The following is a 249,451-nucleotide window of genomic DNA, read 5'->3' on the forward strand; positions in this document are numbered from 1 at the left end:
GAAATCTTGTGATCATTTACACTTCTATGGCTTATACTGATATAAAGAACTGCAATCGAGTGGAAACTCCAGGAAATGGTCTTTTAATTTATACCTATTAATGAATTGTGCAACTACATTTCAAATAATGGGATGTTCTTGTTAGGATATTCTGCAAAATTCATGCTAATAACTACCATCTTTTTGCTCTCTTTGTTAAGTATTTAATTTTAATTATTATCTGTTAGTGCATTGTTTCTTTGGTGACAATGTTGGAGTAAGTATGATTGCTGGAAATACTATTTGACTTCCTGCTAATTGTACAAGCCTTGGCCTTTGGTCGCCTGAGAAAACAGTAGGAGCTGAGTGTAGCAAAGAAGCATTGCCTGAAATTTGCAGAGACCAAGTTATACAGGATAGGGTTGACGGTAGAGCTGACGTAGAAGAGGATATTGGTCACCATGTAGAAATAATGATAGAAATCGTAGAGAAATCTGAAAGTAAAATAATAACAAGGTGTGAAAATGCAGCAAAATTAATAATCAATGGATTACGAATGAACTGTTCATTATTTTATGGGTGCAAGAAGCATTCTTGTAAATGGATTGGAAATCCACCTGAAATTACAGCTTTCCATAACTTTCTAATTCTATGCTATGAAACTGTGACTGCCCTTATGAAGAATAGATATATATTATGAAAATCATTGGGTCAGGTGACTCCCAATCACTTGGCTGAACTCCTGAATTAACGAATAACCACAAATTAACTATCGAATGGAATTCTATCAATCTAGGATTGATTGCTAGGATAGCAATCACTGGAGAAACTCAGGAAAGATATTCTGATCAAAATTTGCCCATTGTGATGCATGGAATCGTAATGTTTTATAAGTTGGAAGTAGGGATTTTCCGCAACGTCTATGCTCACCAAGGTGTCAACCCATGGAAGTCCCATTTTCCTGCATTCACCCTTTATCCCTCTAAATTACTGTCCCTGCCTGAATATCTTATAAATGTTACAATTGCCCTGCCTCTATCACATCCTCTGGCAGCTCATTCTCAACTTACAGCTGTGCTATTAGCAACACGTAACATGGACAAGGAAGTATCATATGGTTTAACAACCACATTGACCAACTTGGTCTCATCTTATCAGAGATATTCTCTTTTTGTAACTGAAAACTTAATTTCACTCTTTTCCATTTTTGATGAAGGTGTCCAATCCTGAAACATGAAAAGTTATTTTTCAACACATGATGCATGACCTACTGACTTTTTCTAGTATTGTCTGTTCACCTAATAGCCTGATTGTCTGATCTCAGAAGCTAAGAAGGCACAGGACTGGTCAGTACTTGGAGGGGAGACCGCCTAGGAGCACCAGGTGCTGTAGGTTTCTGAGAGGGGCGCTGGACAAAGTGGCAAATCACTGTCTGCCTTACAGTAGACAAAAGTTAAAGAATTTCATGTATGTTACATTCTAAATGTAGTATTACATGACAATAATGGAACCTTTACCTTTTCCTTCAGATTCCCAACATCTGCATTTTTTGGCACTTTCATCGGCTGTTTTTTGACAAGAAAACTAGAGGAGGAATAAAATGCTTGGTCCCTCAAGCCTGGCATTCAACATGATCATGGTTGATCTTCCCTCAAACTCAACATATTCAAGGAGACACACAAGAGACCGTAGATGCTGGAATCTGGAGCAAAGCAGTGACTGCTGGAGGAAATCAGCTGGTCGAGCATCAATGGGAGAAAAAGAATGGTTGACAATTCAAGCTGAAACTCTTGATGCTGATCAACCTGCTGAGTCACTCCCTCTAGCATCATATTAAATGGCTTATCCCACCTTGACTCCGCTCTGTTCTCTCTCTTCCCACTGGAAGGATGATTCACGAGTGTGAGATCATCCACGAAATTCATGGAGAGTTTCATTCGCAGACACTAGTAAAATAATATTGTCCTTGCTCTGCTTTGACTGATTACTCTCTGCAATTCGGTATAACTCTGCACCCTGTATCGTTGTTTTTAATTGTTGTATTATGTATGGTTTGATGAGCTGGATAGCACACAAAACAAACTTGTTTTATGCACCTCGGTAAGATAACCTGAACTTAAAATTCCCTGAATATTGGCTTGTTCTACTCAGGATAGGGCAATGCGATCTTTCATTTGCATATAAGACTTTTATAGTTATTTTCATTCAGCATATGACACAGTAGCACTTCCTCAGCTTTGCAGGTTTCTGGCAAGTGACCTGAATCCGTAACTAATTTACTTAGCACATTCATCTATAAACCAAGTGATGTTTTGCAGAAGTCATATTAAAATACTCAAAGATACAATAGAAATCTTGTACTGCACGTGAAAATAAACCTGAACTTGAACTTGAATTCCTCATAGTCCTCAATTCCTTGATCTTTCACATATTTATTCACCTCCTCTTTAAATACCTCCGTTGATTAATCTTGCTAACTCTCTGGGAGAGAGAAAAGCTACCATAAATGGCACCCAGAATAAAATAGTGCAGTGGATGATTTGGATCAAGTAATCATTCAGAATTCATCCAGCATAAGTATTGCCATCAATCCAAAAACTAATCATTCCACTTGCTACTTACTCTGTCCATTGATGTTTGGCCACATAACAGAACATGAGACGTCGCACATGATACGGAAGCCAACAGACCACAAAGGCAATGACCACAGCCCCTGCAGAGAAAATGAATAACTTTGAACGCTTATTCTCAATGTTACAACAACATCCATATTCAATTAAACCTTACTAAGAAACTAAAGAAAAGACAAATTCTATCACAATGAAATATCCTTGAGAAACTACATATTCTTTAGAGCAGGGGTGGGCAACCTACATCCCATGATCCAAATTTATCTGGCCCGCAACCCAATGCGCTCTGCCAATCACCTTCAGCAGCTCCAATATACACCGTTCGCCACACTAAACTGTCAGCCTTTGTCATCGGTGGCTCTGGAGACTGTGTGTGTGGATTAAACATCCCTTAGCAAAAGAAATACTTTGCGGCTATATAAATGCTGAACCTGGTCATGAACCAGGTAGAGAAATGACTGCTTTCACATGGAATGTTCTCTGAAGTCTCTCCACATCATTATAATCAGGAATCAATCATCAACCATGTTACTTTCTGCTCCTGGATAAATAGCTCAACCTGGCATTCCTGGGAACGTGCTTCACCCTCAAGATGGACCTGAGACAAGCTGTGCATCGGCGGCCAGTTGTCCCACTCTTGATCCCAGGCCAACTAATGGGGCAAACCTTTCGGAGCAACCTCTCCCCTCCCCTCCCCTGAGCCACCGCCTCCTCCACCTACCCCCTCTCCCAAGCTGCTCTCTCTCCCGCTCCTGAGCCACCCCCTCCCCCTGATCCACCCCTCCCCTGAGCACCCCTCCCCCCACACCCCCTCTTCTTGCTCCCCTGAGCCACTCAAAAAGACGCAAAGCCAGATGTGCATGTATGGGATTCTGCGATGTTCCTTCAACTCACTCTGGATGCAAGTAAAACTCATTTTGCACAAAGCAAATTTTGTTCACTTGGAAATGGGATTTACCTCACATGCTCATAGTTCAAAACGCACCTGAGAGTGCAGAGAAATTAAAGAAAAGTGAGAAATCTGGATCAAATGCAGAAGTTGAGAGGAATACACAATGGCTTCAACTGAGAAAGATTCAAGGTGCTGTATTTGACAAATATCTGCAGTTTTGCAACAAAAATAATTGAACTATTTGAAAAATTATTTAAAAGCAACCAAATTTAAATGACAATTTTCAGCCTGAAATGCCTGAATGAAACATTTATATCCAACAAGGAATGATTTTATCACTCCTGCTTAGTAGTTTGTTTTATCGATGGTAAGATTGATAGCACAACTCCTTGAGATGATGTCTTGCTATTGGCATCAACAACTATGTCAGCCAATATCAAAATGCTTTCACACACCAAACAAAATCAAGTTTCCCACTGATTGAGCTGCTGTCTGTTTTGGGGTTAATTTTTTTTTAATGTCATTTAAATGACTAACTTGTGATTTCTGGTGCATTTCCGGATTTGACGATGGCTTCCCTGACCTGAAGGGCAGTATCACCGTGTTTTCGGAAGGAACATAGTTGATCTCGTTGCTTGATTTTTTTTTCTGTGGATTGTTTTTGGATCAATTATCATCAGTTATGCTCAAACATTGTACATTACGTACTTCAAGCAGAGAAATTCGAAAACTTACATTACATAATGTCTGGGTTTCAAAATTTATTTAATTTATGGTAGCATCAGTGCAGCCAGCCATTCAACCACTGACTCATTATCCGGCCCACTCATAGTAAAAGGTTGCTCATCCCTGGTTTAGAGCAACAGGATGATGAGTGTAATCAGACTTGCACAAAAAGAAGCCATTATATAATGATGGAAAGGAAAGAACATTGCCTGAAACACCAGTTCTGTTTAACCTGCTTAGAATTTCCAGTAATTTTTTTTCTTTTAATTGTTGAGTGATGGAAACTTAGTCAAAAAGACATGTATTGCATATTATATAACACAGGTTTAATATCAAAGCCCAAACTATTTAAAACATCCCTAAAAAAGTACAGAAAACTAGTTCTTAAACTATTTTATCTTCCAAAAAAATTGGCTGTTAAAACCTGCTGTACAGGCTAAGAAACAAGTTAAGTTTTGTTCATTTGTTAATTCCTGTTTCCCATTTTTTTTTGGCACAGTTAGCTTAGTGGTTTGCGCAACATTTTTACGGTGCCACGATCTGGGTTGGAATCCGACGTTGTCTATAAGGAGTTTGTTCATTCTCCTCGGGTCTGCGTGGGTTTCCTCCAGGTTCTCCGGTTTCCTCCCACCCTTCAAAAACATACGGGATTTTTATGTTTTTTGGTATATTTGGGGCAGCACAGGCACGTGGGCCAGAAAGGCCTGTTAACAGGCTGTAGGTCTAAATCTAAATTATTGTCCTCCACATAATGAACTGTGCTGTTCAATGGATGTGAAGCAGTTGTTTAGACTATCGACTCATAGGTGCTTAGAGAATGAATGTATTGACAGAAAGAATGTCCTGTGCTGAAAGAATGAATGTATTGACAGAAAGATTGTCCTGGCACCATCTGGAAGCACCCACCAGAACTTGAATTTTACCTCTTTGATCAAAGCATTATATAATGCTCCTTACTTTCATGAAGAATAAAGTAATGTTGAACATCTGTTTGCCTTGATTTTTTTTAAGCATCTGAATGAGGTTGAATTACATTTTTGAAAGAGTGCTATGCCAATAATTATGCAGTGTTGACATCACAATTCTCTCTTCAGCGAGAGCAAAGGTCAGTGAGAACTGCAGGTCCATGGAGGTACAGCCCTTCTGCTGGAATTTCGGAGGTTAGTTAACTGTTCAGGGCAAGAGGATGGCTGGACTTGGGAAGGAGCAGTGCAGCAATGGGAGAGAAAGGTTGACTGATTAGGTATGATGGAAATGATTGGAGCAGAGTTGTAGCAGGGCAGACTTGAGATGGGAAGAACATTTGAAGTGGATTAGAATGGAGGAGTTGGGGTGATTTGTTCAGAATCAGAATTTATTGTCACGGGTATGTCACAGAATTCATGGTTTTGTGACAGCATCACAGTGAACACATTTATAATCCACATTACAAATTATATAAAAATAGTGCAAAAAAAAGAGAAACGAGGCAGTGTCTTTGGTTCATTGATTATTTAGGAATCTGATGGCAGCGGGGAAGAAGCTGTCCTTGTGCTGCTTGGTGCTCGTCTTCAGGCTTCTGTACTTTTTTCCTGATGGTAGCAGAGTGAAGAGGGCGTGGCCTAGGTGGTGGAATGAAGACTGGTGCCTGTGATGGACCAAATTTTAGCGAATTATCATTCCAACTAAACAGGCTATGGTAGGTTAAGCAACTTAAATCTATATGACGGGTTAACAGAAGAAAGACAATATTTATAGATTCTATGCTTGCATCTTAAATTTAGATTTTAGATGTCCAGCACAGTAACGGACTCTTCTGGTCCCCTTCCCTCCCACTAAATACCCTACAACCCCCATGTGTTTTGAAGGATGGGAAAAACCAGGGCACCCAGAGGAAACTCATGCAGATATAGGCAGAACATACTTAAGACAGTGCCGGATTTGAACGTTGGTCACTGGCGCTGTAATAGCCCTGCCTTAACCATTACATCAACCATGCCGACCAAGGATTGTGAAAAGATTTTACAAAGAAAATAATGGATCAATGATTTGCAGATACTTGAGAGGTGATGCCTCAAGGCTGCAGCAACATCATAAAGGACCCCCCCCCCCACCCCCGGTCACAACCTCTTCTCGCTGTTAGCTTCGGGAAGAGGGTGACAAAGTCTGAAGTCCAGCAGCTCTTGATTCAAGAACAAATTTTTTCCAATGGCTATCAGTCTCTTAAGATTACCCCTACTAATCTAACCATAAATACTACTGCAAATTTTTCATGCTCCAATTTTTATTCTTCCACAAACTATAATGTTGATTACTTATCACCTAGCTATCTTTTATATATTATTTCTGTCCATAATTTAGTATATTATTGTAGTTATTTAATACAAATATGCCTGTTCAGCTGCAGCAAGTAAGATTTCAGTGCATATGAACTCATTATCATTATCAATGAGTAAAGTCCCTGGTTATGCTAAGCATTAGCAAAATAGGGCTTAGATGTATTAAGTAACATGAAGACTTGAGTTTTTATTCCCATGTTGTCTGATGAATGATTTACCATGCAACTCAGCTGAAAGATCACCAGATGCTGATCATTATTTAAAATGTAAATGGTTTCGACTAGGTTCAAACACTCCTTCTGGTCCAGCAGATAAATAACCAGTTAACAAGGTCCATTTTATGGTGCTAAGGGCAGCTGAAGAGTCACCTTAGTTCTTGAAATCTGCTCATTCTAGGATATTTAATAATATAAATCCTGAACATTTTGTTTTCAAATGAACAGCTTCTCTCGCTTGACTATTAAATATTTCAGCATTTGTATTATATTAGTATTTAAGGAAGAGAGGGCCCAACTAACTGATGTTATTTTGCATTCAGTATTGTTCTAATGAAGGGTCTTGTATCTGAATTTAATAAATTTGCAGAAATGCTGCCTCATCTCTTGAGTATTTCCAGCATTGTCTGTTTTCATTACTGATGTTGTATTTGGCATTTACAATCTGCAAAGTTAGAGATCTTGAACATCTCACTGAATATAAGGCAGATATTCCTTTGTTGGTTTGAGTGGCTCATGTTATTGTAGCTCAGTTCCATATCGTAAAATGTGATAATTCTTTTGTAAAAGACTTAGGGATTTGGATGTCTACCTGTTGTACAAGATGTGAAACTGAAATTGCATCCAGCAATGTGAGAAATCACGTGGGACCATAGCAAAACTTAATATCTTGGGTATTAAAGTACTCAACCATCACCATCAGATAAATTATCTGGCCATCATCTCAGCCTTGTTCAGCCTTGCTATGGGCACATTTGGCTGCTTCATTTCACTGCATCTACATGTCAAAAGTACCCGATTATCTGTCAAGTGCTTTTGCATGTCTTGAGATGACTAAAGGCATTATATCATTCCAAATATTTCCTTCTATGGCTAACATGTCAACTGCATAAAACAAGAAATATAATTTTATTAACTTACAACCATGCTAGATCACCATCACTGCACAGAACTAAATGACTACTGGAATAATGGCAATATACTCTATCATAGAAATGGTCTGTTGCTCGCTGTGTAAAACTTTGGGCTGATTTAGTGTTAATTGTATTCAGAGAACATGAAGGTAGTCTGGTGTGATTTTTATCCAATTTAAAAATCAGGTTGGATGCACAATAGTAATTATTTTACTTTATTTAAATTCATGTTTTCAAATAAATTTGTTGAACGAGAAGTGATTTGGATTATTCTATCAACATTATAAGTGGTGTATAATACCAGGTTCGTCCATTTTTTTTCATTCGGAACAGCCTAATGTTAGAACTGAACACAGGCCAAGAAATAGTGGAGAACTGAGAAGAGATATGTTTATTCAAAGTATACTGGGAAGATGGAATGCACTGTCTCAAGGAACATTGATGTTAATATTTTAGACCTTGTGTGAAGCAAAGCCAAATAAAGAGACTTAGTTGGAGCAGAAATAAGGCATAGAATTTTAGGCTGAATGGCCTGTTTCTGAGTTGTGAACACCTTATGAATTAATAACTTTGGAGAAGAGATTTTCCCTTAAGGTTCAACAATATTGTGCAATAAAGCAAGTTTTTACATACCCCAATCTTGCAGCACAGATGTTTGCTCCTTCAGTTTAAAAAAAAAATAAATTTAGACATGCAACAGGGTAACAGGTACTTCCAGCCCACTAGCCCATGCCATCCAAATACCCCAATTAAATTACAATCCCCAAATGTTTTTTGAATGAATAGAACATTTTGCTCACATGAACAACAATGTTTCTCACCAGTGTCAGTTCGTCCATATTATGAAAGCCAGAATGAATCTCTATAAGCATTGATATTTTATGAACTGGTAGGAATGTTGGAAGAACATAATAAGTACAAAATAAGTACAAAAGGAATAGAAGATAGAGTAGGTGAATGGGTATTCACTCAGGGGTAGAGATTATCAGATGGGCAGTAGATAAGCAACAACAATGAGTCGAACTACAGAGGAGAGGAGAGGTAGAAAATTTCATAAAATGGTCTGAGAGAAACAACCTGAGTTTGAATGACAAGACAAAGAAGATGATCGTGGATTTCAGAAGGACCACAAACGATCCACAAATCTATAATTAAGAGAGTGGAGAACAATAAGTTCCTTGGAGTTCACTTAAATTGTGGGATACTCAACATTTCCTCACTTGTCAGGAAGATGCAACAGTGACTGTACTTTTCCTGAGAAGACTGAAGTAGTCAAAGCTACCATCCACCATCATGTTAATCTTCTATGGGAGCTCTATCGAAAGCATCCTGGCCAGCTGCATCACAGTATGGCATGATTGGTGCAGAGAAATGGATGAGAGGTCAATCCACGGGACCATAAGAGTGGCAGAAAGGATCACTGGAGTCTCCCTCCCCACTCCCCTCCACACCCCCCCTCCATCCACTGACATGATTATTGTCTGAAGAGGGAGTGCAAAATCATTGAGGACCCCTTCCATCCTGCACAGAACATCGTTCAGCTGCTCCCACTGGGGAAGAGATACAGGAGTACCAGAGCCAGCACCACCAGGCTGAGGAACAGCTTCTTCTTGCGGGCAGTGAGAATGCTGAACGACCAAAGGAACTGCTCACACTAACCATCCGAGACACTCATATTCATGAAATAATAGTTATTTGTATTTATTTTAATAATGGAATACTGCATATGAATTACTTGTCTGTATGTGTGTTATGTCTGGTGGTATGCTTGCATGTTTTGCACCGAGGACCGGAGAACCCTGTTTCATTGGGTTGCATTTATGCAGATAACAATAAACTTGATTTGACTTGAAGATTCATGAATATTCTCAATCATCCTTGAAAAACTGCAGTGTTCCTACAGATTCATAGAAACATAAGGATGGGAGTATCCAGTAATCAGTACCATCATGGCTGAGCTTTTACCTCAGGGCCAGTCTCCTGCATTAATCCTACATCCCTTACTTTGAACGTCTATTGATCTCTTGCTTCAGAGTTACTTTTAGAACTGCCTACCACAGAAGGTTGTTGATGCCAGTTCATTGGACGTTTCAAAAGGAAATTGGATCTGGTCCTTATGGCTAAAGGGATCAAGGGGTATGTAGAGAATGCAGGAATAGGAGACTGAGGTTGAAAGATCAGCCATGATTGTACCTGCGAGCAGGGTTCAAAGAGTTTCAGCTGGACACACATGGAATCTTAACCATGTGGGTGTGGAAGATCATACTAACAATGTGGGAGCTTGTTGGGTGCACCTGTTGGGTGCATGGTTTATTGTGTACCTGCCCAACAACAAGGACAGAAGGAGGTGACCCACAGGTAGGGAAGGGACCCTGGGGTCAGTTTATCAAATCATTGGGGGGACCGATGATCGTCAGGGGTTCGGCTGGCAAGCCATGTCATGCCAGTCGTTTGGATCAACAGGTTGGACCCCCACAGAGAGAAGATGGGGCACCATGTGGTCTCCCACCTAGAGATACTGAGGCTTCGTGAAGCCAGGGGGAGTTGTGGGGAGGGGCCCTATGGTAACTGATATCCCTACTTAGGCACTAGTGGGGTAATATGTCCGAGTTAAGCAGTCAGGGTGCCCAGAAAGATAAGGAGATAAAATCCCTGCAAAATGACTGTTGAGAACTACAAGAGGCAGTGCAGGTTGCCCAAGGGCAAGTGACCAACTTAGAAATTAAAACCATGGAGGCAGCTTCCAAGTTGATTGAAATACAGGAGCAGCATGAAGCTCGCTGATCTGACGTGCAGCTTGACTAAGAAAAAGTCGGAGCCATTGTCCAGTGGGGGGGAGGATTTCGACATATTGGAGGACGGATATGTGTGGATTGATGGTGATAACTATGAGGAAACTGAGTCCCACAACACATGTCCTCCTCCTTGTGTGACGAAGCCTCTGGAAGCCCAGTGACCAAACCTGCCAAGAGGACATCCTGCCGACCCTCCAAAATAGGAAGATAGCTGAAAATGTGGGGACCTTAGTTGGGCATGTATACAGTTCCTATGAGATAATGGAGTCCCGAGACTACTTTGTTAAGAAGCCAACCGGGCAAGGGGACTGATACCACCAGAGGCCAGGCAAACACCTAACCATGCCACTTCTTAAGGTGGGAGACGAAGGGGCCCCTAATTTCCTTCTCTCTCATCGGGAAGCGAGTGCCATGGATGGTCTGTTTGATCAACAAACATTGGCAATGCCTTGTGGGTGCTGAGTTCTAGACACCTAAGTTAAGGAAGACAATCTCTCTGCGTTTACTATGTAAAAATATTGTATTTGTGAATGAGAGTGGTTTAGTCTACTCGATGTTGCCATGCACAAGTCAACAGCATCCCAGGAATTATTCCTGTAAACCTTTACACTCCCCTCAATTGCATGTATATTCTTCTTTAGGCCGAGAGATCAGACAGTATTCTATAAACAGTTTCCATAACCATATAACCATATAACCATATAACCATTTACAGCACGGAAGCAGGCCATGTCGGCCCTTCAAGTCCGTACCAGTTCACTTGAATAACTCCACTAGCTCCTCCGCAAACTCCTGAGGAAGCAGAGGCTTTCTTCATGATGCCATTGTCGTGTATCTCAAAAATTTTACTAAGATGGATCTTGATTTTTGATATGCCTGTGGTTTGGAGCTAATCACCAGATCCTTTTATAATTGGAGCAAAATATCTTTACATTTATATTCAAATCCTCTTGCAATAATAATTACTACATCACTGGCCCTCCTAATTGCTTGCTGTTCTTTTTGCAAGTTGTTTATAAGAATGTCCACACCAATACTATTAAAGAAATATTCCATCTTTACATTTTTTTTACAAAAGTGGTTGACCTCACATTTTTTCATATTATATTTGTCTGCTATATTTTCACTTCATTATTTAAACAGTCTACATTGCTGGAAGGTTCTCTGCGTCCTCCTCAAAGCCTTCACTAACACCTTCCTTTGTGTCATCTGAAAGTTGGACGTATTAGACTTGATCAGTCAACTTAGGAAGATGACTGATTCACTCATTCCATGAGTGGCATCTTTCAAATCCACAGGATGCAAGGAATTGTGATTACTTCAGGCAAGAATGGCATGAATGAGAGAAGCTTGGCTTCATGTTTTCCCAGTGCTTTATTGGATGACTCTCTCCCCCCCCTCTCCCCCCCCCTCTCCCCCCTCTCTCCCCCTCTCTCCCCCTCTCCCCCCCTCTCCCCCCCTCTCCCCCCCTCTCCCCCCCTTTATTGGATTACCTTTTGTAGTGGAACATGAAAGTCTGCGGGACGCTGTGATTGTAGAAAAAACACAGCTGCTGGAGGACCTTAGCTAGTCTCGCAATTGTCCGTAGGAGGTAAAAAACTACAAGACTGGTCGTGTTCCTCTAGCATCTCTGTGTTTTTTCAACTCTTTGAATGATGCTTTAAGAAGACAATGGTGAAAAGATTTAAAAACGTAATATAACGTAGCCTATAAAATAATATGTTCTATATATTGGATCATGTGAAGGTGTTAGAGATCAAGTTTAATTTGGTGTCGTGTTCAATGCAGACATTGTGGGCCAAAGGAATTGTTTTTTTTCTGTTTCTTTATCAGAAATCTACGCTCAGAACCTATATTTTTTTGACCCATCTGGAATGATCACAGGACAGTTGAAAAGTATTCATAGATGCCATCAGCTGCATTTGTGAATATTGCATTATTTGATTGGATTTCAAAGGCTTGGTGTCCACTAGTGATCAACCCTCCCCCTCCCCCCTTTGTCCTTTTCGCGTGTTTCGTTGATCCAAAGCAACAATTACTTTCAGTCCATGACTCCTGATGGATGAAAGGACTCCACATGGCAAAAGTATATAAAACCTCTTCAGTTTTAATCTGCTTTGAACTTAGATCAAGGGAGAATATGAGAATGTAAGAATGTAAGTGAGGTTATGATGTGGCTCCACTTTTTCCCTGAATCAGGAATTCAAAACAGTTACAGCAAATAGTAGCAGTATTTGATCAAGGTTTGACCCTGTGAAAAAATGCCATGTGAAATGTGATTTCTAAGTAAGTCCGACTTGAAAATTTAACTTTGTTCCTCTTTCCACAGATGACCCCTAAATACCAGTATGTTTCCTGTATTACATCGGATAAGAACCTTCTATTTTGTGTGATATTAGCTGGCAGTAACCTCTAAAGGAACATTTTGGAATGATAATCCTAGTTAATGAACTGACTGAAAACAAAGTCAACAGCCTAGGTTTATAATGACAAGATAGCAGCAAATAAAGCATGTTACAAGTAGCATACCAACTCATCAATATATAAGCAATGCATAGTTTGGAAGGCGAAATGGAAAATGATTTCATCCCTGTTGTTGTGGACAATTTGGGTATAAATCAGCACTTTGATTATCAGAGGCAGGCAAGTCCGCAGTTCGAGGAACGGGTCTCGTCCACTGCTTCACTGCAGACTGTTCATACACAAGCATTAGCCCCAATTGTAGGCCTTTAGTACAAGGGGGATGAAGTATTAGACGAAGGAAGCTTTGCTGCATTTCGACAAAGTTTTGATAAGACTGCACTTGCAATCCTGTGCATCATTTTGTCTGCCTTCAAGGAGGCAAAGCAAAGATCAACTGGCATGAAGCAGTGCCGCATGTGGAAAAATTGAACTGGATAGACCCACTTTCTACATTTTAGATGAGTGAAAAGTGATCTTATTGAAAAATACACGATTCTGCAGGGATTAGATGGAACAGATGCTACTAGGATATTTCTCCTCAACGAGTAGTCTAGAACAATGGGATGGAGTTCCAGGTTGGAGGTGGGCATTTTAGACCAGCCATTTTCAACGTTCTTTTGGCATTGCTCAAAGTTTATGGGCCCACTTCCCTGTGAAGAAGTAATTTAATTGGTTTCTTCTGTACTTCTCTCCTATTGACTAAAATAAAATATTAAAATATATTTATTGATGGCAGCTCCACAACTTCTCCCCACAATGCTTAATCCATTCAGTTTCCATGCCTCCTATACAATTTGGGTCCCCCTTATTAAGGATTTCAGTCTGTGGCACCCAGGTAGGCATATGTTCCTCGTTGAGAATAGCAATTTTAGACTGAGTTGAGGTGGGAATTCTTTTCTGCAGGGTTGTGAAATTTTGAAATTCTCCACCCTCGTGATTGTGGACGCTGAAAAACCAAGTTTATTCGCAACCAAGAGAGATCCTGGAGTTGTTGGAAAATCAAGTTCTGGGCATCAGACACGAGTGGAGTTGAGGTCAAAGAACAGATTCATCATGTTTTTTATTAACTGGAGGAGATAGTTTCAGGGAAGCATGGCTGCCTCCTGCTTTTATTTCTGATGTTCCTTTCTCTGTTGTGGGATGGAGTCTGAGACCTTGAGGTACCTCGCCTCTTCACCTTTCCTCTTCAGCAAAACTCCTATTACCCAGGATCTCTGCCATTCATAGAAACAGACTGCTTGCTTTGTCACACCATTAAAATTAGAACTGGGCTTCTCCTGCACATAACATTATAATATGCCCTCTAAACGGCCTCACCTGACACTCCTGTAAAACCAATTTGGCATCAGCTGCAAGCACTAGCAATACAAGTCATCAGAATTTTCTATTCAAATGTGTTGTATCAGGATATTTCAATTGTTGTTCATTACTTTTGCAGAGAAAGTATTTCCAAGGCATTTCTCACTTTACTGACAGGACATGGCCTCTGGTTTTTTGCCCAATCAGAGTGTCTTGTCTGAAGAATGGTGGAAACCCACTGGCACAGAGCATCTAGGATTTAGTAAGAGCGGTGATTGACTGGATAACACTACGAGGACATTTCCGGTGTCATTTGCCAAGCAGCGCACCCTTGAGTTGCCTGGAGAAACCCAACTGTTCACATATTGTCAGAGAGCTATAGGGGAATGGAGTCTTGCTCCGGAATCAAGTCTGATCTAAGGAATGCATTAGTAAATAACAAAGGCATGATACATACTGAGGACTTTGATCCCATGTCGAAGTGATTGGATCCGGTTTGGCTCCACCGAAATGCTCAGTGCGCTTGGATGTCCCTCGATACTGCACACCTGGCTGTCTTGAGCTGCATGCTTCAAGGTTGCTATTAGTTGATTGGCAATGATTGTGTTCAAGACCGAGATCATTACCAGGGGTATGACAAACGAAAGGAATGTATTCACCTGCATGTAAGACAAATAGATGCAGCTATAATATTATTACCAATATGCACTTTCTGAGATTGCACTGGGATCAATGTCAGTGTTGTATTTTGGAATTGCACTCAAGTTTATAGTTAGGACAAGGACACATCAGTTACCTTTGTGAAGATTTCTACTAACTGCCTGTCATATGAAAAGATGCCTCCCCTCTCAACCTCAAATGCCCATGTTACTCCTCTTTTAGAAAGGGCTGAATTAATCTGCAGGCCTCAGGGTACTAATATCCCTGGCCTGCAGCTCTTCCCATTTTGAAATCAGACAGACTTGTAATTCTCACACTTCGCAGTTGATACCTCCTGAGCTCAGAAAACCTGGGAAGAGAATTGCCAGCTGTTCCACTCCAAACAGCTGACATTTCTTTGTGTTAGTAGAACCAAGAGTGGGATTTCACACGAACTGTGGAATCCAGAACTTGCTGGGTGCTCATTGCCATGAAGTCTACAAGCTCGCTGCAATTTTGCACTCTCATTGACTTTGCATAAGTTAAATCAGGTTAAATCTCCATGCACGGAACGAGTGAGCAGGTAAATATAATGGACAACACTATAGAGAGGCCCTGGCCCTAACTCTGACTAATTTTGATTCACCAGAGTTGTGCAGAGCAGAATTTGATTTGGCATTATTGGGCTGTTATGCTGCCTTAGATTTTCCTTACCACTGCCTGAAAGAAGACCTGATCCACTTTGTGTCACCTTTTAGCATTGAATCACCACTTTACAAACTAACTATCTGTTTAAATGTCCTATCACAGCTACATTAATCCTGAGTAACATGCTGACACTTTAAACTACAGAGTGAAAACAAACATAAAATTGATAATTACAAAAGCTAAATTGGAAAAGTAACTTCCAAGAAACTAATGAGACTGAATTTTATTGAATGTACCTGTCGAGCGAGTCGAAAGAGCCAAAGACTTGTTGATCCAAACCAAGGTTTTTATTAATTAAAAGACTGGAGCATATCACATGTAGGTCAACCAGTCCAGAATGACCTGGTCTGGCTAGGAGCAATCCTTTAAGACCTGCCAGAACGTGTGGCTACACTCTCAGCCAATCACAGTCATCCTACACTACAATCTGTACATATACACATTGGTGATAGAATCTGTACTATCAAATTCACTCCTTCTTTGAGAACTGACCCCGGGGTGGATGGAGGGCTGTAAAAAAAAGAAAAAAAAAAGGTCCCGGTGGAGGTTAGGGGCTGTACTGGTCAGGGGGCCTGACCATCCGGTGTGACCGCCGTGGTGTCGGGATTGGGGTCGCTGGAGTCATGTCACCGGCAGGCTCGTAGGGTGTGGCCACTGCTTCGCTCAATTCCCCAATGGCGTTGTCGACAGTCTGGCCAGAGCTGGTGGGGTGGTGCTGGTCCCTCTGTTCAAGCACATGACCTGGGGGAGAAGGAATTGGGGGAGATTGGGTTGAAGGCACTACTGAGCCTGATCCGGCTTGGGCTAGGTCCCTTACCGAGACTATGTCCTCCCGCCCGTCCGGGTACTCAATGCAGGCATAATATGGGTTCGCATGGAGCAGAGTCACTCGGTCAACCAAAGGGTCATTCTTTGTGTACCGGATGTGGCGTTGTAGGAGGACCGGCCCGGGAACCGTGATCTACGTCGGTATGGTTGTTCCCGATTCGGATTTCCCCGGGAAAGAGAACATCCTTTCATGGGGGGTGGCATTGGTCGCGGTGCATAGGAGGGTGCGGATGGAATGTAGGGCACTAGTGAGCACGTCCTGCCACCGAGAGGTGGTGAGATCTTTGGATCAGAGGGCGAGCGTAACCGCTTTCCAGATGGTGGCCATTATGCAGTGACAGACTACAGCAAAGTGGCCATTTTTAAGGCACTTCTGGCACTTGGCTTTTCTCACCGGGCACTTGTACTTGTGCCTCCTGCAGAAATAACACTTTGGGGTTGCATCGGGCAGCGAAGCAGCAGCTGACAGGCCGTTGGTGTGCCAGAGGGTAGGAGGGTAGAGGGAGGGCATCCTACTCACATCAGAGTGTGGGGTCCAGCCCCGAGAGTACACGTCTATACTTAAGACCACACCCTCCATTGTCTCTGCGATCCAGATCACGTCCTCTAGGTTTTCTCCCCCGTGCTCTAGCAGGCGCTGTCTCACCTCATCCGATCAAACCCCGGCCACATAGGCATCCCGAATCAGATCGTCTGTGGTCTCCACAGCAGTTCTGTCTGTGCAGGCACAGTCCCTGCCCATTGCCCTTAGTACCTGAATATAAGCTCTACAGGACTCACCGGGCTGTTGCCTCCTTGTAGCAAGTTTGTACTGAGCATAGACCCTGTTCCTCGGTCGCTCGTAGAGCCCTTTCAGCACCTTCATGACTGCGGCGTAAGTGGTCGCGTCCTGAATACTCTGGTAGACTCTTGGGGACACCATAGTCATCAATATTAGTAGTCGATGGCTGTCCTCTATCATGACAGGGTCAGAGAGCTGTAACTATGTTTCAAAGCAACTCACCCAGTGCTTAAAGTCATTCGAGGCTGTAGCTGTCTGTGGGTCGATGTCAAGGCATTCCAGCCGTAGCATACGCTCCATCCCTTCAAAACTTTTTAGCTAATAAAATTGTAGAGCGCGTCGAAAGAACCAAAGACTTGTTGATCCAAACCAAGGCTTTTATTAACTAAAAGACTGGAGCACATCACAAGTAGGTCGACCAGTCCAGAATGACCTGGTCTGGCTAGGAGCAATCCTTTAAGACCTGCCAGTAGTGTGGCTACACTCTCAGCCAATCACAGTCATCCTACACTACCATTGGTGATAGAATCTGTACTATTACAATACCAAACATTAACAGCTAAAAGAACTATATGATTATTACAGCAGATTTATAAGCCCACACTTACTGTACAAATCACTACTGAGATTCAGATTAATTTGAAAAGTAAACTGCAAAGATGTAAAATATTGCACAAACTACTTCCTGCAAGGAGTGGTTAGAACAATATATTATGAGAACGATAGATATTACTACATTAATCAGTGATTATCTTGGACCTTTACGATGTTTAGGGTGGAAAGGGTTGCAATTTTCAGTGGCCAAACAGTTAAATAAAATGGCTTTTATATCTCTGTGTGGGGAAGGAAATTAAAAGCAGATGGTTTACTATTATCAAATTATCTTCGAATCTCTTTGCACTGCTGTAACCAAGAAAATCCTATTAATGATGTATAATATACAGCATTAATTGCCGCTGAGAATAGCAAAGGCCTAAACAGGAAACAAATTCTGATTTTATCTGCTATTCCCTAGTTAAAACAACCTAATTAATTCCAATTTATTCTATATTGCATCGCTTGAATTAATTAAATCTAAGTTTCAAGCTGGGAAAGAATCTCTTCAGATATTTGAGATAAAGTTACTTTATCATCCTTTCACTTTATGTTCTATTTACCTGTTTAGAATTTCACAGGAATACTATTCATTGATGGATCTTAACATCCAGCATTCAGAGATACTGGTGACTCAATTAAATAGACAGGTGAAATGTTAAAAGTTCCCGATAATAGTTAAAACATCGAAGACCAGAGTAATCAAACCGCAACTACAATCATCAGTCATATAATTTTAAGTCCTTTTAAGGTGTCTGTACATTGCATCCTTTGTGACAAACATAATTTTAGAAAGAAACCAAAGGAGAGAACTAATAACCGGTAAACCAGTAACAAAACATATCACTTCATCAGAATCCAGTGAGGAATGATTGTTTAAAGAAAGAGCAGGAAAATAGCTTTGGAAATGACTCTTTCATGGAGAATGTGATTGAGTGTTTGATAAAGAAGATTTCTTCTGCAAGGTAAATGGCATCTATTAACTGAACTGTGGCAACTATGCTAAATTCTAGCAACTCAGGAAGATATTACAGTCACTTTGACAATATTAATCATAGATATTGATGCAGAAGGTGTTCTCGGATGAAAAATAGGATTGGACAAGTATGTTATAGAGAAACAGATTTCTCTTTGCTGAGATGATCTCTTCAGAAAATATTCTATGAATGAGAAGAGAAGATTAGTAAATCAAGATTTTTGTTTCTTCTCTGACAACCTTTACAGCGCATTCATCCGTTGGCTCCACAAGTAAAATACATTTGGCTCTTTAATCTGTATGAAACCAAGAAATGCATTTATCAGACGTCTCTTCCACTCATTTCATGCATCTGAAATCAAGTAACATCAAACTGGGCTCAACTAACTGTTACAAAACACAGAAATGACCAATAATCTTTCAACATTGTACAAAATATTATTATTGTCGTCCTGGGCACTGGTGAGAACTCCTGCTTTGACAGCCACCTGAAACGTAAATTTAACAGATCTGTAGATAGGTGTCCCGTTGCAATTTCACGTATATCCAGGTATGTGGATCAACATTTCCTTCACATTAGCATATTAAAACATTCATCCCACTCCAGCCACACTTTTCTTCACCTCCATCCCATCAGAAAGAAACTTCACAAGTATGAGATCACCAGATTCAAGGACAGTTTCTTTCCTGCCACTATCCAACTCGTCCAGAACCGTAAAATGGTGTTGCCGTTGCTCCATGCCAACTAATCCCTCTCTGTAACTTTGCCCTTTTGTACTGTCTTACTCATTGTACTATGTATGAACTCAATCAATGAATTTATGTTATGAATATTTAATATTTGTAACTTGCTGTAATGCACAGATTTAGTCATTTCAAATTATTACACCTCTTTTCTCATACTCCATTCAAAAAATAAATAAGATAATCTGAGGTGTAAAGGGAGATATTCAAATGCCAGCAGCTGCTTGAGTATTGAACAAAAACCAAGCCACTGGAGGGATTCCAAGTGTTAAGCAGCATCTGTGGAAGCAAAGGGACAATTGATTTTTTAAGGGTTGAGACTCTACATTATCACTGCAGCTTTAAAGGAGAGATAGCCAGTATGAAGGGGTGAGGCAGGAGCTGGCAGATGATATGTGAGATGGGGCTGATGGACAGATGGAAGCAGGTGGGAGGGAAGGGTGGAGATAGCAGCAGATTGATGCCTATCACTCACACACTCAACCTACTGGATCTCCTATTCCTTCCCTCTACTGGTCTCATGGGTCCAGCGACAATTCCTTACATGGATTCACTCACTGTGCTCCTTTCTTATATAATTCCCTAATCTGCTACCCAGGTTGTCTCCACATTACCACTACCATTATCTTCATCTTTTCCTCCCCCACTTGCCTCCATCCAACCATTAACACCTCTTCACCTGTATCCACCTATAACCTGCCAGGTCCTGCTTCACTTCCCCCCCCCCCCAATCTCTTTATACCAGTTATCTCCCCTTCACTCTCTTAGTCCCTGATGCAGTGACTCAACTCCTTTCCCTCCACAGCTGCTGCCTGACCATCCAAATTCCTCCAGCAGCTTGATTTCTTCTGTGAGCACATTTTAAGTCAAATGCGTTATCATCTGATTGTGCAAGTACAAGCTAATGAAACAGTGTTCTCCAGTCCTCAGTGCAAAGCATGTAGATACACAACCAGATATTACACCCAGTCAGACAAACAATACTATGTAGAAAAATACTTGTATATCTTTTCTTTGGCTTGGCTTCGCGGATGAAGATTTATGGAGGGGGTAAAAAGTCCACGTCAGCTGCAGGCTCGTTTGTGGCTGACAAGTCCGATGCGGGACAGGCAGACACGATTGCAGCGGTTGCAGGGGAAAATTGGTGGGTTGGGGTTGGGTGTTGGGTTTTTCCTCCTTTGTCTTTTGTCAGTGAGGTGGGCTCTGCGGTCTTCTTCAAAGGAGGTTGCTGCCCGCCAAACTGTGAGGCGCTAAGATGCACGGTTTGAGGCGTTATCAGCCCACTGGCGGTGGTCAATGTGGCAGGCACCAAGAGATTTCTTTAGGCAGTCCTTGTACCTTTTCTTTGGTGCACCTCTGTCACGGTGGCCAGTGGAGAGCTCGCCATATAACACGATCTTGGGAAGGCGATGGTCCTCCATTCTGGAGACGTGACCCATCCAGCGCAGCTGGATCTTCAGCAGCGTGGACTCGATGCTGTCAACCTCTGCCATCTCGAGTACTTCGACGTTAGGGGTGTAAGCGCTCCAAGGGATGTTGAGGATGGAGCGGAGACAACGCTGGTGGAAGCGTTCTAGGAGCCGTAGGTGGTGCCGGTAGAGGACCCATGATTCGGAGCCGAACAGGAGTGTGGGTATGACAACAGCTCTGTATACGCTTATCTTTGTGAGGTTTTTCAGTTGGTTGTTTTTCCAGACTCTTTTGTGTAGTCTTCCAAAGGCGCTATTTGCCTTGGCGAGTCTGTTGTCTATCTCATTGTCGATCCTTGCATCTGATGAAATGGTGCAGCCGAGATAGGTAAACTGGTTGACCGTTTTGAGTTTTGTGTGCCCGATGGAGATGTGGGGGGGCTGGTAGTCATGGTGGGGAGCTGGCTGATGGAGGACCTCAGTTTTCTTCAGGCTGACTTCCAGGCCAAACATTTTGGCAGTTTCCGCAAAGCAGGACGTCAAGCGCTGAAGAGCTGGCTCTGAATGGGCAACTAAAGCGGCATCATCTGCAAAGAGTAGTTCACGGACAAGTTTCTCTTGTGTCTTGGTGTGAGCTTGCAGGCGCCTCAGATTGAAGAGACTGCCATCCGTGCGGTACCGGATGTAAACAGCGTCTTCATTGTTGGGGTCTTTCATGGCTTGGTTCAGCATCATGCTGAAGAAGATTGAAAAGAGGGTTGGTGCGAGAACGCAGCCTTGCTTCACGCCATTGTTAATGGAGAAGGGTTCAGAGAGCTCATTGCTGTATCTGACCCGACCTTGTTGGTTTTCGTGCAGTTGGATAATCATGTTGAGGAACTTTGGGGGACATCCGATGCGCTCTAGTATTTGCCAAAGCCCTTTCCTGCTCACGGTGTCGAAGGCTTTGGTGAGGTCAACAAAGGTGATGTAGAGTCCTTTGTTTTGTTCTCTGCACTTTTCTTGGAGCTGTCTGAGGGCAAAGACCATGTCAGTGGTTCCTCTGTTTGCGCGAAAGCCGCACTGTGATTCTGGGAGAATATTCTCGGCGACACTAGGTATTATTCTATTTAGTAGAATCCTAGCGAAGATTTTGCCTGCAATGGAGAGCAACGTGATTCCCCTGTAGTTTGAGCAGTCTGATTTCTCGCCTTTGTTTTTGTACAGGGTGATGATGGTGGCATCACAAAGATCCTGAGGCAGTTTACCTTGGTCCCAACAAAGCTTGAAAAACTCATGCAGTTTGGCATGCAGAGTTTTGCCGCCAGCCTTCCAGACTTCTGGGGGGGATTCCATCCATACCTGCTGCTTTGCCACTTTTCAGTTGTTCGATTGCCTTATATGTCTCATCCAGGGTGGGAACCTCATCCAGCTCTAGCCTTAGGGGCTGTTGAGGGAGCTGGAGCAGGGCGGAATCTTGGAATGAGCGGTTGGCACTGAAAAGAGATTGGAAGTGTTCTGACCATCGGTTGAGGATGGAGATCTTGTCGCTGAGGAGGACTTTGCCGTCTGAGCTGCGCAGCGGGCTTTGGACTTGGGGTAAGGGGCCGTACACAGCCTTTAGAGCCTCGTAGAAACCCCTGAAGTCGCCAATGTCCGCGCTGAGCTGGGTTCGTTTGGCGAGGCTAGTCCACCACTCATTTTGGATCTCCCGGAGTTTGCGCTGAAGATGGCTGCATGCGCGACGGAAGGCTTGTTTCTTCTCTGGACAGGACGGCTTTGTAAGGTGAGCCTGGTGGGCAGCTCGCTTCTTTGCCAGCAGCTCCTGGATTTCCTGGCTGTTTTCGTCAAACCAGTCCTTGTTTTTCCTGGAGGAGAAGCCCAGTACCTCTTCAGTGGATTGCAGTATGGTAGTCTTCAACTGATCCCAGAGGGTTTCAGGGGACGGGTCCGTGAGGCGGGTTGCAACGTCGAGCTTTGCTTTGAGGTTTGCCTGGAAGTTTCCTCTCGCTTCGTCTGACTGCAGGTTTCCAACATTGAACCTCTTTCTGGGGGCTTTATTGTTCCTGGGCTTTGGCTTGAAGTGAAGGTTGAGCTTGCAGCGAACCAGCCGGTGGTCAGTGTGGCATTCCGCGCTAGGCATGACCCTGGTGTGGAGCACATCTCGTTTGTCACTTTCTCGCACCAGGATGTAGTCCAGGAGGTGCCAGTGTTTGGATCGGGGATGCATCCAGGTGGTCTTAAGGCTGTCCCTCTGCTGAAAAAGGGTGTTTGTAATGACAAGTCGCTGTTCTGCGCCGAGCTCCAACAGGAGGCGCCCATTGTCGTTGCACTTGCCGACGCCATGCTTGCCCAGGATTCCTGGCCAGGTTTCTGAGTCTTTGCCGACACGAGCGTTGAAGTCGCCCAGGATGACAACCTTGTCGGCTGTAGGGGTACGTTGGATGAGGTTGCGCAGGTCGGTGTAGAACTTGTTCTTTTCTGCTGGTTCCGCCTGGAGGGTTGGAGCATAGACACTGATGAGGGTGATGTGACGCTTGTTTTGAAGTGGGAGTCGCATGGACATGATTCGGTCCGAGAGGCCTGTCGGAAGGTTTTCGAGTTTGGAGGCAATGAAGCTCTTGACCATGAAGCCTACACCAGATAGGCGTCGTTCATCCGAAGGCTTGCCAGACCAGTAGAGTGTGTAGCCCGTGCCGCGTTCTTGGAGGCTGCCTACATCTGCCAGGCGGACTTCACTGAGAGCGGCTATGTCGATGTCAAGTCTGAGGAGTTCATGTGCAATGAGGGCAGACCGACGTTCAGGTCAGTGGCTGTCAGCCTTGTCTAGCATGGTTCTGATGTTCCAGCATGCTAGCTTGAGTTTGTGAGCATCTTTTGAGGGGGAGGACGTGGAGGGGGAGGACGTGGAGGGGGAGGACGTGGAGGGGGAGGACGTGGAGGGGGAGGACGTGGAGGGGGAGGATGTGGAGGGGGAGGACGTGGACCTGTCCTCGGGCCTGCGCAAAGGAGCATTTAGGTGGAGTGCAGTGCGCGCAGTACTGGCCCCACCCTTTACACCCATGGTTCGTGTGCCGTGGCCAAGCAAGCTGGGACGTGGCAGTGAGGTCCTTGGGTCGTAGGTTTTATATCGGAGTGGCCTTCTCCTATGCAGGTTTCTTACCCGGGCTGGAGGGGCCTGCCTCCCCTCCTAGGTCGGTCCATAAATGTTTAGTTACTATGAGAGTCTCTGACGGTTAATGTGAGCAGCTCCTTTGGTCACTGCCCGTGGGAAGAAGCTGTTCCTCAGCCTGGTGTCTCTCTTTCATGACAGGAGCAGCTGAAGGATGGTGTGTGTGCAGTGGAAGGGGTCTTCAACAATTCTGCCTGCTGTCTTCAGATAATAATCCCAGTAAATCACGTCCTGGGTGGGGGGAGGGAAGGAGACTCCAGTGATCCTCTCTTCCACTCTTATTGTCCTGTGGATTGACTTCTGATCCATCTCTCTGTCACAAGTGCTCCAGTGGGCCAGGAGGCTCTCGATAGAGCTCCTGTAGAAAGTTGCCATGATGGAGGCTGGCAGCCTTTCCTGCTTCAGTCTTCTCAACAAATGGAGTTGCTGTTCTGCCTTCCTGACAAATGAGGAGACGTTGTGTGTCCAAAACAGGCTATTAGTTAAGTAAACTCCAAGGATCTTGGTGCTCTCCACTCTCTCCAATGTGTAGTGGAGGGTGATTGTTCCTGGCCTTTCTGAAGTCCACGATCATCTCCTTCATCTTGTCTACATTGAGACTCAAGTTGCTATTCTTGGACCATGCGATGAGATTTTCCACCTCTTCTTTGTAGTGCAACTCATTGTTGTTGCTGATGAGGTCAACTACTGTTGTGTCATCCACAAACTTGATGACTCTGTTATAGCTGGAACTGGTGATGCATTTGTGGGTCAGTAGTGTGAACAGGAGTGGGCTGAGCACACATCCCCAAGGTGTGCTGGAGTTCCAGCCTGATGTTCTGGTACTGATGCAGCCAACTGTGATCTTTCTGTTGGGAAGTCCAGAATCCAATGAGAGGGGTGTTGAGTTCTGTAATTCTGGAAATCACTTATGTTCGGGCATCCTCTTGATTTTAAAATGGGTATCAAGTGTATGTCAGGAAGAAGAAACACCATTGTGAATAACATTATTTACTCCGAAGTCGATCATTTCAAAACTGCTCAGCACTGCATCTTCTGGTACTGCACCCAAAGAATAAATTAAATGTCTACTTTCTGTAAGTACAGAACAGATCATGGGACATTTATGATTTCCCTGGACAAAAATTAAGGATTTGGACTTGAAAATAAAGTTGAGCAATAAGAACACCATTATCCTGACAGCTATGTTATTCCATTTGTTTTATGTGAGTTCATGACTCCATGAGATTGTGCAGTGACAGGAATGAAGCCAAGTATTATAAATTCCCTCTTATATATTGATTGTTGGAATATGGAAATGCAAAGTTCTCCTCTGGAGAAAATTACTTATAATCTTATAAAGGAATATAACATGTTCATGGACATTTGGCAGCCTTACTTGAATTATTTAAATACCCAGATAGTTTAGTCTATTTATTAAATATTTTATAGTTAATTTTCATCCCTTATTAGTAATTTAATATAGATTGTATTAAATGTTGATGCCAACTCTTTCCTCTTTTCCTTTTTCTTCTTTCCCCCCTTTGTCCACGGTTTCTTTTCCTTTCTCTTCAGGTACGGATGGGTTATTTCTAGGCTTAATGTGCATTTTAAGCTAACGATTTTTTTGGTATATATTCGTTTATACATTCATTGAGTCACGTGTGCATGTGTGTAAAAAAATATACATATTCTTTTCTTACAAATTAAATAAAATATAAGTTTTAAAACATTCCTCACAACTTGTTGCCTATATTCTGTATCTTGACAATGATGCAGTTAGGCAATATTTTGATAGGATATTTGGGAACACATAATGCTCTATAGTTTTGATCTTCTTCAAAACAAATTTTCTGGAAATATTTTGGGTTTATTTCCCAAAATTAGATCCAAATGAAATATATAATTGTTGCGCTTGGCATCTCTGACTAGTTGGACAGCTCATACTATACCATTATGTTCATTTCTTTAATTGAGTGAATTTTATATTTTGTTTCTAGACTTGCTTTTGCAAGTGTTTGAAGTTGAACGAATGTAAAGTGAACATTGGCTAAAAAGGAAATACCTACGGTGTGTGAAAAAGTCTGGAAATAAAACTTTAAAAAAGGTATATTTCCCAAATTTACATATTTGCAAAACATTGTTTTGGTAATGGACATGCTATCCTTCAAATATCCATCTTTGTTTTAATTATTAATAGCTTATGCAGCATAAATAACACTGCAACCTTTTTCGCAGGGTAAAAATGTCAAGTGTTTAAAGTGGAGAGGAGAGTTTAAAGGAGAAGTGCAGGTTAAGTCTTTACATGGAGGGTAGTGGGTGCCTGGAACTGGCTGGCAGGGATAGTGAAGGAAGTAGACACGAAAGTGGCTTCTGGAAAGACAGATGAATAGCAGTTAGGAATGGAAGGATATGTGCAAGCAACAGGTTTTTAGGTTAATGGAGGTATTCTGGGCCCAAGGGCCTGTTCTTATGTTCTACTGTTATACAATAGCCAATACTGTACAACAGTCACTATTATATTGCATCTATTATTAAAATATATATTAAACTGAATGATATTTTTAAAATAATACTTGGGTTTAAAGAGTCAATCTCTTTCAAGAACTGTTTACTTCAAGGTATATCCATTATCTTCTCCTACACCACTGCCATGGTTTATCAAACAATCAGATTTTCTCTCTGGAGTTATAGTCTTCCATCTCAAATCTCATCACAAACATGAGATAATTTGAAATTCAACTATTTTCTCTTAGTGATTAAAATGCATAATGTGCTTTGATTTCAGGGAGATTCTCTAAGAGGTTCTTTCAGAACATCTGCTTGTTTACATCTATAATTTCCATTTCCATGTAGCTCATTGAAAGCCACAACAATATTTTGCAAAAGGTGAAAGTGTTGGGCCGAACCTTCTTTTGATTTGTTGATTATAATATACAGCATTCCTATCAGCAGAGTTAGCTTTCTCCTCGAACACACAAGACATGGAAGGACTTGAATAAACGAACCTCTAACTTAGTTGCAATAGTTCTGGAAAAAAAGGCTCTTCAGCTGTGTCAATGTTTCTCAGTTTATGATCAAAGAATGAAAAGTAAAAAATATCTGGTACAAGTCACACCACCCTGGAATTACCCACAGTTACTGGCTTTATGGATCGAGAGATGGATCGACCATCACTCTTCTATTATTTGGGAGATATCAGTGAGGGTCAATTTAAGAAAAGCACCCTCAAAATCCTTTCTTGAATGCCTAAAAAAAATCATACAAATACATAGAAATCAATAATTTTGTGTAACACTAACACTCCTATTTTCTCCTGGCAAATGGAAATGTCTGTCTGTTACAAGAATTTGTCAACTTCTCCTTTAAAGGATTGCACAGAACAACCCTCATCACTTTTTGATGACCTGTGGCAGTGGATGATGGCTCTAGCAGTGTACATTCTCAGATCTGACTTGGATCTTTTTATTACAGATGATACAACAGTAGTTGGCCTCATCAGTAAGAACACACTTCAGGGAAGAGATGGAAAATCTCATTATATGGTGCGAGAGTAACATCCTGAGTCTCAACGTGGACAAGATGATCATGGACTTCAAGAGGACAAGGAGCAACCACCCTCCTCTACACATCAACAACTCTGTAGTGGAGAGAATGAAGAGCCCCAAAATCCTTGGAGTTTACTTAACTAGTAACCTAATGTGGACACTCACTTGTCCGGAAGGCACAACAGCGACTGCCCTTCCTGAGAAGACTGGCAAGGCTACTGGCCATCATTATGTTAACCTTCTACAGGAGATCTATTGAGAGTGTTCTGGCCGGCTGCATCACAGTGTGATACGATTGCTGCAGAAAAATGGATCAGAGGTCAATCCACAGGACCATAAGAGTGGATCACTGGAGTTTCCCCGCCCCCGACATGATCTACCAGGATCATTGCCAGGAGAGGTCATGCAAAATCATTGAGGACCGACCGCTTCCACCCAGCACATATCTTTCACCTGTATCTCTTTCGCTGAGCCAGTACCACCAGGCTGAGAAACAGCTTATTCTCATGGGCAATGAGGATGCTAAATGATCAATGCTCACACAAACCATTCGAGACTCTCATATTCATGAAACTATATTTATTTATTTGTATTTATGAATACCTGTCCTGCATATGTATTGTGTGTCTGTATGTGTTATATTTAGTTGTGTGTTTGCATGTTTTTCCACTGAGGACCGGAGAACATTGTTTCCTCAGGTTGTACTTCTGCGATCAGGTGACAAATAAGCTTGACTTGACTTCACATTCAAGTTCTGCCCTTGAAAATATGCCTTGCCTCACTTTTCCTTAATAATTTTGAAACTAAGGACATTTCGATGACAAAAATGCTCTGTCAGAGTAAAAGCATGGGGATATATTGTTTTTAAAAATATATTTAACTGGTCAGTGAGTGAATTGATGCAGGGACAGAGTAGGTTCTTTGTCCTCACTTTCCAAAATATTAATATCACCATTAAATTTATATGATTACAAAATTATTTTCTCAACAAATTAAAATGTACAACTTGACATTTTTGTTCTCTGGAATAGAAAATTTACAGATAATATAAAGGAATACTTTAATGCCCACGTACAATATGTACTGCCTGTCAGCCTAAATCATAAATTCTATCCCTGATCCTTGAGCCCATCAGCTAATGGGAACAGCTTCCTTCTGGAAGTCAAAGAAACCCTTGCTATTTTGTTCAAACACTGGAACACTGTTCTTTCGGAACGGACTGAGCAGAACGCCCAACATGACCTTCTTGTACCCCTTCTACGGAAGAGTTCAAATGCAATGTTAAAAATCCCATTCTGTTTTATGTTCTATGAATAACCCTCAACCACATAGTTAATATTGTCTGCTGAGAACAATTCATCATTGCAGTGCTAAAAATGGAGCCAGCCAAATCAATGTCTGCATGAAACAACACTTAAACAATGAGAACAAGGTGGTAATTTACACAACTTAAATTGGGCAACTTCAAAAGAAATGTAATGCATTTGGATTATATCAGTGTTAAAATTAAACCCCAATTGCATTTTATCTCGTTTAAAATGAGCATGAAGTTGTATCAACTGGTAGAATAAATAATGCATCTGAATACAAGTTCCTTTATTTTCTCCCAAAGAAACGATTAAGATGTATTCATAAAAATGATACTGTTATCATAATTGAAGTTTGCTTTCCTCTATTGAAATTGAAAGTTTAATTAATGGAACTTGCTGATTCTTCAGCATCTCTTTAAAGACATAGCCCCACCGCTAATTATGAAGATGAGGTGAGGAGTACATGTACTGAAGGTTGCATGAATAACTGAAGTGCGTTTATCCATTATACCTCCATGAGCTCTAGGCCTTTGATCTTTGTGGCTTAAGCATAAGATAGAATGAAATATTGGAGGGTTCTCTCAATCCATTTTACAAATTACAGTGCGATATGGAAGGTAAAACCAAATCTTCATCAGATTTATTGTCAGAAGGCACACATGACATCATTTACAGCCCTGAGATTCGTTTTCCTGTAGGCCAAGTAGAATGTTTACTTGTCGGTAATGCAAAAAAAATCTACTCAAGAAAAGATATGTAGTCAAAAGAGAAAAATGTAAACAAGAAGGAAGTGCAAACAAACTGCACTACAGCAAATAAATATTCAATCATAAATAATGTGCAAAGCAAGAGTCCTTAAATGAGTCTCTGATCAAGTTTGTTGTTGGTGGAGGGGTAACAGGTGTTCTTGAACCTGGTGGTGTCAGTCTTGTGGCACCTAGACCTCTTTCCTGATTGACCAGTCTATAAAAAGGGTGAACTGGAAAGGTTAATACTTTTGCAAGTTAGTAGGAAATGGTCAAGATATTCTGCATTAAAGTCAGATTATATGAGATAATCTCGTACTGCAATTTCTACCTTTTGTTGACCCCCCCCCCCCACCACCACCCATGAAGCAGAAAGGTCTCCTATTTTTTTTATCATGCGGTTGGAATGAGCTCGTTGAGGAAATCCCCTCTTATTCAGGGCAGCTCAGTTCGAACGCTGATGGAAGCCGACTCAATCAGGGACTCGGGGGGGGGGGGGGGGGGGGGGAACTGGGGGACGGAAGGAGCTTGCGCAGACCCGATGGGCTGAATGTCCTCTTACCGCGCCTTCATAATCTTTTCAGCCCTCGCTTTCGGCTTCACGGGTCGCCAAATCTTGAGATCTCCCTTCCTGCATCCCTGGTTCCTTCTACCAGCTCACTCGGCCTCCCGTTCCCAACTCATCTCGCCCTTCCCCCCGACACGATGAGACCAGATACAACGATGTCTCCCCTCCCCGTTCACCGTAAAGGAACACTCCAGTTTCAAGAGGCGGTACTCTTGGACGGATTAGCGAGAACATCTTGGGCAAGGGCAGAAAGAATAAACATATACCCCCTGAGTGGGAAAAAAAAGAGGAGCTGGTCAGGCAGAATCCATGGGTGGAGATGGTCAACCAAAGTTGTGGATCAGGACCATGTCCACACGCAGCTTCTCTTTCTGTACTCAAAATCCTAGCATCAGCATTGCATTATACAGAAGTGCCAGAGAAACTCAGCAGGTCACGCCGCTTCTGTCCAGCACTTTTATACATTGCACTGCAACCTGCAGACTTTGCCGCAGTCCTCGTGTTTTCTCTACTCGCCTGGACGACCGTTTTAAGGGTCGATTCGTCCACCACGGCGGTGCAGATCAAGTCATCCGGCTCAGGGACGGCGTTGGCATACTTCTGCCCCATGGTGAAGATCATCGGAGTGGCTAGCACCAAGGACAGCAGCCAGATGAGGGAGATCAGCTTCTTGGTGCGGCTGCTGGACATCAGGGTCTTGGCTTTGAACGGGTGGCAGATGGCCAGGTAGCGCTCGACGCTCAGGCTGCCGATGTTAAGAGCCGTGGCGTAGGTGCAGGCGTCTCGGAGGAAGTAATAACCCCGGCACACGGCGTCGCCGAACGCCCAGGGGTGGTGCACCCAGATGAAGTTGTAGAGCTCGATGGGCATGCAGAGCAGAAGGATGAGGAGATCGGAGAGCGCCAGGTTGGCCAGGTGGTAGTTGACGGTGCCCTGGAGATGCTGAAGGGTCTGCTTCTTCACCAGGGTGTACATGGTGACGAAGTTCCCGAGCGAGCCGAGCACGAAGAGGCCGATGTAGATCAGGGTGACGGCCACTTTGGAATAAATGTCCGTGTTCACATCCAGGTCGCTGCTCGCGGCCTCTCCGAGCCCTGTGCTAGCATTGCCGGGCGACCGAGGGTCCGAATGGCCGCGGTCCCCATCGCCTCGTTCCAAGCTGGAGTTCAATGCAAGGCTCATCCCTCTGCTCCGGGAAGGGTGTGTGTGAGTGTAGGTGTGGGGGGGGTGGGGGGGGGAGTGGGGTCCCTGACTGAAAAGTTGATGTAGCTCCAGCCGAGGGGCGCAATAGCTGGCGTCCAAGCAACCGGTGGCTTTTTATTCCTGAGCTATACCACACCCCTCACATCGAGTCCCGGAGCTGGGAGGGGTGGAGCAGCGCTCCGGCGAACGGGTTCATTCACAAAAAAAAACTGCTCCTGGCCGGAAAAATATGGGGTGGTTAACGGGATAATGGCTCCGATTAATTTCATAGAGTGGAATTTTTCCTCATATCCTTACAACCCCCCCCCCCCACCCCTCTCAACAGATGCCGCCTAACCTCTTGAGTATTTCCTTGTCCCTCCTTCTACAGATGTTCCCTGCCCTGTTGAGTATTTCCTTGTCACCCCCTCTCTCTATACAGATGCTCCCTGCCCTGTTGAGTATTTCCTTGTCACCCCCTCTCTCTATACAGATGCTCCCTGCCCTGTTGAGTATTTCCTTGTCACCCCCTCTCTCTATACAGATGTTCCCTGCCCTGTTGAGTATTTCCTTGTCACCCCCTCTCTCTATACAGATGCTCCCTGCCCTGTTGAGTTTCCTTGTCACCCCCTCTCTCTATACAGATGCTCCCTGCCCTGTTGAGTTTCCTTGTCACCCCCTCTCTCTATACAGATGCTCCCTGCCCTGTTGAGTATACCCTTGTCCCTCCCTCTACAGATACTGCTTGACCTGTTGAGTATTTCCATGCGTCTCGTGGTTTTTTTTTAACTTCAGATTTCCAGCAAACAGAGAGGTCGCGATCCCAAATCGTGCATTACCCTCTCTCTGACCCGCCGCGACCCTCCACCCTCACATTGCTCTCTCAATATATCGCAGCATCTGCAACTCTGTGTTTCTCCAATTCCACCCCCCACCCAGCGTTTGAAGTTCTCCCCGCCCAACCCCTCTTGGAATAGATCCCAAAGGTCCATCTTGCATCCCGTCCAGTGGAGATCAGAAGTCGGTCTGGAAGTTCAATGTGCTTTCTGGCTTTCCCTCAAGACTCATTTGACTGTTTGGCCGACAAGCGAAGGTCGGCAAGGCTTCGCAAGAAGGCAGTTGCAAGGCGACCTGGGTTCAGGATTCCGCTGCACAGGTGGGCAGGGACCTTGTACATTCAACGAAATAGAGGAGTTAAACAGACCACAGCGCAAGCCAGGGAGACCCGTCTCCCCAAATCCTTGATTGATTGCTTTTGAGGGGGGCAAAACTAATACCGCTACGGATTCCTTATGAAAAACCTCAGGAACTTTGATGTGCACACTTCAGGTCAGCCACAATCCAGTTGATGTTACTGGGATAATGTCTACACGAGCTAAGGAACGTCTGCAAATCGTGGCGTGGTGAGTTCCACATCCTCAACAACACGCCGAATATATTGTTAGGGAAACAAGGAATCGCAAGCAGGTCAGAGGGGGCTGGGGTCAATTTCAGTTCGTGGTCGGCTCTGGATTTCAACATCTGAAGCGTTTGAAGTGCTTTTCGAGGTTGCAGTCAGTGTAATTACACTGGACAACGAAGATTTTGCTTCCTGATCTTCCTGTATCTTACTGATTTGATTAAGATCTGGTTGAACCCACTGGCCCCAAGTCCACGCTGCAGAAAGCAGCGACAGCGCTTTCTCTTTCGGGAGAGCTCCTGCTTGTTCATGGACGGGTTCTTCGTGCAATGAGCTCCTGTGCCCAGAATCTCCGCCGCCTGAACGTGCTGGGACTCTCCGAACACGCTCGTAACGGGCTGAAACCCCCTTGAGCGATACAATCGTTTGGAGATACGATTTTGGGGGTACACATTTTATCCTCAAATCAGAAATTGGTTCTAAAGCAAAGGAACTGATCGATTCCATCGCACAAAAGCACTGCGGGTATCTTCTGACCGCAGTGTCGATGTTCCCAGGCATCTCTCTTTTGTACCAGGTTTCCTCTCAGGCGGCTCTGAAACAACCATCCGTGCAAAGCGAGACTCTTTCCCCCTCCTCCTCAGAAGGAGCAACAGCCCATCTGCTTTCTAGTCGCCGAAGGTAAGTGAGGAAAGGCGAAATGAAAACATTCAAGCTGAAAGTGTGGATGCAGCCACTGAGAGGACAAAGGAAACCTCACACCATGAGAAATTGGGACAATATGATGGGACCAAATGGCCTGTGCATGTACATTCTCTATAAGAAACTATCCAATCAGATGCCTTGATTTTTTTTTGTCTGACCTTTTTATTTACTTTTGCAACTGATTGCATTTGAAACCCTGACCATATTTTTAAAAACATTTGAATTTAAAAACAGAGACACAAAATCTCTCAGTGTTTGGGCCAAAGGCAAAGAAACAAGATTGACTTGAAGTTCTTGGCTGGCTAGTGTAAGGCCAATGGTCAGAGTGGCCTCTCACTATTCTGTAACCTATTATTGGACAAAACGATCCATGGCCCAAAGCCAAATTTAATTAAGGATTGAAACATCCATTGGGAGACCCAGGGAAAGGGACAAGGAAATTTGTGTACAATTCTGGTCACCCTATTACATGAGGGAAGCAGAAACTTTGGGAAGGGTGAAGCAGAGATTTACCAGAACACTATCTGGATTGGAGGGCATGAAGTATGAGGTGATGTTGGACAAAGTTTGTAAGGAGGCGTAGATAGGATAGACAGTCACAATTTTCCCCAGGGTGAAATGGTCAAAGATTAGAAGACATATATTCAAGGTGAGGGGGAAACGTTTAAAGGAGATATGGAGGAGAAGTTTTTTTTTAAACAGAGCAGTAGATGCCTGGATCAAGCTGCCAGAGATACTGACGGAGTAGATCTGATAGTTTCATTTAACAGGCTTCTAGATAGATACATAGATACATAGATACATAAATATGCAGCAAATGGAAGAGTGGGAATCAGAATTTATTGTCACGAACAAGTGTTTTGCCATCATAGTGCAACATACTTATTAAAGCCATCTTACGGCATTACTATATAAAAAAAACAATAACACTGCACGAAAAGTAAGGCCGTGTCTTTGGTTCAATGATTATTCAGGAATCCGATGGGAGCGGGGAAGAAGCTGTCCTTGTGCCGTTGAGTGCTCTTCTTTAGGCTCCTGTACCTTTTCCCCAATGATAGCAGAGTGAAGAGGGCATGGCCTGGGTAGTGGGGGTCTTTGAGGATAGAGGCTGCTTTTTTAAGGCACTGCCTCCTGTAGATGGAGTGAAGTCTGGTATCTGTGAAGTTGCAGGTTAAGTTAACAACACTCTTGCCTTGAGTGTTGGCACCTCCATACCAGGCAGTGATGTGCAAGCCTCAAATGTTTAGTTTAATTTGGCATTCTGTTTGGTGCAGACATAATGGAACAAAAGTTCTAGTTCTGTGCTGTAATGTTCTATGAAAACATAACCTGACTTTGGATGTTTCTGACCACTTCTTTACCTTAATTTAAATTAACATTTTTAATTAGACATACAGTACAGTAAAAGGCCATTCTGGCCCATGAGACCGTGCTGCCCAAATACACTGATTAACTTAAAACACCTGTAGGTTCTGAGGGTGGGAGGAAACTGGAGCATCCAGGGAAAACCTACGTCAGCATGGAGAGACAGTGCGGGATTCAAATCTGGGTTGCTGGCACTATAATAATATCGCACTCACTACCACTGTCCCACCCTACAAATGAAATAAAGTTTGCTTTAATGTCAATTCTTTCAAAAGGAAAGGAAATATGCTAAGGTGCAATTTCTCTTCACTATTCAAGCTCTACTGGAAGCTTGTACTGATGTCAGGTACAGGCAAGACTGGAAATGATTGAGTTAACTTTCCAAAGTCAAAAGGCCTTCTGCCTTTCACTGTCTAAACACTCAGATAATGAATAGTCCTTTACTGAGATATTTTACTGTCCCTGAAATGATATCCTTTAATGGATGAAATGTGCATAATTCTGGAAAAATGATTTTAGTCATTTTGTTTTTTGACTGTGCAATTTATTTTACTGCTGTAAATAACGTATTTAATGCATGGTGTATAATCTCCAGATTACCTGTAATAAATGTCTGTCATTCTTCATTTAACATAAAATAGAAATTGCCTTTGTCCACTTCAAATGCATTGATCTTGTTTTTTTATTAAATAAAGTCCTAACAAGAATCTATATTATTTTTTATTCTCTTGGATGCTTGGACTTACAGTCAATTTATTTTTATAGGTTTTTCTGAATTCTAAACTGTTTCTGGTTCAAAGACCTGAAATTATTTCTTCTCGATTGAAAAGGAACAATATCTCAAGCAAAATAATTTGTTGATTTCAATAAGTAGACTGATGATTTGGGTATTTTAAAGTTTCATCCCTGTACTCTGAGTATATAGTAGAATTGGCAATTAATGTTAAAATGAGAATTAAGCAACCTAATTACCATGCTTTAGCAGGAAAGAAAGAAGTTAATGTAAATTCAGCTGGTCTATTATCACTTGGGTTGATTTGCTGAGTTAAACCACTTTTTCCTTAATGCTGTTGATTAATTAGCACCTTTAAGCAAATATAAAAAAAACCACCATCATCTTTATATTGGTATCTTTGGAATTCTCTGGAGTGGAATTATATTGTAGATTAGCACTGCTACCTTTGTGCCCAATTGTTGAAAAATTGGTTATTTAATGGACGAGTATCATTCTCAACTACAGTAACATTGAGATCTTGCACATTTAACTACCATACGGCTCCTAGAACGCTTCCACCAGCGTTGTCTCCGCTCCATCCTCAACATCCATTGGAGCGCTTACATCCCTAACGTCGAAGTACTCGAGATGGCAGAGGTCGACAGCATCAAGTCCACACTGCTGAAGATCCAGCTGCGCTGGATGGGTCACGTCTCCAGAATGGAGGACCATCGCCTTCCCAAGATCGTGTTATATGGCGAGCTCTCCACTGGCCACCGTGACAGAGGTGCACCAAAGAAAAGGTACAAGGACTGCCTAAAGAAATCTCTTGGTGCCTGCCACATTGACCACCGCCAGTGGGCTGATAACGCCTCAAACCGTGCATCTTGGCGCCTCACAGTTTGGCGGGCAGCAACCTCCTTTGAAGAAGACCGCAGAGCCCACCTCACTGACAAAAGGCAAAGGAGGAAAAACCCAACACCCAACCCCAACCAACCAATTTTTCCCTGCAACCGCTGCAATCGTGTCTGCCTGTCCCGCATCGGACTTGTCAGCCACAAACGAGCCTGCAGCTGACGTGGACTTTTTACCCCCTCCATAAATCTTCGTCCGCGAAGCCAAGCCAAAGAGAGATAGTTATATAATTGAACTATAAATATCATAAAAATAAGGAATATAAATTTAGAAGATACACCTTAATTATTGACCAGGAGGGTTGTTTCTCTGTCCAGTGAGGTGCTTAAAGCTTTAAAAAAAAATTAAGCAACAAAGCATGAAAAAAATCCAAGTTAAATGCAACTGAACATCAATTAAATTTTGTGGGTTTTCACTCATTAAAAGATCATAATCAAATGAACTGAAAACATTGACTGGATCAATGATTTTATGTTATTCCATCTCATAAGAAATCTGAATTCACTCTAATTTACAAGAACAGGCTCATGTTATCTGAGTTTTAATTATAAAGTAGCATATTTTCCCAGGCTTCCTTGAGGTTGTCTGGTTGATGATCTTTTTCCGTGCTTACATTGATTGGAGAATCAGCTCAGCAACAAGATTAGAAACATGGCCGCATTAATTTTTAATATTTAGATATACAGCACAGGAACAGACCATTTTGGCCCATGAACCCATGCCGCCTAATTACACCCAATTAACTTACAACCCATTCTTTGAATGGTGGAAGGAAACCGAAGACACCAAGGGAAAATCAATGCAGACATAGGGAGAACATACAAGCTCCTTACAGACAGTGCCAGATTCGAACCCTGGTCCCAGTCGCTGGTGCTGTAACAGTGTTGAGCTAACCTCTGCATTAACCGTGCCACCCTGATTATATTTGCAAACCAGGAGCAAAAACCCAAATATTAAATAATGTTATCTTAATTATTATTATGGAGTATGTTCAAAAAATTAAGATTTTGTGCAAATTAAAGTTTAAATAAATCTATTCAGTGATTTCTCATAAGGGGAAATATTTGGAAGAAATTGTCCCACTCAATTTTCTTATTCATCAGCTCAATTCTTATAAAGTAAGTCATCACTGTCCAATTTTCAGAATATAAAATTGGAAAGTTTTAAAGAATAAAATGCAGAAAGATCTGAAGCCTTATCATACAGTCAGTAGAAATCTCTTAAAATATTATGCATATATATTTAATTTAGTGCAAAAAATACAATCTCTTTCATGGAGTTGGAGCTTGGTTTTATCATATACTATACCTTATTAAAATACTACTTGATGCCTTTATTCAGTGGTTCCAACCAATTTTGTGATAGCTTCAAAATGATTCCCAAAAGTACAAATTGGCATAACAGGACAAACAACATTGAGCTCTTGCTTTTCAGTGAAAATCTGATTGGAAGCCACCATTGGCTAAGATCATTCCTTTTAGACCTACATGTTAATGTGTACCTACTTTATTGCACATTCAGTATTATTCTTTAAATACAGCATTACCTTAAGGACATTAACAATGTCCTTTAGTTTTGATTCTGCTACCTTTAGAAAAATACTGGGAATATTTGCCCTATCTCTGCCCCTCATAATTTAATAATGCTTCAAGATCTAGAATATCTACACATTTATCACTAAACTCCAGAGAGAGTTTCATGACTGACCATCAAGTGGAATTTAGCTGAACGGAAAAAAAAACACTAATTTTCAGCCAGGGAGTTTAGTGGATGAGTAGCTGGAACAAGTACTGTTATTAAGTATCCAAAAAGGCTTCATTACTGAGCACCTTTGCTCTGTCCATCTCAGTGTCAGGGATTTCCTAGTGGCAAATCATTTCAATCCTGCACTGACATATCTGTCCATGCCTTCATGCACTACCTAAGGACACCCATAAATTGGAGGAGCAACACCTACTATTGCCTCTGGGCATTCTCCAATTGGATGGCCTGAACATCGACTTCTCCAGTTTCTGCTAGCCCAATCCCCATTCTCCCACTTTTCCCTATCCCTGTCTTTTTTCCACTAGTTTTCCAGCCCCTTTCCTCCCCATTCATAGAGTCATCCTCCTCCCTCTATTTGCTGGTGATCCCTCCCTCCCTCCCTCATTCACCAATTGCTTGTGGGTATGTGCACTTCCTGCTGCCTGCCACCCCCCCCCCCCCCCACCATATTATTCAGGCACCTTCCTACATTTGGTCATACATTGATGAAGGTCTCAATCCTGAAATGTTGGTTTTGAACTTTATCCTTGCAGTGTAAAGAACACTGTTTGACCTGCAGAGTTTCTCCAGCATTTGTTTTTTTTTCAGGCTTTATTACTAATGAAGATTATACTGCCTCAAATAAAAACAAACAATAATTTTTAAATAAGCAGGTTTCTAAAGAACTTTATTTCTCAGCAAGAACAGGTAAGAGGTGAGGAATAGGAGGAGTTTAAGTAATAAAGGGCAACATTTTTCAAGGAACGAAAAGGATTCAGCAGGTAGGCACAGGTAAGGGCATTTTGTTCCTCTAGTCATAAACAGTGGGAATGGCAGCCAGGGCAGGGGAACGCTCCTCTTGCAGAATGTAGGTTGTCAGGGAAACCAACAGTGTCCCTGATGGCTTCATCTGCAGGAAGTGCATCCAGCTACAGTTCCTGACAAGCCAAGTTAAGGGACTGGAGCTGGAGTTGGATGAACTCCAGATCATTTGGGAGGCAGAAGCGGTGATAAACAGGAGTTACAGGGACACTATCACACCTGGGAAGCAGGAGGAGGGTGACAGTCAGGAGAGGAAAAGGGAACAGGCAGGCAGTGCATGGCACCCTTGTCATTCCCCTCAATAACAAGTATACCATTTTGCAGAGTGTACAACCTACCAGGGACAAGCCACGGCAAGCAGGTCTCTGGCACAAAGTCTGATCCTGTGGCTTAGAAATGATGGGAGGAGAAGAGATGAGCTGTTTTTATTGGGGATTCCATAGTTAGGGAGACAGATAAGAGGTTCTGTGGAAGAGATTGAATATCCTGGATAGTATCTGCCTCCCTGGTGCCAGGGTCCGATGTATGTCAGATTGAGTTCACAGCATTCTCAGGAGAGAGGGTGAGCAGCCAGATTTCGTGGTCCTCATAGGGACCAATGACATGGGTAGGAAAGGTGAGGAGATCCTGCAAGGTGACTTCATGAAGTTAAGCGCTAGACTGAAGGACAAGACCTTGTGATCTCAGGACTGCTACTCGTGCTGCATGCTACTGAGGTTAGAAATAGGAGGATAATGCAGCTTAACACATGGCTAAAGGCATGGAGCAGGCTTCAGGTTTCTGGATAATTGGGTTCTCTTCAAGGAAAAGTGAGACCTGTTCCAACAGGACATTTTGCATCTGAACTGGAGGGAGACTAATATCCTCGCTGGCTCCAGGGGGTTTAAACTAGATTTGCAGGTGGATGGGAACCAGAATGCCAGAGCAGATAGAGGAATGGAGGAAGGAAAGGATTATGTGAAAATTACATGGACTGTTATAAGTCAATGGGTTGTACGTGATGGAAATTTTCTAAAGTGCATCTATTTCAATGTAAGGAGTATTGTAGGAAAGGTTAGAGTGTAGATTGGCATGTGGAAATATGACAGTGTGGCCCTTAGTGAAACTTGGTTGCAGGAGGGGCAGGACTAGCAGCTCAGTGTTTCAGCCTTCCATTGCTTTAGACATGATAGAATGGGGGAGGGGTGGGAAATTAAAGGGTGAGGAGTGGCATTGCTCATCAAGGATAATATCACAGCTGTGCTCAGGCAAGACAGACTAGAGGGCTCATCTACTAAGGCTAAATTGGTGGAGCTGAGGAACGAGAAGGGGATGACTACACTCATAGGGTTGTATTATAGACCACACAATGGTTAACAAGACTTGGAGGAGCCAATCTATAATGAGCTGCAGGAAACATAAGGTTATGATAGTAAGGGATTTTAATTTTCCACATATTGACTGGGACTCCCATACAGTAAAAGGGCAGGATGTCTTGGAATACGTTCAGGTAAGTTTTCTAAATCAATATATACAAGTGCAAACTGGAGAGAATGCAAAACTGAATCTCCTATTAGGAAACGAGACTGGAAATTTGACAGAGGTATGTGTAGGGGAACATAATGCCATTAGTTTAAAGTTAATTATGGAGAAGGGTAGGTCTGGGCTCAGATTGAGACTAAATTGGAGAAAGGCCAATTTTGAGGAAATGAAAAAGGATCTAGAATGTGTGGATTGGGATAAATTGTTTTCAGGCAAGGATGTGCGAAGTAAGAGAAGGACCTTCAAAGGTGAAAATTTAAGAATATAGAGTTTGTATGTTCCTGTTAGGATTAAAGACAAGGTTAGCAGGCATAGGAAACCTTAGTTTTCAAAGGATCTGGTTCAGAAGAAGAAAGAGGTGTATAGCAGGTATAGGCAACATGGAGCAAATGAGATATTTGAGGAGATTAAAGATGCAAGAAAAACCTTGAGAAAGAAATGATGAAGGCAAAATAAAAAGACATGAGTTACTTTGGCAGACAATGTGAAGGAAAATCCTAAGGGTTTCTACGGGTATATTAAGAGCTAAAAGATAGTAGGTGAAAAATTGGTCCATTTGAAGATCAGATTAGTAAGCTTGGTCTGGAGTCAAAAGAGATAGGGGAGATCTTGAATGTTTTTTTTAAAAAATCAGTATTCACTCAGGAAATGAGCACAGAGTTGTGGGAATTGAGGAAAACAAGCAGTTAGGTCATGAAATCTATATAAATTGAAGAGGAGGAAGTACTTGCTGTCTTAAAGCAAAAAAGGGTGGATAAGTCCACAGGGCCTCACAAGATATTTCCTTGGACCTTGAGGGAGACTAGTGGAGAAATTGCAGGGGCTCTGGCAGAAATATTTAAAATGTCCTTAGTCATGGGTATGATGCAGAGGATTGAAGGTTCACTTACATTGTTCCATTGTTTAAAAAAGGTTCCAAAAGTAACCTTGAAAATTATTGACTAGTGAGCCTGATGTCTGTCAGATGTAGGTAAATTATTGGAAGGTGTTCTAAGAGATCAGCTATTCAATTATTTGGATAGCCAGAAACTGATTAGTGATAGTCAACATGACTTTGTGCATGGTTGCCATGTTTAACCAATCTTAAAGAGCTTTTCGAGGATGTTACCAGGAAAGGCTGTAGATGTTGTCTAATAGACTTTAGTAAGGCATTTGGCAAGTTTCCACATGGGAGGTTAGTCAGGTATTCGTGGTGAAGTAGTGAACTGGATTTGACAATGGCTGGATGGGAGAAGCCAGAGGTAGTGATGGATGACTGCTTCTCAGGCTGGAGGGCTGTAACTAGTGGTGTGCCTTCGGGATTAGCGCTGAAACTATTGTTGTTCGTCATCTATATCAATGATCTGGGTGATAATGTGGTAAATAGGATCAGCAAGTTTGCAGATGACACTAAGATTGGAGGTATTGTGGACAGCGAAGAAAGTTTTCAAAACTTGCAGAGGGATCTGGACCTGTTGGAAAAATGGGCTGAAAAATGGCAGATGGAATCTAATGTAGACAAGTGTGAGGTGTTGCATTTTGTAAGGACAAACCAAGAAAGGACCTCCACAATGAATGGTAGGGAACTGAGGAGTGTGGTTGAACAAAAGGATCTGAAAATACAGAAACAATTTTCTTAAAGTGGCATCACAGGTGGATAAGTTTGTAAAGAGAGCTTTTGACATATTGGCCTTCATAATTCAAAGTATTAAGTGTAGGAGCTGGGATAAAGTTGTATAAAACATTGGAGAGGCAGGAAACATATCAATAAGATAGAAAGAGTGCAGAGAATATTTATGAGGATGTTGCCCGGACTTCAGGAAAGGGTTAAACTAGTTAGGACTTTATTCCCTGAAGCATAGAAGAATGAGGGGATATTTGATCGGTATTCAAAATTACAAGGGGGGGGGGGGGTGGTGGGATAGAGAGATTAAATGTGGATAGGCTATTTTCACTGAGGCATTCCAGAGGATAAGGGGTTCAGAGTGGAAGGGGAAATGTTTAGGGGAACATGAGGGGGAAATTCTTTGCACAAAGTGGTGGGAGTGTGGAACGAGCTGTCAGCTAAGGTAGTGAATGTGGATTTAATTTTAACATTTAAGAATTTGGACAGGTACCTGGATGGGAGAGGTTTGAAGGGCAATGAATTGGGTGCAGCTCAGTGGGACGTGGCAAAAAAAAAATGGTTTGGCACAGTCTACAAGGGCCAAAGGGACCAGTTTCTGTTCTGTAGTGTTCTAGGGTTTGATGTGCATGTAGGAAATGCACAAAGAAAGAAAACTGAATAAAAATGCAACAGCAAGGTATAGCATTGATACAAGGAAAGCATTTTTTAAACAGTATCAAGAAAAGATTTCAAACTGATAAGCTTTGTTACCAGAGTACTAGAAGCATCCATGAATGGTAATCAATTCAAATCCTTTTGAGTAAAATGTAATAAATTTTAACTTTAAGCTTCTAGGTTCATTGTCTTAAGTTTCATTGTTTCTAGTTATAGTTTTTGCTAATTCAGTGGAATCCGCTGCCCATTGAAGCAGTGGAGGCTGCCTCAGCAAAGATATTTAATGCAAGGTTGGATAGATTTTTTCATAGTCAGGGAATTAAGGGGCATGGGTAAAGGCAGGTTGGCGGAGATGAGCCGATCATCAGATCAGCCATGACCTCATTGAATAGCAGAGCAGGCTTAATGTGCTAGGCTATTTCTTATGTTTCTTATGTTAATTGAAATTAGATAAGGTCATCAGAATGGATACAAGTTGGATCTTAGTTCTGTTCTGGATAGAGGAATCCGGATGCAAAAGCCAAAATTATCCAGACATCCATTTTGGGGAAATTATGAGTGATGACTTTATGTAGGGAAGTTTAGCCCATCCTGTGGAGATATTGAACTTGTTCAGATTATAGTTACAATTTGGCCAAAGACAATTGCTCGATCATATCAGCTCACAACCAATATTTAACATTCAAAAGAAAATTGTTTTGAAATAACAATCAATGATCCTTTAAGCAGACGGTTACGCTGGAGACTTTTGGCAGAGAATCTTCATTTGTATTTATGAGAATACTGTTGAAGCTGTCGGTTATGATTGACATGGTATTGGAAATGGGGATCACAGAATGAAATATTTAAAAGGCACTTGTTTATCACAGAGTTTCTACTTTGCATTCGCAACATGCATCACCAGTGAACAGCCAAACTGGATTCTGAATTTAAAATATGTTTATACAGAAAACATATGCCACAGAGAGAAAACAAAAAGCTAAGGTTTATTTATTTTGTGCTAATTATTTTATGAAGTACTTAAAACTAATAATATTTCCAAATTCACAGGTGAACTTCGATTGGAGATTAAATGGATTATTTAAAATAATCTGTTCTACGATTCTTTTTTTTTCATTATATTTGAATGGGCATGTAGAAGACTAACTCTTGTTATATTTGGAGCTATAATGCAACCATTCTTAATGGGCGCCGTACAATACACCTCACCCCACCCCCTCCCCAGAAGGATCGCCATATATTTAAGGGGGACCACAGACTGAAATCATTTAAAAAATTTATGTAGTTGGAAGGAAAGAAATACAGAAGAAATCAGCTAAATGACTGCTTCACAAGGAAGTGGGCCTATAAAATTTGAGCAGAGTCCAAAGGTGCCCAAAGCCAATAAAAGACTGAGAAAGTTCCCTCCATCTCCCAGGGCCCTCTGGTTGAGGATGGCCTCAACTGTACTGATGATATCCACATAGTCCCTGAGATCCTCCTTGACATGGGGAGGACACTAAGAGAAGGACAGGTACCTTGAACCAGTTGTTGATTGGCACCATTTACTCATCCGTGGCCACACTATTCCTTGAACTTGGTCCTATTTGAAAGAAAATGGCTAAAAACTAACATTTGACTTTTATTTATTTTTCTAAAGGATAATTATCATCTGTTTAAAAGAAACCAATTGAATTTTTATGAAAAATTCTTATAGAATCTGAAGTGTTAGCTACACTTATTCAGATTTGTTGTCAGAGAACATACATGACATCACAAATAACCCTGAGACTCTATTTCCTGCGAGCCAGGCAAAATTACCACTTATTGACAGTGCAGCAAAAAACTATACACGTGTAAATAAATAGAAATGTAAACAAACTAACTGTGTAATAGAGAGGAAAAAAATCAGTAAAGTGCAAAAGAAAGAGGCCTTAAATGAGTCCCTGATTGAGTTTGATGTTGAGGAGTCTGATGGAGGAGGGGGAGCAGCTCTTCCTGAACCTGGTGGTGTGAGTCTTGTGGCACCTAGACCTATTTCCTGATAGCAGCAGTGAGAACAGAGTGTGTGCTGGGTGGTGTGGATCCTTCATGCTTGCCGCTGCTCTCTGATGGCAGCGTTACCTGTAGATGTTCTCATTGGGGGGGAGGGTTTTGCTTGTAATGTCCTTGTGCAATCTGTGTAGTTGGTTTTCACTTTGAAATTCATAGAATCATATTGTATAGAAGAAAGGGATCCATGTCAGATCTACACAAAAGAAATACAGCTTAGACCACATCACTTGCTCTCTCCTGTCCTTCTATCTCGTTTTCTTTTGAATGGTGGGATTGTGTCTGCCTCACTTCACTCCTTCTCCTCTTACAGTGCATTCCAGATCCCAACCACTCACTAAAGCAAGCATATTTCTCACTTTTGTTCTATGCTTGTTCTACACCCTTCCATCTATGCCATCTGATTCTATGGTTGGTATATGTAGAACAAATGCAAGTAGACTCTTCCACTGAGGTTAGGTGAGATAGAAACCAGAGGACATGGCTTAAGGGTAAAAGGGGAGAAGTTTATGGGGAACATGGAGAGGCACGATTAGCTTAGCAGTTAGCACAACACTGTTACAGTGCCAGCAACCCAGGTTCAAATCTGGCGTTGTCTGTAAGGAGTTTGTACATCTCCCCATTGTGCATGGGTTTCCTCCAGGTGCTCCAGTTTCCTCCTGCCTTTCTAAATTGTATGGGGGTTGTAGGATAATTAAGGTATTTTGGTGGCATGGGCACATGGGTCGGAAGGGCCTGATACGTGATGTATATCTAAATATTTTAAAAATTAAAATTTAAAATACATTTTAATTTAAAACATTAGGGGGTATTTCTTCACACGGAGAGTGGCAGGAACATGGAACAAGCTGTCAGCTGAAGTGGTGAAGGCGGGCACAATTTTAACATTTATGAAAGATTTGGACAATTCCATGAATGTGACAGGCTATGGAGGGGTATGGAATGGGTGCAGGTCAGTGGGACCAGGCGGAATAATAGGTCAGCACAGACTAGAAGGGCCAAGGGGCCTGTTTTCTGTGCTGCAATGTTCTTTGTTTTATGGACCTTCCACCAATGGTAACAGTTTGCATCTATTTTGCCTCCCTCCTTCATTATTTCATCTCCCCTCTACCAAATCCTTCCTGTTCTATTTACATGGTTCCAAGAAAGAACAGCTTCACCATTCTATCCATATATTTAACATACTTTATCCCTGACTTTAATTTAATAAATCTGTTCTGCACTCTCTATACCTAACATGTGGGGTAGTGTAGGGCGAGTACACAATGCTCCCATTGTGGTTGAGTTCCTTGCTTTTCTATACCTCTCTTTATAAAGTCAAGCATCCCTGATGCCTTGGTTCCATTGGTTTTCCTTAAACCAAAGAGTAAAAGCAATATGCAGGTAGATTGCTGGAAATTGCTTTCTAATCCCTAATGAAGGTGATACAATAAAATTATTCAAGGAGAGAGAAAAAGGAAATATTTGCAGGTAACCTGACAGAAAAAAAAGTGTTACAATCCACTTTGAGAGATTTTGAACAGATCCACTTATCCACTCATATCATTTATTATTTCCATTATTTTAAGTGTGTTATCTTAGATCAAATCTATTGATCACCTCTCATGTCTGCAGTAGTCAGTGGATATGCTGACTGACTGACATGCTCTTGACTATTTTCAGTGACACATTTTCTAGTTGTATCTGTGAAATTATGATATTCAAGCTGAGTCCTTTCTACGGAAGACAAAACGGAACTCTTCATTCGAGTCAAACTGTTGTGAGGCTGGGCCTGCAAGCCTGAAACATTAACTCTGATTGTCATTCCATTGTTGCTGACCGGCTAACTGAGTGTTTCCAGCTTTTAACTCTTTTTATTTCTGATTTTTAGCATCTGCAGCTTTTTATTATTCTGATTATGGAATGCTTGATGCCCTTCAAGAATTGTATTTTTGTCCTTTTTGTTTGTAAATCCTAGTCAGGACTCCATGGCGCTGGAAATATATTGATTTGAAGCTTTGCTGGGGTACTCATTAATTCACCTTTCTAGCTTTCACTTTCTCAAGTCTGACTTAAGTTTACAGATGCAAGGGTTTATACTGATAACAGGATCATTAGCTCACTGGAGATTAATAACAGAAAATTCTGACACTTTCACCCAATTGAAATTCTTCAGTATCCAAGATATCTGACCTTCAATTGCATGGTTACGTTATAACATTTAATTGATTACATCTTGAAAATTACATTTTGAGCTTTTTAATCCCCCTTTAGTTAAAATAAATTCTAGCAATGCCAGACACATCTTCCCCTCTCTGCATTCTGGTGGGTCTGCTCTCTCATCCACTCATCCCTCCCCATTAATTGCTTCCCTTGGTACCTTCCCCTGTAGCCTCAGAAAGTGGCAGACTTGAACCCACACCTCCTCCCTCACCAGCGATCAGGGTCCCAAACAGTCCTTCCAAGTGAAGCAACACTTCACTTGTGAATCTGAGGGAGTCATCTACTGCATCCAGTGCTCCCATTGTGGCATCAGACAGACTGGATACAGACTGGGTGAATCTTCGCTGAGCACCTTTGCTTTGTCTGCATCAATGACAGGGATTTCCTAGCGGCCAACTTTTTCAATTTTGCGCCCCACTCATGTGCTGACATGTCTGTCCATGGCCTCATGCACCTGCCAAGCCAAGGCCACCTGCAAATTCGAGAAGCAACACCTAATGTTCCATCTGGGCCCTCTCTCACCAAATGGCATGAACATAGACTTTTCCAGTTTTTGCTACCCCACTGCCCATTCTCCCTCTCTTCCCTATCCCTCTGTCTTTTTTCCCTCCAGCTTTCCACCCCCTTCCATTTCCATTCACAGAGCCATCCTCCCCTTTGCTGGTGTACCCACCCTCCCTTATCCACCTATTAACCCCTGCCTGCAGGACTGTGCTCCTCCCCAATTTTGTTGGACACCTGCCTACATTTTGCTCATACCTTGAGGAAGGGCTCAAGCCTGAAACGTTGGTCATGAATCTATATCTTTGCTATAAAAAGTAAACTCTTTGACGTTTAAGTGTGTGCTTTGCATCTTTCTGAGAAATAGTTCAAGAAAGGTTCTTCTTCTTTGGCTTGGCTTCGCGGACGAAGATTTCTTCTTTGGCTTGGCTTCGCGGACGAAGATTTATGGAGGGGGTAAAAATCCACATCAGCTGCAGGCTCGTTTGTGGCTGACAAGTCCGATGCGGGACAGGCAGACACGGTTGCAGCGGCTGCAGGGGAAAATTTGTTGGTTCATAAAAAAGAACATTTATCTACTATGCTTAACTCTTAAGAATAAATTATTGCCATTATTATTGCTGACCGTTTAACGCACTTTTACAATCAATTTTTAAGGTTCTCACACACACAGAAGCCATTAAAAAAAAGGCTTTGAATGGTTGTCAACACTCTTAAAGTTTTTGGGATGTGTCTTGTCAGCCTTAAGGGACCAGCTGTTCCTATCTTGTCCATCATTTTCATACATTAACTTAATCATTATTGATATGATATAGAAAATGAAATTGACATGTTTCACAATGTTTGACTGCTGAGATCAAATAGAACATCAAGTATTTTAGATAAAATTCTGCTATGAACTACCATATAGATCCCAAGCATTGCTTTTTATGAATGCAACTTAGGGTTTAGATAAATGCCTATTCAGAATATTGGTACTTACATACAACATGGGTCTAGTTAATGGAATTTCATTGAATATATTACATTGTAAGTTTGCATGATGTTGAGAAAATTTCATGAATACAAATTAAGAGGAATTGATGCCTGGCATCAATTAGAAGAATGGTCATAGATTTAACTGATGGTTCAATTAGCCATTCACTGGGCAAGGAAGGGATGGAGGTGGTAACTCACAAGTCTTCCTGAGAAGACTACTGGCGTTTGCATGAATCTGGTAAGGAATCCTTGTAGATCTATGGAGATCATTTAATTTATCATTGTTTTTGGTAAATGTAAAACAAAATGAATGTTCAAAGTTCAGATTTATTGACAGAATACATGCATGATGTCACTTAGAACGGTGAGATTCTTTTTCCTGTGGGCCAGGCAGAATTTTCACTTCATGGTACTGCAAAAACCTGTAGTCAAGAAAAGATGCATATGTAAAAGAGAAATGTAAACAAAAAAAAGTTCAAGCTAATTATATGGCACAGAAAATAAATATTCAATAATAATAAAAATGTGCCAAGCAAGAGTCCTTAAATAAGTCCCTGATTGAGTTTGTTGTTGAGGAGTCTGATGGTAGAGGGGTAGCAATTGTACCTGAACCAGGTGGAATGAGCCTGGTTTCCTGATGGCAGATGCGAGAACAAAGCACGTACTGGGTGGTGTGAATCCTTAATGAGTGCTGCTGCTCTCCGACAGCAGGATTCTACGTAGATGTTCTCAATGGTGAAGAGAGTTTTGACTGTTGTACTGGGCTGTGTCCACTACATTTTGCAGGGCTTTCCACTCAGGGTTATTGGTGCTCCCATACGAGGTTGTGGATCACCCAGTCAGCACGTTTTTCACTACACATCTGAAGTTTGTTAAGGTTTTAATTGTCATACCAAATGTCTGCAAAATTTTGAGGCAGTAGAGGTGCTGACATGCTTTCTTCACGATAACATTCATGAGATGGGACCAGGAAAGGTCTTCTGAGAAAGGTCTTCTAAGTTCCTGGGAATCACTATCTGCATTTTCTAATTCCCCCAGTGATCTCTGGATTGTACACCTCTGATTATCCCCTCCCAAAGGCTACAATCAGCTCCTTGGTTTTGGTGACATCTGGTACACCATTCAGACAAGTTTTGAATCTCCCCTCCTGTATGTTGACTCATCAGCCCCTTTTATACAACCCACTGCCATGGTATGGTCAACAAATTTGTAGATGGCATTATTGTCGTATCGAGCCTCACAGTCTTAGGCGTAGAACGAACAGAGCAAGGAGTTAAGAACGCAGCCCTGTGGCGCTCCATTACTGATGGAGATTGTGGAGATGTTTTTACTAATCCTCACTGATTGTGATCTGGAGGTGAGGAAATCCAGGATCCAATTATACAGAGGGTTATTGAAGCCCAGGTTTTGGAGTTTGCTGTTCTGTCTTGAGGAGATGATAAATGTTGAATTCCAAATTGCAGTCGATAAAGAGCATGAATGCATCTTTGTCTGTTCAGGGATTCCAGGGCTTTGTGTAGAGCCAATGAGATGGCATCTGCTGTAGTGAGCATTGGATTTTAGGAACATCTAAGGAAAAATTGATTGAAAAATTAAAATTAAAGCAGTGAAATGCAAAACGATTCCATGTTTTCTCATGATATTGAAGGAAATTATGTCAATTGCCCTGTCCTTACCAGCTCTCAGGGCAATCCCATTCTCCCAGTCACTTGTAATCTGTTCTTCCCAGTTTCTCAGAAACTCTTCCCTAGATTTTTCACATTCTGGGCAGTTTACAATGACCAATCAGCATGCCTTTTAAATGCTGGAAGAATCGGGGCATGCAGGGGAAACCTACCATTGCAGGAAGTATCAAAGATCAGAAACCTCACCCAAATCACTGTAGCCATGAGGCAACAGCTCCACTAGATGTGCTGCTGGTAGAAAACATTCGGAGAGACAGTCTAAATAGCACAGCACAATCTTACAAACTAAGAAGGAAAGGAGGAACCAGAAAGGTTTGTGGTGAACATAAATCTTTGATTGTGCATGACCCAGTGAGGAATTTGACTTCTGATGTCAGAATATATACATGATAAGACATACAACTCAGATTTTTTTTTCTGCAGGCCAGGCAGAATTACCACTTACTGGTAGTGTGAAAAGAGCTGCACTCGATGTACACGTGTAAATAAAGAAATATAAACAAACTGACTGTGCAACACAGAGAGGAAAAAATAATAAAGTGCAAAGTTAAGAGTCCTTAAAGGAGTCTCTGATTGAGTTTGTTGTTGAGGAGTCTGATGGTGGAGGGGTAGCAGCTGTTCCTGAACCTGGTGGTGTGAATCTTGTAGCACCTATACCTCTTTCCTGATGGTAGCAATGAGAATAGAGCACGGGCTAGGTGGTCTGGATCCATGATGATTGCTGCTGCTGCCCTCTGATGGCAGCATCCCCAGTAGATGTTCTTGATGGTGAGAAGTGGGCTTGCCTGTGATGTCCTGGGCTGTGTGCACCACCTTTGGCAGGGCTTTACACTCAGGGATCTTGGTGTCCCTATACCAGCAGGTCAGCATACATCCCACCACACAGGTGTAGAAATTTCCCAGGGTTTCCAATGTCATTCCAAACCTCTGCAAACTCCTGAGGAAGTAGAGGCATAGATCTGCTTTCTTCATGATGCCATTAGTGTGTTGGGTCCAGGAAAGATCCTCAGAGTTTGCGACTCTCAAGAACTTGTATTTGCACATCCTTTCCACTTCTGACATGAGATCATTGGTTTTATCCAAGGAAACTTGGAACATAAAAGCAAGGAAGCTATATTAAACCCAATAGGTCCAATATCACATTAGCTATCAAGGCCTGAGAAAATTAGAGATTTATGGAATAGTGCTTGAGATTATTAAAAAAACTTGGGTTGTCAGGGTAACAGGTTCTGGATATTTCTTTGTAAATTTGCAGGTTAAGGGAAGATTTGATCGAGATGCTAAAGATTTGAAGTTTCCAATGGAAGTTAAAAGGCTGAGGCAATTGGCAAAAAAGGAGACATTTTAAAAATTGCAAAAAAATTGTTACAAGCCTAAATGAATTCTGAGAGCAAACTCAACAGCAGCTTTCAAAAGGGAATTCCGAGCAGCTGAAATAAAAATGTGGGCAAGACCAGTGATACAGGACAAAGTGGATGAATGGCCTCCTACTGCATGTACAGTATCACTGTTGTTCTATTGTCTTTGCAACATGAAAGTCTGCAGGTGCTGTGATTGTAGTCACAACACAGAAATGTTGGAGGAACTCAACCCATCTTGCAGTGTCCATAGGAGGCAAAGATATATTACTGACGTTTCAGGACTTAGCCCTTCCTCAAGGTGTAAGTGAAAAAAGTCAAGCAGCTGAATTAAATGCCTCAATTAACACCTTTTGTCTGTTGTTCTGTACTCCTTCTCCTCCCAATCTTCCTCCTTTCTCTCCTCAGCCTTTAATTCAGACGCTGAGAGACTGGCTGCATTCCTTCAGCATTTCTGTGTTTCACAGTGTTGAATTGGACTCATACAATTGGTTCTAGATACTATGAATTTTAAATTAAAATGCTATCCTCAATTCTCATTTATTCAGCTTCATTGGACCTGCAGATAAATCTCACGTCTCAAACTCTCAACATCGACTACCAAAAAGGACAAGGGCAGAAGGCGTTTAGGAACACTCATCTCCTGCAGGTTTGCCTTTGTGTCACATATTCTCCAGTCTTAGAAACATATTGCCAATCCCCCAATGCTGGTGGATGTGACTTCTAAAATTCCCTCCTCATGAACACAGTGGAGTACCTTCAACTGAATGACTGCAATTCCAGAATTGCCACTAAATGTAGTCCTTATCAACAGCACTCTCTTCCCAAGTAAACTGTAGTTATTTTAATCCTTGCTTATCCATTGAAATCCACAATTCTTTAAACTTCAGAGACAATATGATTCATTAAACAATTTGTAATGAGACTAATATTAGAAAACCCAACCAACTTGAGGAACTTTGTATACAACTGTAGCATAGATCCTGAGGGTCCATGTATAATTAGTCAAGTCAAGTTTATTGTCTCTGATTGCACAAGTATAACCCGATGAAACACTCAGTGAAAAACATGCATATTCAGACATAACCAGACATAACACAGATACAGCCAAACAATCCATGTGCAAGCAAGTATTCATATATACAAAGAAATAAAGTTCAGCTTCTCTCTGCTCATGGGGATAAAACTTTTCCTCAGCTTGGTGGTTCGGACTCTGATACTCTTGTATCTCTTTCCTGACAGGAGTAGCTGAAAGATGCCATGTTCAGAAATTCACATTTATACAGCTTCTGAAATTGTAGCTCCTGGTTTTTTACACAACATTTGGCTTCATGAACAATTGATCAAAGGAATTGATTGGCTTTCTTACATTCTGCTCAATTCAAGACTCAGGCAAAGATCACACAGATGCCCATTACGGTTCAATTTCTTGCTCCCAATTATTACTCCAAATCTGGCACTTCTACCAATGTGAACAAAATTCCCACGCAGAGTAAACATTTTGTTGCAAGAGGTGAGGTAACTAAAAGGTTGAAAGAGGTATATTTAAGAAGGTTCTGAAAAGGTATCGAGAGAGGAGAAGAGAGGTAGAATGATTGAGGAATTCCAGTAGAGGGTACTGACTATAACTAATGATGGGCTTAGGCTAACAGAACACCATACTGAGGATTCAGAAATGTCATGGAAATTTCTCTGTTATATTCTGAAAGACTAAAAGGTGAATGATTACATTAGAATCTTTAGATTTTTTTTAACTTATTAAAGACAATCAAACTCTATGAATAAATAAGATAAATGCAAACACTACAAATAATGTTACAGGAAATTCCTAAGGGCTTTTTATAAAATATATCAATTTGTCACTACCCTTTTAATACCATACAATAAATAGAACTCATTAAATTCATAAGGAGTTCAGCATGGCAACCATGCAGGATGTTCCTTGGGTGCTCCTTACAAGTTGTATCCCACCCCACACCCATTTTTACTTGTACCATCTCCATTCTGCTTGCCCAATGTAGAAAAGTTTGGTGACAAATTATTCACAGGAATAGTGTTTTCCTGGAAAGAAGTTTGAGTTTTTCAGCTGCCTATGAATATTTCAGATGAATATATCACTGTTAATGAGTTACAAGATGGATGACTCAGACACTTCTGTCATGCCAAGTTAATAAGATGGTGATGGATTGCTTTCGGATTTCACACCTTGCCTATTTATTTCTCCATCAATTGTATGCCTGCGCTATGTAAGGTTAATGTTCTTCACAGCCCCTACCTTTGACTTGCCTAGCTGGTCGGTGGGGTTGGTTTAAAGGATAAACAGGATGATGGATGAAGGTGTGATGCTCACAGGCAGTATCACAATGAAATCCCTTTCGCTCATCCTGCAGTGCAAGAGTCCAGAGAGATAATTTAGTGAACAACATCCTCATGAGCAAGAATCATGAAATTAAAAGTGCAGTTTAATTTACTTTTAAAATTTTAACAGAAAGTATAGAAACCATTGAAAATGGCTTCCCTCTCCTCTCATTTAAAAATAAAACACACAATTGATGGAGAAGCTCAGTTCTGGCATTTAGCATTTTTGTGCGTTAATGACAATCACAGTATCTGAAGACTTGAGTGTTTTGCGACCCTCTCACTTTAAATTGTAGAAACAATTGTAGTTTTACTTTTATGAATTTTTTCTTATCGTCATGGAAATTTCTGCTATATTCTGAAGGACTAAAAGGTTGATGATTACATTAGAATTTTTAGATTTTTTTTGGCTTCATATTTTCTGCTTGATTTCTGTAAAATTGAAGAGATTTTTTTCTCAAGAGCTCGATTTCCACAAATAGGCACCTCGAGAAGATTGATTTCTTTTGTGGAATCATATTTACTTTTCTCAATAGTCTGGCTCATTTTGAAGTAATCACAGGACTGTCATTTAACAGCAGGCACAGTATAAAGGGATTTTTATTTAATATGGAGAAAAGAATTTCAAAATAAATTTGTATAGATATGAAGGACGAGAGGATTGGCTTGGATATTCAGGAAAACTAGAAGAAATTGTGGTAACTTAGATTACTTTCAGAAGTAACATTGGGACTGAGAGCTGAAATTATTCTGGGCCAATCAATGCACTAGAATTTGTACATGTTAAAATTAATTAGACTAATGCTACAGTTGTATACAAAGTTCCTCAAGTTGGTTGGGTTTTCTAATATTAGTCTCATTAATTAATCAAGAGAATTAATCAATTCTCTTCCCTTGAGAACTGTGGAATTACAGACCAGTCCTCATCCAGGGGTCAGAAGTGAAAAGAGTTAAGAACTTTGAATTCCTGGGCATCAACATCTTTGATGATATGTGTTGGGGTTTCCATGTTGATGCAATCATGAAGATTGTTCGCCAGTGGCTATAATTCATGAAGAGTTTGAGGAGATTATCATTAGAACCTATGCAAACATCTACAGATATTCTGTGGAGAGCATTCTGACTGGTTGCATTACTGTTTGGTATGGAGGTGCCAATCCACAGGACAGGGAAAGATTAAAGAGAGTTTTGATATCAGCCAGAGCCATCATGGGCATCAGTCTTCACTCCTTTAATGACATCTACAGGAGGCAGGGTCTCAACAAAGCAACCTTCATCCTCAAGGACCTTCACCACCCAGGCCATGCCCTCTTCTTACTGCTACCATCAGGAAAATGGTTACAGGGCTTATTCCCCTCTGCCACTTTCTTTTGCACTAATTTATTTATTTAAAATTAAGTAATTTACAGCAATTTTGCACCTGTGACACTGCCATTCATGACAATAAATTCTGGTTGAAATTCTGCCAGGCCAGCAGAGAAAAGAATCTCAGGGTTGTGTGTGATGTACGTTTTCGGACAATAAATCTGAACTTTGGTCAAGTTGCTAATTAAGATGCTGCCAGGGTTTGGTCCATTTCCATCTCAAACTTTCCCACCCATGAAAGCATGGCTTCTCCTCCACATTTTAAATGTTGCATTTATGTCTGACTTGACCACTACCTTTGGCAGCACATTCCAGAGCCACAAATATTTCTGTGAAAAAGTTGCACATCATGTCTCATTTAAATATTTTCCTTTCACCTTAAATGTATGCACCTTTATTTTTAGACTCCTTAATCTTGGGAAAATTCCATCTAATGAGGATTCCACCTCATCCCCCCCCTCATGATTTTTATGACCCCTGAGGTCCCTTGACCTTCTACACTCCATGGAAAAGAGCTCGTGCCTCCTCTCCATATAACTCAAGACCTCTGAAAACTGTAACATTCTTGAAAACCTTTTCTTCGCTCTTTACAACTTACTGCTTGGCATCCAGAATGGGACACAGTACTCCAAGTGTGATCTCACCATAGTGCCCTCTAATTATTTAAATGCTTTTGCATGAAATCTCGCTTCAATTTAAAACCATTCTGAACTAGGAGTTAATCTGCAATTCTGGACTACTTTATTAAAAATAGAAATGTTCATTTATTTGTCCAGAGAACAGTCTATTGAACCTATAAATTTTTGATGCAGTCCAGTAGTATGTATGCACTGGAGCTTAAGAGAACGAAAGATGATCACATTCAGAAATGTATAAAATTCTTCATGGCTGGAGTGGGGAAACAGGTTACATGGAGGGAGATCCCCCCCCCCCACCCCCATTTGTCTGAAGGATCTAGAAATCAGAAATGCTATTTCAGAAGAAGACCAAGTGGAAATTCTCTTCCCTTGAGAACTGTGGAAGCTCAATTGTTGTGTTCTTTCAAAACGCAAATGGGTAGATATCTGAAAATGCAATGCCGATGAATAAGATCTTGATGAATGACAGACCAAGCTGCTCCTACTCCGACAAGCATTGCACTGTACACCACAGGCAAAACAGGTTGTAAGGTAATAGGGGTTTTTAATGCACAAAACATGCGTGATCACCTCCTCAAGTTTTTTTTTTAAAAAGTGAATTTACTTTTTATGCTAATGACCAAAAATACAGATTGGTGTGTTGTTTTTTTAAATACACGGGGGTGATTCATGAGCTGGCTTCTGAAGCTGAGGGAGGCGGGGCAAAAAGTGCAGTAGCTCCACCCACCACCATGACATCAAACATACGCAGCGGGAAGGGAAAGCAACCTATATTGAAAATGGCGACTGAAGAGCAGGTACAAGCGTGAGAGCGGATCTGTGCAAGCCGTCTTAGGACTCAGGGAGATCTTCTGTGCAACATAATCGCCTTTTTTGACCATATGGGTTTTTAAAAATTTTGCACTCTTGGGTCACGGGCTGACGGCGTCATTGCGACCTCATCAGCCCTCCCCTCCCCTTTGTCAGCAGCAATCCTTTTACAGAAGGGGTGGAGCAACTTCGCTCCACCTCTGACACTAACCCCTAGGTGGATTGAAGATGGAGCGAGTTCGACCAGTCAATTCTCCTTCAGACCTCTAATGGAGGTAAGTGAAGCGATTTAAAGACAGAAAATATCTATCTTTATAGTTGGTTTCTCCCCCCACCCCCCCACTCTATAAAAGGGTCTAAATGACTAGAGCCACCTGCTGGGTTCAAACCTGCACACTTCCAGGTGCAGAAACAATGGATGAATTTGTGGCTGCTGTGAGGGAAATGAAACAAATCTCATTCTAAGTCTTAGTTAAGTATTGCCTTCTTTGCACCAAGAAAAAGTTGTGCTCTTTCGCAACTGATACAGACTTGAGGGTTCTGCTGAATAAATGTGCACATTTTGTCACTCAATCCTACTTTCTCTTCATTTCACAGGAGAACACTATCTCCTAAATAGGAGCTTCATAGTCAGCGTGGTGCATAATGTTGGCTCAGCTATTGGCTGTTTACTCCAGCTTCAAGTCTTGTTATCTTTAGCATTATACCATATCCACTTGCACCACCTCCCTCACCTCTATTTGGGGCCCCAAACATTCCTTCCAAGTGAAGCAACACTTCACCTGTGAATTTCTTGGGGTCATTTACTGAATCCGATGCTCCCGATGCCTGCCTCCTTAATATCACGGAGACAGGGCACAGACTGGGATATTGCTTCTCAAGACTTCTGAGATAGGTTGCTTTAAATAGCAAGCCATTATTAGAAAAAAAAAACATTTTATATAAATTCCATTTTGCTTTGTTTCTTCTTATTTTGCAATTCGTATCCAACTACCTTCACCAAAGATAAAAGAAAAAATGAAAAACAATCTCCAAAGGTGCAATCTTTCTTTGGAATAATTAAAACAAGAAATTTTTTGTTAATTCCCTTCTCACAAATATCCTAACCCAAGTGATAGCTTTAAAAAAAAACCATCATCTTCAGTGAAATTCCTCATAATTGCCTTATTGCTTTACAGGAGTAAGAGGAGTCTCAAAGAGCACATCTCATTGCTGGTGAGTTTAAAAGAGCTAGTCTTATTGATTGGCTTAACTGGGCAGCAACTGCCAATAAAAGGAGGTAAGCTCAAGTAGAGGGGGCCACTGTTGGAATGGGCCAATTTAAGGGGGGGGGGGGGAAACCTGCACTTCTCCAGATGATTGAGAAGGGCAAGATGATCTGCCTGCATTGACAACTTTTTATCTTACAGGAACTCAGTTGAGTGTCCTGTCTGATGGCACAGTAGCTGCAAAGCATCAGACTGAAAGCAAATACAGAAGATTATCAAAATGGCAGAGAAGATCATGGGGGTATCCCTTTCCTCTATTGACAACATTTACTGGGAGCATTGCTTAAATAGGGCTCAAAGAAAACCCTTTCTATCCAGCACATGTATCGTTGACCCGTTACCATCAAAGACGAGGAACATCAAAATCTGATCATCTGCCAGGCTGGGAAATACCTATTTCCTGGAGACTGTGAGATTGATAAACAGTATCCTGTAACTGAGTAAATCATCTCAAAATATTTATTTTAAATTACATTTTGATGTATCTATGTGATTATCCTGCACCGTGTATTTACCCCCTCCATAAATCTTCGTCCGCGAAGCAAAGCCAAAGAGAAGAAGAGAGTATTGTGTGTGTACCTGGTGGTCTGGAGAAACATCAGGTGCTTATAATGTGCAGTCAGAACGTTGACCTTGATCCAGGTAAGACACTTAACCCTTCCTCTTTAACTTACTCAGACTCATTGGTTAATGGGCTTGCACTTGATACTTAAGCTACCAATAAATGATCATTAATTAACTAAGTAGGGATGCTGAATCAAGTGATCTGCTATTTTGCTGTATGATGTGGTAGATGCTATTGTGATCATCTCTGCTGCAACGGTTTGTTGCTTGAACAACTCCAGGTCGAGGTTGATGAACTGGAATCAGAATTTCAACCTTTTGTCGGGGAAGGCGAAGAGTTACCTGGATGCTGTGTTTCAGGAGAAGGTCACATCCAATAGTTTAAATGGTTCCAAGTCGGCGAGTCGTCAGGAATGAAAAGTGATACAACCAGTGAGGCAGCGAAGAGGATCCAAAATGTAGAGCTGGAGATTGTACGGCCCTTGAGCTTGTCCAACAGGTCAGACACTCCTGATCCCTGTGTGGGTGAGAGTGGGGGTGGCAGGAAGGATGTGACCCTGTGGTTCAGGGAGCCAGAGGGGCAAGAGAAGAGAAATGGAGTTGTAATTGGGGATAATAGTCGGGGAAATAGACTCTGCTCTGTCACAAGGATTGAGGGTGCTGATGACGATGGGGCTTGTTTGGGACCTCTCATCTAGCCTGTAGAGGAATTTGGAGTGAGAGGGGATAAAATCCAGTGGTGGTGTTCCATGTGGGTATCAATTCTGTAAGTAGAACAAATTTGAACAGCTGGGAATCCAATTAGAAAGCAGATCCAAAAAGGTGGTAAATGCAGTACACAAAATTGCTGGAGAAACTTGGCAGGCCATGAAGTGTCCGTAGAAAGTAAAAGGCTGTCTGAATTTCGGGCCTGAGCCCTTTTACAGGAGGGCAGAAAAATCAAGAAGATGCTTGAATAAAAAAAGGTGGGGAGAAGGGGAAAGGGGAGTAACATGGGTTTACAGGTGAGAGGTTAGATGAGGAAGAAGCTAAGAAGTGATAGGACAGAGGGACTAAGATGGCTCCCCGACGGAAGGAAAAGTGGGGTGGGGAGCTAAAGAAAGGGAGGCAGGGGAAAGGGAATAGTGGGAGGGAGAACAGAAATTGAAGAAGTAGATAGTGATTCTGTCTGTTAGGAGAATGACGAAATGGAATTCAAGGGGGTTGTTCCTCCAATTTGTAAATAGCCTCCTATTGGCAGGACATGACAATTGGATGTGGTTGGCCACTTGCTTTTGCAGCAGACAAGGCGAAAGTGCTTAACTAAGCAATATCCCAGTCTGTGCCCTGTCTCCGTGATATTAAGGAGGCAGGCATCGGGAGCATCGGATTCAGTAAATGGCCCCTAGAAATACACGGGTGAGGTGTTGCTTCACTTGGAAGGAATGTTTGGGGCCCCAAATAGAGGTGAGGGAGGTGGTGCAAGTGCACCACTTCTTGCAGTCACAGGGGTAGGTAGCACAGGGGGGTTGAGGGTGATGAGTTGGAAGGGATGAATCATGGAGGGAGTGGTTCCCTATAGAAAGTGGGGAGGGGAAGATTTGTGGGATCCCATTGTAGGTGGCAGGAATAGCTGTTGGATACAGAGGCTGGTGGAGAGATAACGCTGTGCTTGTTGGGTAGGGGCCAGACTGGGGTGGGGTGGGGGGGGGTGCAGGGGACGTACCAGATGAAAGCATCAGGGTGGCTATAAATATTTTGTGCAATATTTCAGTAGAAATTTGTTTATAACAATATCCCTCTAGTTAGTTATAACAAAAACATTTTTTTGTCAGCCCAATGTATATGTATCAATATACCTAAAAGGTTACAACTCCATGTTCATTTACTTTTTGAACCTTCTATTACACTCCAGTCAGACTTGTCATTATTACCCAATTACAATGATGTTTTGAATCATGTAGTTTCGTCTACACGCGCTACAAACCTGCCCTGTTGTTTTCGTTGCTGGTGTTTTTTTATAGTCGCTGCTTTTGCCAAACTTTCTGGTGTTTTAGTTGAAGTATTTTGGTAATTAGTACTTGTGAACCTATATCAATAACTTTTTTGGAGTGTGAAGGAGAAAAATCAAAAACGCTTCTGCTCAATTACTAATAATGTAACTAACGTTGTAATTCAATGTAGATTTACAAAACAATTTTGATGTTAGTATTGATGTACTATTACCATTACTTTCAGTGATATATGGGATTTACAATATATGGTCTGGTAAGGGAGGAGGTCCATGAAGTGGGGGTGGGGGGATGACACCAGCCCGAGTCACACCACTACTTGTGCAGGAAATTGAGGAGATGCCACAGAGGGCTGAAGGCATGGCAGTAGAGGGGAAACCACACTCCCAGAAGGAGGATATCACAGATGTCCTGGACTGGAACGGCTCACCCAGGGAGCTGATGTGGTAGAGATGGAGGAATTGAGAGAAGGAATAGAATCCTTCCAGGGGACAGGGTGGAAAGAGATATCGTTACTGAGAGTTAGTTTACAAAAGATAGTATGTCTCCCGAAAATGGAGACGGATTGAGAAAGTGGAGAGAATTAACCGTTCTCATTGGCACAAGGGTTAAGAATTTGGCAAGTGATTAGCTAAAGAATTAAATGTGAAACAAAGGAAAACCCTTTTCCCCACCTGATAGTCAGTGTATGAAACCCATTGGCAAGAATTATAGTGAAGAAAGGTTACATTTTAGAATGCAAATAGGAATGGATATTTGAATAAAATTGTTGTTTAGAATTGTGAATGACTTCCAAATTTGAACAGAAGATTTAAAATATACATTTTAAAATAAACTGCAATGATTGTCAAAGATCTCTTCTGGATAAACCTGGAATGAAATGATTTTAATGGGTTGGAAAAAAAAAGTACCATGGTAAATTCTAATACCAGATGGACCAGTAATGACTAATAGAAACCAATCCATTTGATTATTAAAAACAAATATGCAAATAGAATTGTAAAGATCACAACTCTGTCAGGCAATGTCTTTGTTGAGAGGAACAGAGATGATGTTTCTGCACTGGCTTAAAATGTAACTTTTTTTTGCCACAGATAACATCTGACCTGCTGATTTTTCTCGCATTTTTTTTTGTTGATTTTTCCTGAATCCACAGTATTGGCTTTGCTTCCCCAGACCTGCAGCAATTGGATTCCAGTTTTTAATTGACAGCTGGCACATCTGAACTGAGCTAATAGAAGAATGATTCAAATTGAGCAAATGGGGTGCAGCTGTTGTTAATGCTCCAAGATCAAACGTCAATATAGTCGCACAATCACACAGGCCTGGAGCCTGTTGGAATATCTGTCCTGCTTTTCCAATTCAATTCTATTATACAGCCAAGAAATAGAAAATGGAGTGCATCTTGCTGAAGGACATATCCTAAATTCAACCATCATCTGCCTATTGAATAAGAGATAACTAAAATTTGAAGTAATTTTTATTTAAACATTTTGAGCAGGAAATTAAACATTTATTAACAGTTTCAAAACATTTGCAAGTTTATTTTTCCACTTTAAATATTTCCAATTAAAGTGATGTAAAATACACAACACTTTATCAGGCAGGCTACAACGACTTTCCAGCCAATGACCACATGATTCATGCAGAGTGAATTGTCCACAATTCTGGTTTCAACGTAGGATCAAAACTTCACCAAAAATACATACAGTGCTATTACAAAATATATCACTGGGATGAAGAACTTATCCAGATGCTCATGCAGCAGGATATATAAAAATGTTTATTTTGCTTCAAAGACATTAATTGTGCTATTGGGTTAAAGCACTCAATGACTGTTACCAACACCTCGTTCTGTAAAACCATTAATTGTGCTATATTGCTATTATATTTTTGTAGCCAAGAACAAATGTTCACAGTGAGATAGGTACAGCAAAATATTGCTGTAAAATTTCAGTAGTGCCTGAGGCCCTATCATTTTGTGCAGCAAGTCTTTTCAATTGAAATAAAGCAGTCAAGTTCAGGTCAAGTCTTGGGGGTTGAGAGGATTGGTATCGACAGGGTCTTGAATGAAAACCTGAGATCAACATTCATTCCATCCCAATCCCACAATATCATTAATTGGAGATGGGTGAGCTCGATTTAGTTCTGACAATTAGGATAGAGACTGGGGTGGTATTGCTTTCAGGATTTAGGTTGACTGGTGTGTTTTGTAAGCATAATACGGTGGAGACAAATAATGCAATATAAAGTGTTATAACTATGAGTGTTAAAATTATTATATAAACCTTAGCTATAATTTGCCTACCACAGTTAGTTTATACTAACTGTTGAATAATATTTGAAAATGTTCAAGAAGTTGTACGACTTTAATGTGAATATTAATTCAATCTGCACTAAATGGGAGTATAATTAACACCATAAAATGAATGTTATGTAGCAATTCCAAAGTGTATTGCAATAATTCTCAATAGTCCAATACCTGTTTGCACAGACCATTCTCTGCATTAAGATTTTTTTAACTACCAAATCATAACAAATAACCTTATTTAAAAAAAATAAAATGTTCTCAGCAAATATGTTATTTTAATTAGTTTTTAATAATTGTTTTAAATATATATGGCACAGGTTATGTTGGTCGTTTCCCGAACAATCTCTTTAATGTGTGCTTTTTTGATTAGCTACTATAATATAAAATTAAAAATGGTAACTTTGCAGCAGAAACACATTTCATAAAATAAATTTGTAGGATACATTGTTTTGTAAACCTTCCAAAACAGCCCAATGCTGTGTGCAACATTTGTAGCTTACATCGATATTTATTGCATCCAACTATGCTTTTTTACCGAACATTATCTTAGACCACACTGCAATTGTAAGTGTAATAGGCAATTACAGATCAATCACAGGTCTTTGATTTTATTTCCTACAACCTACTATTGGCTTGTTCAGATTACAATCATCAGATCTCCGTTTGCACACTGGATTCAGATCCATCCATTTTAAATGATTTACCTGAATGTTCAGGGCTCCATTTTAAGTCTCACTTAATGGAAGCTTATGACTTTGACATGGACATTTGTAATTTTAAATTGTTGGATGTAAATTACACATCGAATTGTTTAGTATTCCAAATGGAAAGTAGAACTTACTGAAATAGTTACATTTTTTAATCAACATAACGTAGGATGGCCATTGCAAAGGAGGACAAAAACAACAAATACAAACACACAAAAGTATTGTCACAAAATACTATATTTTAGAATTGAAGATGCGTGAAATACTTCAACCTTTGTCTACCATAAGGCAGATAGAGTCGCCACTTTGTCCAGTGCCCCTCACTGAAACCCACAGCACCTGGTGTTCCCAGCACTCTCCCCTCCAAGATGAGCTGCTTAGCTTTTGTGATCAGATGGCCTAGGAACACCGGGTGCCACAGAGCTTTAAATATACATATATATATTATGTGGTAACCTATGACTATGTCCTCCTTTAAAATGGTCAGCCTATTAGTTTTCTATAATGATGAAAATCAAGAACTGAAATCTGGTCATTCAGAGAAGTTTGCAATTTTACTGCAGATTCAGGCAGTGATATGTGGAGCCTGTAATTTTATGAATGGATCCATGCAGACTGCATTGCTCTCTTCACCCTTTCAAAAGGTTTTCCTGATATAAAAGAACTTCTGTGACCCTGTTCAAAAATTCTGTCTGAACAAACTGTCAGCACAACTATTTTTACAATGTATAAAAGACGGATTTATGGTTTCATCTGATCTTCTGTTAAATCCACTTATCTGTGGTGAACTGGCAGTTTAATGCTAAATGCCAACTTAGGAGGTTTTTCTTGGTTGGCAGTTGCACCTTTTTTTCCAACTAGTTCAAGAATTCCTTCAGTAGCAGCAAAGGTCTATCAGATATGTCCACAAAATCCTGGAGACTTTAATGGTCCATCCTTGGACCTACTGTGAACAGGTGGAATCTGAGAGTCCCATATATTAGGAATATGAGAACCATATTTCTAGCTAAAAACACAATGCTGGAGAAACTCAGCAAGTCAAACATCGTACTTTTATGTAGCAAAGAGATTCCTCTTCTTGTCGAACATTGGTATTTTTCTTATAAGTCTCTTCTTTCTTTCTTCGGTTCCTTACCAACTCATATAAATCAAATTTTCTTGCAGCAGTTACTGGATTTCTTGGCCATTTCTATTACTTTTAACTTAAAACTCACTTCATACTTTCACCATTTTGCTGAAGCCTCCATGATAACAACCACCCTCAGCCAATGCCCAACAATTCAGTCATTGCGATTTCTGGGAGTCGACTTATCCGCCCAATATGGGATGAAAACATTCAAATGAGGCTGAAAATGGAGACCTGACTTGTATGGTATGTGTTTTCTCTTTCTTTTTATAAAAAGGAATAATTAATAATAAATAAATAGACACAATTTCTTAATTTACTTCCATCCAGATACACATGGTCAACTCTTCAACTACCCATAAACATTCCCAATAATTTTATTTCATCAGATTCTATGACTGTCAACAGGCCTGTGGTTTTTCTTTAAAAATGAAGGTCTTGTGTGATCACACACAGTTAATCTAGCACACTGCTCTCATAATTATTAAGATAGAAGCGACACTGCAACTTTTATACCCATCCCTTCATACAACCACCATCTCATCACAACCTCCAATTCTGGTCACTTCCTGTGGAACGATTCCCACAAGTAAACGAGAAAAGGATTGCACTTCATAAATAATACAGCCTTCCCATATAATTTTGCCAAAATCTTATTTAAGTTGCATTTAAATTTTAAAATTTAATTTAGATATATTTAGCCTTTTTAATCTGGGATGGAGTATTAATAATTGCCAGGTATAACCCACCACAATTTTAGTAACTATACCTATTGATTCATGGCTTAATTACATGGAATTTGGCCCATTAAGTCCATGCAGCCTCCCATAGAGTAATCCCATCAGCTTTATTCTCCCTCTTATATTCCTCTAGCTGTGGAGCTTATTGTCTCTTGCATGCCATCAATTCCTATTTGAATTTTTGTTTTACTGTAGACAATTCACCAACCAGGGCAACTTTGAGATTTATGAGGAAACCAGAGCTCCTGGCAAAAATCCATAGGGGAGAACATGCAAACTCCCCTTAGCCAGCATGGGAGGTCAGGATCAAATCTGGGGTCTTGAAGTTGTAACAAAGCAGCACAAATCACTGCACTGCTGTGCCATTCTAATTAATGATGCTTCATTTTCCTAGCGGGTGGTTTAATCATAGTGAATTTCTAAAACGAGGCAAATTATTCCCTCTGTCCTGTGTGTTCAGTTGTGGTTGTACTACTTCAAGGCTTGAGCAATAAATAAAACAATGATCTTATTCTTAATTTCTTGTATCAAACGTGTTAAAATGTACATGAGACATAGCTATCCAATTAATTAATTAATAACAATTAAATGCATAATTGAGAATTTGTCCAACTTAGTAAGGACTTTGTAGGGATGTAAATAATTGAAGGAAATGACACTGCAATTTCACAGACATCCAACAAAGTCTTCAGCACAGTCTTGTGGTTTGAACATGCGAACAATCATCTCAGTTTTCTCTCCTGGGGACTTAAGATCTGCCATGAGCAAATGCTAATAATCAGGGGTGCAGCACTGCCGAGTTTATCGGAGGGCTGCTCTGGCTCCGGCATCTCCTTGTCGCTGTTTTTGGTGAGCTCCGGAACCTAAAAAATTAGCCGTGCACCCTTGCTAATAATTGTGATGAAGAATTCCTCAATATAATATAATGCTTGCAAGCAAAAGACTTATTCACCTTTAAATTGCATTATGCACTTGGCAGATATTTAATTTACATAATTTACAGTGTTAAAAGTTTGTTTAAAAAGTTTTAACTTCAAAGTGAAACATTAAAAAGCTGATTATGAAAATAACAAGGTTATTTTAAAAACGTGGGTGCTTAGGTGAGTGTGCTGGATGACGTACAATAACGTGAAGTGGCATGAATATAATTTTCACTGAGTGTAGTCCAAGATCAAACTAATTACAGGGTGTTTACTCTTTCTACTGTACTTTGTGAAATACCCTTATCTGAATCCGAGTCTCCATTATCCATGTTTGAACTAATGAGTGGTGAGCCTGGTGGCTTGTACAGAAAGAGGGCCAGTAGAAAGAATGTTGCCCCCACTGTCTGAAAAACAAGAACCAAAATAACTTTGGTTAATTCAAGTACAAAAGGCCAACTCAAGAGACAAACATGCAAGACAGCTGTAATTTTTGTAAAATAAAATCAGAGAACTTAATGCAGTTCAATTTTCTGCTGATTTTATTTCTACCTGTTTCTGACAGGCCTTCACATTAGCTGCCTATGTTCTCGCTGAACCATTACATTCCCACTTCTTTCATTTCAAAATTAGCAAAGTGGAAATGTGAATTATTTCCCTATCATTTTAACCTTCAACTATTGTATGTTACCTTATAAATTATTCCAGCAATCAGGAGGTATTTACTCATGGCGGAATTTTGGTAGACATAACATGAGCCTCTCTCAGAGCACTGATCCTGCCATAACAGGCAAGAAATGTCAATCACCGAACCAAATGCAATTGGGCCTGGAATCCCTCCTGTTTAAATACACAAAGATAAAAATAAGTCAGACGTGGGTAATTTTAGAACTTGATATTGTAATAGAATATTCCAGTATTAAATTTGGCATTTTGCTGTTAGAGTTCACATCAATTACGATGTAAGAGCCTGAAGACACATAATCAACCTTACAAAAACACTTTCATCTCCTGCACCATCGGATTTCTGAGCAGACAATGAACCTATGGACACTTCATCTCTTTTTTTGCACAAGTATTTATTTAAATCTTGTATTTATGGAATTATAATTTATAGAAATTTTGCACAAACAACACATTTTTTGACACCTGTTCATGACAATAAACCTGATTCTGATCATTAAGAAAAGATTTAAGGTAGAAATTACAATTTTAAACAGTAATTTATATTATTCTTGAAACAATTAATACAAACAATGAAATCATAACATGGATGTATTTAGTTATATGATGACCAGCTCAAGCACATTTATTCCAACTAGATATTGTGGTTTATAACTTATTTTTCTCTTGGTTGAAATATAAGTATTTTTAAAATAGAAAAATGCTGGAAGCAAATTAATTAACAGAAAATTACAGTTGTGTGCCAGAGCACAATTCATCCACATCTAACAGAAAACAGCCATTCTTCTGGGGATTGTTGATTACAAGTGTAGTACTAATTGAAGAAACAATTAACTATCACCTTAAAAACCAAGACAAGAAATGCTGGCCAGACAGCATCTGTGATAAGAGAAACGAGGTTAAGGTTTCAGATTCAACTCCATTCTTCAAAATTGAGAAAGGCAAATGGTCTTGGACACAAAACATTAAGCCCGTTTCTTTTCTCCTGACAATTTCTGCTTGAGCTACTGAGTGCCTCCAGCATTTTCTGTAAGGAGTGAAACACAATAGGCTGTGATGTAGAGATGTAGTAAACACACCGAAATACTGGAGGAACTCAGCGGGTCTTTTCAGCATCTAAAGGAGACAAAATATATTGTTTACGTTTTGGGCCTGAGCCCTTCTTCAAGGAATTCTGACATTTTCTGAAACATCCTGCTTCGGCCTTTTCTGATTTTTTTTCTTGAAGAAGGGCTCAGGCCCCAAGACTTTGGCAAGATAACGGTATCATTGCCTCTTATCTGCTAAAAAGACCGGCTAAGTTCCTCCAAAATTTCGGAGCATTTTCTATTAGTTTAGGCTTCAGATTGCATTCACTCAGATTCTTCTAACATTCATATTCTATTTAAAATATTTCTAGAAGCATCAACAAATCAAACTATACTATATTTACGGCTTTTACCAAATATTCACGAGTTTTCTGCTCAGATGATGAGATAGTCTACTACTTACATTTTGGTTCAAAGCTGCTTGGATATCATTGTATGTGCAGGAGTGACCAGAAAAACACACAATTTAAAAACTGATAGGCATGCTTACCTAAAGTACGAACCAAGATCCATTGAATACCCAGTGCAAATGATCGCTGACTATCAGAGACACACCTAATCAATTCAAAAATTCCAAATTAAATAAAATCTTGCAGAAACTCTTTTAGCCAACCATTCATTATTAAATATCAATAAAATCACTGGCCCATTTAGGAATGACTCTTTTAACCAGTAAGCAGTTAGTTGTTTTATTGTTCTACAAAATGTAATGAAGAATTGATTGTGAACACAAAAGTTACAATATTCATTTTAGGATCATCTCCTGTAGTTATGTTTCAAATTTATTTTAAACTTACTGGAATCAGTCTGGTTTTCATTTTGTTAACAACCTGGCATATGCTTTCTCCTGTGGCTCTGGTTTAAATAACCCTTCCCCTGCATTGAAATTGTACCTCGACTGTTTTAAGTCCAAGATGGCGGCACTGCGAATTTAAAAGGGATTAAATGGGAGGTAAAGATGCAGGGGGTGTAATATTACTAATCAGGGTTTAGTATCACAGCTGTAGAAAGGGAGGACATTGTGGAGGAACTATCTACTAAGTTAGTGTGGGTGAAAGCCACAAACTGGAAGGGAGCGATCACTGTATGGGGAGTAGTATATAGGCCCCAAATAGCCCTCAGGACACAAAGGAGCAGGTAAATAAGCAGATTTTGGAAAGGTGTAGAAATAACAGGGTTGTTGTTATGGCAGACTTTAATTTCCCAAATATTGACTGGCACCTTCTTACAGCAAGAGGGACAGATGGGACAGACTTTGTCAGGTATGTCCAAGAATGATTCCTGAAATGGTATGTGGACATGCCAATTTGAGGAGAGGCCTTACTGGATCTAGTACTCTCAGTGGGGGAGCATTTCAGTGATAGTGAGCACAACTCTGTGACCTTCAGGATGGGAGACAAAATGGTAGAGTGTTTAATTGGTGAAGGGCTAGTTATGACAGGATTAGGCAGGAACTGGGGAGAGTAAATTGGAAACAGATGTTCTCTGGGAAAAGCACAGAAGCAATGTGGAGGATGTTTAGGGGCCACTTGGGTGAGGTTCTGATAGGTTAGTCCCACAGAAACAGGGACAAGATGGTAGGATAAGGAAACTGTGGTTGACAGCTAATGAAGTGGAAGAAGGAAGTATACACAAAGTTTAGGAAGCAAAACACAGGAAGGGCTCATGAGAATTAAATAGAAGTCAGGAAGGAACTTAAGAAAGGACAGGAGACAGAAGGGGGCAGGAGAAGGCCTTGGCAAGTAGGATCAAGGAAAACTCTAAGCCATTCTATGCATTTGTGAAGAACAAGATGATGAAAGTGAAGAAATAAAGCAGGAAGCATGTGCGAAGGGAGAGGAGGAAGGGGAGGTCTCCAATGAATACTTGCCATGTTCACCAGAGAGAGGGACCTTGGTCAACATGTTGGAGAACGTTGAGGTTAAGAAAGAGGAATTGCTGGATCTTCTTAAAAACTTTAGGATTGATTAAGTCCCCAGGATCAGATAAGATATAGCCAAGCTTATTACAGGAAGTGAGGAAAGAGATTACTGGGGGATTGGCAATGATCTTTGCATCCTCCCTGACCACAGGGGAGCTCCTAGGGGATTGGAGAATGGAAAATACGGTTTCCTCATTTAAAAAAAAATATGGAGAATCCTTGGAACTATATGCCAACAATTAATGGTGGGGAAACTATTAGGGGAAACTTAAGGGCAGGACTTATGAACATTTGGAGAAATATAGTCTTTTCAGGGATAGTCAGAGCAAAGCCTAATTGAGTTTTTTTAAGGAAATAAAAGAAAATGTTGAAGGTAAGGTGGTAGCTGCAGTGTATATAGATTTTAGTAAGGCTTTTCACATGACCCCAATTCCCCCATCCATGGTCGACTCATTCAGAAAGTCATGAGGCATGGGATCCAAGGCTGTGTGGATTCAGTATTGGCTTGCCTGGAGAAAGCAGAAGGTAGTGGAACATTTTCTGCTTGGAGGTCAGTGATTAGTGGATCTCCGTAGGGATCTGTTCTGGGACCCCTGCTCTTAATTTTTCTAAATGACTTGGACGAAGAAGTAGAGGGATGGGTAAATAAGTTTGTAGATGACACAAAGTTTGGGCAGTGTTGTGCATAGTGTAAAAGGTTGTCAGAAAAGTGGAAGATGGAGTTCAATCCAGATAAGTGTGCAGTGATGCATTTTGGAAGGTCAAATTTGAAGGCAGAGTACAATAGTTAATGGCAGGATTCTTAATTGTGTGGAAGAACAGAGTCTCAATGTGTAGATCTCTCAAGGTTGCCATGCTGGTTGATAGTGTAGTTAAGAAGGTTCATGGTATGCTGGCCTTCATTCATCAGGGGATTGAGTTCAAGAGTCTTGAAAGTCATAAGAGTTCAAGAGTTGCAAGACATAAAACTCTGGTGAGACAACACTTGGAATATTGCATTCAGTTATGGTTGCCTCATTACATGAAGGTTGTGGAAGCTGTGGAGAGGCTGCAGAGGAGATTCACCAGGATGTTGCCTGGATTGGAGAATGTGTCTTATGAGGTAAAGTTTACAGAGCTGGGGCTTTTCTTTCTGGAGCTAAGGAGGATGAGAGGTAACTTAATAGAGATGTTCAGATTGTGAGAGACATAGATAGGAGGACAGCCAGCATCTTTTTCCCAGGTGAGATTAGCAAACACCAGAGAACATCTGTACAAGTTTAGGGGGGGAATATTGGGGGGGTGGGGAGGGGGGGGTTGGGGTAAGTTTTATTTCTACACAGAGAGTAATACATTGCCAGGAGTGGTGGAGACTGGTATAATACAGACATTTAAAAGACTCTTAAACAAACACATTGATGCAAGAAAAATAGAAGTCCATGGGTGTGAGCTAGGGAGGGTTTTGTTTGTTGAGTGGGGTTATACAAGTTGGCACAACATCATGGGGAAAATGGCCTACACTGTGCTGTAATGTTCTATGTTCTAAAGCAGTGGTTTTCAAATTGTTGAGTGGGTTTATATAGGTTGGCACAACATCATGGGGCAAATGGCCTGTACTGTGCTATAATGTTCTATGTTCTAAAGCAGTGGTTTTCAAATTGCACCTCAAACTCACATTCCACCTTAAGTAATCCCTATGCCATCGGTGCTTTGCGATTAGTAAGGGATTGCTTAAGGTGGGACGTGGGTGGGAAGGGAAGGCTGCGAACCACTGCTCAAGACCCCATTGTTACTGAAATACTTTGCTTGAGAAAAATGATCATCAGCCCATTTCCTATGGAGTTACGAAACCAGGCACATGACGAGTCAATTAAAACCATGGATTTCAAACTTTTTCTTCCTACTCGCATACCACCTGAATCCATCCCTTGCTAATCACAGAGTACTTATGGCCTAGGGATGGCTTCAGGTGGAATGTGAGTTTAGGGGGCAGTTTGAAAACCACTGTTCTAAAACCATCATAACGTTTATCTCTCTGGATGGTTAATGATCCTAATTCTATCTTATTTACATTGGAGTTTGTCACCAGTGCAATATGGTTTTTCCCCCCATCTTTACCAGAAGATGTGAACTACTGTAAATCTACACTTTATTTACTATTTAATAAAACTACTTGTTTGATGGAGTTAGTAACCACATTTTTAAGATGATAATAATTAGATTAAGGTTTTGTGCTATTTCCATATTACTGTGATCATTGGGATAAGATGGCAGACTGGCTGCCATTCATCCATACCTGAGAGTCGCTGTCAGTGCAGGAATGCTGCTCAAAAAAGTGAAGAAAATTACAAAAAAGAAGAGAGACATGAAGAGCGGCATCTGTGTGCAAGAAGAATTGCATTTTCCAGATTGTGCATAATTTAACCGAGATGGATGATTCTCCATTACACAGAGGCAGTTGTGGAAAATCTGGGAAGGAAGGAAAGGAAATAAAAACCATTGGTAAAGGTTCCATTATTGTCACATTTAGAAGGTAACATACCTGAGATTCTTTTACTTTTGTCTACCGTAAGGCAGACAGAGAGTCGCCACTTTGTCCAGCGCTCACTCAGAAATGAGGCCCCAGTGAGCAACCCCTGATTTCCAAGACCAGTGGCCCTAGCCAATGGGCTATCAGAGTAATTTGACCAATTCACGGCTTGAAAGGATTTTAAAAAGCAACCGCGTGGCTATAATTACATTGTATACATCACACCTTTTGCTTTCAGATGATCCAATAATGTTAGCCAATTGTAAATTCAAGTGCAGAAGCAAATCAACCCTAGAAGTGAAGTCATGAAAGGGAATTCTCAGGAAAAAGGCACTGTCAGTATATTTCACCACTTCAACTGCTCCAGAGGGTGCATTTAGAGTAATAAAGGAAGAGGGTTCTGCTCTCCTTCCTGTGGACCTGTGCTTTCCAAAACTAGCTATCTGTTACGCAGCATTTGTATTTAAGGAGTAATTTTGATGAGGATCAACCAGGACAAAAAGGTTGGTTCAGTTAGACGGATGGGTGCAGAAGACACGTGGGATTTGTCTACTTTGTTTAAAGGATGTAACTAAATAAATCATATAATTCGTCTCTTTTGGAAAATATTTAGTTGGGAATAGTGTTCATTCATTAAACCAAGAAATCTGTATACTATAAAAATTGTAAGCTGCACTGGCAAATAAGCTGTTCCCTCTTATGGGGACTTCATATATAAGGCACCACCTTTCTTGGTTTAAGATACAGATACAGAACCTTTTATCCGAAACCCTATACCAGACACTTCTCAGAATTTGGAATTTTTTGACTGATAGACGGGGCGGGGGGGAGGGGGGGGGGAGGTGGCGGTGTGTATCCGTGTGTCAGTCTATCTAAGATGAATCAGGCAACCATATACAGTGAAACAGGGACACTGGATTCTGCTTTTCCACTGGCACCTAAAAAGTAAGGATTCTCTCAGGTTCCACTAATTACCGACACAGACCAACACAGGATATTTTCAAGCGTGAATTGAACGTAGGTCACGTCTGGCGCCAAATGCGAGCTTTGGTGTGCAGACCCATCCACAGAAAATATGTTTGGGTTTTGGAGGTTTTCAGTTTTTAGAATTTCGGATAAAAGATTGCATATCTGTACTCTATTCTCTAAAAGCTCAGAGTCACCAACTTTTTAAAAAAATGTTCAGAAGCCCCAATAATTCCAAAATACTGTAAAATTATTTTTTTACTATTTCATGCTTTGTAAACTATGCACATAAGCTAAATTCCATAGAGCCCAATTTTATTAGGTATACACAGAGGTGACCCAGTTGCACCAGTATAGAAAATATTCCCTTCTCGCATGTTCCATAAATAGACAAAAGATCAATATACACCATTTGTTTTGGGTACATAGAACTTTAAAGGATTTCCAGCCTTGCAGAGTTTGTCTGCTGATAAACGCACATAAGGAGAGGGGGAAAAAAAGTCACCTTTCTGCCATTTGATGATATTGTTGAATTGAACTCCATGCATCCAGCGTGACAAGGCGAGTAGTACATTAAACCATCAGCTCCGCATACTGGATTATACAATTCCATCAAACAATTGCAGTCAGCATTGCAAGTTGCAGTCAAATTGATTGGGCCATCATAAAAGCTGTCGGAAAAAAGTGCCTCAAGGTCAAATTAACGACATTCTCGGTTGATCACATCACAAGAAAACCCTCCAAATGTGTACGTGGTGGGTAGGTTAATTGGACTACTGTGCTGTAGCCCAAGATTCAAATTGAATTCAATACAGTAAAATCCCCATTATCCAGCATCCGCAGGCATCGCAGATGCCGGAAATGCAAACTTTCCAGTTGACTGAGACTCACCCTCCCAATGCCTAAACTAGTACATCTGCATTTAAGAATACACTGTTTAAAAGACAAAAGACCGTGCAAAATGTGAAGTAATTTGGGGGGGAAAAAAATCGTTGTTGTAGTCTTTAATTTTTAAGCTCGTTTTAATCAAGTAATTCCCATAACTTACAGAATTTAAATTCAAACACTGGTGGCTGGGGCTGTAACAATGTTGCACTAGCCCCTATGCTAACCATTCCACGCTTACAGTCAATCGCCAAAAGTCGGTATCATCATACTTTAACTCTATATTGAGGACACATTATAATAATATTCAAATCATTCCACAAAATGATAAATAATAAAAACACACCCTACCTACCAAACGTTCTTTACTACTGAACATCAACAGCTGACGTTGGTCCCGTTAAATTATTGAGAGGCACAGTAGATGGTGCCCTGTCTGATTGCATTATAGCTTGGTATATGCCCAAGATTGCAAGAAATTGCATAAAATTAAATTTGAAAATGAACTGTGTGCTCCTACCTGCCATTGAAAGTTGAAGTGATCCCAACCACAGGCATGTTGGGACAATTAATGCTGACAATGAAGATGGCCAACAGGCTGAGGACTGTGCATGTAATACAAAACTTGATGATTCCTGCACAACGGAGTTTTAATTTATTCACGAAAAATCCACCCAGGAAAGTGCCACCTCCACCCGCTGGGACGACAAGGTAGCCTGGAAATGAGTAAAGAAGATCAAAAGCTCACAAAATGTGTCCATTCAGCAAGTGATAACGTGATGCATTTGAGGAACATCTTTTGCAATGTGTAATGGTTTTTATTTTATTTACAGCAAGTTAGAAACCGATCTCAGCTACTTAAACCCATGCTGCCCAATTACACTCAAGTTAACCTGCAACCTCAGAAGTTTTGGAGAGTGGGAGGAAACCGGAGACCCCAGAGGAAACCCATGCAGGCACGGGGAGAATGTACCAACTCCTGACAGACAGCGCCAGATTTGAACCCAGGTCGATGGTGCGCTAACCGCTACACTAGTCGTGCCTGAAGGAGAAAAATGAAATGAACAATATTTGCTAAACTGGTCCGGATGAATGACATAGCATATCCTCTCGCAATAGAGTAAGTTAAATCCTTAACTTTATAAAATACTCAGCATTTTCTAAATGCATAATAGCATTAGCATATTGTGCTACATTTCAGAAATTTTGGAAACAAACCCCATGGTTTGCATCTGCAATCCTGGATGAATTTCTACTAGATTTTGGTTAACATTCTCATTTGCTATTTATTAACTGTCTCAATTTGAAACCCATACCCACTCAGAAGCCAATTTGTGAATCAATAAATCCGAATTTCCCAAGGGAACAAAACTAAACCCCCCCCCCCCCCCCCCCCACCAAACAAACCCTTTGCCTGCACTAAGATTCATTAATGGGTTTCATGCAAAGTGAAGACCATCAATTAGCCTAGCTCCATTCCGTTCTTACCAAATAGGGTGGCACCTTGAGAGGAACTCATGCCAAACTGCGATTCAAGGAACTTGGGTCCAAAGGTGGACATTCCAGATATCAGAGTAGCTTCAGTTGCTCCGGACAGGCAGAGAAAGACAAACGCTGGATTCCTCAGCAATAGTACTGCTGACCTGTAATGAAAGCAAGGAGCTTGGTCATGCGTGCAGATGTGTAAATAGCTTGACAATCAAGTTCCCACATAAAAATCTTTTCATTCCTCTTTTCGGTAAGAGGTATGTTGCTGGTGTAGTGGTTACGTTTCTAATTCAGAGACCGGAGTCTCTGAAATGCCCTGAAATTCCCATCTTTTGTCTTACTTTCTCCCTTTCCTACTTCAAAACTTTCCCCAATTTAGCCTGGTATCACTCAAGCAGTCTTTCCAAGGGACTTGTGAATCTGCAGGAGTCACCTACCACATCTGGTGCTCCCATCCTGGTCTCCTCTACATCAGAGAGACCTCGGCTCTGCCCTCCGCCACAGCGTGAATCTCCCAGCGGCCATCTGTTTCTATTCCCTGTCCCCTTCCCTTGCTGACATGTCTGCTCATGGTTGCATGCACTGCCAGATTGAGACCACCATAAATCTGAGGAACAACACCCCATCTCTATCTCGGAATCCTCCAACCGGATGGCATTAACACAGACATCTCCAGTTTATGTTAACCCCTCCCATCCTCCATCTTCTTCACCCTGTGGGCTTTCTCCCAGCTCTGTCATTTATGTTTTTTTTTTACATAGAACGTGTGATTTTTTTTCTGTTCTGAAGCGTCTCCCTACCTTCTGGGAGTGGCCATTCACACAGGAATGACCAAAACTCCAAATATCCATATTACACTGCTCACTTAACAGAATACCTGAAGTGCGGTGTTTAAGGGGGCTGGACGTCCTATTCATTGGCCTGTTGTTCACAGATAGCCTGCAGTTCAGTTTAGACTGAAAGCGATCCATGAAAATAACTAGGAGCCAAGGAGGTAAAACATCAGAACAGAAATGAGTCCTTATTCCCATTCTGATCTTTTTACACAGACTGCATTCAGAGAAATTGGGAATAACTTCCTGGAACGCAGCGACTGTGTAAAAAACAAAACAAAAAAAAAAAACATCTCTCTCTCTCTCCCCCTTTGTCTCCTTTCGCTGAGCCAACGTTAATTCTAATTTTTCCTCATCATATCTAATTAACACAATTTGGCTGTTTGGTCTGGACTTGTCCCCCTCCCATTCTTCCCCTTAATCTCTAATTTTTAATAAAGACATCTGCCTGATTTTTGCTTATACATTGAAAAAGGCCTCAGGCCCAAAATATCAGTAATATATATTTACTTCCTATGAATGTTGGAAGACCAGTTGAGCCTCTTCCAACATTTCAGTGTATTTTTATTGGTATCAATTGTTTGACTGCTTTCCAATGAGCTTCTCTGGGATCTTTCAATGCTAAAGGGCCTATATTTAATTGATTTGCTCCTGTTCTGTCCATAGTGCTGGTGTTCTCTGCTCTCTTGCATTTTGGTCGGAATTAAAATGGATGTATTGGTTTAAAAGGGTGCTTCAGAAATGATCCATGTAGAGCACACACCCAAATTACCTCAGGGAATTATGTGTGTTCATTTTGAAACAAAGCTGAAATTGTTTTCACCTCGTGTTTCCTGCCCAAATATTACTCATCTTCCTATATTACAAGCTTTTTGATACATCTGAATACCAAAGAAAATGCATTCAATAGTATAACAAGTTGCACCAGGAAATACATATTGATTTGTCACTGCCAGGTTCTATAGTACAAGAGGCCCAGGCTGCATGATAAAGATTAGGGCTTGCATGCGTGTGGTGGGACATGGAAGACGGAGATGGTTAGGGGTGGGGAGGAGTTATTGTTTATTGCTGGAGATGAAGTCCAAGCTTGGATCAGTTACTCAGAATAGTAATAAATGGAAGGCCAACGCTCAGGGTGGAAGGGATTGGAGAACGTAGATGACTCAATGTCCTTGGATCTAGTGTCAAAGTCACACAACACAAAAATAGGTCCACCATGTCCATATCAATGCTATTACAGCGGCAGTGACCCGGGTTCGAATCTGGCACTGTCTGAAAGGAGTTTGTACACTCTCTCTGTGTCTGCATGGGTTTCCTCCTCCTCCCCTTCAAAGTGTACAGTTAATTGTCAGTTAATTTGGGTGTAATTTGACAGCACAGGTTTAAATGGCCGGGTTTGGCTTCTACCGTGTTGTGAATAAAATGAAAAATTTAAAACATCGAATACTTCTCTATACTAATTTCATTCAACAGAACTTGGTCTGCAGTCGACTGTGCCTTGCCATTTCAGCTGATCATGAATTGTTGAGAATATCGGTCTTCACCACCATCTCAGACAGTGAATTCTAGATTTCAACTACTCCCTGAGTGGGAAAAAAAATCTTTCTCAGATCACCTCTTCCTCTACATCTTAAACATTTGGTTTTAAACCTCCAACCGGCCTACAAATCTCATAAGATTGCAGACCTCGATCATTATCCCCTCAGTCTCTGCTATTCCAAGGGAAACAAACCTAGCCTTTCCAATCTCTCCTAATTGTGGAAATATTTCATCCTGGTGAATCTCCCCTCAACTCTTTCCCTCACTCTCTCCAAAGTATTGTCCAAAATTACATCCAAGGAAAGATGGAAAAATATTTTGGAATTAAGAGGAAAAATGTAATCAAAGGTCTTTCACAAGTGCAAATGTAATCAAAGGTCTTTCACTAACATAGCACAAAGTTTCTTGCTGTCCATTGTGTGTCCTGGACCCACAACACAAATCATTAGTCAGGAAGGGGCAGCAGTGGCTACACTTCCTAAGGAGGTTGAGAAGAACAAGGCTACTGGCCACCATCCTCACAATGTTCTATCAATATAGTGAACGCTGGCTGCATCATAGTGTGGTATGGTAGCTGCAAAGCATCAGATCAGAGGTCAGTGTGGAGGGTGATCAAAACTGTTGAGAAGATCATTGGGGTCTCCCTTCCCTCTATCAATGAAATTTACAGGGAGTAGTGCTTAAAGGGGGCTCAAAGAATCATCAAGGACCCTTATCATCCAGCATTACCTTCATGGAAGAGATACAGGAATATAGAAACCAGGACTGCCAGGCTAATGAGACTATATTTGCATCACTATGTATACCTGTAATTTGTGTGTAGGGTGTATTGTGTGTCTGTGGGTGTGCAGTATAGTCTGGAGATGCACTGTTTCGCCAGGTTGTATGCGAATAATTGGACGACAATAAACTTAACCCCCCCCCCAATTTTGTCCAATGACTGCTAATGTTAGCCACCTATAATGGAATCATCTCCTGGTACATAATTTGGAAATGTGCCAAGTGTGTAGGCTCTTTGTGGAAAGAGCCTCGACTTCAATAAGCAGAATACAGCAAGATGCAGATGACAGGCAATTAAGCATCATCATTTCAACCCTGCACATTACCTGGGCAAGTCCCTTAATGTCTTCCCGAAATTAGGCTCCAATGCAGTCTGCTGGCTCCCATCCTTCAGCTGATGAGCTTCCGAGACCCTCATTGCCAGATACCTTTGGGACTCTAATTTACAGAAAAGCTATTCAGCTGTGGACTTAGCAACCACAAACCCTACAGCCAAACACTAAGCATACACATCTTTAAATGATAACTACTAATTATAACCATGCATGCATTATGGAATAACATGTAGAAAGAAAGTGTAATATTAGAATTTGCCACACAAACAGAAGCCATTTTGAAATAACCCCTTCATTGGTTTCCTCAACAAGGAAGAGTTGTTTTTGCCTACTGTATTACACAGTAACTGTATTAAAGATCAACAGGTATCTGACAGCACAGGGACACATGAAAGTTCATTGATCTGAAATGGTGACGCTGGTTTTCTCTCCTCAGATGTTATCAGAGTATTCCTAGCATTTTCTCTCCTTATTGCAGCTGTAAAAATTGTTATTTATCATTGAAGACACAATTAATTAGGAAAGTAACGTTCCCATTTTGAAACAATACAATATGTTGTATTATTGGCTTAAGCCTTATTGCTGGTAGTGCGGGCAAGTGGAGATGAATCCTTCTGTCTCCAAATACTAAGTCTGATTAATTGCTTTCTTTCATCGGTATGGTTTGGCCTTTGAATGCCAGTGTGATGCCCACATGGTGGCAGTAGACTGCAGGGATGTAACCAGATGCTTCTCCCCCTACGTTATAAGGAGTTTGGTGTGGAACAATTCAGGGCAGATGTACTATTGGATGGAAAATAATAAAGCAGTAAAGCAACAGACACAAAAAAGAACGACGAAGACTTCATCCATGATATTACAATTTAATAGAATAGCCCAAGCATTCTCAAGCAGAATATTTGTTCTGTAAATATTTTCCTGATAATTATGGTATTGAACTTTGTTAAAGAACAGAGTACAGTGGATTGATGTCTCCCGTTGCAGGCTCAGTGTTGTGGCAACGCGCTGCATCAAAACAATGCAAAATTGGGTGCCAAGGTTTAAAGTGACTCTGAAATGAAGCAAGATATAGATTCCTTCCGTGAGGGGGGGTTTACTGAATTTACAGTTTTGATGCAGACTGAATTACGCTGGATATCTACTGCATTTCTATCATCCGAACCAACAGGGCGACCAGCCATACTACTGCGCATTACAGTGCCTGGTGCTCAGACCACTAATACTGATCAATAATTGAGACAGAATTCAGGAAATCAACAAATTTATTATAATCAAGACATGGCACTTGATTGATGAACTGAAAATGGCTGCAACCAGTGAACTTGGAGGAGTGAGAAGTGAGATTGGACCGTGAATTAAATAACTTTTCTGAACTCACACACACACATATTCACTTAAAATTAGAAGGTGGTTAAGTTAATAGCAATAAGTTTAAGTTTGATCCTATTTTCCTGTTTAAAGATAATTAAAAGCAAGATCTGTTTAAGTAGCCATTGTCTTGGTGAATTTGTATTGCTGCTGGGTTTTAGAGTCCTCAACATTGGAAACAAAAGACCAATTCTGAACTATTTTGTGATTTTCAGTTGCATGATAACCCCTATTTCACAAACTGTGGGCAGATCTTGAGTTAATTGCAAACTTTGCAAAACACAACCCAACTTCTACATTACAGCTCAGTTTGCAGAAGACAGATACAATGGGTTGACCAAATATAAATGATGCTCATTTGGTTCTCCTTTTACCACACAAACAAGGGGAGAACAAGTTGCTGGTGGAACTGGGGAAGACTGATGAAAAGTCTCCACCTAAAACATCAACACTTTGTTTCCCTCCACAGATCTGAACCATTGATCTCACGCAGCAGGTTGGAGAGAAACAAGAAAGTCTACAGACTCCTTTTGCATCAGTTTCCAGCAACTGTAGCCTCTTGCATCTAAAGTACAACAGGCAAAAATTTAAAATAGATGCTCTCAGAAACTAGGTCCATGGTTTCAACAATTACAAGAAGTGACTCCAACACCTCTAAAGGCAAAGAGAGCAATGAAAATATGAGTTGTTGCACATTCTTAGAAAACTTTAGCAACGCAAGCGTAGGTTTCACGGTGCTGTGGAGTAAAATGCAAAACAAAAGTGAGCAAATACACGTAGAGGGACAGGAATTCAGTTGTAAATGAGTCATATTTGTTTTCTGATTTTAATTGATTTTGTTACAAGAAAAATAGCACACGAATTACAGTCATATGAAGATTATTAGAGAGCCACTCTGCAATATAATTATCTACAGATCTGGGTCTTGAACCTACTCAATGTGTGAGGTCATCAAGGTCTTTTATCATTGAGCACGAGTTGTCTTTGGGATGGCCAAGGTCATGATTTACAGTCCAAAGTCTTTATTGAGATGCTGGAATTGATTACATTCAATTGATTTATTGTTATGTGGACTGAGATTCAAATAAAAACCTTTGCTTTGCATTCTATCCACACAAGTCGACTCATACTGCAGGTCGCACATTAATAACAATAAATAAAACACAGCAGAGCAATGCCCCCTATTTCTTGACACCCAAATCCCTTAAAGTTTTTGTTTCTCAGAAGTCACCACCCATTCCTCAAAAGCTAGGGAATAAAGAATTTGTTAAATGAACTTCACTTGCGAGCAAAATTCCCCCCCCCTCTCATAGGAATTAGCTTAGTGAGGTTTTGGTAAACTCTAAGATAGCCATATCATTCCTCAGCGAAGGAACTTTCCAAAAATATTCCAGAGGCTGTCTAACTAGAACCCTGTAGTGATTCCAATAACATTGCTTTACTTTTATACTCCAATCCCATAATCTGGGTTACCCTTAATGAAAAAGCCTATATTAAAATGTTTATCACTGGCAATTTTGAAACCCTGTGGTCACAATATTTTATAGCACCAACAGTTTTAAACTTGTTCAATTGGAGCAGCCACAAAAGATTGGAAACTCAAGAGACTGCAGCAACAAGGACAGGATTTCACCTTGTTCCCACCAGCCTCTGCATCCAACATATCTGCAATTTCCGTCACCTACAACGAGATCCCACCACCAGTCATATTTACCACTCTCTTCCTCTCTCTGCCTTCTGCTGTGACTGCCTTGTCCACTCATCCCTCCCCATACATCACCCCCTTGGTATCTACCCCTGTGACTCCAGGAATCGATGAATGCACCCACACCTCCTCCCTACCCACCAATCGTCCACTTGGTACCTACGACTTCTGCTACAGGAAGTGCTTGTGCCCACACTTTTTCCCCTCACCATGATTTGAGGTCCCAAGCAGTCCAGCTAAGTGAAGCAACACTTCACTTGCGAATCTGCAGGGGTCATCTACTGCATCCGGTCGGTGATCCCGCTGTGACCTTCTCGACATCAAAGAGACTAGACGCAAACTTGGAGATCGTTGCATAGAGCACTTCCACTCTGTCCTCAGCAATGGCAGGGATCTCCCACTGGCCACCCATTCCAATTCCAGCCTCCGCTCCCGTGCCAACGTGTCTGCCCCGTGCAAAACCAAGGCCATCCGTAAACTGGAGGAGCAACACCCAATATTCAGTCAAGGCACTCTCCAACTAGATGGCATTAACATTGAGTTCTCCAGTTTCTATTAGGTCACTCCCTTGTCTTCCACTCTTCCCCCTTCCTTTTCTCCAGCACTCCAGTGCCCAGAGGAAACCCACGCAGACATGGGGAGAATGTACAAACTCCTTACAGACAGCACTGGATTCGAACCTGGGTCACTGCATTGCGCAAACTGTGCTGCTTTCTGATTTCCTGAGTAATCCTGAAAATTATTGATCTTGGTTTTGAATTAACTTAATGGTTGAGCATCCACAGCCCTCCATGATTGAGGACTCCCAAGATTCATTACCTCTTAAAACCTCACTGCAGCAGACCAGGTTTCAAGGCAGCTACCATCATCCTGGTACGCAGGAGGGCGACAATAACAGGCCTCACTGACATCCGCCCTGTGACACTGACCTCCACCATTAGTAAATGCTTCAAGCATAGGGTGATGGAATGTATCAAAGCACACTTCCCACCTATTTAAATTGGCCTACGGAAGAAACTGTTCTTTTGACGAGAGTAAGCCTTGCCCCTTCACTCTCTTCTGACCTATCTGGAGAATGATGTCTCATTCACCAGGATGCTGTTCATTGACTTCAGCTTGGCGTTTAATATACTTATTCCCCAGAGGCTAGTGGAGAAGCTGTCACTGGGACTCAATACCCCTCTCTGTAACTGGATCCTGGACTTCCTAATGAAATGGTCACACTCTGCCTTTGTCTGTAGCAAAACGTTGTGCACCATCATATCGAGCACTGGTGCATGTCAGGGCTGTGTGCTTGGGCTGCTCCTGTTCATGCTACTGACCCACGACTGCATCGCCAGATCCAGCTCCAACCGTGTCATTGTTCGCAGATGACACAACAGTCGTCGGCCTCATCAGGAACAACGATGAGTTGCACTACAGAGGTGGAAAATCTTGTGATATGCCCTCGAGAGACAAGGTGGTTGTGTTCCAGTTGGTGAAATCCAAGGTGTAGCCTGAGAACATTATCTTTCGGTCTCAGCCTTCAGGCGCACAGTGATACAAGCTCATCTTCTGTGAATTCATATAGAGCCTGTCTTTGCTCATCAGACACATGCTTCAGTGAAAAAAAATCGTTGCACATTGATCTTCGGAAAATGTCAATTATTATTGCTTCCATAATGTGCGACAACATGGACAAGACAAAGGAGATGGTCGTGGACTTCAGGAGGACCAGGAATGACCACCCTCCACTGCACATCAACAGCACTGCAGCAGAGAGTGGAATGTACCAAGTCACTTAAAGTTCACTTAACCAATGACCTATTATGAACACCCATCTCCTCACTTGTCAATAAGGCGCAACAGTAACTGCACTTCCTGAGAAGACTGATGCAGGCACGGCTATTGGCCACCATTATGTCAACCTTCTACCGGAGCTCTATCGAGAGCATCCTGGGCGGCTGCATCACAGATGATTGCTGCAGAGAAATGGATCAGAGGTCAATCCACAGGAACATAAGAGCAGCAGAGAGGATCACTGAGGTGTCCCTCCCCCCAACGACATGTTCTACCAGGATCATTGTCTAAGGAGAGCATGCAGAATCAACTCTGCACACAGCATCTTTTAGCTGCTCCCATTGGGGAAGAGATACAGAAACATCAGAGCCAGCTTCACCAGGCTGGACGACCAACAAACTGCTCACACTGACCATCCAAGACTCTCATATTAGGAAACAACATTTATTTATTTGTATAGATGAAATACTTGTCCTGCATATGGAGTGTTTGTCTGTAAGTGTGTTATGTCTGGTTGTGTGTCTGCATGTTTTGCACCAAGGTTCGGAGAACGCTGTATAGTTGAGATGTACTTGCACAATCAAGTGACAATAAACTTGACTCTCAATTCTAAATAGCCCACTGTTAATTTTGCCTGATCACCATAATCTTTTGAATGGAACTGAGTAAACATCAGGGACTTTTGCACATGCACCCCGAGGTCTTCTGTACAATTCTCACTATAATCCCATTAATTGGGCTCCTTTTTCCCCTGTCTGCCTCCTCACAAGTAGTTCCTCAAATCAATTGGATTAAATTGAAAGTTTCACTTTCTTACTCATCTGACAAGATAATTAATAATGTTGCAATTAATATTATCCTGATGTGTTCACAGCATCCAAGCCGCTGTTACAGCACTCAGTGATTTGGTTTCACCGTGCATTAGAATTACAGCCCAATACAATTAAACCTGGGTGGACAAAATTAATTTCTGGGAGTGGCTGTAAATGGTTAAGTACTTGGTGCCAGATTCCATTTCTGATATGCCCTCAAGAGACAAGGTGGTTGTGTTCCAGTTGGTGAAATCCAAGGCGTAGCCTGAGAACATTATCTTCCGGTCTCAGCCTTCAAGCGCACAGTGATACAAGCTCATCTTCTGTGAATTCGCAGAGCACATTGCATCATGTTTAATTTGTGCGCCTCTGATGCAGGTGCTGGAAGTTTTAAGCTGTCAGCTGTCATTATCATTAACAAGGGGGCCATAGCCATTTCACTCTCGTTAGTACAGAATTCCTTTCCCCAACTGTATCAGTCTCCTCATTAATATTTACAGACATGTCATAGTCTATGCAAAGCACATCATTCCTTCATTCATATAGAGCCTGTCTTTGCTTATCAGACACATGCTTCAGTGAAAAAAAATCTGTTGCACATTGATCTTTGCAAAATGCCAATTATTATTGCTTCCATAACATATTAATGGACAAATATTTTAAATATCGTTTGCATTAGCATTCCTGACTCAGGTGGAGACTCGAGACAAAAGGTATGGTGCATTCTTGCAATAGGCCATTTCAGATAGCCCAAAAGTTGAGATGTAAAGGCAGAGAAAGTCCGCCAAAACGCATAATGACCTACCTCTCTGAATGTGTGGAGGTGGTCTCCGAGCCGCATATTCCAACCCCTCTCTGAGAGGAATACTCTCCGAAGCACAGCCCTCCGCCGATCAATCTGAATGTACAGCCGTGCTAAGCGACTGTTTAAGGGTGGGCTGATGATGCCATCAGCCCACGACCCATCTTCCCACTCACCCCTCTCCTTCCAAGTCAGGAGAGGCGGGGAGCCCTTGGGGCAGTTGGGGCAGCGGGAGCTGTCAGCAAGGAACGGCGGGGCAGCGGGGGTCATCAGGGGACGGCCGGTGCAGGCCGGGACAGCCACACCGGGCCGCTCCGGCCATCTGGGCTGTTCTCTGCAGCTCAAAACGCAGCAGAGCAATGGTCTTCTTCCCTACCCATAATTCCCCACACAGTTGAAACTGTTCTGGGAAACTCAGAGCGGTTCCAGCTATGTGGTGGATTATGGGTAGGGAAGACAACCATTGCTCTGCCGCGTATTGATGACAGATGGCGCTACGGCACCAGTCACCCCACCTCCGTTGGATCCAGAGGGTGTTATGAGGTGCCTCTGGATATGAATGGGGCGCTGGAACATCCTTTTAGGGCTGCTGTCTGAAAGGTAAGTTCCAATTTTTCTATCTGCTCCGTAGCCGGAGACCTGACATGAAGTGGCCTACAGTCGAACCAGCTTTATCAGAAAGCTAGCAAGTCCTTTCCACAATGTTGAAAATGTTCAATACAATCTAATTAAGGCACTGACAAATTATTTTGTATTCGAGGTTTACTTCTCGTCTTTCAGTTATCAAGGTCTTTTAATTGAAACTTATATATTTTTTGTTTTAATATTCCTGAAAATAAATTATAAAACATTTTGTGAATGTTGTGGTCAACTCTCAAGGCTCCGAGTCATCGAGGGAAAGATAACTGCAGATGAATGTGTAGGTAAAATATCACGGCTGTCTATTTGCATTTCTAAACACCCTGTCTTGTGGAAGGTCTCTCCACTGTTGTTGATTGTAAATCCTCACTGGTATGCACTCCCACCGTAGGATGCAACTATAATCACTATATACTCCAGAGTAGCAGAGCATTTGCAGGTGACTTAGCTCTAGGCCCAGGAGCAAGCGGAGGAAGATGCTGTCAGGCAGGTGTTGATTGCATTGGATAGGCTAGATTTTTTTTTAAATGGAGATTTGGTTGGGCAGAAGAATGATCAGTGGCCGACCTCGTTACCCATAATCCCACATGCATTTGGAACGGCTCTGCATTTCCCAGAGTGGTTCCAGCTGCGTGGGGATTATGGGTAACGAAGACAGCCATTGCTCGTCACATATTTATGCCGTCACGTTAACGGGCGGCTCTGCAGCAACAGTCGGCTCGCCTACATCAGCTCCGGAGGATGCACCCAGGCACCATTCTGCATAAAAGCATCACTGGAGTAGCCTTTTAAGGCTGCTCTATAAAAACCCCACCTCACTGACAAAAGGCAAAGGAGGAAAAACCCAACACCCAACCCCAACCAACCAATTTTCCCTTGCAACCGCTGCAACCGTGTCTGCCTGTCCCGCATCGGACTTGTCAGCCACAAACGAGCCTGCAGCTGACGTGGACTTTTTACCCCCTCCATAAATCTTCGTCCGCGAAGCCAAGCCAAAGAAAGATAAAAAGGTAAGTGCAGATTTTTCTCTGCGGATGGAGCTGGCCTCAAAGCGGAGTGTAAAAACTCCCTCTTTGTATACATTTTTATGAATACTTCATTGAGTATGGGTGGGAATATAGTGGACATGCATAATGAGGGATAATTAACAGGCTATTTGCAACATTTGCATTATTCATAATGATCTCAACTGCTTTGTAATACAATACAATGCAGCATAATCTCCTCCTTGTGTTATTTCTTGTCTTCAAGATGCAAAGACTAATATTTCATCAGGATTCTTATTTCTTAATCATTTTTAAAACCTCTCCATGGGTTTATATGAGGTCTAATGTGGATAAACTGACATTTTTTTCCCCAGAATATTTTGCTATAATATGCATTCACTTGAATTTGTACATTTTTGCAATTTTAATGCTTTGATCTGCATTGCTTATATTACTGGCCTCAGTAAATTGGAATATTTAAATTCCGGCCCCATCACCAAAGCCAAGTCATGCACACAATGTTGAGGCCCTCTTGTTTCTTGCCAATTTGACCTCTTGCCATTATCACTACTGTCTCCTGTTAAAAACCACTTTTGTAACCAGGTCAAAATCTGGTTACGAGAGACTTGAATCAAATGCCTTTTGCATGTTAGTATAAATAACACCCACAAACAGTGTCTTATTCATTATCTTCACAATATTCACATTTGCTTAATATTTATCAATTTAACAAGAGAAAAAAATGTCCTGACACCCATTTGTTCCTCTTGAAATTAATTGATAAATATTGAATATTATTCTGTATTATTTTCTGTAAACCCATTTTGTTCATACCAAATAAATTAAATGGGTAAATATATATCCAATACAATAGCCACAAATTAATTGAGTGTACAGTAAATGCATTCATCTTTTCTATACCACTATTGAGGTTATCTGATAACAGGCCCAGCCAGTACCTGGCAGTTGTCGAGGGTAAGCACAGATTGGGAAAGACACCAAGAAAGCTGCTGCTCCACCTACGAGGAAACCGATCCACCATGCTCCAACCCACAGAGGATTCTCTGGGTTAAGGTTAACCCTGCAATTAATCAAGATCAGCCAGTTTAGTTTCATTCCATTCAGAAAATTATTCAAATTTAATAAATACTTCAATAACAAAACATATCCATGAATTATACCCCATTTCATTAAAAAAATAACTGAATTTATTTCAGACATCTCAGATTTGAAAAGAAGAAGTAAGAGACTTGTCCAATTCTTTTTCTGGATGTCCTTATAAAGTGTTTTACAACCAAGAAAGAGCAGTTTGTAGATATTCAATCTGAACCCAGTGAGCTTCCAGAAATAATAACGTGAAAATTAGCAAATTTCTATATACTCGAAAAAAATGGTGCCTTTCTAGTGAGGTATCAATAGTAGTCAGGATACTGGGAATAACTGTGGCTCCGCAGTTAAAAGCTGCAGCATCTTTCATGTTCACCCTCGAGATCAGAAAGCATTTGGTATGAAGTCTTGGCCAAGTTCATTGCTGCCAGTACAGCATTCATTCCACAGCCCTGCAAAGAACTATCATCCTCTGTCTTTGTGGTGAAATCCTTGGAGTTGGACTTGAATGACCAGCCTCTTTGTGTCCAAATGCACTCTCATTGATAGCATTTGGCTTTGAAGTTAACCCAATAGAAAGCATTGTTGTCAATGAAGTAGGGGTTGTAATGTAGCTGACTTAAGTTAACTGAAGCACGAAAACAATTTCACATGAGATTTTGCAGTGTTATCAATTTTTGCATTCCTTTGATGTTTTGACCACACATTTTTAATTAAATTTAGACATATAGCATGGTAACAGGCCATTTTAGCCCATGAGTGTGTGCTGCCCATTAACCTACACCCCCAGTATGTTTTGAATGGTGGGATGAAACCGGAGACCCAGAGAAAACCCTCGCAGACACACGGAGAATGTACTTACAGACAGCACCTGGACCGGTCGGTCCCAATTGCTGGCGCAGTAAAGGCATTGTGCTAACTGCTGTACCAACTGTGCCACCCAAATATACAGTGCTCACAAAATGCTATCACGTCAATCAGAAGCAGAAAACTCATACTTGTTTTGCTATTCCATAAGATTATGACCTCAGCTCTGTAACTCCACCCACACCAGCAATATTTCACCACACGCTTATCAAGTGGAACATGACCAATGCCTTAAAAATATTCAAAGACTGTTTTAAATACTTAAGGACCTCTGAGAGAAGAAAAATCTCCTGACTTAAGTAGTGAAACAAAGCAGTTCTGCAGGCACTGTGATTGTAGTAAAGACACAAAATTGCTGGAAAAACTCAGCAGGTCCCGCAGGCCTGAGCCTGAAATATTGGAAAATTATTTTTGCCTTCTCAGGACACTGCACAACCTGCTGAGTGTTGGTGATCCCATTTTTTTTTTAAAAAGAGGCTTCCAGGTCTAAATTACCCACAATAGGAAGCATTGTCTCAACATTCACCCTGTGAACTATTGTCAGAGTCTTACATCTTTCAATCAAGTCATCTCTTACATTTTTAAACTCCAAAGAATACAAGTCTTGCTTGTTTGAACAACCCATTCCTGGTGTTAATCTAACAAATCTTCTTTCAACTGCTTCCAGCATATTTACATCCTTCCTTGAATAATAAGACCAACACGTACACACTACTCCAGATGTGGTCGCACCAAAGCCTTTTAGGTTGAAGTCTAACTTTCCTACCATTGTACTCAATTTCCTTGGTTTGAAAGGAAAGGATTCCTTTTGCCTTAATTATTAAGTGTGCCGTATATTGACCTTTTATGAACCATGCACCAGGACACCAAGCAATCCCTTGCATTTCAGCACCCTACAATTTCTCTACATTCGATAACCAGCTTCCTTTTTTTAATCTTTCTAAAATGCACACTTTCACATTTTCTCATATTATGTTCCATTCCCCAGATCCCTTTATCTGTCTCTAACCATTTCTAACCTCTGTCTTTTACACGTCCTCAGTGTCATCCAAAAATTTGTACACCCAATGTACATGCAAGAATTTGAATTGTTGTAGTGAACACAGAAATAGCAGAGATGAAGACCAAGTTGTCCATTGTATAATTGCTTTATAGCCTCACTGGGGGGGCCTTATACTGCTCTTTTCCTAAATTCTTTTAATTTTCATTTCAAGCAATTTTTTTTGCATAAACTCTGTCTCAAAGGCTGCTTTCTAACAGGAGGCAGCTCATATTCTAACAGATTTTTCATTTAGAACACAGAACAGTACAAGGCAGGTACAGCCCCTTTGGCCCACAATGAACATGATTCCACTTTAAACAGCACATATTCCTGCACATGGTCCATATCCTCTCATTTCTGTCTATTCACGTCCCTGTCTAAAAGCCTCGTAAAAGTTAATAAATACATAAAAGTGCTGGAGAAATTCAGCAGGTCCCACAATATCCATAGGAGGTAAAGATTTATCATCAACGTTTTGGGCTTGAGCCCTTCGTCAAGGCTGCCAAAACAATGGTTATATCTTTATTTTTGCTATATAAAGTGCACTGTTTGACCACCTGAGTTTTTACTTCAACCATGGTGTCTGAAGACTTTAGTGTTTTACTTTCGCCCTTTAGTTAAAAGATACTATTGTGTTTGCTTCCACTACTTCCCTGGCAGCAGATTCCAATCACCTACCATCCAGTGTTGGGGGAAAAAACTTAATCTGTAAATCTCCTTTAAATTTCGCCCCCCCCTCGCCTTAACGTTATACTCAAGTATTTGACATTTCCACTTTGGGTAAAGACTATCTACTCTGTGATTTTGTATATTTCTATTTGAATGTCACTCAATCACCGACGCTCAGATAAAACTTTCCCTGTATCTAATAATCTCTAATCCAGGCAACATCATGGTGAACAATTTCCGCAATCTCCAGAGTTTCCATATCCTTCATGGTTAGCGTAGCAGTTAGCACAATGCTGTTACAGTGCTAGCCACACGGGTTCGAATCCGGCACAGTCTAGAAGGAGTTTGCACATTCTCTTTGGTCTGTGTGGGCTTCCTCCAGGTGCTCCGGTTTCCTTCCACTTTTCAAAACGTACTGGGGTTGTAACTCAAGTGGGCTGAAATGGCCTGTTACTGTGCTGTATATCTACATTTAAATTTAAATTAATATGATAACCAGAACTGCATGCAATACTTTAAAGTGGCCAAAGTTTTACACAGTTACAGAATGAATTCCTGACTTTTATACTCAATGCCCTGATCGTATGCTGTCAGTCTTTTTTTTTAAATCACCCTGTCTACTTGTGTTGCCATATTAAGGGAGGTATGGAGTTGCTGTCCAAAACCATCTGTAAAATCGATGTTTCCAGGAGTCCTGCCAAGTACCATGTCCTTTCTTCTTACATTTGACGTCGCAAAAGTGCAACACCCTACAGATGTCTGGATAAAGTTCCATCTGCCATTTCTCTGTCTACATCATCCTGCTGAATCCCTTGAGAAACCTCCACTATCGAAAACCACCCATTTTTGCATCATCTGGAAATTTACTAATCAGCTCACCTACGTTATCACAGAGGGCTCGGCACCGACTCCTGCAGAACACCATTGGTCTCAGATCCCTTGTCAGAGAAACCCTCTCATAACTATCATCTGCCTTCTATGGTTAAAATAATTTTGCATTCTGTCTACCAAGTCTCTGTGATTCCCATGTGGTGCAGTCATTTCAAACAGCCAACCAAGAAGGACCTTGTTGAAAGCTTTATTTAAGCCCATGTAGACAACACCCACTGCCCAACCCTCATTAATAATTTTCTTTACCTCAATAAAACTCAATCAAAACACAACCTGCCCACATGTTGGGCTGCAGTGATGTAGAGATTTATCATTTGTTTGAGCAAATATATGATGCAATGTCAAAATTTACACAAGGTAAAGAGATTAGAGCAGAACGTCACAAAGAGCAGGAGTAAATTCTTAAGCAAATCTGCAGCGTATGGAGCTCAAAACCATGCTAACTACCCTAATATACAGATGTGTGCAGATCTAAGCCATTAAAATCTCCAAACATTTCCCTACCACTAATGTATGGCTCACGAACCTACAATTTCATTCTTTGTTCCTACAATTCCTCTTATAAACAGAGGACAAACATTGGCTATTTTCCAGTCTTTTGAAACTTTCCTGTGGCCAAAGATCTCCATCAAGGAACCAGCGATCTCCTCTCTTTCCTCTCTCAATAACCTGGGATAGATCCTATCGGGCCAGGAATTTATCCACTATGTTCTTCAAGATACTCAACACTCTTCTTGATATCAACATGCCCTGGAATATCACCAATCTCGCCATCCTCCATTTCTTAATCCCTGGAAAATACTGTTGCAAAATATTAATTTAGTACCTCACCCTCTTCCTCTGGCTCCAAGTGCAAGTCCTTTGTCTTTGAGTGGTCCTGCTCTGTCTGTAGCTATCCTCTTGTTTTTACTGTCTTCATGGAATGCCTTGGGATTCTCTTAATCAAAATCTTCAACCCACTGTTCCTTCATGTGCAATATTTATCTAACTTTTATTTTATTGCAGTTGCGTTTTTTTTTAAAAGAAACTACAGAATCACACGGACTTCTATTTCTTAAGGTTTACAGAAGAGGTTACTGGCATCGAATTATATCAGGGTGGTGCACATTAGTTGGCAACTGATTATCGCGAGAGACAGGGAAAATAATTACTTTAATTGTTTAAATGTGACAATTGGAGATCTGCTGAAACATGTCAGCTTCAGGGTGGCAGAGAGTGATCATTTGTTTGAGCAAATAGATGACACTGTGTCAAAATTTACACAAGGTTAAGATTTACAATAGGTTTCAGAGATGGGAGCTGAATGGCACAAAGGGCAGAGTAAATTTAAGAGCAAATTTGCAGTGGATGGAACTCAATGCAAGGTTGTGCTAGGTTATTTGCTTTGATCCTATCAATAATGAGAATTCTCAATAAGACGACAGCATGGCAAAATTTATTCCTGTACTTCACCCTTCCAGGCTTTCATGAGGGAAGTAAAGCAGATCTTGTGGTCGGCTTATTGTGTGCTGCATCTTGTTGTAAGTGACAGAAAATAGTTTTTCAATTCCAATCTGATCTCAAAAAGTTGGAAACCTGACTTAGAAAGTAGAACATGCTGTAAAACTCAGCAGGTCAGTACCTGTGGAAGGAGAAACATTCAATGTTTCAGGAATGAAGACTCTTCATTAGAACTGATAGAGGGGAGTCAAAGATAGGAGAGGAGGCAAGGAGGGCAATAAGTGGAACAATGGGCATTTGTGTACGTGTCTGACATGAGAGCTTATTGTCATACACACAAGTACAAACATGCAGGTGCAATGAATTTGGTACTTACTGTAGCCACTCAGGTACGCAAGAATCACAAATAACTATAGTATAAGTTACTGCAATGTGCCATGAAATAGAAAAAGATATAACGTAGTGGTTAGTGAACTACAGTTACAGCACTAGCGATGCAGGTTCGTATTTGGTGCTGTCTATAAGGAGTTTGTACGTTCTCCCCGTGTCTGCATGGGTTTCCTCCGGGTGCTTCAGTTTTCGCCCACCCTTCAAAAAACATACCGGGATTGTAATTGGGCAGCGCGGCCTTGTGGGCTGGAAGAGCCTGTTACCGTGCTGTACGCCTAAATTAAAAAAAAATACAAAATGTTCAAGATAATATATATATTGTCTCTAATAGGCCAAAATAATGTGTTAGGTTATTGTTCTGATCTTTGGTCTCTCGTTTTTCTCTCTCTCTAATGAAAGATGCCAGACTTGAAATATTAACTGTTTTTCTTTCAACAGATGCCGCCTGATCTGCTGAACATTTCCAACTTTGGGTTTTTATTCCAACCTCCTCTCAATGTGTCTACCACTTTTCGATTTATTTTGCTGGATATCCATGTGAGCAAAGTGCAAGTCAAGGGTGTGAGAAGCAGAATCAGTCCTGCTGCCAGTCTTCCAATAACTTGCTGAGCTACCAGGTCTTGCAGATCAATCAACCACTTGGCAAAATACATATCAAGCTGCCTACCACCTTTTCAATGTCCCCAGAGTTAGTCGCAGAGGCTGGAAACCTTCGTAATGGTTTTTGTTGGCAGAGTGGTGGATTCAGAGAAGAAACGTGCTTTCTGCTGAATTTCCTCACGCACTGGATGATAAAACATACATCCATGTTCAGGCAGCCGGAATAGAGTAGCCACCAGGAGGGACAGCTCATGCTGCTCCCAAGTGTGAATACTGGTGCAGAAAACTTCATCCTTCCTAAGGAACACCCATCTATCACATCCCCTTTGCTCTCTGTCTTCAACATCTTGATCCAATTTCAGTTGGCAGTTCAGCTGACATGTTGGTTGGACATAATGAGATGGAGAATAGCTCAAAATATACAAAAATGAAACAATTCACTTTGGAATAAAGGGATTCTATGCACAAGTGCTGCTGCAAACAAGATGTCGACTCCACAAGTAGCGTTCTTTTCAGTGAGGAATGGTAACAAGAGAGATGTTGGCTCAGAGTCAAGGACATGAACAAGGGAGTGGACAAACGATTAATGAACCTTCAGGATCATATGGGAGGGTGAGCAATTAAACATTATTAGAAGGGAACAGATGTGAAGGAAGTTAAAGTGAAAACAAGTCTATAAACATACTGTGAAGGGCAATTAGACTGGGTGGGAAGAACAAAGGAAGCCTCTTGATTACCAGAACAAAAATCATGCAAAAGGATCAGAGACATCGGGAGCAATAGCTCCGGAGACCAACAATTACAGAGAAGCAGTAATTCCCCATGATAGGAGAATGGTAATAACCCAAGTTAGTAGTCAAAGTTAAGGTAACAGCACATGTCAAAATAATGCACATTACGTAGACATGTCGAAGATTAATTAAGCAGGTTGGAACAGAATTCAGCTGAGAATGGGCATCTGCCTGAAAGTGTTGTCAGAGAGAGAGAGAGAGAGATGGCAGTGCAGGAATTAGGCGTACATGAAACAAATAGATGATTTATTTAGAAGGTACATCCAAGTACTATTCTTTTATACAATTATACAAGAGAAATGCTGGGTTAATTGAAGCAAGGAACTTTGCTTGAAAGTTAATTAGTAAAAGAAAAACCTGTCATTATACACATCCTGAAACACACAACTCGCTGAAAGGAGGAAAGTTTGAACTTTAATGTCTTATCTGCACTGAGAGTGTGGGCTTTCTTTTCACTAGATAGCAAAAGTGGCAGTTTATAATTCCCTTGTTATCAAGGACAAGATACATCAGGACATTTTGAAGAAGCCAGGATGACTAAGTGGACTTTAAAATACAAACATGCCTGACCACATGCCACTAAACTGCAGCTCTGATGTTGACTCTTTGTGGATTGAATGGAAAATGAGGGCAGCATCATGCAGGATGCATAATATGGTGAGTCGTCATAAATCTGCGTGTGTCAACTGCCGAAGAGTTGGGCAAAAGGCAAAATGCAGGAAGTCATTTAGACCCTGCATAAAGTTCCAATGTTACTAAATGATTTAAAAGAAAATTGCTCATTAAAATGGAACCTTTCAAAAAGAAATGGCTTTTCTGATAGGTGAGAATACTGCGAACTGTAAATAAAGACATAAATTAGCCCAGGAAGAGGCTTTTTGAGTTATCTTAGAGCCCATATTGAAACACTTTAGATATTATTCATTTGTCAAATACTTCAAATTTCTTGCTACAGTTTATGAAGTAGATTCCATTGGTTTTATGCAAATAAAAAGTCCTTGTTCCCACTCATCTGTAGCCCTGCCATACCCGAGAACTTGCTACAGATAGACTTCTGTAATGGGGCAAAGATTAAGTTGCGTAGCTCAGAAATCACTCCCTACACCAATTGACTAGCTGGATTTCACTGTCAAATTTTTCTATATTGTCTCTAATCTGCAGAACTTCTAGGAGATAATAGTCACAGAAATAAACTGCTTTAGGTGAAAATCTCATCCGAAGTTTGAAGGTAGATAAAAATTGCCACAGTGTCTGGTTTGGGGATGAGTCACAAGTGCTCATGAAAGTTTACTCAGCATCATGACAGGGACGTGGGCGTGCTTTATACTGACATTGGCAGCAATGTTGAAAAAAAAACCCTGTTATTCTTTCACAAAACGGGTTCATGGATGAAGAAAACTTATGGCAATGAACGCAAAATTGCTCTTGCACCCTCGTCGCACAAACCTAACTTCAGGGGAGGGTACAGAGGCTACACAGTCAACATGGGGGGTGTCATATCTGGATACTTGATGAGATCAGGATCTGACTCACCAATCACGTTTCAATTAAGTTCAGCAACAACATGATAAACATGCCAGCACTGGAAGTGAGCCACAAAAATGAAGCAATGACATGGAATAAAGAGAGAGAGAGATTCAATGGGAAATTTAAAGAGTGCCAAGAACAGGAAAAAAAGGGAACACACCGCAGATGAGCAGCTCTGATACCAATCAGACTGAACGTACAAGCTGGACTCCAACTAGTTCAATGACAGTGAGAGAAGACACGTCTCCTGCGCTTTTGAGAAAGATTTACCACCTTAAAGCAAATCGACAGTGGCTGCAAATATAAAATCTTTTTTTTTAAACAAAAACATTTAGAACACAGTGACAGGCCCTTGCCGCCCACGAGCCCTTGCCGCCCAATTGCACCCAGTAGACTTACAACCTCCCCACCCCGGTACGTTTTGAAGAGTTGGAGGAAACCAGAGCACCTGGAGGAAACCCACGCAGACACAGGGAGAATGTGCAAACTCCTTGTGGACAGCACCAGTCATTCAAATCCCAGTCGCTGGCACTGTAACAGCATTGTGCTAACTGTGCCGCTCTATTCTCATAGAGTCTAATTGTATAAATCACAAAGGTTGTTACTCACTTGGTGTTTACTTCAGTATACAGTTGGAGAAAAAATCCTCCGAGCAAGTAGCCAGCTGCTGGTCCGATAATCGCTGCTGTGTAGAAAATACCTTGAAATAGAAGCAAAGACTGTTAATATGATAAATTGCATATTTACTATATACAAGTATATGTGGTGAAGCAGGAGTAGGACCATTCAGGACCATGTGGTGGAGCAGGAGTAGGACCATTCAGGACCATGTTGTGGAGCAGGAGTAGGACCATTCAGGACCATGTGGTGAAGCAAGAGTAGGATCATTCAGGACCATGTGGTGGAGCAGGAGTACGACCATTCAGGACCATGTGGTGGAGCAGGAGTAGGACCATTTAGCCCTTAAGATTGCTCTGTCATTTGATTAGATCCTGGTTAATCTGATGGTGACCCAAATTCTACCTACTCTTGGTTATCGTTCAAGCATTTATCTATTTCTACCTTGAAGACCCTACTGAGGAAGACAGTCCCACGGACACCAACTGGTGGGGTGGGGGGGGAAGGGGGGTGGAATCACCCATCTCAGTCTTATCTGGTCCTTAATTCTGAACCAAGGCCTCTCCATATTCACTTTGTCAAGTCCCACAAGAATCGGATCCTTTCCTCGTCATTCCCCCACCCCCCCCCCCACTCTTCTAAACTCCAGAGAACATGAGTTTAGCCAGTCTCATATTTTCTGGAAGGCAACTCATCCATTCTAGTATTATGGTGATCTAAACTGCCTTCCAATGCATTTACAGTGAAAGTCCAAAAATCCAGATGCCAGAAATTTGGACCATTCAAGAATCCAGACTTTTCAAAAACTCTCAAAGTTTTTAAATAGAGCTGGCTTTGGTGTGCGTGAATGAACGCATAAGCACCACAGATGCCCAGCGGCAACTAGCGAGCACACAGAAGTCGCAGAAATGCAAGAAAAATACTTGTTTTTTTTTGTTCATTGTATTTTATATGAAAAAAGTTTATTAATGAACAATCACAATTTAGCTGTTCATCTCTTCTTCATTTTCCTTAAATATGAATTTAAAAAATACTGCCCGAAAATCTAGACTGACCCAATCCCCAGAGTCTTTTACTATTTCCTTCCTTAAATAAAGAAAAACCAAATTCTTTCTTTGGCTTGGCTTCGCGGACGAAGATTTATGGAGGAGGTAAATGTCCACGTCAGCTGCAGGCTCGTTTGTGGCTGACAAGTCCGATGCGGGACAGGCAGACACGGTTGCGGCGGTTGCAGGGGAAAATTCGTTGGTTGGGGTTGGGTTTTGGGTTTTTCCTCCTTTGCCTTTTGTCAGTGAGGTGGGCTCTGCGGTCTTCTTCAAAGGAGGTTGCTGCCTGCCGAACTGTGAGGCGCCAAGATGCACGGTTTGAGGCGATATCAGCCCACTGGCGGTGGTCAATGTGGCAGGCACCAAGAGATTTCTTTAGTCAGTCCTTGTACCTTTTCTTTGGTGCACCTCTGTCATGGTGGCCAGTGGAGAGCTCGCCATATAACACGATCTTGGGAAGGCGATGGTCCTCCATTCTGGAGACGTGACCCACCCAGCGCAGCTGGATCTTCAGCAGCGTGGACTCAATGCTGTCGACCTCTGCCATCTCGAGTACTTCGATGTTAGGGATGAAAGCACTCCAATGAATGTTGAGGATGGAGCGGAGACAACGCTGGTGGAAGCATTCTAGGAGCCGTAGGTGATGCCAGTAGAGGACCCATGATTCGGAGCCGAACAGGAGGAGTATGACAACGGCTCTGTATACACTTATCTTTGTGAGGTTTTTCAGTTGGTTGGTTTTCCAGACTCTTTTGTGTAGTCTTCCAAAGGCGCTATTGCCTTGGCGAGTCTGTTTTCTATCTCGTTGTCGATCCTTGCATCTGATGAAATGGTGCAGCCGAGATAGGTAAACTGGTTGACCGTTTTGAGTTTTGTGTGCCCGATGGAGATGTGGGGGGGCTGGTAGTCATGGTGGGGAGCTGGCTGATGGAGGACCTCAGTTTTCTTCAGGCTGACTTCCAGGCCAAACATTTTGGCAGTTTCCGCAAAACAGGACGTCAAGCGCTGAAGAGCTGGCTCTGAATGGGCAACTAAAGTGGCATTGTCTGCAAAGAGTAGTTCACGGACAAGTTTCTCTTGTGTCTTGGTGTGAGCTTGCAGGCACCTCAGATTGAAGAGACTGCCATCCGTGTGGTACCGGATGTAAACAGCGTCTCCATTGTGAAGGTCTTTCATGGCTTGGTTCAGCATCATGCTGAAGAAGATTGAAAAGAGGGTTGGTGCGAGAACACAGCCTTGCTTCATGCCATTGTTAATGGAGAAGGGTTCAGAGAGCTCATTGCTGTATCTGACCCGACCTTGTTGGTTTTCGTGCAGTTGGACAACCATGTTGAGGAACTTTGGGGGGCATCCGATGCGCTCTAGTATTTGCCAAAGCCCTTTCCTGCTCACGGTGTTGAAGGCTTTGGTGAGGTCAACAAAGGTGATGTAGAGTCCTTTGTTTTGTTCTCTGCACTTTTCTTGGAGCTGTCTGAGGGCAAAGACCACGTCAGTAGTTCCTCTGTTTGCACGAAAGCCGCACTGTGATTCTGGGAGAATATTCTCGTCGACACTAACCAATACCATACTCAATACTCCATATGTGCTCTCAATGATACTACAGTATATACGAAAAATTGCATAACCTTCCTATTTCTGTTTTCAAGTCCTCTCACAGTAAATGATACCACTAAACAGAGCCACCAAATCCTATCACTACCTCACACAAAGGGCAAAAGTGCAGTATCCAATTAATCTATCAACCCATAAATTTGGGATATGGGAGCTAACCAGAGCACCCAGAGGAAATCCACTTGGATTGAGAATGTGCAAACTCCAGACAGTCAGCAGTGAAGGCCAGGATGAAACCTCGTCGCAGAAGTGATGAGGCCCCCAGCTCTATTCGTAACACCACTGTGCCATCCTTTTCTGAGGGCTTCACAAAGTTATGATACATATATATAATTTTGTTCACCTGAAGGCCCCTCTTATTATTCTTACTCAGTTAAGCACCTTTCAGAGCTTTTTATTTTCTTCATTTAACCAAATTCTCCAGATATTTTGTGCCCTTACATAAGATCAGTTGAAGAAACAAACCGATTGTCTGAACTTTTTGCCTAAACTAAATTTTCTGTTGCCAGCTTTGAAGTGTATCTATACCAGCACTTTCATTGTCGATGGTTTTGGTTTTTAAAGATTACAAAATCATCGAGTCTTTGGGAGGCGTATCATGTATCACATCTTCATGATGTACATTTCTGAAATGGGTGTAGCCAAGAACAGCCCATTCAAAACCTAATCATTTTGACAGGCTGCAAAGTGGTACAGCAGATCATGCCACTATACAGGGCAGCAAAGTGGTACAGCAGATCATGCCACTACACAGGGCAGCAAAGTGGTACAGCAGGTCATGCCACTACACAGCTCCAGCAATTCAGTGTTGATCCTGGTCTCCATGACCATTGCCTCTTTGTAGCTTGCATGTTCTCCCTGTAACTAATTAAGCTTCCGCCTGACTGGCCCATTTTCCCTCCCACTTTCCAAAGGCTAACTGGTTGGTGGGGATTAATTGGCTACCAGAAGTTTACCTCTGTGTTTGTAGGAGAAGAATCCGATGAAGTTGACAGGGATATAAGACACTGAAATAAGTTAGGGAACATGATTACTCTGAGAGCTGGGACACAGAAGATGGGCCAAACATTTAACTATTGAAAAAAAATGAAATGAAATTCAAACACTTTTGGGAAAACACTCTGAATACAAATGCTCTAAATATAAATCATGTGTACTCCTGGACAAACACAACAGCCTCACTTTTATCAAAAATAAAAATAAAGTTTCCAAGCATGGTTGACAGATTTAATGAGCTTTACAACAGTCTAGAATGCTGCTTATATCAATAGGTTGGCAGAAAAAAAGAACATGTTAGATGCCAATTTCAAATTTTGTTGGCAAGTTCTATGCTAAGCAAAATGAATCACAAGTGGAGGAAATGCAAAGTGAGAGGCAACGGGAAGGCCGCTGGAAATTCCATTTGTAAATATGTAGTAGATTCTTAACAATGAATTTTGCCAAAATTACAGCTTTTCTTTGGTTAAAAAAAATTGTTTTAATAGATCATCCTTCAGAAGCTGTTCAACTTTTCTCTTGGATGCTGAATTTATCAGCAATTTTAAATGGATAGGAAAGGTTTAGAAGGATATGGAATAAATGCAGGCAAACTGGACTAGTCCAGAGCACCAACTTGGTTGGCAGAGAAGAGTTGGGCCAAAGGGCCTGTTCCATGCTCTGTGACTAATGCATTTGTTCATTTTATGCATGCACAAATGCTTTTGAGAATTGCTACTTACATTTTTTTTTGTTTTGAACTATGTGTATTCTTCCCATGTGGTTAGTGTAATGCTGTTACAGGGCCAGTGACCTTGGTTCGAATCTGGTGCTGTCTGTAAGGAGTTTATACATTCTCCCCGTCTCTGTGTGGGTTTCCTCTGGGTGCTTCAGTTTCCTCCCACCCTTCAAAAACATATCAGGGTTGGAGGTCAATTGGGTGTTATTGGGTGGCACGAGCTCATGGGCCGAAATGGTCTGTTACCATGTTGTATGTCTAAATTTACTTTAAAAAGGAGACCATTCAGCCCACTGAGCATAATACTGTCCCTCAGAATATTCCTATCAGTCCCATTCTCCCACTATTCTGCAGCCTATTCTCTCCCTTGTTCATAAATTCCACTTTATTGAGCAATACACACACACTCTCTAATTTCTAGCAGCTCGCTAACCTACCTGCACATCTCTGGGATGTGGGAACAACCAGAGAACTTAAGAGCAATCTATGCAGTTTCAAGAATAGGCAAACCTCACCCAGACAGACAGCACCCAGTATCACGATTAAATCCAGGTCTCTGGAGCTGTACAATAACAGCACGAATTGTTGCATCCCTGGGCTGACTTCTCTGAGCTTTACTTAGATGTTTATCTACTTTGAATTCTGACTTTTCTCTGACACAAGAGGCTACTTGACCCATTATCAGACATTTGGTGTTTTGAATTCACAACTCATGAGAGGAATGAATTCTTCATAGTTGCCCGAAGCAGTTATGTAGTCATTAAACCATGTACTCAGGAATGGGAACACCTATGAATGACATTTTAAATTAAAACAGCATTGCACGTCGACTTATGGTTACTTGTGCAACATATTCAACATCCATATGAACTTGCTAAAATATTTTTTTCCTCAATTGAATTAAAAGTAAAACAAAAATCACAACTTGGTGGCCATGATGAAAGCTAGCGAAGTGATCCTTGAAGTCGCTCGCTTCCTTGCCTTTGATAACATTAAGGACACAGTATTTCATAGCTTGGTCATTGCAAAATATATTCTAACCATTAGGCCAGGTGTCCAGATACCCCGGGACCTCTTGAAAGCCAAAGAATTGCTGTATCAAAGAGGTGCATCTGGAGAAGCACATCGCACTTTACTTTGGTCTTGTGTTTGATCACACTTAATTTTCTTAATTTGGCACGACTCCAGAGCAAATTTGGTCCACGTGGATTCCAAATAATCAAGATCCCAAGAGTATCTCAAGAAATTGCCTCGTCTTGACTTGAATATCTCACTGGTCTTTTACTGACTTTCCTTGCTGTCTAGTTGGAGACCTTGACAATGATTTGTCTATATTTAAGTGCCCTTGTCAAATTACTGCACTATCAAGTTGACTATTGGCTCACTTCCACAGTCGTTCTGAGAACATCAGCTGATCATATTCCCGAATCTGAGTGGCATTATACAGGAAGAGCAAAAAACAAGTGCACCTTCAGAGAATTAAACCTCCCTTTGACAACATCAAATATTTTGCTCTAAAAAATAAGCAAGTTCTATGTGATATTAAACATACCATCAGCAATGTACTGACTGATTACCTGAGCTCCTACCACGACTCATACTCTGTCCTAATCTGCAGTGAATAGGTTCGAAAGAGACGAGTCCGAGGCTGGGAACCATGGGTTGCACCCAAGTGGTGGCCGATGCCTCCTATACTGAATCCATATAGCTCTGCCAAGGAAAATATAAGGTGCATCGGTCTTCTTGGGGCTCAGTTCATAAGAATTGCTATAATTAAAATACACTACGCCACTCAGCTCCAATTGAACTGTGCAGTTGAAGGTCAATCTCAAAGCTTTCCGAATCAAGAACTCAGAATGTTATCAGAAAACTACACTGGCCCTAATCCAAAGGAACCATGTGCCAACAAATTTTCTCCAAATTCTATTCACTGAATTCAACTTTTTTTTAAAATTAGCAAAGAGGAAATTGAATTTGTACACTCCTTAGTCCTGTAGGAATGACAGGGTGAAAGTTTAATTTATGCCAACTGGAAGTCATTGAATTTTGACAACAGTTATCCAGTTTCAGTTTTATACCACAAATTTGCCTTTGATTTGGCAAGGCATCCCAAAATTGCAGAAAGAAGTTTTATTATTTCCAGGATAAAGCTGAAGAGAATTATCTGCCCAATGAAGAAGAAGTCTCATTAAACTTATTTAAGACAGATTTTTTTGAAATAGTATGGAGAATGAATGGTTATGGGGAACAGGTGGGTTAGTGAAGTTGAGTCTACAGTCAAACCTTCCATGATCTTTTGAATGGCAGTGCAGGCTCGCTCTTGATCCTCTTATGTTCTAAAGGACACAGGTGGCCAAGTTTGACCCCTTAAACAACAGAAATTTGCTGCTTTCTTGAATCGGTTGGCAGCAGAAAGTGTCGATTGGCGGTTTTTAGGCTTTTTTTGGTCCTGTTGGTGCTTTTAAACATTTTTTAAAAATCTGGCACCAAATCTGATGCTTCACTGCTCCCAAGGTCTCTCCTATTGACTTGAGCAATGACTTCCAAAAATTAATTCCAACAAACTTGTCTGGATTAAATTCCATCTCCCACTACTCTGTCCAATTTCCTATCTGAACTGTGTCCACCTGTAAACTCAGACAACCTCCTTTGATATTTACAGTGTACCAATTTCAGTGCGGTCTGACCACTTAAACTCAACAGACCACTCACATTCTCGTCCAAGTAGTTTGTAAATATTTCAAAGGACCCAGCATCAGTTACTGCAGTATATCAATGACTGGAGATTTCTAGTCAGAAAAACATCCCTCTGCCTCCTTTCACCTAGCCAATTATGGATCCATTTGCTAACATGCTTTGGATCTTTGTGGATTAACCTTTTGCATCAGCCAATCTTAACACATTTTTGGCTATCCCACCCCTTTCCCCCCACCCCCGAGGACTCCATTCAAATTTTACAGGCCCCCTTTCCTGTGAGGCAGTCATGCTTTGGTTTCTTCCCTACTTCTCTCCTACTGACTACATAAACATGTAAAAATTATTTTTGATATGAGATAAAAAAAAAGAAAACAAGGCTTATACTTAAACATGCTGTGGCACCGGGTAGAGGGGTAGAGAGGAGGGTCCCATTCAGAATGGATGTTCTGGACCATCCTATCATATTGAAAGCCCTATTAAATTCCAGATAAACCATGTCTACCACTCTGTCTAGACCAGTAGTTCACAACCTGTTTCTTTCCACTCACATACCACTTTAAGTAATCCCTACGCCGGCATAAGTGCTCTGTGATTAGTAAGGGATTGCGTAAGGTGATATGTGGGTGGAAAGGGAAGGTTGAGAATCATTGCTCTAGACCCAATTGTTCCTGAAATATTTGGCTTGAGAAACATTGCCATTGACCTGTTTCCTTTGGAGTTATGAAATCGTGTACTAACGAGTCAATTAGGGACAATTAAAACAGTGGTTTTCAAACTTTTTCTTTCCACCCACATACCACTTTAAGTAATCCCTCACTAATCACAAAGCACCTATGGCATAGGGCAGGGGTGTCAAACTCAAATTCACGGAGGGCCAAAATTAAAAACTTGGACTAAGTCGAGGGCCGAACTAAATATTTATTGAAAATTTTCAACAACATCTGAATGTTTTCTCTTCTTTCAACATATGTAATGTTAAACTTTAGGATATAACTTTAGGAGGATAATGTTACAGGTCAGGAGTAGGTAGCTCAAGTTCACCCTTTGCTTGACCTGAGGGAAACATATTTGGTCCCTGTGGAGATGTAGTCAGCATTCACAGGCTGTGTCCATTTTGGCCTGCATCAGGACTCAGCATTTCCTGCTCACTCCTCAGGCTCTAGGCCTCTATTCACCCTTGACCCACCATCCCTCTACCTGACCAGTCCTTTACCCAACCTCTACTCACCCTTCACTCCACTTGCTCTGCCTCTACCCACCCCATCCTATACACGCCCCTCTACTGCCTCTCCCCTCAACCTGTTCCTCCCTCTACCCGTCTCTCACCCTCTAATCACCCCTCCCCTACCCACCCTGCCCGTTCCCTTTTACCTCTTCCCTATCCACCCCTCCTTCTACTCATCCCTCCCTCTAACTGCCCCTTGCACCACCATAACTTCCCCTGCCCATTACGCCTCACCTACACCCTCTGCCCACCCCTGCTTACCCACCCACTCAGGCCCAGCGCGCTGCTGATCAGCCTTTGCGGAACAGTGGGGGCTGTGCGCAGCCTGCCATGTCCGTCGCGCCGACAGGAAATCACAGGCGCTCGCCAATCCGCCACACTGCTCAACAGGTGGGAGAAGTGACTGGTTGTGCGGGGAGCCTTCCAATTGGCTTGCCGGCTGATGACATCGACAGACTTCTCGTGTTACAATTTTGTTTTCCCCGTTCTCAAGGTTTGCACGGTCAACCTGCAACACTCTTGCTCCCTCCGCGTCCCGTGGATCTGATGCCCGGGTGTTGTTAGGATTCCCAGCAGAAGGTTTGTGGAACTTTACCATTCTGGATTCCTTTTTGAGAATATTCTGGCCATCTTTTAAGGGGGGTGGTTTTAGGGGGGAGGGGATAGTTGGGGTGGGGAAGGATGTGCAATGGATGGTGGGGGTGACATTACCAAAAAACAGCATCGGCTCTCGCTGCAGGGCGGGCCACCTCTAATACATTTTTGAAATGATCTTGCGGGCCAAATATAATTATATCGCGGGCCAAAGTTTGACATGTGTGGCATAGGGAATATGTGGGTGGAAAGAGAAAGGTTGAGGACCATTGGTCTATATCAATCTTCTTTTACCTCCTCAAAAAATAAAATAGCGTTTGTGAGACTTGGACTCCCTGGACATATCCATGGTAACCCATACCAATTACTCCTTCCTTCCCAAGTGAACACAAATCCAGACCTTTACAATATTCTCCAACAATTTTCCTATCACTGATGCAGGACTTAGTAGTCTGTAGTTTCTGGGTCCATGGCTACTGGTTTTTTAGCTCAAGGGAAAAATTAGCTATCATCTACTAATGATAAGCTTCAAATTAGTCAAGGAGAGGCAACTTTAATTAGGTGGTGGTAATTTCTCTGATGGCAATTAGTGTTAAGTAACGATCTCCTTCAACTGCTCCAATTCACAATTCTCCAAATTATACTGATAGGTAGAACTCCAAGAGTTGGTTAATGCAATGCACTTACAATGCAATGCACTTACAGCACCAGCGATTGGGACCAGAACTCAGTTCAAATGCAATGCTGTCTGAATAAGTTCTCCCCGTTTCTGTGTGGGTTTTCTCTGGGTGTCCAGTTTCCTCCCACCCTTCAAAAATGTACCAGGGTGTAGGTTAACGGGGTGTAATTTGAGCAGCAGAGACTCATACAGCCTGTTACGTTACTGTATGTCCAGTTTTTAAAAAAGGTTTGGCATGGTGACAATGTTGTGGAGGGAGGGATGTGACTTCGGAGGGGCTTGCGACCCTATGTGCCTCCTCCCCATATCCTTCTGAAGTGGTAGATGGATTTGAGTAGTATTGACACAGTTGCCTTGGTGCTAACATGGAAGTCAAAAAATATGCCGGTGAATTGAAATAAAAATGGAAAATGCATGAAACACTCTGCATGCCAGGCAGCCTCTGTGGAAAGAGAAACAACGGCCCATCAAGACCTCAGTGTACGTGGAGAAAATGGATAAATAGAGCCGAGGCCAAGACTGAAGCAGCCTTATTGAAGACAGACAAATTCGAGGGATCATCAATTTTTCTTGTGAGAGGGCCCTTCTGACCTTTGCACGTCATGAGTGGGTCAGGGTGTGTGCAATCAAGTCCATGGGAGGGGAAATCATCAAATGTCAAGGAAATGATGGCTCCATTTGAGCTAATATTAACACTGTCCGTAGTTTTACTTGCGCATAGCCAATGACAGTCAATCATCCAAATCCATTCAAAAGAAAATATTTATGCAGAATTCTGCATCATATTAAAGGGACATTTTATTCAAATGCAGAACAAAAACTGGAGGTACAATGCATGCCTCCTGAGACTGGAACTGAAAGAGAGTCATGCACCAGAATGTAGCGCCTTCTTTATTGTTAGGACTGATAATAATGCCCAAAATTCTGGCATAATTTTGATATGAGCTCGTATCCAAACGATGGACAAAGACATTTCAAAAGGAAAAAAAAATCACAAAAAGCAAATAGAAACTTAACCTTTAGTGACCAAAACAGATATTGAACACATTATACATGTTTGGAAATAATTAACTTAAAAAGCACATATATTATTGTCAAGAATTCAGATCAAGGTGGTGTGATTCTATAAAAAAAAACTGGCTATTGTTAATAATTCTTAGGAATGCAAGATATAGGAGCAGAAATAGACCAATTGAGTCTACTCCGCCATTCTAATCACGAGCTGATCCATCCTCCCACTCCTCAGCCTTCTCCCCATAACCATGGATTGTCCTGTCAATCTCTGCCTTAATGTTTGATATTGCAAGGAGCTCAAAATTGAAAAGAGGTAAACTATTGATAGAGTAGTACAACCTCAGAAGGCTTTTTGAAGAATTGCTGTAAAATGATTTACCTGTAGAACCTGTTGTTCTAAAGTAGAGTCAACTTTACAACTTATGGAGTTCAGTGTTTTTTTTAAATTTGAGGTTGCCTTGCATTCATTAATGATCACATCAGTCCTGAACAAGCTCATCTTTGGGTCTGGATGCAAAGAGCAGCACCATCAGCAGAATCAAGAGATGCTAAGCTCAACTGGAGAGCAAAGAGATGCTGCTTGCAGGAATCTGTAAAGCACACAGGTGGAAGGCAATCTAAGGATAATGACGACGATCTGAAATTAGTACAGAAAATACTGGAAACACTCAGGCAGGAAGTGTCTTTGGAAAGAGAAGCAAGCATTCTATCAGAAATGACAATGCCACCTTATCTGTTGAGTCTTTCCAATATTATCTGAGCACAAGATTCTCAGCATTTATTGTCTGGGATAAAGACACTTTTTACCTTTACTTGTCCCTGTACTCCACAATATATTAAATTTGCAATCAAGGAATTCACATATAATTAAAGTGCACATTCCAGATTTTATTCAGGGATACTTGTATACACTTTGGCTTGACCATGTAGTAATTACAACATAGTTCCTCCATTTCATGGCACCATAACGTTTGGGACACTTGGCTTCACAGGATTTTGTGATGACTCAGGTATGTTTAATTGGTGCAGGTATAATAAAGCTAGGCTTGTTCCTAAGCTTTATTATACCTGTAGTTGCCATTCATCAACATGAGGACCAGAGTTGTGCCAATGAAAGTCAAAGAAGCCATAGTGAAGCTGAAGACAAGAATAAAACAGTAAGAGACATCACCCAAACCTTTGGATTACCAAAATCAACAAGTTTGGAACATCATTAAGAAGAAAGAGCATACTGGTGAATTCAGTTATCGCAAAGAGACTGGTAGACCAAAGAGGACCTCCACTGCTGATGAGAGAAGAATTCTCATCATACTGAAGGAAATCCCCAATTGCCGGTCCCACAGATCAGTAACACTCTTCAGGAGGCAGGTGTGGATTGACTACTGTCCGCAGAAGACTTCATGAAAAGAAATACAGGTGCTCCACTGCAAAATGAAAACCGCAGAAACAAGACAGCCGGATTATAGTTTGCCAAGAAGTATTTCTGCAGAATTCTGGAATAAGGTCTTGTGGATAAAGGAGATCAAGATTAATCTGTATCAAAGTGATGGCACGAGGAAAATGTGGAGGTGTAAAAGAACTGCCCAAGATCCAAAGCATACCACCTCATCTATGAAACATGGTGAAGGAGGTGTTCTGACCTGGGCATGTATGGCCACAGGTACTGGTGCATTTATCTTCATTGATGATGTAACTGCTGACGGCAGTAGCAAAATGGATTCTGAGGAGTATGGAAACTTCTCATCTGCTCACACTTGAGCAAATGCCTCCAAACTCATTGGCGGCGCTTCAACCTCCAGCAAGACAATGACCCCAAACATACCGAGGTTTTCAAAGATAAAAACTGGAAAATTTCTGAATGGCTAAGTCAGTGACCTGATCCAAATCCAATTGAACACGACTTCCATATGGTGAAGAGAAAATTTCAGGGGACAAGCGTCTGAAACAAGCAGGAGCTAGAAGATGGCTTCAGTAGAGGCCTGGCAGTGCATCACCAGAGAAGATACTCACCACCTGGTGATGTTTATGAATCACAGACTTCAAGTAGTCATTGCAGGCAAGGAATAGACAACAAAGTATTAAACATGACAACATACTATTGCTATGTCCAAAACATTATAGTGTCTTGAAATGAGGGGACTATATATATGAAAAGTGCTGTAACTTCTATGTGATCTTTAATCACATGAATTATTTGATAACAAATTTAAAACCGTGGAGCACACAGGGGCAAATAAATGAAAAAATGTGCCTGTCCCAAACATAATGGAGGGCAATCCATATTTGCTGGTAGCTTGCATTTGTTATAACAGGATTATATCAGCTGGGGTCCTCGAAGATGAGCTTTAGCAGCAGTCACCATCAAATTTAGCTTTGCGATCCTTTCAAGACTTTGCCAGAGATGTTTATTGGATATCATGGTTCACAGCATCCAAAGACCAGGGACTGATGGCCTGGCTTTCAGGGCAAACAAATACACGAATGCGTGAGTGGGGACATTCCACAGGTGTAGAATATCAGATTGCATACATGGCAGTCAAGGGTCATCCAAATCATCCAGGCCTATTAGAACAAGGAACGCCATTTCAATGAAACCCAATCCTTTCGTAGGCTTCACAGAATTACCCCTCAAATACCGAGATGTTGGGCACTTTTGCCACGGGGTGGCAAAAAGTAAAGGTGGAAATTTCCTGCATCTTATTCCAAAAAATGACATTCATAGTGTACAAGTCCTCAGTAAAGGCTTGATTGCCAGGATTCATGCTCCATCCACACTGGTGATAATTCTCTTTGCACTCACAAATATCATTGGAAGGGTCTGAAACTTCAAACTACCACATAGGAATGGACATCTGAATGTATGGACATGGTGGGAGGCTTGTGAGCATTGCACATTCTTTACGGCTTATTGGGTGACAAAGGTGCAGCATCTTCACCCAGCTATGGATAACTTGGGGAATTATGCACCTACTGCTGACTCCATTGTTCCCTCATTCAGTCTAAGTCACCAGGAACTAATAATTTTCACTGAACAGGCAGTTTCACTGTCTTCCTGTCAACAGCTTTTCCAATGGTTGAATGGAAAGACATGCAAGGACTGGAAAGTGTGCAGCAAGGCTCATTGCATGGTAAATTGATGGGAATGGCATGACTAAAAGCTGGAATGTATGAGACAAGTCTAGCTCAAAAGGTGAATTAATAGGAGGAGTTTGAAAATATAGAATGAAGGGATTGACATCAGAATGAAAGGGATTATGCCTCTCTATTCATCTTTCCAGAATGGTGTTCATTAAACAGTTCCAGATTTTACTTGTGGCAAATTTCAGCCAGAGTTTCATTTGAAGAATGCTGCTTCCACAAGTACGTTATGGACATGAGGCCTTTATTGAGCCTGCATAGACAAGATGAATAGGGATGGTCGGTTTCCTTGAGCAGGAAAATCTAAGATGAGGGAATAATTTAAGGTGTTGGGAATGAGATACAGAAAGGATGTGAGGGGGCATATCAATAGAGCTGCCAGCAAAAGAGGTAGCTCTAAGAAATATTTGGGCAATTACATCGATGTGAGAGGTTGGGAAGGGTATGGACTTAATGCAGGCAAAAGGGACTAAAGCAGATGGGCACATTAATCGTCATGAACAAGCTGGGTCTGTTTCCCTGTTGTATGACAACATCTGGTAATACATCAGTGAAGTAACTACTTACCCCCTCTCATCTCACTTCCCCGTGTTTTGATCTCAAACCCCATTTCCATCAAATGTCATTTTAGATCAAGGTCATTATGACGAGGGCAGAGGTCGACAGCATCGAGTCCACGCTGCTGAAGATCCAGCTGCGCTGGGTGGGTCACGTCTCCAGAATGGAGGACCATCGCCTTCCCAAGATCGTGTTATATGGCGAGCTCTCCACTGGCCACTGTGACAGAGGTGCACCAAAGAAGAGGTACAAGGACTGCCTAAAGAAATCTCTTGGTGCCTGCCACATTGACCACCGCCAGTGGGCTGATATCGCCTCAAACCGTGCATCTTGGCGCCTCACAGTTCAGCAGGCAGCAACCTCCTTTGAAGAAGACCGCAGAGCCCACCTCACTGACAAAAGGCAAAGGAGGAAAAACCCAACACCCAACCCCAACCCACCAATTTTCCCCTGCAACCGCTGCAACCGTGTCTGCCTGTCCCGCATCGGACTTGTCAGCCACAAACGAGCCTGCAGCTGACGTGGACATTTACCCCCTCCATAAATCTTCGTCCGCGAAGCCAAGCCAAAGATTATGACCATGTTGTCAGGAAATGTGGATGTAAAATGTCCCTGAGACAAACAACATTAGTTAACTCCAGGGTTTCTCTGCAGCCTCTGTATTCAAAGGACCCCCCCACCCACCCACCCATCACCACCACACAGGCCCTCTTCACTCTGCTACCTTCAGGAAAAAGGTACCGGAGCCTGAAGACGAGCACTCAGCGGCACAAGGACAGCTTCTTTCCCTCTGCCACCAAATTCCTGAATGAATAATGATCCACAGACATTGCCTTACTTGGACTTTTTCTTTATCTTGCACTATTTTTAATTTATTTTGTAACACTTTAAAAAAAAATGCTGCTGTTAAACAACAGATTTTGAGACATCTTGATGGCAATGAATTCCGATTCTCTCATGTGTTTTCAGACCAAAACATGCTGATATTAAAATCGTGACATTTCACCAGTCTCTTTCTCTTCAATTTTTTTAAAAATGGTGTTTACCACTAACTGTGTATATAATATAGCAGTACTTCAAGTTTGTATGGAATTTGACCACAAACTGGCAATGACTGAAAGGTGTAGGTAAATTTTAAGATATGAACATGCATCCCTCCCATATCAAAATGCTGGCTACATATCATCTGTTTGTGATGTTTTGTGTCAGATTTAAAGATAAAGTTATGTGCACATATTATAAGCTTTCTCAACTAATCTTTCTTTAAATCACATCTCAGGAATGCCAAAGAAAACAATGATGTAGTCAGGTAAAAGTGTGAGTAGAATTACAAGATAATTGGAAGAAATTTTGCTGCTAAATGTTAAGACACATTTTGATATAAACAAGGGGAAAAACAATTGATAATGACTGGGCAAGAAAATAAAATTAATTTGCAATAAAAGCATTCAGTATTGAAGTTTTTACAAATCACTAGGTTATTACAAATTAACATAAACTATTGTAATCAACACAGAATTACTGAGCATTGTGACATTGAAATGATATTAGATTTCATTTGCTTATTTAAAGCCAGTAAAGTGAATTATTTTTGATTCACTGTAGCTGAGATTCAAGTAATAATTTAACTTTTAGGAATTTAATTTAGTTTGCAGCAAGAACAGAGTAAAGCAGGTAAGCATTTATCTACAACGTCAGCACCACCAGCGAGGCCACAATTATTTCAAGGTTAATTTTCATTCTCAAAGTCAACTGTGTGCATTGAAAATATTTACTGTGGTTGCATGTCACAGATGAAGATTTATGAATCTTCAAATAGAAGAAAACATTCTTTACAATGGAATCAAATTCAACCATCTGTTTTGGATATGTTTTCCTACAAAAGAATTGTTGAATGGAATGTGGTCATGCAGGGATGGGCTCAGTAAGACAGATCTGTGCAATGATATTTGCATAGTACTGATATGAATTCTATGAGTGCTAACAAGTGAAACTATTTAATACTAGTATCTGCATTAGATTATTCTAAAGCAAGGTCTGTGTGATTGTAAAAATCCACAAATGCAGGAGAAACTCAGGTCACACGGTGCCTTTATGTAGCAAAGGTAAAGATACATCACCAATGTTTCAGGTTTGAGCCCTTCATCAAGCTGTGGGGGAACAAGAGGAAGGGGTTGGTGAGGGTGGGAGATAGGTGGAGAAGGGGGAGGGAGGGGAGGAGTCTAAGCTAGGGGCTAGGTGGAGGGAGAAAGGAAGTAGGAACTGGAATAACTAATTAAGTGGCAGGGGAAAGAGCAAGCTTATTAGTGGAATACAATGAACTCAGTGTTCATGCCCTGTGATTGGAGAGTGCGCAGACAAAAAATTAGATGTTGTTCCTCTAATCTGCAGGTGGTCAGGATGAGGTGGTATGAAAGGCCATGGACAGACATTTGAGCTTGAGAGTGAGACTCAGAATCAAAATGGTTGGCTATGGGGAGGTCGCTTTTGTTGCAGCCGGAGAGGAGATGCTGGGGGAGGCGATCTCCTAATCTGCAACTGGTCAGAAAATGAGTTCTTTGAAGTGTTGCTTCACCTGAAAGGTCTGTTTGGGACCTTGGACCGTGGTGAGGGAAGAGGTATTGGTGCAGGTATTACACCTCCTACGACCACAGTGGAAGATGCTGGGGGGTGTGGGGGTGGGGAGGGAAGAATGCACAAGGGAGTCACGGAGGGGGCTGTCCCTATGGAAGGCTGACAGGGGAGGAGAAGGAAAAATGTGTCTGGGGGTGGGGTGGTAGTGAGATTGAGGAGGATTCTGTGTTTATTGTTTCTGGGGGCATAGAGGGCTAGGGCAGATGAATGGGGAATGGAGGTGAGGGCCGAGTTAATAGTGGTGGAGGGGAAGCCACGTTTATGGAAGAAGGCAGACATTTCAGAGGCTCTGGACTGGAAGACCTCATCTTGGGAGCAGATGCAGTAGAGACAGAGAAATTGAGAGAATGGTATGGAGTTCTTGCAGGGGACAGGGTGGGAGGATGATTGACCTGCTGAGTTTCTCCAGCATTTGTATATTTTCTCACTTAACCACAGTGTCAACAGAATCCTGTGATTATAGATTGGGTATAGTAGCCTGTTTTCTAATCGTTAAGTCCAGTGATCCAAATGTACATTTTTTTACTTGGAAATCTTCACAAATATATGCAGCATTAACCTTAAGTTACAGCAACAATCAAGTGTTTGCTGAATCTATACTTTGAATAATTACTGCTGTCGTGGACTGAAGTTGGAGGACAGCTCTACATGACCTGCAGCCAACAGCATTAGGCTTCTCTGCCACCACGATTCTGACAAAATTAGGTGGAAAATGAGCATCTGCAAATATTTGTCCTGCTGCACAGTAAGAGGAAATCCTCTGTGTCGTTACTTCATTTTGTAGGAAAGGACAAGTTTTATTTACTCCCTGACTCAGACAAAAAGCACAAGTATCACCAGAATGATTGTTAAGCCCAATTCTTGTGTCTGTTACAAAGGTTATAAGTAGCAACTCCAGATAGTAACACCGTGCATCTCAGCTTCTCTGAAAACTCACCTATGTAAACAGGAGCATGGTTCGACATGACATTTTCATCGAGATAGGTCACTCCCAGGGTGTAGAGTGGGGTTGCTCCAATGCCATGCAGGAACTGTCCAAGCATAAAGAGAAACCTGTAGTTGGAATAGCTCGATGAACCTTCGAGACACGGTGAGTCCTTGTCGCTGTTGCACAAACTAGAGTCCTCAGTTGAATCGACCTCGTAATGACCAGAAATAAAATGAGGCAAAGAGAACACGATGGACCCCAAACCCATGATTAGCACCCCCCAGCCGAGCCACCGTGGCTTGTGACCACTGCCGCCAAAGTAGCTGACAAAAAGCAGGCAGATGCACGCTGCTATGTCATAAGAGCTGGCAATCATTCCACTGTGGTAACTGCGCAGATCAAATCTACGTTCTATTGAGGTAATTACAGTGTTTATAAATCCATTCACGATCATCCCTTGGAGGAAGGAAGCACAGCAGAGGAAGACAAGTATTCCTATTGGTGTGTTGAAAACCTGCAGAAATTTGGGTTTGAACAGACCACAGCCACATGCATTTTCAGACTTGCTCTTGGGCGATTTATATTGGTGAGACTGACTGTATACTTTTGTCCCATTGCACTGTATTTTATCACTAATTACTTGAGTACTTGCAATCTCTAAATTATTGGTGTTCAAGCAAGGTTCATTTAAATTCAACAGTTCTTGTCTGGAGCTGAATGAAGCATCTCCTTTTATATGATTCGACATTTTTCAACTTGATCCACAGCCTCCTCTGCGATACAATAAATTAAAATAAGGAGAATTGTCCTTTTTAGTTTAGCAGTCCATCAGAGAAATTCACACAAAGTCTTCCAAGGTGTTCGTTTCATTCTGTAGAAGAAATAAAAATAAAAAATAAAAAAAAAATAAAAATTCTGTAGAAGAAATTTGGGAATTATTATCAACCGTGCACGTCGGAGTATAGAAAAGAACATAGAGAGATAACCTCATAATGCAAAGTTTGCTATTGTTTCAAACAGTCCTTTTAACCACTTTAATTAAGTTTCAGTATCGTACCCCAAACTTTTATTTTAAATATATTCCACATTCTAATTTAGATTTTGAACTCAATAGAATAGCAAGGAAAAGTTACGAGGGAAAATGTACTTAGGAGGTTTAGCAACCAGCTTTGGACTAATACATTAAAAAGGCAAAAATTAAAGGAAAAAAAAACTAGTATCAATAAAATTACAAAGGTTTTTTGGAGTGATTTGCTATGTCGAGATCATAAAAGCCTCTCATTGTAATTTAAATTTAGACTTACAGTATAGTAACAGGCCCTTCCGGCCCACCAACTTATGCCACTCAATTACACCCAAATTTACCTACAACTCCCGGTACATTTTGAAGGGTGGAAGGAAACTGGAGCACCCAGAGGAAACCCACGCAGAGAATGTACAAACTCCTCATAGTCAAACCCCCTTCCTTAATCGCTGGCGCTGTAACAGCATTATGCCAGCCACCACACAAACCATGCCAACCTTTAAGAAAACCTGATCTTATCTTATCAAGGTGATCAATTTGGAAATGCGTTCCTAATGTGGGGCGCATCCACTTAGACCAGTGCCAAGCATGATGACCCATAGGAGAACCAAGGTTGGACCATAAATGCTGGCATTGCTAAGGCCACCAGCGTTCTGAAGTTACATGATAAGAAGCAGAGTATCCAACCCAAGCTTCTACGTTCAGGAACAAAGGTGAAAAACAAAAACCCAGTTCTCAACTTTCATTTTAAATATTCGAACATGCTTGATAGAAGAGTTTCAAGCAGAATTTGAGGAGGTAGGGTAGGAGTGCAGAAGTTAGTAAAAATGGCAGTTTCCAAACATGAAATAGAGCAAAGAGCAGATGCTTCGGGGAAAAAGTCTCAGCATCTGAAAGCCCTCACCTCTCCCTTTCTAAGTAACCCTCAGAGGTAAGGAAAGGTGAGGCCATGAAGCAACCACACCTTTTAAATTACGCTGCTGCAGGAGTGGTTGCCTTCAAAGGTCAGTGAGAACAGGAGGAACTAGGTGTAAAATACAAGCAAGTGCTTTGGACAACCGCAAGAGAACAAAATGAGTGGTAAGCCAGGAGGGGGCTGGAATGGTCAGGTAGCATAGTCACAAAGACAAGAGTAAGAGTTTCAGCAGAAGTTGAGGTGAGAGATCACCAGAAGTACAACTAAGCAGCCTTGGCGATGGCTTGGCTTTTGTGCTTTTAGGAGCTTATTCAGGGGCTAAATACAAGTCCAAAATTGTGAGGTCTTTCAAACTTGGGGGTTGGCTGGGGGAAAGATTATGTTGATAGCAGAGGAAAGGCATAAATCCAAAGTGACAGGCATCGGTCCACAAGGATGACCCAGTCAACTGCCACCTCAAAGCTCCATCACACCCATTCTGTCTCTGTCCTCTTGCATTGTTTCAGCAAAACTCCGGATGTAATTGAGGAACAGCATCTCAACGTCCTGGCCTCCATTCTTTGATTTCAACTATCTCTGTTTATCAGCTATTCCACTCTAGCACTCCCACCACTCTTTTGTTCTCTCTTCCCATTTGCTATTTATCTTCTCCAGATGCATCTCTCTTATATTTGTCAAGCTGACACTATCATGATGCGTGTTATTCACTTTTTCTTGGACACCATTCCCCTTCCTTTCCCATGTGGTGAAAATACATCGACCAAAAGTCTGTTTCTTTCTCTCCAGCTAATTTATAATCTTTAGCTAGGGTGAGACGAAGAGAAAACCCAGAGGATGCAGGGATCTCCAAATAATGAAAAGTGTAGTTGTATGTGGCAAATGGAAAAGGTCTTGTATCTCCAAATTATTTTCTCTTTGAAAAATATTCCGAGGCACAGAGCCTGGCAGTGGAACTATACTGAAGCAAGTTTCTATGTATTAAACTTTAAATTTATTATCGCATGCACCAAGATGAGTTGATAAAGATTGTATTGTGAATGGACCAGCCAGACATCTCATACATAGTACTGTGACCGATTATGTTATATTGTGTATAGATGTGTTTTAAAGGAGATAAATTGTGGAAAGTTTTTTTTTAAAAGTGTAGGTCACAAACAAATACAAACACTTCAAAACAGAGCTCATTTAAAATGCTGGAGCTCTTCTCAAGCCAGGCAGTTCAGTCCAGACTCAGAGCGCTTTTGCAACATCTTTGATGAATGCCTACAAGGACTTGACAAGTAGGTGTTAATTGGTCATGCTGTGGAATAATGGATTATTGTTTTGGAAAGCTTGTGGAAAAACCCAATTTTTAACACAGATTGTGAGTTTTTAGTTCACCCTGGTCAAAGCTCTTGTGGTCCATACAAGAGGAGATGGCTGGCTGCATAATGTTTCACTTGAAATAAGGGAAATAAAAAGGAACTCTGTGGTGACCTAAAAGAAAGAGTTTATCATCTGATAGGGCAAGTTTCTTCGGCTGATTAGAAGGATTCAGTTGTGGGTGTCCAACGAGCAACAAATCTCTCTCTGAAAACTGACAAGAACCTTCCTGAGTGGTAACCATTTATCTTTCAAAGCCTGATGAAATTCATAAATGTTAAATTCTGTGGAGAATATAAGAATTGCTTGCAACCAGTGAACTGTGAATTGAAGAACTTTCCTAAACTTACACACACATTACATACACGTGCGCCTCGAATTAGAAGGGGGTTAAATTAAGTTAGCAGTAATAAGTTAGAGTTTGATCCGATTTTCATGTCTAAAGATAATTAAAAGCAATTTTTGTTTCAGTAACCATTTGTCTTGGTGAATTTCTATTGCTGCTGGGTTTTGGGGTCCTCTGGGCCCATAACGTATAGAATTAGGATGATGCCAGGATTATCCTGTATAAGAAGTAGACATTGAAATTTTGGAAAACACAATTCTAATAGCAAATGCTGCGCAAACACAGCATTTCAAATTTAAATTTGCGTTAGCAGTTGGAACTCTCATTCAACATTTTGTATTTTGGTCAATAAAAAGCTGAAAGAAGAAAGTATCTTGGACTCCTCCTTGATGGCACATCTGTCAAAGTACTAAAAGGGCAAATTATGAGATATTGTTTCTGCAGGCAAGATCAAGTTTTAAAAATTGAACATTGTGAAATCTGGTCTGAAAATGTGGGAAAAAAAAGGATTTTCCAAACAGATTAAACAATTTCATGTGAAAATTAAATGTAGCATCAATGTACAACTACTGGCACCATAAAAAGTTATGTATAGATTTTAGCACTTTATGACTTTTGATTTTATTGAAAAATATCTATAAAGGAAAGGTTTAACACTGAAAGTTATCAAATGGCAAACATTTCAACATCCAAACTTCTGAATTAAGAGCAGTCATTCGATGAAATGTGTTCACAAAAGATTTTACCTGACTTAAGCAAGTCCTTCTTGACAAGTAAAGGACACATCATCTCCACTCCAACCTGTTCAAACCCCTCAAGGACTTACAAGCTTCAATCAAGCCACCCTTTACTCTTCTGTGCTCCAATGGGTACGTCTAGTCTGTCAAGGCTTTGCTCTCAAGGAAGTCCGTTTATTCCAGATATCAATCTAAATTTTCAATCGTTTAAATCCTATTTTCAAAATGAGGCATTGGAATCACATTCTGCACACAAAAAAAATGTACTTACTAACACAGGTATCTTCCGTTTCATCAATAATCTGCTTGGCTGTGGGCTTTCAACACAAAATCGTTCACCTGGTGGAGCAACAAAGAGTAATGCGATAGGTTAATGATTGTTCAAAAACTTTAATACAGACACGATAAATGAAAGTACAACAAGGTGGAAAAAGTCCAAAATACAAGGGAAATTAAAAACTTCGAACTGCCGGATCCTTAAACTCCAAATGAACTTTTAAAGCTCTCTGCAAGAAAAAATTCCACACATTAATAATAAATGGCACGATCCACAAGCTGTTCAGGTACAGTCAGACCTTTGCTCTGTACCTAATGCATACCAGAGTTCTCGTGGGCGTACTTGATATTATTGTTGACAGCATGCCAGAAGTCCAAACAGGTTTGTATACCAACAGATAGGTCCCCCACCTTGACAGCTAGGAAGTAAATACAAAAATTGCTGGTCTTTGCTGCAACAAAAAGAAACAATCCCTGATCTGGGATACGATGTTCTACCCATTTATAGATGATAGACTGAAAACAGTTCTGGATACCAACAGTCATAAATAATAAAAGATAACTAGCAGTTCCATCAGCCACTTCAGGACTAACCTTTTTATTATCAGAATTCAATATTAGGCATGAAAGCAAATAAAAACTTCATGTTTGTGTTGAAAATGAACTGGCACTTTAGACCAAACATTCTCAACCTTATTTTTGTCTATGCCCCTCTCCTTTTCAGGACTCTGTTCAAAGTTTATAGACCCCCTTCCCTGTGAAGCAGTCGAGATTTTTTTCTTCTGTACTTCTCTCCTACTGACTTCACAAAAAAAAATTATGCTATGCGAGGTGAAAAGAAAACAAGGCTTATACTTAATGTGCTGTGGCCCCCAGGGTGGCCATAAAATCTGCATTGACTGCTTTAGACCCTCAATTTCATTATGTTAAAAGGGATTGGTTATTGGGTAGAACTAGAGAACATTACAGCATAGAAACAGGCTCTTCAGCCCTTCCTGTTGGTGCCGAACCCTTTTTTGGCTAGTCCCACTGACCTGCCCCCAGTCCATAGCTCTCCATACCTCTCCCATCATGTACCTGTCCAAATTCTTCTTAAATTTTAATATTGAGCTAAGATTTACCACTTCAACTGCCAGCTCATTCCACACTCCCTCCACTGTGAGAAGAAGTTCCCCCTTATGTTCTTCTTTCTCTCTTAACCCACGTCATCTGGTTTGTAGCTCACCCACCCTCAGTGGAAAAAGCCCATCTACATTTACTTTCTATCCCCCTCATAATTATAAATACCTCTATCAAATCTCCCCTCATTCTTTTACACTCTAGGGAATATAGTCTAGCCTGTTTAACTATTCACTGTAACTCAGTTCCTGAATCTTCTCTGCACTCTTTCTATCTTATTGACATCTTTCCTGTAGTTTCCTTGAAAAACTTTATAAGATTGGTTAAACACGACCTACCACACACAAAGCCATGTAGACTATCCCAAATCAGTTCCTGGCTATCCAAATAATTGTATATCTAATTTCTTAGAACTCCTTCCAATAATTTACCTAATTCTGATGTTAGGCTCACTGGTATACAATTTCCAGGGTTACTTTTGGAGTCTTTTTTAAACAATGGAACAACTTGAGTTACCCTCCAATCCTCCAGCACCTCACCTATGGCAAAGGACATTTTAAATATGACTGCCGGAGCACCTGCAATTTCTATACTAGCCTCCATCAAGGTGTGAGGGAATATCTTGTCAGGTCCTGGGGATTTATCCACCCTCATTTGCTTCAAAACAGCAAGCACTTCCTCCTCTTCAATCAGTATAGGTTCCTTGTCCACCAAGATCTCGCCCATCTCTTTTGGCTTCATACAAAGCTGACTACTTTGATCTTCAAGAGGACCAATTTTGTCTTTTACTATCCTTTTGCTCATAATATACCTGTACAAATCCTTAGGATTTTCTTTCACATTGACTGCCAAAGCAACTCATGTCTTCTTTTAATCTTCCTGATTTCTTTCTTGAAGTTTTTCTTGCATTTTTGTACTCCTCAAGTCCCTCATTTGCTCCATGATAATATGTGAGTGGAAAGAACAAAGTATGAAAACCATTGTTTTAATCATATCTAATTGACTCATTATGTGCATGGTTTCATAGCTCTAAAGGAAATAGGCCAATGACAATTTTTCTCAAGCAAAATATTTCAGTACTAATTGGGGACAGAGCAGTGATTCTCAACCTTCCCTTCCCACTCACATCTTTCTTTGGCTTGGCTTCGCGGACGAAGATTTATGGAGGGGGTAAAAGTCCACGTCAGCTGCAGGCTCGATTGTGGCTGACAAGTCCGATGCGGGACAGGCAGACACGGTTGCAGGGGAAAATTGGTTGGTTGGGCTTGGGTGTTGGGTTTTTCCTCCTTTGTCTTTTGTCAGTGAGGTGGGCTCTGCGGTCTTCTTCAAAGGAGGTTGCTGCCCGCCGAACTGTGAGGCGCCAAAATGCACGGTTTGAGGCGAGATCAGCCCACTGGCGGTGGTCAATGTGGCAGGCACCAAGAGATTTCTTTAGGCACTCCTTGTACCTCTTCTTTGGTGCACCTCTGTCACGGTGGCCAGTGGAGAGCTCGCCATATAACAGGATCTTGGGAAGGCGATGGTCCTCCATTCTGGAGACTTGACCCACCCAGCGCAGCTGGATCTTCAGCAGCGTGAACTCGATGCTGTCGACCTCTGCCATCTCGAGTACTTCGATGTTAGGGATGAAGTCGCTCCAATGAATTTTGAGGATGGAGCGGAGACAACGCTGGTGGAAGCGTTCTAGGAGCCGTAGGTGATGCCGGTAGAGGACCCATGATTCGGAGCCGAATATGAGTGTGGGTATGACAATGGCTCTGTATACGCTAATCTTTGTGAGATTTTTCAGTTGGTTGTTTTTCAAGACTCTTTTGTGTAGTCTTCCAAAGGCGCTATTTGCCTTGGAGAGTCTGTTGTCTATCTTGTTGTCGATCCTTGCATCTGATGAAATGGTGCAGCCGAGATAGGTAAACTGGTTGACCGTTTTGAGTTTTGTGTGCCCGATGGAGATGTGGGGGGGCTGGTAGTCATGGTGGGGAGCTGGCTGATGGAGGACCTCCGTTTTCTTCAGGCTGACTTCCAGGCCAAACATTTTGGCAGTTTCTGCAAAACAGGACGTCAAGCGCTGAAGAGCTGGCTCTGAATAGGCAACTAAAGCGGCATCGTCTGCAAAGAGTAGTTCACGGACAAGTTTCTCTTGTGTCTTGGTGTTAGCTTGCAGGCGCCTCAGATTGAAGAGACTGCCATCCGTGCGGTACCGGATGTAAACAGCGTCTTCATTGTTGAGGTCTTTCATGGCTTGGTTCAGCATCATGCTGAAGAAGATTGAAAAGAGGGTTGGTGCGAGAACACAGCCTTGCTTCATGCCATTGTTAATGGAGAAGGGTTCAGAGAGCTCATTGCTGTATCTGACCCGACCTTGTCCACTCAACATACAACCTTAAGCAATCCCTTACTAATCACAGAGCACTGATGGTGGAAATGTTCTCAAGTGCTTCTATTTCATTGCAAGGAATACTGTAAGAAAGGCAGACTAGCTTAAAACGTGAATTGGCATGTGGAATTATGGCATTGTGGCCATTAGTCAAACTTAGTAGGAGGAGGGGTAAAACTTTCCTGAACACATTTGGCAAACTCCAAGCCATTTGGCCCTTTTACAGTATTGGAGTCCCAGTCAATATTTGGAAAATTAAAATCTCTTACTATCACCCTATGTTTCCTGCAGCTGTCTGCTATCTCTCTGCAGATTTCCTCCTCCAATTCTTCTTGAATATTGGACGGTCTATAATACAACCCTTTGAGTGTGGTCATACCTTTCCCGTTCCTCTTCTCCAGCCATTATAGCCTCAGTAGACGAGCCCTCTAGTCTTCCTGACTGAGCACCTCTGTGATATTTTCCCTGATGAAAAATTCCACTTCTCCCCTCTTTCATTCCTGTTTTATTTCATCTAAAGCAACAGAAGCCCAGAACTTTGAGCTGCCAGTCTTACCCCTCCTCCTACTAAGTTTGACTAATGGCCACAATGCCATAATTCCACATGCCAATTCACGCTTTAAGCTAGTCTGCCTTTCTTACAGTATTCCTTGCAATGAAATAGAAGCACTTGAGAACATTTCCACCATATACAACTCATTGACTTCTAATGGTGCATGCAATTTTAACATCCTCTTTTCCCACCTCCACACCTCTATCTGCTCTGGCACTCTGGTTCCCATCCCCCCGCAAATCAAGTTTACATTCACCGAAGCAGCACTAGCAAACCTTTCCACAAGGATATTAGTCTCCCTCTGATGCCAACTGTCACATCGGAACAGGTCCCACCTGGAAAAGAGCTCAATGGACCAGAAACATGACCCTCCCTCCTCCACCATCACTTCAACCATGTGTTAAACTGCACTATCCCTTTTTCAAACCTCACTAGCTCACGGCTCAGGTAGCAATCCTGAGATCACAACTCTGGAGGTCCTTCAACCTAGCGTCTAAATCCCTGAACTCTTCTTGGAGGACCTCTTCACCTTTCCTACCCATATCATTGGTCCCTCTATGGACCACAACATCCAGCTGCTCGCCCTCCCTCCTGAGAATGCCATGAACTCGATCTGAGATATCTCGGTCCCTGGCACTAGGGAGGCAACATACCATCTGGGATACTCGATCTCTTCCACAGAACCTTTTATCTGTTCCCCTAACTATGGAATCCCCCAACACGACAGCTTGTCTCTTCTTCCCCCCCACCCCCCCACCCATCTTTTCTTAGCCACAGGACCAGACTCCATGCCAGAGACTTATCCCTGGTACATACATTCCCCCCACCAAAAAAAAACCCAACAGTATCCAAAATGGTACACTTGTTATTGAGGGGAAAAACCACAGGGGAGTCCTGCACTGCCTGCCTGTCCCATTTTCCTTTCCTGACTGTCACCCATCTACCCTCCACCTACCTCCTAGGTGTGATAGTGTCCCTGTAACTTATACCTGTATATGCCTCATCCTCTCTACCACCTGAATGATCCGGATTTCATCCAACCCCAGCTCCAATTCCTTAACTTGGCTTGTCAGGAGCTGCAGCTGGATGCACTTCTCGCAGATGAAGTCATCAGGGACACTGTTGGCTTCCCTGATGACGCACATTATGCAAAAGAGGAGCATTCCCCTGCTTTGGCTGCCATTCCCACTGTTTATGCAGGGGTGTCCAGCCTTTTAATTTTTAGAAATACAGCATGGTAACATTTCGGCCCACAAGTCCATTGGCCACCCCTGAACAAGAGGAACAAAATGTATGATATATAAAACTTGTACTTACCTGTGCCTACTTGCTGAATCTTTTTTGTTCCTTGAATATGGTGGCCATTTCTTATTTCGCCTCCTGCACCACCACCTCAGCCTCCACTCACTGAAACCCCTTGAGCCAAAGCCTTGCCCCTCTAACAATGACTGCTCCGTCACACAGTCCATCAATTTCATATTGATACTTGACTCATCTGATCTCAATTGCCCTTCAACTGTTGAACCCGATTGCCCAATCAACTAACTCCTCTGTCTTAACTGTTGAACTCAATCAATTAATTAGCAGTGAGGCTGCAAGTAAACTTTAAGCATGAACATACAAGGAGAAAATATTTGCAAGACCTTGGAGACAGAATGTGGAAATTGCTTTGGTAGCGAGCTTGCATGGAGATGTGCTGAATCGTGTCCTTCTGTTCTGATGACATGAATTCCAACATGAATTCCAAGAACACTTTATTCAAACAAAGGAGGGCATTTTTTTTCCTCAGAAGGCAAAACTACCCAAAATCATGCAAATGCCATTAATAGTTCACTGTGAGAGAAGGATTTCCAGAGGTCAGCCAATTTATTCAAAGTTCCAAAAACAACAACAATATTTGATCTCATGAGTCAACAATGAATCATATAAATTAATGGAAAAAGCCACTCTCTAAAGTGGAAAAGAGTTGTATAACTTAATTTATTTATAAATCATTAATTCCAACAGCAAATCCAAATATTGGCTTTGCCCACCAACCTTCACGGCTGTCGTCTTGTGGTATTTATAAAAACACACAAAAATCTTTTAAAAAATACTTGAGAATAGAACATTTCATTTGAATGGAAAGGACTAGATGAGGGAGAGAGAGACATGCCAATTAATTTATTTCCTTTTGAATTAAATTCAGTATAATTTGAAATAAAGGATGAAGTACATGAATTTTACCCCTCTGCCTTGCAGCCATTCCTTTCATTTAAATGAATAAAACCATTAGATGTGACCCAGATGCAACACTAAGCTGGTTTATCGGCTTGGAATGTTGCAAGGAATGGTCATGGATGTGCAGCTCCCCTAGCACTGGAGTGCAGTTGGAGAGACTGAGAAGTCGTGTCTCAGTAAGTGAAGACTTCAGTGTTTGTTCATGTGCTTAACATTTGAAAGAAGTGCAAAGAAATGCCATGTGGAATTGCCAGCATTTTAGGAAAATCCAGGCTATTGCAAAACTAATATGTACAATTTAGTGCAGAAATTGCAGTTGGTTACATCCTGTTCCTTCCTAAAGTTGCTGGAGCAATCTAGCTTTGTACACTCTATTTTCTTTGCTAAAAAGTTGAAAGAATTACTTAATTTAGATTAATTCTGATATAGAGTATGGTAACAGGCCCTTCTGGCCCACAAACATGTGCCACCCATTTACACCTAATTCACCTACAACCACCATATGTTTTTGGAAGGAGGGATAAAACTGGAGGAACCAGAAGAAACCCACATGGTTCACAGAGAACGTACAAACTCCTGACAAACCTTGGTCTCCGGTGCTACCGCTACACTAACCATGCCACTCCAGCTTGACGAATAAATTGGCATTGGCCATTTTTGACAACGTGCACTAAACCTGAACGTTGAACACTTTCCTTGCCCTGATATATTTAATGGGGGATGTAGAATTCGTGCAAAATAGTTCCAAATCCAATGGCTTTTAGAAGGATCAAGACATTAAAGGTTCTGATTCTATCATATGTATAGTTCCCCCAACAATCCTTAAGCAAACATCAAAAGTTCTTCACAGTCTCTGGAAACTGTTTGGTATGCATTTCCAGTTTATGATGTAATGTGGAGCTTCATATTTTGGGAAATATTACACTGACTTGTTTAGTTTCACAGAGATAGAGAGAGAGGGAGGCACCCTATATAAACAGAAGCACGTGTTGCAAGCTTGGACATGTAGTGCTTTCACAGTTTAATACAATTGCGCAGTTTGCACACAAGACTCCATTTCACACTGTTACGAGCCCAAAGGACCCCAAAACCTAGCAGCAATAGACATTCACCCAGATAAATGGTTACTTAAACAAAGGTTGCTTTTAATTATCTTTAAACTTGGAAACAGAATCACACTTTAACTTATCACTATTGACTTAACTAATCTAACTTAACCCCCTTCCAATTCTCAGCGCACGTGTCTATAATGTGTGTGTAAGTTCAAAAACGTTCTTTGGTTCACAGTCCAATCTCACTTCTCATTCCTCCAAGTTTGCTGGTCGCAGGCAATTCTTAGACTGTGCACAGAATTTAACATTTATTAAGTTCACTAGGCTTTGGTGCTTGAAAGGTAAATGGTTACTGCTCAGGAAGGCTCTTTTTGTTTTTTTAGAGAGAGGTTTGTTGTTCGAGGACATCTACAACTGATTTACTTCCATGTAGTGTGACTTACTGAGTTTCTTGAGCGCTGATAGTCTGTCACATATTTCAAAATTATTTCAGAGCAAGGACCACATTCATACTGGATCATATAATTCCCTTGCTTTTTCTTTTTGGCTTGGCTTTGCGGACGAAGATTTATGGAGGGGGTAAAATGTCCACGTCAGCTGCAGGCTCGAATGTGGCTGACAAGTCCGATGCGGGACAGGCAGACACGGTTGCAGCGGTTGCAGGGGAAAATTTGGTTGGTTGGGGTTGGGTGTTGGGTTTTTCCTCCTTTGTCTTTTGTCAGTGAGGTGGTCTTAGCGGTCTTCTTCAAAGGAGGTTGCTGCCTGCCGAACTGTGAGGCGCCAAGATGCACGGTTTGAGGCGATATCAGCCCACAGGCGATGGTCAATGTGGCAGGCACCAAGAGATTTCTTTAGGCAGTCCTTGTACCTCTTCTTTGGTGCACCTCTGTCATGGTGGCCACTGGAGAGCTCGCCATAGAACACGATCTTGGGAAGGCGATGGTCCTCCATTCTGGAGACGTGACCCACCCAGCGCAGTTGGATCTTCAGCAGCGTGGACTCGATGCTGTCGGCCTCTGCCATCTCGAGTACTTCGATGTTAGGGATGAAGGCGCTCCAATGAATGTTGAGGATGGAGCGGAGACAACGCTGGTGGAAGCATTCTAGGAGCCGTAGGTGATGCCGGTAGAGGACCCATGATTCGGAGCCGAACAGGAGTGTGGGTATGACAACGGCTCTGTATACGCTTATCTTTGTGAGGTTTTTCAGTTGGTTGTTTTTCCAGACTCTTTTGTGTAGTCTTCCAAAGGCATTATTTGCCTTGGCGAGTCTGTTGTCTATCTCGTTGTCGATTATTGCATCTGATGAAATGGTGCAGCCGAGATAGGTAAACTGGTTGACCGTTTTGAGTTTTGTGTGCCCGATGGAGATGTGGGGGGGGCTGGTGGGGAGCTGGCTGATGGAGGACCTCAGTTTTCTTCAGGCTGACTTCCAGGCCAAACATTTTGGCAGTTTGCTTTTTAAACCCCACTCAAAATTACAAAATGGTCTCGTGGAATATCATGGAGGTTCCAATCCCAGAATTATTTCTGAAGTTTTCTCAGCTGTTTTACTGCAAGTTTTCCTGCTGAACTCATCATGAAAGAGAAAACTTCCCAGGGATAAATTTGTGGGATAGGAAATAAGCAAATCTGGAAAAATAGCATTAAAGTTAGGTTCTCCCAATCTACGATGCATTTTTTCTGTTTCTCCTTAAATAGAGAGATTATGTCACAAATTTCCTGATCCAGAGAAAGATTGTGCAACAGTAGAAAAGCAGGCTGAGCATTTGGTTTGGATTAAGGAAATATTTTGAACTCAAAAAATAAATTACGTTTATGTTATGGCAATGATTAGATGCCCAATGACTAATGAAAAAGACAAAACTTTCAAATGGAAGAACTTTACTTGGTCAGTTTGTGCCAGTTCCAATAATTCACCACAAAAATTGTTTTTCCTCTCCAAAAAGCAAAAGTAATATTCTGATATTGTTGCATTTCAGATTTAAATTACATGACACCCACAGGATTGATAAACTATAGATGCATGCTTCTGATTTTTTAGAATTTCTTATAGTTTTGAATGGCTGTAAACTTGACGCCTTGAGGTTGTGGGAGTAGATTAATTAATTCAGGGTCAGGTTTACTGAAGTAGGTCCATTGAAGTAGGCTTTGCTTATTATCTGTAAGTTGGTTACATAGCAGGTGTCCACACTGAGACCTGCGCAGTAGGAGATAGGCAGGCTTAGTTGTCCAACCCTTTATGATGGTCCACACTAATCTATTGTGATAAAGCAAATGGTAGTTGAGTTATTTTATTCAATTGCACCCCAGAATCAGCATTAATTACCCAACAACTTAAAATTGTCATTTATTAGAAAACTGACAACAAATAAGTAGTTCTGAAATATTTAAATGTGGACAAAATATATAGTGGAGAAAAGCGACAGATAAGCAGGTAATGAATTGAAGAACAAGAGATAAATTCCATGGAATATTATATGGATGTGAAGTTATACACTTATACAGTTAGGCCTGAAATCCTATCATACATTTTTACTGCATATCTCAGTTTAAAGAGAGAAAAAAAATCAATGTGGATACTTTTAAACATGGTGTTCATTATTAAAGAGGGCCACCAAGTCCAATTATCTGTCTTCTACAGAAAAGCAAGATCCGGAACAAAGTAGATGGTTACTGGTCTAAAAGACAAGTAAATGTTTACCTTACATTATGATACAGAGAGAAGTGAGAGAGCTTTTTATTCCATGCAGCAAACCATGCCTGGACTACAAAACCAGTAAAACCTATCTGCATTTAGATATTTAAAAGAACATTTGCATCTCTAAACTGAAAACACATGCAGAAGCCAGGACAGTGCACTGTAAATACAAGGTATTGGCCAAACAAAAATGAGCTGCATGCAAATAATTCATGGGTTAAGTGATCCAATATTAATGCAAAAGGAGAGAGGGGAGTTCTCCCTAATTTCAGGAGTAATATTTTCCAAAAAGCAAAAAAACAGATCTGGTCATCACATTGTCATCAGAAGGGAGTTTGTTGTGTTTAAAACTGGCTCCCAGGTTTCCAATGTAGCTAGCAGATAGATATAGAAGCACTCCCATGGGTGTAAAATAGTGTTAAAAGGCACCATATATATTTAGATTTCAGATTCAGATTTATTGTCAGATTACATACATGACATCACATACAACCCAGAGATCCTTTATCTGTGGGCGTCAGAATTACCACATATTGGTCGTGTAAAAAAAAAACTCTACAATATACACATGAAAACAAATAAAGAAATGTAAGCAAACTGACTGCAAATCAGAGAAAAAAAAACCAAATCAATGAAGTGCAAAAGTAAACAAGCCCCTGACTGAGTTTGTTGTTGATGGTGGAGCGGTATGTTCCTGAACGAGGTGTTATGGCACCTAGACCTCTTTCCTGATGGTAGCAGCGAGAACAGAGTGTGTGCTGGGTGGAGTGGATCCTTGATGATTCCTGCTGCTCTCCAATGGCAGCGTTTCTTGTAGATGATCTCAATGGTGGGGAGAAGTTTGCCTGTGATTCCTGTACTGATTCCACTGCCTTTTTCAGGGCTTTACACTCAGAGGAGTCTTGGTGTCCCCATACCAGACCGTGATGCAGCCAGTCAGCTCACTTTCCTCCACACATCTGTAGAAATTTGCTAGGGTTTCTGGAGTCAAACTCCTGAGAAAAGTAGAGGCACTGACAAGCTTTCTTCACAGTGCCATTATTGTATTAGGTCCAAGGAAGATCCTCTGAGATAGTGACTCCCAAAAACTTAATTTGCTAACCTTCTCCACTCTGATTCCCCCAATGATCTCTATATTGTACATTTCATTGTATAACTGTGCTCTGCAGTCCATAGATTTCAATAAAAAAAGAAAAATATAGAGATAAACAAAAAGATCATGAATGCAAATAAAGTTTTTTTAGCAAAGATAAAATAAAATTAGATCAGAATGAATAAAAGGTATACCTTCTCTAGGTTTCTGACACATGGTCCAAAGATCAATGTAGAAAATAGGCTGTGAAAGCAGGTGACACTTCTCAAACACACCCAAGACAGTTATTGAAATTCACTGGTTCCTATTGTTCATTCAGGAAAATGTCTCCAGCAAATGAAGAATTATCCTGAAGAAATAAGAATGAGGAAGAGCTTTCACTGTTACTGAGGGAAATAACCATGAACTCGGAAAAACCTTCAAGGAACAAATGGTCGAGGACCTCTACCATCCCGCACACAGTTGGGAAAGAGATACAGGAGTATCAGAACCAGCACCACCAGGCTAAGAAAGAGCTTCTTCCTGCAGGCAGTGAGAATGTTGAACGATCAAAGAAACTGCCCACACTAACCATCTGAACTCGCATGTTCATTATACAGTATTTATTTTTGTGTATGTATTATTTATCTGTATGCATGTTACGATTGGTTGTGTGCCTGAATGTTTTGCACTGAGGACTGAAAAAATGTTATTTCATCGGGTTGTACCTGTGCAATCGGATGATATTGAACTTGAACAAGCTGATGCATTGGACTTCTTTCTGAAAGCAAACTAAGAATTCCATTTGGACTCATTATGACAACCAGAAAAATAAGCTACACTGAGGAAAAAAAAATGAACAATTAGCAAGTTTAAAACTAAGAATGGTCTTGAAAATAGTTTCTGTAGATTTGATCTGCATTATGCAGAATAGCTTTGATATTACAGCAAATATAATTGTTAATAATAATAAGAAAGTTTCTGAAAACAACTGGCTACTGATTTCCATGGATGCTGCAGAACCTCTCGAGTTTCTCCAGCATTTTTGTGTTGTGTATTTGTTAATCAAAGCCATTTTGAATAATATCAAAAGGCCCATGCCTTGTCTAAAGTTAAACTGTCTAATTTATACCTGGACATAAATCCTCGACGTGACAAATGTAAAACAAGTGATGCCTCTTTAATTCACATGTTCCTAGCTTAGAAAAATTTTGGAAGGAAATTTTTCAAATTTAGTTATTTTTAAATTAAAATTAGAACCTAAGCCTTTAAATAGCTCTTTTTGGAATACTTCAGGATGATTATGTTATACTAACTTCAAATTCAATGTCGCATTTTATCCTTTTCTTCGTTAATGGCCAGACGTGCAATGTTGATTAAATGGAAAGACAATGTTTCACCTACACATGCACAATGGTTAAGGGATATGAAGTCTTGTTTAAACTTGGAAAAAAAAATTAGACATGCTGTCATTGATTCAAATATCAAATTCCAAACAACATGGGGCTTGTTTATGGACTATGATCTTAACCTTAAGAGTTAGTGTAGATTTAGAATTTGGGCTGCTACTCTCTCACTCTCCAAGATTATGCCACATGAATTTTTTTTAAATGTCAACTTTCATCCTTGCTTAGGGGAAGCGATATGGAATTTATCTTTTTTTTCTTAGGTTCTATTCTATCATAATGTTTGAGCTATTGAACTTCTGAATTTCTACAAAAGATTATTATAGTAATTTATTTTTAACTAGTTCTGTAGCACACATCACAATTGTATTGTTCATTTTTTCTATTGAATAAATATCATAAAAATATTTTTAAAAAGAAAAGACAAGACTCCTGCATTATAATGTTCTACTATTGCCTAGAAAACTCTCCCCAATGAAGTAAGAATTCAAATCATGGCTTCATTCTTAAGATAGTAAACATAGCATTTTAATGTTGTACATTAATGATTTGAATCATGGAATGAATGGTTTTGTGGCCAAGTTTATAGATGATATGTAAGTAGGTGAAGAAGCAGACTGTGTACACAGAGGCTATAGAATAACTTAGAGAGATTAGAAGAATAGGTGAAGTGGCAAGTGAAATATAATTTTGGAAATTGCATTATGGTTGAAACAAACGGACAAACTTTTTTAAATGGGAAAAATGAAAATACACAGATGCAAAGGGACCTGGGAGTCCTCGTTCAGGTTAGCCTGAAGGTAAACTCGCATGTTGAGATGGTGGTGAAGAAGTCAAAAGCAATGCTGGCATTCATTTCAAGAGGAATAGAATATGAGAGCTGGAATGTGCTGTTGAGGCTTTATAAGGCACTGATGAGACCTGGAGTATTTTGGGATCCTCATTTAAGAGAAGATGTGCTGATGTTGGAGAGAATTCAAAGGAGGTTCACTAGGATGATTCCAGGAATGAAAGGGTTATCATATGAGGAACGACTGACAGCTCTTGGCCTCTATTTATTGGAATTTAGGAGAATCGTGGGGGGTGGGGGTGGAATCTCATTGAAACATTTTGAATATTGAAAGACATGGACAAAGTAGATGTAGAAATGCCCTTTCCCATGGTGGGAAAGTCTAGGACAAGAGGGCACAACTACAGGATTGAAGGGTGTCTGCTTAGAACAGAAATGCTAGCAAGTTCTTCAACCAGAGTCTGGTAAATTTGTGGAATTTGTTGAAATTCCAGGCATTTCTGGAGGCCAAGGATGTATTTAATGCAGAAATTATTAGGTCCTTGATTAGCTAGGGCATCAAAGGTTATGGGGAGCAGGCCAGGGAGTGACGCTGAGTGGAGAAAATGGATCAGCTCATGATTAAATGGTGGGGCAGACTCAATGGGCTGAATAGCCTATTTCTGCTCCTATGTGTTTATGGTCTTAAAAAATTTTTTAATTCTCAATTTTTCTTTGTTCCTCTTTTTCACTTTTAATCCACTTTCTGTACCCTTTCCTGCACCCAACGCTAACCCATTCATTTCTTTCATATTTATTTTCTAATCCTCAAATCTCTGGGTTAAAAATGTTATAATGAATGCAAGAGACCGTAGGATGGAATTTCAAAGCCACACTCAATGGGTGAAGCACTGAAGTGCTCATTGGTTCCAGAAGTCTGTGAAATGATCATGGACGAAGCGTACAAGCTTCAAAGCAAATATTCCGGACCACAAACTTGATTGGCTCTGACACTAGCCAGCTGCCCAAGGTTCCTAAGTTTTCCCTTCTCAGGTTTTTTGGATTAGTCCCTTATGTTTCCATGCGTTTCACAGAATTATGTGGCTCCATTAATTACAGTCTAGTCATTTGGCACAATTCTCAAAGCCTTAAATGCATTCTTTCTATGTACACAGAAAAGCTTACCATTAGAAATAAACCACAAATGACCAGAAGATGCATTAATGAAGGGCTCTGAGAGCATGGAATACAGAAGAGGAGGCAAATCAACTCAGACAAGATTTCAACAACACATTTTCTTGAACATAAACAAACATCTTAAGCATTTTACAGATGCAGAGAGAAACATGGATTGGAAAGAGTTACAAAGAGAAATTTGCCCAGAGCTGGGTTCTAAAACAAACAAATGTATTTGTGGCAAAGAGGTACATGGTTCTCAAGAAAATATGATGACATGTGATAAGTTGACAAAATTAGACACACTACCACCATAAATTCGAGGAACAGAACTTTGTGCATTGTGTCATCCAATTTCAGGGAAATTAAAGTACTTAAAACAATGATTCTTGATCCCTGGTGTACGATGATGCAACTGCTCAAAAGCCAGAGCACGTGCCGTGAGCACTAACCATATGTGACACAAATCTGGATGCCAGTTCCATAACTTTCAACTGTGTGTGCAGAAGCGAGCTCTCAACACACTCGCAGAGATGGAGTAAAAGTCCTAAAATCTGGACTATTCAGGGATTAGGTTGGTCCTGATTTTCAGGATTCTCGGGAAAATTCAAAATTAAGAAGAATAAATAGGTGAATTTTGATAGTTTATTAACAAAACTTTTTTTTTTGGTGTAAAATACAAAGTACAAGACACCAATTTAATTTTTTTTTCTTACATTTCCGTGAGTTCCCCGTGGTCATTTGTTGCCGCTGTGCACCTGAGGCACTTGCGCATGCACACACGCATGCAAAAGCTGAGAGTTTTCAAGAAATCCAAATTTCTCAGGTGGTCCAGATTTCTGGCATTTCGATTTTTGGGATTTTATTGCACTTTAGAAAGTCTCAAATGGAACCTTTCTTAGCACTCTCAAACTAATCCGAAGAACTCAGTTCGGCATGCTAAATAATTTTCTTTTACTCACCTCTTCCACACCTCCACTCACAGCCTCTCCCATCCTCTCTATTGTGACCTATGCCCAGAGTTTTATCATTGCGAATTCCTGAGGCAATCTCACCTGCAACAACACCTTCCACATTCACATATCCACAGTGCACTCTGCCCAGTTTATCTAACTTCACTGTGATCCATAATTGCTTTCTTCTATTGATCTGTTACGTAAATAAACATAAATGCCTACTCTGGAACTTTGACACCTGACTCTGACAGTCCCATCTTGATACCTGCTCTAGCCTTAATGTGCCTTCTTTCAAGAGATGCAAGGCTGGCTTCACCTTGCCCTGGACACTCAGCATTAACCTCTGCTGATGTGACCTAGCCAATGAACAACTAGCAAACGAGCAGACAATTAAAAAAAGCTTACATTCCACTCAACAGGTGGGAGATTCATACAACTTATTTTCTTATGCCAGTTTCCTAGAGACCATCAGATTTAGAGACAGATAAATGAGCTAGGAGCCTAGCTGCATAACAAACCATCTTCGAGGAAATCAAATGTATTGCAATGTAAATTTGCATTTAGGTAATAATTCTTGCAAAGAATTACCTGAAAACCAAAATAAGAAACACAAGAATCCTTTGCAATCATAAAGCGAATTAATTACTGATAGTCGAGATCTGAAGTAAAACTGAAAATCCGACATCTGTGGAGGGAATTATTGCTTTGGATCTATGACTTTTCATCAGATCCCCCTGCTCCTTTGCTTTGATCTCAGAAATCTATGCTGAATGCACATGGCAAACTGATATTTGAGAAGTACACAACTTTGAAATCCCTATTTTGTGGAAGAAATTGCTCATTGATTGTGGTAAGGAGTAATATTTTGCATTCCCAAAGCATTACACCATCAAAGTTGTACACATCTCTCAAAATAAAAATTAGCAAAAGTTTCACAAGACAATTAACACTTCATACATGGTGAAAACAAAGCAACAAACCTCACAATTTTAAAGCTCTCACACCATCATTTTCAAATTATATAAATTTTGCAATATTAAAGGTAAGGGCTTGGCTAAAACCACACAGTTCATATAAATGAATACAGACCAAACCAATATGTACAAAAGGGTGGTGGCATTACTCACTGGACCACCTCAACCAGCTGCAGTAGACTTGCTGTGGTTTGGAGGACACTGAGTTCAGGGTTCTCGTCTCAAGGTTTTAAATAGACATGGTTACGTTCCCAAGATTAGGAAATACTGTCACTCAAGCCTTTGAGTATTTTCCTTCCGTCAATGGTGCCAAGGATTGGCTTAGTCATGACAAGGTTATTTGAAGCCCATATACTTGAGTCCACTTCAAAAACTGTTTAATTTGGGCAACAAAACAAATTTTTCTTTCCAGTTGTCTAAACATAATTGTGATTGGAGGGATATTATTCAACACCGAAATAACTAATTCCCTTCGGAATTAATGACTCTATCAAAAGAAAAACACAATCAGAAACTGAAAGAACATCAACCAAGGCATCTCAGTAAATGTTTGAATGTCATCACAGATTTAATAGAGCAACCTTCAGCTAATGAAGCACTAAAATATACAATTTACTAACACATCTGCTTGTATATTCCGGTACTGATGTTAGAGACACATAGCTACTATTAAACTTGATCTGATTAACCACACCACCCTTCTGCCAATGTTTGTTTTGTTATCCCCTTCCTGGAAGAGACTGGACTCTCCCAGGTTCATTCACAGCCAGGAAATCACAACAATGGCTTAGTTTCCTGCTCCAGTGGTAGAATTTCTGTCATCTCTCATGGATTGCCCTTTGATGACTTTCCGGCTTCAGTAACCTCAAGCAAAATCACACAAATATTCAAGCTCTCTCTCATCACCTCTCTTGGCTCCACCATCGTCTCCAAGTTGCCAGAGAGCATGTCTGTCATCAAGAGTCCATGACCAGAAATTTCCTTCAAACATTTCTTTTAATTTTAATTATATGGCATGGTTGAATGCCTTTCTGGCCCATGAAACCTGTGTCGCCCAATTATACCCAATGAACTTACCAACTGTGGTAAACCACTGTTGCACCATGATTGGCTGATATGGACTGGAGATGCCTCCCAAGGCTAATCCTTCCCCTTAGGCCCTTACAGGCTATTCCTTTTCTTTTTGCTCTGATCAGTCAAAGAGGAGGATGGTTGTTTGATAGTGTTCCAGTCTTTAGCTATTAAAAGCCTGATTGTTTCACAACTCAGTCTTTTGTGAATTATTAATGGTACATTAATTTCATCAGATGCAAGGATCGACAATGAGATAGACAACAGACTCGCCAAGGCAAATAGCGCCTTTGGAAGACTACACAAAAGAGTCTGGAAAAACAACCAACTGAAAAACCTCACAAAGATAAGCGTATACAGAGCCGTTGTCATACCCACACTCCTGTTCGGCTCCGAATCATGGGTCCTCTACCGGCACCACCTACGGCTCCTAGAACGCTTCCACCAGCGTTGTCTCCGCTCCATCCTCAACATCCATTGGAGCGCTCACACCCCTAACGTCGAGGTACTCGAGATGGCAGAGGTCGACAGCATCGAGTCCACGCTGCTGAAGATCCAGCTGCGCTGGATGGGTCACGTCTCCAGAATGGAGGACCATCGCCTTCCCAAGATCGTATTATATGGCGAGCTCTCCACTGGCCACCGTGACAGAGGTGCACCAAAGAAAAGGTACAAGGACTGCCTAAAGAAATCTCTTGGTGCCTGCCACATTGACCACCGCCAGTGGGCTGATAACGCCTCAAACCGTGCATCTTGGCGCCTCACAGTTTGGCGGGCAGCAGCCTCCTTTGAAGAAGACCGCAGAGCCCACCTCACTGACAAAAGGCAAAGGAGGAAAAACCCAACACCCAACCCCAACCAACCAATTTTCCCTTGCAACCGCTGCAATCGTGTCTGCCTGTCCCGCATCGGACTGGTCAGCCACAAACGAGCCTGCAGCTGACGTGGACTTTTTACCCCCTCCATAAATCTTCGTCCGCGAAGCCAAGCCAAAGAAAAAGAAAAAGAAAATGGTACATCACTAACCCTATATGCTTTTGCAGGATGAGAGGAAACCAAGGAACATCCACACAAGTAGGAGGAAGAACCATACAAATGCCTTTCAGATAGCGCTGGTTTTAAACCCAGGTGGCTCGCATTGTACTCTTCTTTCTTTGGCTTGGCTTCGTGGACGAAGATTTATGAGGGGTAATGTCCACGTCAGCTGCAGGCTCGTTTGTGGCTGACAAGTCTGATGCAGGACAGGCAGACACGGATGCAGCGGTTGCAAGGGAAAATTGGTTGGTTGGGGGTTGGGCGTTGGGTTTTTCCTCCTTTGTCTTTTGTCAGTGAGGTGGGCTCTGCAGTCTTCTTCAAAGGAGGTTGCTGCCCGCCGAACTGTGAGGCTCCAAGATGCACGGTTTGAGGCGATATCAGCCCACTGGCGATGGTCAATGTGGCAGGCACCAAGAGCTTTCTTTAGGCAGTCCTTGTACCTCTTCTTTGGTGCACTTCTGTCTCAGTGGCCAGTGGAGAGCTCGCCATATAACACGATCTTGGGAAGGCGATGGTCCTCCATTCTGGAGACGTGACCTACCCAGGGCAGTTGGATCTTCAGCAGCGTGGATTCGATGCTGTCGGCCTCTGCCATCTCGAGTACTTCGATGTTGGAGATGAAGTCGCTCCAATGAAACATTCTAGGAGCCATAGGTGATGCCAGTAGAGGACCCATGATTCGGAGCCGAACAGGAGTGTGGGTATGACAATGGCTCTGTATACGCTAATCTTCGTGAGGTTTTTCAGATGGTTGTTTTTCCAGACTCTTTTGTGTAGTCTTCCAAAGGCGCTATTTGCCTTGGCGAGTCTGTTGTCTATCTCATTGTCGATCCTTGCATCCGATGAATTGGTGCAGCCGAGATAGGTAAACTGGTTGACCGTTTTGAGTTTTGTGTGCCCGATGTAGATGTGGGGTGGCTGGTAGTCATGGTGGGGAGCTGGCTGATGGAGGACCTCAGTTTTCTTCAGGCTGACTTCCAGGCCAAACATTTTGGCAGTTTCCGCAAAACAGGACATCAAGCGCTGAAGAGCTGGCTCTGAATGGGCAACTAAAGCGGCATCATCTGCAAAGAGTAGTTCATGGACAAGTGTGAGCTTGGAGGCGCCTCAGATTGAAGAGACTGCCATCCGTGCGGTACCGGATATAAATAGCGTCTTCATTGTTGAGGTCTTTCATGGCTTGTTTCAGCATCATGCTGAAGAAGATTGAAAAGAGAGTTGGTGCAAAAACGCAGCCTTGCTTAACGCCATTGTTAATGGAGAAGGGTTCAGAGAGCTCATTGCTGTATCTGACCCGACCTTGTTGGTTTTCGTGCAGTTGGCTAACCATGTTGAGGAACTTCGGGGGGAATCCGAGGCGCTCTAGTATTTGCCAAAGCCCTTTCCTGCTCATGGTGTCGAAGGCTTTGGTGAGGTCAGCAAAGGTGATGTAGAGTCCTTTGTTTTGTTCTCTGTACTTTTCTTGGAGCTGTCTGAGGGCAAAGACCATGGCAGTAGTTCCTCTGTTTGCGCGAAAGCCACACTGTAATTCTGGGAGAACATTTTCGGCGACACTAGGTATTATTCAGTTTAGGAGAATCCTAGCGAAGATTTTGCCTGCGATGGAGAGCAGCGTGATTCCCCTGTAGTTTGAGCAGTCTGATTTCTCACCTTTGTTTTTGTACAAAGTGATGATGATGGCATCACGAAGGTCCTGAGGCAGCTTTCCTTGGTCCCAGCAGAGCTTGAAAAACTCATGCAGTTTGTCATGCAGAGTTTATCCGCCAGCCTTCCAGACCTCTTGGGGGTGGATTCCATCCATACCTGCTGCTTTGCCACTTTTCAGTTGTTCAATTGCCTTATATGTCTCTTCCCAGGTGAGGACATCATCCAGCTCTAGCCTTAAGGGCTGTTGAGGGAGCTGGAGCAGGGCGGATTCTTGGACTGAGTGGTTGGCACTGAAAAGAGATTGGAAGTGTTCTGACCATCGGTTGAGGATGGATATCTTGTCGCTGAGGAGGACTTGGCCGTCTGAGCTGCGCAGCGGGCTTTGGACTTGGGGTGAGGGGCCATACACAGCCTTTAGAGCCTCGTAAAAACCCCTGAAGTCGCCAATGTCTGCGCTGAGCTGGGTTCGTTTGGCGAGGCTAGTTCACCACTCATTTTGGATCTCCCGGAGTTTGCAGTGAAGATGGCTGCATGTGCGACGGAAGGCTCGTTTCTTCTCTGGACAGGACGGCTTTGCAAGGTGAGCCTGGTGGGCAGCTCGCTTCTTTGCCAGCAGCTCCTGGATTTCCTGGTTGTTTTCGTCAAACCAGTCCTTGTTTTTCCTGGAGGAGAAGCCCAGTACCTCTTCAGTGGATTGCAGTATGGTAGTCTTCAGCTGATCCCAGAGGGTTTCAGGGGACGAGTTCGTGAGGCGGATTGCATCCTCGAGCTTTGCTTTGAGGTTTTCCTGGATGTTTCCTCTCACTTTGTCTGACTGTAAGTTTCCAACATTGAACCTCTTTATGGGGGCTTTACTGTTCCTGGACTTTGGCTTGAAGTGAAGGTTGAGCTTGCAGCGAACCAGCCGGTGGTCAGTGTGGCATTCCGCGCTGGGCATGACCCTGGTGTGGAGCACATCTCGTTTGTCTCTTTCTCGCACCAGGATGTAGTCCAGGAGGTGCCAGTGTTTGGATTGGGGATGCATCCAGGTAGTCTTCAGGCTGTCCCTCTGCTGAAAAAGGGTGTTTGTAATGACAAGCCGCTGTTCTGCGCAAAGCTCCAACAGGAGGCGCCCGTTGTCGTTGCACTTGCCGACACCATGCTTGCCCAGGATTCCTGGCCAGGTTTCTGAGTCTTTGCCGACGCAAGCGTTGAAGTCGCCAAGGATGACAACCTTGTCTGCTGTAGGGGTGCGTTGAATGAGGTTGCGCAGATCAGTGTAGAATTTGTCCTTTTCTGCTGGTTCCACCTGGAGGGTTGGAGCATAGATACTGATGAGGGTGATGCGACGCTTGTTTTGAAGGGGGTGTCGCACGGACATGATCCGGTCCGAGTGGCCTGTCGGGAGGTTTTCGAGTTTGGAGGCAATGAAGTTCTTGACCATTAAGCCTACACCAGAGAGGCGTCGTTCATCCATAGGCATGCCAGACGAGTAGTGTGTTTAGCCCGCGCTGCATTCTTGGAGGCTGCCTACATCTGCAAGGCAGACTTCACAGAGAGCGGCTATGTCGATGTCAAATCTGAGGAGTTCATGTGTGATGAGGGCAGACCGACGTTCGGGTCGGTGGCTGTCAGCTTTGACTAGCATGGTTCTGATGTTCCAGCATGCTCGCTTGAGTTTGTGAGCATCTTTTGAGGTGGAGGACGTGGACCTGTCCTCGGGCCTGTGCAAAGGAGCTTTTAGGTGGAGTGCAGTGTGCGCAGTACTGGCCCCACCCTTTACACCCATGGTTCGTGTGCCGTAGCCAAGCAAGCTGGGTCGTGGCAGCGAGGTCCTTGGGTTGTAGGTTTTATATCAGAGTGGCCTTCTCCTATTCAGGTTTCTTACCCGGGCTGGAGGGGCCTGCCTCCCCTCCTAGGTCGGACCATACCTGGTTGCAAATCACCTGTGGTCATGGCCTAGGTAAGTTTAATTGGGTTCTCTAACTACCTCTGAGGTAGGTCAGAGACCCGGTTGGATTCTGATGGGGTTGACTGAGTCACACCCTTTCTTACTGCTGTGTAACTGGGGTGTAAAATTTTACACCCCAGGCATTATAATAGTGTTAAGCTAACCACAACACTAGGCCATACTGTTCTTTCACGAGATCATAGCCATTTCTTTTATTTCCTTGCTTTTTTCAAGCACTGACCTTCCACTCTTTTGGGTAACCATGAAATTGACCCAGTCTATGCTTAACCCCAATGTCACATTTCTGTTGAGATAGTTTTGGAACACATATTTACATTTTCACTGATATCCACTATTTTCATCCATAATAACTGCTATTTTTAAGGCCTCAATGATTATCACCCCGTAGCACTTGCTTCCACCATTATGAAATACTTCAAACACCTGGTGATTGAACGCATGAAAGCACACCTTCCAGAGACACTGGACCCATTTCAATTTGTCTACTGAAGAAACCATTTCACTGATGATATCATAGCCTTGTCCCACTACTCCATCCTGATCCACCTGGAAAACAACGCCTCATATGCCAGGCTGCTATTCATTGACTTCAGCTCAGCATCTAATGTGATCATTCCCGACAGGCTGGTGGAGAAGCTGGGACTCAACACTCCTCTTTGTATCTGGATTCTGCCCTTCCTGATGGAAGGAATATAGTCTCTCCAGATAGAGGCGGAACATCGAGCACTGTCACGCTGAACACTGGTGCACCTCAAGGCTTGTGTGCTCAGCCCACTCCCATTCGTGCTACTGACCCACGACTGCATTGCAAGATCCAACCAGTTTGTAGATAGCACAACTGTACTTGGCCTCATCAGCCATCAACGATAAATTGCACTACAGAGAAGAGGTGGAAAATCTCATGCTTTTGTGCAATAACAACCCGAGTTTCAATGTGGACAAGATGAAGGTGATGATCGTGGACATCAGGAGGATCAGGAATGATCACCCTCCACTACATGTCAGTAACTTGGCAGTGAAGAAAGTAGAGAATCCACTTAACAGGTGACCTTTTGTGGGCACATATCTCCTCACTTGCCAGGAAGGTGCAACAGTGACTGCACTTTCTGAGAAGAGTGAAATGGGCAAGGCTACCATCCACCATTATGTCAATCTACAGAGGCGCTACATGATTTAAAAAAAAACCTTTATTCATTCATTGTTGAGAATCTCCATCTCATTGAGAGGACCAACATTTATTGCCCATTTCCAATTGCCCCAGAGAAGATGGTGATAAGCAGACTGCTTCAACTCCTGCAGCCTTTCAGGTGAAGTTACCACCTGAATATTGTTAGCAAGTTCGAGGAAACAGTGATGAACCTCCTAATTTGGAATACACACAAGTACCTTGAGAGGGGAACATGCAGGTCATGAAACACACATCCTTTTTAGTGATAGAGCTGACAGGTTTTGGAGTTACTGCCAGAATAGAGATGAATTTTCTTGAAGGAGTAACTGAGTCACAGTGGTGTGGGAAAGTACAGCACAGAATCAGACCCATTGATCCAGGATGTCAGCATCAATCAGGACGCCAAACTAACTTAAATGAAACAATTAGAATGATTTAAGATTATTTTATTGTTATGTGAAAGAACAGAAAATGTAATACAGGGCTTTACACTACCATAAGGTAGACAAAGATTCTCTATCAGCAGAAATTGCCCAATGCCCCTTACAATCCGAGATTCAATTCACTGAATGTCCATTGCTTTGCCTCCAGCGCTCCCACAGCCACATAACCTTCAGTCCAAACCATCAGCACCCTGAGCTTCAGATGCACACCTTAGACTGAAAAGTGTCCGGTCCCAAGGATTTTGGATAAAAGGATAAGCACCTGTATTCCATTGCACTCTTGATTTATGCTTTTTAGATGGTGGAAAGGCAGTGGGATGTCAAATAGTGCTATATAAACACAATCTGTTGAAGTATAGGGGCAAAGACATTTTGGACAATGATTGAACAGGCTGGGTTTTTTTTCTTTTTGAAAGAAGAGTTGATTATGGACTAAAAATTATGAATGGGCAGGTGGAAAAGCAGAACCTTTATTTGGAGAAATAACCAGAACTAGGAATCAAAAATGCAAGCTCATTATTGATAAGAATCACGTCTTTCTAGAAATGCTGCCTTGCCTCATGGACATTTTCTTTTTTATATCCAGCATCTGCATTTTCTTTTTATTTTCAAGATTATTAATTCAATAGAGCAATTAACATGGCACTATTAGTGTAGGGGTGGCATGGTCAGTATAGTGGTTTGCACATTACCACCGCTTTAGTGACCCAGGTTAGAATGTGGTGCTGTCTCTAAAGAGCTTAATATGCTCTCCCAATGTCTGTTTGGAGTTTATCTGGGTGCTCTGGTTCCCTCCCACATTGCAAAGACATACAGGATTAGCAGGTTAATTGGTCATACGCATTTGGGCAGCACAGGCTCATGGGCCAGGAAGGCCTGTTACCATGTTCTATAACTAAATTCAAAAATGTAATTAACAGAAAGTATTTTACCAGAAAAATTTAGAATATAGAACTTATTGTTTCAGAAAAAGAGTCCAGCCAAATAATAAATGCTGTCAGTAGCAAACTCGATATATACAAGAGGAAAAAGACAATGAGATAGATGAAAAGGGAATAAGGGCATTAGTTTGGGTTAGTGAGGGGTTAACCTATGAGAAGGGGTTGAATCACCTGGGACTACGCTCACTAGAATTCAGAAGAATTGAGGGGATTTCATTGAAACAAAAAAATTATGAAAGGGATGGAAAAGATAGAGGAAAGTTGTTGCAGGTCTAGGGGAGGAGATTTAGAACACAGATGCAGAGGAACTGCTTTTCCTAAAACCAGTGAATTTGTGGAATTCTCTTCCCAAAGAAGCCATTGAAACTATCTCATTAAATAGATTTGAGAGATTGTTGGAGAGGAGAGGGAGTGATGGGTTAGGGGAAAAGGCAGTGAAGTGGAGCCGAGTCTGTGGCCAGATCGGCCACAATTGGCACTCGGTGACTCTGTGGGGGTGGGCGGGGAGACACTTCTCTTTTGCTTCTTCTCTCTCTGACTGTGAAACTGTAGGAGGTGCTTGGGAAATTCCTGCCAGTCGGTGGCAGATCTGTCAGCCTTGCAGCAGTCAAAGAGAACTTTCATGTAATATGACCCTATTTTATTACTAGGATAATAAATTAAATCTTGAATCGTATTGAATGGCAGTGCAGGACCGATGGGCCAGGCTATCTCCTTCTGCTCTGATTTATTACATCCTTATGTTCAAATATCCTTTTAGGGAAGGAAATTTTCTAACTTCATCTGATTCAAACGATGTGCAACTCCAGACCCGGAAGTAGTTGATTCTTAATTGCCTTTTGCACCAGTCCTGGGATTTACTCAGTTCAAGATTAATTAGGGATGGGCCAATAATTGGCCTTGTCAATGATACCCTCATCTTGAGCATGAACAGGTGACAAGAGAGGTTCAATGATGCATGAAAATCTTTTGATAATGAGAAATAAAAAAAGTCCCCATTGATTTTGATTAATTTGACGGACAATGGAAAACTTTGTATAAAAGGTAGAAAACAATGAGGAGCATTTAGAATGAGCAATGGAAAGGCTCTGAACTGATCCGAGACACCATGTAAATTCTGCCTGGCCTGCAGTAAAAAGAACCTCAGGGTTGTACATGATGTTATGCACTCTGATAATAGATCTGAACTTTCAACTTTGGAGACATATATCAAAAAGCAACCTCAAGAATTACAGGGCAAGCTTTCAGGGAGGCAAAATTATTATTCAGTATTCTGTTTCTCTTGGCTCACCAGTGGTTATAACTTGTGAGGAGTTTGAGGAGATTCAGTATGTCACCGAACACTCTCCAAAACTTCTGCAGGTGTACCGTATGGTGCATTCCGGCCGGTGGCCACCCTGTCTGGCATGCTGGCACCAACGCTCAGAACAAGAGAAAGATACTCCAGGGCAGGGGTGTCAAACTCAAATTCACAGAGGGCCAAAATTAAAAACTTGGACTAAGTCGAGGGCCGAACTAAATATTTATTGAAAATTTTCAACAACATCTGCATGTTTTCTCTTCTTTCAACATATGTAATGTTAAACTTTAGGATATAACTTTAGGAGGATAATGTTACAGGTCAGGAGTAGGTAGCGCAAGTTCACCCTTTGCTTGACCTGAGGGAAACCTATTTGGTCCCTGTGGAGATGTAGTCAGCATTCACAGGCTGTGTCCATTTTGGCCTGCATCAGGACTCAGCATTTCCTGCTCACTCCTCAGGCTCTAGGCCTCTATTCACCCTCGACCCACCATCCCTCTACCTGACCAGTCCTTTACCCAACCTCTACTCACCCTTCACTCCACTTGCTCTGCCTCTACCCACCCCATCCTATACACGCCACTCTACTGCCTCTCCCCTCAACCTGTTCCTCCCTCTACCCATCTCTCACCCTCTAATCACCCCTCCCTTACTCGCCCTGCCCCTCCCCTTTTACCTCTTCCCTATCCACCCCTCCTTCTACTCATCCCTCCCTCTAACTGCCCCTCGCACCACCATAACTTCCCCTGCCCATTACTCCTCACCTACACCCTCTGCCCACCCCTGCTTACCCATCAACTCAGGCCCAGCATGCTGCCGATCAGCCTTTGCGGACAGCCACCATCTCTCTCTTCACGTGCAGGGCCGAACCAGCCGTCCCTGGGGTCCGCGCGGGTGCAAGCGCTGAAGGCCGTGACGACCGGGAAAGTGCGCTCACGCTGTGGAAGGGCCGTCCGGTGCCAGTTGCATGGGGCTTGCGCTGCCTGGGGGCCGTCCGCAGCCTGCCATGCCCGTCACACTGACAGGAAATCACAGGCGCTCACCAATCCGCCGCACCACTCAACAGGTGGGAGAAGTGACTGGTTGTGCGGGGAGCCTTCCAACTGGCTTGCCGGCTGATGACATCGACAGACTTCTCGTGTTACAATTTCTCGTGTTACAATGGGGAAGGATGTGCAATGAAGGGGGAGGATGGTGGGGGTGACATTACCAAAAAACAGCATCGGCTCTCGCTGCAGGGCGGGCCACCTCTAATACATTTTTGAAATGATCTTGCGGGCCAAATATAATTATATCACGGGCCAAATTTGGCCCGCGGGCCAGAGTTTGACATGTGTGCTCCAGAGGGTTGGTAACTCAGCCTGTGACATCACAGGCACCAGTCTTCACCCCATCGAGGACATCTTCAAAAGGCGGTCTTAAAAAAGGAGCCTCTATCCTCAAGGAGACCCAGCTTCCAGGCCATGCCCTCTTTACTCTGCTACCATTGGTAAAAAGGCACAGGAGCCTAAAGACGAGCATTCACCAGCACAAGGACAGGTTCTTCCCGCTGCCATGTGATTCCTAAATGAACAATGAGCCGCGGACACTGCCTTACTTCGCCTTTGTCTTGCACTATTTTTATTTATTTTGTAAGGTGATTTATATAAATGTTCGCCCTTTCGTGCTGCTGCAAAACAGCAAATTTTGTGACATGTTCGTGACAATTCATTCTGATTCTCTTAACCATTTTTCAGCAACTTGGATAGATATTCTGTCCCAGAATCCAAACTGGTCTAGCCACATAAATAATTCAGTAACTTGCCTCTGTATTCCCAGAAGCCTTTTTATCATTAAAATGGCACAAACCAAATTGAAAGACCATGGGTCTACTGATACAGAAGGATCTTGACATCAGCTGGAACAGAGCAACCTGCGTGACTGGTATCCAATCTCCCTCAACTTCACTCGCTACATCCATAGTTTGCTGCAATGCAGCGTGACTGGACGATAAAATGCACTGCAGTCAACTCTGTGACTGCTCCCATCACACCCTCTGATCACAATCATAAAGGAGAAGAGCAGGAACCAAGGAAACCCCACCACTTGGAAGTTGCTCATAATATTGTGCCCTAGAAGAGTTGTCACTATTCTTTAATTTTTCTGGATCCAAATCCCAGAACTCAACTCAGCTGCAACTTCAATAAGGCAACTCAGATTTCAGATTTATTGTCAGAGTACCTACATTGACATCACATACAACCCTGAGATTCTATTTCCTGTGGGCGAGGCAGAATTGCCACTATTGGTAGTGCAGAGAAAAAACTGTACTCAACGTACACATGTAAGCAAATAAATGACTGTGCAACACAGAGAAAAAGAGTCCCAGATTGACTTTGTTGTTGAGGAGTCTGATGGTGGAGGGATAACAGCTTTTCCTGAACCTGGTGGTGCGACTCTCGTGGCACCTAGACCTCTTTCCTCATAGCAGCAAGAACGGAGCGTGTGCTGGGTGGCGTGGATTCTTGATGACTGCTGCTCCCCTCCGACGGCAATTTTTCCCATAGATGTTCTCGATGGTTTTGCCTGTGATGCCCTGGGCTGCGTCCACAACCTATAGCAGGGTTTTATAGTTGGGGGTATTGATGTCCCCACACCAGACCGTGATGCAGTCGGTCAGCACACTTTCCTTGACACAACTGTAGAAATTTGCCAGGGTTTCTGATGGCATACCAAACCTCTGCTAATGTACAAGGAAGTAGAGGCGCTGACGTGCTTTCTTCACGATGCCATTAGTGTGTTAGGTCCAGGAAATATACTCTGAGATGACGACTCCCAAGAACTTAAATTTGCTCACCCTCTCCACCACTAATGTCCCCAATGATCACTGAATCATACACATCTGGTTTTCCCTTACTGAAGTCAACAGTCAACCTCTTGGTTTTGGTGACACTGAGTGCAAGGTTGTCATGGATGCACCATTTGACCGAGTTTTCCCACCTGGATGTTGACTCATTGCTCCTTTACCATGGTATCGTCAGTGAATTTGTAGATGGTGCAGTTATCATACCAAGTCACACAGTCGTAGGTGTAAAGCATGTGGAGCGGGGGCGAAGAACGCAGCCCTGTATGGTGGAGATTGTGGAGGAGATGTTCATACCAGTCCTTACTGACTGTGCGCTGGAGGTGAGGAAATCAAGGATCTAATTACATGGTCACCACCAGCTTCTCAATCAGCAAATCAGGGAGAAAACAATAAACAGAGAAAGCAGAGAAAACGTGTTCCCTTAAATAAATTCACAAGCTGTTCAACCTTCTATTATTTGCAATAATAATTCTTGTAAATTACATCATTTAAAAGAACTGAGAGTGGAACTGGAACTGACTCAGGCAGGGTCAGAAACACTCCAGAAGGAAATCCTGGATCCAACAAATCTTTCCATTGGTCACATCCAACAGGGCAAAAAAAAATCATCCAAAAAAAAAAGGATTATTCTAAGAATATAGAAAATAATTGAGAGTAAAGAATGCCCTCCAGCTGAAAAATGGCCCAGTGTCCTGCTGCTAGTGGAGTTGTTCAAGTGAACCGGTACGGACTTGAAGGGCCGACATGGTCTGTTTCCGTGCTGTAAACGGTTACATGGTTATGGTGGATTAATGCAGCTGGATTCAATAGGTCAGAACAGAAAAACAAAAGGCAATTATGAAGTTTTCACTCTTTCCCATTGGGGAGCACTACACGTAGAGGTTAAATGCTTAACTTCTGCCAAAGCAGCTGCAGATGGAAGAACAGAAAAGGTCTTGAATTTTGAATCTTTTCTAAACTGAAAGAAAACAAATGAAGTAAAGTTCAGGGATTTGCTGGACGCACAAACCACAGAAAAGCTACACTTGCAACACAGGACATGGAAGACTCGCATGTCACAAGAAAAGTTTTCAACAAAAGCACATGTTGTGTGGCTTCTGCATTAGGTAGCAACACCAATATTTGCCCTGGGTTAAAGGGGATGAAAAATATAGATGCCCTGAAGCAGGTTAATTAAAAAGAACATTGAAAATTCTGGTCACACATCTGCTCAATTAAAAATTCTAGATTGTGCACAAAAAAAAAGTAATCAGGTCATCAACACAAAACAGGTTTGAAACCTTGTAAGTAACGTCTCAACAATGAGAACATTTCAATTTATACCTGATCAAAGTGGTTGCAAGTTAAACTCAGGGGAGGTGAGTAATAAATCTGATCTGTGACTCAACAAAATCATTACTGCTTTGAAACAACCCATGTTGTCATTTTGACACCAGTGGCTTAGAAATAAGCACAGGAGTGGGTAGAGATGGAATTTATGGGATGATTTGCTCAACGCCTATGTTCTGTTTGTGGCCTCACCGAACACCTACACTTGGTGCGTGCATCTAAACCGGAGCTTCCTGTAGCCAATCATTTTAGTTCCGCAAAATATTCTGACAGCGATAGGTCTGTCCCCAGCCTTTTCCATTGTCTGGGTGAGGTTCAATGCAAACTTGAAGAAATACAGCCTTAAACACCCTCACAGTATGATCAACACGCTAATGGTATTGTGAAGAAAGCACCTTCTCAGTAGCTTGCGGAGATTTGGTATGACATTGGAAACGCTGGCAAATTTCTACAGAGGTATGGTGGAAAGTGTGCTGGTATGGGAACACCAAAACCCCTGAGCATGAAGCCCTCCAAAAGGTAGTGGATGCAGCTCAAGACATCGTATGCAAATCTCTCCCCACCATAGAGAATATTTACAGGAAACGCTGCCATCAGAGAACAGCAGTGATCATCACGGATCCACACCACCCATCACACACTTTGTTCTCACCGCTACATCAGGAAAGAGTACAGGTGCCACAAGACTCGCACCACCAGGTTCAGGAACAGCAGCTACCAACCCCCCCCTCTCCCATCCCACCAATATCAGACTCCTCAACAATAAACTCATTACTTTTGTACTTTATTGATTTTTTTCCCTCCCTGTATTGCACAGTTTGTTTACATTTCTTTATTTGTTTACATGTATATATTGTTTGTGCAGGTTTTTTTTGCACTTCCAATAAGTGTTGTGGTCTGCAGGGAAAAAAAAAATCAGGGTTGTATGTGATGTCATGTATTCTGATAATAAATCAGAAATCTAATTTCTCCAAATTTAGATAACACTTTCCCCTCATCTGAATCCACGTATCCCCCTCTTCTGAATCCACGTATCCCCCTCTTCTGAATCCACGTATCCCCCTCTTCTGAATCCACGTATCCCCCTCTTCTGAATCCACGTATCCCCCTCTTCTGAATCCACGTATCCCCCTCTTCTGAATCCACGTATCCCCCTCTTCTGAATCCACGTATCCCCCTCATCTGAATCCACGTATCCCCCTCATCTGAATCCACGTATCCCCCTCATCTGAATCCACGTATCCCCCTCATCTGAATCCACGTATCCCCCTCATCTGAATCCACGTATCCCCCTCATCTGAATCCACGTATCCCCCTCATCTGAATCCACGTATCCCCCTCATCTGAATCCACGTATCCCCCTCATCTGAATCCACGTATCCCCCTCATCTGAATCCACGTATCCCCCTCTTCTTTACCTACTCCTGTACTCATTTATTTCTCTCTCCAACTTCTCTACCTCCACCCCAGTCTTCACAGTTTCTTCCTCTACCTGGCCCTCTACCTCCCACACCCTCTGTCATATATCATCTCTGAGTCCCCCATTTTATATATAATTTCACCTATTCTATCTTAGTCTTGTTAGAGGGTACACCCCTGAAACAATGACTGACCATTTCTATTCTTGGATGCAATCTAACCCAGAGTTCCTTTAGCAATCCTTTGTTTGATTAAAACGAGTTGCTTTCCCCCCCCCCTCCAGGTAAATGTCAACTCTAAACTCACAATTGACCCAAAATTCATCCTTTTAATCCATTATTGCACTTAAATATAGATATGCACAACCTTAATTGTACCAAATTCTACAAAAACCCTCATTACATTACTTCAGTTTACTCCAACTTTTTAGGAGATTGCAGATACAAAGGAACCCATCAGAACATGACTTGAAACAAGTCAAAACATTTCAGTTTTTCCAGGTCACAAAATACCTCAAGGCATTAGAACAATTGACGGAAAGTATCAAAGACTGGGAAAGGCTTCACCTTGATGCTCAGTAACAATGACTTCAAACGCCAGTAAATAAAAGAGTGAATAAACAAACTTGCTTCTCTTGGTACTATTCTCACCAAAGTCAGAAAGCTGTGAAGTCCTGCTTCAGAGATTAGAGCCTCAGGAGTTTGTGGAGAATTGGTATTCCATCAGAAACCTTGGCAAACCTCTGTAGATGCATAGTGGAAAGTGTGCTGACTGGCTGCATCACAGTCTGGTATGGGGACACCAATACCTCAGAGTGGAAAGCCCTGCAAAAGGTAGTGGACACAGGCCAGTACATGACAGGCAAAACTCTTCCCATCATCGACAATATCTAAATGGAACGTTGCCATCGGAGAACAGCAGCAATTATCAAGGACCAACACCACCTCGGAAATGCTCTCTTCTCATTGCTGTCATCAGGAAGGAGGTACAGTTTCCATTAAAACATGTACCTCCAGGTTCAGGAACAGTTGCTACTCTCCACCTCAGACTCCTGAACAACAGACTCATCTAGAGACTCATTTAAAGAATCTCACTTTGCTCACTTTTCATTACTGAATATTTATATGTCTGCATTGTCAGTTTGTTTACATTTTTCTTTTGAGTACATTTCTTTGAGCACAGCTTGCATGCTACCAATAACTAGAAATTCTGCCTGGCCTGTAGGAAAAAGGATGAGGGTTGTATGTGATACCATGTTCTGTAGGTACTCTGAAAACAAATTTGAACTTTGACTTCTTCCATTCTGGTTCTCTGAAATTGGATTCAAGAAATCTGGGGCAGCATTATTGCCCCCTGATGACTACATCAGTAAAAAGTGCATCCAGTTGCAGCTCATTTATCGTAGAACATTATAGCACAGAAACAGTTCCTTTGGCCTTTCTGGTCTGTGCTGAATTATTATTTGGCCTACTTCCACTGATTGGCCCCAATTCCATATCCTTCCATACCCTTCCCATCCATGTACTGTCTAAATTTTCTTAAATTTTAAAATTTATCTCATTCTACACTCCCACTACTCCATGTGAAGGAGTTCCTCCTAATGCCCCTATGTAAACTTTGCCCCTTTCACCCTTAAACCATGTCCTCTAGTTCGTATCTCATCAGTGGAAAAAAAGTCTACTTGCATTTATTTTATCTATACCTCAATTTTGTATACCTCTATCTTTTCAGTTTGGAAGGAAGATTTACTGGATACTGCATTGATGGTAATTTGCAAGTACTTTTTGTATTTATTGTCTCATTGTCATTCAAATTATGTGCACCAATGTCATTTTTATACATAGACTAAAGCAACAGTTTGGCTGCCAAGAATTTTGATGCATATGCACATTGTAGAATGATTGTGACAAATTATGTCATTATCATGACCGAGGATGGCGCGGTTAGCGCAATGGTGTTATAGCACCAGTGATCGGAGTTTGAATCCGGCGCTGTCCGTGAGGAGCTTGTATGTTCACCCCACGTCAGCTGCTCCAATTTCCTCTTACCATTCAAAAAAAACACACGACGGCTGTCGGTCAAACAGTGCAGGTTCCTTAAATTTAAAGATAGATGTGCCTGTCAAGCTTCTCAATTATAAAGGAGGAAAGGGATCACCACTTCACAAGTTCTGTGTCTCCCACACAATTAATAAAAGTTGTGATCAATTTCATTCATGTCCAGTTCATTCAGGTGACCCCCTACAATAAAAGGGAAAAATGACCTTGTATCAGAGACTGGTATTGTATAGTGATACCATGTTTGTATTGAACCAATACCTTGCAGATTACTTAAGTCCTGATTTCTCACATGCTATCAAGTAAACAATAGTTTAAAGCTGGGCCACTATGTGTGTCTGGATACCACAACTTGGGTGACCTTGGTTCTGGAGTGCGATCTCTGTTGGCAGAACAGATTTCCATTAGTTCTGAAAGTGATGTCCACAACTTTGGGAACTTTAGAACATATTACAGAAGAATACAGGCCCTTCAGCCCTCGATGTTGTGCTGACCTATGTATTCCTCCTTAAAAAAAGTACTAAAACCTCCCTACCCCATAACCGTCTATTTTACTTTCATCCATTGTCTAAGAGTCTCTTAAGTGCTCCCAATATTTCAGCCTCCACCACCATCCCTAGCAAGGCATTACAGGCACCCACAACTCTCTTTGTAAAAAAAAACTTGCCCTTGATGTCTCCCTTAAACTTCCCTCCCTTAACTTTGCACTTATGTCCTCTTGTGCTTGCTAATCCTGCCTTCGCAAACAGGTGCTGGCTGTTCACCTTATCTATTCCTCTCATAATCTTGTAGAGCTCTATCAAGTCTCTTCTATGTTAAAAGAGAAAAGTCCCAGCTCTGCTAACCTTGCCTCATAAGACCTTTCCCAATCCTGGCAACATTCTGGTAAATCTCCTCTGCACCCTCTCCAACGTTTCCACTTTCTTCCTATAACAGGATGACCAGAACTGAACATAATACTCAAAGTGGGGTCTCATCAAAGATTTGTAGAAATGGAACACGACCTCTCTTGACCTGCATTCAATCCATCAATTAATGAATCTCAGCATCCCATAGGCCTTCTTAACTATCAATATGTGTGGCAACCTTGAGGGATGTATGGATTTGAACCCCCAAGGTCCCTCTGTTCATCCACACTCAAGAACCAACCATTAACCTAGACTCAGCCTTCTGGCTTGCCTTCCAAAATGCATTACCTCACATTTATCCAGATCAAAATCCATCTGCCATTTTTCTGCTCAACTTTGCATCCTGCCTATATCCTCTTGTAAACTTTTTTTTAAATAACTTTATTTATTCTTTCAACAAAGTTATTACATACAATAAGAAAAATACATATTATGTATGATAAAAAATGTTTATATATAAAAAGAAAAGAAAAAAAAAGAACCCCCCCCCCTCAGTTCTTGTAAACTTCAACAACCTTCAGCATCCACAAGTCCTCCAACCTTCATGTCATTCACAAACTTACTGACCCATCCTGCCACCTCTTCATCCAGGTCATTTATAAAAATCACAAAGAGCAAGGATCCCAGAACAGATGCTTTGCCACATTCCACTAGTTACTGACCTCCAGGCAGAATACTTTCCTTCCATGACTTCTGCTTTCTTCCTACAATTCAATTTTTTATCCACAGAGCCAAAGTTCTACTGATTCCGTGCCTCATGACTTTCTGCATGAATCTCTCATGGGGGACCTTATCAAATGCCTTGCTAAAATTCACGTCGACCACATCTACCGCTCTACCTTCATCAATTTCTTTTGTTACCTCCTCAAAAAAACTGAAGAGATGTTACATTGCAATGAGTAGGATGAAGGGTTAGGGTTAGGATTTTACAGCATAGTGGTGATGACACAGCCTTGTTTGACATTGACCTCACTAAAATAGAGATGGTTCTAGACCTACTGGCTTGTGTGCAATCCTGGCGATGATCTCAGAAACCATAGAATGATCAGTCTCATTTCTTTAAAGTGGTCATAATTACAAGAGCTCTGGTTTATACTCTTCTTCCTGGATGTGAAGAGTGAGATTTTTTTTATTCATGACCAATGCTCTCCATGCAGAGTTTTTGATTATCTGGGATACCATGCACTCCCACAGCCCTGCTTCTTCTTCTATGCTGTTTTCATTGTCTTTGTCAGCAGGAGTAGAGACAAGGCCGAACTGGACAGGCTACTGAGGGGCAGAGTCAAACATGACAGAAATGCAATCAGGAGTAGGGGCAAGGCCGAACTGGACAGGCTACTGAGGGGCAGAGTCAAACATGACAGAAATGCAATCAGGAGTAGAGGAATCAGGAGTAGAGGCAAGGCCGGACTGGACAGTCAAACATGACAGAAATGCAATTAGGAGTAGAGGCAAGGCCGAACTGGACAGGCTACTGAGGGGCAGAGTCAAACATGACAGAAATGCAATCAGGAGTAGAGGCAAGGCCGAACTGGACAGGCTACTGAGGGGCAGAGTCAAACATGACAGAAATGCAATCAGGAGTAGAGGCAAGGCCGAACTGGACAGGCTACTGAGGGGCAGAGTCAAACATGACAGAAATGCAATCAGGTGTAGAGGCAAGGCTGAACTGGACAAGCTACTGAGGGGCAGAGTCAAACATGACAGAAATGCAATCAATTTTTAAATATTCCCTTGCTGACATGTCTGTCCATGGTCTCATGTACTGCCAGACTGAGACCACCCATAAATTGGAAGGAAAAAAACATCATCTGACTGGGCATCCTCCAACTGAATAGCATTAATATCGACTTCTCTGCCTGTCATTAAGCCCCCACCACCACCCACCCCCTTCTCCACCCCCCCCTGTCATCTCTCCCTGTCCTGTCTCCTTTCGCACGGACATGATAAATTCTACTTAGTCCCTTAGGATAGTCAATTAACACCTTCTGTTGGTCTGGATTCCTCCCCCATTGTTTGAATTGAGACTTTCAGATATAAATTGCTTGTGTCTTTTCCCTGAATGGCCAAAAACTTTTGTCTCCTGGAGATGCTGAAAAGCCAAACAAAGTTCCTCCAGCATTTTGGTGTGTTTACTGAATGCTAGGGAGCCAGTGGGGTTAGTGGAGTTTTACTGCTACTGGTCATCTCCCATTGATGTCTGTAGGAGCCAACTCTAAACAAAGCATCATATTTCTAACATTAAAACCGTTGACTACAGCCAGTACGGCACATTTTAAAATTTAAAGTATTCAAGCACATTCTGAAAGGGCCTCACATGTGCCTCACAAATACCAACGTTTAGTTTGCTTGGAGATTGTCAAAAAAGGATTATTGCCTGACAAATGCATTAGGAAGATACAAGAAAGTAATGAAAATCTTAGAAAATCATGATTTAAAAAAAAACTGTTGAAAAGAAACCCACATATTAAACAGAAGAAGCCCGATTTTCCCAGCAGTTTCACAGAGTGTCAGCGTTTCACAGTAAATGTGCCCCCAGGAAAGTTTCAGAATTCTCCTTCACATATGGAAGTTCCAAACGTGCTGGCAGAGTTTGATCAGCATTTGTTGATCGTATTTTGCCAGTGCTCCCTGTGGCACCAAATTGCAGATGTGTTGTGGCATATCCAAGTCACCTCATTATGTTCCTATTATGACCTTTGTGCTATTCAGGGGCTCCTCTGCTAGTTGCTCCAAGAAGATTACAATAGATAATATTAGACAATAGGTGCAGGAGTAGGCTATTCAGCCCTTCAAGCCAGTACCCATATTCACTGTGATCATGGTTGATCATCCATGATCTATACCCTGTTCCTGTCGCCATATTCCTTGACTCCACTATCTTTAAGAGCTCTATCTAACTCTTTCTTGAAAGCATCCTGATAACTGACCTCCACTGCCTTCTGAGGCAGAGCATTCCACATATCCACAAATCTCTGGGTGAAAAAGTTTTTCCTCAACTCAATTCTTAATGGCCTTCCCTTTAGTCTTAAACTATGGACCTCCCCCAAACATCAGGAACATGTTTCCTGCCTCTAACGTGTCCAATCTCTTCATCATCTTGGATGTTTCAATCAGATCCCCTCTCATCCTTCTAAAGTCCAGTGTATACAAGCCCAGTCCTGCCATCCTGGAAATTAACCTCGTGAATCTACACTGCACTCCCTCAATAGCAAGAATGTTCTTCCTCAAACTTGGGAGACCAAAAATACACACAGTACTTCAGGTGCAGCCTCACCAGGGCCCTGTACAACTGCAGAAGGACCTCTGCTCCTATACGCAACTCCCCTTCTTATTGAAGGCCAATGTGCCATTAGCTTTCTTCATTGCCTGCTGTACCTGAATGCTTACTTTCAGTGAATGGATAACAAAGACACCACATCTCCTTGTATTTCCCCTTTTCCTAACTCGATACGATTCAGATAGTAATCTTCCTTCCTGTTCTTGCCACCAAAGTGGATAACCTCACATTTATCCACATTAAACTGCATCTGGCCACTCACCCAACCTGTCCAAATCACCCTGCCTTCTCATAACGTCCTCCTCACATTTCACCCTGCCACCCAGCTTTGTGCCATCTGCAAATTTGCTAATGTTACTATTAATCCCCTCATCTAAACCATTAATGTATATTGTAAATAGCTGTGGTCCCAGCACTGAGCCTTGCGGAACTACCTGCCAGAATCTAGAGGAATTCAGGCATTATTTGCAAGAGTCCCAATTCAGGAAAATCAAAGATACAGAAATCCCAAGCGAAAACAGGTTGTTAATTTTTTTTAAATTGGGACATGCAGTACAGTAACAAGCCTTCCATCCCAGCATGTTTTGAAGGGTGGGAGGAATCTGGAGTGCCTGGACGAAACCCCTGGAGACACAGAGAGAACGTACAAACTCCTTGTAGACAGCGCCAGATTCGCACCTGGGTCGCTGGCACTGTAACAGCATTGCGCTAATTGCAACACTAACCATGCAGCTCATGTCCAATAAACATCCCATGGATTGGACCTACAGGGACATTCAACTATACTCCAAAACTAAGGTCACAAAAAAAAAATTTGGGGTGGGGGGTAGCAGAAGGCAGGCAAAGCTTCTGGTTGCACACACAAAAGCAAACTCCATAACATCGTTAACTCATTCACTGAGGCATGCGAGGGGATGGGCCTGACACTCAATAGACATGAAGCATCATGGTAACAGGCCATTTCAGCCCACAATTCTATGCTGCCTAATTTACACCCAATTAACCTCCAATCCTGGTAGGTTTTGAACAGTGGGAGGAAACCAGAAGTCTTGAGAAAAACCCAGACTCAGGGAGTATGTACAAACTTCTTACAGATAGCACGGGATTTGAACCCCGGTCCCATTTGGTGGCGCTGTCAAGGCATTGTGCTAACATAACCACTATGCCAACTTGCTATCCACTAGACAAAATATCTCCACCAAGTTTCCCCATTCTATAACTCTGCTCCCCAACAATAAAAGTTCACAGCGAGACGCTACAAAACATGGTCTACTTGTATCTTGGAACCAAGTCTCAGAGTAGACAAATATAGAGAAATGATGAAATTCACTACTGCCTCCAATGCACCTTTGATTGACTGAGAAAAAAGAATATTTGAAGATCAAGACCTCTGACCTTCTGCAAAGTGAAAGTCTTCTATGCCAGCAGTGATCCTTGCCCTCCTAATGCTTCAGAGTACTGGATTACCCATCAGGTACTTGAAAAATACCTCTCACACTGTCTCTACACAATTCTCCAAACTCGCTGGAAGGCCAAGCAAATCATTGCGAGTGTCCTCTCCTTGGCTCACAGCCCCAGAATGGACCCCCAACTCTAATTTGCATTGTTCAGTAAGCCAGGTCTTTCACATGTCCGCACAGGGCTCCTGAAGCAAACACTCCACTTCAACCTCTGTCACAGATTATCAGGCTCAGAGGTATTGCTTAGGTGATTATTTGGAAACTAAATGACCTACTTTACATGGATAGAACAACTTTAGAACCTTGAGCATTTTGACTCAAGGGATGAAAACAAGAAACTAACTAACTACAATATTTTCTGCAGACAGAAGAGGGAAACAAGAGAGGCATTATTTATGGCCAAAGTATATAAAAGATTCATAGAATAAAATGAAACATTACAGCAATTGTCTTTTGGCCCACAATGTTGTGCCGACCCATATATTCCTACAAATAAATCTAAACCCTCATAACCCTCTATTTTTCTTTCATCCATGTACCTTTCTAAGGTTGTCTTAAATGCCCTTATTGTTCCAACTTCCACCACCACCCCTGGCAATGCATTCCAGGCACCCACAACTCTCTGTGTAAAAAAACATACCTCTCATGTCTCCCCTAAACTTATCCCCCCACCCCCCCCCCCCTCACTTTGTACAGATGTCCTCTGGTCTTTGCTGTTCCTGCCTTGGGAAAAGTGTGGTGACTGTCTACCTTCATATCATTTGAAAACTCACTGACCCATCCCTCGACTTCTTCATCCAGGTCATTAATAAAAATCACAAAGAGGAAGGGCTCCAGAACAGATTCCTGCAGTACTCCTCTAGTCACTGATCTCCAGGTTGAATACATCCCTTCCACTACTGCTTTCTTCTTTCTACAGGCAAGCCAATTCTGAATCCATGCACCCAAGGTTCCATGGATCACATACCTTATGACTTTTGGAACGAGTACATTGTCAAATACATTACTAAAATCCACATACTGCCATACCTTCATCCATTTCTTTTCATTGCTTCCTCAAAAAGCTCAATTCTGCTCGTGAGGTACGGCCTACACCTCAAAAAGCTATGCGGACTATTCCTGAGAAGACTACTTCTCCAAATGCTTGTAAATTTGGTCCTTAAGAATCCTCTCCAATAATATATCCACCACTGATGTAAGATTCACTGGTCTATAATCCCCGGATTCTCTCCATTACCTTTTTTAAAAAAAATATAAGTGGACCACATTTGACATTCCAGTAATTAAAGATAATTACAATCATAGAAGTTGAAGATTTTAAGTTTATGGTGGTTTGTCGGCAGAGAATATTATTATGTCTGACAAAATGTGGAAAGTATTAGGGAGAAATAATGAGAAAATGGAGGAGATTTGATATAAATGAAATTATCTGGAACAGATTTGTCCTGAAGATGACTGAAATAAACCAGTCAACATCAAGATTCCACCAGTCAAGCAGAACTAAACACAAGATAGTCCATCCAGCTTCAAAATTATTTGTAAAAACTGCCTTCCAAAAGAGCTAGCATTGAGAAATATTTGTAATAAAAGATAATTATAGATAAATGCATTCACAGTAGCAAGAGTGCTTATCTCAATTATAGACAAAAACATGCTTAAACACAAAATGAGTCTAAAGTAGAGATGTATAATTTGGACATTCCAGTGTAGAATCAACTTAAATATTTACTTCAAGCAACATGGATCAGCACCTGGAATTACAACATTAAGACCATGACAGAGACTTGGCTGACCCAAGGGCAGAATTGGCTGCTTGATGTTTTGGGTTTAGAGGTTTCAAAAGGGATAGGGAGGGAGGTTAAAGTGTGGAAGGTAGGGGGAGTGGCATAGCTAATCATGGCAGATGGAACGATGGCAGATTTGATCATTCGATGACAGTCAAACTCCGCCATAAAATTTGGGACTTCTATATGTGAAACTTTTGTGGGAGCTTAGATTAGGTGGGCAAAGGGCCTGTTTCTTTGCTGTAGCATTTGATGTTTATTATGCTATGAAATCTCAACATGCTGTGATGCTACCTTTAGTGGGAAAATCATGCATTTGCCTGAAAGGCTGCACTGCGCTTCACTGGAAGATGAGACATTGTTCTTCAGTCTTCGCCAGATCAGAATGGGAATGAGTCAGATTAAAGTGGCAGGCAATGCAAAGCTCATGCTTGCCGCTGCAAACTGAATGTGGGTGTCTGGCAAAACATGGTCAATAGGGTACAACGGGTTTGGTTTAGTTAATCCCCTTATGACAACTGGGGGTAGACAAAATGGACATGACCTTGAGCTTAGCAGGAAAGTTCGCAGACGCAGTGACTGTAGTACAATATACTGAAGTGCTGGAGAAGAGGCATCTATAGGAAGTAAAGAATAACCAACGCTTTGGGTCTGAGACCTTTGTCAAGGTGTAAGCAAAAAGCAGGAAGGTGCCTGAATAAAATGGTGGTGGGGGGGGGGGGGGGAAGTGGGGGAGAGGAGGATGGAAGTGGCAGGGAGAGAAGCACAGGCTAACAGGTGGGACGGTAAGAGTGTAGGAGAGCCAGATCATAAACATTTAAGTCCGGAGATCGAGATCAGTACAGCAGGAGCAGACATGACATGCGGAAAGCTATCTCCCGGGCCAAGTGGAGATCCCAGATGAAAATGGAAACAATGAGGGACACGCGACAGCTGTGGCAGGGCCTAAATGCCATAACCTGTTAAAAACCCAAATCCGGTAAAGTAGCAGACGGCAAAGCTTCTCTACCAGAGGAACTCAATACCTTCTATACTCGATATGAGGACAGTAACAGCAAAGAACCATCCCTCCGCACACCGACATCCTCCGATGATCGCATCCTGTCCGTATCCGAGGATGACATGTGTGGTACCTTCAGGAAAGTGAATCTGAGGAAAGCATCTGGCCCAGATGGAGTACCTGGCCAAATATTAATGATCTATGCTGACCAACTTACCAAGCTATACACATAGATCTTCAATATTTCACTCCAACTGGACGTGGAACCCACCAGTTTCAAACAGGCATCAATCATACTGAAGAGTGCAGTTACCTGTCTTTAATGACTGTTGAACAGTAGCTCTTACATCAACAGTATAAAGTGCTTTGAAAGGCTAATGATGAAGCAGATCAGCTCCTGTCTGAGCAGTGACATGGATTCATTCCAGTTCACCTAACATAGTAACAGGTCTATGGCAGATGCCATTTTACTGGCTCTACACAAAGCTTTGCAACACCTAGACAGCAAAGATGCATACATCATCGACTACTGTTCAGCATTTAACACCATCACACCCCTCAAAATTGATCAGCAAACTTTAAGACCTGGCAGTTAACACCCCAATGTGTAAATGGACTGTGGATTTCCTCACCTCCAGACCACAATCAGTGAAGATTGGTAAGAACTTTTCCTCCACAACCTCCATCAGTAATGAAGCACCACGGGGCTGTGTTCTTAGCCCCTTGCTCTATTCACTTTACATCTATGACTGTGTAGCTTGGAACAACAATAACATCATCTACAAATTTTCTGATGATACCACAGACATTTCCTGATATAGTTAACTACCTGGGCAAGTTCATCCTGAACTTGTGAATCCATGACTCCATTGCAACAGCTTACACCCAAGGACGTGGAGCGGACTTGGCATGAACAGCAATAGAATGCGTCTGACATTTAAGGAAGCACAAATCATGCCCACCAGTTTTGTCGTATTATGACGTCCGAAAGCCAGTAATGCTGGCCTGTGATGCTTTGCAGTAAGGGCTCGGTGCAGCATGCTTGCAAGATAGAAAGCCAGTCACTCACCAATACAGAGACCAGGTACATGCAAATCAAGAAAGACTTGTTGGTAATGGTTTTCACCTGTTCCAAGTTTACTCAATACATCTATGGTAAAAAGCAAGTGATCATAGAGACCGATCACAAACCCCTGGTCGCAATATTGAAGAAGCCCATACAGCAGCACCCGCGAGGTTATAGAGAATAATGCAATATCACCCTGTGGAAAAGAGATGCACCTTGCCGACATGCTGTCTCATCCCCCCCCACCCACTGTCCAACTATTTCAACGTAATGACAGTCACTCACATATCATCATCTCGCCTGGTGGAGCTAAGGAGACACACGGCAGAGGACCCTACTTTAAAGACTCTTGGCCAAACAAGCAGTGCAGAATGCCACCAACAGTGCCCCCCAACTTCCTGTTCCGTGACGAGCTGCTCATTGATGAAGGGATCGTAATGGAAGGCCAGAGAGCTGTGATTCCCAACTCGCTGCAGAATACATATGTCAACATCCTGCGCAGACGAAATCTGGGTGCAGAGGTAACAAAACGGAGGGAGAGGGACATAGTTTTTTGGCCTAGGATGACCGATAACATTGAACAAGAGTTGCAAGCTTTCTCAGTGTGCAACAGCACTAAGTCACACCAGCAGAAGGAACCATTACTGCTTCATCCAGTCCCAGACTTACCTTGGTCAACTGTGGGAACTGCCATTTTCAAGTGGTGATGCCAGCAGCACCTAGTGTTGGTTGATTTGTATTTGGGGTAGTACGAAATAGACCTGTTATGTGATGATACTTCCACAACAGTTGAAAAGGCACTTCTCAGTACATGGAGCACCACACACCCTGTTTTCAGATAACAGCAGACAGTTTATGAGGCAAAAATTTAAGGATGTCGCCACAGAGTGAGACTTCATTCATATTCCCTACAGCCCGGAATACCCACAGTCTAATAGGATGGCTGAGAAAGCTGGAAGAAGTGCAAAACAACTCATGGAAAAGTCCTACAGGGAGAAAACAGATACATTCCTCAATCTGCTTAACCTGAGGAACATCCCTCATGAGGCCACATTTGGGTCTCTGGCGCAGAGAATGATGTTGAGACAGATCCACAGGAAGCTTCTGGAGCCTCAAATGAGAAATCTACAGGATATAAAAGCCCAGATGTTGAGCAAAAGACTGTTGCAGAAGGAGTGCTACACAAGGTAAGCCGACCGTCTGAGCCTTTGACAGAGGGACAAGTCGTCAGGATGCAACCTTTGTAGGGCTATGACAGGACTGGCATGGTTGAAGAAAGCTGCCAGGAGCCAAGGTCATACCTGGTCCGATCGGAAGGAAAAGTGTACAGGAGAAATTGATGACACATCCTTCCTTTAAGGGAGCCAGTCCCAGTTCAACATGATCCTGATGAGACTGTGTACCAGAATACAGGACGTAAGCCTAAAGACAGTGGTAAGCCCTCAGTAGCCATACTTGAGATAATGGACAGTACACATTCTCAGGTTGAGGTACCCCAGGCCTCTACCTCCATAGAGGGCTATTACTGGATGTGCTCGAAGCACATCTGTAAACCGAACCTCAAGTACAAAGACTGATCCACATCGGCTGTGTTCGTTGTGTAATGTTACCTTGTGAATTGTGTTACTTTGGGGGCTTACTAAAGAAAGGGAATGTAGCCCAGTCACTCGGCACCTGCTGCAATTGTGTTACAGCCACCGTGCTCTGGTTGGGCAGGCAGTTAGTTCAACAGAGTTCAGGCGTGGAATGGCTGCCAAGTACAGAGCTCCCACTAACCTGTAAATAATAGTAAATAGTTATTATTATAACCTCTCCTCTTAATCATGTTGTTACTACCACCACAAACAGTTGGATGGTACATGTGCAATCAGATGATAATAAACTTGACTTAAACAAAGACATTCAAAAAAACATTTAACTCAAATTAATTAAAATATAAATTGGTTGTTATTTGCCCTTTTTCTGCCCATCATTCAATTTCCATCAAATCTGATGCAAATTGCCAGGTCCCTGGTTCACTATAGGCAAAATCTCAACTGTATGTGCCTTGGTCAACAATCTAATATCAAGGGAACTGCCAGTAAATCCATGAAAAACACCAACAAGCAGTTACCAGGAAGTTTCAGCCCATGTGCTTTTTTTAAGCATCAACATGATTTTCAAAGCCAAATCACTGGAAAAGTAATCAACATGCTCCAACTTCAAACCCAGTTTCGTGCCAGCTGTCTAATGTGTGGACGTCACCCATTAATAGAGATCCACAGTAAAATATTTCGACACTGAAAAGTGCTGATCATTTTGAAAGAAAACAATGAATACCCTGTGGATGTTTTATATAATGAAAGTGGACTTTCCAAAAAGGCTTGGTGAGAATCCAGTGTGAACAGCAAAAACAGCTTCATAAACCGGTTCAATGAATGGCCACTTTACAGGTTAGCCTGTGTGAAAAGGTCGAATATATATTCCTGTGCAATTCAACAATCAGCTTGGAATTTAATAACTTAAAGCACAAAACTGATCTTCTATTGTGCAAGCATTCATTTCTCCAATAAAGTGTTGCCTCATGAGAGTACTATTATTTCATGACTTAATCTTGACTTTAAACTTCAGTTCCAGGTTGACATACAAAAAACATTCACAAAAACGTTGCAACACCAATAATTTCTAACCAAACTTGAATTTATTTTTGCAAATGGAAAGCCAACAGTCATCTCAGTTTTCTCCATTTCCAATTGGAATAAACATTATGTCATGATGTTGAGTCTTTCTGATCCAACTCAGCGATTAAATTCAGCCTGCTTGAGGTGTAACTGTGGGCCTTGAATTTGTTCTTCACTATGAACATCTTTGGTCTTTTAATGCCTGCATCTTCACATTTTCTTCCAGCCTTAAGGTATTGTCTACCATGCCCATTTACCATATGGAATATGACTTTGCATTCTCAAAACTCATGTTTGATTCAAAATTATTCAATGACTTTTGGTATGGAGCCATTCCAATATAATCCAAATATACAAGCAAAAGTTGGTGACATTTCTCATTCAGAAAGAAATTAACCAGCACATAGGATATGGGTTTATTCTTGGTCTGTGAACAATTGGACAAAGAACATTTAAAACAATCCCACATACTCTGTCAATGCAATTGTTTAAAAATGTTTGTATAAGCATAGGAAAAATACTCCTGTATGTTTGAACCTCTTCCACTGTAATATATTAACAAAATACACCAATGCTTTACAGCTCATTCCACTATTGTCCATGCAAAAATTTACATCTCTTTTAAACCTCTTTCTCACGTACCCTCTAATTGTAGACACCCATCCCGCGGAAAATAGCCACTACCCTACATATTCCTTTCATAAATGTTTTGTCTTTATTTTGTCATCTCTTAACCTCCTTTGATCTGCAGTGGTGGGGGTGGGGGCAAGAGGAGAAATCAGATCAATCCTATTCAATTGTTCCTTGTAACTCAAGCCCTTCAATCAACGAAACATCCTTGGGAATCTTTTCTGCACCCTTTCTGGCTCAACAAGTTCGAGTTATTGTAGTGCCGTGACTAGAACTGCAAACAATACTCTAAATACTATTTTGTACCACTACCATACAACTTTCCAGCTCCTGTACTCCATGCCTCAGCTGAGAAAAGAAAGTGTGCCACATGCCTTCCTCCTCACCCTGCCGACCAATGATGCCAGTTTCCGGAATCTGGGTTCTTGTACTCCGAGGTCTTTCTGCAATTCTAAAATAGTTGACACAATCCCTTGACATCTATGTCCAGGCTACTCATGGCAACATGGTCAATCACCTGGAAGAGTGTAGCAACGAGCCAAGAAACCACACAAAACAGAAATAATTATTTTTGACACTGCTTATAAAACATGGATCCACCTGTTATATAAGAATGTATGTTGCACGTATAGCCTGTGGAATACAATGTAGTAACTCAATCAATTAATTACAATGGCACCTCATTCTCTTTCAATACATGCATTTCTGTAATTCTGCATGATTATACACCACACAACCTTGAGACACAAACTTCAGCATTGTGGGATCAATGGCAGACAATGAAATCCAGTACAGGTGACTCCAGAATTACAGAAATGCACCCTTATAGAATTCACGAATTAGGACCCAAAGTTTGAAATAACATTTACTCTCATGAAACAGTAAATTCATATTTGTTCAAATTTTGAGAGTACATAGGCTGTATGTTCCTATCAGAATTAAAGGTAAGATTAGGAGACATAGCAAACCTTGGGTTTTTTTTTAAGGGATATTGGGATCTGGTTTGGGAAGATTATATAGTAGGTATAGACAACATGGAGCAAATTTGAGAAGTATAAAAATTCAAGAAAAACCTGAAGAAAGAAATCAGAAGGCTAAAAGAAGACATGAGGTTGTGTTGGCAGACAATGTAAAAGTAAATCCTAAGGGTTTCTACAAGAACATTAAGAGCAAAATGATAGTAAGGGACAAAATTGGTCCCTGTCTAATGATCAGGAGGATTACTCACACTCTATCATTACATCCCCTTTCCTTGAGATGTTTAATCTAACTATATGACACACGAATACAGTATTCATTTCAATTTAAAGGTCAACACAAACGCACATATAAAATTCAAGACAAAGCAACTCAGCTAGCAGATGCTCTCAGCCACATCTTTAACATCTCCCTGAGAAGTGCTGTGCTTTAAAGCCACCACCATTGTCCACGTACCGAAGACGTCGTCTGTGTCCTGCATAAAGGACTACCACCCTGTCGCACTCACGTCCATCATCATGAACTACTTCTAGAGGCTCATCACGGGGCACATCGATCTCCTTCTGTCCTCGTTACTGGACCCCCTGCAGTTTGCGTACAAATCCAACCACTCTATGGGTGATGCTATCACGATTGCCCTTTATTTAGCCCTCACCTACTTGAAAAATAAGGATTCATTTGTTTGAATACTCTTTATTGACTTCAGATCTCGTACCTCAGTACCTGATAGAGAAGTTGAGCCTGCTGGGTCTAAACACTTCCCTCTGTAATTGGATTCTTGACTTCCTGTTGGGGAGACCTCAAGCAGTCTAGATCAGTTATAGCACTTCCAAGACCATCACACTGAGCTTGGGGGACTCCCAGGGCTGCGTGCTTAACCAATGCTGTTCATTCTGCTGACCTACGACTGAGAAGATAAACACAGCTCAAACCACATCATCAAGTTCACTGATGACACGACCATGGTGGGCCTGATCAGTAAGAATGACGAGTCAGTGTACAGAGATGAGGTGAATTCGCTAATGGACTGGTGCAGAGCCAACAACCTGTATCTGAACATTAATAAAATGAAAGAGATGGTCACTGACCTCAGGAGGGCCTGGGGATGACCACGCTCTGCTGACCATTAATGGCTCCACTGTTGAGGTCATGAAGAGTAGGCAAGTATAGTACGTTGTCTACGTCTCATCAGAAGCTCAGTGGGTGAGTGACCTGCCATGTTCACGAGGTGAAGCTCTGTAACTCAACGGATCTGAGCCAATTTTTAGTGCTTTTTTATGCAAATGTTTAACTATAGGCTTTTTCAGGTGCATTCTACACTAAGAATGCGCCTGAAGAAGCAGAAGCGGCCCTTTAAATTGCCGTTCAGGTGGCAGCGTTGAAAGCGCAATGCTGGCCACGTGAAGGACACAGCTGCACCAGATGCGCCTCTGAGCACACTCCGGCCCAGTGTCAGCTTTGCTCCCGCCCACCGATGTGATGTCATTTTGAGCGCGACAAGAAGGAACACAGGTCAATGGCAGGCCCTGTGCAGGCAGGAGACATAATAATGATGATTTCAGCGTTTCTTAGTGTTCAGAATGAGATACAGCAGATTCTTGGTAAGGCTATTTGTGCTGTTGAAGCTTTTCAATCGTCCTTGAGATTTGAAAATCGCATAGGTGCAATCAGGAGAAGGTTCCTGAAAAGGTTGAGGGCAAGAAGACACCAGTTAGCTGTCGAAAGGTGCGTGAAGCGTAAGCGCCGCAGACGAAGGCAAATGCTGCTGGTCAGTTAATTAGGTATGGTGACACATCGGTCTCTCTGGAGGTTGAGGAAATGCTTGCTGGTGTTAAAGCATATTGTCGAATCCCCAGGGTATGACAAGATATTCCCTCAGATCTTGAGGGAGGCTATTGTAGAAATTGTAGGGGCTCTGGCAGAAATATTTAAAATGTCCTTAACCATAGGTGTTGTGCCGGAGGAATGGAGGGTAGTTCACATTGTTCCATTGTTTAAAAAAAGGCTCCAAATTAACTCTGGAAATTATAGGCAGGTGAGCCTAACATCAGTAATAGGTAAATTATTGGAAGGTGTTCTAAGAGATTGTATATACAATTATTTGGATAGCCAGAAAAAGGTTAGGGATAGTCAACTTGGCTTAGTGTCTGGTAGATCACATATAACCAATTTCATAGAATTGTTTCGAGATTACCTGGAAAGTTGACAAAAGCTGTGGGTGTTGACTACATGGATATGGCAAATTATATCAGTAAGTTTGCAGATGACACTAAGATTGGACGAGTTATGGGCAGCAAAGGTTTCCAAAGCTTGCAGAGGGATCTGGACCAACTGGAAAAATGGGCTGAAAAATTGCAGTCATACAGAAATTGTGAGGTGTTGTATTTTGCAAGGACAAACCAAGAAAGGACATACAGTAGGGCATTGAGGATTGCAGTAGAACATTACAAATACATAATTCCCTGAAAGTGACATCACAGGTGGATAACATTATAAAGGGAGGTGTTGGCATATTAGCCTTCATAAATCAAATTGTTGAGTACAGGAGCTAGGATGTTATGGTAAAGTTGTATTAGACATTGGTGAGGCCAAATTTGGAGTATTGTGTGCAGTTTTGGTCAACCAATTACTGAAAAGATATCACTAAGATAGAAAGAGAGCAGAGGAAATTTTCTTGGATGCTGCCTGGACTTCTGGAACTAAGTTACAGGGAAAGGTTAAGCAGATTATGACTTTATTCCCTGGAATGTAAAAGAATGAGCATAGGTTTGACGGAGGTATTTAAAATTTGAGAGAGAGTAAACATAGATGGTCTTTTTTCACTGGTCTTTTTCTACTAGTTGCAGTACAAATTGGGAGGACATGGGTGAAGAGTGAAAAGGGAAAAGTTGAGGCAGAACATGAGGGATAGCTTCTTCACACAGAGAGTGGTGGGAACATGAAACAAGCTGCCAGCTGAGTTGGTGAATGCAGGCTCAATTTTAACATTTAAGAAGAATTTGGACAGGGACATGTTGGGAGAGGTATAGAGGGCTATGGACAGCAGGGTGCAGGTCAATGGGATTAGGCAAAAAAACAATGGTTCGGCACAGACTAGAAGGGGCCTGTTTCTGTGCTGTAATGTTCTTTTGTTCTTTTGGTTTCTTGATGCATAATCAGATGATGAAGCTCTGCATTATGGAAAATAATGCTACAGATCATTTTGTTTTTAAAAGGAATGCAATTCCACCCCTCCCCCCACCCCAGTACAGTGTCACCTGTTCTATTACAAGGACGTGTATCAATGTCCATTCACATTGATGAAAATCTTTAACCATGAATGGATGGAAGGCAACTTGGTATGTTGTTATGTGGAGGAATGTACGTTTCCCTGGCACTGACATTGGCAGAGCGGTTCCAGCTGCATGGGGGATTGTGGGTAACAAAGACAGCCATTGATCCCACTGTGCCTTGGCCTTTTGTTTCTGATGCCTGGTGACAATTTAGAAGTCATGAAAACACCCTGTTACCATCCAGGTACAGTTGTAAATTTGCTGCTCCGCAAGATGAAAGACATGATCGTTGGCTTCAGGAGAGACCAAACCTCTGTCCACATTGTTGGCGTTATAGTGGAAAGGATAGATGGCTTCAAGCTCTAAGGTACAAACATCTCCAAAGACCTGAGCTGGGCCAAGCCTACTGAGGTGACTGTTGAGAAAGCAAACAGAGCCCCCTACTTTCCTCGAGGACTAAGGAAACTTAGCATGCCCCCCAACAACTCCCAAAGTGTACCATCAAAAGCATCTTTTTTCTTTCTTTGGCTTGGGTTCGCGGACGAAGATTTATGGAGGGGTAATGTCCACGTCAGCTGCAGGCTCGTTTGTGGCTGACAAGTCCGATGCGGGACAGGCAGACACGGTTGCAGCGGTTGCAGGGGAAAATTGGTGGGTTGGGGTTGGGTGTTGGGTTTTTCCTCCTTTGCCTTTTGTCAGTGAGGTGGGCTCTGCGGTCTTCTTCAAAGGAGGTTGTTGCCCGCCGAACTGTGAGACGCCAAGATGCACGGTTTGAGGCGAGATCAGCCCACTGGCGGTGGTCAATGTGGCAGGCACCAAGAGATTTCTTTAGGCAGTCCTTGTACCTCTTCTTTGGTGCACCTCTGCCTCAGTGCCCAGTGGAGAGCTCGCCATATAACACGATCTTGGGAAGGCGATGATCCTGCATTCTGGGGACGTGACCTACCCAGCGCAGTTTGATTCAATGCTGTCGGCCTCTGCCATCTCGAGTACTTCGATTTTGGAGATGAAGTCGCTCCAATGAATGTTGAGGATGGAGCGGAGACAACGCTGGTGGAAGCATTCTAGAAGCCGTAGGTGATGCCAGTAGACGACCCATGATTCGGAGCCGAACAGGAATGTGGGTATGAAAACGGCTCTGTATACACTAATCTTTGTGAGGTTTTTCAGTTGGTTGTTTTTCCAGACTCTTTTGTGTAGTCTTCCAAAGGCGCTATTTGCCTTGGCGAGTCTGTTGTCTATCTCGTTGTCGATCCTTGCATCCGATGAAATGGTGCAGCTGAGATAGGTAAACTGGTTGACTGTTTTGAGTTTTGTGTGCCCAATGGAGATGTGGGGGGGCTGGTAGTCATGGTGGGGAGATGGCTGATGGAGGACCTCAGTTTTCTTCAGGCTGACTTCCAGGCCAAACATTTTGGCAGTTTCCGCAAAACAGGACATCAAGCGCTGAAGAGCTGGCTCTGAATGGGCAACTAAAGCGGCATCATCTGCAAAGAGTAGTTCACGGACAAGTTGCTCTTGTGTCTTGGTGTGAGCTTGCAGGCGCCTCAGATTGAAGAGACTGCCATCCGTGTGGTACCGAATGTAAACAGCGTCTTCATTGTTGAGGTCTTTCATGGCTTGTTTCAGCATCATGCTGAAGAAGATTAAAAAGAGGGTTGGTGCGAGAATGCAGCCTTGCTTAATGCCATTGTTAATGGAGAAGGGTTGCTGTATCTGACCCGACCTTGTTGGTTTTCGTGAAAAGGATCAAAAGCATACTTGCTTGATATATCATAGCATGCTATGAGAGCTGCTCTACTCAAGATCAGAAGAAACTGTAGAAGGTAGTCAATATGGCTCTAAACATCTTGCAAACTTCTCTCTCCTCCATGGATTCCACCTCCATCACCTGCTGCCTCAGAAAGGCAGCCTACATACTCAATGACATTCTTTTCTTTTATGAAAGGCATAAAAGTGTGAAAGCACGCACCCTCAGGCTCAAGGACAGCTTCACCCCCTTAGCCACTAACCTCGTGGATGAACTCCACAATGACTTTATGATATAATTTAACTTAATTTGGATGTACAGCACGGGAACAGGCCATTTCGACCCATGAGTCCTTGCCACCCAATTAACCCACACCCACGTTCCATTTTGAATGGTGGGAGGAAACCGGAGCCCCTGGGGAAAACCCACACAGACACATGGAGGAAACTCCTTACAGGCAGTGCAGGATTCGAAACCTGTTCCCGATCACTAGCACTGGAAAGGTGCTGTGCAAGCCACTACACCAACTATGTTGGTACTAATCGGCTTTTTTAAAAATGTAACTTCATATACTGCTCACAGAAGAAAACTTCTCACTGTTCTAGGTACAATGCGATAAGTAAACAAACTCAATACTAACACAAGCATATTGGGCTTCTAGAAAACTAAAACACCATGGTGGTTGAAATGTACAGATAGATTGCTTGAAACATCAGAGTCTGTCTAATCTAATCCTCTCCTATCTTCAGCCAATGGTGTTAATCCAAGTTTAAAGAGAAAAAATGCAAAGTTATTACAGAATGCGCAATGAACAAAAACTCCAATGTAGTTTTTAATTACACTACATTCATTTGCAGAGTCAAGGCATTTTAATTTCGAAACACCATACATTTTGTTCAGGATCTTTTGTTAGGTTAGACTCCAGCAAAACTTACTCAACAATTAACCATTTCCCAATTACAGAGGAACTACTGCTTCAAAAAAGGAGAAACGTTTGTAAATTATTAGGCGGTTGATCAATAACATTCACAACATTGCCTTTTATAACTGCCCAGTCTGTAATTCAGTAAATCAGCTCTTTGATACAACTGGACTTTGGTGCCAGCTTCAGATTCAATATGATGCAAGATGATAATTTAAGATGGAGCACATTGCAAAGAATAATGGTTTTGTGGCCAATGTTGAGACAGCATTTTGATTTGGTAATCTGAAATTTCCATGTAATTAGTTTCAGGAACTTTGTGGTTGAACTGTACCATCGGGTATTAGGTATAAAATTTCTTTGAATATTATATGCTATATTCAATATAAAATTATTCTGGAGTTGCTGGCTTTCAATAAAAGAAATTACTAAATTTTTGACTAACTCTCTCATTTTGCAAACATGTACTAACCAGTGACTTAAAGCCATTTATTATGGTGTCTTAAAAACAGATGATTCCCTCAATCTGCTCACATCACATTACAAGCATGGTTGGCATAGTAAACTTTACAGCGCCGGCAATCGCGACCGGGGTTCGAATCCCGAACATTCTCCTCATGTCTGCGTGGGTTTCCCCGGGGGCTCCGTTTTCCTACCACCCTATAAAAACTTAAGGGGTTGTAAGTTAATTGGGTGCAAATTGAACGGTACAGGCTCATGGGCCAAAATAGCCTGTTACCGTGCTGTATGCCAAAATTTAAATATTTTAAAAATGCCTGTAAATGCTTCTGACCCGAACTCTAGTGAATTCAGAACAAGGATCTTTTCAAATCTTTAATCTACCTCACAGAATAGGAAATCCAACAGCCCAGCAGATGAGTATTTGAGGTTTGTCCTGGAACTTCTAAAATGGTGACAAGGGATGGAGTGATTGTAGATTTACTATCTGCAAGATTACTGGTCTCTCAAACTCAAATGGTTTGTTGTCAGATGATTCGGCCTTGCATCAGAGCATTGTGATATTAGCTTAAAGGGTTTCTTAAAACAAACACCACCAGAGAGACGTTTCTAAGAAATAGCTTGATATCTGCCAGAATTTTAAACTTTAATATCATGTACAAGAGTGAATGGGTATCGTCAAGATCACCATATATCATTTCATAGAACTCAATCTATTCTTGTACTGGGCACTGCCACTTAGCTGAGTGGCTACTATCAATAAAGGAAGTTCTACTTTTCATTTCACCTCAGTCTATTTGCAGCAACACAAAGAAACCCCAAGTTTAACGATGTTACTCGAGTGAGCTACAGAGAAATAAACCAAGCATGTGAGAAACAGGACAGGTCTATCCGAATAGACTAGTGACAATGACAGCAGTGAATGTGTCAGATATGTCAGGGCATGAGCAGGCCCAGCCTGCAAATGGGGCAAATAAATGCTTCTGAAGGTGATTGGTAGAGCTTAGTGATTGGACATACCAGAACAGAATTGCAGGGCCATGCAAGAAGGTAGCAGCAAACTTACTGTTGGTGGAAGGGCAGGAGATACAAGGCCCTGGGGACTACATTATTTCCACTATAGATGAAGTACTATATTAGGCCATCAGATACATCTGCGCTGGATGGGTCACGTCTCCAGAATGGAGGACCATCGCCTTCCCAAGATCGTGTTATATGGCGAGCTCTCCACTGGCCACCGTGACAGAGGTGCACCAAAGAAGAGGTACAAGGACTGCCTAAACAAATCTCTTGGGGCCTGCCCCATTGACCACCGCCAGTGGGCTGATATCGCCTCAAACCGTGCATCTTGGCGCCACACAGTTCGGCGGGCAGCAACCTCCTTTGAAGAAGACCGCAGAGCCCACCTCACTGACAAAAGACAAAGGAGGAAAAACCCAACACCCAACCCCAACCAACCAATTTTCCCTTACAACCGCATCTGCCTGTCCCGCATCAGACTTGCCAGCCACGGACGAGCCTGCAACTGACGTGGACATTACCCCTCCATAAATCTTCGTCCGCGAAGCCAAGCCAAAGAATAACATCTAATAGGAATATTTCAATAGTGAGCTTCAAGTATGTCACATGCTACCAGGGGCAAGAGGAAATGGCTGATAAATATGCAGAAAGGAGAAAGAGGGCTTTCTCCACATCTTTAAACACTGGGCATTGTAGAATAGCAAACAGGCTGACGAGAGAATTCAGGCAAAGTTACTTAATATGAAGGACCAAACTTCAAAGAGGCATGTGCAATCACAGCTCCTATGGAAATTAACAATGAGCAACATTGAAGCATCTCCATAAATTTTGTACCTACCATGAAAACCACGTGGGCTTCCCTAAAAAGTTATTCCTCTGAATAAAAAAAGTCCACCATTGCTTGGTGTATAATGGGAAAGCTGTGTGATGGAAGAACTGCTTTTCATTCAATGTGGTGGGATCAACAGCAAAAAAAAAAAGGCAACCCTGTACTGGCAACTCTAGAATTACACCCTTACAGAATTCACAAATCAGGACTCAAGATCGGAGACAAAATATAAAATTGCTTTCATTAAACTTGTGGAAAAAGTAAATGTTCAACTTTCAAAGGTGAAAAATTGAAAGTACATAGTTTTCATGTTCCTATCAGGATTAATGGCAAGACTAGCAGAGAAAGGGAACCTTGGTTTTGTAGGGATATCGGGGATCTGGCCCTGGAAGAAGAGAGAGGCCTAGGCAACATGGAGCAAATGGAGGTATTTGATAAGTGTAAAAAAAAATACAAGAAAAAACCTCAGGAAAGAAATCAGGAAGGTTAAAAGAAGACATGAGGTTGTGTTGGCAGACAATATGAGAAAAATCCTAAGGGTTTCTACGTGTATATTAAGAGCAAAAGGATTGCAAGGGACAAAATTTATCCCTCTCTAATGGTCAGGAGGATCACTAGCACTTTATCATTACACCCCCTTTCCTTGCATTGTGGACTATAGTCTGATAATGTTCTCTCTTTATATTGGCATTTAAAGATTTTTTGGTTCATGCACATGCATAGGTCACTGTTCTTTTTGACAGATACCACTGAATTCACCCATCTGTGGGCTCCTCCACTTTCTTTATGACCCCTAGTGCCATCATTTGGTTCAGTTCCTGATTGAGCTTTTCTTTTAATGCCTCAGGGCATGCACTACTGGCTGTGCATCCTCCTTTAACTGTATCTTATAGGTGATTGATAGCATTCCAAACCCCTTGAAGATGGCTGGAAATTGATCTTGTATTTCCTCTATGCTGTTCCGTACACTGGCACTGTTAATGTGGTAAATTCTCTTGACTCGGCTTAAGTTTTTATATGCTTTGTCACTCAGCAGTGATTCATATCTATTTGGGACTAGTGTGAATCTGAGGTGGAGCTCTTTATCTTTAACTTTCACCTTGAGTCTACCTGTACCTTTTGTGTCAATGCATTGTCTATTGTAGGCTTTGAGCTATACAGGATTTGCATGGATGTATGGGTTTATCTTCATTGCCCTGATGTTGCGTTCACATTTGTCCCATTTGTATTCAATGGCACAGTCCAGTTCTCCTGCTCGACTCTGTTCACGCTTGGCTGTTCAGTGCCTGTTGGTTTATAATCTTTCTGCTCTTCCATGCCAACAAAAAGTATCACCGAGGGCAATTTCTTCTATTCAGTGTACAATGTTTCCCTATGGAAAAAAAACATTGCTTTACATAGTGATTCTGCCCTTTGCCTTTGTTACAGAATTTCCATAGGCTGGATATTATTTTGGTGCATGTTGAGTGCCACTTTGTTTGCAATTAAATGTCTCTCCATCTTTTGGTTGTTTCCTAAGTCTAATTTTTTTTTTGTTTTTATGTGCGTGTCCAGACACTGTGACTTTGACTATGCCTTCATTTTCACTGGCTTTTGCACTCTCACCGAACTTTTTTTTTTGCCTGCTGCAGAGCTAGTTCACTGACATAGCACATCTTCACAGCTCCAGCTAAGGTAAGCTCTGTCTCTTCACAGCAACCTCTCTCTCACTTTCCTATCTCTAATTTGATTACAGATCATTGAATCTTGTGCAGCGATCCAAAATTGGATGTTCTTGCTTTTAGTTTTAAGTCCATTAAAAAAGCATCAAAGTTTTCCGCCTGCAGCTACGTGCTCATGCGATACATGTGGCTTTCGAACATTTTATTTTTCTTTGGTGAACAGTATTCATCTCAATAATCTTATCAAACTTGTCCCAGTCCTCCGCCTCAGCAAAAACAATCATGTTGAAAACCTCTAGTGCTTGAGGTCCCACATGATAAGTAGCAGTGCAGTCTTCTGTGCATCCGGTTTGCTATAGAGTCCAATGGTGTAAACCATTGTTTGAAAAACCACTATTCATGGTCAACATTCCCATTCCAATTCACAGCATCAGGAGTCTTCATACTTTCCATGTTTTATGCTGATACTGACTGACACACACTCCTGGTACCATATGGTGTTTCTTTTATTGAAATAAAGAAACTTGGTTTCTTTTATAATAACTATACTATGTTAACCACTCACGACCTCGTAGTATAGCCATGTTCTTCATCAAACGTGAACCGCAACATTCAACTCCGACTCCCTCTAATGGTCAGGAGGATCACTTGCACACTACCACTATATTTACCATGGTGTCATCAGCAAATTTGTAAATGGTATTGTTATGGTACCGATCCACAGGGTCATAGGTGTAGAGCAGGGGGCTAAATACATTCTGTAGTGCTCCAGTGCTGGTGGAGAAGATGTTCTTGCCAATTTGCTCTGATTGGGTCTCACCAGAATTCATTTCTGAGATGACAAGAGTAACAATTGCAATTGAGGTCAAAACAGATAGTTAGAAATGCCATCAGTTACGAATAGAATTGATCTATGTTATGTATTAATAAGACCAAAGAAGCAGAACCAGGCTATTCAGCCCATAGATTCTGCCATGCAATTTAATCATGAGCTGATCCACTTTCCCACAGCCCCAATGCCTGGCTTTCTCCCAATAACCTTTGAGGCCCCAGCTGATCAAGAACCTATTAATCTCTGTCTTAAATACACACAATGACCTGGCCTCCAAAACCATGGCAACAAATTCTACAGATTTACCACCATCTGGCAGAAGAAATTCCTATACATTTCTGTTCCAAGCACACACCCTTCAAGTTGTGCCCTCTTGTCCTAGACTCTGCCACCATGGGAAACAACCTTTCTACATCTACTCTCTCTATGCCTTTCAACATTCAAAATTTTCAATGAAATCCCCCTAATTCTCTTAAATTCCAACGAGTGCAGTCCAAGAGCTGTCAAATGCTCCTCATATGATAACCCATTGATTCCCAGAATCATCTGTGTCAATCTCTTTTAAACCTTCTCCCAACTTCAGCAGATCTTTTCTTAAATGAGGAGGCCAAAACTGCTTACAATATTCTATGTGAAGTTTCAATAGAGGCTTCTCAAGCCTCAACATCACTTCCCTGTTCTTATGTTCTACTTGTGGCGGCTCACCACGAGGCAAGAGAACCGGCCCCGCTTGTAAGCCACACAGCAGGTTAGCCAGCCAAAATGGTGCCATCGGGGATTTCCATTCCTTCCAGCTCGGGGCTCAGAAACCCGCGCTGGGGGACCACATGACGGCCGGGTAACGTCAGTGCCCTCCAGCGCAGTTCTCAGCCAGGTCTGGGCTGGCAGTATAAGTGCAGCCCAGAATAAACCAGTCTGCTCACTGTGTGTGTGTGTGTGTGTGTGTGTGTGTGTGTGTGTGTGTGTGTGTGTGTGTGTGTGTGTGTGTGTGTGTGTGTGTGTGTGTGTGTGTGTGTGTGTGTGTGTGTGTGTGTTACTGCAGGAGCAGTGTAGCTGCCGCTACAATTCGTGACCCCGACTGGTTTGAACCCATCATGAACGAGCCTGGGATCAGCGCTATAGCCGTGTCCAACAGGTCCACGGTCCGGATGGTGGCAGAACGGTTTGTATGGCATGGGCTGTGGAAGCAGATCGCGGGCTGGGCCAGATCATGCACCCATTGCCAGACGTCCAAGGTGCACAGGCACACCAGGGCGCCTGTACAGGAGTTCGAGCACGTCCGGGAACAGTTCATCGTCAGGCCCTTAATCATTTCCCAGGGCAACCGATACCGGTTTACGATGGTGGACCGCACCACTCGCTGGCCCGAGGTGATCCCGATGCCAGACGCCTCTACTGACTCCTGATCCTGAGCCCTGTGCATGGTTGGGTTGCCCGATTTGGCGTCCTGGGTCACCTCACCAGCGATCAGGGCGCCCAGTTCACATCTGCACTCTGGACACAGCTCGCCAACAGGTTGGGGGGATCCAGCTACACCGCACCACAGCCTACCACCTACAAGCCAATGGACTGGTCAAACGTCTGCACCACCACCTTGTCGGCGCTCATGGCCTGCCTCACCAGTCCCGATTGGACGGACGAACTGCCTTGGGTGCTCCTGGGCATCCGCTCCACTCCCAAAGATCTGCAGGCGTCATCAGCTGAGCTGGTCTACGATGCGCCGCTGGCACTACCTGGTGAGTTCGTCAACGCACCTCACAATCCCCACTGGTCGTTGCACGAACTACTTCTTCACCTCAGGGCACACTTGGACTTGTTCCAACCCACACCACCCAGGCACGGCACCTGCCTATCTCATGTTCCCGGCGAACTGCTTTCCGTGGAGTAAGTTTTTGTTCGGCGGGGCCCAACTGCAGCACCTCTGCAGCGACCGTATGAGGGGCCGTACAGGGTTGTACAGCATTCCGGCTCGACGTTCACTCTGGACATTGGTGGCAGGCAAGAGCTGTTTATCCTGGACAGGCTGAAGCCAGCGCACCTCGATCCCACCAAGCCCGTGGTCGTTGCCCAGCCCAAGAAGCGAGGTCGCCCAGCAAAAAAGGACATTGGCGCCAGTTCTTGGGGGGGCTGTGTGGCGGCTCACCACGAGGCAGGCGAACCGGCCCCGCTTGTTAGCCACGCGGCGGGGCAACAGCCAAAATGGCGCCATCGGGGGGGGGGGGGTGTTTCCCTTCCTTCCAGCACAGGGCTCAGAAACTCGTGCTGGCGGACCACGTGACGCCCAGGTGACGTCAGCGCCCTCAAGCGCGGTTCTCAGCAGGTCCGAGCTGGGAGTATAAGTGCAGTCCAGCAGCCTGCAATAAACCAGTCTGCTTACTGAGCTCAACCCGTCTGGTTGTGTGTGTGTTATTACAGGAGCAGTGAGGCCGCTGCTACATTCTCTCAAAATGAATGCATTTCTTCACCACCATCTTGACATGCAAGTTAACCTTGAGGCGATCCTGCACAAGATGCATAGGCCCCTTTATATCTGGGTATTTACAATATTCTCCCCATTTTTAAAAAAGTCTTCCTATTTTTTCTCTATCAAATGCATGACCATACACTTTCCAACATTATATTTTATTTGCTACTTCTCTGCCCAAGTCCTTCTGCAGCCTCCAGTTTTCTCTACACTCCCCTGGCTACCGAGACAGAGGTGCACCAAAGAAGAGGTACAAGGACTGCCTAAAGAAATCTCTTGGTGCCTGCCATATTGACCACCACCAGTGGGCTGATCTCGCCTCAAACCGTGCATCTTGGCGCCTCACAGTTCGGCGGGCAGCAACCTCCTTTGAAGAAGACCGCAGAGCCCACCTCACTGACAAAAGACAAAGGAGGAAAAACCTAACACCCAACCCACCAATTTTCCCCTGCAACCGCTGCAACCGTGTCTGCCTGTCCTGCATCGGACTTGTCAGCCACAATCGAGCCTGCAGCTGACGTGGACATTACTCCTCCATAAATCTTCGTCCGCGAAGCCAAGCCAAAGAGAAGAAGAACCTGTTCCTCCATCTACCTTCGTATCATCAACAAAAGTGACCAGAAAGCTATTCATTCCACAATCCAATTAATATACCACATAAAAAAGAAGCAGCCCCAACACCGATCTCTATGAAACACCACTAACAACTGGCAACCAATTAGAATATCATCCTTGTATTCCAACTCTCTGCTTCTTGCCAATCAACTAATACTCTACCCACACAAGTAGGTTTCCTGTTATACCATTGGCTCTTGCTAAGTAGACACATATGTGATACTTTGCCAAATATCTTCTGAAAATATAAATACACAACAACTACTGCATCTCCCTTACCTTGCCTGCATACAACATTCCTCAAATAATGTAAATATTTAACCTACGGTGCAAAATCATGTTCAAGTAGGTTACCATCGGTTTATAGCAATGGAGTGACTATGTGTACCACATGATGGGATCTCCATAGTGGTGTTACAGACATCACCGTTCAATTGAATGCTACTGCCATCAATAAAGGTTGCTCTTATATGGACCAAATGTTTAAAATTAGACATACCTCTTCCATTTATGTACATTACTCACATATTCAATTCAAGATAGTACATAGAGTATATTTATCCAAAGGTAAATTAGCTAAGATTTTTCCTACTATCAACCCTTTATATGACAGATGTCATAATAGGGTTGCTTCCTTATTTCATATGTTTTGGTCATGTTCAGCGTTAAATTAATATTGGAAGGAAATTATTCTTGCATTTTCCCATATTTTCTCAGTTACTATTCAGCCTCATCCCATTCCAGCTTTATTTGGTGTGGTGTTAGAGAACAGTTGATTACCAGTGTCGATTGCCATGTGATAGCTTTTGCCACTTTATTGGCTAGAAGATCTATTTTGCAAGATGGAAGGACCCTCTCCATTCTAGTTATACACAAACCTTATCATGCTTGAACCACAAGAAGATTTGATGTAAAGTTTTGAAAACTGAAGTTAAGAATATTTTGATGTTTAATGAATCACACAGTGGTTTACTATTTTTATATAACATATGAAGCGTTTATAATCTTTTCCTGAACTTACTTATTTACCTATAAAGCAATTCACCAACGTACTGCTACTGTTACCCTTTTGGTGGTTTAAGGGATCCCAGTAGTTTTTTTTCTCTTTAGTTGAGGGGCTATAGATTTAGGATAAGTTAGTTAGATTTTTTTTCCCCTGAAGTAATAAGCGATATTGAATTCTGTCTCTTTGTTTATCATTAGTTGCAATGTTCATTTTTATTCAAGGATGCAATTGTGATCACCTGTGTTTACTTATTGTAACTGCTAATAACTTTCTTTCTCTAAGGTACCATGATCTCTGAACAATGACATTCAAAAGTCTTATAGTTTAGTATTCTGCTTTTCTATTCTTCCGATCAAAGTGAAGAGCTTAACATTTTCCCATATTAAAGTTCAAATTTACCTCAGTCACTTAACTTTTGTTTTTTGTCCTACTTACAATTCCTTAAATATGTTCTTTCCTAACATTATGATTTAAGTATCCTGTTACTGCTGAACTTAAGAGATACCAGCATTTTTTCCTGATTTTAAGAACCAACCAGTTTGAAATTTTGCATATTAAGCAAAGAACCTTTAATTTTTACCAGTTCCACCCTATTAATTGCTCCAATCTTATTTTTGTAATTCCAATTTTGAATTGGACCCTTTCTGTTTATACTCACTCAGTAGTACCTCTCTTAGCCCTGCTCATGCTGTTGGTTCCAACATAGACTGTGACAATGGATGCTTTCTCTTCACTCTGCAGCCTTGAGATGTTTTTAACCCCAACAACAACAAAATACTCTCATTCACAGCTGCGGGGAATAAAGGGTTAAATTGAGTTCAATTAGTACCAAATGTTACCTATTCCCCCAATGCATTAAATTTCCACACTTCGAATTTGTGAGCTTTAATACTGTCATGTATTATGCCCACTAATTCCATCTAATTAGTGTGCCATCAACCCATGTCCAGGTCACTTAATCCACCTGCAAACCTTTGATGTTTCAAAACGAATCGTCCATAGGCTACACAAGGGAAAGACAGACATTGAGACAGACAAGGACTGCAGATACTTGAGCAAACAATATGAAGCTGGAAGGACTCAGTGGATCAGACTGCGTCCATGAAGAGAAATAGTTCATGAATGTTGCGGGTCATGGCCCGTGTCCTTCTAAAATTCTTCAAGCTCAGGGGTCAGTAATAGTCAGCAAATTATATTTTACTCTTCTAGTTTGCACTGAATCAACATTCATATACTTTGACCATCACATCAAACAGTGTTCTTTATCGAGCAAAGATAAAGATTCATAATCAACATTTCGGTTTAAGCCCTTATCAAGGCTCATACCTTGATGAAGGGCTCAAGCCCGAAACATTGGCTATTTATTTTTGCTCTATAAAGTACACATCACCTACGGCTCCTAGAACGCTTCCACCAGCATTGTCTCCGCTCCATCCTCAACATTCATTGGAGCGCTTTCATCCCTAACGTCGAAGTACTCGAGATGGCAGAGGCCAACAGCATCGAGTCCACGCTGCTGAAGATCCAGCTGCGCTGGGTGGGTCACATCTCCAGAATGGAGGACCATCGCCTTCCCAAGATCGTGTTATATGGGGAGCTCTCCACTGGCCACCGTGACAGAGGTGCACCAAAGAAAAGGTACAAGGACTGCCTAAAGAAATCTCTTGGTGCCTGCCACATTGACCACCGCCAGTGGGCTGATATCGCCTCAAACCGTGCATCTTGGCGCCTCACAGTTTGGCGGACAGCAACCTCCTTTGAAGAAGACCGCAGAGCCCACCTCACTGACAAAAGGCAAAGGAGGAAAAACCCAACACCCAACCCCAACCAACCAATTTTCCCCTGCAACCGCTGCAACCGTGTCTGCCTGTCCCGCATCGGACTTGTCAGCCACAAACGAGCCTGCAGCTGACTTGGACATTTACAACCTCCATAAATCTTCAGCCGCGAAGCCAAGCCAAAGAAGAAAGAAAGATAAAGTACACAGCTTCTCCTGCTAAATTTCTCCAGCATTGTGTTTTTACTGAAATCTCCAAAGTATGTGAAGCAATTCAATTTTAAAAATGCTACTTTATTCAACTCTGCTGAATCAAATGGTCAGGAAATATTCAGGAAATCAGGCTCTGTTCAGTGTGATACCCAAGAATCATACCATTTGAAAGAGTGAAAATGAAAATATCCTGGTTCATTTCTAGTTTTTTTTTTGGTGTGTGAGAAATGTAGACTGACCCGATTAAGCTTCTATTTAAAAATTGACAAGTACACTAGAAAAAAAAAATCATGCAAATCTGCATATTGCATGTGCTGCAAGTCTGAAATTAAAAGAAGAGAAAACTTTGGAAATGTTCCTATTCAGTTTTGTGACCCAAAGAATTAACTTTGTTAAAGACACCTCTGCTGAGTAAGATGTTAAACAAGTACCTCTTAGACTGGAGAACAACTTGTTAAATGCTTGATAAGCACTAGCGGTCAGTATTTTGCATTTGGTATTTAAAAGCTAGCATTCAGGGTAGTTTCCCAAATAATTCCTCTGGAAATTTTCTCACAACAGCTGCCAATCTCAACCCACATGCAAGCAGAGCCTGTCCTTGAGACCGACAGCACAACTATCTGTAAACCTATTGTTTTAAACGTTCTTTTTTCTCACTCATCTAATTTCTTTTGACTTGAATTCTATTTTTTTTCTCCTATCATCCAGTTGTTTTTTTTAACCCCACTGTGACTCTTGCAACATCAATACCCTGCTCCCAACCTGTCCAATGTATCTGTAAAAGCCCAATTGTTCTAAATCTCTATCCAACACTAGCTTTTCATAACTTCTTGGGACAAAGGCCTTATTGACCGTCCTACATAATTAACCATCACCTGACTGTTCTCAGTTGCATGCTTTGCTTTTTTGAACCTTTTCCCATCTCTTAACCCCCATTTTCCTACTCTTTTACCTACTCCTCTTCAAAGTATAGTTCTGAAATACAAGCCATCTGTGGAGTACGTAAGGCATTCCTCATTCCAGGTACCTTCTCTCTCCTCTTTATCCAGTTCAGGATGACTGAATTCGTCCTGCTTCGTAACTCTCAACATCAAGGCCTCTCCACTTTTGATGCCACCTCCAACCACCATGATTTGTGTCCAACTAGCAAGCTTATCACAGGTGGATTCAAACTGTCTACTCCAGCACATCAGAGAAAGTAAAGCTGATATCTTGCAGAGAGCTGCACTGAAAGTTTCAGTCATCATTTTTTATTTTTCATTTCCATCAATAAACAAGGAATCGACATCACAAACTGCTTCAAAATATACAAATATCCCCCAATGATCTAGGTACATGTGATCTTTTCCCCCTCCCTCTCCTACCCCCCCTTTAAAAAAAGAGAAAGAAAGAGAATAAAAGAGAAAGCAGGGTGTGGAGTCGGGGCTTCCGATGAAAATCTGGGAAGACGGTAAAGCCACCCCCTTATGTCATTTCTTTTATTAATCCACCTATTTATAATTTTTTTTGTCGGGGCGTGGCTACACTTGTAAAATTTGAGTCAGCATTTTTAACTTGGAAGCAGTTCATCTACTTCTGCAAAGTGCTTCTTGACTGAAGTGTCAAGTTCAGATTTGGCCAGAATCGAAGTGAAGAGCAAAGAGGAAAGATGCTGCTGCTGTTTGCCTGGGGCAGGTGGGGGGGGGGGGGGGGGGGGGGGAGGGTGGGGGGTGGGGGGGGAAGTACAACTATTCACCCTATCTATGCCCCTCATGGTTTTTTTTATTCACGAATAACTAAATGTACTACAGTGGTCATCACTAACTTGTTTTTGAGTGATTATTGCATGTATTTTGTTTTGATGTGTTGATAATGCAATTGTGAAGTGCCTGACAAAACTAGAAAAGCAAACCCACAGCCTCCAAAGAAAATTTAGTGAGAATCCAAAACATACACCTTTGGAATTGATGAGAAAACCAGAAACACAGAAGTCTCATGGCCACAGAATGGAAATGGAAACATCATGCACGTACAGATCAGGATTAAACCTGGATATTTCATGCTGCTCTAATGGGCTGTCCTAATTTGCTGAGCTTTCTAGTGTTTAGGATAAATTAGCATATATTGGTTCAAATATAAATGTAATATAGGTTGCATTGTTGAACTTCAGAATGTGAGAGTCTATGAAGGACAAGATGGTTTCTCTCCTTGAATATCTCACACACAACTAATGCCATGAAAGATGCACAGGCACAAGTGGATGGAATATCGGCATTTCCTACGTACCTTGGCTAACCTCAGAAGAGGGTTGTGCACAAGGTTTCCAAGATATAGAAGGAATTCATCTTTTCATAACCCTGCTGAATTTTCTCTGAACCCCTGGATGTTTATTAGTCCACCTATCCCTTCTCAGTTTCAGAGTGAAATATTCTCCTTTTTATTCTATCTTGCAGCACACAACTCAAAAATTTTAAACCCCAATTTTCCTGTTCTGCTCTGGAGAATTCAGTTTTTTCCTGTCTCAATTTAATATCCTTAACTAAATGTCAAATCAGCTAATTCAAAGTTGCTTTGTCAATCTTTCCACCTCCCATAGTTTGCAGATCCCACCACTCTCAAATTCAGTGGCCATTTTCTCATGTAACAGATTATGTTTTGTTTGTATTGTATATAGTTATGATTTTAGGAGGTAAAGTGTGGCAGGTTTTTTTTAAGTATAGGTCACATATAAACACTTCAAAACAGATCTCATTTAAAATACTGAAGCTCTGCTCAAACCAGACAGGACGGCTCCTGGGGACCTTTGCAAAAGCTTTGGGGAGTGCCCAAGAGATTTCACTAACTGATTGTTGTTTTGAAAAGCAACAAAGAGATCAGAGGAATAGTTTGGAGCTGTTCGAAGAGGGTCATGTGGTTTTGCAAGCAGAGGGAGTCAAACAGGCTTTTCTCTGGGAGAGAGGGAGATCAGTTCTGCAGTTTTACAGTTAGCAGCAACAGCTTGGACTGGAACAGGACAAGCTGGCAAGCCTGTGGAAAACCCCAATTTGAAGACAGGTTGTGAGTGGTTAGGGTTAGGCCTGGTCAAAGCCTTTGTGGTCCATACAAGAGGAGAGGAGTAGCTGCATAACATTTCAGTTGAAATAAGAGAAACAAAAAGGAACTCTGAGGTGACCTAAGTGGGCAAGTTTCTTCGGCAAGGCTGATTAAAAGGGATCAGTTTGTGTCCTGGAACAACAAATCTCTCTATGAAAACTGTCAAGAGCCTTCCTGAGTGGTAACCATTTACCTTTCAAGCACCTTTCTTCTTTGGCTTGGCTTCGCGGACGAAGATTTATGGAGGGGGGGTAAAAGTCCACGTCAGCTGCAGGCTCGATTGTGGCTGACAAGTCCGATGCGGGACAGGCAGACACGGTTGCAGCGGAAAATTGGTTGGTTGGGGTTGGGTGTTGGGTTTTTCCTCCTTTGTCTTTTGTCAGTGAGGTGGGCTCTGCGGTCTTCTTCAAAGGAGGTTGCTGCCCGCCGAACTGTGAGGCGCCAAGATGCACGGTTTGAGGCGATATCAGCCCACTGGCGGTGGTCAATGGGGCAGGCACCAAGAGATTTCTTTAGGCAGTCCTTGTACCTCTTCTTTGGTGCACCTCTGTCACGGTGGCCAGTGGAGAGCTCGCCAAATAACACGATCTTGGGAAGGCGATGGTCCTCCATTCTGGAGACGTGACCCACCCAGCGCAGCTGGATCTTCAGCAGCGTGGACTCGATGCTGTCGGCCTCTGCCATCTCGAGTACCAACGTCTGGTGAACTTCATAAATGTTAAATTCTGTGCACAGTATAAGAATTGCCTGCAACCAGTAAACTTGGAGGAATGAGAAGTGAAATTGGACTGTGAATCAAATAATTTTTCTAAACGTACACACAGTACATACATGTGCGCTTAGAATTAGAAGGGGGTTAAGTTAGGTTAGTTAAGTTAATAGTGATAAGATAAAAGTTTGATCCTGTATTCATGTTTAAAGAAAATTAAAAGCAACTTTTATTTAAGTAAGTATTTGTCTTAGTGAATATCTATTACTGCTGGGTTTTGGGGTCCTCTGGGTTCATAACACTTCTATCTTTTGTTATCACATTGTACTTCAAATCTTTGACTTGCATTCTAATTTGGGAGAATATTCTTGTCTATTTGCTTAGAATTTCAGTCATATCTCAAATGTAAAGGAAATTTTCCCTGTTTCAAGTTTCTTTCCCCCCCCCCCCCCCACACAACTTGGTCACTTTGAACTGTCTTGCAAACCCTCTCAGACTCCAGGCTCTCCAAAAGCATTGCTGATCCAAGCTTTTGCCCTTTTATTCCTGTTCCAGCTCAAGATTTTCACCTTTTTTCCATACCCACCATTTAACTTATTTCTAATGCTCTGATGGATATCCTTTGAAATTGGAGTCTTTGTTCAAGCCTAGAGTCATCTTTCATGATCAATGCTTGGTCAGTAAACTTGTCTCTCAGATATCACTCAATGTCAATGGTACACCAATTCCAACCACTCCCATGGAAACCTTAGATACTATACCAACCCAACAGAAGACTTGGGATTGAACACTAATCAGCTTTATGTTGGACACCAATTTTTCCCTCCCCCCCAAAAGATTTGGCTCCTGAAAATAATAATTGGGGATTATGACAAACAACTTCAAGCTGAACACAGAGATAATTTCAGATTTGCTCTATCATGTTCAAAGTTGGAGAAACATTAAACTTCTATTGAATTGTGCATGTTTAATCGCATAATAACACTGTCACATTTCATTAGTTCAACTGACCTAAAAATGTTTTGCCACTGATTTTCATTTGTACTCAGCATCTGGTATCTCTGTTATCAGTGTCGGCCAGCATTGATGGATTCCAGTTGCCCTGAAACTTTTTTTCCATTGGTTGCAATGTCCTGGTGAAACCTTTCACCATATTCATCACTGACTGCACCAAGGTCAGCAGGGAAGATGTCCAAGTGCAAATGCAGAAAATGAATTTTCAATGACATGGTACACTTCATGGGTTTACATGCTTTAGGAAGACTTAAAATATGACAGGAAATCACAGAAATAGATTAGATCTAAAAAAAAATGGTACGTGATAGGAAAGTTTTAAGTTGATTATGCAACCATTAGCCCAAAATCCATAAAATACACCTAAAACTGTTGAGGAAGCAAAATCTTCATTTTCCAGTGTATTCTACTGGTGAATGACTTGCGGTCATTCTATTTGTGCAGCATTCATAGTGTAGTGGGAAATAAAATCATGTTAAATTCTAGGAAATGGGCAGGGTAGGAAGCATTAAATGCACTGTTCAACACTCGTCCTGTATGATCCGGAATGAGGCAGTACTGTTGACCTTCTCATATCACAGTGGTTTGGGGTATTGTGTAAAACCCAAATTGCTGGAAAGCAGGAGGAATTTCCAACCCACAAGAACGTGAAGGCAGGATAGCCATACATTTATATTGCGAACCACATCGTGTTCCATGCAAAAGATATAAACTCGACAGGTTCAATGCCAGGTTGATGTGCAGTGCAATTATTCTCATAATGAAAAATGCTAATTTTAATAAATTAAATCTCAATACTATTATAGATTTAATCCAACTCCTATGCAGGTAGATGAAATTACAAAATCTATCAGACTTAGAGGATGTAAAAATAGACATTAAAGGGTAGTAGCTTTTCAATAGTTATCACCATCAAAAGCGCCCATTAAGGTAAACACAACACACCCAAGTAAACATTCATGAATTCAAGCTTGAAAGTATTGTGATGGGATCTTTTCAAGTCTAGCCCAGACTGTAAGTGCGACATCCGCCAAAAGCTCCCATCAAATAGCAGTACTTTTGACAGCACAGCGTCCTTCATCACGCTCCAGAAATGGGGCATGTTGATGAGGGTAGATATGGTGTTGGGCAAGCAAGGGAATGACAACCCACTCCCCCATTATTTCTCAGCGTGTGAAAACATTCATTATATGCAAAATGGATTTGCCTTAAATGCCGTGCTTCCAAACATCCGAAGTGTCCTCATTCAATAAATGTGGCTGCCCCTCTTCTGCCATCAAATCAGCCCTTACCCACATCTCCCCTATTTCTCACACATCAGACCTGTTTCTCCTCCACCCTGAGTTGTGTCGAGAGCAGGATTAACCTTGTCCTCACCTACCATCCCACCAGCCTCCGCATTCATCATATTATCCTTTGCTATTTCCGCCACATACGACGTGATCTCACCACCAGACAAATTTTCCCCTCCGCTCCTCTTTCCGCAGGAACCACTCCCTCTGGGGCTCCCTTACCCATTCATCCTTTCATACTAATTGCCCCTCTCTGTAGCTACCCTGTGACTGGAAGAAATGCTACACTTGTGCCACAGCTCCTCCCTTACGAAGATTCGGGGCCTCAAACAGCCCTTCCAAGTGAAGTAACACTTATGAATCTTCAAGGCTCATCTCTGCATCTAGTGCTCCCGTTGTGGCCTCCTCGACTTTGGAGAGATGAGCAGATTGCTTCGTTGAGCACATTCACTCCGTCTGCTACAATAGCAACCACCTCCCAGGGGCTCACACCATTTTAATTCCACATACCATTCCCACACAGGGTCACACACTGCTAAACTGAGGCTACTGAGGTAAATTTGAGGAAAAAAATCTTGTGTCTCATCTGGGCACACCTGAAACAGACAGCATTAACATAATTATTAAACCCTTTCCCTATCCTGTCTCCTTTCCTCCAGTTACCCAGCCCCTTCCCTCTCTTATCAGAGAGCAACTCTCTCCCTCTCTCTTCTTACAAGTTTTTTTTTTCTCTTTTACCCTCCTACCATCTACCTATGGCTTCTTGTTAGCTTGAGCTCCTCTCCCTGCACCTTAATCCCTCCTCCCTCCCCCACCCCCCCCCCACCACCAATCTTCCCAGCTTTTTATTTAGGCACCTGTCTATCCTTTGGTCACACCTTGATGAAAGGGTCAGGACCAAAACATTGGTTACCCTTTACTTCCTAGAGATGCCGCTGCTATGATGTGCTGAGTTTCTCCAGCACTTTTGTGTATTCCATTCGATGCAATATTTTCTTACTCAACATATTTCACAAGTTGCCAGATTTAATTCTTGTTATTTCTCCTGTCAACCATATAACCATATAACCACTTACAGCACAGAACAGGCCAGTTCGGCCCTACTAGTCCATGCCGTAACAAATCCCCACCCTCCTAGTCCCACTGACCAGCACCCGGTCCATACCCCTCCAGTCCTCTCCTCTCCATGTAACTATCCAGTCTTTCCTTAAATGTAACCAATGATCCCGCCTCGACCAAGTCTGTCAGAAGCTCATTCCACATCCCTACCACCCTTTGCGTAAAGAAATTTCCCCTCATGTTCCCCTTATAATTTTTCCCCTTCAACCTTAAACCATGCCCTCTAGTTTGAATCTCCCCCACTCTTAATTGAAAAGCCTATCCACGTTTACTTTGTCTGTCCCTTTTAAAATCTTAAACACCTCTATCAAGTCCCCTCTCAATCTTCTACACTCCAGAGAAAAAAGCCCCAGTCTGCACAACATTTCCCTGCAACTCAAACCTTGAAATCCTGTCAACATTCTCGTGAACCTTCTCTGCACTCTCTCTATTTTGTTTATATCTTTCCTATAATTTGGTGACCAAAACTGTACACAGTACTCCAAATTTGGCCTCACCAATGCCTTGTACAAATTTGAAAGAATTTTGTGACTTACTTACACCAATTCTTACAGCCTGATGGTGACGATGCACTTCCTCTATATGTTGCTCATTTTATTCTCTGCCATTTCCTTTTTCAACTCTAACTCTACACAAAGCTCCTGCCTGCTCACATTGTCCACGACCTTACCCTGCTCTCTTAGTTCTTGCCATTGTAACTCAAGCCTTATTTAACAATGGATACGCAATGTCCCTAAAGCCCAAGGACATGTGTCTTTGCAGCACCAATTTTGTCTCACAAGGTCAAAAGCTCAGGCCATAATTCAGGTTTGCTGCACCTGCTGCATTGATTAGATGTGAAACAGAAGTGTTTTCAGCCACTCGAGGTGTGGCTTAACAACAATTGTTGAAGCACTTACCCTCATTTCAAACACGGACTTGGTGATCACCAAATTATATCTAAAACATCACAGTTCACTTAACTAGTGACCTATCATTGGACACTCAACAACTCATCTTGTCAGGAAGCCACAACAGCTTCAGCACTTCCTGAGAAGACTGAAGTGGGCCATAATTAAGTCAACTTTCTACAGGAAGTCTATCGAGAGCATCCTGGCCAGCTGCATCACAGTGCGGTATGATTGCTGCAGAATAATGGATGGGAGGTCAATCCACAGGACCGTAAGAGTGGCATAGAGAAGCAATGGAATCTCCCTCCCCTCCCCCCCACCCCGCCACCATCATCATCTACCAGAGTCGTTGTCTGAAGAGGGCACACCTAATCATTGATGACCTTTTCCACCCTGCACGCAGCATATTTCAGCTGCTCCCATCGGGAAAGTAATACGGGAGTGTCAGAACCAGCACCACCAGGCTGAGGAACATCTTTTTCCCCCACAGGTGGGGAGAACGCTAAACGACCAAAGGAGCTGCTCACATTAACCATCCAAGACTCTCATATTCAAAAATAATATTTATTTATTTGTATGGATGAATACTTGACCTGCATATGTACGTGTGTTATGTCTGGTTGTATGGCTGCATATTTCGCCCCAAGGACTGGAGAACACAATTTCATCAGGTTGCACTTGTACAATCAGATGTCAATAAACTTGACTTGATTTGAAGGGAACATATTCACTTCTACATGAAGCTTAAGCTGCAATTGCTAAAGGTTGAATAAATTTTGCCTGACATAGAATGTACAAATTACAGTTTTGGAGTACATCAGTTGAGCAATATAAAGCCAACAGTGGTTATCTTAAATATTGGGGATAAATTAGTCATAGATTGTATCCCAAAATATGCTCATATTGTTCCTGTATTTTTTCTAAATCAGTATATTTCACAATATGATGGAAATAAGAGGAACCTTTCCATATATACTGAATCAACCATCTGAAATAAATGCTGACATTTATGGCCTCACACCAGAGAACTCTGCATGAAGCAATGTTAAGAGGTGTCCATTATAAATACTAGAACTTTAACCACAAAGTTAGCCCATTCAAATAAACTGGAAATTTTTATTTTCTTAACCACAGAACAGTAATTTATTTAAGATGTTTGATAAATGGAAAAATATTTTAATACAGATTCATTTTCCATTTCATAACTGCTGTCTAATTCACAGTCATGGAGTCTACAATACAATTAGTCTCCTGATGTGCACTTCTTCACAGCTCTTCCCATCCCAATTAAACCCAGCTGTGCTCATCTGACTTGGAAGCTTTGCACCATCGTTAGATACAATTTCTTTTCAGCAATAAGAAAAAGTTGTCCAGAAATTAATTTAATTGTGCATTAATCATGTACTGCATTTGGTTGACACCCAGGAGAATCCTCGGTGGAAAAGTTGGAAAACTAGCGAATCACATTGCTACGAAGTTTACATCCAGAATTATGCGGTAAAATAAGACAGCTCCGAACAGAAGCTGAATAAAAAGAGCCCACCTATGGATTCAGAATTGGCTTGCCTGTAGAAAGCAGAGTATTTGTGCATGGAAAGTATTCTGCCTGGACGTCAGTGACTAGTGGAGTTCTGCAGGGATCTGGTTTGGGAACCCTGCTTTTTGTGATTTTTATAAATAATCTAGATGAAGAAGCAGAAGGATGGGTCATAGAACAATATAGCACAGTATAGGCCCTTTGGCCCTCGATGTTATGCTGACCCACATATTCTTCCTAAAATTACTAAACCCTCCCTGCCCCAGAAACTTCTATTTTTCTTTGTATTTTTTTCTTTTTCCTTTTGTGTCTAAGAGTCTCTTTAATGCTCCTATTGGTTCAGCTTCCATCAGCATCGCCAGCAAGGCATTCCTACCACCCACAACTCTCTGTGTAAAAAAAAACACCCCGGAGGCCTCACCTAAACTTCCCTCCCTTAACTTTGAACACATGTCTGTTGGTGTTTGCTGATCCTGTCCTGGGAAACAGGTGCTGGCTGTCCACCCTATCTATGCCTCTCATAATCTTGTAGACCTCTATCAAATCTCCTCATTCTTCTATGGTCCAAAGTGAAAAGTCCCAGCTCTGCTAACCTTCCACCATAAGACTGGTTTCCCAATCCAGGCAACATCTTGGTAAATCTCATCTGCACCCTCCTCATAGCTTCCACATCCTTCCTATAATGTCATGACCAGAACTGAACACAATACACATGTGTAGTCTTACCAAAGATTTGTCGAGTTGCTACATGACCTCTCTACTCCTGAACTCAATCCCCATATTAATGAATCCCAGCATCCCATAGACCTCCTTATCTATCCTATCAACCTGTGTGGTGACCTTGAAGGATGGTTGGATTTGCACCCCCAAAGTCCCTCTCTTCATCAACACTCTTAAGTAACCAAACTTTAGCCCTATACTCAGCCTTCTGGTTAGTCCTTCAAAAATGCATCATCTCACATTTATCCAGATTGAAATCCATCTGCTATTTTTTTGATCAACTCTGCATCCTGTCTATATCATCTTGTAACCTTCAACAACCTTCAGTTCTATCCACAACTTCTCTTCTCCAACCTTCGTGTCATCCACAAACTTACTGACCCATCTTCATCCCAGTCATTTATAAAAATCTCAAAGTGCAGAGGGGCCCCAGAACAGATCCTTGCAGAACTCTACTAGCCACCAACCTCCAGACAGAATACTTTCTTTCACCTACTACTCAACGCTTTCTTCTTACAATCCAGTTTATTTTATCCAAACTGCTAATTTTCCACTGATCCCGTGACTCATGACTTTTTGGATGAGTCTCTCATGGGGACCTTGTCAAATGCTTTGCTAAAATCCATGTCGACCACATGTAACACCTTACCCTCATCAATTTCTTTTGTACCTCTTCAATAAACTCAATTAAACTCATGAGGCACAACCTTCCCTTCACAAACCCATGCTGCTATTCTTGATTAGACTCTACTTCTCCAAATGCTCATACATCCTATCCTTAAGAATCCTCTCCAATAGTTTGCACACCATTGACACAAGACTCACCGGTCTATAATTCCCAGGATTCACCCCATTACCTTTTTTAAACAAGGGGACTACATTTGCCATTCTCCAATCCTCCGGCACCTCCCCTGCAGCCAAAGAGGGTTCAAAGATCATAGCGACTGGCCCAGCTATCTCTTCTCTCATTTCCCACAGCAGCCTGGGGTATATTGCATCCAGCCCTGGGGACTTATCTATTTTTTTTTTTAAGATGCTTCCTTAATCTCTCCAATATCATCCAGCACACAGGACTGTTCTACTTCGACCGCAACACGATCAAGCTCATGTGAATACTGATGCAAAGTATTCATTTAGGACCTCCCCAATCTCTTCTGCCTCCAGGCACATGTTGCCTCCCTTATCCTTTAGTGGCTCCATCTTCATTCTTGTCATCCTTCTGTTCTTCATATATGCATAGAACACCTTGGGGTTATTCTTAATTCTAAACGTCAAGGCCTTCTCATGGCCCCTTCGACCTCTCTTAAGTCCTTTATTTAGCTCTTTTCTGGCAACCATACATTTCTTATATCTAATGTATGCTTCCTTCTTCCTCTGGACTTGTTGTCTGACCAGTTTCATCAGCCGCAATTCCATTTTCCTGCCATCTTTTCCTTGTCCCAGTGGGACAAACTTATCTTAAACCCTGCTCATGAGGTCCCTAAACATTCTCCACATACTTCTGTGCTTTCACCCTTAAATATACATTTCCAATTTATTCTCATTAGTTCCTGCTTCATCAGTTGAAAATGAGCCCTTCCCCAGGTAGACTGTTGTACAACAAGTTAGTTGTGGTCACTCTCACCAAGAGGTCCGCCACCTGTCTAGGTTCATTCCCCAGACCCAGTATGGCCTCTACTCTAGTTGGCTGGATCATATACTGAGTCAGGAATCTTCTTGTACACACCTGGCAAATTCAGCCCCATCTATCCCTCTTGCAATCAGTAGGTCAGTAAGTTCATTGATGATACAAAGGTTGAGGAATTATGGATGTGTTGAAGGTTGTTGTGAGTTACAAAAGGATGGAGAGTTTGGTGAAAAAGTGGCAGACAGAGTTCAATCCAGATAAGTGTGAGGTGATACATTTTGGAAAGAATACCGGAGTTCAGGGTTAATGGTCGGATACTTAACAGTAGAGAAGAAGAGGGACTATGGGGTCCAAATTCATATATCTCTCAAGGCTGATTAAAAAGGTTAAGCATGGACCATTGGTTTATACTTTGTCTGACGTGTTTTCAGCTAACTGTAATCAGGTAACCTAATTTTTCCTGATTTTTAAGATGGAGTCTCACATTCAGGTGCTAATAGAATGCAGCTAATTGAGAATCAATACAATACGGTTAATAGAAGTAAAACACAAAATCTGCAGACACTGTGGTTGAAGTAAAAATACCTTTATGAAGGGCTCAAGCTCAAAACATTGGTTATGTATCTTTACTACATAAAGAATATGGTTTGACTTGCTGAGTTTCAACAGCATTGTGTTTTTACAATATGCTTAATGACAGGTGATTTGCGACCAGGTATGGTCCGACCTAGGAGGGGAGGCAGGCCCCTCTAGCTCGGGTAAGAAACCTGCATAGGAGAAGGCCACTCCGATATAAAACCTACGACCCAAGGACCTCGCTGCCACGTCCCAGCTTGCTTGGCCACGGCACACGAACCATGGGTGTAAAGGGTGGGACCAGTACTGCGCACACTGCACTCCACCTAAAAGCTCCATTGCGCAGGCCTGAGGACAGTTCCACGTCCACCTTCCCCCCTCCACGTCCTCACCCTCAAAAGATGCTAACAAACTCAAGCTAGCATGCTGGAACATCAGAACCATGCTAGAAAAGGCTGACAGCCTCCGACCTGAACGTCGGTCTGCCCTAAAAACCCAACACCCAAACCCAACCCACCAATTTTCCCTTGCAACCGCTGCAACCATGCCTGCCTGTCCCGCATCTGACTTGTCAGCCACCAACGAGCCTGCAGCTGACGTGGACATTACCTCTCCATAAATCTTCGTCCACGAAGCCAAGCCAAAGAATAGGTTCAGTTTTCCATATTTATCTATGCATGTGTTAATGCAGAAGCTGCTGTCAAATTGGATGTTGGTACCAAAGCCAAGAGCCCCATTTATTATTAATGGAAATTCTAAGTGTGAATCAATTATTTTAAGTCTACGCAGGCAGATTGTAAAGGATCACGCAACCTCCCTGTCTGGAACTTGGTCAGAAGTCATGTCACCTGACAATCAAGGTTGGACTCTACCCACCCATTAGTTGGCTCATTTGAATAACTCAGTATCAATATTGGTCAGACACCTGACTCACAACACTATGAAGTCTAGGATGTAGAACAATTCGCCATCTTATGCCTTTTGGTCCTAGCCACAAACACTGCTCCACATCAGGTCATAGCTGTGGACGTTGATGGAGGAGTTGTGGGCCCAAATAAATCCACTACACTTAGTTGGGTCATAGTATTGTGTTTGAACAATACTTGCATCAAGCTGCACCCCATTGGTACAGGGAAACAGGAGTGTGTGGGGAAATTCCTGTCCTGTTGGAAGTGTGCGAGAGAGCAAGAGGCCATTGGTATCGGAGATCATCACACCCAAGGGTCCTGCTTATACCGTTAGAGTAATTAAGCTCCATATTGTGCAGAGAATAGGCAGCCACTGGTATTGGAGTTCACGGGGTCCGATGTGAATGCCTATCTTGTTATATAATAATTTGAGCATCATTTGGCATCTTCCCCTGTTTAGTTCTCTTCTGTGTACAATAAAGTTACCCTTGGCTGTGAAACTGTGTCTGTACTAGACCCTCTGTGAACCATGGAGACCTAATACAATTCCAACACAACAGCATGCTATGCCAAGATATAGTGGAATCGACCAATCAAGCTTGCAATTAATCAGGTTGGTAAATGCATTTCAGTAGATAACAGAGGCTAAGTTAAAGGACAAATATGCCACCGTTCCCTGCATTTCTGCTAAAAAGCTTGGCTTGGGAGACATTGTCATAATTTCTTTCAGAAACTCAGTTTGCTCCACTCTTTACAGACTCATCGGAATTAACTGACATTGTTGCAAATGATCATTTGCCTATACCCCATATGTACTCATTGTCCTACATCCAACTCATTAACTGACAAGCTGTCAATGAAGACTATGCTAATCTAACATGCACCTTCTGGTTCTGACAAGACATCAACAATTCTTCAGCCCAATTGGTCCTGAAATACAGTTTCTTACTCAGGCAGCCAGCTCATCTGCACATGGGGCCTTCAAAGAAATAAGTCTCTAATTATGTGAGAATCTGGCTTGGATTCCCAGAGTATGCCTGCAAGTGTAATGTCAGGTGGTCATTCAATCATCCACAGGAACAAAGTACACCTCAATACCTAGGGAATATGGGATTATCTCCAGCAGATTGGGAAACTGGTAAGAAAGAACCTATGTTTCGTAACAAACACGGCATTCAACTATTCCCCTAACTGAGAAACCAGAAGGTAGGCTGTGAATAGTATATTTATATTATAGACTGGAAGCACTCCTCCCTTTTATACCATTTCCTGTTTAATAAACATCGGAAGAGAAGCCACTTTCTCAAAACATTATTCATCTTGAATTATGGACTTTCATTTGAAGCCATTATGAAACTTGCCACCGTGACAGTTTTAATAATTGACTGAATCAAAGTGAAATGGCAGTCAGTACTCATCTAGCAAACCTGTGGTTTACACTTGAAGCCAAAGTTCCATTCTCCATAATATATCAAAAGTCACTGTCTAAAAGCTTTTTCTATAATGAACAAAGCTCAAATATTTTGGGAGGTTCAATTAAACAATTTCAATTTTATCCCCAACTTATGTTTGAAAGTATCTGCTGGTTTATCTTTATTGTCTCAAGTCAATTTTATTGTCATCTGATTGTACAAGTATAAGCCAACATGCATACAAACAACCAGACAAAGCAAACAATACACATTCAGGACAAGTATTCATATATACAAATAAATACAAAATATTGTTCGTGAATATGAAAGTCTTGAAAGGTTAATGTGAGCAGTTCCTTAGGTCACTCAGCTTACTCACTGCCTATGGCAATAGTTCTCAACCTTTTTCTTTTATTTCCACTCACATGCCATTTTAAGTTTTCCCTATGCCAGAGGTGCTCTGTGATTAGTAAGGAATTGCTTAAGGTGGTATGTGGGTGGAAAGAATAAGCTTGTAAACCACTGTTTTAATCGTACCTAACTAACACGTTATGCGCACGGTTTCATAAGTCCAAAGGAAATGGGCCAATGACAATTTTTCTGAGGCAAAATATTTCAGTAACAATTGGGTCTAGAGCAATGATTCTCAACCTTCCCTTTCCACTCGCATACCACCTTAAGCAATCCCTTGAGTTTGGGGGTGGGGGCAGTTTGAAAACCACTGAGTTAAGTGAACTCCAAGGAACTTTGTGCACTCAACTTTGTTGATGCGCAGTGGAGAGTGGTCATTCCCAGTCCCCTGATGCCCTCGATCATCTCTTTTGTCTTGTCCATGTTGAGACTCAGGTTGTTATTCTCACACCATTTCATGAGATTTTCCACCTCTTCTATGCAGTGATGATTGTTGCTGATGAGGACAATATTATCTTCTGGTGTAGTCATATTTCAAAAGCCTTCAAATAACTGATAGTGAATGAATGTTGCACACTGAAGGTGGAGCAAGGGAAAAAATTTACATGACTGATTAACAATGAGCAAAAAAAAAGCCGTCAGGTATCTTGGAGTGAGTGTCCCAAAGACACTGGATGTGATCCAACCTAACCTGCTGTGGAATGGCTTAGCCATTAGTGTACTGGATACTCTGCATTACCTGGTATTGGAAGAAATAATGGGGAAAATTTCACGAAGGGCAACAACCAGAGTTTGAATCAGAATTTATTGCCATGAACCTGTCACAAATTTCATTGTTTTGCAGCATAATTACCGTCCAAATATTGCTAGAAATTTACATTAAATAATTTTTTTTTTTTTAAATAGTGCAAATTTAAGAGAAAGTGAGGTTGTGTCTGTGGTTCATTGTCCATTCAGAAATCTGATGGCAGAGGGGAAGGAGCTGTCCTTGTGCCATTGGTATTTGTCTTCGGGCTCCTGTACTTTCTTCCTAATGGTAGCAGTGTAAAGAGGCCATAGCCTGGGTGGTGAGGTTATTTGAAGATAAAGACTGCTTTCTTGAGACACCAGCAGTGGTAGATGTCCTTGATAGAGTGGAGACTGATGGGATTGGTTGAGTTCACACAGAACTCTTTTTTCTTGTTTTGTGCATTGGCAACTCCATATCAGGTGGTGATGCAACTGGTCAGAATGGTATAGGAGAAGTTTTCAAGTCTTTGGTGATATACCAAATGTCCTCATGAAGTGTAGCGACTGGTGAGTCTTCTTCATGATTGCATCAACTGAAGGTATCAGGACAGTTCCTCTGAAATGTTGACACCCAGGAATTTGAAGTTCTTAACCCTTTCCACTGTTGACCCCTCAATGAGGACTGGTTCATGTTCTCCTGATTTCCCCTCCAGAAGTCCACAATCAGCTTCTTGGTTTTTCTAACATTGAGTGCAAGGTTGTTGATGTGGCACCAGCACCACTCAACTAGCTGATGTATCTCCCACCGACAAGCTTCCTTATTAACATTTGTGTTAAGGTTTTACTGGGAGCAAGAGGATCAAAATGTGGAGGCAAAGAGGTGTTTGAGCTCATCTGGGTTTGCATTAGTGAATGGAAGACTGAAGTCCCAAACATTCGGCTGTGCCCGAATCACATCATACCCGAAAGAGAGAATATTTTCCATTGGAATAATGCAGTAAGATATGATCAGAAGTAGAGGAAGAGATCCAGAGATCACAGAAGAACAGTGAACTTTGAGAAGACTACATGAAGTTGAAAGAAAAGTAATAGCATACTACAAGAGACCTTCAGGCTGGACCTGAGGAAAGTAGAAAAGCTGGTTTACGAGGCGCGTAAAAATGTGGCTAAGATGAGGAATCCAAGGGTGCATTAAAATTGAAGGAGCAGAGGCCAAAAAAGGACAGTCGTCTCCTGATGATTTCTTATTCTTCAGGAGAGAGAATTCTTCAGTTCAGGGTAGAAACTATTTGGGCCATAGAAGGGTACAGCACTGACTCAGGCCTTTGGCCCACCATTTCCATGCTGAATCTTTTTTTTGCTCATCTGTTAACATAGCACAATCCTATTACACCACCAGTGACCCGGTTTCTAATCCCCCACTGTCTGTAAGGAATATTGCCATCTCCCCATGCTTGTGTGGGTTTTGTGGGTTTCCTCTTGGTGTCCAGTTTCCTCTTGTTCTCCAAAAAAATGTACAAGATTAGTAGGTTAATTGGTCACATGCACCTATTTGGGCAGCATGGGACAGAAAGCTCTGTAAATGTGCTGTGCCTCTAAATTAAAAGTGAAAAACAAATTAAATTGATTAATCCCATTTGTTCACTTTAACCATATACTTTGTGCCTTGCCTGTCCATGCTCCTCTTAAATGTAGCAATTGTATCCAGCAGCAAATTTTATGAAGCAAAAGATACCCTCAGATCCCCTTTAAGTTTCCTACCTCTCACTTTAAACTCAGGTACTCCTGTTTATAGCTTCTTTTCCACTGGGACGAGGTCTAGTGGAAAAAGAAAACAGCACGCCAGGGTCAAATGGCGTCATTGTATGCCAGGGATTGATGGCCTCTACCCTTACTCATATCCCCGGTATCAGTTTACGCTGGCATGATGATTCTTCTTTCTTTCTTCTTTGGCTTGGCTTCGCGGACGAAGATTAATGGAGGGGTAATGTCCACATCAGCTGCAGGCTCATTTGTGGCTGACAAGTCCGATGCGGGACAGGCAGACACGGTTGCAGCGGTTGCAAGGGAAAATTGGTTGGTTGAGGTTGGGTGTTGGGTTTTTCCTCCTTTGTCTTTTGTCAGTGAGGTGGGCTCTGCGGTCTTCTTCAAAGGAGGTTGCTGCCCGCCGAACTGTGAGGCGCCAAGATGCACGGTTAAATGAGTGAAAAAAGGACAGCAGGAGGTCTACTGCTTCTCGTTGAAGGTAGAGCACTCCAATCTCCGGGGATGGGTGTGTTTAGTGGAAATGCAGTCACTGTCCAAGTTAAAGGTGGCCCAGTGGAAACAACACAAATGGCTTCCTATCCCGGGACACTGCAATTAACTGGGATGCCAGTGGAAAAAAGGGTTACAAAACTCCCACCAGCGATATTACATTTTTGACAACTTGCTAATTATCTGCCTCTCAAGAGAATATAAAACATATACAATATTTCCCACTAGTGTATGATGTGCAATATTGTAATTAAAAGCTGAAATTACAATTTCCTAAGAGTGTGCTGAGAGACGTTAGTGAAGCTCAGGGTTCAATTAAAAAGGTTTATTATTAAGGCTGTACTATACACACTCCTATCAGGTTGTCCCTCATCGTCCTCCACTCCAGTGCAGCAAATCCAGCCTATCCCTGAACTCAAGACCTCCTATCCAGACAACATCCTCTGCCCTCTCTCCAGTGCAACCCCATACTTCGGAGTTTTTGATCCACTAAGCTTGTACGACCCTCAGTCCTACACACATTCAAGGCACAGAATTTTGGAGATCAAGGTTTGTGCAGGAAGAGATGTTAAGGTAAAAGATCAGTTTGGCCCACCCTTTCTCTCTATAATGTGCCCCTGTTATTAAAAAAAACTGACTTAGGGAAAAAAAAAACAAGTAAACCTGGCTTTAAATGGGTTGTGGCAACCAGCCCAATTTACTTTGCATGAGGAATGACGTGAAACCGTCAGGGAAGTTGTAAAGGACCTGCTGGGTTTCCCCAACACTTTTGGGTATTGGGACATGAACTGCCCCGTGCAGTACGTGCAAGTTCTCGGCCAAGATCAGGAAGACTGGCGCCTTGAAAGAGAAAAAGACTATAGTTATTCTTTCGGATTCGACTTGGTCATGCACCAAGAGTCGATATCAGAGCATGACTGCCTCCGCTTGACTGCCAAGCACCTGTTCGGCTGCTGGAACGGAAGGCAGCGAAAATGACCTGCAGTAACCTCAGTAAATGCTGGCAATGTACTCTCCTGTTCCCATTCAATCCCTTCGATTTCACTTGCAACATCTCAAATCGGATACATCCGATCTTACCATGACATGTATCAGCTCGCACTGTAGCCTAACGATAGCAGCACCTGTATCTTTCTCACTTTGAAGAGACTCCCCCCATTCTATTCAAATACAAGCACATGATCTTGAACAAGTCCCACCCAAAATCCGCACAAAGGCTCAGGGCAAATTCCGCGAAATTCTCCCGCTCCATGACAATTGAAATGCAAAATTCGTATCGATGTGGGTTTGAGTTTCGACCCTGGGCTCCCGCCAGAGTGGGGAAAGGGGCAGTGAGCTTAGCTGGGGTGACATCGCAAGTCGGAACGGTAAAGAGACTCACATGCAACGCTGTGTGTTCACTGAACGCGCTGTCCATGTTCAAACAGCACCATTCACGAAGCGCAGAGATGATCAAACCCCGGAGGCGATGATTGCCAGCCGTCTCGGTCAATAGCAACGCTCGCTTGGTGGAACCAGCCAAAAAAGGAACCAATCACACCTGCCCGATGAACAATGCGCCCACTCATTCGCCGAGGGGTGGGCGGGGTCCAGTGATCCCAATGGTCTTTTGCAAAACCTGCTATTCAGCTCAATCTTCCATCCAGACCGAATAAAATCTTTTTATTTTCTAACTGCAGTTGGCCCAAATTTTCGTAGGTTGTCTGGGAGGAAAACGTCAAGAATATGCAAAATCAAGAAATGTATATGATGAATTGAATGACTGATCTTCAATGGCTGACTTCACCTTTTCAATAAGTTCCTGGAATGCTTTCATCTTTGAGCTTGGGGGTTTAAAAAAATGCGAACAAATATCATTCTGCCCATTGTACTCTTGGAAAATAGACAATTCTATTATTGGACCGGAGCGGGCCTTTAAAACCGAGGCTGAGGCGCTCAAAAGGTTTGGTAGCTTTTATCAGGGTGGCTTTGTCTGGCCGGTAAATTTCTTTACCCCCCAGCTCCATTTTCCTGCACTCTTTAATTTAGACCTACAGGCAGTCTGCCCACCAGGCGTGTTAATCAATTAACACACAACATTGTACGTTTTTGAACAGTGGGAGGAAACCCACGTGGTCATGGGGAGAAGGACAAACTCCTGACAGACAGCAGCAGATTCCGGCTCGGTCTGTAAAAGTGTTGCCCTAACCACTATCCCAATCATGCATTTGATTCCCTTAATATTGATTATCTATCTATTGTACTCATAGTCTATTTTAATTCCATTCAGTAATATTGCAATTGCTTATTTTTGTGAAGTATCTATTCAGATGCAACAGGTCAGAATTTCTATTGTTATGGGCCCAGAGGACCCCAAAACCCAGCAGCAAGACAAGTGGTTACTTAAACAAAGGTTGCTTTTAATTATCTTTAAACATGAACACAGGATCAAACTTTAATTTATTACTATTAACTTAACTCCCTTCTAAGTCTAAGCACACGTGTATGTAATGTGTGTGTAAGTTCAGACAAGTTCTCACTTCACACACCTCCAAGTTCACCTGTATGGAGCAATTCTTATATTGTGCACAGAATTTAGCATTTATGAATTTCACCATAAAGGTAAATGGGGTTACCGCTCAGGAAGGTTCTTGTCGGTTTTCAGAGAGAGATTTGTTGCTCGTTGGACACAAACTTCAGTATCTTGCTGAAGAAACTTGCCCCATCAGGGTTTTCCAGATGATAATCTTTTTCTTTCAGGTCACCACAAAGTTCCTTTTTGTTTCCCTTATTTCAAGTGAATTATTATACAGCCATCCATCTCCTCTTGTATGGACCACAAGGGCTTTGACCAGGCTGAACTAAGAACTCACAACCCGTCTTCAAAATAGGGTTTTTCCACAAGCTTGCCAGCTTGTCCTGTTCCAGTCCCAGTTGCTGCTGCTGAACTGTAGAACTAAATTCTCTCTCTCTCTCTCTCTCTCTCTCTCTTTCTCTCTCAGAGAAAAGCCTGTTTGACTCTCTCTGCTTGCAAAATCACATGATCTTCCTAAAAACAGCAAACTGCATTCAGATAGACTGTGGCACTGGACCTAATCTTGGAGTCCATTCATCTGTTGCTTTCCAAAACAATAATCTATTACGCCACAGCATGTTCAATTAACACCTACTTGTGAAGTTTCTACAGCCATTCCTCGAAGCTTTTGCAAAGGCACCTGGAGCCTGGAGCAAGGCTCTGGCATTTTAAATGAGATCTGTTTTGAAATGTTTGTATGTAACCTAACTAAAAAAAAACCTGCCACAACTTATCTCCTTTAAAACATATCTATATACAATATAAAATATAATAATCTGTCACACTATGCATATGTACATTGCATAATAATGAGTAAGACAATAAACTCATCATTCATTATTATTCAGGTGCCTTGCTGTTTGGCATGGGCGATCATGTCTCTCCTTCCGTCACGATCTCTGACTCTCCGAATTATACTTGTTGCCTCCCCTGTTCTCCTTCAGTGAAGGATCCATCTTTGAGTCAGGGTTAGTGCAGCCATCCCTGGACATTAGACCCACCCCACTCCCTCCCACCTGACCCTGGCTGCATCACTAGCATGCGTCAAGTAGTGTGTAGTGGCACTTGATGTAATAAAAAGAGCACCCTCTTGTCCCACATCGGAGGGACGGATGGCATTAACGATAGGTAGGTCCCTGCCAGCACCTCCTCCCCACTGAATGAGCTCCCCTCTAATTCACTAATGCCCCCCTCTAACATATGTTCTGGCACTGATCCTGTTTTGATCTGAGACCAAAGTCGATGTTGAGTACTGAAGTGGTCTCCCATTGCCTATTTCAGTTGCAGTCTCCATACTAGATAGGTAACCCTGGCCATTGGTCAGCAGATTCATCTGCCCAGCGTTTTTAGCTTCACAACCATAAATTCCACTTTGTAGAATCTTCTTGCAAAAACCATCCACCATCTGCAATCCATGGCTTCACGTGACCCTGATTGGGAGGTTAAACAGGTACTACACCTTGCCCAAGGTGTCCTGTAGGCTATCAGAGAGAAGGAGTGCCCTACACTTTGTTTTGCTGAGCGATTGTACAGCCCTGACACCAAACAAATAAACTCAGTATCATCTAAATTCTAACACTCTCAGTCCTAAATAAGCAACTAAGTCCTTTGGGTAAAGAATTCCAAAGATTCCCTATCCACTTTCTAAAGAAATTTCCTCATAGATAAAACACAATGCTGGAGAAATTCAGCAGGTCACACAGCATACTCGATATGGTAAAGATAAAGATGCATAACCAATATTTCAGAATCAGAATTTATTATCATGAACATATCATGAAATTTGTTGTTTTGCAGCAGCGATGTAAACATTTATATAAACCATCTTCCAAATAAATAAAAATAGTACAGGAAAACGTATAAGGCAAAATAAGGTTCATTGTTCATTGTTCATTCAGGAATCTGATGGCAGAGGGGAAGAATCTGTCCTTGTGCCGCTGAGTGCTTGTCTTCAGGCTCCTGAACTCCTGTACCCTTTTCCCAATAGTATCAGAGTGAAGAGGGAATAGCCTGGGTAGTGGGGATTCTTGAGGCTAGAGGCTGTTTCCTTAAGACACTTTCTCTTGTAGATGCCCTCGATGGAGTCACAGCCTGAGTTAACAACCCTCTGGGTTTGTTCCTTGTCCGGAGTGTTGGCACCTCCGTGCCAGATTAACTACTACCTGGGCTCTAGGTTGAGCTTTAGTAAACCCCCACTGACCTTGTTTCCCCCCCCCCCCCCCACTGACCTTGTTTCCCCCCCCCCACCCCTCCTGGCCCCATGGCCTCCAACCTTATTTGAATAGAATAAAGTGAAATTGTTCCATTTAGTAGTCTTTGGACGTGATGCCCTCACATATTCAAAATTTTTACACTGCTTTTCTGCTGGGAATACACCAGTTGGTATTTTACAGAAGCTGTCTGCTAGCCCCAAATAATTTAAAAAGACTGTTAGTTACTAAAGGATAAATAAAATCAGTACTAAAAAAAAAACAGTCTTCATACAAAATAATACAGGCGAAGGGAGAGTCTTTTGTTTAAAAAAAGTAAACCTCCTGTGACCAAAGCTGCATGATCAAAGTTCAGCTGCAGGAGGCAGACCTCAGACGTGCACACGCTTATGAGCACTGATTAACAGGTAGCATTAGGATCAATGGAGCCTGAATTGATAGATGGGACTGAGACCCCATTGCTGACTGACAGGTGAACGCGGTACTTTGGCGAGCTTTGATTAACGGATGGACCCAGGACTAATGCGAGGCCATTTGGACAAGTGGTTAAATTGGTATCCCAGTAGTTGTGATGGGTCCTTTACCTTCCGGGCCTCTAGGTTTCAGCCTACTCAACCTAATGGTTAATCTGCCACTCCTTCCATATCAGACAGTGATGCAAGCAGCTGGAATGGTAGACCCATAAAGGTTTCTGAGAGTCTTTCGTGACATATCGAATCTCTTCCAACTCCTCACAAAGTATAGCCATTGGCCCTCTGAAAAACTAATACTTGGCTTTGGGACAGTGACCCACAGGAATCGTACACTCTTCTAAACTCGTGCAACTCATTGAGGTAGATTGTGAGCCGTTGGGGGTCTAACACTGATCTTATCTCAACTCAAACATAAATTATTTATTTTCAATTCATTAACCAATTGTCAGTCCACTCCAGTGTATTGGTCCTTTCAAAATGTGCTCTAATTTCCACGATATATAATGAGACACTTTTATTGGTTCTGTGGTGATGAATGGGATTGATAGGATCTGCAGATCCTGGAAGGATGTGGGCAAGTGAATAGGTAAAAGGGAGGAAAGAACGCAGCGAGGGTGTCATAGTTAACTTAGTGGTTAGCGCAATGACGTCACAGCGCCAGCGACCAAAGTTCGAATCTGGCACCGCCTGTAAGGAGTTTGTACATTTTCCCCATTTCTGCGTGGGTTTCCTCCATGTATTCTGGTTTCCTCCCACCCTTCAAAGCATACTGAGGTTGTAGGTTAATTGGGTGTAATTGGGCAGCATGCATTCATGGGCCAAAAGAGCCTGTTATTGTGTTGTATATCTAAATTAAATTAAAAAATGATGTGCCATCTCCCCAACTACACACATGTCCACTTGAAATGATTCACTTGCACTAATGGGAGTAGAAGCTGTTGAGGTGCCTGATGATCTTTTTTTCCTCTGTTGGAATGAAGGAAGATTCCTCTGATTCCTTTCCTGAAGGTGGTTGGAATTGCAACATCTGTGAAATCCCCAAACCTTCCATTCTTTTTGCAAACATGGTCCAGGAGGTTACAAATTTGTAACTCAAGTTTCTTGCAGGAAACAGCTCCGTATGTGTGCGCTCCTAAAAAATGTGTTGATTTTCAGCTGTCATGTAATATTTTCAATCTTTGGCTGTTCATGCATATTAGCAGAGCGAGACTGGATAGTTTGTTCAGTGCTGGATTCAAGGTTGCACTTTTTATGGATAAAGTCACATTTGAGACCTTATGAAGTCCTAAATACAACACATCCAGAAACTCTACATTATCTACCCTGCTGGTTACAAATTCAAAATACTCCTGTGCATTTGTCAAAGATCATTTTGTATTATCGCTGCCCACGCCTATTACTATATTTTCAATAATAGACCAGTATTTTCGAGACAACTGATCTCATGCTAAAGGCTTTTCTTTGCTTTGTCTCCTTTCTACCTTCCATTTAACCTATGGAATATTGAAAGGTGCCAATCAGTACATTCACTCTCTCCACAATTACCTCCTTCATGTCTCATCGTATGCAGGCCATTCGCTCTTGTAGATCTGCGAGCTTTCACCCCATTAATGTTTCCAAAACTAAATTTATACCGATGTTAATTCCTTTGTTTCTTGTTCCCTCAAAACCTACAGATCTCCACAATGTCAGGAGGCCCTGAATGTGTCCCTGCAAGAAAACTGATACAAAGTACATGTTTGATGACCCTGCAATTTTCATTTTGCTTGATATAATTTTCTCATTTCAGTTTGTAATGTTACAAACTGACCAACCCCTCCTTAGTACTAACACAGGAACAGCAATGGAAGGTTCGCCAGACTGTGGTATATTCAAATTAAGGTTTTATTAAACTATTAACCACATAATAGTTCTCACTTAACTCTAAACTTACTTAACTCTAAGCTGAACCCCACTGTGTGTGAATGTAATTGTAAAAATGTGTGCGTATTAAAGTCTAAACTATTTCAGTTTAAACTTGAGTCTGAAAAGTTAATTTTAAATCCCAGTACTTAAGGTCATTTTGAACTTGAACGTCTATTAAATTGTAGTTCAGAAGTGATTATGAAACATCAAGTTTTTAAAAAATTGTTGCTTAAAGCAATAATGAAGTATTTGTTAACTCTAATTCAATCCTTAGACTGTTCAAACTCACAAATCTTGTTGAGTTGATTTCCCAGGAAGAGATTTCTTCTTAAACTCTCACACTGGTGATCTTCAACTCCCTCTTAGCTTCTTAAGACTTCTGGGTTTTTTTTTCCACAATGAGGCTGCATCCTTTATTTTCAAAAGGGTTGTCAAGAAGTGGCCTCCCTTTTGAAATCCATTTAATTCTTTAGTCCCCTTTTGTTAAAAGTCACATAACAGCACCTACTCTGGTTCCAGTTGTTACGAACTGAGAACCCTTCCAATTATTTTGAGGACTAACAGAGCCCTAACACAGGAACAGCAATGGAAAATTCACTAGACAATGGTAAATTCAAAATAATAGTTTTTAATTAAATAATTATCTCTAAACTTATTTAACTAAATCCATTATGTGCAAATGTAAATGTATACGTGTGTGTGTATAATTAAAGTCTCACTCTGAAAGGTCAATCTTTAAAAGTTCAGCATCATTTTAGTCTTGCTTGAAGATCTTAAATTCTCAGTTCAGAAATAATTATAAAGTGCTTTGAAATATCATATCTTCAGGCCTATTCACTCTGCTTTCCACACAAAGTATCTGCCCTCTTCTCAAAGAGACAGTGAATGTAGTTATTTTCTTCCATGATGAATTCACAAACCAGACAAATGTGCTTAAATTCTGCGAGGCAAGGTTTAAACAAAGTAGCTAAACAAAAATAGACCCAGTAGAAATCTGTTCTCTTTTCCAAAAAGACAGCAAAATGGTCTTCTTTAATTAAAAAGCCACTGATTCTGCGTTCCCCCTTTTCCCAGGAGTAAAATACACATCAGCACCAATTTTGTGACTGAAAATAAAGTTAAATTCTATAAAGTTTATATATTCATGCAAGTGAAATTTGTACAGCGTAAGTAGAATATAGTATTTTTTAAAAACTATTTATTTTAAAGTGGGTGTAGTTAAGCATTGTAAGAATGAGTCTCAAGCAACTGGAAAGCTCACTATCCGGCATCTACCAATCCCCGTAGGTACCAGATAACAGGGGTTTTCAATCAACAGCTCTCTCATCTGTTTTATGTTTTATGTTTCACACTAGCCTTTTCTAGTATGATGCTTTTCTTTTTGGCATGGTTTGCATAGCAGCGAGTGCAATGCTGTTAAAGTGCCAGCAACCTGTGTTCAAATCTTTTTTTTTTATAAGGAGTTTGTACATTTGCCTTGTGTCTGCATGGGTTTCCTCCAGGTGCTCCGGTTTCCTCCTACTCCAAAAAAATACGGGGTGCAAATATTCTTGAGTTTTATTTGCCTTAAAATAATGTTATTTGTAACTGATGTATTATTTCTTTAAATATTTGTTGTTGATATATAATATCGTTACAACATGAAAGTTGCTGAAAATTATTACCAACGTCCTAAATTTGGCTGTGAAGTTCTTTGGGTGTCATGAAGTTGTGAAAGGAACATACATATGAATTCACCTTTTACTCCATTCTAACCACTACATGAAATGACACCATGACTCTGTAGTTTTCAATAAATTTCCATCACCTTCATCACTGTCCAGTGTGGCATGGATAATAAGCATCAGCTTTGATGACTGTGTCTACATTCTTTTTTTTATTTTTTTTATTTTTTAAATTTTTTATTTTTCACACCATAAATCACGTTAGCCATGATATACACTTTTTCTTTTTCACACATATACAGTGACTTTTTCTCCCCCCCCCTCCCTCCTCCCAAGCCACCCTCCCTACCCCCCCTCTCATCTATTTTAGGTATACAATCTAGGTTGCATTAAGCCAGTCAGACAATGTTGTCATTCAACAAAAATACACCAGAAATTCTACTGAGTCCATTCTTTTCTTTTCTTCTCCTTCCATCAACTTAGGTAATGTTTGTTCCCGGTAGGTTTTCGCTATTGTATTTAATGTAAGGCTCCCATACTTGTTCGAATATTTCAATATTATTTCTTAAACCATATGTTATTTTTTCTAATGGAAGACGTTTATTCATTTCTATATACCATTGTTGTATTTTCAAATTATCTTCCAATTTCCAGGTTGACATAATACATTTTTTTGCTACGGCTAGGGCTATCTTAACAAATCTTTTTTGTGCATCTTCCAAGTCAATTCCAAATTCTTTATTTTTTATGTTACTTAGGAGAAAGATCTCTGGATTCTTTGGTATATTGTTTTCTGTTATTTTATTTAATATCTGATTGAGATCATCCCAAAATTTTTCTACTCTCTCACATGTCCAGATTGCATGAATTGTTGTTCCACTTTCTTTTTTACATCGAAAACATCTATCAGATACTGTTGGGTCCCATTTATTTAACTTTTGCGGTGTAATGTATAGTCTGTGTAACCAATTATATTGTATCATACGCAGCCTCGTATTTATTGTATTTCTCATCGTTCCAGAACATAATTTCTCCCATGTTTCCTTTTTTATCTTTGTATTTAAATCTTGTTCACATTTTTGTTTAGTTTTACCATTTGTTTCCTCATTCTCCTTTTCTTGCAGTTTAATATACATATTTGTTATAAATCTTTTGATTAACATTGTATCTGTAATCACATATTCAAGGTTACTTCCCTCTGGTAAACTCAAATTGCTTCCTAATTTATCTTTCAAGTAGGATCTCAGTTGGTAATATGCCAGCGCTGTATCTCCAGTTATATTGTACTTATCTCTCATTTGTTCAAAGGATAAGAATCTACTTCCTGAAAAACAATTTTCTATTCTTTTAATCCCTTTTTTTTCCCATTTTCTAAAGGAAAGGTTGTCTATTGTAAAAGGGAGTAGCTTATTTTGCGTCAATATTAGTTTTGGTAATTGATAATTTGTTTTATTTCTTTCTACATGAATCTTCTTCCATATATTGAGGAGATGGTGTAATACTGGAGAAGTTCTATGTTGTACCAATTTTTCGTCCCATTTATATAATATGTGTTCAGGTATCTTTTCCCCTATTTTATCTAATTCTAATCTCGTCCAGTCTGGTTTTTCCCTTGTTTGATAAAAATCTGATAGGTATCTTAATTGTGCGGCTCTATAATAATTTTCTACATTCTGATAGAAACTGTGATTTTGCTGATTTCAATATAACCATCGTACGATTAGCGGGATGAGCTATTAAACTATTGAAAACATTTATAAAGTAACAGTCTGTAGCTTGATTATGGATCCCTAATTGCCTAGTTCAATAAAACTGTGGCATAGAAGGAGGGTGATGGGTAAAATATTCCAAACTAACTCAAGATTTTGCAAGAGTAGTAGGCAAATAGTTTTGCAAGACTGGCTAGTTTCTGGAGTGCACAGTCAGGTACAGTAGAGGAAGATTTTGTTAAAGTGTTCCAAAATGAGATAGGAAATAATTTGTAGAGGTGAAACCAGAAGAATAGCTGTATTGCATTTACAAAGAATCTCAATAGGCTAGATGTGCTGAATAGCCCTCTTTCCATTTGTAATTAGAACATAGAACATTACAGCACAGTACAGTACAGGCCCTTTGGCTCATGATGTGCTGACCTATATAAACCTATTAAAAAAAATCGAAACCTTCCCTACCGCATAACCCTCTATTTTAATATGTTCCTATTGCACTAGCCTCCACACCAACTCTGGCCATGCATTCCAGCACTACTCTGTGTAAAAAAACTTACCCCTGATGTCTCAACTAAACGTTCCTCCTGTCACTTTGCACAGATGTCTTCTGGTGTTTGCGACTCTCATCCTGGGGAATTATTCTGCAAATCAATACATTACTTCATGAAGAAAATTGGAAGTCACTAGAATGGAGTTTTTAATCCTTTGGCCGCCGCACTTCAGCATTTTTCTGGATGGTGTTGTGGTTTATATGTGTTGTCAGAACAATGCACTAGTCCAGTAGTTTTCCAACTTTTTCTTTCCACTCACATACCACCTTAACTAATCTGTATGCCATAGGGATTAGTAAGATCTACCTAAGATGGTATGTGAGTAGAAAGAAAATATTTGAAAACCACTGTTTTAATCGTACCTAATTGACTCATTATGTGCATGGTCTCATCTTCTTCTTCTCTTTCTCTCTCTCTTTGGCTTGGCTTCGCGGACAAAGATTTATGGAGGGGGTAAAAGTCCACGTCAGCTGCAGGCTCGTTTGTGGCTGACAAGTCCGATGCGGGACAGGCAGGCACGGTTGCAGCGGTTGCAAGGGAAAATTGGTTGGTTGGGGTTGGGATTTTCCTCCTTTGCCTTTTGTCAGTGAGGTGGGCTCTGCGGTCTTCTTCAAAGGAGGTTGCTGCCCGCCGAACTGTGAGGCGCCAAGATGCACGGTTTGAGGCGATATCAGCCCACTGGTGGTGGTCAATGTGGCAGGCACCAAGAGATTTCTTTAAGCAGTCCTTGTACCTTTTCTTTGGTGCACCTCTGTCACGGTGGCCAGTGGAGAGCTCGCCATATAACACGATCTTGGGAAGGCGATGGTCCTCCATTCTGGAGACGTGACCCATCCAGCGCAGCTGGATCTTCAGCAGCGTGGACTCGATGCTGTCGGCCTCTGCCATCTCGAGTACTTCGAAGTTAGGGATGAAGGCGCTCCAATGAATGTTGAGGATGGAGCGGAGACAATGCTGGTGGAAGCGTTCTAGGAGCCGTAGGTAATGCCGGTAGAGGACCCATGATTCGGAGCTGAACAGGAGTGTGGGTATGACAACGGCTCTGTATACGCTTATCTCCAAAGGAAATGGGCCAATGACAATTTTTCTCAAACAAAATATTTCAGTAACAATTGGGTCTAGAACCATGATTCTCAACCTTTTTTCCCCACTTTAAGTAATCCCTTACTAATCCCAGAGCTCCCATGGTATGTGTGTAGAAAGAAAATGTTGGAAAACTACTGCAATTGGAGATCATCACACTTGTGTCTTGTAGGTGGTGGAAAGAATTTCGTGAGTCAGATGATGACTCACACACAGCAGTTCCCACCTTTAAAGTATGACCACAATATTTATGCTGTCATTCCTGATACATTACTGCTCACTGGAGAACTCCAGGGCATGGATGGTGGAGCTGGTAATGCACTGAATATCATATTAGAATAATAAAGAGAATGGGAACAGAGATCAGAGACAGAGGTTGGTGGGTGATTGGTGGAAACAAATAAGAAAAAAATAATATGGCAGATAGAGATAGGTGGAGAGAGGGAGGGGAAAAGTGAAATCAGAGGCGGGAAGTGATAAGGAGATCCAGAAAGGGATGATGGACAGATGGGGTAGGGCAGTAGTTCTCAACCTTTTTCTTTCCACTCACATACCACTTTAAGTAATCCCTATGTCATTGGTGCTCTGGGATTAGTAAGGGATTGCTTAAGGTAGAATGTGAGTGCGAAGGGAAGGTTGAGAATCAATGCTCTAGACCTAATTGTTACTGAAATAATTTGCTTGAAAAAATTGTCATTGGCCCATTTCCTTTGGAGTTATGAAACCATGCACATAACGAGTCAATGAGATATGATTAAAACAGTGGTTTTCAATCTTTTTCTTTCCACCCACATACCACCTTAAGTAATCCCAGAGCACCTCTGGCATAGAGAATACTTAAAGTGGTATGTGAGTGGAAAGAAAAAGGTTGAGAACCACTGGGGTAGGGGATAGGAAGGCTGGGCGAAGAGAGCAGAAACCCAGGTGAATAGGTATGTGGGTGATAAGCAGAGGGAACCAGGTGAACAAATGTAACAAGTCATGGAGGCAGGGGAATGGAAATGGTGAACAAAGCCAAAGAGAATCTAAATGGACTGATAAGAGAAGGTAAGGAACACCTAGAGTTTGCTTTATCTCAAAATGGTTAAAAATAATTGATCATCCCATCAGGTTGTTGGCTACTCAAATGGAATATGAGATATTATTCTTAAAGTTTGCATTTAGCCTCACTGTGATAATTAAGGACAGATAGGTCAACTGGGAAGGGGGAGGGGAGTTGAAATGACATGCAACCTGAAGTTCCAAATTACCATTGTGGATAGAGCACAGGTTCTCTTCAAATGGTCACCTTGTCTACACTTGGCCTCACTAAGATAGAGGAGGCCACATCAAACTGACCCTGAATAAGTTGTTAATGTCCTTGGGTGGTGGTGAGGCAGGAGTAATTGGGACAAGTGTTGTTCCTCATACGTTTGCAGGGACCAGGGATAGGTGGTGGGGAAGGATGAGCAGACCAGGGAGTTCAGAAAGAATGATCCTTGTGAAAAGCAGAAAGGGGGGAGGGAAAGATGTAACATGGTGAGATCTCATTGAAGTGAAGGATAGTTGGATGAAAGGTATTCCATCTGGGGGAAGAGGGCAAAAACAGTCATCTTGGAAATGGTGGAAATACTAGTGAAGGCAAGTTTTGTTTCCTGAAGATTTATAGTGAAGAATTTATCCTTACAAATTGTGGTATACAATAATGCTGCAGCTGATAGCCCAGTATGTGTCACATATGCCCATATTACAGCTGCTGGATATTTTGTGAATCTATCCCATAAAGATAAAAAGAATCTCAGGGTTGTATGTGATGCCATGCATGCACTCTGACAATAAATCTGAAATTTAATGTTTTTTGAAAAATGTAGACATACAGCACTGTAACAGGCCCATTAGGCCCCGTCCAATTGACCTACAATCCCCGGTATGTTTTCAAATGTTTGGAGGAAACCGGAGCACCCGGAGGAAACCCACGCAGACACGGGGAGAACATACAAACTCCTTACAGACAGCGTGGGATTTGAACTCAGTTGCTGGCACTGTAACAGCACTGCACTTCCCACTATGCTAGTGGTACTTTGTGGTGTTCTTTTTTTAGGGACAATGGTGGGGTGCAAAATAGTTTCTAGTTCTTATTTTTCAGATCTATTAGAGAATCTGCTCCGATACCAGCAACCCAACAATTATGAATTTGCTGTTCGGAAGATTTATTGCAAAATAAGGCTTCTGTATATCAAAATTTGGCTATTTGACAGCTTTATTTAGACAATATCTACTCTTTCAACACTTCAACCTTTCAAGATACAAAGACACAGCTAATATGTGTGAGTAATATTCTCACTTCTCAATTTTTATGTATAAAACCTTGAATCCTGCTAATTATATGATTTTTTTTTTCTTCCTTGAAATGTTCCCATTAAAGCAATGGGTGGGAAACAACACGTTCCCTCAAAGTCTTCTTACAGATTCTATTGATGCCTTGATGTCAGTACGTATCTTGATTGCAAAAGTCTAACCATTCAGGATCATGGAGATGGAAATTGTGATGAAACCCCAAATCTGAACTCTAAAAAAACCTAGTCATACCTGAATGGAAAATGTCCCCATTGCCAAGATGGGACTTGGTTTTCACAAAATCTCTATCAATAAGATTGATGAGTGAGATCAAGGCTGTCTTTCCAACAATGCGTCACTCAGTGTTTGTCGACCTACTGAGTAGGAGAGAGTAAAACACTAGAGTCTGTAGCTCAAAATAAAAGCACGATACTGGAGAAACTTGATGAAGGGCTCAAGCCCGAAACGTTGGTTATGTATCTTTATCTTTGTGATATAAAGTACGCTGTTTGACCTGTTGATTTTCTCCAGTATTGTGTTTTTATTTTGACCCGCTGAGTAGATCCACCATGGTCAGTTTTTAATTTAAGATTTCGAGCAGCTTTTTTGTATAATTTCTTTATTTTGGAAGTTATTACATACAAAGCTTTGAGCAATTTTTAGTAGGCTTTATGAAATGCACATCATTAGAGATGGCATCTAGGCAGAAGACGAAACAGATAAAAATCCAATACAAGTAATAGCATATGGGAAAGGGCCAATTTAATTTCTACGGGTAAGAGTTCTCCAACGGTGTGCATCACATCTTGATTGCTGTTGTCTAAATAGATTGCAATTATTGCATCATTGCCAAAAGGGGAAATGGCAGCCATGGAACGTTTGTAGAAAAGGCAGCAATGAGGAGCTGTAAATTGCAGGGAAAGATGGAGGTGAGGATATATTTAACATCAGTCTGGAGGTAGTGATGGAGGCTAGAGGAGGATATGTGGTTGGAGGAGTTAAGTGATTGGAAGTGAGAGGAAGTTAAATAAATGGGAAGACAGGATAGGGGATTGTGAAACCAGGTGATTGTGGTGAGTGTTCGGTGGACAGACCCTAAGATGTAAGACATAGGAGCAGAATAGCCTATTCAGCTCTGCCTTGCTATTCAAACCATTTTTCCCACTCAGCCCCACTGCCGGGCCTTCTCCCTACAACCTTTGATGCCCTGGCTAATCAAGAACCTATCAATTTCTCCCTTAATGATTTGACCTCCACAACTGCCTGTGGTGTCAAATTCCATAGATTTACCACCCTCCGGCTAATGAAATTCTTCGGTATCTTTGCTCTAAGTGGACACCCTGAAGTTGTGTCCCCTTGTCCTAGACTCTCCCAGAGTGGGAAAGAGCTTTTCTACATCTACTCAGTCTGTGCCTTTCAACATTCCATCTGCTTCAATGAGATTCCCCCTCATTCTTCTAAATTCCAATGAGCACAGGTCAAGAGCCGTCAAATGATCTTTATATGTTAACCCGTTCATTCCTGGAATCATCATTTTGAACCTCCTCTGAATTCTTTCTTAAATGAGGAGCCCAAAGTGGTTTACAATACTCTGAAGCCTCAACACCACATGTACAAAATGTTCAACATCACATAAGAGGCCAGAAACTGCCGGGGGCTCAGATAGGTAGGTAGAGATGAGGATGCTTGAATGTTGGTAGTGATAGCAAACAATAAGAAAATCACTTGATGTGAGGTCCACGTAAACCTTGGTTTCCTCAGTAATGAACCAAGTAAGGTTCAGTCTCCTGTAACGGATGCTGAAGCAGATCAGAAGAGATGAAATGTCCTAATATCTTTGACCTAAAGTGGTAGGTCTGCTTCTTTCTCCATAGATGCTGGCTGACTTGAAGCGTGTTTCTAGGATTTTTTATGAAGGAACAGCACAAAGGTAGATAGAGAAAAAATATTTCCTCTGATTCAGTTCAAATTTACATTTATTTTCACATGTACCAAAAGATTCAGTGATAGAGGTTGTTTAGTGAGCAGACCCAAACAGATATCTCATACATAGTACAATTAAGACACAGTCCAAAATGCACAGTTGCAAAAATAGATGAGTTTGTATGGAGAAAAGATAAAGAAGGAAAATTATTTCCTCTGTTTCAAGAGCCTAGGATCAGATGTATAGGCTAATCATTTAGGGCTAGGGCACTCAAAAGGATATGTAGGAAACTTCTTCCACATGCAAAGTGCACCAAAAGATTGGAACTCTTCTAAAAATGGCAGTGCACGCCCGGTTAGAATCATCAGAATCGGAATCACGTTTATTGTCATGAACATGTGCCACAAAATCTGTGGTTTTGCAGCAGCAGGATTTTACATTACAAGTGCAAAAATTGCTATAAATTACATTTCCATAGAAGTTCTAGTGTCTGTGGTTCATTGTCCATTCAGATATTTGATGTCAGAGGGGAAGAAGCTGTTTTTGTAATGTTGGGCATTTGCCTTCAGGTTCCTGTACCTCCTTCCCGATAGTAGCAGTGTGAAGAGGGGATGACCCATGTGGTGAGGATCCTTTATGGCATGAGCTTGCTTTCTTGAGATACTGCCTCTTGTAGATGTCCTTAACAGAGTGAAGACTAATGCCCAGATGGTGCTGGCTGAGTTCACAACTCTCTGTAGCTTTTTCCTGTCCTGGGCACCAGTCAGAATGTTCTCCACATTACACTTGTAGAAATTTGCAAGAGTCTTTGGTGACAGACCAAATTTTCTCAAACTTCTCACAAAATATAGCACTGGTGAGTCTTCTTCATGAAGGTCCCAGGATAGATCTTCAGAGATGTTGACACCCAGGAATTTGAAGATCTTTACCATCACCACTGTCACCCCTCAATGAGGTCTCCTTTGTGGACTTCTAATTGCCCCCTCCTGAAGACCACAATGAGTTCTTTCATTTTGCTAACTTTGAGTGCAAGGTTGTTGTTGCGATGTCACTCAACTAGCTGATCTATCTTACTCACTGTATGCTTCTTCATTGGCGTCTATAATTCTGGCAACAACTGCAGTATCATCGGCAAATTTGTAGATGGCATTTGAGTTGTGCCGAACGACACAGTCATGAGTTCTGAGAGAGTAGTGCAGTGGGCTAAGTATGGATCCTTGAGATGTGCCTGTGTTGACTGTCAGTGAGGAGAAGACGTTATTACCGATCCACACTGACTGTGGTCTTCAGATGAGGAAGTCAAAGGTCATTTGCAGAGGGAGGTACAGAGGCCTATGTTTTTAAGCTTGCTGACCAGTACTGAGGGGAAAATAGTATTGAAATCTGAGCTGTAATTGATGAAAAGCAACCTGATGTACATGCTGCTATTGTCCAGGAGATTCAGGGCTGAGTGGTGAGCCAGTGAGATTGCATCTTCTGTGGAACAATTGTGGCAAAAGGTGAGCTGCAGCAGGTCTGGGTCTCTACAAGGAAATGATGTTGGGGAAATAATAATGGGAGACGAGGAATTGAATGAGTATTTTGCATCAGTCTTCATTGTGGAAGACATTAGCAATGAGTCAGATGTTGAAGGGCATCAGAGAAGGAAAGGGGGTGCAGTTACTCTTTCAAGAGAGGGAGCTTAGAGAGTCGAATAGTCTAATGAAACATTTCAAATGTTGAAAGGCATGGACAGAGTAGATGTAGCAAGGTTGTTTCCCATAGTGGGAGAGTCTGGGACCAGAGGGTGTCCGCCAAGAACAGAGATGCAGAGGGGGGTAAGCAGGCAGTTGTGGAGGCCAATCAGTGCGTGTATATTAATAGGTCCTTGATTAGCCAGGACATCAAAGGCTATGAGGAGAAGGCTGGGCAGTGGAGCTAAATGGGAAAAATAGATCAGCTCATAATTAAATAGCAGGACAAACTCGATGGGCTGAATAGCTTATTACTGCTCCAAGGTCTGAAGTATGTCATTTGGGTATGAATTAAGTCTAGCTATAAACAGCTTTTCAAAGCATTTCATTACAAGATGTGTGCACTACTGGGCAATAGTCATTGAATCAACTCTGCTCTTCTTGGTACACTTGATGGACTTTTGAAGCAGATGAGAGGCTCCCAATGCAATAATGGGAGACTGAAAATATCCCGTGAGCGCTCCAGCTAGTTGGTTGGCACAGATTTTCAGTACCTTGCCAGGAATGCCATCAGGGCCTGGCACCTTGTGAGGGGTTCACCCTCTTGAAAGATATTCTAATGTTAGCCTCAGAGACAGATATCACAGGATCTCCAGCTTTTACTTATATCATTGAATTTTTCTTTTCAAAGTGAGCATAAATGGTGTTCAGCTCATCGGGAAATGAAGTATCACCATATATGATGTTAGGCTTTGCCTTGTAGGATGTAATGGCCTGCAAGCTCTGCCATAGCTGATGAGTATCTGATTCTATTTCTAGCTTCATGCGGAATTGCCTCTTTTCTGTTAGGAAAAGCTTCCGAAGGTCATATCTGGTCTTTCTGTAGAAATCTGGATCACCCATCTTAAATGCCATCAACTTAACCCTCAGCAGGTTGCAAATTCTTTGATTCATCCACAACTTTTGTTTGGGGTACTTACAGTACGTGCGCATGGGCACACACTCACCCACACAGGTCCTGATAAAGTCTGTGATAGCCATGGGATGTGCGCATGGGCACACACTCACCCACACAAGTCCTGATAAAGTCTGTGATAGCCATGGGATGTGCGCATGGGCACACACTCACCCACACAAGTCCTGATAAAGTCTGTGATAGCCATGGGATATATATTCAAGTTTCAAGATGAATCCTTGAATGATCCAGTCCACTGATTTAATGCAGTCCTGCTGGAACTTCTTCACCTCCCTCACTGTCATCACCCCTGCTACTGTAGCCCTCAGACTCTGTACGCCAGGAGTGAAAATACAGCCAAGTGATCAGACTTGCTGAAGTATGGGTGTGGGTTGGCTTGTTAGGCGCTCTTGATGGTAGCAGCAGTCAAATATGTTGGCTCCCCTGGTTGAGCGGGTAATAGGTTGGTGATAATTTGTCAGAGACTTCTTCAGGTCTCACATTATTTCAGCCATTGGTTTGTCAGGCATAGTCCTTCAATACTCTGTATTACCAAATATGTACAAACTTAGCTTTCCAGTTGTTTAAGGTTTACTTCATAATTCTTTCTGGACTTTATAAATAATCACCACGATGTGGAGGTAATACGTCTATTAGATTTAAATCATCTACGAGGTTTACCAAATGAGATGACAAACAAACTAAAACAAATTTCTAGCAATAAAATTCATGATTCAGGTCAGCCAATAGTGATTTGGTTTCATTTATCGTGGCAACTGAAATAAACTACTTTCATTTTTCATACATTGCTAGTATTAAAAAAATGACAGAGCAAGCAAATGCAAAAAGGTGAACAAAGAAAACTCTCTTTTGCATTTCTCCAATTGGTTGACAATGTCCTGTTCAGAGAAAAAGACATTTATTTTCTTGTGTCAACTTAAATGCTTTGTGTGTGGGATGAAACTATTCTCCACTGGAAAAGATGGAATGTGGTTATTGGTTCATCCCCTTGCCCCAACTCCATGGGAGAGCTATTTAAATGTGTGCATTGACACTTGGTACATTCTTTTGGATTCAATGTTGCCTTTCTTCTAAGGAGGTTATTGGCAGGGTGCAGCTAACAACATGAATGTGTGCTCATGCGAACACCCACACACACGCACTTATTTATTTATATACTGAGAAAGAGAGAGAGAGAGACAACATTGAGAAGAAGAAGCTGAACACAACAGATGCAATGCGTGAGAAGGAATGGTGGAATGGGATGGGATGTGGTAAGAATGATGGGAAGTGAATGGCTATGCCCTTTGATTCTTCATGTGAGGATGGCCCAAGTGTTTGGGTGTGGATCTAATTGATGGAGTGGTAAGGTCTCATTTCTTTCTTCATCCTCCTTCAGCAATGCAATGCTATTGCAGTGGCGATGATTCCCGACTCAAATCTGGTACTGTGTATAAGGAGTTTGTACGTTTTCCCCATGTTTGCGTGGGTTTCCTCCGAGCACTCCTGTTTCCTCCCACCTTTCAAAATTAAAAAAAAAATCAAGTTGTAGATTAATTGGGGTATTTGGGCCTGAAGGACCTACTGTATGTCTACATTTAAAATTTTAATTGCATCGTTATTTGTTTTAGATCATGGAACTCGGCCTGCCAAATATTGTAAACAAGATGAGACATGGTTTACATTGAGAATTAGACTGATGACAATTTCTTCACAAATTGTAAATAAATTGTGGAAACTATCTATTAAAATCACGATTGGTTTGCACTTGACGTGAATGATCTAGTGTGGATTCCAAAAATAAACACCATCAAAACAATTTTCAACAGCTCTGAAAAACAATATTTGTTCCCTTGAGCTGACAAAGAAACTAACTGTGGCCGTTTACTGTAAACTGGCCTTGAGAAAAGCTTCGAGAATAGTTCGGAATACTGGATGATTGGAATAATGCCAAAAACCATTTTATGGCCTTGGTTACGTTGCACCAAGTAGCACAAATAACAGAGACTTGTGGTTATTCTCCCTTTGCTTACACTGAATGTGAATTGGAGGAGGCAAAACTACATGCACTGTATTCGAGTGTACGCCCAGGGAAATGTTTATCAGACAGTGTCTGAAGCTAAGACTTATAATGATAGACCTGAAATGGAAGAGCTGTCCTATTTGGGCAGTAGAAATGATGTAGCAGTGTTGCAGAATAACTGATTTTTTTTTTTAACTGCTTAAACATTTAATTGTAAAAGAGATTTGGGGCCTGTAAAATTATTTTCAGATGAATTCAATATTAGTGAATTATATCTTGTATTTGCAAAATCCCCATTATTTGAAATTCAAGCAACTGGCAAATAAATAAATAAGTTAAAAAACATAAGGATGTTTAAAATTGGTGCCCTCTACTTGTTAGTTTGCCAATCACACAACATGCAATCTCATGCAACCAGCAAATCCACCTATCCGGCAATCCCAATAGGCACTGGATACTGGAGGTTTTACTGTAATAAATAAATAAATACAGCAGCCAATATTCATTTCAAATGTACTGTTGATATGACCATTTCATTGAGCTGCATTGAAATCTGTGAAAATCCAATAATACTTGTCAAATTGTTGTCAACCTCCAATGCTTTTCTGATGAGTGTTACTTCTCAAAGGAAAGCAAAGACGAATTTATCCACTTAATTCTTTTCCAACATAAAATAGGGTGTTTGCATTCCATGAATATCTGTTATAATCAGATAAATTGTGCTCACACTATAATGGGATGGCTGCTCGTTCTTTTTATTGCACTGTAAAGGGTAATTATTGACTGGACAATGTGTGGAAGCAAGAGACTTAGCTGAGGAGTAGCTTATTTAGCATTGCCTACCTGTTGCCTCATTCAGTAAGATCAGGGTTGAACACTGAAACCGTGGCACCCACCCAGCCACCTTTTCTTTATATTGTGCAATATCTTTATTGAACAATAATCTATAATCTCAGATTTACAAATGACAGACCAACCTGAAGCAGTCTCTGACAAACTATCACCAACGTATTGCCTGTGCAACCAGAGGAGCCAACACATGTGACTGCTGCTATATCATCAAGAGTGCCTAATGAGCAATCCCACACCTACACTTCGGCAAGTCTGATCACTTGGCTCTACTTTTACTCCTGGCATACAGAGACTGAGGACTACAGTAGCAGGGGTGAAGACAGTGAGGGAGGTGGAGAAGCGCCAGCCGGACTGCTTTGAATCAGTATGCTGGACCATATTCAAGGACTCATCTTGAAACTTGAATGTAGTAGATCTCCTACAAATAGGTATAGTCTGCTAAATAACAGCTAATTCACACTTGAATTAGTGGGATAAACTGTAAGTACGTCGGAACATGATTATGGTAAGCCAGCTTCCTTGGAATTCACATGAATCCAGATCTTCTGAATTTCCCAGCAAACATTTAATGCTCAGGCAGTATGCTGGACCATATTCAAGGACTCATCTTGAAACTTGAATGTAGTAGATCTCCTACAAATAGGTATAGTCTGCTAAATAACAGCTAATTCACACTTGATTTAGTGGGATAAACTGTAAGTACGTCGGAACATGATTATGGTAAGCCAGCTTCCTTGGAATTCACATGAATCCAGATCTTCTGAATTTCCCAGCAAACATTTAATGCTCAGGCAGTATGCTGGACCATATTCAAGGACTCATCTTGAAACTTGAATGTAGTAGATCTCCTACAAATAGGTATAGTCTGCTAAATAACAGCTAATTCACACTTGAATTAGTGGGATAAACTGTAAGTACGTCGGAACATGATTATGGTAAGCCAGCTTCCTTGGAATTCACATGAATCCAGATCTTCTGAATTTCCCAGCAAACATTTAATGCTCTGTGCATTTTCTGGTGTTGCCCAAATCCAATGAATGAATCTAAAATGGAGTAAATGAAGAACAGAAACAGAACTTCTGAAACTTGTCAAATTAAATTTAATAGGAGTACTCTTGCCTCTAGCTGGAAAACAAAATACACGGATAATGAATATTTCATTCTTTACTTCTTTTGTATATTTGAAAAATGTGATAGCATTTAATGAAAATTGTAATTGTGAGTGACATTTGTTTAAAGAATCAAAACTCATGATCAATTTGTTTCACCTCTGCAGATTTCTGGTGCTATTTTAATATAATTTGACATCAAGACCTTGAGAAGAAAACTGATGTTAGCCATAATTATTATGAACCATCAATCACTCAGGAGACTATTGCGGAGAAACCAATAGGCTTTAATTCACTTGAGAACATGGCATATCCTTACTCTTTGGCTGTCCTGCACTGAGTTGCAGGGGACTGTGGAACAGCCACCTTTATACAGAAGCCTGTGGGGCAGGGCCACAGATACAACCAGCCAATAGGCATGCTTGACCAGATAATTATACATTACAGTGGTTTATCACATTCACCCCTTGTTTAAAAAAGAGTCCTGTGGGGTGAAGTGGAATTTACAATGTTACATATTTACAATTCAAAACTCATAAGTTCAGCCTATCAGGCGGTCTGGTCATTCGCTGGGACCGTCGTAGAACTGATTGCGGCTGCAGAGGAGTCCTGGATGGTCTCGGGTGCCAGTTCATATCCATTAGTGTTGTGCTGATGGGTAGGCACCATGCCTGGGGTGTACCCTTCCTCAGGGCAGAGGCAGGATAGCAGCGGTCGGGTGCATCGTGTGTGTTGTGTGGGGCGATTAGCAGGAGTCTCCAGGATCCCTGAGGGAGTAAAGTCCCTGATGGAAACAGTGTCCTCGTGTCCATCCGGATGTGCCACGTAGGCATATTGGGGCTTGGCAATGGGTCAAACTTGTGATTCCTCACATGCCTCCGGAGCAGGACAGGCCTTAGGGATGTCAGCCATACCGCCAGTGTTGTCCTTGTCGCAGACTTCCTGTGGAAGGAAAACATACATTCATGTAGTGTAGAGTTAGTGGGAGTGCACAGCAGGGACCTGAAAGAGTGGAGGGCCTCCAGAAGAACCTCCTGCCAGCAGGAGACTGGGAGGCCCTTTGACCGCAAGGCCAGGAGGACTGTGTTTCAGACCATAGCATTCTCCCTCTCCATTTCCTGTTACCCCTGGGGTTGTAACTGGTGGTCCTGCTCATGGCAATGCCTCTGGCCAACGGGTACGGGGGCAGCTCATCACTCATAAAGGAAGGCCCCCCAGGTTGCTGCAGATTTAACTGGGGGACCCAAGTAGAGTGAAGAGGCTGTGCAGGTCCTTGACTGTGGCAGCAGTCATATCCGAGCAGGGGATGGCAAATGGAAAACGAGAGTATTCGTCGATGATGTTAAGGAAGTATATGTTACGGGTGGTAGAGGTAGGGGTTCTTTAAAACCAACACTTGAGTTGCTTGAAGGGGTGAGTGGCTTTAATAAGTTGTTCCCTGTCTGGCTGGTAGAAGTGTGGCTTGCACTCAGCACATGGTCATGGTCCTGATCTTGTCAATGAGTATGCCAGGTGGCATGCGTTAACAAAATGAAAGAACTTGGTGACTCCAGGACGACAGAGATCATTATGGAGGTTTTGAAGTCAGTCAATCTGGGTGCTGACACAAGTCCCATGGGTCAGGGCATTTGGTGGCTCATTAAGTTTCACCAGCCAGAACAGAATGTTATAGTTAGAGGTGGATAATTCTGTTCTCCACCGCAGTATTTTATCATTTTTGATTTTGCCCCGCTGTTGATTGTTGAACATGACCATGACATTGCATTAATTGGTCAGCAAGGTGAATCTCTTATTGGCCAGGTAATGGCGCCAGTGCAGCATTGCCTCAACTGAGGAGTGTTGAATCTCCAGCCCCTGCAGGGTGTGTGAAAGAAATGCAATGGACCTGCCAGCCTGATTAAGGATGGCTGCCAGGGTGAATTCTGATGCATTGCTTTCCACCTGAAAAGAGGTGGATTTGTCCCCAGCATGCATTGTGGTCTTGGCAATATTGGACTCGATGCAGTCAGAGCCTCCTCTGCCAGGGGGAAGGATGCAGATTTGATAAGGGGGCAGGCCTTGTTCACATAATTGGGGACCTTCTGAGCATAAAAGGAGAAAAATCCAAGGTTGTTTTGGAGGTGAAGCTCCAGGAGTGGTCACATGCTGGGACGGGCCAATGACACCATTCTACATGACTCAGCCAAGGATGGTCAGGCGAGTTGTGTGGAATATGCACTTGGCCTTGTTGTTCATCAGATAAAGGAGCTTGGCTGTCTCAAGAAATCTCTGGAGATTGGCATCACGGTCCTGAATGTCGTGGCCGCAGAAGGTGACACTGTCGAGATACGGGAAAGTGGCCCGCAACTTGTACTGATCCACCATATGGTTCACCTCCCGCTGGAAGACTGAGACGTCATTCATGATGCCAAAGGGGATCCGCAGGAAGTGGTAGAGGCAGACATCCGCCTTGAATGCCGTATACTGGTCCTCTGGGCGGTCCTCTGGGCAGATGGGTAACGGGTGATATGCTGATATGCTGACTTTAGGAAAATGGTCGAGAAGACCCGATACTGGGCAATTTTGTTAATCATGTCTGCGATTCGTGGAAGGGGGTATGCACCCAAATGAGTGCATCTATTGATGGTCTGTTTGTACCACCTGTTTCTTCCAGGCATAGAGGACATAATTGATTGTCCATTAAGGATCACTTCAGGCTACTTCAAAACCAGAGAAATACCAATTTTAATAAATGGTTTATTATTTGGGCAGGTACAGTTTGTCACTACATGATAATGGTGCCAAAAAATACATTCCTGATTTTTTGAGAGGGCAGGAAGGTAGTATTCCATGCAATCAAAATACTATAAATAATTTAATTAGGCCAATTTCCCAATTCTGCATTTGTAAAATATCCATCAGAGAAAATGTGTATATTGTGTAATTTTCATTTGATTCAATTTTTGACAATCATCTTGTGAAGCTTCATTGTAGCGAAAGTGTTTTATAATTTGGATCCATTGTTTTCCTTCTCCTCATCCTCCAGCTGTGCACATCATGATGGAATCTCCAGACATGCAATATGACATTATAGCACTGACTCTTCGCCCTGTGCTTCTTTCCAGATAGAGGGCAGGATGAGTGAATTTACCCTTTCATTTATCCCATTAAAGACAACAGAGCAATTATGCCTGTAAAAGCTGCAACAGTTGAGTTACATACTGACAACCCACTAAAACTCTGGAGTCCAATGTGCATTGCATCGCAATAGAAATTAGACTCAATTTTAATAATTTGTCAACGGTTATGGAAAGAGGAAGGGAGGCCTTCGCCATTGATGAAGGGCTAAGGCCTGAAGCATTGGTTAAGTAGCTTTGCCATATAACGTACACTGTTTGACCTGCTGAGTACCTACAGCATTGTGTTTTATTTCAGCCATGGTGGCTGCAGTCCTTTGTGTTCTACTCCTTCACTGTTGATGTTTCTTTGGCTTGGCTTCGTGGACGAAGATTTATGGAGGGGGTAAAAGTCCACGTCAGCTGCAGTCTCGTTTGTGGCTGACAAGTCCGATGCGGGACAGGCAGACACGGTTGCAGCGGCTGCAGGGGAAAATTGGTTGGTTGGGGTTGGGTGTTGGGTTTTTCCTCCTTTGCCTTTTGTCAGTGAGGTGGGCTCTGAGGTCTTCTTCAAAGGAGGTTGCTGCCCGCCAAACTGTGAGGCGCCAAGATGCACGGTTTGAGGCGATATCAGCCCACTGGCGGTGGTCAATGTGGCAGGCACCAAGAGATTTCTTTAGGCAGTCCTTGTACCTTTTCTTTGGTGCACCTCTGTCACGGTGGCCAGTGGAGAGCTCGCCATATAACACGATCTTGGGAAGGCGATGGTCCTCCATTCTGGAGACGTGACCCATCCAGCGCAGCTGGATCTTCAGCAGCGTTGACTCGATGCTGTCGACCTCTGCCATCTCGAGTACTTCGACGTTAGGGACGAAAGCGCTCCAATGGATGTTGAGGATGGAGCGGAGACAACGCTGGTGGAAGCGTTCTAGGAGCCGTAGGTGATGCCGGTAGAGGACCCATGATTCGGAGCCGAACAGGAGTGTGGGTATGACAACGGCTCTGTATACGCTTATCTTTGTGAGGTTTTTCAGTTGGTTGTTTTTCCAGACTCTTTTGTGTAGTCTTCCAAAGGCGCTATTTGCCTTGGCGAGTCTGTTGTCTATCTCATTGTCGATCCTTGCATCTGATGAAATGGTGCAGCCGAGATAGGTAAACTGGTTGACCGTTTTGAGTTTTGTGTGCCCGATGGAGATGTGGGGGGGCTGGTAGTCATGGTGGGGAGCTGGCTGATGGAGGACCTCCGTTTTCTTCAGGCTGACTTCCAGGCCAAACATTTTGGCAGTTTCCGCAAAGCAGGACGTCAAGCGCTGAAGAGCTGGCTCTGAATGGGCAACTAAAGCGGCATCGTCTGCAAAGAGTAGTTCACGGACAAATTTCTCTTGTGTCTTGGTGTGAGCTTGCAGGCGCCTCAGATTGAAGAGACTGCCATCCGTGCGGTACCGGATGTAAACAGCGTCTTCATTGTTGGGGTCTTTCATGGCTTGGTTCAGCATCATGCTGAAGAAGATTGAAAAGAGGGTTGGTGCGAGAACACAGCCTTGCTTCACGCCATTGTTAATGGAGAAGGGTTCAGAGAGCTCATTGCTGTATCTGACCCGACCTTGTTGGTTTTCGTGCAGTTGGATAATCATGTTGAGGAACTTTGGGGGACATCCGATGCGCTCTAGTATTTGCCAAAGCCCTTTCCTGCTCACGGTGTCACTGTTGATGTTTATGCATGAGAGAAATGCCACAGCAGAAGCAAAGAGTTTATAGCAATTTGGCATAGCTTGTCAGTGGGTTGAATAATGGGCAAGACAATCTGAAAAGTGTAGATTAGGACAATTAATTCAGAACATGGTACAAGGAAAGTAACCCATGGGATTTCCAGAATTTTTCAGGATATGAATAGAATGGAGTTTGCTTTCATTTTCCTCCTTTGACCTTTGCTACATTGGTTAAGTCATTATAACCCAAACAATATATTTCAAAGCTGAAACATAAATACATCAGATACAGAAAACCTTCAGCCTTTTTCAATCAATCAGTTTTAGTGGTTGTACTGAATCACAAAATGGAGTGCATGTTTTCTCCATTAGAACCTCTGTTGTAGCTTATAGATCAGAAAGTTATTGTGAAATTTTTATTTTAGAAGCGAATACTTGGAGGTTTGCAACATGAGTCATATGCTTGAAGGGGGGAAGGTCAAATAACAACGCCTAAATAATGAGCTGGTCAACATGAATAGGGAACAAAACAAGAGGGAATAGGAAGAGAAAACGCTGGGAAGTCTGATCAAGTCACCTTTTTGGCAGGGTTGGTGGGGGGAATGGAGGAATAGTAAATCTTTTGTCACGACCTTTAGATAAGTTTAGATTTGATGCACGGTGAAACACTCTGGTCAAACTGGGTTTCCAGCATTTTAACATAACAGGCAAATCAGATTCATTAACAGTGGCTTTCTGCCGTTCCAGATGCTGCTCGGACATTGATGGGACAATGGAGATCCTGGTAAAAGTGTCCTCTGTCACCGCAGTAACTGCCCTGGGTTTGGTACCCAGCTGAGTTGCTGTCACTTTCTCCCTGGTTCTCTCTGCCTCCCTGAAATGTTACTTCTATTTTTCTTCCCATAGATAGATTCAGATTTAGATTTCAGATTTATTGTCAGAGCACATACATAACATCACATACAACCCTGAGATTCTTTTTGCTGCGGGCCAGGCAGAATGACCACTTATTAGTTGTGCAAAAATAAAACTGTATTCAACGAACACATGTACAAACAGTCCCGGGGTTAAAAATGAGTTCCGTTACCTAGGTCTGTCTTTAACTCAAATTTGTATTCAAGTCGGAAAAGTTCATACAATCCTTAGTTAGTCAAATGTTTATCTTAGTATATATTTGACTTTCCTATGCATGTAAAACGCTTAAGAAACACTTCCAAATACACAACAACATCTTAAACATAATAAAATAGTACATAATTGGGTGATGTAGGAGAAGGTGATGGAGAGAGAGCTACTGTTGGAGAGGATGGACCTGGTGTTGAAGAGTCAGGGTTTGATTTTTGCCACATGAAACTCGGAGGTGGATTCAGCAACAAAAAAACATCTGTTAATTTCGAGCTGCTTCTAACCCAAGGAGGCAGTAAAGAGTCACCAAACTATTAGTGCACAAATCACTTGTAAACAAGACGAAATAAGAGTACAACACGGTTAATGTGTTCCAAGCAAGTTCAATGCAATGGAAAACTACATTGTTCAAAGCATTATTACAATGTACATTAATGTACTACGGTCCAATCCTATAAAATGGATATATAAAACTGATCTTTATTGGAAATAAGAGAACATCGTTTATTTAAGAAAATATTTGTCTAATGTAGTTTACCCCTTTACCCTAACCCTAAATCTAATGAATCGTTCAGTGGTTTGGAAACTCACTGGTCTGCCCTAACCCGAATCCTAATCCAACAGTTCCCCTCCATACAAACTGGCATTGTTCAGTTGTTTGGAAACTCGATGGTCTTCCACATCAGAGCAGAGATTAAAAAAAACAGATTCCCATCAGTGTAAGGCAGTGTGCTGCAGGATAATGCAGGGGGCCTGATCGCAGCGGATCAACAAAAAACTTTCAACACAGCCACTTAACTCTATTCCAAAGTCAGCGCCTATAGTTCAAATATTTAGTCTTGCAAATTATTATGAGGTGGCTTAAATAGCAACAACAATAAAACATTAATGTTGCAAATTAAAAAATGTGGTCAAAAAGAGTATCGTACAGCATACGTTCTCGCAATGCTGACTCAACCATGCTCCAACCGGAAGTTGACGGTGTTCTACTTCCAGCTGGCTTGCTGGTTCGTAAGGATGAGTTGTTCGTGAATCGGCTGTTTTTAACCTAGGGACTACCTGTTAATAAATAAAGAAATGTAAACAAACTGACTGTGCAATACGGAGAGAAAAAAAATCAATAAAGTGCAAAAAATACGAGTCCTTAAATGAGTCCCTGATTGAGTTTGTTGTTGAGGAGTCTGATGGTGGAGGAGTAGTTTGATATGTTGAGTATTTCCAACATCTTCCTTTCTTATTTCAGATTTCAGAACCATCATTCTGGGGGGGCCTGGGTCTGATGGAAAAAGGTTGGCAGCAAAAGCACCAGCTGAAACTCAGGCAACTATCATTATGGAGCAAAAGACAAAAGCTGCCATTCAGTCAATAGAGAACCATAGAATCATAGAATATTACAGCACAGAAGCAGGCCCCTTCGGCCCTTCTAGTCTGTGCCAAACCATTTTTTTTGCCTAGTTCCCCTGACTTGCCCCCAGTCCATAGCCCTCCGTATCTCACCCATCTCTGAACCTGTCCAAATTCTTAAATGTTAAAATTGAAACCGCATTCACCACTTCAGCTGAAAGCTTGTTTCACACTCAAACCACTCTCTTTGTGAGTTTAAATAAAATCTACTCATGCAAAGATGTTTTTACATATATCATAAAATAGTACAACACATGAACATGGTTCTAATTAAAGGGGTGATGTATCAGTATACAGGAGGGAGATTAAAAACCTGGTTTAATGGTGTACTACTTCTCACTCAATGCCACTAAAACCAAAGAGTTGATTGAGGACTTTAGGAAGGTAAAACCAGAGGTGCACAGTCCAGAGGTGGAGAGGGTGAGAACATTTAAATTCCTGGGAATCACTATCTTGGAGGACCTTTCCTGGACCCGACATACAAATGTTATTGTGAATAAAGAACGTCAGTGTCTTTACTTCCTCAAGAGTTTGCGGAGGTTCAGTATGACATCGGAAACCTTGGCAAACTTCTACAGAATGAGTGGTGGAAAGTGTGCTAACTGGCTGCCTCATGGCCTGGTTTGGGGCACTAATACTTCTGAGCAGAAAGACCTGCAAAAAGTACTACACACAATCCAGTACATGATAGGCAAAGTCCCCACCATTGAGAAAATCTGCATGGAATACTGCCGCCGGACAGCAGAAGCAATCATCAAGGGTGCATGTTACCCAAGACATGCTCTGTTCTTGCTGGAGCCATCAGGAAAGAGGTATAGGTGCCCCAAGACTCATGTCTTATGGCAGATTGGCTCCTATTAACAGGTACCTATAAAGGCAATAAAAAGACAATGCTGGAAAATCTCAGCAGGTCAAAAAGTGTACTCTATGTAGCAAAGATAAAAACACATAACAATGATTTGGGCTTGAGCCCTTTGCCAAGGTATGACCTTGATGAAGGACTCAAGCCCGGAATGTTGGCTATGTACCTTTATCTTTGCTATATGTAGTATACTGTTTAACCTGTTGAATTTCTCCAGAATTGCTTTTTACTTCAGTCATGGTGTCTGCAGACTTCTGTATTTTACATCCATAAAGGGCAGATTGACAATTGTTCCTTTTTTCTACTGAATCAATCATTATTTCTATTTAATTAATGTGCAATGTTATTTTCAATAGCCTAAGAATTTCACCTGATCTGCTATATTTAGGGCATAATATTTTAAAAATCCCAATTAGTTGTATCAAATTAACAGGCTTTCTTTCACATTCTCTGCTTTATGGTTTTATGGGATTATTTAAATTCTTTATCAAGTCTCACATTGCCACTTTACCAATGAATTCTTGACTTGCTCGTGTTATTTCTCGATTTTTGCAACTCTGAATTTTTAAAAGGTAAAAGTTCCATTCTTGTCATGTAATATATTTAGAATGTAACATACATGAAATTATTTAACTTTTGTCTACCATAAGGCAGACAGAGTCCCCACTTTGTCCAGCCCCCCTCACAGAACCTGGCGATCCTAGGTGGTCTCCCTTCCAAGCACTGACCAGTCCTGAGCCTACTTAGCTCCCAAGATCAGATAACTTCATGCATATTCAGGATATTAGATGCTGTAATTTTGGTGTCAGCTGTTCAGAATTTTATTCACCAATTGGACATGTTCAGTCTTGCTTCATGTCTCCACATCTACTTTAGAGGTTAATTTGACTTTGTGAATATGGGCCCTTTTTTTTGCACATTGAAATTAATATAATGACCAGCGAAATCTTTCTTTTATCCTCACATGAAACGAAGATTATTTTATCTGACACAAAATAAAGTCTTTTGTGATCTTAATAGTGTTGAATTCCTTGGAAGTAGCCAAGTCCCACATCACAAAATGGGTTAATTGCTTAACAGCTTTAAAACTTTGTTAGATCATCATTGAATGTTCACTCTACACCACAAGAAATCAAAAGAATGATGGAACTAGTGAATGGGAGCTTTGAGAGGAAAAGATCAAATTTAGAAGAGTCAGCCCTATGTAACAAAACAACCTTCTCACATGAGGCCATCACTCAGAAGCAACAACTTAATCATATTACAAGAGTTCTCTGAAACAATCCAGTTGTGTTGTGAAGGCTTTATTAATAGGTAAAAAAAAAGATGGCCACTGTGAGATGATGGGAAAGATTTTGTTTTTGGTTTGCTTTAGCGAATGATGTTGAAAAGAATATTTTCAAATTCTTTCCGGATTAAAGGCTAAGCTTGAAAGACCCTAGTCCTCACGAAACATTCTGTGGTAAGTCTCTTATTTGTTTACATGTATCTTGTGTGCTCAGAGAAATTGTGTCAAAAGTCAATCATTTTCAGTCCTTTTCATTTTTTTTTGCTTAATTTATTCTAAAAGATTGGGTCAAATAAATTCTGCAAAATTCATAATGAGCAGAGGTAATCTTGGGACAAAAATAAAGTGGAAAACACCATTACTGTTCAGGAGGTATCATTTGAATGAAGTGTTGAAATAGGGTCTCATATGCCCCCGTGGCTGGATAGAAAACTCTCCAAAAGGTACTTGATGGAACGTTAATATTATATATGAGAAAATTCAGTAAACTCACAATGGTGACTTTCAATAGCAGTATTCTGTAGGCACTGGGTGTCCAATATTTACCCATAACAACAGTTTTCTATTCCAGGTGTTGTAAAATTTGAAGCAACCATTTCTTCTACCTTTTTTTTTGCACTTGCAGGTTGATGACGGTTTTCACAAGAAACAGTATTTACATGCAGACAGTCAAAAGAATGGGTCAACTACTTAGGAACATCTGCACTCTCTTCCCATTTGTGCGGTCAACTACTGCGTCTCATCACTGCAGGTTGGGATATTACGGAGTTATCGTTGAAAGCAAAACCTGATTCAAATGGGTGTCAAGGATGTTGAGGGAATGAAATAAACTGTAGCTTGGTTTAGGTGGAATGAACAAGGAGAGAAATTCTGGAGCACCCGAGCCAACATCATGTTGCAATGTTTAAAGAAGGCAACTTAACATAAGGACAACTCGTGCGACTAATGACCAAATCATCTAAAATAGGGCCAATGTGATCTTTCTGTTGGCTGGTAACTTAGTTCTCCATTCCATTCCATCTCTGATCACTCAGTCTTTGGGCTCCTACTCTTAAAAAAAAGTCAAAAGACTTCAATTGATTTCTTATCTAGCAGCCTTTGGGATTCAATGGGGAATTAAACAATTTCAAATAATGAACTTTTCTTGTCTGTGTTAAAACTCATCAGTTTTGATCAAAGAACATACATCTTAAAAGTTTTGCTCTCTCTACACACTGTGGGCTGTTTCCTGCATTCTCTTTTGGAGGATGGAGCAGGTCAGATAGCATCCATGCGGAGAAAAATGGATTTTGGATAATTGATCAAGACCCTTTTCCCCTTCTCCAACACTCCTCATCCCCTTGGATATCTTCCTCTGGCCAGTTTCCTGATCTTGATCTATTCACCTCTGAATGCCATCAGAAAATCACCTGGATGTCTCCTTCTTCCTCACAAACTAACCTGACATGCTTTTGAACATGGAGCTCTCCACTCATTCTGCACCATCTCAATGAGCTATCATTAAACTTGCAGACCAACAAAGTGTTGCAGTGGTTTGACTTCTACCTTGCAGAACCAGATGGCAGCTCCCGGACACCTCTTCATATCTAATCTTAGACTAAGATTCACTAAGCATTTTCAGGGTACTATCTCCCATTTTATTACAATCTCATTGCTTCCAGTGATCTTCTTGCTATCCCCTCCTACCTGATAGTTCCCAACCGTGCACTGCCCCCTCTATATCCACAAGCATGACTGCTCTGATAAGCCCACCCAACTCCTCCAACTTTTCCCCCATTGTCACATTTCTCTCTACCCACACCTGTGACACCTTGCATGCTCTCCGCCTCTTTGAATATTTCAAAATTCCTGTCCTGGTTACCTCATCTGCAGATTGCTGAATACTGACTTGAGATTGGTTGAAAGGGTACCAGGTATCAGAACCAAAATGCAAGAGGGTGCCAGGAATACTTAGGGCTTCCCGGTCATGTCAGAGGTCTGCATCTGGAGCTCGGATTGCTGATGGTTTGGACTAAAGTCTGTGTGGGCTTTGGAGTCTGCAGGAGTGTTGGAGGCGAATCCATGGAAACTCAATGACTCTGAGGAATTCTCTTTTGTTTCTCTTTCTCCAAATGTAAGGGGCAATGGGCAATTTCTGCTGATGGCAAATCTTTTTCTGCCTTCAGGTAGACTAAAGGATATTTCATGCAATATTACATTTTCTGCTTTATTACATGACAATAAAGGAATCTTGAATCTTATGGAACAAGGTTTAAACTTTCCTGTATTTGGGCACAGTTGAGAAACTGCAAGGGTAAAAAGAACCTGTTGGGAGCTATATATTGGCCTCCAAATAGCAACCAGAACATGGGGATAAAATTACAATAGGAGTTAGAGAAGGCGTTTAAGATCATCAATGTAACCATGGTCATGGGGTCTTCAATATGCAGGTAGATGAGGAAAATCAGGTTGGCACTGGATCCCAAAGAACTTATGGAATGCTTATGATATGGGCTTTTAGAGAGGCTTATGGCCAAGCCAACAAGGAAAAAGGAAATTCTGGATTTGGTGGAACAGACAGAAAGATGGAAATGGGAGTGGCATTGAGAATTGAACTGACATGAAGCAGGAAATGGATTACGCCTGTAGATTGAGCGCAGGGACTCCAATGGTTCTTTGATGTTTCAGGATTGCCTCTTGTGGTGGAATGCAGTATTACAGCACTGTAATAACTGTATGTAATGGCCCGGACTGCCCCTTCCTTCCCTCTGACCCCTCCAGGAGATTCCCAGCCCAAGACCTTGACCCCAGATCACTTCCTGCTCGGATCCAGGCCACATACACTCTGAGCCCCAGCTAATGTCTAAGCTAATAAAAGCCTTTTGACTCTGATCTACTGCCTCGTGGAGTCACTTGATTGCCCATCACCTCGCATTTTCCTAAATTCCACTCTGCTCAACTATTCTTCATTAAATAACCTTGAACCCAGGGATACAGACATGTTGTCCATGGGGCACTTTTGAAATGGAGCAAAGCATTTGCCACATACTGGTGTACCCCGTGGTAAATGGGATGTGCGAAGGCACGAGAACAGAAACTTTCTTGGAACCATTTAATCTCTGTCTCTTCAGGTGGGTGAATGTGATCTAAGTGAATGTAGGACAGGGTCAAATCAGGATTAAATCACTCACCCTACTTCCTGAACTTCAATACGCAAAATAATAATGTGACTTTTTTTATATATATCTTAGACGTACTCACATACAGCACAGTAACAGGCCCTTCCAGCCCACAAGCTCGTGCCACCCATTTACACTCAATACATTTTGAAGGGTTGGAGGAAACTGGAGCACCTGGAGGAAACCCACACAGACACAGGGAGAATGTACTAACCCTGTACAGACAGCTCTGGATTCGAACCTAGGTCACTGGCATTGTACTGGTGTTGCGATAACCATAATCTTTATGTAGATTATTTTTTGAGATTTATCTATCATATTCAGATGATGGAATTTATCCTTAGAATTTTCCTGTAAATAATTAGTGAGCAAATTAACTGTTCATTTCCATTTTCCCCAACGCTTTGGATTTGCAGACAGCCTGTGGTGAACTCCCAGAGGAACTCTGCTGAGATCCCGATTGAACCAATTGAAACAGGTAGTGATGCACATACCAGATTTAGGAATGATCTGCAAGTTTGGGCTTCCTTGTCTCTGATCAGTGTTTGAAGGGCACTGTGGTTAGTTGTACGGGGATGAGATGATCAGAAGTGTGTAAAGTGTTGGGAATTGTGGAATTCAAGGCTGAAATCACTCAAGTGAAATCAGATTTTATTTTGGTGATGCCATAGAGTACACAGGCTGGCAGTTATAGCATTGGAGAGGAAATATTGTAGGCACCCTAAGTCAGCTTCATGAGCGAGGAGTTCAGGGAGTATCATAAGTTTAGAAGAAAGCAAAGACTTTGGCCAAGACATTATTTATTTGAAGATCTCATCTCTATATTTTACGAGCTTAAAACTATATATTGAGTGTCTTTTGAATGTATTGTGATTGTTTATATATTTTAAACTCTCAAATCTCCCTTTGTTACACCAATCAAGAACTAACTATTCCAGCGCTGCCAGAGGATTATCTGCACTACTGCAAAATCACTGTTTTTTTGCACTGCATAACTGTGAATATGTATTATCTATCTTTTTTGTATTTATAGTTTAAGCATACTGTTGTAGTTGCAATTTTAGATGTTTTCATAGTTTTTTTTTAAAACAAAGTACTTGTTCAGCTGCAGTAAGAAAGAATTTTGGTGCATATGTAAATTGTAAAATGTGTATGACAAAAAAATTATCAAAATCCATGTTATTAAGTGTATATTTTATAGTCAAAGTATTGACAGCTTGCTTCTCAGTATGGATTTTGGGATCTAACATTAAAGATGGATGTGTTCTAATTGCTCATTCCTCTGTATTCCTGCATTCCTGGATTAAAGCTTGACACCAGGCATTTTCCAGTTACATGATAGGGACTGCTAGAGCCCTCTGGTGACCCATTACATTTGCTTCCAAAATTCCTTTTCTTAATCTTTGCATCTCATTCACTGGCAAACCAAGGCCACTGCAAATTTGATGGAGCACTGCCTATATTCAGAATCAGAATTTATTGTCATGAACAAGTCAAGAAATTCGGTGTTTTGCGGCAGCGTCATAGAGCAAACATTCATATTATAACCATCTCACAACATTACTATAAAGAAAAAAGTGCACAACAAGTAAGGCAGTGCCTTTAGTTCAGTGATTATTCAGCCATCTGATGGCAGCAGGGAGGAAGCTGTCCTTGTGCCGTTGAGTGCTCCTGTACCTTTTTCCTGATGGTAGCAGAGTGAAGAGGGCATTGGCCTGGGTGGTGGGGATCTTTGTGGAATTGAGGCTGTTTTTTTAACGACGCCATCTCGTGTAGATGTCTTTGATAGAGTGAAGTCTGGAGCATGTGATGCCACAGGCTGAGTTTACAATCCTCTGGAGTTTATTATTGTTCCGATTGTTGGTGTATCCATACCAGGCAATAATGCTGTCACCCTGAGTATACCTTGCACTTGTAGAAGTTTATGAGAGTCTTTGGTGAAATACCAAATCTCCTCAGACACCCCACAAAGTATAGCCACTGGCGAGCCTGCTTCGTGATTGCATCAACTTGGAGGCTCCAGGAGAGATCCTTGAAGATCCATCTGGGTACTCTCCAACCAGATGGCATTAACATCTACTTTGTCAGTTTCTGTTGGGCCCCTCCCTTGTTTCTCTCTCTCCCCCCTCCCCTGTCTCCTTTCCTCCAGATCCCCACACCTCTCCCTCTCTATTCAGAAAGCTACCTCCTCCCCTATCTCTTTTCCGCTTTAGTTTCTTCTGCCCTTCCACCCATATTCACCTGTGGGCCTGTGCTCCACCTCCTCCACCATTTTATTCAGGTGTGTGAGAAACAGAAGTACCTTCACAGAATTTGCTTGAGACAAAAATTGAGAACAAAGAACATTTATTATACAACAATGCAAAGTTGGGTGCTTCCCCTTACCCTGGGAATACACACATACACTGGGGCTCACCCAACTTTTATACAGTTGATTTCAGTATAGGAATACCCTCCCCCTTACATTCTTCTGCCTCCTGGATGAGTTTGACATTAGGCAATCCTGTCTGCCTACGTGCTGTTTCTGTGAACTTGGAGGACCAGGAGGTATCCTGTCGGTGTCCCATCATGTCATTGTCCTTATTCACACCTTCCCGACTCTCAGGGCTACAACCTTCTTATATGCAGAACTTGCTAATTCTGTCTAAGGCTAGAAGACCCTTATCTTATTCAGACTAACTTTACTTCCTACATTCTATTATCTATCCTTATCCTATTCATACTGGCTTTATTCATTACACATATATCCATACTAGTTTTCTTCATCTTTCATATTTTCATATCAGTTTTACTCATCTCTCACAGGTGCATATCTGCTTTCTGCTCGTACCTTGACAAAGGGCTCAGGGCCGAAATGTTGGTTATGCATCTTTCCCGTAAAAACATTCTGCTTGCGTGACCTGCTGAGTTTCTCCAGCACTTCTGTGTAGCATACTACAATCAAAGCATTTCTTGTTTAATAGCCTCTGAACGAAGTTTTGATTAAAACAATAATAGTCGCAAACAGATTAGAATTACAGGCAACCATGGTGGCTAAATTTGTTGACCATACAAAGATAGGTCGGGAACTAATTTCTGAAGAAGACAAGAGGAGATTAGGAAAGGAATTTGGATAGGTCTGGTGAGTGCAAAAATCTGGAAAATGTACAATAATATGAAAAAGTTGAAAATGTCTATTTTGGCAGAAAAATTAAATGACGCATGTTATTGAAATGGTGAGATTTCAGAATTCTGAGCTGTAGTGAGATCTGGAGGGATGTGCAAAAATAGAGTATACAAAATATAGTTAAGGCCATCTGTTGGAAGAGCAGTGGGTCAAGCAGCAAAAATGTGCGGGGAAGTTGGAATTGTCAACATTTTTGGGTCTTCAGGAAACATTGACAATTCCATTTCTGACTTTTTCCTTTGAGTAATTGGGAAAAAAAATGGCATCACAGCCAGAGCTGTTGTAACTGCTGCTCTGCCGCTGTTGTGGACCCGGGGAGAGCAGTGAGCGTAAACAATGTTTTATTCAAAATCCAACAACTGCAGGGTCTAGCCCTAAGATGGCTGAGCTTGGCAGCAGCATGGAGGGGTTGCAGACTCTGGGGGAGCAGTGGACTAGAGCAGAGCACCAGTAACAGAAAGAAAACCCCCACAGTAGAGAAGGAGAAGCAGAGGAGACCACCCTAAGCACAGTGACCATGGTAGTGGGCCAGCGAAGGGTTCTACGACTGAAGGACACACAGGGCCGGGAACTGTTGGCAATTTGCAGGCAAGGAACCCCACAAAGGTTCTGGGCTGCTGGAGACTAGCTCATGAGAACCAAGTTTCAGAACCAAGATTTCAGAGGGCACTGAGGGCAAGAAGAGCTCCTGAAATGCCTTGGGCACTGAGGTTTGGACCTTTTTATGAGGCCAGAGGACTCCAAAAACGAGCAGCAACAGAAATGGTTACTTAAACAAAATTTAAAACTTTCTTCATACATAATAGTAATAAGTTGAATGTGGATCCTATTATTAACAAACTAAGTTAACCCCCTTCTAATTCTAATGTGTATATGTTCAGGAAAGTTCTTTTTTCTTTCACTGTCAAATCATTCACTTTTTATTTCTCCAAGTTCTCTAGTATCAGGAAGTTTCCAGACAGTGCACGGAATTTAACATTTATGATCTTCACCAGTTTCTGGCGCTTTAAGTCAAATTGTTGAGAGGGTGGAAAGGTTTGGGGAAGATCTGGACCGGATATTGAATAAAATCACAAAAAGCAACAATCTACTAGGACCTGTCCAGAGAATTTTGGCAAATTGTCACCAAACTGATTCCATCTGCATTGAATTTGTCCATCGTTATTGAATGAAGATCTACCGGGACCAATGCCTGAAGAGGGCGCACAAAATCAGTGAACCGGTGCGGACTCGAAAGGCCAACATGGCCTGTTTCCGCTCCGTAAATGGTTATATGGTTACCTCAAAGGAAGGTCTTTGTTGGCTTCAAAGAGAGATATCATTGTTCGTTGGACACACACACACACTCTCTGATCTCCTTCAATCAGCCACTTCAGCGTCTTGCCAAAGACTCTTTCCCCTCTTGGGTTTTCCAAAAGATAACCTCTTCTTCCAGATTACCACAGAGTTTTCCCCCTATTTCAGAAGTACATTAATCAGCCACATCCTCTTGTGATTGACTACAAGGGTTTAGAATAGGCTGAACTCAGAACTCAAAACCTATCTTCAAATGGGGTCTTATAGCAGGTCTTCAAAACGGTGCAGTTTCTAACACCAACTCCTGACACGGTCTCACCCTCCAAAGAGAATTTTTCTCTCTGTTTGCAAAACTACATGACCCCTCTTAGGATAGCAAACTTCAACCAGACTTGGATCTCTGGCCCTGGCAAAAGATTTCTTGAGCCTGGACATCTGTTCCTTGAAAGACAATAGGCCATTTCCATTCCACAGCATCACTCCAATTAACAGCTACTTGTGAAGTCTTCATAAGCACTCTTCAAAAAAGATATTGTAGCCATAGAGTCTATGTTTAGGCATAATTCTTGCATTTCAAATGAAATGTCCTTTGTGAAATGTTAATGTCTCTTGTGGAATGTAAACAGATGTCTGTTTGTGAAGTGCACCTAAACTAATAGCTAAACTAAACCCCCATAAATCTATAGGTAAACACAGGATTCTGTTGACACCATGGTTAAGTGAAAAAAACACAGATGCTGGAGAAACTCAGCAGGTCAAACAGGGCCTTTATGTAGCAAAGGAAAAGATACATCACCAATGTTGTGGGCTTGAGTCCTTCATCAAGGTGTGGGGAATATGAGAGATGTCAGAACAAAAGGGGGAAGGAGGGTTAGGAGAGGATAGGTGGGCAGTTGGGTGGGGGTGGGGGGGGTGGGGGGAAAGAGGACTGCAGGAAGGGGGGAGGAATCTAGGCTAAGTGGAGAGAGAAAGTAAGTGGGAACTAGAATAACTAGCTAAGGGGTGGGGGGAAGCAAGCTGATTAGAGTAATGCAGTGTTCGTGCCCTGTGATTGGAGAGTGCCCAGACAAAAAAATGAGGTGTGGTTCCTCCAATCTGCAGGTGGTCAGGGTGGGGTAGTGTGAAGGGCCAAGGACAGACGTGTGAGGTAGAGAGTGCGACTCAGAATTGAAAAGGCTTTTGTTGCAGATGGAGAGGAGGTGCTGGGCGAAGCGATCTCCTAATCTGCAACTGGTCTCTCTGATGTAGAGAAGGCAACAATGGGTGCCCCCCTCCCCCCCCCCCCCGATTCAATAGATGAGTTCTTTGAAGTATTGCTTCACCTGAAATGTCTGTTTGGGACCTTGGGCCATTGTGAGGGAGGAGGTGTGGGTTCAGGTATTACACCTCTCCTCCCCTAGCGATCAGTTTGCCAATACCGCAATGCAATCTCAAGCAACTGGCAAGTTCACTTATCCGGCATTTACCAATCTTCATATGTGTTGGATACCGGGGTTTTTACTGTACTCATGTCATTATCAGGTGCTGCTCAATCCAGCAGAATGTTATTTAGGTCTACATTCTAGCATCTGGAGTTTTGTGCATCTCCATGTGAGAGATGGGAAAATTGACCTAAAATTATGAACATGGAAGAAACTAAAGTTCATCAGTAAAATGGCTGAAACCAGTTCAAACAGGATAAGTTTGGGGCTTAGGATGCAGGAAAGCAGAGTCAGCACGATTAACATAAGAATCTTCTATCCTTTGTGACAAGACCATAGGACTAAGATAAGGAATGGTAAGGTACAATAGAATGTAGGAAGTTGAGGTAGTCTGGATCAGATAAGGGTCTCCTAGCCCTGGACAGAAGTACCAAGTCATACATTTCTAATTAGCTAACCATACACAGATTTATACATATGAAATTAGCCAACCCTAGATAGAATGAGTCAACTCTGCATATCAAGAGACTGTAGCCCAGAGAATCAGGAAGGTGTGAATAAGGACAATGACATGAAGGGACACCAACAGGATACCCCCCCTGGTCCTCCAAGTGTACTGAAACTGCACGTAGGCAGGAAGAATTACCTATGCCAAACCCATTCAGGGGGCAGAAGAATGTAAGGGGGAGGGCATTCTGATACTGAAATTGACTGTATAAAAGTTGGGTGAGCCCCAGTATGTGTGTGTATTCCCAGGGTAAGGGGAAGCACCCAACTTTGCATTGTTGTAGTAATAAATGTTCTTTGTTCTCAATTTTTGTCTCGAGCAATTTCTTTAAAGGTACTTTAATTCCTAACAAATGGGGGCTCGTCCGGGATCACACTCCCTCCACTGACAGAGTACCCTGACGACGAGAGTAGGTGCACCCCGGCTGATTCAGCTGGACTCACGGGCGACGGGTGGCTGGTCAGTGGAAGAAGCGAGTGATATCCGAGAAGAGGCATTGAGAACAAACGGCGGAAGGACGCGCGCTAGAGCAGTACTGCCAGAACTCGGTAAGAGTATTTTACTTGTTCCTAAGTATGGGAATAGCGGGCAGTAGAGATGAGAGTCCTGACACAGGACGTGACCACCAGATAGCTACGTACAGCCCGCTTGGGATGATGTTATCTGAGTGGGGCACAGGAAAGACCCGCGGTAAAGACAGACTAGCGGGCAGTAGAGATGAGAGTCCTGACACAGGACGTGACCACCAGATAGCTACGTACAGCCCGCTTGGGATGATGTTATCTGAGTGGGGCACAGGAAAGACCCGCGGTAAAGACAAACTGACGACGGTCAGATATTGTTGTAATGAATGGGTGGGATACCCGGTTAAAGGGAGCTCCGTGTACTGGCCAAAATTCGGATCCGAGGATGAATGGATGTGTGAAGCTTTGAACTTATGGCTCTATCAAAACCAGCCAGACAATGTTGAGAGCAGGGAATATGCAGCCTGCTGGCTCAAGGGATCCATTGAACAGCTGGTTTTGAATGAGAAAGAATCCAGGGATAAGAGAGAGGAGGAACCTCTTGTCCCTGAACCACAGGGTTGGGATGTGTTACATTCCCTCCCTCCACCCTATGTTCCTCCTATGCCGGCTCCTATCTTTCCTTCCCCTCCTATGACCTACCCTTCTGCACCTTCCCCACCTCCCCCACCACTAGAGAAGAGAGCAGGAGTGGTATGATAACTTGCTCACAAAGCACTCGATTACCACCTCTGTTGGCAGGAGAGAGAGGTAACTTTAATTCAGAACAGCGTGAGACTCTTCAGGAAGAAAGGGCAGAACCCTTTGATTCATTTCCCAGGGAGCAGGAACCCAGACCTAATAAGCCAGAAACCAATTGGATGAGACCACTGCGGGAAGTTCCCATGAGAGAGGGTCTCGGTTTCGTAAATGTGCCCCTGACCAGTACTGAAGTGTGTAACTTTAAGAAAGAACTGACCTCCCTGATAGAAGATCCCCAGGGATGTGCCGAACAGTTAGACCAATTTTTGGGACCAAATATATATACAATATGGGGGTCTCGACATAGAATCCCCAGCAGGGGAACAATTGGTACTAACAGGTTTTGTTACCAACTCAGCCCCAGACATTAAGAGAAAATTACAAAAGACAGAAAATTGGCATGAGCAGGGAATAACCCAGCTTCTACAGATCACACAAAAAGCATTTGTCCAGACATCTGAGGATAAGCAGAAAGCAAAGGCTAACATTTTGATGCAAGCAGTTAAAGGAATAGTAGATGAGTAACAAAAAAAAAAAGGCAGGGACTGTGTGCCAGCTCCTGAATGTTGGGAGAAGTGCAGGGAGTGGGAGAGTAGAGACCAGAGATAATTTCATAAATCACGACTTCCCACTTCAGTCACTGACCAATATTGATTAAAATTCATGCTAAAAATTAAATGTCATAAATGATCGTTTTTCAATACTGTAGAATTAGCGAATTTAACTACCAGTTAATTCCAATTTATGAAATAAATTGTATTTAAATGTGATTTTGCACAGGGAGTACCTGAGAGTTGAGTGATGTTATAACATTTGCAGGGAGAAATGTTTGCGCAAATAGGGTGAGTTCTATACATCTTAACTTTAAGTGTATGTGAGATAAAGAAAGGATCTGATGTGTAAAGTGGCTGGATCAGCCAGTTGAAGGGGGAGTGTGCATGTCCCTTTAAGTACACTGTGGCACTTGAAATTGAGGCTTCAGGCTCTTGTCTTGCAGTTAGAGGTATGGAGCCCTATCAACACATTTAATACATTTCTTCTACACATTCAGCAGTCAAGGTCCGTGAGTTTAAAGATCACCCACCTCTGGAGAATAAAGATACCTCTGGGGATTCCTATGGGGATTCCTATAAGTTTAATCATTCATTTCTCTGGTGCATTTTCCTCTGGAGTGAAATTAATGCCTCAGCACAATTTCTCTGTATTGCCGCTGTTATTTAATTCATGATAACTTTCCCCCATTCATCAGGTTTATATTTAAATCCGGTAGTGCGGAAGTTACATTGTAAATAATCACGGAGGTAAACCCTGCGCAACTGGATTCAGCTTAATGGAGAAATAAACCTGCGAACTGGTCTATGGTGCTGTGTGAGTACTGCAATAGGTGGAATATGATTTAAATTGGTGGCATAGTTCAGAACAATTGGGTGCATAAGAATAATAATATCATTAAGAACTCACAGATCTTGTACCAGATGCTATTCAGTACATCTTGACTTAAGGACTGGAGAAATTGGCATGTTAGAATGAGATTGGCATGGTACCAATATTTCTTGATTCAATAATGACTCCACAAGCTCCAGGATTCATGCAGCAGAACTTTTAAGTGGAATATAATAGAAACTAGCCTGTACTTAAATTATTGTGTGTGCAATCCTCAGAAGAACATCTTTTAACTTTTTTTTGGTGCCTGTTTTACAGACTGTTTTAAATAAGGCCAGCTCCTGTGAGCTGTGGCACAAGGCATTTTACTTAAGGCAGAACTAAAGGTTGAATATGTTTCAAGTTCTCTTGCAGGGGCTCTTGTGCTGCAATGTCTGTTATGTACTCACTCTAACAAATTGGAGGGTTGTGCCCCATACAGACAAGCAGCTCCAACTGCATTTTAATAAGGTCTAACATATTCAAAACCCATGCAAATATGGTTTGTGTTTCATTTTACAATTTTTACACTAACACAAAGGAAAGTCAGATTGTTATTCATTTTATTAAAATCTAGTGATTGGTTATATGTAAAAGCATGGCAAGAGGATCAACTAAAACCTGCCTGGGATGGTCCCTTCTGTGTACTTTTAATTACAGACACAGCAGTAAGAACAAGAGAGAAAGGCTGGACCCACATTCAAAGAATTAATGACAAAGTGCCATAATGTTACAATTTTATTCGTTTTTTTTAATGGTTTATTCAGTTTTGTGTATTTTATTGCTGTTTTCAATGAGCTTTACATTTATTGTGGTTTTATTCAGTTCTTCTTGCATTTGATTGCTGTTTTCAATGAGCTTTACATTTATTGTGGTTTTATTCAGTTCTTCTTGCATTTGATTGCTGTTTTCAATGAGCTTTACATTTATTGTGGTTTTATTCAGTTCTTCTTGCATTTTATTGCAGTTTTCAATGAGCTTTACATTTTTTGTGTTTTATTAAGTTCTTATTGTATTTTAATGAGCTTACATGTATTCTTCATTGTTGTTTACTAATTTCTTTGGAATATTGTTCGTTAATGTTTTAAGCCCCCCTGGAATAGGGGCAGCAGAGGTTACAATTCAGCTCCTTTAGAATGTAGACAGGGCATAGATTTAATGTATAGTCATAATGGGATATAAGGGATCCCAATACGGACCAGGGGAATTAAACAGCTTTAGTGGAGTACTCTCGATGTTTTAAGTACTTCTGGAGAAGGGGTAGCAGAGGTTACAGATTGTACTGTTTTACAGGCTAGAGAGGGCATAGAGGCAAGGTATTTAGAATACGGATCAGGGAAACACAGTGGGGATAGGCAGTCACACAGTGAGGCACCTGTGTACACAGACTAACCGCAAAACAAACAATGTACATTTCACACAAAGGGGGAAACTAACAAGCTAACCGCAAAACAAACAGACACTTCACACAACCACGAGACACATAATCCCCCACCTGGCTCTCTCTCTCTGATCATCCCTGAAGGGGAACACCTGTTTTCAGGGAGCTGCTGCTCATCTGGTGCTTATATAACGTGGAAAGGAGCGAAGTAGAGTGCAGGGTGTCAAAATCCTCACAAAGGACATTGGATTGTACATGTAGCAGAGAGAGAGAGAGTTGACACATATGCTAATGTACACAGACAGGCTGCAACTCACAAGTTCAATGATATATATGCTAATGTTAGCAGACAAGCTGCAACACACAGTTAAATCACAAGAAACAATCCCCCCCCCAGCTTGGTCTCTTTTCATCACCCCATGAAAGGGAGCACCAGTTTCCAACAACGTGAGCTGCTTGACACTTTAATATCAGGCTCCAAACAGCCTTCGGAGATCGGTGGCCCTAGGGTTCGGGGCTGAAGAGGACATCAGATACTAGCCACAATCAAACGGAACCGCCTGACTACTGCTACTCGTTCGCTGCTGAAGGCAGCGCTTCTCATAGACTGCGACTCGTTCGCTGCTGAAGGCAGCGCTTCTCATAGACTGCTACTCATTCGCTGCTGAACGCAGCGCCTCTCACAGACTTCGTCGGGACAACACTTACAAAGGTCGTGTGCTTCAAAGACACTGCTTCCATATTTCAACGTATGGGATGGACTAGACTCTTTACTGAGAACTGGAGCCTGATACTCCAAACCCTAATAAGCAGCTGGACTCACTCCCCTGACCTTCATGGTGCTCCCCTACCTAAAGACTTTACACAGACATTACAATTCGGTTATTGACCAGCTGGGTAAAACTACACCTTACACTTGAAAGATCAGTGTTACTGATCTAAAAGAAAAGTGAGGAAGGGGGG

General features: G+C 41.9%; 2 protein-coding genes across 5 annotated transcripts; both read right to left on the minus strand.

Annotated features, from left to right (window-relative positions):
* Window positions 1-223: 223 nt before the first annotated feature.
* On the minus strand, window positions 224-31,398 carry ntsr1 (neurotensin receptor 1 (high affinity)). Its single transcript, XM_069888160.1, has 4 exons — window positions 30,729-31,398; window positions 14,689-14,890; window positions 2,602-2,692; window positions 224-473 (listed from the first exon to the last, which is right to left on the minus strand). The coding sequence occupies exons 1-4, from the start codon at window positions 31,392-31,394 to the stop codon at window positions 224-226; spliced, it is 1,209 nt and encodes a 402-aa protein (XP_069744261.1). The 5' UTR covers window positions 31,395-31,398.
* A 30,652-nt stretch (window positions 31,399-62,050) lies between these two features.
* On the minus strand, window positions 62,051-203,845 carry slco4a1 (solute carrier organic anion transporter family, member 4A1). Of its 4 annotated transcripts, none has more exons than XM_069884112.1 (13): window positions 203,769-203,845; window positions 119,948-120,015; window positions 115,301-116,162; window positions 97,445-97,535; window positions 88,471-88,592; window positions 79,412-79,523; window positions 75,934-76,088; window positions 74,966-75,161; window positions 74,066-74,231; window positions 72,361-72,533; window positions 68,655-68,719; window positions 67,084-67,232; window positions 62,051-66,799 (listed from the first exon to the last, which is right to left on the minus strand). In XM_069884112.1, the coding sequence occupies exons 3-13, from the start codon at window positions 116,037-116,039 to the stop codon at window positions 66,653-66,655; spliced, it is 2,115 nt and encodes a 704-aa protein (XP_069740213.1). In that variant the 5' UTR covers window positions 116,040-116,162; window positions 119,948-120,015; window positions 203,769-203,845; the 3' UTR covers window positions 62,051-66,652. The 4 variants fall into 4 exon arrangements, with proteins under 4 accessions (XP_069740213.1, XP_069740215.1, XP_069740214.1 ...); XM_069884114.1 differs by lacking the exon at window positions 203,769-203,845 and adding an exon at window positions 120,204-120,222; XM_069884113.1 differs by lacking the exon at window positions 203,769-203,845 and adding an exon at window positions 120,121-120,206.
* Between the last annotated feature and the right edge of the window lie 45,606 nt (window positions 203,846-249,451).

This window comes from Narcine bancroftii, chromosome 6, assembly GCF_036971445.1.
Source record: "Narcine bancroftii isolate sNarBan1 chromosome 6, sNarBan1.hap1, whole genome shotgun sequence".
NCBI classification, from domain to species: Eukaryota; Metazoa; Chordata; class Chondrichthyes; order Torpediniformes; family Narcinidae; genus Narcine; species Narcine bancroftii.

Bases quoted from the DNA above. Each gene is read 5' to 3' on its own strand.
- ntsr1 (XM_069888160.1), bottom strand. From the start codon at position 31,394: ATGAGCCTTGCATTGAACTCCAGCTTGGAACGAGGCGATGGGGACCGC. The intron at 2,693-14,688 runs GTATGTATCATG...TTTTCTCTGCAG, and splicing joins ACATGGGATCAAAGTCCTCA to GGGCTGTGGTCATTGCCTTT. The intron at 474-2,601 runs GTAAGTAGCAAG...TTTTACTTTCAG, and splicing joins GCCAAACATCAATGGACAGA to ATTTCTCTACGATTTCTATC.
- slco4a1 (XM_069884112.1), bottom strand. From the start codon at position 116,039: ATGTCGAATCATATAAAAGGAGATGCTTCATTCAGCTCCAGACAAGAA. The intron at 76,089-79,411 runs GTAATGTGCAGG...CTTTCATTACAG, and splicing joins ACATTAAGGGACTTGCCCAG to GTCAGCAGTACTATTGCTGA. The intron at 67,233-68,654 runs GTAAGCATGCCT...GTATTTAAACAG, and splicing joins GATCTTGGTTCGTACTTTAG to GAGGGATTCCAGGCCCAATT.